Here is a 288,358-nt window from a genome sequence, read left to right on the forward strand (position 1 = left end):
GATCTTTTAGTCTTTCTGGGTATGTTTTGTGATGTAGGCCATGCACCATTTTAGTTGCCCTTCTTTGTACAGTCTCTAATGTATTTATATCCTTCTGAAGATATGGCCTCCAGAATTGAACACAGTATTCTAGATGAGGCTGCACCAATGACCTATACAGTGGCATTATTACTTCTCTCTTTCTGCTGCTGATTCCTCTCCCAGTGCAGCCAAGCATCTGACTAGCCTTCCTCATTGCTTTCTTACATTGCTTTCCTGCCTTTATGTCACCTGAAATAGTGACTTCTAGATCCTATTACTCCTCTTTATCCCTTTACTCCTCAGTAGCTTCCATTATAGTACTCCTGATGCTATATTTAGCCTTTTGGGTGTCAGGTCCGGGTGTTTTTGTGAATCCGTTAACCTGGGACCAACCACAGGTGTAGGTGCTGGGGTATGAAGAAAGCAGGGAGGACAAAGAAAGTTCCGTTCCATATATTTATTGAAATTAACAATTCCAGTAAAGAGTTAAATGACAAGTTGTTAATCATCATATCATACTGAAGTATTGCAGGAATGGCAGAAATAATATGCAGGATAAATCTCAAAGACAAATAAAAGAAATGTTCATGGTACTGTATATAAAACAAGCTGATGAATAAATGTTGAATTGTCCAAATATAAACAAGCTTTGATGCTGAACTGCAGAATGTGTTTAACTGGTTAATGCAGACATGAAGAAATAACTGTAAGGATTTGCAATGAAGTTTTGAGAGTTAACTGAGAAGCTGTGAAGAATTATCCTTGTTATGGTAACATAGAAAATAAAAAGTACTGAATTGGGTTACTTGCGGGTTTCGGAGATCACTGTGAAAACTGTAGCAGATGACAAGGTGATGAACGGGTTAAATGCAGAGTAGAACAAACGAACAGCTGAGGGTAATGGAATCCTCCAAACTTTGTATGGTTGAAAGCAGACAGACAAGGTAACCTCATGCTGGACTCTGGGAATCCAACTGCTTCCAGTAGGTGTGCAATTAACTGACAGCACAGCGGGGAGCTGGTGGATCATTTAGCAGTGAAGGCTGCAGACGGACCTCTGGGAACGGAGGCAATATCTGGACCACGGGAATCACACAGGAATGCACGGAGAGAGCTCAGAGCTAGAGCACAGCGTTGATACAACAAAGCACTGGCCCAGAGTAACATAATCCCAGCCTACTTAAAGGCAGCACAAGCACGGGATTGGCTTACACCTGCCCACAGGTGTTTTCACAAGTGCTCTGTATTACCTATTTGGTCTCCAACATGGCCACCTCCTATACAGCAGACACACCGCAGTGCCTTAGGCCATTTGTTCCCCGCACTCACAGTTCCCAGATTCTGCATTACCTGTGCCACCGATCACGCCGCGTCCCCACACGGGCGCACAGCACCGCGAGCAACCGCACTGGCAACGGATGAACCCCAGAACCCGCAAAGGTAAGAGACCGGTTCGTGACAGTACCCCCTCTTCTACGGGTGGTCTCCGAACACCTTTGAACCTTATCAGGATTTTTGGAGAAGTATTTCTGTACCAGTCTTGGAGCATGAACATCTTCAGAGAAAACCCAGGATCTCTCCTCCGGACCGTAACCCTTCCAGTCGACCAGAAACTGTAAACGTCCATATCGGGAACGTGAGTCCACAATCTCTTTAACTTCAAATTCCTCATTCTGCAAAGAGTGAACTTTAGGAGATTTGGACTGGGTAGTACGGAACTTATTGAGAATCAAAGGCTTCAGTAAAGATGTATGAAAGGCGTTAGGAATTCTCAAAGACGGTGGCAACTTGACTTTGTATGACACAGGGTTGAGTACTTTTACAATGGGAAATGGACCAATAAACTTGGGAGCAAATTTCTTAGAAGGAACTTTGAACTTGAGATTGCGCGTAGAAATCCAAACTTGGTCTCCCACCTTGTAATTCGGTACAGCTTTACGTTTTCTATCTGCAAAAGATTTATAACGAGCGGAAGTTTTGACCAACGACTTATGCACACAACTCCTGATTCTGGATAGACGTTGAAGCTCTTGATCTGCTGCTGGAACCTCTAGGGCTGGCAATGGATGGAACTCTGGCACACGAGGATGAAAGCCGAAGTTAATATAAAAGGGCGTAGATTCTGAAGACGAATGGAAGAGATTATTATGAGCAAATTCTGCCAATGGAAGGTAGTCAACCCAGTCATCCTGTGAGGACGATATATATAGCCGGAGAAATGTTTCAAGGTCTTAGTTTACTCTCTCAGTTTGTCCATCTGTCTGAGGATGATATGCAGAAGAAAAGTTCAACTTGACATTTAAAGATGAACAAAGCGACCTCCAAAACTTGGCCACAAACTGTGTTCCCCGATCAGAGATGATCTCTCGAGGAAGGCCATGAAATTTGAAGATTTCAGAGATGAACAATCTGGCTAATAAAGGGGCTGATGGTAACCCAGTTAATGGAATGAAATGTGCCATTTTCGAAAATCGATCCACTATCACCCAAATGGTATTTCGCCCTTTTGATGGAGGTAGATCGGTCACGAAATCCATTGAGATATGAGTCCATGGTTGTTTGGGTATGGATAATGGATGTAATAAACCTGGTGGAGAACTTCTTGGACTCTTATGTTGGGCACATTTAGGACATGCTGCAATAAACTCTTGGACATCGGCTTTGAGACGTGGCCACCAATAAGACTGTTGAATAAACTTGAGAGTCTTTAGAACCCCAGGATGACCCATGAAGGCAGAGGAGTGAGCCCAGGTAAGCAGCCGTTTTCGAAGATTTGTGGCGACAAAGGTCTTGCCAGGCGGAAGAACTGGAGAGGTTCGAGTCATTAAAAAGGACGTAGGATTTACAATGGCTTGATTCGTGGTAGCATCATTTAATTCAGAAGAAGCAAAGGACCGGGAAAGGACATCTGCCTTTTTGTTCTGAGACCCTGGACGATAGGTGAGCTTGAAATTAAATCGTGTGAAGAAAAGCGCCCATCGAGCTTGTCGTGGATTCAAGCACTGAGCTGACTGCAGATACAGAAGATTCTTATGATCAGTATAAACTGTAATGCGATGTTGTGCTCCTTCTAGAAGGTATCTCCACTCCTCAAATGCCAACTTGATGGCAAGTAATTCTTGCTCACCGATTGCATAATTACGTTCGGCCGGGAGGAACTTACGGGAGAAATATCCGCAGGGATGCACCTTTTTATCTTCAAAGACTTGTGATAACACAGCTCCTACTGCTTCTGTTGATGCATCCACCTCTAGTAGAAAGGGACAATTCAAATCAGGCTGTCGAAGAATGGGGGCTGACACAAAGGCTTGCTTTAAATCAGAGAAGGCTTTGATTGCTTCTGAAGACCAGTTCGTAGGATTTGCTCCCTTGCGAGTTAGGGCTGTGATGGGAGCAGCTAACGTAGAATAATTCTTAATGAATCTCCTATAGAAATTAGCAAAGCCGAGAAATCGCTGAATCCCCTTGAGAGTTGTAGGAGTGGACCAATCTCGGATAGCTTGTACCTTACCGGGATCCATACATAGCTCTGATCCAGAAATGATGTAACCAAGGAACGGTATGGAAGATACTTCAAAAGTGCACTTCTCTGACTTACAATAAAGTTGATTTTTCCTCAGACGTGTCAGTACCTCTTTAACTTGGTGACGGTGAGACTTTATATCCCTAGAGAATATTAGGATATCATCCAGGTACACTACTAGACACTTGTAGAGAAGATCACGAAAAAGTTCATTCACATAGCTTTGAAAAACTGCAGGTGCATTACAAAGACCAAAAGGCATTACAAGGTATTCGTAATGCCCATCCCGGGTATTAAAAGCAGTCTTCCACTCGTCCCCTGCCCGGATGCGGATTAAATTGTAGGCCCCTCGGAGATCCAGTTTTGTAAACACAGTAGCTCCTTTTACCCGGTCAAATAATTCTGGAATTAAGGGTAATGGATACTTGTTTTTCACAGTGATCTCATTGAGTCCACGGTAATCTATGCATGGTCGTAACCCACCGTCCTTCTTCTTAACGAAAAAGAATCCGGCTCCTGCAGGTGAAGAAGATGGTGTGATAAATCCTTTGGTTAGATTTTCCTGTATATAATCAGACATAGCTTGCGTCTCTGGGATGGATAGCGGATAAATTCGTCCCCTAGGAGGTGTTTTACCCGGAACCAGAACAATTGGGCAGTCCCATTCGCGATGAGGAGGTAGAGAGTCTGCTGCTTGTTTACTGAAAACATCCGCAAAGGATTGATACACCGGAGGTAGGTCGGGAAGGCTAATTGACCGGAGAGGTACAATTGAGGCTAAACAGTCCTTGGTACAAGATTTACCCCATGAAAGGACTTCCATGGTTTGCCAATTAAGTTGAGGATTATGTTTCTGCAGCCAAGGTAAACCAAGTATCACATCTTGAGAGGCTTTGGGAATCACGTAGAAGGAGAGGTATTCGGAATGGAGCACACCAACTTTCATCTTGAGACATACGGTTCGATGAGTAATTATACCATCTGGAATTCGACTTCCATCCACTGCTGTAACGGCAACTGCTGCTTCCAGAGGCATGGTTTGAACTTTAGACCGTATGACAAAGGCTGAGGAGATGAAGTTCTCGGCTGCCCCGGAATCTAGGAGAGCTGAAACTTTCACTGTAGAACTTGGAACTTCTAATTGAATAGACAAGGTCGGCTCTTTCCCAGAACGTGATTCTAAAGTAACTCCTAGCTTAACCTCCCTTGAATAAGCTAGGAGCGAGAGTTTTCCAGGCCGGAGTTTGCAGGATTTAACCAAATGTTCGGAGGACCCACAGTACATGCAGAGGTTACCCTGTCGACGACGAAGTCGTTCTGCCTCTGTGAGGCGAGAGCGCCCAATCTGCATAGGTTCTTCTGTTGTTACCGGCGACTGTGATGAAGAATCTTGTTGAGGCCTAGGATGATAACGTGGACTGGATCGCTCTGTCCTGGATTTCTCTAAACATCGCTCTCTGTAGCGTAGGTCAAGTTTGTTACAGAGAGAAATCAATTCATCCAGTTTAGTAGGCACATCCCGGATGGTTAAATCATCCTTGATTTTCTCTGAAAGTCCATTCCAAAACGCGGCGATCAGGGCCTCCTCATTCCAATTTAACTCTGAAGACAACGTGCGAAACTGAATAATATATTGACTGACAGGACGTAAACCTTGACGTAGACGGAGAATCTCCAAAGATGCTGAGGTGGTTCTGCCTGGTTCGTCAAAGATTCTCCGGAAGGATGATACGAACTCCTTGTAATTAGAGAGGATAGGATCACCTCTTTCCCATAATGGTGATGCCCACTCCAGAGCCTGACCGGAGAGGAGGGCAATAATATATGCAACCTTAGAACGAGCTGATGGGAAACTGGCGGACAACAGTTCGAACTGGATCTCGCATTGATTCAGGAATCCTCTGCAAAGTTTTGGAGTTCCGTCAAACTTACTCGGAGAGGGTAACTGCAAGCGGGAAGTAGGCAACGTCACAGGAGAAACTGTAGTGGTAACTGGGACAACCGGAGTTGGAATCTGGACTTGAGACGTTTTAATAGCCGTATGAAGAGTCTCTAAACGGTCTGCCATAGTTTGCATAAACTGCACTATTTGTGTCTGTATAGACTCCTGGTTTTCCAGACGGGAAAGGATATCTGACGTAGCACCGCCTCCTGCGAATTGGTCACTTGACGGATCCATGTGGCCAGTGCTTACTGTCAGGTCCGGGTGTTTTTGTGAATCCGTTAACCTGGGACCAACCACAGGTGTAGGTGCTGGGGTATGAAGAAAGCAGGGAGGACAAAGAAAGTTCCGTTTCATATATTTATTGAAATTAACAATTCCAGTAAAGAGTTAAATGACAAGTTGTTAATCATCATATCATACTGAAGTATTGCAGGAATGGCAGAAATAATATGCAGGATAAATCTCAAAGACAAATAAAAGAAATGTTCATGGTACTGTATATAAAAAAAAGCTGATGAATAAATGTTGAATTGTCCAAATATAAACAAGCTTTGATGCTGAACTGCAGAATGTGTTTAACTGGTTAATGCAGACATGAAGAAATAACTGTAAGGATTTGCAATGAAGTTTTGAGAGTTAACTGAGAAGCTGTGAAGAATTATCCTTGTTATGGTAACATAGAAAATAGCAAAGTACTGAATTGGGTTACTTGCGGGTTCCGGAGATCACTGTGAAAACTGTAGCAGATGACAAGGTGATGAACGGGTTAAATGCAGAGTAGAACAAACGAACAGCTGAGGGTAATGGAATCCTCCAAACTTTGTATGGTTGAAAGCAGACAGACAAGGTAACCTCATGCAGGACTCTGGGAATCCAACTGCTTCCAGTAGGTGTGCAATTAACTGACAGCACAGCGGGGAGCTGGTGGATCATTTAGCAGTGAAGGCTGCAGATGGACCTCTGGGAACGGAGGCGATATCTGGACCACGGGAATCACACAGGAATGCACGGAGAGAGCTCAGAGCTAGAGCACAGCGTTGATACAACAAAGCACTGGCCCAGAGTAACATAATCCCAGCCTACTTAAAGGCAGCACAAGCACGGGATTGGCTTACACCTGCCCACAGGTGTTTTCACAAGTGCTCTGTATTACCTATTTGGTCTCCAACATGGCCACCTCCTATACAGCAGACACACCGCAGTGCCTTAGGCCATTTGTTCCCCGCACTCACAGTTCCCAGATTCTGCATTACCTGTGCCACCGATCACGCCGCGTCCCCACACGGGCGCACAGCACCGCGAGCAACCGCACTGGCAACGGATGAACCCCAGAACCCGCAAAGGTAAGAGACCGGTTCGTGACATTGGGTTTTTGAGACCCAAGTGCATGATTTTGTATTTTTTAGCGTTAGATTGTAGTTGCCACGTTCTTGACTATTCCTCAAGTCAGATTAAGGATTGGAGAGAGTAGTAGTCAAGGTAACTAGCAGATGTCTCCAAAAGTTGGAGAAAACAGGTTGGACAAGCAGCCAAAATTCATCAACTTAATACTAGAATGAAGGGAATAATTACCTAATGAGACATGTCATTATAACATTGTGCCAATTAAAATAAAAAACCCTCAGTACTCTAGTTGCAGAAACAAATGCACAAAGGGCCTAATCGTAGATGATCTGATCGTAGATGTGCTAAATTGAGCACATCTATGATCATTTACTCTGACAAGCGGGGGGACGCCCAGCACAGGGCTAGTCCGCCCCGCATGTCTGGCCCTACACCCCAGCGCAGGCGCAAAGCATTGCATGGCGGCAATGATTTTGTTCCTGGCGAGTAGCTCCCTACCTGCGCAGCTCCTGGGCGCTAGCAGGGAGCTACCCGCCACGTCCTGGACTCACCTACGTTGTCCGGACCAAGCCCCGCCAACAGCGTTCTGACCCCTCCCGCCCTGCGACCGCCTCTGCCCGTCAATCAGAGGCGATTGCAGCCCAGATATGCCGATAGCGTCTCACTGGGCTCCCAGAGGTGAGCGTGCGCACTCCACAAAAAGATTCAGACTGCGATCGCCGCCGCTGCAACGATGCAGTCTGCATTACCCCCAGTGTCTCCCATCTGCTGGTACCACATGCATCCAATCCGCAATGCCAAGACTAGCACCGATGATGCGCCGACACAAAGAGTTTAAGCCCATGACCACATCAGGCAAGTGACTAAAGAGAACCTGGGTCAGGTACGATCGATGATAAGCTGCTGTTACTTACAGAGAGAACGCGACCAGCAGCGCCAAATAAGAGGCTGCAATAAATAAATGATGACCTGTCAAGTGGAAAAAAGAGGAATTCCCAAGACTAGTCTCAAAATAACCGAGCTTTGCTATTCCTTAGAGCAGGTTTATTACTGTGAGCAGGAAAGTGATGGGGGGATGTCAGAGGTCACAGTCGGACCCTCTCAGGTTCACTTAACACTAATTTGCTGAATTATCCGTAGACAACACAACAAGTTTAATTTATGCATCAGTTCCACTGATTTGGGCTGGCTGTCACATCACAGATGCAGAACTTTTGAATCCTGCTGATTGGAAATTCTGAACATATTTACAGCGTGTCAATGGAGAACTCTCACACTGATCCTAAAATCAGCATGAATTAATTTATTCATTTAATAAAGTTTTAATTTGCCTTTTGATCCCTCTGGATGAGTACTGCTGCCTTTAATTAGTAGTGCAGTTGTTGAGCTTCTGTGATCTGAAAGGAAATACAGTTGCATATATTTCAGGCATTCGGATATAGATTGACTTTACGCATACAGGAACAGCCAAGCATTTAATATCTCAGTAATGAAAGTAATTGTGATACATAAAATGTAAGAAAAATATACTGTGATTTATTGCGCTCTTGTATGTTCATCAAATCTTCAGTGCATGCAACCGGCAATTATGTATACAAAGAGATCGGATTCGTAGGGTCTGGGTCATGAAGAATTTGTCCTTCTCGATTGGAGATCCCAGGGGTGGCTCCTAGGTAGGCTAGCCCTCAATTTGGATGTATTTATGTATAGGCCTTTATCATGAGGCCTTACAATAGACAATTGCATTGCCCTAAGTGGGTACTGTTATAATTCAGTGTAAGGACTGCCAGTAATCAGAGAAGCTGTGAAAGGGCTTGGCAGCTAACCATGAGGGTAATTCCAAGTTGATCGCAGCAGGAAAATTTTTAGCAATTGGGCAAAACCATGTGCACTGCAGGGGGGGGCAGATATAACATTTGCATAGAGAGTTAGATTTGGATGGGATATTTTATTTCTGTGCAGGGTAAATACTGGCTGCCTTACTTTTACACTGCAATTTAGATTGCAGATTGAACACACCCCACCCAAATCTAACTCTCTCTGCACATGTTATATCTGTCCCCCCTGCAGTGCACATGGTTTTGCCCAACTGCTAAAAAAATTCCTGCTGCGATCAACTCAGAATTACCCCCCATGTTTTTGCAAATACATGCAACAAATATCTTTGAATTTCTACTACCATATAGTTTTCATGTATTGTTGAAAGTACTATGTAGTGTGCAGGGGGATACAAGAGGAAAAAGCCCCCCCCCCCTTCTGTTTTCCTTCTTGATTATTTCATGGACTGTGTCCTTCAGAGAAGGCCGAGTACAATGCGTATACTGTATACCAGAGTAGTACCTAAAAAAATTATCATATTTTCTAATAATGTTCTTGATCAAAATGATAATGCTATAAAGAGATAAAAGGTATTTCCGCACTGAGCAGCAGTGTTTGTCTTATGACAATATCAGAAACCAGGGATAAACTGAATTAGGTAGTAATGGGATAAGGATTCCTAAGTTCACAGATGCAATTAGGAGTGTTGGTGGTGAACCCTAGCAGTTAATGTAATAGAATAGCTACATACAGTATAAAGTCCTAATCTGCAGAGAAGTGAAGCAGAGAAAGGAAACCTCCTTTGTGGGGCACTCTGAAACATTAATAAAACGTAACTGTTCATGGTACTCCAAAAGACCCACAAATACAAAAATACAAATATGAATATCTGTAGGTAGTAGACCCAGTCACACAGAAGGGACTAAGGGGCTTCAAGGTAAAACAACCAATGAGGTTCTATTTCTATTACCAGCAGGCGTGCATCATATAAACTACCTACAATGATACAAAAGTCATTTAAATGCATCTAATTATACTGTATACTGTAGGCTCAATGTCTGTACTCAATTAATAAAATATAGTGTGAAATCTGACTTTGGGTAGTGGTCAAAAACGCTGCTGCACCACGCCTGCACTGACACCGGTACCCAGGCCACACCCACTTTTTCCTACTCTCGTCGTCCTCTCATCATGGTTTCTACCTGGACCACCATGCATTGTCCATCATATCAGGGTGTTTATATATCATCATGAGCCCTGACAGAAGAGATGTGTCACTTTGCTTATACAGGTTGAGTATCCCATATCCAAATATTCCGAAATACAGACTTTTTTGAGTGAGAGTAAGATAGTGAAACCTTTGTTTTCTGATGGCTCAATGTACACAAACTTTGTTTAATACACAAAGTTATTAAAAATATTGTATTAAATGACCTTCAGGCTGTGTGTATAAGGTGTATATGAAACATAAATTAATTGTGTGAATGTAGACACACTTTGTTTAATGCACAAAGTTATAAAAAATATTGGCTAAAATGACCTTCAGGCTGTGTGTATAAGGTGTATATGTAACATAAATGCATTCTGTGCTTAGATTTAGGTCCCATCACCATGATATCTCATTATGGTATGTAATTATTCCAAAATACGGAAAAATCCCATATCCAAAATACCTCTGGTCCCAAGCATTTTGGATAAGGGAGACTCAACCTGTAGTATTATATTCCATACCGGTCCCACCTGATCTCTCATCCACTGTTGCCGAGGGGGGGTCTGGTACTAATTACCCGGGCTTGCTGGGACCTGAGTCAACTGCCCCCCCCCCCCCCCCCAACACAACCTCGTATACATAACTTTATTCGGAAAGCAGGGCCCTCCACCATGGCAGGCGCCATCTTGCTAGTGACGCTGCACATTGAGAGCAAAGGCTCTTGAGAGTGTTTGCTTTCTAGTGCGTATGCGCCATCTTCCCAAATATCACTGGTTAAGGAGAGGGGACCTGCTTCCCGGAGTAAGCAAGGTCGGTAGTGGTTGCTCTTTGTACATCCCCCCCTTTTAGACCACCCACCCATGCCAGTAACGGGGCCTGATGTGGCTCCCTGCAACTCTGCGCAGGCACCTGTTTGCAAGACTCAGTTTCCTTGGCATAGCAAGCCGCCCTGCGACTGCAAGCCTGAGTAAGCTGAGGCTTACTTGGTTCTGGTATGAATGGGCGACCATGTTATGGTCGACACTCATTAGGTCAACCACTATTAGTCGACATTGACATGGTCGACATGGACACATGGTCGACACATGAAAAGGTCGACATGAGTTTTTTAACTGTTTTTGGTGTCGTTTAAAAAAAAAAAAAGTGACTGGGAACCCCAATTAGTGCACCGCTTCGCTCGCCATGCTTCGGGCATGGTGCCTTCGCTCTGCTACCGCTTCGCTGGGCACAGATTACCATTCCAATCGTAGTCCACGTGGATCGTAAAGTATGGAAAAGTTCCCCAAAATAATTTTTTTAAAAAACTCATGTCGACCTTTTCATGTGTCGACCTTTCATGTGTCGACCATGTGTCCACGTCGACCATGTCAATGTCGACCAATAGTGGTCGACCTAATGACTGTCGACCATAGCATGGTCGACCATCTGAACGGATACCGGCTTACTTAGCTTACCGTCGCAGATGAACATCGCAACCGATGGCCGAGATGTTGGATCCCAGGCTGCAACCTGCATTTGCATTGCTATGGATTGCATTTGCAAGCATTGCAATCCCTGCTGAAAAAGGGTCCTAGGTGGCTTATCAGAGTTGGTGGCAGATTTCCGTTTGCTGTGGTATGAGCACATGTACATCGGTAGAGGAGCACACAGAGGCCCTCATTCCGAGTTGTTCGCTCGCAAGGCGAATGTAGCAGAGTTACACACGCTAAGCCGCCGCCTACTGGGAGTGAATCTTAGCTTCTTAAATGTGCGACCGATGTATTCGCAATATTGCTATCACAAACGAGTTAGCAGTTTTTGAGTAGCTTCAGACTTACTCTGCCTGTGCGATCAGTTCAGTGCTTTTCGTTCCTGGCTGACGTCATAAACACACCCAGCGTTCGCCCAGGCACACCCACCGTTTCCCCGGCCACTCCTGCGTTTTTCCCGGAAACGGTAGCGTTTTCAGCCACACGCCCCTAAAACGCCGTGCATCCGCCCAGTAACACCCATTTCCTGTCAATCACAATGCGAACGTCGGAGCGATGAAAAAGCCGTGAGTAAACTTACTTTCTTCATAGTAAAGTTACTTGGCGCAGTCGCAGTGCGAACATTGCGCATGCGCACTAAGAGAATTCTCACTGCGATGCGATGAAAATCTCCGAGCGAACAACTCGGAATGAGGGCCAGAGTTTACATGTGTATTGAATTATATTTTCACCATTTACAGACAAAAAACACACAAATGAAAGCAGCAGCCACACACATTTAAAAGGAGCTTTATACGTATGAAATCTATATCTTGAATACAGTAGCTGGAAAAGTTTACAGTAATGTCATCTTGATACTCTACATTATCAGTTTCTTTGCATTGCAGGGTCTGTACATGGAGTATAAATCAGATGAGATGTGTATGCAAATAATAATAATAATAATAATAATAATAATAATAATTTTGTAATAAATATTGACACAGAGACATATATTTGGCAGAAAACTGTTAGCTATTATTTATTTACATTTATACATAGTCTAAGGAAAAAGTATGGTGACAAAGAAAGGACAGCCACAATAAGCACAAAACACAATACTCACTTTGGGACCACACAGTGCATGTGAAGCAGTGTGCTCAGAGCGGACGGGGGGTATATTAGATTTTGTATTTTCAATTTAAACTAATGGTACACTACTTACAAACTAGAACAGGACTCAGGAGGACTCTCTGTGTGCCTCTTTCTCCAGTACCAATTGATCTCATCAGATAACAGGTTATACAGGTCCCAGACACATCAATTTAGTCCTCTCCCTCCTCCTATCTCTTCTCTGATCGGGAAACTTCACGGGTAACTCATGAAACCTGATAAACCTATGTCTCTCTGTATTGCACAAATTCTGGCTGGCTGGTTCTTCATTCTGCTGCTGCACAATAGGGAGAGCCAATGATGTCAATGTGTTCTGGTCACGGGGCCCCCTGACATAAGGGGTGCTCGGGGTACAGTGTCCCCTGCGCCCCTCCCTTAATCTGGCTCTGATTGAAATGATGCACTATAGAATGATATTTTCTGGTAGACTGTTCTACAGGAATAGAGCCCATCATTTTCAATGTAAAAAATAAATTACAACCAAAAATAATCCAGCTCTTCTCACTCTCATCTTTAATCTCATTAAAAACTAAGGAAATCAGCAGTATGTTTGCAGGATAACTAGATTCTAATCCAATAAACGGATTGCTTATAAAGTGGGAATAGGTGGGCTGTAATGAGACATTGTCATTTTTACAGGGCATGCCTTCCGATACTGCATTTTATGGAGGCATTTCCATATGGAAAGTAGGCATGCACCTTCATGTGTGCTCATTGGACTATAGAGCTGCAATAGTAAAAAAAAACCACAATGCATTTTGCTATGCACTTTGAAATAATTCAACAATGTAAATTTCTTCATGGTCTGAAAGTTTAGTTCCAGTAAATATTTAATAAACTGCCTGCTCAGTAATAAAATTTTTGAAGAAGTACCTCCCACCTAACAATAGGCTAAAGTTTGCAGAATAGTTAGAGATTCCAAGTTCAAGTACAGTTTGTTACCAGGTGCCAGAATTTAGCATCCCACTTGTATTATTAGTTTATTTCCTTGGAAGACCATATGTTCTAGTCTGGATTCAGTAACAAAGAGATAATCTTGTGAGTCTACAACTAACACAAAGCAGAGCTCATAAGGATTGCGGAGGTACAAGGCAACTAATTTGTGGGGGCTCCTACCAAAAAAAATTACATTGTATCTCATAGTGCCCACATATGCCATATACAGTAATGCCCCAATAGTATGATGCACAGTGTCTACCTAATAAGCCCATAGTATATGCCATAGTGTCAACATTATACCACACATTGTCCCCTATATTACATATCACCCATGTGCCACAAAGTTCCCCCACTAATGCTACTCACCAGAGAGTCTTGGCGGGCTCTCTGTCTTCAAGGGGAGGACAGCCTAGCACAGCTCAGTGCTGCTGAGGTAGGTCACTGGCAAAACAACGGGATCTAGGGTATAGGTCTCCAGGAAACCCAGCCAAGTCACCCTTTGCTGCTGGTACCGCTGAGCTTTCTCAAATCAGCTGTATCTCGGTGGGCCATGGGTGGCTCTGGGGAAGTGAATGTCTCATGGGTTTTGATTTCCCAAAAGACTGTATACCACTGCACTGTAGCTCCTCGGCGTACGAATAAGAGGTACTGGAGACACAGCTAAATGCTGTGCTCCAATTTTAATAGTGCCACTGCCAGGGTCTGAGTCAGGGAGACAGTTTGTGTAGGCCCCTAATGTATGGGGGCCTCGTGATAACCGTCCTTGTTGCCCCTCCTTAAATCCGGACCTGGAGCACAACTGAGTTGAGTAGTACTGAGCACAGAGCAGGGCCAACTGCATCTGGTGACACTAAGAAGATTGCTTTTATCTCCTTTGGAAGCCAGAAGCCAACTAACATCCACTGTAGAATAATTAGTAGGCCACCAAATCAGATCTAACTGGATGGCCACTAGTGTGACCGCAACTCAAAGACCATCGCCATTTGAAGCAACAGGTCCAGAGGCCAAGAAATGCAAATACATTTTAAAAGCATTAAGATAGAACAATAATGACTGTGAAAATTAGGGTATAGACAAATCCTTTGGCAAGATGGGTCGGCTAACTTAACGAACACTTGTTTAGCAATGTAGATTATTAAATAGAACTACAAGAGATGGGGTGCTTTATAGCATACAGAACCTAATTCTAGGCAGAAAACTAAATGTCTGGAGAGGAAAACTGAGCAGCAGACTGGACGACTAAAGAGGAAGCTGAGCAGCAGTTTAGACCACTGGAGAAAAGGGCTTAGCAGCAGACTGGACCTCTAGAAATTAGGGCTGGGCAGAAGAGTGGATATCTGTAAAAAAATTGTGGGTAGTAGTGTAGGCCTCTGGAAAAGAAGGTTGAGCAGCAGAATGGACCACTAAAGAGTAGGACAATCGCAGACTGGACTTTTAGAGAGAAGGACTGAGCAGAACAGTGAACATCTATGGAAAAGTGCTGATCAGTAGAGTGAACCTCTGGAGAAGAGGGCTTAGCAGCAGACTGAACTACTGCAGAGTAGGATGACAGCAAACTGGAACTCTAGAGAGAAGGTCTGAGCAGAAGAGTGGACCTCTGCAGAAAAGCATTGACCAGTAGAGTGTATCTCTTGAGGAACAGCTGATTGAACCTGTGGGGAGGGGCCGCTGAGCATTACACAACTTTTGCAGAGTAAGAATGAGCAATAGTCTGGAACTCTGGAAAGGACTGAAACAGGCAGAAGTTCAGTTGAGTTCTGAGACCTGTGAAGACTTCTTTATAGGAAAAGAATCCCATACTTGGCCTGTTCCTCTGCTTCAAGGCCATACTGGGATACTTGGATGCTCCTAGGATGATATAACATGAGGAACATCAGAACTTCAGCAGGACAACCTGTGGACTGCAGTACCAATATTGTGAACCTGAGAAGCATAAGGGGAGTTAAGAAGGAATAACAGAACATGGCATACAAAAGACATAAAGAACAGAGATAAACTTGGGCTCTGGACACACAAACTCACAGACTAAGGAATGCTAAAAAGGTGCATAGGTCACTGATGGAGACTAGGCAAACTACTATACTGATCAAATGATCCAGAAATATTAATTAGTTTGGTAAAACCATTAAACCATGGTGGTGAATATGGACTGTGCTAGCATAATACAGGAGACCATTAGTAGTTATGTCCCCCCCGCCAATGCTGTTTCAGTGGTACGTCCAGGGCCAGATAAAGCCTTCGGGGGGACCGGGGGTCATAAAACCAGAGGGCCCTCACACCTGGCTGTGCCCGCTGTGTATTAGCCTCCTGCCTCCCACACCCCTATGAGGCAGTGCGCAGGTACTACCTGTACTGATGCCATTCAAATGCTCTTAGGTCTAGGAAGAGCGCTCAGAGGGCCTAATTCAGAGTTGATTACAGCAGCTAATTTGTTAGCAGTTGGGCAAAACCATGTGCACTGCAGGGGGGCAGATATAACATGTGCAGAGAGAGTTAGATTTGGGTGGGGGGTGTACAAACTGAAATCTACATTGCAGTGTAAAAATAAAGCAGCCAGTATTTACCCTGCACAGAAACAAAATAACCCACCCAAATCTAACTCTCTCTCTGCAAATATTGTACCTGCCCCCCCTGCAGTGCACATGGTTTTGCCCAACTGCTAACAAATGTGCTGCTACGATTAACTCTGAATTACCCCCAGAATGCGGCAGTGCCACGTGTGCATTCGCAGAAGCACATATCAGAGGAGGAACCTCCTGTGAGCGCCGCTGCACTGCGGCTGGTCCTAGAGCCCGCCGACCATAACCTGAGTGACATAGTTGAGGGTGAGGCAGCTCATAACGAAGAATGCTGCACTCTTACATGGGTAGCTCCCTCTAGCAGGGGGGCCCCTTGACTAAGGAGGGCCCGGGGTACTTAACCCCCGTGCCCCCCCTATCTATCTCTGGATACGTAGAATATCATTGAAATGTTCACAAATGTAGTTAATGAATTACTGCATGGATCTCAGCTTTATGATAACACCCTGAAAATGTTATTATTTCATTTGATTCTACATAACACTCACAGTCCAATTTTTTTTTACATACAATATTAAAGCATAAAGAAAGAAGAAAAAAAATCACAAATTCTAATTGCAATTCCATTATCTTTATGTTGCTGCGTGTCTTCTCCTGTCTTCCCTGTCAGGGTTATATTAAAGCCTTTTCATGAATATTCAGATGAAAAATAACTGTCAAGGTAATATCATTGTAAATGTCAAATCGCATCGAGAGAGCCAAGGAAATTCATGGAGCCAGGCTGTGTGCTATGTGCAAATGTTATCATGGTTCTCACTGTACAGCATGTACAGAGTTATTATCAGGCTGATTCTATGGGTACCCTATTAGGTCATTTCTCCTACACCCATTGACTTAAGATAAAATATATTGGCAGAATGATCTACTGATAGTTACGTCTGATCAATTTATGTTCCCCAGTACAGTAAAAATCATTTTATAATAACCTCATTAAATAGATGGTTACTTAAACATGCTGTCTGCTTTTCAAGGGTCGGTTCTTAGTCTAGTTGAGGTTATAATTAATCAATGGAGCAATTCTCTGTGTATTTACTTTATTAGTGACCTCAGCAGTTAATGTTGCAGTGACTGAAGGCATTATGAGTGAGATCCTGTCATTTGCTCTATATCTTTGGAGATGATGAAAACACAAAGCTGCACGATTGAAATTTTCAACCATATTAGAGGTTTCTAAACAAATGAAATCTTATTCATAAACCATTCTGTTCATGCACTTTGCAAAACTAATAATGCAAAAATGTGACATTTCATCAGAACGTATTTGTAAGGCGTCCCAAAGATTTAGCGCCGGACAGTCGTAATGACAGATGATAAAAAATAAAACCATACAAACCATAAAATGAAAAAAAAAATATAGTTGAGGCTGATGATGGAGATGTATAAATGAGAATGGGTGCACAGAAGGCCGTGATGGTCAAAGCTTGCAGAACAGAGTGGGAGGGCAATGGTCACACGCTAGGGGCTACTGTGAGGGTGAGGGGGAAACAGGTCAGGTTGGGTAGTGAGTCCTGTAAGTTGGAAATGACACAGGAGAAACTTTGAAGAAGAGAATGAGAGGTGGTTATTAGAGAGGAGGCCAAGCACATTTAGAGGCAGAGACGAGAAGCAGACTGGACAGTTGTCTCATAGAAGTGAGATGTATTGCATATTTTTTTTTTATAAAATGGCTCTCCATATGTAAGATCTGGGTCCACAGCAAATATCAGACATACTGTATCTGCGGTGGTTCTGCGGTACAGAAATCCCCTTAAGTTTCTACGGTATGGATCAATCTCTGGAATGTGTGTCATTAGATGGTGTTAGTCATTGTAGTCTCTTGACTGTGATACCGGAAAGTGGGCCGGAGAATTATCCGAAGGATCACCTCTGATAGGGGCTGCTAGTGCCTGTGCAACATGATGGTCATTCATGGCATTACATCACTTGGGTCGTAAAATAAGAAGTGATGACATCGCAGAGACAGCTAGGTAGCTGTCCCAGCAAGAAGAAGGACGAAGACTACCAGCGGACCTTACCGTAAGTAAGTAGGTGATGATGGTCGCTGGTGTTTGCATTATAAATGTGATTAGTAATACAACTCGCCCCAAGAGAGAGAACATCAGAGGGCTGAGAGTACTACATTGAAAGTCCCCAATCAATGGGCCTAATTCAGACCTGATCGCAGCAGCAACATTTTTCTCTAATGGGCAAAACCATGTGTACTGTAGAGGGGGCAGATATAACATGTGCAGAGAGAGTTAGATTTGGGTGGGTTATAGTGTTTCTGTGCAGGGTAAATACTGGCTGCTTTATTTTTACACTCTAATTTAGATTTCAGTTTGAGCACACCGCACCAAAATCTAACTCTCTCTGCACATGTTATATCTGCCCCACCTGCACTGCACATGGTTTTGCCCATTAGAGAACAGTTTTGCTGCTGTGATCAGGTCTGAATTAAGCCCAATGTTAGGAACCGCTGCAGGCAGCGCAGCAGCTCACCACCTTCATTTGGTCCCGGCTGTCACTAGGAGACCGGGATGCTGGAGCTTGGCCACCAGGTATGGTGGTCCCGGTCGTTGCTAGGAAATCGGGATGCTGGAACACAGGCGCCGGGTATGCTGGACCCGCATACCCAGCGCCTGGTTGCTAGGAGACTGGGATGGGACTGGGACTGGGATGCCGACATACGGATAGCAGTGGCTGCACTGTGAGTGTTCCCAGCTGGTTCTAATTAGCTGGGACACTCCATACTGCTTTCCTAAATGCAGCTTTACACCTGCATGATATTATTTAGTCAAGGGGCCTATCTCTATTGGGGCATACTGATTGGTTGCTGTGTCTGATAAAAGGCAGGCACGGCTTATCTTCCTTGTCAGTTATACCCTGGTGTATATCTTGCTGATCCTGGTGCCTTGTGAAAACTCTATAGTCCTGATTTCACTTTGTCCTTCCTGTGGTTTACAGTCTCCTGCCCTCTACCCTGTGGTGCTGGTCTACAGTCTCCATCTCCTGTCCTGTCCAAGTATTGCCTTCAGCACTGTCTCTGGATCCCACCAGTAACTTTGCTGTTACTTTTGCCTGTCATCTCCAAAACACTACAGCTCCTGTCCAGCTTCACCTTATACTGCATTTGTGCTACAACGACTTCAGCTACTTCCTGCGGTCACCTGGTTACTTAAATAACCCCTCACTACCCTGAGTAAAGTCATGGTGTCATCTCAGTACCAGTGAGAGCGTCTATCTATAAGGGAAAAGGGCGACTGTTACAGACAAAGGCCTCTGTAGTGTGGTTCTAAGGGTCTTACGCAGTTTCTCAGGGCTACCATAACTATTAATAAAGAGATTGGAGGAAGGATGTACCTAGAGAAGAGAAACTGAATCAGTATTTAGAGCCTGATGTTGCACCAAGATGGAAATGCACCTCCACAAGATGCTGCAAGTGGGCATGTCAGTATTACAAAAATTGGCAGCATCATTGGTATAAGAAGCAGACCCGGCAAAAGGCGTAGCCACATCTAAGTCCCACTCAGAATTTGGCCCTCAGAGAGGTAAGGGCTGAACCAAAAAAGAACATGGCAGTGAAGGCTAAGGGATTGAAGGGCATCCAGGGATTGGGGGAAGGTGGAAAGTATCCAAAGTTTCAAAGAAGACAACTTGCCTGCTGATTAACTAGTATAGAAGCAAAGAGAAGAAAATAAATGATGTGGCAGGTGGAGGGAAAATTGGGTTTAAAACAGGAAAGATAAGCGCATGCTGGAAGGGGAAGAGCTAGTGGAGAAGGACAAGATGAGCAGTTAGGTGCAAAGCAGTTGGGAAGGAAGTTGTTGAGGGTACAGGCTGAGGAAAAAGTCCAAGAAAGAAGAGGTCACGGTCATTTAAATGCCGCAGATGGATAAATGTTTGCTGCCTGAAACTAAAGGCTAACACCAGGATAGTACCTGAATAGCTTGTGTAGTACCCTGCCCTAGTAAAATAGTACAATATATGTTAAATAAGTTATGGTAATAATTATAGTAAAATTTATGGTGTGTCTTTTTTTATTAAAATGCCACTCAGTGGTAAAGGTTATTAAAATACATAATACCCTCACAGAGGGCAAAGACTTTCAGGGAAATGGATATCACCCTCACGGAGGGTAATTAGTTTGGGCGAAACCGCTATTAGCCCAGGAAAACTGATGGGCTCGTGGCCCCAGGACTTGTCCACTGCCAGGATTGGGGGGTGTTATGGGGACAACTGAAAGTATAGAAGCCGGCGCGTGAGGAGAGCGGGACTGATCCGGGGACCTGGGGAGAGTCTTTAAGAGCGTGGAGCGGAGGACCGTTAGGGGCTTTTTCTGAGGTGAGGAGGAAGGACTGCGCTGCTGACACAAAGGGACGAGCAGAGAAAGAACCGTGGCTGACTCCCGGGACCCGGAGCGGACAGAAGGGATTTACCTGATCTAGTCTCCGGTGACAGCCGCGTGGCTCCGGTGGTCGCAGTGGGAGCGCAGTGACCCGTGAACGCAGGAGGAGACCGGCTGCGGCTGCAGTATAAGACGAGACCTTCCTCCGCGACGTCCGCCGGGCGGCGGCAGAGAACGGCTCCACCAACCCGATTGGAGCAAGGAGGATCCTGTACTCGTGAGTGACACCTAATAAGGCGGTAGGCGGCTCCCAAGCATTCCATACATGGTGAGGGGAGGGCCCGCATGAACACTGACACAGAGAAGGGCCTCAGGGTGAAGGGAAAATTAACTCAGTGCCCTGTCAGATAGTGCTGAACTGTGGCCTCACGCTGAAGGGGATTTAAGGCTGCACTGTATTATAGACTAAGATAGCTGGATCAGGGTCTCCCGCTGAAGGGGATTTAAGGCTGCACTGTACTATAGACTAATATAGGTCCACGTCATCTGAAGGGGATATAAAAAGAAAGCCCATCTCATATTTGATGCATTACCATTGCTTGCAAACCATATTTGAGACGTTCTAGCTATTAAAGAAGCAGTCAGCTTTAAAGGGGGACTGTATTACCCTTTGTTCAAAGGAAACAGCTAGTTAAAGAGAGTTATTATTCTAGTTACGCTTTGAGCCAGACTTACCTCAGATACCGCGCAGAACCAGTGCGTAGAAACAGGCAGACCAGCCATTCACCTCGTCATTTGGATATCTGGAATATGATTCCAGAGAAAGGCTTCTCCGTCAGCTCTAGTCAGATAACACAAAGAAGGAGTTAATTTCCATTAATTAACTTAAAATACCTAAGGAACATCTTCATGATATTATTGATCAAGCTTTACCTTATCTTGAGATTTATTCAACCTTGCCTGACATTTAGCGGAAACAAAACGGCTTACGTTATATCCAGTGACCAATCTTGAGGATAGAAAAGGGAGCTAACTAACTGTACTACCCCTGTAAGGGACTTATCTACAACAGAGACTTCATGTGCACCAACATAACGGCCATTAACTATTGCGCAGTATAGAAGTTAAAGTGGAATTGATATACATGGTTACCATTCACAGTTTAAGTATAATAGTGATTAGTAAGAGTGTTTCACTATGTAATTTTGCTTATGGTACTAGTTCAGAGTACTGACATAATAGTCATGCTCAGTAGTTATTGATAAGATTGTGCTTTCATACTAACCCATTCCAACCCCAGTGAAGATCTGATGAGATCGTCGGTTGCTGTACAATAAACTATATTTATTTTGTGTGTTGTGACATACTATTGTGTTGTTCCTAATTGCATCAATGTTGGTATTAGCAATAATAAATGCTAATTAGGGGGTCGCTGTAAATCCTATTGTTAAAATAGTTAAAGGCAATTGCAATATTCCACTGATTTACAGCATACTCTTCAACCTCCCCTCTCTGCGAAGATTAGAAAGATTGAACGAAAAGATTGCATACAGATTGTGCGTTTGGTACATTTATTTGGCGTCCACCGAACAGGATACGAATACTGATAGAACATATCGACGGAAGAACAAGCAACGAGTTCACAGAGTTCTCAAACACCCACAGATGGTGTGAACCCACAACCAACCATGGCTAGTGTAAATCCGATCACTATACCATATTATTTTGGGGCCCCGTGGTTGCCCACATATTCAGGAGAGCCAGGGCAGAAAGATGCTAATACATTTATTCAGTTTAAAACTAAGATGCAATCAATGTTTAGGTTGTATCCTGTAGGCAATCAGCAACAAGTGGAAATCTTAATTGGGCAGCTAAAAGGGTCGGCATTGAGAGAAGTGTTATCCTGGCCTTTGGAAGAGCGGCAGACGGTAGAACAGGTGTTCCAAAGATTAGCAACCACTTTTGACACTACTACCTTGTCGGATCTTAAGTCACGATTTTATTCTAGGAAGCAACGGCCGGGGGAGTCGTTAAGAGACTTTACATTAAGCTTACAGGAAGCATTGAGAGACGTTAAGGAGATAGATGAGGCAGACGTGAGAGAGGTGGATGAGGTTCTGATAAATCAATTTATAGATGGAACCAGCTGCGAGAAAAGTAGATCTCAACTGAAACTCTTGAGGTTACAAAAAGCGAGTGCCTCCTTTTTAGATTTTAAGGAGGCAGCAATTAAAGTGGTTGGTTCAAGTCAGCCAAAGTAGGTGTCCTTTCCTGAGATGCCAGGATACCAAGAATTGTTGGAAAATAGAGTTGATTCATATAATATATCAGGTGAAAAGATTGAATCGAAGAAAACTGCTCATCAGAATGTACAGGCTCCTACTTCTGATCCTGTACGATTATTAAAGGGACAAATGGAAGAACTTACGGTAGGAATGGCCGCAATAAATCGAGAATTACAAAAGCTCAGTAAGCGCACTCCACTGAAAGAACGGAATCAAATTGGCATACAGATCGGAGAAGGTCAAGGAATGAGTGGTGGGAGTCGCCGTCAGGAAGAGGTCGAAATCCTACTGACCGGTTTGATTCGCAGGGACGTCCTATCTGTAGGAGATGTAATGTCAGTGGACATGTTGAACGGGTTTGCCGCCAAGAAGAGCCTTTAAATGCCAGTACCCCGAGGCCAGAGACCAACCCTCGGGGGGAAGCAACACAGTAGGTCCTACACCAGAAGAATGGTGCCCGCAATATGTAGGACAATGTCCTATAGTTATTATCCAGATTAATGGAGTACAGGTACCAGCTATATTAGATACCGGCTCTCAAGTAACCACCATACAGATGAGGGTTTTCCAGCAACATTGGGAATTGGATGGAATGATGCCACCCCCACCAACTTGGCTCAGGCTCTTGGCCAGTAATGGATTAAATATATCCTGTCAGGGATATTATGAATTTGACTTTGAAATAGGGCAAGCTGTTCTACCAAGACAAGGATGTCTTATCACTAATGTGGACGATCCAACGGTCCCCTCTATCATCGTAGGGATGAACGTATTACAGAACTGTCCAGAAGAACTAATTGCTGCTCTGAGGAGGGAATTGTCTAATACCCCACCAATGTTTCAACAAGCTTTACAGAGAACGATTCGGACTCTTCAGGGACAGCAAAGATTTGTTAATGCTTCATGGGAAATTGGGAAAGTGAAGATAGCCGATCGGCGACCAATAATCTTACAACCCAACACTGAAACTGTTGTGTGGGGAAAAGCTCGATGCAGACCCCAGGGAAGAGATTATGATGCCATAGTAGAACCTTATAACACAGTCCAGCATGGTGATACTGTAGTAGCACGAGCTTTGGCTATTGTGAAAGGGGGACGAGTGCCTTTACGAATTCTCAATCCCAATGACTATCCCGTGAAATTATGTCGACATCAGACCATGGCTAAACTGGTATGGGCGGATTTCCCGGATTTTGTTGATGTGGTCTCTGCCCCTACTCGAATAAACATTGACTCTGAAGCTGGTGGCAAAGACGAAGGTAGATCATCATGGTGGGAAGAAATACAAATAGGGGAAGAAGATACCGCCGAGGAGCTCAAGCAAGGAGTACTAAAAGCTCTAAGAGAAAATTCCGCTACTTTTAGTAAACACTCCGCAGATTTCGGACTAGTTGCCCAGATTCAACATTATATTCCAACAGGGGATGCACCACCTATTAAGGAGCGTTATCGACCCCTGGCTCCAGCTTTATATCAACCGGTTAAGCAAATGTTGGAAGAAATGAAAACATCGGGAGTAATAAAAGAAAGTCATAGCCCATGGGCGGCACCGATAGTATTGGTCCGAAAGAAGGACGGGAGTTTACGCTTCTGCATCGATTACAGAAAATTAAATCAGGTGACACACAAAGACGCGTCCCCCTTACCAAGGATTGAAGAATCCTTGACGGCATTAAAATCAGCCACCTACTTCTCTACACTTGATTTAACCAGTGGTTACTGGCAAATCCGTATAGCACCTGCAGATCAAGAAAAAACAGCCTTTACTACTCCCATGGGACTATATGAGTTTGAAAGGATGCTGTTTGGACTTTGTAATGCTCCAGGGACTTTCCAACCCGTTATGGAGCATTGCCTAGGATCTAAAAATTTTGACATGGTGTTGTTGTACTTAGATGACATAATAGTCTTCTCCCGAACTTATCAAGAACACCTTACACATCTCCACGAGGTCTTCCAACAACTAGCAGAGTATGGTCTCAAAGTGAAACCCTCCAAATGTCATCTCCTGAAGACTAGCGTGCAATATCTGGGACACATCGTAAGTGCAGAAGGTGTGACCCCTGATCCAGAGAAAGTGGCTGCTGTGCTAAACTGGCCTACACCGGCCTACACCAACCACCTTCAAGGAAGTGAAAACATTTTTGGGCTTCGTAGGTTACTATCGCCGATTTGTGAAAAACTTTGCTCATATCGCAGCTCCATTGCATGAGTTACTTCGTGGGACTCCTGGGACTCAGCAACATCGGAATACAATGATCATATGGGCAACCGCTCAATAAGATGCTTTTGACAAGCTAAAGTCCTTACTTACTAAAACGCCTATACTAGCATATCCCGATTACAGCCAGCCCTTCCAACTATATACTGACGCTAGTTATCAAGGGTTAGGAGCTGTCCTGTCACAAAAACAACAAGGAAAAGAACGGGTGACCGCTTATGCAAGTCGAAGCTTGAGAAAGACTGAACGAAATGACGCAAATTATAGCGCTTTTAAATTAGAATTGTTGGCATTAGTGTGGGCCGTTACAGAAAAGTTTAAGAACTACTGAGCCGCCACTCCATTCATACCTTTTACTGACAATAATCCCCTTTCTCATTTGGCGACCGCTCACTTGGAGCAGCGATGGTGCTCTCGACTAGCCAATTACCAGCTCACCGTCAAGTATAGAAGTGGGAAAAGTAACATTAATGCCGACGCTCTGTCACGTCTATCTGGTTCAAATGTAAGTGTTAATGAGAAAGATGAGTGGGAAGATGTTGAAATGCCGAAATTTCATGATCTGCTTGTCCAACATCGGTTTGTGACCACCAGTATACAATCATTGCTGGCACAGGACATCCCAAGTGTAGCACAAATAGAACCTGAGTAGAAATGGCATCAAATACAGCAAGGAAGTTCAATCTTGAACAAGTTGAAAACTCTGTTGCTTTCCTTAAAAGTGTTAAGTAAATTGGAGCGACAAACAACCGAACCCGAGCTTCTAAAGCTGTGGCGTCAACGAGATCGGTTAAAAATTCAAAAAGGACTTCTTGTTCGTAGCGGAATCAATCCGAAAACACATCACCCCATCAAGCAGATCGTGTTACCGCATCAGGATAAAGATTTCTTACTCCAAGAATATCATGATCACTCTGGGCATTTTGGAGCCCAAAAATTGGAAGCTCAATTACGGAAAAGGTTTTTCTGGATCGGGATGCGAGAGGATATAGCAGGGTGGTGCGCCAACTGTTCCAATTGTATTCTTCGTAAGCCAGCTCCCGCAAAACAGAAGGCCCTTCTTCATCCTATAACGACTACTCATCCACTGGAGCTAGTGTCCCTAGATCATATTAAATTAGAGCCTAGCCGAACTGGATACCAATATGCTCTTACTATGGTGGATCATTATTCAAAATTTGCTGTGGCTCTTCCAGTGTGCGATCTATCAGCAAAGACCACTGCCGAAATACTTTGGAGAGCCTTTGTTCGTCCTTACGGGTACCCAGAAAACATACTAACCGACCAGGGAACCGCTTTTGAATCACACTTGTTTCAAGAATTGTGTGCATTATACGGGTGTAAAAAACTAAGAACTACCGCATATCACCCCTAATATAATGGGTTATGTGAAAGGATGAATCAATCGCTAATCGGTATGCTAAGGGCGATTCCCGCACCGGAGCGTCAAGACTGACCGACATTATTACCGGAAATTACCTTTTTATACAATAATACGGAGCATAGCTCTACGGGTTATACTCCGTTTTATCTGCTATTTGGGCAGGAAGGCAAACTGCCTGCGGATGAGAGATTGGATGTGCCTCAGGAGATTGCACAAGAAACAATTCCCCGTACCGTTTGGGTGAAAAAACATCGACGGCGTTTGAAAACTGCACAAACTATCGTCAATCAACGAATGGATAAGGTGCGGAAGCGACAGGCTGAACGTTACAACGAGAATGCTTTGGCTGAATCTCTAATTATAGTTGATTGGGTTTTGAAGAAAAACAACCATCGACATAGTAAACTGGATAGCTATTGGGAAGCGATACCTTACCGAGTAACAGGGATTCCACGACCTGAGATAGCCATCTATCAAATAACCAAGGACAATGGACATTACTCCTTAGTAGTACATCGAAAACTATTAAAAAAATCCAAAACTCCCATTGTTCAAAATGAAGATGCTGGAAGCAGAGGAACAGAGAGGGTGAACCCGTTCACTGAATCTGGGACTAATGACTCCTTAGAGGATATGATGGGACTATTCTGGCCAGTACAAGTCCCTACCCATCCGGGATCGGTTATGGCAACTGAGAAAAACCTATCCGGTGATATTGAGAAGGGAGGTTATAATGTATCCTATCCTGGGTTAATATTGCCTCATGTAACCGAATGTAGTAAAGCTGATGCAAATAGTGCAGAATTCACTCCTTTACTGAGAAGGTCAGAGAGAAGTACACAGGGAATCCTACCTTCTCGGTATAGGTGTTAAAAGTTCATAGATATTCCTGTATATTATGCTCATGCAGTGATGTCTTAATTGTAAAATATTAATAATTTGAAGTTATGCGTGAGGACACGCATAGTTAAAGCCGGGATGAAGATCCGGGGACCTGGGGAGAGTCTTTATGAGCGAGGAGCGGAGGACCGTTAGGGGCTTTTTCTGAGGCGAGGAGTCGAGGAGTAAAGGACTGCGCTGCTGACACAACGGGACGAGCAGAGAAAGAACCGCGGCTGACTCCCGGGACCTGGAGCGGACAGAAGGGACTTACCTGATCTAGTCTCCGGTGACAGCCGCGTGGCTCCGGTGGTCGCGGTGGGAGCGCAGTGATCCGTGAACGCAGGAGGAGACCGGCTGCGGCTGCAGTATAAGATGGGACCTTCCTCCGTGACGTCCGCCGGGCGGCGGCAGAGAACGGCTCCACCAACCCGATCGGAGCAAGGAGGATCCTGTACTCGTGAGTGACACCTAATAAGGCGGTAGGCGGCTCCCAAGCATTCCATACATGGTGAGGGGAAGGCCCGCATGAACACTGACACAGAGAAGGGCCTCAGGGTGAAGGAAAAATTAACTCAGTGCCCTGTCAGATAGTGATGAACTGCGGCCTCACGCTGAAGGGGATTTAAGGCTGCACTGTATTATAGACTAAGATAGCTGGACCAGGGTCTCCCGCTGAAGGGGATTTAAGGCTGCACTGTACTATAGACTAATATAGGTCCACGTCATCTGAAGGGGATATAAAAAGAAAGCCCATCTCATATTTGATGCATTACCATTGCTTGCAAACCATATTTGAGACGTTCTAGCTATTAAAGAAGCAGTCAGCTTTAAGGGGGGACTGTATTACCCTTTGTTCAAAGGAAACAGCTAGTTAAAGAGAGTTATTATTCTAGTTACGCTTTGAGCCAGACTTACCTCAGATACCGTTCAGAACCAGTGCGTAGAAACAGGCAGACCTGCCATTCACCTCGTCATTTGGATATCTGGAATATGATTCCAGAGAAAGGCTTCTCCGTCAGCTCTAGTCAGATAACACAAAGAAGGAGATCATTTCCATTAATTAACTTAAAATACCTAAGGAACATCTTCATGATATTATTGATCAAGCTTTACCTTATCTTGAGATTTATTCAACCTTGCCTGATATTTAGCGGAAACAAAACGGCTTACTTTATATCCAGTGACCAAGCTTGAGGATAGAAAAGGGAGCTAACTAACTGTGCTACCCCTGTAAGGGACTTATCTACAAAAGAGACTTCATGTGCACCAACATAACGGCCATTAACTATTGCGCAGTATAGAAGTTAAAGTGGAATTGATATACATGGTTACCATTCACAGTTTAAGTATAATAGTGATTAGTAAGAGTGTTTCACTATGTAATTTTGCTTATGATACTAGTTCAGAGTACTGATATAATAGTCATGCTTAGTAGTTATTGATAAGATTGTGCTTTCATACTAACCCATTCCAACCCCAGTGAAGATCTGATGAGATCGTCGATTGCTGTACAATAAACTATATTTATTTTGTGTGTTGTGACATACTATTGTGTTGTTCCTAATTGCATCAATGTTGGTATTAGCAATAATAAATGCTAATTAAGGGGTCGCTGTAAATCCTATTGTTAAAATAGTTAAAGGCAATTGCAATATTCCACTGATTCACAGCATACTCTTCAACCTCCCCTCTCTGCGAAGATTAGAAAGATTGAACAAAAAGATTGCATACAGATTGTGCGTTTGGTACATTTATTTGGCGTCCACCGAACAGGATACGAATACTGATAGAACATATCGACGGAAGAACAAGCAACAAGTTCACAGAGTTCTCAAACACCCACATATGGTGTGAACCCACAACCAACCATGGCATCACTATGCCATATTATTTTGGGGCCCCGTGGTTGCCCACATATTCAGGAGAGCCAGGGCAGAAAGATGCTAATACATTTATTCAGTTTAAAACTAAGATGCAATCAATGTTTAGGTTGTATCCTGTAGGCAATCAGCAACAAGTGGAAATCTTAATTGGGCAGCTAAAAGGGTCGGCATTGAGAGAAGTGTTATCCTGGCCTTTGGAAGAGCGTCAGACGGTAGAACAGGTGTTCCAAAGATTATCAACCACTTTTGACACTAGTACCTTGTCGGAACTTAAGTCACGATTTTATTCTAGGAAGCAACGGCCGGGAGAGTCGTTAAGAGACTTTGCATTAAGCTTACAGGAAGCATTGAGAGACGTTAAGGAGATAGATGAGGCAGAAGTGAGAGAGGTGGATGAGGTTCTGATAACTCAATTTATAGATGGAACCAGCTGCGAGAATAGTAGATCTCAACTGAAACTGTTGAGGTTACAAAAAGCGAGTGCCTCCTTTTTAGATTTTAAGGAGGCAGCGATTAAAGTGGTTGGTTCAAGTCAGCCAAAGGAGGTGTCCTTTCCTGAGATGCCAGGATATCAAGAATTGTTGGAAAATAGAGTTGATTCATATAATATATCAGGTGAAAAGATTGAATCGAAGAAAACTGCTCATCAGAATGTACAGGCTCCTACTTCTGATCCTGTACGATTATTAAAGGGACAAATGGAAGAACTTACGGTAGGAATGGCCGCAATAAATCGAGAATTACAAAAGCTCAGTAAGCGCACTCCACCTGAAAGAACGGAATCAAATTGGCGTACAGATCGGAGAAGGTCAAGGAATGAGTGGTGGGAGTCGCCGTCAGGAAGAGGTCGAAGGCCTACTGACCGGTTTGATTTGCAGGGACGTCCTATCTGTAGGAGATGTAATGTCAGTGGACATGTTGAACGGGTTTGCCGCCAAGAAGAGCCTTTAAACGCCAGTACCGCGAGGCCAGAGACCAATTGCAATATTCCACTGATTCACAGCATACTCTTCAACCTCCCCTCTCTGCGAAGATTAGAAAGATTGAACGAAAAGATTGCATACAGATTCTGCGTTTGGTACACTTGATAGATGAATACATCAGGATGGAACCATTAAAGCTTGATAGCTGAATATACCGCGATGGAACTGTAATAGCTTGATAGCTGAATACATTGGGTTGGAATCAGAATAGCTTCATAGCTGAATAAACCGGGGTGGAACTGATGGTACAGGATATCGGACTGGAACCGATGGTGTAGGATATTGGACTTAGGGGGTCATTCCGAGTTGATCATAGCTGTGCTAAATTTAGCACAGCTACGAGCAGACACTCAGACATGCAGGGGGATGCCCAGCACAGGGCTAGTCCGCCCCGCATGTCAGTGTCGTCCCCCGTCCCCCACAGAAATGCAAAAGCAACCCACAGCGGTGATGCTTTTGCATCTCAGGAGTTACTCCCAGCCAGCGCAGCTCCTGCGGCTGGCCGGGAGAACCTCTTCGCTGCCCCGGGTTGCAGTGGCTGCGTGTGACGTCACGCAGCTGCCACGGCCTGCCGCCCCAACGGTCCGGCCACGCTTGCATTGGCCGGACAACGGTCCAGCCACGCTTGCATTGGCCGGACCGCGCCCCCTAAACGGCGGCTTAACGCCGCCGTCCAGCCCCCTCCCACCCCGCGACCGCCTCTGCCTCAGAGGCGATTGCTAGGAAACAACGGCTGGCATGCGCCAGTGCATTGCGGCACTGGCGCAAGTGCAGTTCCAACCCGATCGCTGCGCTGCGATAAACTTCAGCGAGCGTTCAGGTCAGAATGACCCCCTTAATTCAGGAGCCAGAAGTGCAGCAAGGTGGCATTTGGCACTTAGAGCAATAGAGCAGGGTAAAATGCTGGAGCTTACCGGAGAGGTCTAAGCAGGGCTATATAGTTGCACTGGCCTCTTCTGTCCCTCAAGGAAGTCCCTTTACACCCCTGGAATATCAGGGATTGGCTGTGGGCATCGTGTGACTGCAGACTGGTTGGCCATTGATACTTGGTGAGTCACCTGACACGGACCAACATCATACCTCCCAACATGACCCTCTCCAGGAGGAACAAAATGCTCTCCTACTGGACTTTTTGTTTAATGTGATTGCCGGCACCTGTTTCGAACAGGTTTATGGATAATAAAGGTGTTTCAGCACAGGTGATGGCAATCATAAATTAAGAGTGAAGTGCAGGAACAGAGAATTTTGTCCCTCCTGGAGAGGGTCATGTTGGTAGGTATGCCAATATGGTGGCACCCAGCAGATGGAGGGAAAAATCACGTAGGGGGAAACTGGGGTGCACTTTGGGCAGCAGTAGGCTCTAAGGGACTGAGAGCAAAAGCACCCACATGATCTCTGCAGTTCAGGTTCAGCACTACTAATAGGACTGATAACACTGCTGCAATCAGGAATCTGCAAGCACACACACAGAAGAACTCTCAGGTGCATAATCAGCCTGGAAGGAGATGCAGCAGTTAGTAACACAGGGGCAGATGTATTAACTTGGAGAAGGCATAAGGAAGTGATAAACTAGTGATAAGTACAAGGTGATAAATGCACCAGCCAATCAGCTCCAATATGTAAATTAACGGTTAGGATCTGATTGGCTGGTGCGTTTATCATCTTGCACTTATCACTGATTTATCACTTCCTTATGCCTTCTCCAGGTTAACACATCTGCCCCATTGTCTCATGCTCAAACGCAAGGTGTTGCAGCTTGTATGCTGAGCAGACTTCTCAGGCAAGAAACTTAGCAAAGCAGGATATCCTGACCTGCAGGACAGGTGGCAGGGGTCAATTACAAGGCAAACTAGTAGAACATGAGAGAAGTAAGTCAGGATCATGACAACACTACCCTTTTTGTGCACGGTATAATAAAGTACTGAAACGTCATGTACACAAGTGAGAATAGTGCAATGACTGGTATTATTAAATGGGAATTGTAATTAAATACTAACACCTCCATATGCATTGTTTAGCCCTTTAAAAATATAATGGGACTCTTCTTTACTGCAGTAGAACTTATAGGCCCTACACATTAGGCGATTGGCCACCGAGGTGCCCGACGGCCGATACGGGCGACCCGGCGGCGGGGGGGGCAGTGACGGGGGGAGTGAAGTGTCTTCACTCCCCCCGTCACCCGGCTCCGTAGACGTGCAGGCAAATATGGACGATCTCGTCCATATTGGCCTGCATGCACAGCCGACATGGCACCAGCGATGAACGAGCGCCGGGCCGCGCATCGTTCATCGCTGGTGCCTCCACACTGCACGACATGAACGTTATCTTGTTCATTAATGAACAAGATCGTTCATATCGTGCAGTGATGTCGGCCAGTGTGTAGGGCCCATAATACAGAAATGATAAAAAGTAATGCAGATAGACAGAGACCTGATATAATATAGACATAATGCTAATGAGCAAAGTGCAGCTGGGGAGGCTAATATACCAGCATCCAGTTAGAATTTGGTAATCTTGATCAGCATCATCATCATGCTTCTTAGCTCCAGCCCTCCAATCCTTCAAAGAGATAAGCCTACTAAGAACACATACAGTACATAATAGGATTAAGCCCCTACTATACTGCATTCAGCTGCATTGATTGTGACCAGTGGAGGCTCTAGAGGTGGGGCTGCTGCTCAGTTCAAAATTCAAATAGGCGAGCCACACCAACTGCCAGTGGGTCGGTTCGTAGTGACAGTTGGTGGCAGTTGGTGCAGCTCCCCTATTTGAAATTTGAACTGACCGGCAGCCCCTCCTCTGGACCCGCCACTGGTTGCGATTGTTGCAGCACCTGGCTATCTGATTAAGGCTTAGCTTACTCAGACTGGCCGCTGGAACTCCTAGAAATCTATGCGCAGAGCCCGGCCCAGCACTCATACAAAACGGGTGCAACACGCCATCATTTTGTAGAAAGTTTCCCTTCACCGTCCTCCAGCGAGCGATCACACAGGACTCGTTCTGCACATCCGGAGACCGACAATCATTGCAGTTGTACATATACCAACAGGTTTCCGTACACCTCTGAATGAGGCCCAGCTGTAACCTCTCAGCATTAAACATTGAGAGTGCGGAGGAAGTCCCATTTTTCCCTATTTCCTACTTAACAATTAAAAGATTTCCCTGTTCATTTTGTCACTCCTCATCAGTCCACAGCCTGCAGATTGCATCCAGGGTGCGCAGAATCACGCTATACGCCTGACAGTGACACAAGCTTTAATTAACACGCGGCTTTCCTCATTTTATTTTCTGCCTTTTCATGACGGGTAATTCCAAAAAGTCATCAGTATTTAGAATTAAGTTACCCCAGAACACTGGAAGCTCTTTGCAGACTTTGACAGATTTCCTGTGGCCAGGCTAATTCTGTGCCTATCTTGCTGTCAAGATGACCCATGACGCTGACCACTCTTGTATTTCTAATTTACCCTGGTCTATTTAAATCACTGACAGCTCAGATGCAGAATTGGGTAGTGGTATCAGCTTTGTTACTGTCCTCAAGATGCTCCTTCACTTCATAACCTTCTTTTTTGTTGCATATAACTATAGACTATTATAATAGTGTTTTGTATTTGCAATACCTTTGTATAATGGCAACACTTTACAAAACCAAAAAGAGGGATTTAATCCTCCTGTTAGACACTGTGGTCAGAAATATGCAAATTATTCCATGTATTTGTCCCTGTAGGCAAATGATGCCTCCGATACAGCTGGCTAATAGCTCGAATATAGCTTGAATGTTTTATTTTTATTTTTATTTTTATTAATATGTGATTTTTAGGGTTCTCTACTTTGAAACACAATCATATGAGGACATATTCTATAACTCTCCTGTCATTTGCTTTTATACAGTATCTGCCCTTTTATTTCCACTTCCCCGATGCTCTCCGATGTACTATCCACACACCATCTATCTTCCATCCTCCACTTTTCCCCTAAACCTCGCTAATTTTGCATATTCTCAAACTCTCTTTTATATAATCTGCAGGGCCGGATTAAAGGGGGGGCAACAGGGGCGGTCTGATCCTGCGATAAGTTTTAAAAAAAGATGGTCTTAGGGATCTGTGGATAATCAAAGATGCACAAGCTCCATCCGATACATACCGTACCACTTCACAAAATGATGGAAAATATGGACAACATTCATTTATCCTTTCTACCTGCTGAACACAGTTTAACTGATTCTGATGCAACGAGGAAGATAGGAACAAAATGTATGGCACTTAAAACAGCAATTTCATCCAGAAAGCCTGTGACAAATTTTGGGTTGCTCCTCTTGATGAAGAAATGATACAAACGGCTTATTACAAAAATTCTTGATTCGTCAAAAACAAACCGTGATGATGGTACGATTTGAGCAGTACCACAAAGCAAAGACTATACATATTTCTCAAAAGTTTCTACCTTCCTCAACAATGCTCATTCATATCATGCATACATACCTTAAATGCTACATATGGATTAATGTGCTGAAGGGAAACCCATCACTGGAACCACGAAAATATGGTAACAGAGAAGAAGATGGAACGTTTAAGCCAATCGTACTGATGGAACATTTAAGACCTCATCACTTTTGTGTCTCCTTGCTCTTGCCAGAAATACGCAAGAGCTAATATTTGCCCTTGAGAAGGGACCTTGTTGTCCGTTTTCTAAAACGTAAAGAGAAGAAACTATGTTTAAACGTTTAAGCAAAACTGAATATAAAGAATCTATTACAGTATATTATTTTGTGTTTTCCATTTCCATGTCATAGCAACGTGTTTATTTGAGAATTTCACATGCAAATATCTAAAACATGATTTAGTATTATATTTGGAGAACATTCATTGCTATTTTTGAAATTAGCATGCCTGTGAAAACATATACATTCATCCCTATACTGTGCATCAATTATTTTAAAAATCACGTATCTTTCAAGATGGCGGACGCTTTTTAATTTTATTTTTTTTTACCATACATAATAGAAATTTCCAAAACAAACCAAACAGAAGTTTCCTAGCTCTTAGAATACTAGGAACATGCAAATCTAACGCATGTGCTCACCTATGTAGTAGTCTGAATCATCAACACCGCTGCTCTTTAAGCTGCATGGATCCTGTCTTCTGAGACTGCTGGACCACAGGAAAACCCAAAGGAGACCAGTCCTTGGCCACAGCCAGAGAAGAGGCAGCATCTACAGGTACAGGGAGCAGGGAGTAAGCAGCACCAAAGAGCTGGGGAGAGGAAGAATTATTATTATTATTATTATTATTATTAATAAGGCATGACAAGTGGTCCGCAGTAGCATAGTGCAGGGTAGACAGACCAAAATAAAATGAGGAAGCTGACTCCAGTGAAGGAGAAAGTATGGGCAAAATCTTGGAATCAACTGTGAGATGCAGCAACCAGGGTAGAGGAGAGGCGATGGCCATTGTCCGACAAGAGAGAGCAGGAGGGAGCATACCTCATATGGAAGGAAGCACAGACGGTGAAAAAGTGGGGTAGATGGGAGGGCCAGCACTGCATGGTAAGGGGAGGAGGCAATTCGGAAGGAGGCATTATGTAGTAGGGGAAGGTAAGTATTTGCAAAGTCTTTAAACTCCCTACTGCCGTATTACATAGCATTACTTTATCTTTGACAAGATGTTGTAGTAAGACATATACTGCATAGTGGGGTCTATTTACTAAGACTTGGATGGAGATAAAGTCAACAGAGATAAATTAACAGCTAATCAGATCCTTACTGTCACAGCACAGGCTGTTTGAAAAATGACAATTAGGAGCTGATTGGCTGGTACTTTATGTCCGTCCACTTTATCTCCATCCAAGGCTTTAGTAAATAGACTCCAATGTCTCTTAAGTTTGGTAATCACTAATGTGCTGGTGAGGTGTGGTAAATAAGCTGGAAGAAAGCTGGGTACAAACCTAAATATATATCTATACAGTCTGTCCAGGGGGACCAAAAATGTGGTCATTTGTGGGAGCTGGAAAACAGAAAAAAAACAATTATTCAGATACATACAGTATGCTAAATGAAACAGATTTAACCAAACTGTATGAACGACCATTGTCTGTTTTCCAGTGTTTGGCAGCAAATTGTCCATTGTCATTTGTTCCCATACATCAGACTTTTGTTCCCACCAGACAGATAGGACAGATGAATCTTTAGGTCTGTGCCCAGCTTTATCTACAAGTACCAATGGTCCGTACACAATAGGAGATTTGCTCCAGGAGCGATATTGCCTAGCGTTTTTTCTCCGAGGGCGGGCCCCTGACAGTGTGCATAGCAATATCGCACAGCGACATCATGTCACGGCCGGCCCGAACATGCGGCATCTGAAGATATCGTCAGAATGAGCTGCTTGTACAGATGATAGTGGCAGTCGTTAATGATCACGCTTCGGCCGCCGTCAGCAGCATGCACACCGGGGCGATATTGGAGGGTAAAAATGAGCGATATCGCTTGCAAAATGGCCTAGTGTGTACGGGCTTTTAGTTTTCTTATTCCATGATGAGGCCACCAGAATTTACTCTTGAGATGAAATGGATTGATACATTTTGTTACAATGTAATCTTTTTAAACTGTAGCCACCACAGCAGACGGTCATTGTGTTACTTCTTCTATAGAGCAGCCCCCAGATGGGTCATGCCAGGGCCGGTTCTGGGGCTTTGCGCGCCCCGGGCGGCAATGGGGGGCGTGGCTTTGTACAGGGGGCGTGGTCATTTACGCCCCCTGTACAGACTACTGTAGCGCTCTGAAATGTGCGGGGGGCTGCCGCTGGCCGCTGTGAAGCCCTTCGTGGAGAGGTCCTTTAATGTGCGGTGCGCGATGACGTCATCGCGCACCGCACAGTAAAGTGCCTCTCCACAAAGGGAAACTCTAGTTTCCCTTCACAGCGGCCAGCAGCAGCGGGGGGCACAGCAGCAGCGGATCTTGCCCTGGTGCGGCGCCCTCCAGATGGCGTCGGCGCCCTCCGGAAGGCGGCGCCCCGGGCAAATGTCCTGTTTGCCCGTGGCAAGATCCGCTACTGGGTCATGCAGTGATTCTCTGCAATGTCACTGTTATTTAACGCATCTCGTCTCCACCTGAGTGACTATGTGTGGCTGTCTCTCTCTCAGCGTGTGATATTTTCGTTTCTTGCCCACCTTTTGACCTGCAGCATTTGGCTTGTACCCATACAAATATCTGGACCTACAACTTTACCACAGTCTGTGTAAAATGGGTGGTCTTCAGTATGCCGGCTGTCGGGATCCCGGCGCACAGTATACCGGCGCCGGAATCCCGACAGCAGGCATACCGACACTTATTCTCCTTCGTGGGGGTCCACGACCCCCCTGGAAAGAGAATAAAATAGCGTATCGCGCGTAGCGCACGTAGCGCGCCACCGCGCCCGCAGCGAGCACGCAAGGGGCTCATTTGCGCTCACCATTTTGTCGGTAAGCCGGCGGTCGGGCTAACAGCGCCAGTATGCTGGTCGCCGGGAGCCCGACCGCCGGCAGACCGTACTACACCCGTGTAAAACACCAGCTTGTGCCAATCAGTGATACCCCAACCTGTGTCTATCAAATTCTACCATTCTATGGGTGAGATCTATCAAAGCTTGGAGAGTAATAAGCTGGAGAGAGATAAAATATCAACCAATCAGCTATTAACTGTATTGGGTCGGTACTTTATCTCCGCACATTGCTAAAACTCCCCATATGAACCCACTACACTGAATCAACTTGTGGTCACTACATTATAGTAGGGATTCAGGGTGATTTGCCGACGGACACAATACCGATGGTAATAATCCCGACAGCCATTGACCTGCAGTCAAAATACCGACATGGTCAAAATACTGACATTCATTATGCCAACACGTTCAAAATGCCATGTAGTCAGAAGAGCAACATTTGAAATGCCAAAGGCAAAATACCGACATGAGGTTTTCGTGTTTTTTTTAATGTCGACATAGGTTGACATGGACACTGTCTAAGTGTTCCACGTCCCCTCGCATAGCTCGCGGCTTCAGGCTCTATTATATTCCCCCTCCAGGTCCACTGGGATGGTAATGTAACAATAAGTCTGTTTGGGGGCAAAAATTCTCTAAAAATGCATGTCTGCATTTTGACATGTCGGCATTTCAAATGTCGGTATTCTGACTATGTTGGCATTTTAAACATGTTGGCATAATGAATATCGGTATTTTGACCGTGTCGTTATTTTGACTTTCGGTCAATAGCTGTAGGGATTATGACCGTCGATACTGTGTCCATTGGTAAATCCACTGCTACCCTATGCTTAACATGTTACGGATATCTCTGCATTTAAATTATACAGGTCCATCTTGTACAGCCATATATACCCCATCACATGAAATGTCCAATCCTGTGCCTGAATGTGATTGGATATCAGTAGGTACAGCTGTAGCGACATTGGCCACGCACTCTTATGATATCAGGAAACTGTAGGTTTACAATTTTCATTTACACTTCTTTCTCAAAGACTGTCTTTTTGTTCTTCACTTAAATTTTGTTATGGATAACAGTCTGACATGACTTATCTTGATTTTAGGATTTACATTGCAAAAACCGTCAATTTTAATAAGGCTATATAGACATTGTATATCCACCGTAGATATAAAATTATTTGGGTTTTTTTACAAAGCAAACACTACTGAATATACCCTTAGTTTTTAAATAATAGTAGACTTCTGCCACTTAGAGATCAAGCACAGTATCAAACCCTCCTGGGTCCAGTGGGCTGTGACTGAGCTTTGTAAGTGTACCTAATTGTATACAGTCTCCCTTGGCATCTGCCACTTTCCTTTAGAGTTTATCTACAGGTAATTTCCTTTTATTCTTACTTATAGCTGAAAACATATTCTGCATTTCTGTAAAGCGAGCTAAGGCGAGTAAATCCTTCAATATCTATACAAATGGCATTGCTAAATGAAAGCAGAATTCCATAATATTTGAGTGTGACTGGATGTGATCCAAGGTTATCTTCAAGGTAATATATTGTGTCGGAGCCATTCCGATGGGTTATTGTGCTTAACTCTATACTCAATATTCATTATATGGAGCAACCACAAGCCAGGATGGGGTCCCTGACCTTGTTGATGGAATGTATACAAATAATATAATGAAATTGCAGCTGTAACAATTAATTTTCCATAAATCACTCAGTCCCTCTTGGATGTTGCATGTAGCAAGATTAGAAGATGTATTAAAGGAAATTGGAGCACATTCTATTGCACATTACCCTCAGTGCATGCTTCTGACAGCTTATTTAGGTCACAGGAAATTTAAGGCTTGGTTATATTGCAGTCAATAAGGTGTTTCAGCAAATGAGCTATTATGAAAATGAAAGCCTTCTGCGGGAGGTTAGTGGCGGGCCTGGAGTGGCACCATGTGTTTTGGTCCCATGAAACATGGAAGATTACGTGGACTGCTGCCTGTACAAGCCATGGTGTTGACCGTCCAGTGGGGGAATTGGGTCTGTACAGTACGTTTCTTGTCCAGAATTGAGTCTCTTCTGTACAACAAGATTTTTTTTTTTTTTCACTTTTGCGGAGAGAGAGAGAGATTACATGGGATTGTTGTTTGGAGAAGATGCATTTATATTGTGAGTTCTCTGATTGGCATTAGGATATTTTTTGTTTAAAAAATGTAGCATCTTCTATTTCAGTTAATGTAATAAACAGTTTTATCACTTTATCATGTATCTGAATAACAATAAAATCCCTCCTTCTGTTTTATGTGTCCAACTTCACTTGGATGTCCCAAGGCTTTTTGACACTGCCTTGAGGAAGGGAGAGGTCCTGAAACGCGTTGGAAGCGGGTGACAGGAGTGCTATCTCTGATGGTGAAAGGCTGACCAGTCAAAAGTGGAGTTTGGACCTAGGAGATGGGTTCCGGAGCTGGTGACTCCTTATTTACATCTTAAGGCCCAAACCAAACAAAAATATGGTAAACCTCTACCTATAGCATTGCAACCCTTTTTTTTAGGACTTTTTATCAATTGATGAGATTATTGTCTTTTTAAGAACGTCATTGTCTGTTTTTTTATCCTGTTTCTTTGAAACTATGAATTTGTTGTAATAAAGTTTTTGAACTAATAACACTATATTGGAATTCTTTTCCCACCGCTATATGGAGCCTACTATTGATGCCTTGAAGTTCCATAAGGAAAAATATTAAGGGACGTATTGTCTAGTTTTTTTAAAAAGAATAGCGCACCTATCTGGTCTACTTCTCTTATACTATCATCTTCCCTCCTCCCAGTCTCACTTACTGCTCCTTCATCATTGTCTTTTACATTATACAAATTCTTTGTCTGTCTTGCACGAGATGTATTTGCATGACTTAATAATATTCTCTGTGGGTGCTGCAAAGTGATGTGGCACCTTCCAAAACACAAATGATGAATTACATACAGTACAGAAACATTTTGCATGTTTCCTGAATTAGCATTGCCAACTAAAATGTTAGATTTTATTAAAAAAAAAAAACCCCATCTGTAATTCTAACCATGATCTTGTAACTACTGTGCAAAATAATAGACTAGCGCAGTGGTTACCAAACTTTTTGGAATCACGGTGCCCTAGAGTATCATAATTCTTTTCACGGCACCCCTAGGCCAAAACTTTGTTGTTGAGAAATTTACAAAGAAATATTAAATTAAGTAAATTGTGTTCATATGTCATCCTTAGTTTTAATTGTGTGGTGAGGGATGAGATTTGCTTCTGTGTTTTTATGATTGGCAGCCACCAGCACTGGTTTTGCCTATTACATTGACCATAAATAATTTTAATTGGTCCTGGACCGCAAATCCAATGCATATTAGTCCAGTGGTTCTCAAACTGTGTGCCGTGCCTCCCTAGGGTACCTTGGGACACCCAAGGCACCCTAGGGAGGCACGGCACACAGTTTGAGAACCACTGGACTAGTATTGTATCTACATCAATATTGCAGCAGATACATTAATGTACAACTCCAGTGCTACTTGGGAAGCACGAACGTAGGATCCATGGCACATATAGGCACACACTGAAACATCTACTCATTTGCTACAAGTATACACCTAGCGCCGTCATTAATCAAAGTAGGAGCGGCTAATCTCGAGGAACTGATCCCAATTACCACAAACAGAAAAGTCCATACAAAAACAAAGAGACTGTGCTTCTCACTTTGATCACAATTTTATATAGTATTAGTTAATACATAAACAATAAATAGATACCGACCAGTATCATACACTTTTAAAAATTACATACAATCACAATCCTACAATTAAAATAAGGCCATGAAAATTGGCAACAAACAAATTTACATGACAAAATCTCCACATAAATAATTCTTATTTGATCATAAATTTTCAATCAAGATGTTGTATTAGGTCACAGTCCAAATGGGGCTTCCACTTAAAATGATTCCATCTTTAAATCCATGTTAGTAATGGGTTAATATAACACAGTTAGTTTGGGATTCAGCTTTTCCAACTTTAGAGCAGTTAGTAATTCATTTGTGTGCCCACATAAAATGCAGCATTTAAGATAGGGTTAAGCAAGCACTTAGAGTACACCATGCAATGCACCCAAATTTGTACCTTTCCCTGTTGCTGTAATAACAAACAGCTTTTAACCGGGATCTCACGCTGATGACTGGACTCCTGTTTCTCTCCCCTTAGCACTGCGGTATAACAGTGTAGTGGTTGACCGGCCGGTTCAAAGATATTTCAAACCAAACAGATGAATCCTGCAGTGGCTAGGAATAGTGTCCTGTCCAACAAATGTGTTTCCCCGCCTCTGGACTGGTGTCAGCGGCTTCCTCAGTGTCAGAAATCATTTGGTTTAATTTAAAACTGGATACTGTATATGCTAATGTATTTTTTTCCTATGTGCAAGATATGCAATTCCGTACTGCCATTGTGTATTAGTCTTGACACCAATATACTATATCTTTACAGTTTTCTTGACTTGGTGACCTCTTGCACTTGTAGAGGAAGGGCGGGGCCTGGCGAGGATGGGCAAGCATGCCCTAAATTTACACAATAGTAAAGGCAAAGTTATGTTACTGAGTCCCCATTAATGCCTTTTCGGAGGTGTCCGGTACATCTAATGGGCACTGGAAGTACAGTAATTACACAATACTAATGGTGATCATTTGCAGTTCTAGCTGCTTCTAATTGTCCTGCATATTGACCTCTCCAGCTGACAGTACTTAAATTATCAACATCGCAGCTATTTTACATTAAGCCACAATCATCTATTCTGATTACTTAATTGATATTTGCATTATAATTACCGTAGTTTAAATAATGCCTATTTAATATTTAAAGTAGAGTTGTATAATCAAGTTATGTAAAAATCGGAGCCCACCTGAATCTTGCAGATCCATACCGAGCCGAGTTCTGGTTTGGATCTTCCTGCGGTTCGAAATTCAGATTTTAAATCTAAATTTTGGGGTTTTGGATTGAAAAAATGACTCAATTTTATCTGTTTTTATTCCCTTTCAATAAATGCAAAACCCAAGATTCGGAATTTAAATCCGAATTCCAAACCAAAGCACTTGAGGGTGGTTTTGCAAAATCAAAACCAAAACATGAAGATGAAATTAGAACCAAAACATGAGACTCCATGCACATCTCTAATTCAAAGGGGAGCAATGGTTGTGGAGGTGTTGGTATATAAATTCACTATTGTAGTTTTTTTATTGTCTTCTACATACAGTATATTCCTATGGAAGAGATTGAAGAGGAAAACTAATTAATGATGATACCCAGTGCTGAAAGTAGGGTGGTACGGGATAGTACGGAGTACCATTAAAAAATATGGTCGTACCACCATCCAACCGCTGGGGCATAAGGGGCATTTTTGTGTGTGGGACATAAAATTGTGTCAGTGGCATAACTGTGTGTGGCATAATATGTAATAGGCATTATGGTGTGTGGTACAATATGTAAGGCATTACGGTGTGTGGCATAATATGTAATAAGCATTACGGTGTCTGGCATAATGTGTAATGGGCATTACGGTGTGTGGCATAATGTGTAATGGGCATTACGTTGTGTGGCATAATGTATAATAGCCATTACGGTGTGTGGCACAATGTATAATGGGCATTACGGTGTGTCACATAATGTGTAATAGGCATTACGGTGTGTGGCATAATGTGTAATGGGCATTACAGTGTGTGACATAATGTGTAAGGGGCATTATGGTGTGTGGCATAATGTGGCCATGCCCCTATTGTCATGTAGCCACTTCCCTAGTTTCTCGTGAACAGGTTTCCTCATGACATGTGACCACACCCATTTTTACTATCAGTACAACTAAGAAAAAAATTCTGCTTGCACTACTGATCATACCAAATCATGTCCAAAGGATTGTATTTATGATTATTTATTTTCTGCATAAATGATTTTTAGTCCACCAAATGCTATATAAATAACTGCTACCAGCCACCTCCACTATATATATATATATATATATATATATACAGTGCTCAAAAAAATAGAGGGAACACTAAAATAACACATCCTAGATCTGAATGAATGAAATATTCTTATTAAATACTTTGTTCTTTACATAGTTGAATGTGCTGACAACAACATCACACAAAAATTATCAATGGAAATTAAACTTATTAACCCATGGAGGTCTGGATTTGGAGTCACACTCAAAATTAAAGTGGAAAAACACACACAGGCTGATCCAACTTTGATGTAATGTCCTTAAAACAAGTCAAAATGAGGCTCAGTAGTGACGTGCCTGTATGACCTCCCTAATACGCCTGGGCATGCTCCTGATGAGGTGGCGGATGGTCTCCTGAGGGATCTCCTCCCAGACCTGGACTAAAGCATCCGCCAACTCCTGGAGAAGTCTGTGGTGCAACGTGGCGTTGGTGGATGGAGCGAGACATGATGTCCCAGATGTGCTCAATTGGATTCAGGTCTGGGGAACGGGCGGGCCAGTCCATAGCATCAATGCCTTCATCTTGCAGGAACTGCTGACACACTCCAGCCACATGAGGTCTAGCATTGTCTTGCATTAGGAGGAACCCAGGGACAACAGCACCAGCATATGGTCTCACAAGGTGTCTGAGGATCTCATCTCGGTACCTAATGGCAGTCAGGCTACCTCTGGCGAGCACATGAAGGGCTGTGCAGCCCCCCAAAGAAATGCCACCCCACACCATTACTGACCCACTGCCAAACCGGTCATGCTGGAGGATGTTGCAGGCAGCAGAACGTTCTCCTTGGCGTCTCCAGACTCTGTCACATCTGTCACATGTGCTCAGTGAGAACCTGCTTTCATCTGTGAAGAGCACAGGGCGCCAGTGGCGAATTTGCCAATCTTGGAGTTCTCTGGCAAATGCCAAACATCCTGCACGGTGTTGGGCTGTAAGCACAACCCCCACCTGTGAATGTCAGGCCCTCATACCACCCTCATGGAGCCTGTTTCTGATCGTTTGAGTAGACATATGCACATTTGTGGCTTGCTGGAGGTCATTTTTCAGGGCTCTGGCAGTGCTCCTCCTGTTCCTCCTTGCACAAAGGCGGAGGTAGCGGTCCTGCTGCTGGGTTGTTGCCCTCCTGCGGCCTCCTCCACGTCTCCTGATGTACTGGCCTGTCTCCTGGTAGCACCTCCATGCTCTGGACACTACGCTGACAGACACAGCAAACCTTCTTGCCACAGCTCGCATTGATGTGCCATCCTGTATGAGCTGCACTACCTGAGCCACTTGTGTGGGTTGTAGACTCCGTCTCATGCTACCAGTAGAGTGAAAGCACCGCCAGCTTTCAAAAGTGATTAAAACAGCCAGAAAGCATAGGAGCTGAGAAGTGGTCTGTGGTCACCACATGCAGAACAACTCTTTTATTGGGAGTGTCTTGCTAATTGCCTAGAATTTCCACCTGTTGTCAATTCCATTTGCACAACAGCATGTGAAATTGATTGTCAATCAGTGTTGCTTCCTAAGTGGACAGTTTGATTTCACAGAAGTGTGATTGACTTGGGAGTTACAATGTGTTGTTTAAGTGTTCCCTTTATTGTTTTGAGCAGTGTATATACTTTTCTTATTTTCTATAGCTTCTATACTGCTTGTCAGGACACATGTGTCACAGTTACACTGCTCTGTACTGATATATACAATAATAAATATACTTTTCTATAGCCTCTATACTGCTTGTCAGGACACATGGTCACAGTTACACTGCTCTGTACTGATATATACAATAATATAAATACTTTTCTATAGCTTCTATACTGCTTGTCAGGACACATGGGTCACAGTTACACCGCTCTGTACTGATATATACAATAATATATATACTTTTCTATAGCTTCTATACTGCTTGTCAGGACACATGGTCACAGTTACACCGCTCTGTACTGATATATACAATAATATAAATACTTTTCTATAGCTTCTATACTGCTTGTCAGGACACATGGTCACAGTTACACCGCTCTGTACTGATATATACAATAATATATATACTTTTCTATAGCTTCTATACTGCTTGTCAGGACACATGGGTCACAGTTACACCGCTCTGTACTGATATATACAATAATATATATACTTTTCTATAGCTTCTATACTGCTTGTCAGGACACATGGGTCACAGTTACACCGCTCTGTACTGATATATACAATAATATATATACTTTTCTATAGCTTCTATACTGCTTGTCAGGACACATGGGTCACAGTTACACTGCTCTGTACTGATATATACAATAATATATATACTTTTCTATAGCTTCTATACTGCTTGTCAGGACACATGGGTCACAGTTACACCACTCTGTACTGATATATACAATAATATATATACTTTTCTTATTTTCTATAGCTTCTATATTGCTTTTCAGGAAACGTGTCACAGTTACACTGCTCTGTACTGATATATACAATAATATATAAACTTTTCTATAGCTTCTAGTATTACAGTGCAGTATTTTGGTGACCAACAGTATATATATATAGTACAGTACAGTAGGCTATTGCTATTGATATATTACTGGCATATAATTCCACACAATAAAAAATGGAGAACAAAAATGTGGAGGGTAAAATAGGGAAAGATCAAGATCCACTTCCACCTCGTGCTGAAGCTGCTGCCACTAGTCATGGCCAAGATGATGAAATGCCATCAACGTCGTCTGCCATGGCCGATGCCCAATGTCATAGTAGAGAGCGTGTAAAATCCAAAAAACAAAAGTTCAGTAAAATGACCCAAAAATCAAAATTAAAAGCGTCTGATGAGAAGCGTAAACTTGCCAATATGCCATTTACGACACAGAGTGACAAGGAACGGCTGAGGCCCAGGCCTATGTTCATGGCTAGTGGTTCAGATTCACATGAGGATGGAAGCACTCATCCTCCTGCTAGAAAAATGAAAAGACTTAAGCTCGCAAAAGCACAGCAAAGAACTGTGCATTCTTCTAAATCACAAATCCCCAAGGAGAGTCCAATTGTGTCGGTTGCGATGCCTGACCTTCCCAACACTGGACGGGAAGAGGTGGCGCCTTCCACCATTTGCACGCCCCCTGCAAGTGCTGGAAGGAGCACCCGCATTCCAGTTCCTGATAGTCAAATTGAAGATGTCAGTGTTGAAGTACACCAGGATGAGGATATGGGTGTTGCTGGCGCTGAGGAGGAAATTGACAAGGAGGATTCTGATGGTGAGGTGGTTTGTTTAAGTCAGGCACCCGGGGAGACACCTGTTGTCCATGGGAGGAATATGGCCCTTGACATGCCTGGTCAAATTACAAAAAAAAATAACCTCTTCGGTGTGGAATTATTTTAACAGAAATGCAGACAACAGGTGTCAAGCCGTGTGTTGCCTTTGTCAAGCTGTAATAAGTAGAGGTAAGGACGTTAACCACCTAGGAACATCCTCCCTTATACGTCACCTGGAGCGCATTCATCAGAAGTCATTGACAAGCAGGGCCGTTTCTAGACAATTTGGCTCCCAGTGCGAGATTTCAAAATGCGCCCCCCCCCCCCCCCATTGCTATAAAAAAAAATGCGTGTCCCCCCCCATATAGCCATAAAAAGAAAAAGCATGCGCGCGCGCTCCCGACAAGGGTGTGTGGCCTGATTAAAATGGGCGTGGTCTCATTAAAGTGGGCGTGGCCTCGTCTGATATCATCACACCCACCACAGGGGAAAAAAAATAAAAATAAAAAAAGTTCCCTTTTTACACATTACAGCAGGCAAGTGTCCCCATATTACACAGCGCGGCAGGCAGGTGTCCCCATTTTACACAGCGCGGCAGGCAGGTGTCCCCATTTTACAAAGTGCGGCAGGCAGGTGTCCCCATTTTACACAGTGCGGCAGGCAGGTATCCCCATTTTACACAGTACGGTAGGCAGATATCCCCATTTTACACAGTACGCAGGCAGGTGTCCCCATTTTACACAGTGCGGCAGGCAGGTATCCCCATTTTACACAGTGCGGCAGTCAGGTATCCCCATTTTACACAGTACGGCAGGCAGATATCCCCATTTTACACAGTACGCAGGCAGGTGCCCCCATTTTACACAGTGCGGCAGGCAGGTATCCCCATTTTACAAAGTGCAGCAGGCAGGTATCCCCATTTTACACAGTGCGGCAGGCAGGTATCCCCATTTTACACAGTGCGGCAGGCAGGTATCCCCATTTTACACAGCGCGGCAGGCACGTGCCCCCATTTTACACAGCGCGGCAGGCAGATATCCCCATTTTACACAGTGCGGCAGGCAGGTATCCCCATTTTACACAGTACGGCAGGCAGATATCCCCATTTTACACAGTACGCAGGCAGGTGCCCCCATTTTACACAGTGCGGCAGGCAGGTGCCCCCATTTTACACAGTGCGGCAGGCAGGTGTCCCCATTTTACACAGTGCGGCAGGCAGGTATTCCCATTTTACACAGTGCGGCAGGCAGGTATCCCCATTTTACGCAGTGCGGCAGGCAGGTGTCAAGTGGGGGGGGAGGAAGGGGGAGAGAGAGATAGATATAATACTTATATCTTCCCGCTCTTCGGGTCCCGCCGACTCACGCTCCTCGCGCCGGCCGCCTCCTCCTTCCAGGCTTATCTCCTCTCCTCCCTCTCCCCGAGCGCTCCTGCTCGGGGGGCGGGGCGTCACGACGCAAACGCGTCATTCCGCGAAACTCCGCCCCCCGAGCAGGAGCGCTCGAGGAGAGGGAGGAGAGGAGATAAGGAGTCACAAAGTGCAGCGGCGGGCGCCCCGGTTGCACGGCTCGCCCGCCGCTAGAAACGGCACTGTTGACAAGTTCAAAAACTTTGGGTGACAGCGGAAGCAGTCCACTGACAACTAAATCCCTTCCTCTTGTAACCAAACTCCTGCAAACTACACCACCAACTCCCTCAGTGTCAATTTCCTCCTTAGACAGGAAAGCCAATAGTCCTGCAGGCCATGTCACTGGCAAGTCAGACGAGTCCTCTCCTGCCTGGGATTCCTCCGATGCATCCTTGAGTGTAACACCTACTGCTGCTTCCGCTGCTGTTGTTGCTGCTGGGAGTCGATGGTCATCCCAGAGGGGAAGTCGGAAGACCACTTGTACTACTTCCAGTAAGCAATTGACTGTCCAACAGTCCTTTGCGAGGAAGATGAAATATCACAACAGTCATCCTGCTGCAAAGCGGATAACTCAGGTCTTGGCAGCTGCGGTGGTGTTAAACGTGTGTCCGGGTTCCACCGTTAATTCACAGGGAATTAGAGAATTGCTTGAGGTACTGTGTCCCCGGTACCAAATACCATCTAGATTCCATTTCTCTAGGCAGGCGATACCGAGAATGTACACAGACGTCAGAAAAAGAGTCACCAGTGTCCTAAAAAATGCAGTTGTACCCAATGTCCACTTAACCACGGACATGTGGACAAATTGAGCAGGGCAGACTCAGGACTATATGACTGTGACAGCCCACTGGGTAGATGAATTGCCTCCCGCAGCAAGAACAGCAGCGGCGGCACCAGTAGCAGCATTTTGCAAACGCCAACTCGTTCCTAGGCAGGCTACGCTTTGTATCACCGCTTTCCATAAGAGGCACACAGCTGACAACATCTTACGGAAACTGAGGAACATCATCGCAGAATGGCTTACCCCAATTGGACTCTCCTGGGGATTTGTGACATTGGACAACGCCACCAATATTGTGCGTGCCTTACATGTGGGCAAATTCCAGCACTTCCCATGTTTTGCACATACATTGAATTTGGTGGTGCAGAATTTTTTTTAAAACGACAGGGGCATGCAAGAGATGCTGTCGGTGGCCCGAAGAATTGCGGGCCACTTTCGGGATTCAGCCACCGCGTGCCGAACACTGGAGCACCAGCAAACACTCCTGAACCTGCCCCGCCATCAGCTGAAGCAAGAGGTGGTAACGAGGTGGAATTCAACACTCTATATGCTTCAGAGGATGGAGGAGCAGCAAAACGCCATTCAAGCCTATACATCTACCTACGATATAGGCAAAGGAGGGGGAATGCACCTGACTCAAGCGCAGTGGAGAATGATTTCAATGTTGTGCAAGGTTCTGCAACCCTTTGAACTTGCCACACGTAAAGTCAGTTCAGACACTGCCAGCTTGAGTCAGGTCATTCCCCTCATCAGGCTTTTGCAGAAGAAGCTGGAGAGATTGAAGGAGGAGCTAAATGGAGCGATTCCGCTAGGCATGTGGGACTTGTGGATGGAGCCCTTAATTCGCTTAACCAGGATTCACGGGTGGTCAATCTGTTGAAATCAGAGCACTACATTTTGGCCACTGTGCTCGATCCTAGGTTTAAAGCCTACATTGTATCTCTCTTTCCAGCAGACACAAGTCTGCAGATGTTCAAAGACCTGCTGGTGAGAAAATTGTCAAGTCAAGCGAAACGTGACCCGCCAACAGCTCCTCCTTCACATTCTCCCGCAACTGGGGCTGCGAGGAAAAGGCTAAGAATTCCGAGCCCACCCGCTGGCGGTGATGCAGGGCAGTCTGGAGCGAGTGCTGACATCTGGTCCGACTGAAGGACCTGCCAACGATTACTGACATGTCGTCTACTGTCACTGCATATGATTCTGTCACCATTGAAAGAATGGTGGAGGATTATATTAGTGACAGCATCCAAGTAGGCACGTCAGACAGTCCGTACGTATACTGGCAGGAAAAAGAGGCAATTTGGAAGCCCTTGCACAAACTGGCTTTATTTTACCTAAGTTGCCCCCCCTCCAGTGTGTACTCCGAAAGAGTGTTTAGTGCAGCCGGTCACCCTGTCAGCGATCGGCATACGAGGTTACTTCCAGAAAATGTGGAGAAGATGATGTTCATCAAAATGAATTATAATACATTCCTCCGTGGAGACATTCTCCAGCAATTGCCTCCAGAAAGTACACAGGGACCTGACAGAGCCGGATTAAGGGGGGGGGCCCCGGGGGATACGTACCCCGGGCCCCCCTTTCCAAAAGGGCCCCCTGCTACACCGCAGATCGGATCTCTCTTCCGATCCGATCTGCGGTGCTGTGCTCCGCTCCCCGGCTCCAGAACAGATTGACATGCGGACGAGCGTCCGCATGTCAATCTGCGGTCTCCTCTCCCTCCCTGCTGTGTTGGAGGGACACGGAGCGCGTCTCTCCTGTGTCCCTCCCTGGCTCTCCCCCGGCCGGTCTAAGGAAGTGCCGTTCGTGAGCTCTGATTGGCTCACGAACCGGCACTTCCTGTATTAGACCAGCGGGGGAGAGCCAGGAGGGACACAGGAGAGACGCGCGATGCGCTCCGTGTCCCTCCAACACATGGGGGGGGGAAGCAGGCACTTGGGGCATATACCTGGCACTGTGGGGGGCAGATCTGGCACTGGGGGCATATACCTGGCACTGGGGGCATATACCCGACACTGTGGGGGGCAGATCTGGCACTGGGGGCATATACCTGACACTGGGGGCATATACCTGACACTGTGGGGGGCAGATCTGGCACTGGGGGCATATACCTGGCACTGGGGGGAAGATCTGGCACTGGGGGCATATACCTGGCACTGTGGGGGGCAGATCTGGCACTGGGGGCATATACCTGGCACTGTGGGCATATACCTGACACTGTGGGGGGCAGATCTGGCACTGGGGGCATATACCTGGCACTGGGGGCATATACCTGACACTGTGGGGGGCAGATCTGGCACTGGGGGCATATACCTGGCACTGGGGGGAAGATCTGGCACTGGGGGCATATACCTGGCACTGTGGGGGGCAGATCTGGCACTGGGGGCATATACCTGGCACTGTGGGGGCAGATCTGGCACTGGGGGCATATACCTGGCACTGTGGGGGGAAGATCTGGCACTGGAGGCATATACCTGGCACTGTGGGGGAATATCTGGCACTGGGGCATATACCTGGCACTGTGGGGGAATATTTGGCACTGGGGGGAGCAGGCACTGAGGGGGCATATGTGGCACTGGGGGGGGGTATATGTGGCACTGGGGGCATGTACCTGGCACTGTGGGGGAATATCTGGCACTAGGGGCATATACCTGGCACTGTAGGGGAATATCTGGCACTGGGGGCATATGTGGCACTAGGAGCATGGCCCTAGCAACAAGCACTACCCCCTAGCAACGAGCATGACACCCAGTGCATGAAACCCCTTGCAACGAGCATGACACCCTGATCATGAAAACCCCTGGCACCGTGCATGGTACCAAGAGCATGAAACCCCTGGCAACGAGCAGGTAATTTAAAAGTAATTAGAAGCCTTACTGTAGAACTTAATGTGTAATGGGCATTACGGTTTGTGGCATAATGTATCACGGACATTGCGGTGTGTGTCATAATGTATCAGGCATTACGGTGTGTTGTATACTATATCACGGGCATTGTGGTATGTGGTATAATGTCTCAGGATCATTGTGGTGTGTGTCATACTGTGTCACAGACATTGTATGTGCTATAATGTATCAGGGGCATTGCAGTGTGTAGCATAATGTATAACGGGCATTGCGATTCCTGTCATAATGTGTCACAGGCATTACGGTGTGTGGCATAATGTGTCTGGGGCATTACAGTGTGTGCATATTGTGTCATGTGCATTATTGTGTGTGGAATAATGTCTAAGGGCCATTGCAGTATGTGGAATAATGTATACTGGGCATTACTATAAGGAGGAAAAATGACAAATAATGTAAGGGGCATGAATCAAGATTATTTTTCTTTCCTGTGGTGGCCAACGTCTGGGCGTGCAGGTTGCAAAACTGGGGTATAAGGTAGTCTTTTCCTGCAATGCCACGCCCTCCACGCAAAGCCACGCCCATTTAGACAAAGCCACACACCCTTTTTGCTGGCGCGCGCCTGCGGCGTGCACATTTTTCTACCTTCGTTAGTGCCAATTACGGGGGGTATGGGGGGGGGGGGGGGGGGGGCGCCAAAGGATTTTTTGGCTTGGGGGAGAAAAATTTCTAGTTACGCCACTGGGCTCAGCTGTCCAATAATGTATCAATGAAACAGCCTGCGTGCCCAGCCAATGACTGAGCGGCAGGCTGCTTCATTCATACTTTATTGGACAGCTGAGCAGTCGCTCAGCTCAGCTGTCTTGTCTGTGCGCCCGCTGCTGCAGTGAGGACGGGATCCGGGGAGCACAGCACCGCAGATTTGATCGGAAGAGAGATCCGATCTGCGGTGTGGCAGGGGGTGTGCTGCTTGGGGAGGCAAATATATATATATGTGTGTGTGTATATATATATATATGTATATGTGTGTGTATATATATATATATATATATATATATATATTTTCTGCCTTCTCTATTAGGGGCCCCACTCTCTTAAATGCCCCGAGCCCCCCATGGTCTTAATCCGGCTCTGGGACCTGAGATGGTGGATTCCAGTGGGGATGAATTAATACTCTGCGAGGAGGGGGATGTACTCAGTGAAAGGGGTGATGAATCGGACGATGAGGAGGAGGTGGACATCTTGCCTCTGTAGAGCCAGTTTGTGCAAGGAGAGATTGATTGCTTCTTTTTTGGTGGGGGCCCAAACCAACCAGTCATTTCAGCCACAGTCGTGTGGCAGACCCTGTGGCTAAAATGATGGGTTTGTTAAAGTGTGCATGCATGTCCTGTTTAAACAACATAAAGGAGGGCCCAAGGACAATTCCATCTTGCACCTCTTTTTTTTTATTTATCTCTGCATCATGTGATGTTTGTGGCTAATTTTTTTAAGTTGGCACTGCAGTGCCACTCCTAGATGGGCCAGGTGTTTGTGCCGCCCACTTGGGTCGCTTAGCTTAGTCATCCTGCTACCTCGGTGCAAATTTTAGGACTACAAATAATATTGTGAGGTGTGAGGTGTTCAGAATAGACTGGAAATGAGTGGAAATTATGGTTATTGAGGTTAATAATACTATGGGATCAAAATTACCCCCAAATTCTATGATTTAAGCTGTTTTTGAGGGGTTTTTTAAAGAAAAAAACCTGAATCCAAAACACACCCAAATCCGACAAAAAATTTTCAGGGAGGTTTTCCAAAACGCGCCCGAATCCAAAACACGGCCGCGGAACCTAATCCAAAACTAAAACACAAAACACAAAAAATTTCCGGTGCACATCTCTAGTTACAATACATGTTTTCAGTAACGGGCCCATACATTATTAGGGACCTGATGGAGCCGCCTCATATTCACCAAAAAGTTTAAGTTTTCAGTTTGCTTGCAGGAACCAATGCCTCCTTCAGAGGGCGCTGGTTCCTATGGGAAGAGGAGGTCCAGGGTTGTAAACCGGGCGGATCCGCCATTACCACACTGTGTCCTGCGGCTGTGCGCTTGTGTGACCTCAGGCCGTGAATGAAAGCCAGGTGTAAGTGTCACTGCTACTTCTGTAGTGTGTTAGGGATTGCGGGGACACCTACTCACTAAAGGCATGTCGCGCCATGTGACACATTGAGACTAGATGTATGAGGATGCATCTGTATACTAAAGAGGCACGTTAGGATCAACCATTTGAATTACTTAGTTACAACCAAAAAGGCCTAATTCAGCATGGATCGCTAATTAGAGATTTTGCAAATTGAGCGGTTACTGAACAACTGTGCAGTGTGTGCATTGCACATACGCAAGGGGTAACAGCGACAGAAAATGCGTAAAGATCATAATCGCAATGCAGCCACTGTTTGAATGACAGGAAGCCGATGTATCTGGGCGGGAACCTGACATTTTCTAGATGTCAGAAAAAACGCAGGCGTGCCCAGGCGTTTTTGGGAAGGGTCTCTGACATCAGCGATGACCACTTCCAGGCCGCCTCAGTCGTAGATCAGTGGCAGCCTCAGACCTACTCACATTTACTCAGATGGCAAAAAATCTTCAATGTTCCGGAAATTACATATGCATTTGCAAGTGGATAGCGATCTGCGATGCATTCACAAACTTGCACGGGGCGTTTTTCCTTCCTGTCGGGGCGGCGCCTTTCTACTCGCAGACAACTGCAATTTCTCAGAATAACTCTCCATGCTGAATCAGGCCCACAGAAATTAAAACATTAATTTATTAGTTGTATTCTGTATTCATGATATAGTAAAACACATAGGCGGATTGGCCATAAGGTCTACAGGGGAGATTCCCGGTGGGCCGACGCACCGGTGGGGCCTGTTTTGTTTGAAGACATGTGGTCCTATTTATATAATGAATAAGATGCCAAACAATTTGCATATATAAAAATGACTTGGCCACTTAGCCTGTGATTGCAGTGTACGCTCTGTCTGCCTACTTGGCTGACATATAAGATTGAGTGAATAGTGATTGGGATACGGTTGGTGTAATAAGCAAGAAAATATCTTTCTAAAGAATTATATAGTTTCCTAAATTCTAAAGGTGTATCATATAATGTGCTCATAATATTTAATTTTATTTCCTTTTAACTTCCCCTTGATGCTGGACATCCCCACTATCTGGAAAGTCTTGGGGGGAGGGTGCTGCTGCCATGGCCCATGGCTAAAACTTACACCTCTGGTGCTGCCCAAGTGGGGCCACTAGTACAAATTTTTTCCAGGGCCGCTTTTTGTTCCCAATCCGCCCCTGGTAAAACATAACTTGAAATAACGTATAAAATTCTGCTGAAATGAGATATGAATAAAAACACTGCTACGTGCTGAAAAAAATCATATATACTGTACTTAAGCGGAATTACCTCTAAAGTATACGGACTTCACAAGGATGAGGTGAAGACGCAATGAGATAAAATCTTGCAATTTTTCCCTCGCTAGTGATAGAATTGTCTTTCTCCCCCGACACTTGTATTATAAAAGGGAGGTGTACATAATATAGTAATGTAATGCTGACTAGAGGTTCCTGTATCCTTATGAATCTTTATTTCCTTAGGGAAGCAACTATGCATGCATTTACATTTTAGTTTAGTATAAGTTTAATCAGAAAATAGATCCGATAGTTATTGATGAAACCGAGTATTTAAGCAACAGCTGTCTATGAGCATTTGACGTACAGTAAGATAAAGTAACATAATCTGGAGAAAACGCTAAGTATGTCCTGTTGCCAGGCAGATTCAGAGTGAAGTAAGTCAAACTGGGTTCCCATTAAAGTCTTCTATCAGGAAATATCTTAATGAACGTAGTAGCATTTTGTCTCATGTTAGGTGGGACAGTCCTGATTTTTGGGGACTGTCAGATCATCCCACCAGCCAGAGTTTTTGTGTCACTTTGACTAACACTCTAAATAGAAGTGTGGTAGTGAGCTTGGGGCAAGAAGACCGGTCATCGGAGTGCATAGTGTAGTGGTTAGTTACCCAGAAATGCCACAAAAACTATTTTTCTTTTATTCTTTTAGTGCCTCCATCCAAGTCTTGAATTCCTTTCACCTACAGTGTTCCAGGGATGGACTTGGGGACACCAGTGAACAATAGCCAGATTAAGGGGGTGCAGGTCATCGGCTGGAGCACACTGACATCACTAGCTCTCCCTCTTGTGCAGCAGCAGAACCAGGCAGCCAGAATGTGAGAAAAGTATACAGTACTAAAGCTACTAAAAGTGAAAATTTGTGATGTTGCCTATAGCAACACATCAGATCATTTCTATTATTTTCTAAAATGTAATAAAGAATTAATATGCATAATCAGATTGGTTGCCATGGGCAGTGTCACTACTTTTCACTTTTAGAAGCTTTAGTAAATTTACCCCAGAGAGTTCTCCTGAGTCCTGTCCCAGTGTGTAAGTAGCACATAGGCTGCTACTATTGCACTTTTGCAAGATAAATTATAGATTTTATTTATCTGTGTATTTGAAGGTTAAGTTGTCTTTGTTCCACTACAGGAAAAGTTTATAAAATAGTTGTCTCTCTATTAGATGGAAATATAAACAGTACTCAGGCATTATTAAACTATTAGTTTAAATCTAATATACACCACTGGTTTCTATTTAATATATACAATACATACCTCCCAACACGACCCATTCCAGGAGGAACAAAATGCTTTATACCTGGACTTCCCTCTTAATTTATGATTGCAATCACCTGTGTTGAATAACCTTTCTTATCAATTAAATACATTAGTTCAACACAGGTGACACCAATCAAAATGCAACTGATGCTTATTTAATTATACATATAATAACTCTACAAGCTCTGTCCCAAATCAGACATGCACAGTGGGTGTCAGGGCCTGCACGCCCATCCCAAATGCTCCTACTGAAGGCGACATAGAGGGGACAGACAAACAGAGGAGAACCAGCAGCGTCAGCACATGGTAAGTATTGCAACAATATGGGATGGGGGTGGGCCTTGCATGGGAGGCTCCTGAGGAGGGGTTGCAGCTCAGTTCAAAATTCAAATAGGGGAGCTGCACCAACTGCCAGTGAGTCAGTTTGAAATGGCAGTTGGTGGCAGTTGGGGCGGCTCCCCTATATTAATTTTGAACTGACCTGCAGCCCCACCTCTGGGTGACCTGGCATATACCCAGTCCATATTATTAGTTTCAGAATATTATACTGACAGTTACCAAATTAGAATGTACAACGTGATAATTAAAAATAATAATAAAAAACTGGGAGTGGACAGTAATGCTGAGCCTAGGGACGGACTGACCACTAAATACAGCCTAAATATAATATTAATACTTATTTTGCTTTAATAATGTGGTAACAAATTTAAAAGTAAACATCCTACATTTTTATTATAAGAATATTAAGCAGTTTTACAACACAAACCCACATAAGTAGCATATCACAGATCTCCATGTCCATCTAATGTTAAACTTTTTCCTTTCTGTATAAGCTCAGTGCGGCTGTGTGATGTTTTAATCCATAGTAATCGGACAGCACTAAAACTTAACCCAGAGATATTGCAGATCGTCCATCTTTTCAATAAACTTTTATTAAATGCATCTCTGGACTAGGGAAGAGCTGCTGAGAGCAATCCGGGGAAGGCTGCAAACTAATGGGATCACTGATAAGTTCATATAACATAAAATGAAACTCTGTACATATGTTTGGGTGCAATTAATCGTTCAGATTGATCAGTAAATTATGGCCGTGTGCAGTTATTAAGCTGTTGTTTTACTGGAGGACGTCTTTTAACTAGGTGAAGGCAATAAGAACTCAAATATTGCAATATCTAAAACGTTCCCTCCACCAGTGCTCGGCCATTGCTGGGCGACCCTGGAGCGTTATCTTATTTCACAGCGGCCAAACATCCCAGCTCAAATTAATGGCCCTGCAATGGTCTGGGATAATTAGTTTTCTTGAATGAAAAGTGGAAGACAATTAAAAGCTTAGTGCTTACACAACTAGTATGAGTTTTATATATACACTGCTTAAAAAAATAAAGGGAACACTAAAATAACACATCCTAGATCTGAATGAATGAAATATTCTTATTAAATACTTTGTTCTTTACATAGTTGAATGTGCTGACAACAAAATCACACAAAAACTATCAATGGAAATCAAATTTATTAACCCATGGAGGTCTGGATTTGGAGTCACACTCAAAATTAAAGTGGAAAAACACACTACAGGCTGATCCAACTTTGATGTAATGTCCTTAAAACAAGTCAAAATGAGGCTCAGTAGTGTGTGTGGCCTCCACGTGCCTGTATGACCTCCATACAGCCTGGGCATGCTCCTGATAAGGTGGCGGATGGTCTCCTGAGGGATCTCCTCCCAGACCTGGAATAAAGCATCCGCCAACTCCTGGACAGTCTGTGGTGCAATGTGGCGTTGGTGGATGGAGCGAGACATGATGTCCCAGATGTGCTCAATTGGATTCAGGTCTGGGTAATGGGTGGGCCAGTCCATAGCATCAATGCCTTCATCTTGCAGGAACTGCTGACACACTCCAGCCACATGAGGTCTAGCATTGTCTAGCATAGGAGGAACCCAGGGCCAACCGCACCAGCATATGGTCTCACAAGGGGTCTGAGGATCTCATCTCGGTACCTAATGGCAGTCAGGCTACTTCTGGCGAGCACATGGAGGGCTGTGCAGCCCCACAAAGAAATGCCACCCCACACCATTACTGACCCACTGCCAAACCGGTCATCCTGGAGAATGTTGCAGGGAGCAGAACGTTCTCCTTGGCGTCTCCAGACTCTGTCACATCTGTCACATGTGCTCAGTGAGAACCTGCTTTCATCTGTGAAGAGCACAGGGCGCCAGTTGCGAATTTGCCAATCTTGGTGTTCTCTGGCAAATGCCAAACGTCCTGCACGGTGTTGGGCTGTAAGCACAACCCCCACCTGTGGACGTCGGGCCCTCACACCACCCTCATGGAATCTGTTTCTGATCGTTTGAGTAGACACATGCACATTTGTGGCTTGCTGGAGGACATTTTGCAGGGCTCTGGCAGTGCTCCTCCTGTTCCTCCTTGCACAAAGGCACAGGTAGCGGTCCTGCTGCTGGGTTGTTGCCCTCCTGCGGCCTCCTCCACGTCTCCTGATGTGTTGGCCTGTCTCCTGGTAGCGCCTCCATGCTCTGGACACAACGCTGACAGTCACAGCAAACCTTCTTGCCACAGTTCACATTGATGTGCCATCCTGGATGAGCTGCACTACCTGAGCCACTTGTGTTGGTTGTAGGGAGGTCATACAGGCACGTGGAGGCCACACACACTACTGAGCCTCGTTTTGACTTGTTTTAAGGACTTTACATCAAAGTTGGATCAGCCTGTAGTGTGTTTTTCCACTTTAATTTTGAGTGTGACTCCAAATCCAGACCTCCATGGGTTAATAAATTTGATTTCCATTGATAATTTTTGTTTGATTTTGTTGTCAGCACATTCAACTATGTAAAGAACAAAGTATTTAATAAGAATATTTAATTCATTCAAATCTAGGATGTGTTATTTTAGTGTTCCCTTTATTTTTTTGAGCAGTGTATATTATTGCATATATCAGTACAGAGCGGTGTAACTGTGACTCATGTGTCCTGACAAGCAGTATAGAAGCTATAGAAAAGTATATATATTATTGTATATATCAGTACAGAGCGGTGTAACTGTGACCCATGTGTCCTGACAAGCAGTATAGAAGCTATAGAAAAGTATATATATTATTGTATATATCAGTACAGAGCGGTGTAACTGTGACCCATGTGTCCTGACAAGCAGTATAGAAGCTATAGAAAAGTATATATATTATTGTATATATCAGTACAGAGCGGTGTAACTGTGACCCATGTGTCCTGACAAGCAGTATAGAAGCTATAGAAAAGTATATATATTATTGTATATATCAGTACAGAGCAGTGTAACTGTGACCCATGTGTCCTGACAAGCAGTATAGAGGCTATAGAAAAGTATATATATTATTGTATATATCAGTACAGAGCGGTGTAACTGTGACCATGTGTCCTGACAAGCAGTATAGAAGCTATAGAAAAGTATATATATTATTGTATATATCAGTACAGAGCGGTGTAACTGTGACCATGTGTCCTGACAAGCAGTATAGAAGCTATAGAAAAGTATATATATATTATTGTATATATCAGTACAGAGCGGTGTAACTGTGACACATGTGTCCTGACAAGCAGTATAGAAGCTATAGAAAAGTATATATATTATTGTATATATCAGTACAGAGCGGTGTAACTGTGACCCATGTGTCCTGACAAGCAGTATAGAAGCTATAGAAAAGTATATATATTATTGTATATATCAGTACAGAGCGGTGTAACTGTGATCCATGTGTCCTGACAAGCAGTATAGAAGCTATAGAAAAGTATATATATTATTGTATATATCAGTACAGAGCGGTGTAACTGTGACCTTGTGTCCTGACAAGCAGTATAGAAGCTATAGAAAAGTATATATATTATTGTATATATCAGTACAGAGCGGTGTAACTGTGAAACATGTGTCCTGACAAGCAGTATAGAAGCTATAGAAAAGTATATATATTATTGTATATATCAGTACAGAGCGGTGTAACTGTGACCATGTGTCCTGACAAGCAGTATAGAAGCTATAGAAAAGTATATATATTATTGTATATATCAGTACAGAGCGGTGTAACTGTGACCATGTGTCCTGACAAGCAGTATAGAAGCTATAGAAAAGTATATATATTATTGTATATATCAGTACAGAGCAGTGTAACTGTGACCCATGTGTCCTAACAAGCAGCATAGAAGCTATAGAAAAGTATATATATTATTGTATATATCAGTACAGAGCGGTGTAACTGTGACCTTGTGTCCTGACAAGCAGTATAGAAGCTATAGAAAAGTATATATATTATTGTATATATCAGTACAGAGCGGTGTAACTGTGAAACATGTGTCCTGACAAGCAGTATAGAAGCTATAGAAAAGTATATATATTATTGTATATATCAGTACAGAGCAGTGTAACTGTGACCATGTGTCCTAACAAGCAGCATAGAAGCTATAGAAAAGTATATATATTATTGTATATATCAGTACAGAGCGGTGTAACTGTGACCATGTGTCCTGACAAGCAGTATAGAAGCTATAGAAAAGTATATATATTATTGTATATATCAGTACAGAGCGGTGTAACTGTGACCCATGTGTCCTGACAAGCAGTATAGAAGCTATAGAAAAGTATATATATTATTGTATATATCAGTACAGAGCGGTGTAACTGTGACCATGTGTCCTGACAAGCAGTATAGAAGCTATAGAAAAGTATATATATTATTGTATATATCAGTACAGAGCAGTGTAACTGTGACACGTGTCCTGACAAGCAGTATAGAAGCTATAGAAAAGTATATATATTATTGTATATATCAGTACAGAGCGGTGTAACTGTGACCATGTGTCCTGACAAGCAGTATAGAAGCTATAGAAAAGTATATATATTATTGTATATATCAGTACAGAGCAGTGTAACTGTGACACATGTGTCCTGACAAGCAGTATAGAAGCTATAGAAAAGTATATATATTATTGTATATATCAGTACAGAGCAGTGTAACTGTGACCATGTGTCCTGACAAGCAGTATAGAAGCTATAGAAAAGTATATATTATTGTATATATCAGTACAGAGCAGTGTAACTGTGACACATGTGTCCTGACAAGCAGTATAGAAGCTATAGAAAAGTATATATATATTATTGTATATATCAGTACAGAGCAGTGTAACTGTAACCCATGTGTCCTGACAAGCAGTATAGAAGCTATAGAAAATAAGAAAAGTATATATATTATTGTATATATCAGTACAGAGCGGTGTAACTGTGACCCATGTGTCCTGACAAGCAGTATAGAGGCTATAGAAAAGTATATATATTATTGTATATATCAGTACAGAGCAGTGTAACTGTGACACATGTGTCCTGACAAGCAGTATAGAGGCTATAGAAAAGTATATATTATTGTATATATCAGTACAGAGCAGTGTAACTGTGACACATGTGTCCTGACAAGCAGTATAGAAGCTATAGAAAAGTATATATATATTATTGTATATATCAGTACAGAGCAGTGTAACTGTGACCCATGTGTCCTGACAAGCAGTATAGAAGCTATAGAAAATAAGAAAAGTATATATATTATTGTATATATCAGTACAGAGCGGTGTAACTGTGACACATGTGTCCTGACAAGCAGTATAGAAGCTATAGAAAATAAGAAAAGTATATATATTATTGTATATATCAGTACAGAGCGGTGTAACTGTGACCCATGTGTCCTGACAAGCAGTATAGAAGCTATAGAAAATAAGAAAAGTATATATATTATTGTATATATCAGTACAGAGCGGTTTAACTGTGACAGGTGTCCTGACAAGCAGTATAGAAGCTATAGAAAAGTATATATATTATTGTATATATCAGTACAGAGCGGTGTAACTGTGACTATGTGTCCTGACAAGCAGTATAGAAGCTATAGAAAAGTATATATATTATTGTATATATCAGTACAGAGCGGTGTAACTGTGACACATGTGTCCTGACAAGCAGTATAGAAGCTATAGAAAAGTATTTATATTATTGTATATATCAGTACAGAGCGGTGTAACTGTGACCATGTGTCCTAACAAGCAGTATAGAAGCTATAGAAAAGTATATATATTATTGTATATATCAGTACAGAGCGGTGTAACTGTGACACATGTGTCCTGACAAGCAGTATAGAAGCTATAGAAAAGTATATATATATTATTGTATATATCAGTACAGAGCGGTGTAACTGTGACACATGTGTCCTGACAAGCAGTATAGAAGCTATAGAAAAGTATATATATTATTGTATATATCAGTACAGAGCAGTGTTACTGTGACCCATCTGTCCTGACAAGCAGTATAGAAGCTATAGAAAAGTATATATTATTATATACTGGTGGTCCCCAGTCCCCACAATGCGGCACACTGATCAGATATTTGCAATTTTGCAGCACACTGAGCACAGATATGGAGCGTTTTCAGGCAGAGAACGTAGATATTTTCAGCACACTGAGCACAGATTATTTGCAGCACACTGAGCACAGATATTTGCAGCACACTGAGCACAGATTACGGAGCTTTTCAGGGAGAGAACGCAGCCACGTCCTCTCCGTTCAATCTCCAAAGCACGAGTGAAAATGGTGGCGACGCGCGGCTCCTCATATAGAATACGAATCTCGCGAGAGTCTGACAGCGGGATGATGACGTTCGGGCGCGTTCTGGTTAACCGAGCAAGGCGGGAGGATCCGAGGCTGCCTCGGAACCGTGTAAAATAGGTGAAGTTTGGGGGGGTTCGGATCCCAAGGAACTGAACCCGCTCATCTCTAATTGTAACGGACCCACAATGGATAATGAATAGGCATATAGAATACTATTTTGTAGTCTTCTTATATGTGAAAGATTGTACATTTACAGTAGAGTAGGCGGGCGCACATTTTATGCAGAGATCTAACACCTACAGCTGAAAATTACTTATAACAGCAAGACAGAGAATGTTGATTTCTAAAGCAAACCTGTTTTGCTAAATTATGGTGATGCTTAATTGTTGGCTTACACATAGCCAATTAAGTAATAATCTGTGCACCAACAGCACTAATTATCATCAATGAAGACATGCCAAGATTTAAGTGTGTTTGCAGCTTAGTACAGCTTTATTTTCTTCTTTTCAAAAAGCCATTTTTTTGTGTTCATCCAGTTGTGGATTTTAAATCTTTTAGAGAGACTTGGTGGTGTATGTACTACATACTTTTAAATCAATTTATGAACGAGCAAAAATGCAAATCTATATATTTTTTTTTTACAGAACTGTCTTTATTACTTATTAATATTTGTGATTTTTTTTTTTTATAAGGCGCCACACATTTCCCAAACTGCTGTATGGAGCAAAGACACAAAAAAGGGTAAACAGGGTAACAGAATGATAAGTACACAATTGCAAATGTAGTTATAGTAATAATATACTCCAATTAGCTGGGGTTAGTGTACCTAAAGGTAAAACAAGAGGAGGAAGAGCCCTGCTTGTGAGAACTCACAGTCAAAAATCCCTGATGGGGGGTAGGAATTGCAGGGGAGGAGGTGGAAAGATGACTGATAGGGGGTGTGAGGGGGGGCAAAGATTAAAGAGAGAGACAGATAGGGAGAAAGAAGGGACAAGGACTAGAGGGACAGACAGGTAGGTGTAAGGTAGACAGGGATTGGAAGTTTGGGGAAGACACCAGTCAGTGCTTGGAGCTAGTGACCCCCTAAAGCAACTCCCTGCATGTCTACCCTGTCCACTCCCAACAAAGACACGCTACTTCCACGGCCATACAAACCCCCTTGCCCCTATCAGAGAAGAGCAATAGAGGGAGAGTGGGGGGAAGGGACATAGATGAGAGACTGAGAGTGATAGATGACAGAGAGAGATGGATGGAAGGCAAGAGATTAAATAGACACAGGAGGGAAATGAGGCTGGGGAGACACAGGGAGAGGCATGAGGGTGAAGAGACACAGGGAGGCCTGAGGGTGGAGAGACACAGGTGGGGCATGAGCCTGGAGAGACAGGGAGAAGCATGAAGCTGGAGAGACACGGGGAGGTATGAGGCTGTAGAGCGACAGGTGGGGACATGGGTCTGGAGAGACACGGGGAGATACAGTATGAGGCGGTGGAGTCACAGTTTGGGCAGGAGACTGGAGAGACATAGGTGGGGCATTAGGCTGGGGACACACAGGGGCATTAAGTTGTAGAAAATATTGAGGAATGGGGCTAGAGAGACATGGAGGCTGTGAGACTATAGCAGAAGAGCTAGTGACCCGGTGAATGATGGGTAAAACAAAATAGTATACTGTATGTATATATATATATATATATATATATATATATATAATAACAGATCTGGTGTCTCATATTTGAACATTAAAGAGCTGGTGTGTGAGCTCACAGCTCTCACTGGCTGCATGCCAGATCACAGCTTCCCCACCCAGCCCGGAAATGGTAGCTCCCGAACCACGTGCCCATGTGTCTCCCTCTGAACACTGCGCAATTCATGTTGCCCTGGAATTTAGAAGCACCTGGCATAGTTAATTTAACCTCTGGGCGGAGTCTGTGGATGCGTGGCTTCCAGAGCAGGATAAAGACAGGTTGAATATCAAGCAAATTATGTGGGATCGCGGCTTAGAGAATGGGAGTGAGACAGAATGCACCATGAGTGTCAACAGTTGGTATGTAAAAAATGCCATTTTATATATACTGGTCAACTAACCCAAACCTAACCCTAACCCTAACTGCAGCCGAACCCAAACCTAACACTAACTACAGTCTAACCCAAACCTAAAACTAACTACAGTCTAACCCAAACCTAACACTAACTACAGTCTAACCCAAACCTAACACTAACTGCAGCCTAACCTAAACCTAACACTAACTGCAGCCTAACCCAAACCTAACACTAACTACAGTCTAACCCAAACCTAACACTAACTGCAGCCTAACCTAAACCTAACACTAACTGCAGCCTTACCCAAACCTAACATTAACTGCAGCCTAACCCAAACCTAACACTAACTGCAGCCGAACCCAAACCTAACACTAACTGCAGCCTAACCTAAACCTAACACTAACTGCAGCCGAACCCAAACCAAACACTAACTGCAGCCTAACCCAAACCTAACACTAACTGCAGCCTAACCCAAACCTAACACTAACTGCAGCCGAACCCAAACCTAACACTAACTGCAGTCTAACCCAAACCTAACACTAACTGCAGCCAAACCCAAACCTAACACTAACTGCAGCCTAACCCAAACCTAACATTAACTGCAGCCTAACCTAAACCTAACACTAACTGCAGCTGAACCCAAACCTAACACTAACTGCAGCCTAACCCAAACCTAACCCTAACTGCAGCCTAACCCAAACCTAACACTAACTGCAGACTAACCCAAACCTAACACTAACTGCAGCCGAACCCAAACCTAACACTAACTGCAGTTGAACTCAAACCTAACACTAACTGCAGCCTAACCCAAACCTAACACTAACTGCAGCCGAACCCAAACCTAACACTAACTGCAGCCTAATCCAAACCTAACCCTAACTGTAGCCGAACCCAAACCTAACACTAACTACAGTCTAACCCAAACCTAACACTAACTGCAGCCTAACCTAAACCTAACACTAACTGCAGCCGAACCCAAACCTAACACTATCTGCAGCCTAACCCAAACCTAACACTAACTGCAGCCTAACCCAAACCTAACACTAACTGCAGCCGAACCCAAACCTAACACTAACTACAGTCTAACCCAAACCTAACACTAACTGCAGCCGAACCCAAACCTAACACTAACTGCAGCCTAACCCAAACCTAACACTAACTGCAGCCTAACCTAAACCTAACACTAACTGCAGCTGAACCCAAACCTAACACTAACTGCAGCCTAACCCAAACCTAACCCTAACTGCAGCCTAACCAGAACCTAACACTAACTGCAGCCTAACCCAAACCTAACACTAACTGCAGCCGAACCCAAACCTAACACTAACTGCAGTTGAACTCAAACCTAACACTAACTGCAGCCTAACCCAAACCTAACCCTAACTGCAGCCTAACCCAAACCTAACTGCAGCCTAACCCAAACCTAACACTAACTGCAGCCGAACCCAAACCTAACACTAACTGCAGTTGAACTCAAACCTAACACTAACTGCAGCCTAACCCAAACCTAACACTAACTGCAGCCGAACCCAAACCTAACACTAACTGCAGCCTAATCCAAACCTAACCCTAACTGTAGCCGAACCCAAACCTAACACTAACTACAGTCTAACCCAAACCTAACACTAACTGCAGCCTAACCTAAACCTAACACTAACTGCAGCCGAACCTAAACCTAACACTAACTGCAGCCTAACCCAAACCTAACACTAACTGCAGCCTAACCCAAACCTAACACTAACTGCAGCCGAACCCAAACCTAACACTAACTACAGTCTAACCCAAACCTAACACTAACTGCAGCCGAACCCAAACCTAACACTAACTGCAGCCGAACCCAAACCTAACACTAACTGCAGCCTAATCCAAACCTAACCCTAACTGTAGCCGAACCCAAACCTAACACTAACTACAGTCTAACCCAAACCTAACACTAACTGCAGCCTAACCTAAACCTAACACTAACTGCAGCCGAACCTAAACCTAACACTAACTGCAGCCTAACCCAAACCTAACACTAACTGCAGCCTAACCCAAACCTAACACTAACTGCAGCCGAACCCAAACCTAACACTAACTACAGTCTAACCCAAACCTAACACTAACTGCAGCCGAACCCAAACCTAACACTAACTGCAGCCTAACCCAAACCTAACACTAACTGCAGCCTAACCTAAACCTAACACTAACTGCAGCTGAACCCAAACCTAACACTAACTGCAGCCTAACCCAAACCTAACCCTAACTGCAGCCTAACCCAAACCTAACACTAACTGCAGCCTAACCCAAACCTAACACTAACTGCAGCCGAACCCAAACCTAACACTAACTGCAGTTGAACTCAAACCTAACACTAACTGCAGCCTAACCCAAACCTAACACTAACTGCAGCCGAACCCAAACCTAACACTAACTGCAGCCGAACTCAAACCTAACACTAACTGCAGCCGAACCCAAACCCAACTCTAACCCTAACTGCAGACTAACTCAAACCTGACTCTAACGCTAACTGCTGCCTAACCCTAACCATAACCTTTACTCTAACTGTTGCCTAAACCTAAACCTTACCGCAACACTATAATTGTAAAAAAAAATCTTTCAACATTCTGTTTGTCGACATTCAGCCAACATGATGAAAGTATACATTTCTGCAAATGTTGTATTTCACAAATAACTTTATACTGACATAGCTTTTCTTTTCTTTTTCCCCCCCAAATGAATAATAATATAAAAATCAATCCGTAAAGTACATTTTAGTGCAAGAAGGCAATCACTTACATTATTTGCAGAAACTGGTAAATGAACTTGGTATCTCAATATTATTTTTTTGACTGTCTGTGCTGCCAGTGCTATTTTTTCCTCCCATGGCAATCATGTTTTTCCTATTCTATCCTTACAGAAATCGATGCACAGATATCAGTCAAAGTGGTGTACAGACCTATGCTGTGTCATCTTTAATACACTGCATCCTGCTTGACTTATTCGCAGAAACATGGTCTGACTGCAACTCTGTTTTATTGATCACAGCTTTGTTCAAAGTTTTATCTTCACAGCTGGGCTGCATTATGGAAAGGAAATTGAGGGTTCTTTAACACTCACGGACAATGCCCTTCCTGGGCCAATAAGTGCACCCGACTGGGGACACAACAGTATTCTGTATTCTTAATAGAGCCTGCCAAAGTTTAAAAGTAGATATGAGGAAAAACTTCTGCAAAACTTTGCTCAAACAGCTGTTATTCAGAGGTGCAGAATTCTGGCCAAAAAATCTTCAAGTTCCTCTTTCACTTTGCAGTTCCATGGAATTCTTTGCCGCATTGTATTACTAATCAGTAAATAGAGTTGGGAAAATGATGGGCACTTAATTTTGTTTTGTCGTGAGGTTGGTGCAGGACTGGGAATATATACAGTCAGGTTTTGCTTATGAAGTGCGCTAACATTGGTGGTGAAATGCGTCGTGAGGCAAGTATTTAATAGCACAGTTTTGAGAGTTTTGCTCATCCTTATTTAGGAGGTCTGTATAAATATCAAGATAAATTGCGGATTATACATATTACTTCGGGGGTGAGTGTACTGTATTTCTGAGGCTGCAGATATAATCTTGGTCACTTATGTATTGTCATATGTAAATGTGTCTAAATATATTTTTTCATTATATAACAATACGCTGTACGGTTTTGCTGAAAATTGATAACACCTGAATTTCAAGTTGTGAATCAAATCCTGACTCAGATCTGACGGCAAGTTTAGATCTTGGATCTCAAAAACGGACCTTGCATGTTTGTGGTTGTATATAAGTCCCTCACTCGTGATTTCAGATGCCAAAACTGGGTTAAATGGACTGTAAATGAATGTTATTAATGATAATAATAATAATAATATAGGAACTATATAGGAAAAATAAGCTACATGATTTAGCTGTATTTAATTATTTTTTTAGAAATAAAGATCCAAAACCAAACACGCTAATGATTTATAACCAAATCTAAAACGCGCAGGTCTACGCACATCTTTAATAACAATTAGAGATTAGAGATGTGTGGCGGACACTTTTTGGGTTTTGTGTTTTGGTTTTGAATCTGGATCTCTGTTCGTGTTTTGGATCTGAATTGGTTTTTCCAAAACCACCCTTTTCGGGTTTTGGTTTTGTATCTGGATTTTTTTGAAAAAAATAAAAATAAAACGGCTAAAATCACAGAATTTGGGGGTATTTTTGATCCTACGGTATTATTAACCTCAATAACATTAATTTCCAGTCTATTTTGAACACCTCACAATATTGTTTTTAGGCCAAACGGTTGCACCGAGGTAGCTGGATGACTAAGCTAAGTGACACAAGTGTGCGGCACAAACACCTGGCCCATCTAGGAGTGGCACTGCAGTGGCAGACAGGATGGCAGTTTTAAAAACTAGGCCCCAAAGAGCAGGAGCTGTTCTTGGTGCGGGAAAACAGTGCAAGCAGTGCAAGCAGTGCCTGCGCCCGGGGCGCTGCAGCCTGGGGGCGTGGCCGCAGTTACCCCGCAAGCACCGCCACCTACCTGCACCCCGCTTCCCGGCTGCAGCAGACGCCATGGGCTATGTGGGCATCCGCTGCAGCCGGCTCCAGTGACAGACACTAGAGGTCATTATTGACCTCTAGTGTCTGTGTGGCGCTGCTATGGGAGAGACGTCATGACGTCTCTCCCATAGAAAGGAGCCGCGGGAGTCCATACGGAGCAGCAGCAATTGGGAAGCAGGAGCGTGGCAGTGGTAAGTATTGTTTTTTTATTTTTGTGTGTGTTTGTAAACAACTACTAAGGGGCATAGCTACAGGGGGCACAACTACTGGGGGCACAGCAACATGGGGCACAACTACTGGGGGCACAGCAACAGGGAGCACAGCTACAGAGGGTACAACTACTGGAGCAAATCTACTAGGGGCATAGCTATAGGGGGCACAACTACTTGGGCAAATCTACTGGGGGCATAGCTACAGGGGGCACAGCTACTGGGGGCACAGCTACAGGGTGCAAATCTACTGGGGCAAATCAACTGCGGGGCACAACTACTTGGGACAAATCTGGGGGCACAGCTACTGGGGGCATAACTGTGGCCACGCCCCTCCCCTATGAATCAACGCCCCTATTTTTGACGCGCACTAACTATTTTGCCGCGGGGGGGGGGGGCAACGCCGCCAGTGGAAACTTTTGCACTGGGCGCCACAAGGTGTAGAACCGGCCCTGCCAAAGAGCACATAATGCAAAGAAAAAAGACGTGCAGGATGGAACTGTCCTTGGGACCTCAGGAGATGCACATTTTATCAAGCCGGTCATTCCAGCGATAGGGTCTGCTACATGACTGTGGCTGAAATGATTGCTTTGTTTGGTCCCCCACCAGAAAAGAAGCCATTAATCTCTCCTTGCACAAACTGGCTGTACAGAGGCAATATGTCAACTCATCGTCCAATTCCTCACCCCTTTCAGTGTTTACATCCTCATCCTCACAGAGGGGTATATTTACTAAGCTCCCGATTTTGACCGATTTGGTGTTTTTTCTTCAAAATGTCATCTCGGGAATTTACTAAACTCAAATCTCGGGAGTGATGAGGGCATTTGTATTTTTTGGCTGGCCCAAGTTCAGAAATACGCATGAATACACCATTGGTCAAACACGGCTGTTTAGGTATAGAACTCGGTCATTTACTATTCATTCGTATTTGTAATTTCCACCGTGAAAGTGCATTTGCGGTCGTAAAAATATACAATTCGTAAAAAAACACGAAAAAAAATTAGACCTGCTTTTGAGAAGCGTGTTTACATGTGTTCCGACTTCATCATTAATCACACCTGCATTTTTGGCCCTTTAAAAGGTGGGCCAGCACATTTGCCAAATCAATCACTCTGAAATGGCTGCTGCCGTGTGTAGCAGTGAATTTGGTTTTGCTGTGGGATTCCTGAGACTGCTCCATGAGGCTACAAGAAACCAGGGCCAGGAAACTGAACATGGTCAGCAGGTTGTACAGGTGCCGCGGAGGCTGCGCAGGCCTCGTTTTTTTAGGGGGCGTTTAAACTTAAACGCATTGGCCGATGACCAGGTCATACAGATGTTCCTCCGGCTAAATAGGAACAACATTTTCCGTATGTATGACCTAGTCAAACTGGACCTAGACCCTGAGACAACACGCTCTCGCTCTGCCTCAGGCCTGCACAAACTCCTGGCTGTGTTGCACTTTATGGCTACTGGCAGCTTTCAGGCTGTGACAGGCGATGTAATAGGAATCTCACAGCCCAACTTTTCAAAATATTTAAATCAGGTGAGGCAAACCGTACATACTCCTCTATGCCCCATTTTTGTATTGTGTAATGTGAATTTATACAGTATATTTGAACAAAGTGCTTAAGACACTCACCTTATATTTTTGAATGTACACTCAGGTTTTGGATGCATTGGAACCCCACATAGATGCCTCTATCTGCTTCCCTACCCAGGAGTCTCATTGGCATGCAGTCAGGGTAGCTTTCTATGAGCTTGCCGGCATGCCAAATGTGCTGGGTGCCATAGATTGCACACACGTTGAGCTGAGACCACCTAGGGGCAGGCAATATATTTATATAAATAGACATCTTGGCCAATCCACTAATGTCCAGGTGGTTTGTGATGCAAATCTCAAAATTATGAGAGTTGTTGCGGGTTACCCTGGTGGCTGCCATGACTCCTTCATCCTCAGTCAGTCATCCCTCTTTGATAAATTTGAGGCTGGAGAAATGCCGGATGGCTGGCTGCTGGGTATGTACCAAGTATTTTTGTTAAATTTTGTGTTTACCTCAACCGGCACATTATGTTAGCACTGTGTTTGTGCATCAATATTTTTTAATGTTGCCAATCTCTGTTTTTCGGGTGATGGGGGTTATGGCTGCTACTCTTAGCTTCTGACTCCATTGTCCGTCCCTGATTCCCCTGCTGATCACAATTACAATCATGCAAATAAGTCTACGCGGAATGTGATAGAACGATGTTTTGGTGTACTGAAATCAAGGTTTCGGTGTCTGGATAAGTCTGCCGGGCTTTTGTTGTATAGTCCCTTAAAGGTGACTAGGATTGTGTTCTGCTGCTGTTTTCTTCATAACATGTGTTTGCAGCAACATCTGCCACATGTTGATGATGATGAAGAAAACAGTCAGCAAGCAGAGGAGTTAGAAACATCTGACGACACTGTGAGTACAGATATAGGGAGGCAGATAAGGCAAGACCTGATTTTTGCACATTTTAGCGGTAAGTAAATTTGCCTGTGTGCTTTGTATATGAACAATTAAGGAACACCAATGTATTTTCTGTAGTAATGTGGCTCTTGCTCCCTCTCGAGTTAGTCAGCCGAGTGTTGTTAATTTGCTTTATATGTGTTTATGTCTAACTGTTGGGTATCAGTTACTTAGCTATTTGTATATAGATTTTTGTTAGTAATTATGTGTTTTGAATGTAAAAAGTTTGTTTTTCCAATTCTAAGGTAATGTTTGCCACAATACTACATAATAAATTAGTATGCCCTAACAACCGTTATTTTTTTTAGCCTATTGCTTGTGTTTGTTTTGTGTATACTTTCTTCTGAAGTTGTGTTTAAATTATGTAACCTCATTACCACAACATAATGGACATTGAGTAATGTGTGGCAATTAGCCAAACATACATTGCCTAACAACAACCTTACAAAATTGATTGAACATAATTATGCCTGTGATGTTGTAAACCTTCATGTTAGTAATGATGCTAGAATAGTCCCAACACATGTGAGTGATAACTCAATGAATTATCCTGTTACATTGACAGTTATTTTCACATAACACATTGCACATCAATCATTTGTCACATTTATTACTGTACAATATGTGTTTTCTTTTCAAATAAGTGCTATTTTGTATGCCTAGGTTTGTAAAAAATGTGTCTCCAGCTGCAGGGTTGGTTATTTCTTAGGCTGTTCTTTGGTGGCTGACGTGGGTTTGGTTTGGACAGTGGAGCGGGTTCGGCTTGATCTTCGAACAAGTGATGAAATTGGGGTCTGGGTAGGTGTGTTGGTCCCTGAGCTGGAACCTTGTTGGTGTTGTGCCAACAAATTAATATTTTGACTGAGGTTAGCCAGGGTTGCGGTAAGTTGTGTTGTGGCTGTTGTGTTGTTGTCTATGATGAGGGACATGGTTTCTGATATAATTTGATTTTTTTGAATTAACTGAATGAGGGCTTGTTGATGGCGGTGTTGCTCATCCATTATGCGCTGAAAGGTAACAATAATTTGGCTGTTATCTGCTCTGATCTGCTCCAGACTGTTTGCGACTCTGCATAGCTGGACATTGAGCCTGCTTGTGTTTCTACACAGTCTCGGTAGATGATGGGGCAGACTGGCTAGGGTGTGTGTGCGTAGGCAATCAATATTCTGTGCCTGTTGTTGGTTCCATGTTACCCAAAATGATGGGTCATGTTGTTGCGGGGGGGTTGTTTGTCTCAATTGTGGGTGTGGTGAGATTTGGGTTGGCGGGGTACTTTCCTGAGGCGTAGTAGGTTGGTTAACGTCTATTGCTTGCAGATAGAGGGTGCATGTTTCCTGATGTTCAGATTCCTGCTCGGCTTCCGGGGGCATGATGTCTGGTTCTGTATGGGGTTTAAGGGGACAACATTTGAGGATCTTTTTTACTTATGTATATCTTATTATTTAGTTAAACTTTCTAGACTTGTTTGTCAAACATTTTTCAAATGAATATTAGGATGTTCACCAAGACTCGTATACACAATCAAAAAGGCCAATTTTGTAGGTTTGTATGAAGACAAAATTTACATCAAAACAAAAGTGGACACATGTTTGACAAAGCCCACACTTACGAAACAAACACACAGAGGTACAAAGTTTACCCCATGAAAAAAAGTGATTTGTCATCCGCCATATCGTACTTGCATTAAAATCTCAAACAGTAAATGACAATATGAATTCTATCACCATTGTAAAAGGGTGTGAATCTGCCTGAAGCACAATTTTTGCCTATTCATTTAAATATTTACAACACAATACTACTGTAAGGCGCAAGAGAACACTCTAAATTTGCGCAACTTTTATAGTGGAGATTGGGTCCTTTTTATATTGCAAGCCATGTGCTTGCTGCTGTGGATAAGTACTAGGAATATATACAGTATATATATATTTTTTTTTTTTTTGCTGATGTGTATTTTGTGTGCAAAAACAGTGTGTAAGTATGTTATTTTTAATTTGTGTTTTGTGTTTACTCACCAGACAGCTGAGGGGAATGTGGTTCCAGTGATTGAGGACTCTCCAAAATGTGTTCTGGTGGCTGAGGCAACACAGTTGAAATTGGACGTTGGGGTGGGCTTAATGCTGGTGTTGGTGCCACATCAGGATGACGTCTCTTGGTAGGCCTGCTTGTGTGGCTGCCAGACCCCTGTGAAGGACGTCTTTGTGGACTGTGATGCGATGTTGAAGTTCCTATGGATTAATGCAAACATTAGATTGTTTGGAAATTTTGTGGTGGGCACATTAAGTGGTGGCAATTTTGCCTTACCTGTATCGACAGCATCTACAGCTCTTGACAGTGTTGCTTGTATTCTGGAAGTGGTGGCTTGCTTTCGTACTGTAAAAATGATAAGTTGGTGTTTATGACCTTTAATTACAGTGTGTACTTTTGTAAGCAGCAACATTTAGTGATGTGGCCATATGATTACCATTATGAGTACACTTTCTACCAATAAATTATTTAAAAATGGGTTGCTTCATTGTTTGTGAAAAAGGCTAATGAGGTTCCATTTCCAAAGACAAAAACATAGTCCAAGGAGTTTAATTTTCCATGGCCAACAGCTGAATATACACCCATGTATTACCATATATTTTTGAGTATTACATTAATCTGAAAATATGTCATTTAAATTTTTAATACCAAAAAATTGCAAAGTGAATATAAACTAAACATACAATAATTAGCCATCTGCACTAACATATTGCCCACAAAGACAAGTAAAATACAACATACATTAAACAAATTTAAAAAAAACACCAAAAATTACATTCTAAACAACACGTGACTCACACGTAACTAATGACCCTTTACAAATAAAGCCATCTATGCAAGAATTTACAACTTACAAAATGGACCAAGCAAAAAAATACTATACACAAAACCACAACTACCTAACACCTCACTAATAGAGATGAGCGCCGGAAATTTTTCGGGTTTTGTGTTTTGGTTTTGGGTTCGGTTCCGCGGCCGTGTTTTGGGTTCGACCGCGTTTTGGCAAAACCTCACCGAATTTTTTTTGTCGGATTCGGGTGTGTTTTGGATTCGGGTGTTTTTTTCAAAAAACCCTAAAAAACAGCTTAAATCATAGAATTTGGGGGTCATTTTGATCCCAAAGTATTATTAACATCAAAAACCATAATTTCCACTCATTTTCAGTCTATTCTGAATACCTCACACCTCACAATATTATTTTTAGTCCTAAAATTTGCACCGAGGTCGCTGTGTGAGTAAGATAAGCGACCCTAGTGGCCGACACAAACACCGGGCCCATCTAGGAGTGGCACTGCAGTGTCACGCAGGATGTCCCTTCCAAAAAACCCTCCCCAAACAGCACATGACGCAAAGAAAAAAAGAGGCGCAATGAGGTAGCTGACTGTGTGAGTAAGAAAAGCTACCCTAGTGGCCGACACAAACACCGGGCCCATCTAGGAGTGGCACTGCAGTGTCACGCAGGATGGCCCTTCCAAAAAACCCTCCCCAAACAGCACATGACGCAAAGAAAAAAAGAGGCGCAATGAGGTAGCTGACTGTGTGAGTAAGATAAGCGACCCTAGTGGCCGACACAAACACCGGGCCCATCTAGGAGTGGCACTGCAGTGTCACGCAGGATGGCCCTTCCAAAAAACCCTCCCCAAACAGCACATGACGCAAAGAAAAAAAGAGGCGCAATGAGGTAGCTGACTGTGTGAGTAAGATAAGCGACCCTAGTGGCCGACACAAACACCGGGCCCATCTAGGAGTGGCACTGCAGTGTCACGCAGGATGGCCCTTCCAAAAAACCCTCACCAAACAGCACATGACGCAAAGAAAAAAAGAGGCGCAATGAGGTAGCTGACTGTGTGAGTAAGATAAGCGACCCTAGTGGCCGACACAAACACCGGGCCCATCTAGGAGTGGCACTGCAGTGTCACGCAGGATGGCCCTTCCAAAAAACCCTCCCCAAACAGCACATGACGCAAAGAAAAAAAGAGGCGCAATGAGGTAGCTGACTGTGTGAGTAAGATAAGCGACCCTAGTGGCCGACACAAACACCGGGCCCATCTAGGAGTGGCACTGCAGTGTCACGCAGGATGTCCCTTCCAAAAAACCCTCCCCAAACAGCACATGACGCAAAGAAAAAAAGAGGCGCAATGAGGTAGCTGACTGTGTGAGTAAGATAAGCGACCCTAGTGGCCGACACAAACACCGGGCCCATCTAGGAGTGGCACTGCAGTGTCACGCAGGATGGCCCTTCCAAAAAACCCTCCCCAAACAGCACATGACGCAAAGAAAAAAAGAGGCGCAATGAGGTAGCTGACTGTGTGAGTAAGATAAGCGACCCTAGTGGCCGACACAAACACCGGGCCCATCTAGGAGTGGCACTGCAGTGTCACGCAGGATGGCCCTTCCAAAAAACCCTCCCCAAACAGCACATGACGCAAAGAAAAAAAGAGGCGCAATGAGGTAGCTGACTGTGTGAGTAAGATAAGCGACCCTAGTGGCCGACACAAACACCGGGCCCATCTAGGAGTGGCACTGCAGTGTCACGCAGGATGGCCCTTCCAAAAAACCCTCCCCAAACAGCACATGACGCAAAGAAAAAAAGAGGCGCAATGAGGTAGCTGACTGTGTGAGTAAGATAAGCGAGCCTAGTGGCCGACACAAACACCGGGCCCATCTAGGAGTGGCACTGCAGTGTCACGCAGGATGGCCCTTCCAAAAAACCCTCCCCAAACAGCACATGACGCAAAGAAAAATAAAAGAAAAAAGAGGTGCAAGATGGAATTGTCCTTGGGCCCTCCCACCCACCCTTATGTTGTATAAACAGGACATGCACACTTTATCCAACCCATCATTTCAGTGACAGGGTCTGCCACACGACTGTGACTGATATGACGGGTTGGTTTGGACCCCCCCCAAAAAAGAAGCAATAAATCTCTCCTTGCACAAACTGGCTCTACAGAGGCAAGATGTCCACCTCATCATCATCCTCCGATATATCACCGTGTACATCCCCCTCCTCACAGATTATCAATTCGTCCCCACTGGAATCCACCATCTCAGCTCCCTGTGTACTTTGTGGAGGCAATTGCTGCTGGTCAATGTCTCCGCGGAGGAATTGATTATAATTCATTTTAATGAACATCATCTTCTCCACATTTTCTGGATGTAACCTCGTACGCCGATTGCTGACAAGGTGAGCGGCGGCACTAAACACTCTTTCGGAGTACACACTTGTGGGAGGGCAACTTAGGTAGAATAAAGCCAGTTTGTGCAAGGGCCTCCAAATTGCCTCTTTTTCCTGCCAGTATAAGTACGGACTGTGTGACGTGCCTACTTGGATGCGGTCACTCATATAATCCTCCACCATTCTTTCAATGGTGAGAGAATCATATGCAGTGACAGTAGACGACATGTCCGTAATCGTTGTCAGGTCCTTCAGTCCGGACCAGATGTCAGCATCAGCAGTCGCTCCAGACTGCCCTGCATCACCGCCAGCGGGTGGGCTCGGAATTCTGAGCCTTTTCCTCGCACCCCCAGTTGCGGGAGAATGTGAAGGAGGAGATGTTGTTGACAGGTCGCGTTCCGCTTGACTTGACAATTTTCTCACCAGCAGGTCTTTCAACCCCAGCAGACTTGTGTCTGCCGGAAAGAGAGATCCAAGGTAGGCTTTAAATCTAGGATCGAGCACGGTGGCCAAAATGTAGTGCTCTGATTTCAACAGATTGACCACCCGTGAATCCTTGTTAAGCGAATTAAGGGCTCCATCCACAAGTCCCACATGCCTAGCGGAATCGCTCCGTGTTAGCTCCTCCTTCAATGTCTCCAGCTTCTTCTGCAAAAGCCTGATGAGGGGAATGACCTGACTCAGGCTGGCAGTGTCTGAACTGACTTCACGTGTGGCAATTTCAAAGGGTTGCAGAACCTTGCACAACGTTGAAATCATTCTCCACTGCGCTTGAGACAGGTGCATTCCACCTCCTATATCGTGCTCAATTGTATAGGCTTGAATGGCCTTTTGCTGCTCCTCTAACCTCTGAAGCATATAGAGGGTTGAATTCCACCTCGTTACCACTTCTTGCTTCAGATGATGGCAGGGCAGGTTCAGTAGTTTTTGGTGGTGCTCCAGTCTTCTGTACGTGGTGCCTGTACGCCGAAAGTGTCCCGCAATTCTTCTGGCCACCGACGGCATCTCTTGCACGCCCCTGTCGTTTTTTAAAAAATTCTGCACCACCAAATTCAAGGTATGTGCAAAACATGGGACGTGCTGGAATTTGCCCATATTTAATGCACGCACAATATTGCTGGCGTTGTCCGATGCCACAAATCCACAGGAGAGTCCAATTGGGGTAAGCCATTCCGCGATGATCTTCCTCAGTTGCCGTAAGAGGTTTTCAGCTGTGTGCGTATTCTGGAAAGCGGTGATACAAAGCGTAGCCTGCCTAGGAAAGAGTTGGCGTTTGCGAGATGCTGCTACTGGTGACAAAGGGAACACACGGCTTGACAAATGTTGTCCGCATTTCTGGTGAAATACTTCCACACCGAAGAGCTGATTTTTTTGGTATTTTCACCAGGCATGTCAACGGCCATATTCCTCCCACGGACAACAGGTGTCTCCCCGGGTGCCTGACTTAAACAAACCACCTCACCATCAGAATCCTCCTGGTCAATTTCCTCCCCAGCGCCAGCAACACCCATATCCTCCTCATCCTGGTGTACTTCAACACTGACATCTTCAATCTGACTATCAGGAACTGGACTGCGGGTGCTCATTCCAGCACTTGCAGGGGGCGTGCAAATGGTGGAAGGCGCATGCTCTTCACGTCCAGTGTTGGGAAGGTCAGGCATCGCAACCGACACAATTGGACTCTCCTTGTGGATTTGGGATTTCGAAGAACGCACAGTTCTTTGCGGTGCTACTGCTTTTGCCAGCTTGAGTCTTTTCATTTTTCTAGCGAGAGGCTGAGAGCCTACATCCTCATGTGAAGCTGAACCACTAGCCATGAACATAGGCCAGGGCCTCAGCCGTTCCTTGCCACTCCGTGTGGTAAATGGCATATTGGCAAGTTTACGCTTCTCCTCCGACAATTTTATTTTAGGTTTTGGAGTCCTTTTTTTACTGATATTTGGTGTTTTGGATTTGACATGCTCTGTACTATGCCATTGGGCATCGGCCTTGGCAGACGACGTTGCTGGCATTTCATCGTCTCGGCCATGACTAGTGGCAGCAGCTTCAGCACGAGGTGGAAGTGGATCTTGATCTTTCCCTAATTTTGGAACCTCAACATTTTTGTTCTCCATATTTTAATAGGCACAACTAAAAGGCACCTCAGGTAAACAATGGAGATGGATGGATACTAGTATACAATTATGGACGGACTGCCGACACAGAGGTAGCTACAGCCGTGGACTACCGTACTGTACTGTGTCTGCTGCTAATATAGACTGGATGATAATGAGATGTAGTATGTATAAAGAAGAAAGAAAAAAAAAACCACGGGTAGGTGGTATACAATTATGGACGGACTGCCGAGTGCCGACACAGAGGTAGCTACAGCCGTGGACTACCGTACTGTACTGTGTCTGCTGCTAATATAGACTGGATGATAATGAGATGTAGTATGTATAAAGAAGAAAGAAAAAAAAACCCACGGGTAGGTGGCATACAATTATGGACGGACTGCCGAGTGCCGACACAGAGGTAGCTACAGCCGTGGACTACCGTACTGTACTGTGTCTGCTGCTAATATAGACTGGATGATAATGAGATGTAGTATGTATAAAGAAGAAAGAAAAAAAAAACCACGGGTAGGTGGTATACAATTATGGACGGACTGCCGAGTGCCGACACAGAGGTAGCTACAGCCGTGGACTACCGTACTGTACTGTGTCTGCTGCTAATATAGACTGGATGATAATGAGATGTAGTATGTATAAAGAAGAAAGAAAAAAAAAACCACGGGTAGGTGGTATACAATTATGGACGGACTGCCGAGTGCCGACACAGAGGTAGCTACAGCCGTGGACTACCGTACTGTACTGTGTCTGCTGCTAATATAGACTGGATGATAATGAGATGTAGTATGTATAAAGAAGAAAGAAAAAAAAAACCACGGGTAGGTGGTATACAATTATGGACGGACTGCCGAGTGCCGACACAGAGGTAGCTACAGCCGTGGACTACCGTACTGTACTGTGTCTGCTGCTAATATAGACTGGATGATAATGAGATGTAGTATGTATAAAGAAGAAAGAAAAAAAAAACCACGGGTAGGTGGTATACAATTATGGACGGACTGCCGAGTGCCGACACAGAGGTAGCTACAGCCGTGGACTACCGTACTGTACTGTGTCTGCTGCTAATATAGACTGGATGATAATGAGATGTAGTATGTATAAAGAAGAAAGAAAAAAAAACCACGGGTAGGTGGTATACAATTATGGACGGACTGCCGAGTGCCGACACAGAGGTAGCTACAGCCGTGGACTACCGTACTGTACTGTGTCTGCTGCTAATATAGACTGGATGATAATGAGATGTTTTATGTATAAAGAAGAAAGAAAAAAAAACCACGGGTAGGTGGTATACAATTATGGACGGACTGCCGAGTGCCGACACAGAGGTAGCTACAGCCGTGGACTACCGTACTGTACTGTGTCTGCTGCTAATATAGACTGGATGATAATGAGATGTAGTATGTATAAAGAAGAAAGAAAAAAAAACCACGGGTAGGTGGTATACAATTATGGACGGACTGCCGAGTGCCGACACAGAGGTAGCTACAGCCGTGGACTACCGTACTGTACTGTGTCTGCTGCTAATATAGACTGGATGATAATGAGATGTAGTATGTATAAAGAAGAAAGAAAAAAAAAACCACGGGTAGGTGGTATACAATTATGGACGGACTGCCGAGTGCCGACACAGAGGTAGCTACAGCCGTGGACTACCGTACTGTACTGTGTCTGCTGCTAATATAGACTGGATGATAATGAGATGTAGTATGTATAAAGAAGAAAGAAAAAAAAACCACGGGTAGGTGGTATACAATTATGGACGGACTGCCGAGTGCCGACACAGAGGTAGCTACAGCCGTGGACTACCGTACTGTACTGTGTCTGCTGCTAATATAGACTGGATGATAATGAGATGTAGTATGTATAAAGAAGAAAGAAAAAAAAAACCACGGGTAGGTGGTATACAATTATGGACGGACTGCCGAGTGCCGACACAGAGGTAGCTACAGCCGTGGACTACCGTACTGTACTGTGTCTGCTGCTAATATAGACTGGATGATAATGAGATGTAGTATGTATAAAGAAGAAAGAAAAAAAAAACCACGGGTAGGTGGTATACAATTATGGATGGACTGCCGAGTGCCGACACAGAGGTAGCTACAGCCGTGAACTACCGTACTGTGTCTGCTGCGACTGGATGATAAATAATGATATAAAAAATATATATATATCTCTACTGCAGCCGGACAGGTATATATTATATAATGACGGACCTGCTGGACACTGTCTGTCAGCAGAATGAGTTTTTTATTTTATAGAATAAAAAAACACCACACAAGTCACACGACGTGTGTTTAACTTTTACAGGCAGACAGTCAATCACAATACAATATAGTATACTATACTGGTGGTCAGGTCACTGGTCAGTCACACTGGCAGTGGCACTCCTGCAGAAAAAAAGTGTGCACTGTTTAATTTTAATATGTACTCCTGGCTCCTGCTATAACCTAACTGCTCCCCAGTCTCCCCCACAATTAAGCTGTGTGAGCACAGTCAGATATTATACATAGATGATGCAGCACACTGGGCTGAGCACAGATATGGTATGTGACTGAGTCACTGTGTATCGTTTTTTCAGGCAGAGAACGGATTATATTAAATAATATAAAACTGCACTGGTGGTCACTGGTCAGTCACTAGTATAACTAACTAATACTATCAGCAAAATTCTGCACTCTCTGTCTGAGTACTCCTCCTAAGCTCCAGTAAATGAAGTGTCACTGTCTCACTCTGTCACTAGTATAACTAACTAATACTATCAGCAAAATTCTGCACTCTCTGTCTGAGTACTCCTCCTAAGCTCCAGTAAATGAAGTGTCACTGTCTCACTCTCACTCTCCTATCTATTTCTTCTCTAAACGGAGAGGACGCCAGCCACGTCCTCTCACTATCAATCTCAATGCACGTGTAAAATGGCGGCGACGCGCGGCTCCTTATATAGAATCCGAGTCTCGCGATAGAATCCGAGCCTCGCGAGAATCCGACAGCGTCATGATGACGTTCGGGCGCGCTCGGGTTAACTGAGCAAGGCGGGAAGATCCGAGTCGCTCGGATCCGTGTAAAAAATCATGAAGTTCGGGCGGGTTCGGATTCCGAGGAACCGAACCCGCTCATCTCTACTCACTATACAAACACAAAATCATTAAAAAACAAACACAAATAGCTAATCAATTTATAACATAAAAATATATTAACAATACAATAACATTTAAAAAATAATAATTAGGCACAAACACATATGCAAATATAACAAATTTGAAAAAAACCTCTCACCATCATGACTAGGACGATCCGAATCCCGCACATTAGTCGCACCAACAACTTCATGCGGAATAAGGGTCCGCACAGGTTCCTCCCACTCCCGATAAGACGTTATAAAGGGATGGCCACCCCCTGTTTGCCTGGCTGACTTAGCCACCTTTGCCTTGACACGGCGCTTGATGTCGTAGAATCTCTTTCGACACGTCTCCTCGGCCCTCTTTACCACACCCTCTCTGTTTACTGCCGCTACTACCTTCCCCCACAGAACAGTTTTCCTGCGCAAAGGTACCTTGGCCGCATCACGCCCAAACAACTGGCGATGATGTAGCATCAACTCATGCACCAAAGCCATATTTTCTGCATAGCTAAATTTAACATTTCTGCCCGTCTTGGTAGTGGTGCGTGGCTGCGGAGCAACACCACCATCACTGTCACTGTCACTATCACTCGAGGCCACAGCAGCAACCTCACCCTCCTCCACCTCACTAACCTCCTCCCCCTCACTCACCTCCTCCACCTCACTCACCTCCTCCACCTCACCTCCTCCCTCTCACTCACCTCCTCCCTCTCACTCACCTCTGACTGGGACATAATAATGACAAACAACAAATAACACTAATAAAAAAAAGCACAAAACACACTCCTCCACTACCACTACACACAACACACCAACCACACACATACACATTCACAAACAAACAATGACAATAGACTGTAACTAAAATGCACAAACACTAAAAATGACACAAACTTTAAAGAGACTACACAACAATTATCACAAGACTACTTACACACACAATACAGCACTCAACAATCGCAAGAAAACTCCAAAACCGACCAACAAATCACCAACTCCAAAACACCAACTTCCTCTCACCTCTCCACTAGCTAAACCCACGAGGTGCGGCTGGTTGGGGGCGTTTTTTATACTAATGAGCACAGACACTCCTCCATGACAAACACAACCAATCACGGATGAGTGAAGAAAACAAAAGTTAGAAAATAACACGGCCGGGAAGGGACAAAAACACTGCCGTGAAAAATTAATTTACGAACCCGTAAAAATCCACCAAAATACGACAGCAAATACAAGATTCGGCCGCATTCACATTAAAAAATATATGAATGACATTGACATAGAAAAAAATACGAAAACACAAAATACGAAAGCTTAGTAAATGAGTCGTAAAAAAACAAAAAAGTTGCAAATTAACACTACCGATGTCAGTCGTGTTTAAACTTCAACCAAATTCTGAACATTACGAATCTTAGTATATATACCCCAGAGTATTAATTCGTCCCCACTGGAATCCACAATCACAGGTATTTTCTGGAAGCAATTGCTGGTAAAGGTCTTCCTGGAGGAATTTTTCATTAATTTTGATGAACATCATCTTCTCCACATTTTGTGGAAATTACCTCCTATGCCGAATGCTGACTAGGTTATTGGCTGCACTAAACACTCTTTCGGAGTACACACTGGAGGGGGGGGGGGGGGCAACTTAAGTAAAATAAAGCCAGTTTGTGCAAGGACCTCCAAATTGCCTCTTTTTCCTGCCAGTATACATACGGACTGTCTGACATGCCTACTTGTATGCTGTCACCAATATAGACCTCCACCATTCTTTCAATGGTGACAGCATCATATACAGTGACAGTAGACATGTCAGTAATTGTTGGCAGCTCCTTCAGTCTGGACCAGATATCAACACTTGCTCCTGACTGCCCTGCATCACCGCCAGCGGGTGGGCTAGGAAATTTTATACTTTTCCTCACAGCCCCAATTGCGGGAGAAAATGAAGGAGGAGCTGTTGACTAGTCACGTTCCGCTTGAGTTGACAATTTTCTCACCAGCAGGTCATTGCACTTCTGCAGACTTGTGTCCGCCGGAAAGAAAGATACAATGTAGGCTTTAAACCTAGGATCGAGCATGGTGGCCAAAATGTAGTGCTCTGATTTCAACAGATTGACCACCCTTGAATCCTGACAAAGCGAATGAAGGGATCCATCCACAAGTCCCACATACTTAGCGGAATCGCTCCGTATTAGCTCCTCCTTCATTTTCTCCAGCTGCTTCTGCAAAAACCTGATGAGGGAAATAACCTGACTCAAGCTGGCAGTGTCTGAAGTGATTTCATGTGTGGCAAGTTTGAAGGGTTGGAGGCAACTGACAGCATGCCCTTGTCATTTTTAAAAAAAAAATCTGCACCACCAAATGAATTGTTTGTGCAAAACATGTGACATGCTGGAATTTGCCAAGATGTAATGCGCGCACAATATTGGTGGCGTTGTCAGGTGTCACAAATCCCCAGGAGAGTCTAAGGGGCCGATTCAGACCAGATCACTAGGCTGCGTTTTCTCACAGCCTGTGATCAGATCTGAACTGCGCATGCGTATGCTCCGCAAAGGCGCAGGCATGACGTACTGCAGCAACAGGGATCGCCGGTCAGTGACGGGATGGTGTGAAAATTCTGAACGCACTGGCAATTGCAAGGAGATTGACAGGAAGAGGTCATTTGTGGGTGGGAACTGACCATTTTCAAGGAGTGTCCGGGAAAGCGCCGGAGGAACCCGGCGTTTGGAGGGAGGGTTTCTGACATCAGCTCCAGCCCCAATCATCGCAGCGGCATACTTATGTTTGTGCAGCTCTGCAGCAAAAGCGATCGTACACCTGCACACACACCATATCCTCCCCCTGTAGGCGGAAACTACCTGATTGCAGGGATGCAAAAAATGCACCCTAGCGATTAGGTCTGAATTACCCCTAAGTGGGGTAAGCCATTGTGCGAAGATTACCCTCAGCTTCTGTAAGAGGTTGTCAGCTGTGTGCCTCTTACGGAAACTGTGATACACAGCGTAGTCTGCCTAGGAATGAGTTGGCGTTTGTGAGATGCTGCTACTGATGCCGCTGCTAAGTCTGCCCTGCTCCACTTGTCCACATGTCCGTGGTTAAGTGGACACTGGGTACAACCGGATTTTTCAGGACACTAAGGACACTTTTCTTAATGTCCATGTACAGTCTGGGAATCGCTTTCCTAGTGAAGTGGAATATAGACGGGATTTGGTACCAGGGACACAGTACGTCCATCAACTGTCCAAATCCCACTGCACTAATGGCGTATACCGGATGCACGTCTAATATCAGCATAGTTGTTATGGCCTCAGTAATCCATTTTGCAACAGGGTGAGTGCTGTCATATTTCATCTTCCTCACAAAGGACTGTTGGACAGTCAATTGTAAGTTAAAGTAGTACAAGTGGTCTTCCAACTTCCTCTCTGGGATGACGATCGACTCCCAGCAGCAACTACAGCATCGGCATCAGCAGTATATGTACCACTCAAGTATCCTCCGGAGGAATCCCGGTTAGGAGAGGACTCCTCAGTCTTGACAGTGACATGGCCTGCAGGACTACTGACGTTCCTTACTGAGGAGGAAATTGACATTGAGGGAGTTGGTGGTGTGGCTTGTAGGAGCTTGGGTACAAGAGGAAGAAGGGATTTAGTTGTCAGTGGGCTGCTTATGCTATTATGCAAAGTTTCTGAACTTGACACTGACTTCTGATGAATGCGCTGCAGGTGATGTATAAGGGAGGATGTTCCTAGGTGGTTAATGTCCTTACCCCTACTTATTATGGATTGACAAAGGCAACACATGGCTTGACACCTGTTGTCCGGATTTGTGGAGAAATAATTCCACACCAAAGAGGTGGCTTTTTTGGTATTTTGCCCATGCATGACAATGGGCTTTTTCATCCCATGGCCAACAACTGTTTCCACTGGTGCCTTATTCAAACAAACCACATCAATATCAGAATCCTCATCGTCAACTTCCTCCTCAGCACCAGCTACACCAATAACCTCCTCATCCTGGTGTACTTCTACAGTGACATCCTCAATCTCAATATCACCAACTGGACTGGTGGTGCTCCTTCCAGCACTTGCAGGGTGATTGCAAATGGTGGTAGGAGCATCCTCTTTCCATACAGTCTTGGGAAGGTCAGGCCTAGACATCGCAAACCGCGGACACACTTGGACTCTACTTGGGGATTTGTGATATCTCTGAATGCACAGTTGTTTTTTCATGTGCTTTAACAAGCTTAATTTTTTAATTTTTAAAGAGGAAGGAGGGCTTCCATCTACATGAGAAGTTGAACCACCAGTCATGAACATAGGCCAAGGCTTCAGCCTTTCCTTGTCACTTTGTGTCGTGAATGGCATATTGCCAATTTTACGTTTCTCATCAGATACATTTTTTTTTGGTTATTAATTTTTGCTTCTTGGACTTTACATGCCCTCTATGACATTGGGCATCAGCCTTAGCAGACAACATTTATGGAATTGCATCAATGTCATGACTGGTGGCAGCAGCAACTTCAGCACTAGTACTGGGAACTGGAAGTGGTTTCTGATCTTTCACTATTGTTTCCTCTAACTTTTTGTTCTCCATTTTACAGGACTGCACCCCTTTATTATTACAGCACACCAAACAGTGCCCCTTTATTTTCTCCAGCACCCCTGTATTTTTACAGCATACAGGACAGGGCCAGGAACCCTGTATTCGAAGAAAACCTCTGTAATTTTACAGTATACAAGACAGGTCCAGTGTACTTTTATTTTAACAACACCACTTCTGTAATTTTACAACATACAGGTCAGGGCCAGCAGCCATATATTTGAACAACACCTCTATAATTTTACATAATACCATACAGAGCCAGTGTACTTTTATCTTAACAACAGCACCTCTGTATTTTTACAGCATACAGGACAGGGCCAGCACCCCTGTATTTGAACAACACCTCTGTAATTTTACATTATACAATACAGGGCCAGTGTACTTTTATCTTAACAACAGCACCTCTGTATTTTTACAGCATACAGGTCAGGGCCAGCACCCCTGTATTTGAACAACACAGCTGTAACTTTACATTATACAAGACAGGGCCAGTGTACTTTTATCTTAACAACAGCACCTCTGTATTTTTAAAGCATACAGGACAGGGCTAGCACCCCTGTATTTGAACAACACAGCTGTAACTTTACATTATACAAGACAGGGCCAGTGTACTTTTATCTTGTGATTCCTGAGAGGATCAGCACCCTAATTGACCAGAGACTATGCTCAAGGCTTCAAAAGACATACTGTGCAAATGGTGTCTGTCCCCCCATTCTTTTTTTACTTTGCTATTTTATTTGTGAAAAAGTGATGATCCAAGATGACAGAGCTTCCTGTCACCACTGAGAGCTCACTAGGGGACTATCTCCATAGGAATGAATGGGGCCACACTAATTGGTCAGAGCGTGGCAACTGCCGGAAAACTTGCCAATCAGTGTGTCCCCATTCATTCCTATGGCGAGCGTCTGCAATTCAGAAATTGTTGCCATACTGTATGCAAGTTTATTTGTATGGAGAATTGGCATAGTGTATTCAACATCCACCTAGAAATTGTCGCACACCACTTAAAATTTTTTTTGTGTATCATTGTGGAAATTGTTGTATATGGTATGCAGTACATCTATTTAGCAGATATGCAATGTACATAGCCCACCTGTACATAAAAAAGGAAACATAGAACTGGTCAATTTGTTGCATAACATTTGTACATCTGTGTGTGACTGGGTCTGAATCTGTGGGGGTGATTTAGACCTCATCGCTGCCGTGCATTTTTGCACAGTGGGCGATCAGCAATAGACTGCGCATGCATATGCACCGCAATGCGCACATTCATCGACAAACAACAACAGGCATTGCCAGACAGCAACAGGCTGGTTCGAAAATTGCAATCGCACAACCATTTGCATGCTGATTGAGAGGAAGAGGTCATTTGTGGGTGGTAACTGACCGTTTTCAGGGAGTGTCAGGGAAAATTCAGGCGCGCCCAAGCGTTTTCAAGGCGGGTGTGTGACGTTAGCTCCGGTCCCGATCAGCCCGTTCTCATCGCACTGTAGGAGTAAGTCCTGGGCTGCGCACACACTGCACACAGTGGAAAAACCATTCACTGGTGAGTGAGGTGTGAATGGATTTGCAGCTGTCCGCTGAGGGATTTTTTAGCAGCTCGGCGTACACATGCGATCTCACACTTGCACAGCGAATATACATTCCCCTTGGGAGGCGACTATCTGATGGCAGCACAACAAATTTTGGCTCCCAGTGATCAGATCTGAATCACCCCCTGTATACAAAGTGCTACTGGCCCTCATTCCAAGTTGTTCGCTCGCTAGCTGCTTTTAGCAGCATTGCAAACGCTAGGCCGCCGCCCTCTGGGAGTGTATCTTAGCTTAGCAGAATAGTGAACGAAAGATTAGCAGAATTGCTACTAAATAATTTCTTGCAGTTTCTGAGTAGCTCCAGACCTACTCCTAGATTGCGATCAGCTCGGTCCGTTTAGTTCCTGTTTGACGTCACAAACACGCCCTGCGTTCGGCCAGCAACTCCCCCGTTCCTCCAGACACTCCTGCGTTTTTACCTGGCACGCCTGCTTTTTTTAGCACACTCCCAGAAAACGCTCAGTTACCACCCAGAAACGCCCCTTTCCTGTCAATCACTCACCGATCAGCAGTGCTACTGAAAAGCGCCGCACGATCAACAGCAAAACTGCTAAGTTTTTAGTTAAATAACTAAGCGCATGCACGCTGCGTACCATGCACATGCGCATTTAGTAACAAATCGCAGCATAGCGAAAATCGGCAACGAGCAAACAACTTGGAATGACCACCACAATGTCTTCCTACCTATTTATAAAATGCCTATAAACCCCTCCCACTAACACCTAAGGGCTAGCTATCCATGTCATTAAAACAATGGCAATATAAAACAAAGCACCCACCTTATAACTAGTGATGTGCACCGGACATTTTTCGGGTTTTGTGTTTTGGTTTTGGATTCGGTTCCGCGGCCGTGTTTTGGATTCGGACGCGTTTTGGCAAAACCTCACCGAAATTTTTTTGTCGGATTCGGGTGTGTTTTGCATTCGGGTGTTTTTTACAAAAAACCCTAAAAAACAGCTTAAATCATAGAATTTGGGGGTCATTTTGATCCCATAGTTTTATTAACCTCAATAACCATAATTTCCACTCATTTCCAGTCTATTCTGAACACCTCACACCTCACAATATTATTTTTAGTCTTAAAATTTGCACCGAGGTCGCTGGATGGCTAAGCTAAGCGACACAAGTGGCCGACACAAACACCTGGCCCATCTAGGAGTGGCACTGCAGTGTCAGGCAGGATGGCACTTCACAAAAATTGTCCCCAAACAGCACATGATGCAAAGAAAAAAAGAGGCGCACCAAGGTTGCTGTGTGACTAAGCTAAGTGACACAAGTGGCCGACACAAACACCTGGCCCATCTAGGAGTGGCACTGCAGTGTCAGGCAGGATGGCACTTCAAAAAAATTGTCCTCAAACAGCACATGATGCAAAGAGAAATTAAAGAAAAAAGAGGTGCAAGATGGAATTGTCCTTGGGCCCTCCCACCCACCCTTATGTTGTATAAACAGGACATGCACACTTTAACGAACCCATCATTTCAGCGACAGGGTCTGCCACATGACTGTGACTGAAATGACTGGTTGGTTTGGGCCCCCACCAAAAAAGAAGCAATCAATCTCTCCTTGCACAAACTGGCTCTACAGAGGCAAAATGTCCACCTCATCATCATCCTCCGATTCCTCACCCCTTTCACTGTGTACATCCCCCTCCTCACAGAATATTAATTCGTCCCCACTGGAATCCACCATCTCAGGTCCCTGTATACTTTGTGGAGGCAATTGCAGCTGGTGAATGTCTCCACGGAGGAATTGATTATAATTAATTTTGATGAACATCATCTTCTTCACATTTTCTGGAAGTAACCTCGTACGCCGATTGCTGACAAGGTGAGCGGCTGCACTAAACACTCTTTCGGAGTACACACTGGAGGGAGAGCAACTTAGGTAGAATAAAGCCAGTTTGTGCAAGGGCCTACAAATTGCCTCTTTTTCCTGCCAGTATACGTACGGACTGTCTGACGTGCCTACTTGGATGCGGTCACTCATATAATCCTCCGCCACTCTTTCAATCGTGAGAGAATCATATGAAGTGACAGTAGACGACATGTCAGTAATCGTTGGCAGGTCCTTCAGTCCGGACCAGATATCAGCACTCGCTCCAGACTGCCCTGCATCATCGCCAGCGGGTGGGCTCGGAATTCTTAGCCTTTTCCTCGCACCACCAGTTGCGGGAGAATGTGAAGGAGGAGATGTTGACGGGTCACGTTCCGCTTGACTTGACAATTTTCTCACCAGCAGGTCTTTGAACCTCTGCAGACTTGTGTCTGCCGGAAAGAGAGATCCAACGTAGGTTTTAAATCTAGGATCGAGCACGGTGGCCAAAATGTAGTGCTCTGATTTCAACAGATTGACCACCCGTGAATCCTGGTTAAGCGAATTAAGGGCTCCATCCACAAGTCCCACATGCCTAGCGGAATCGCTCTGTTTTAGCTCCTCCTTCAATGTCTCCAGCTTCTTCTGCAAAAGCCTGATGAGGGGAATGACCTGACTCAGGCTGGCAGTGTCTGAACTGACTTCACGTGTGGCAAGTTCAAAGGGTTGCAGAACCTTGCACAACGTTGAAATCATTCTCCACTGCGCTTGAGTCAGGTGCATTCCCCTTCCTTTGCCTATATCGTGGGTAGATGTATAGGCTTGAATGGCCTTTTGCTGCTCCTCCATCCTCTGAAGCATATAGAGGGTTGAATTCCACCTCGTTACCACCTCTTGCTTCAGATAATGGCAGGGCAGGTTCAGGAATGTTTGGTGGTGCTCCAGTCTTCTGTACGCGGTGGCTGAATGCCGAAAGTGGCCCGCAATTCTTTGGGCCACCGACAGCATCTCTTGCACGCCCCTGTCGTTTTTTAAATAATTCTGCACCACCAAATTCAATGTATGTGCAAAATATGGGACGTGCTGGAATTTGCCCAGATGAAATGCACGCACAATATTGCTGGCGTTGTCCGATGTCACAAATCCCCAGGAGAGTCCAATTGGGGTAAGCCATTCTGCGATGATCTTCCTCAGTTTCTGTAAGAGGTTGTCAGCTGTGTGCCTCTTCTGGAAAGCGGTGATACAAAGCGTAGCCTGCCTAGGAACGAGTTGGCATTTGTGAGATGCTGCTACTGGTGCCGCCGCTGCTGTTCTTGCTGCGGGAGGCAATACATCTACCCAGTGGGCTGTCACAGTCATATAGTCCTGAGTCTGCCCTGCTCCACTTGTCCACATGTCCGTGGTTAAGTGGACATTGGGTACAACTGCATTTTTTAGGACACTAGTGAGTCTTTTTCTGAGGTCTGTGTACATTTTCGGTATCGCCTGCCTAGAGAAATGGAACCTAGATGGTATTTGGTACCGGGGACACAGTACCTCAATCAAGTCTCTAGTTGCCTCTGAATTAACGGTGGATACCGGAACCACGTTTCTCACCACCCACGCTGCCAAGGCCTGAGTTATCTGCTTTGCAGCAGGATGACTGCTGTGATATTTCATCTTCCTCGCAAAGGACTGTTGGACAGTCAATTGCTTACTGGAAGTAGTACAAGTGGTCTTCCGACTTCCCCTCTGGGATGACGATCGACTCCCAGCAGCTACAACAGCAGCGCCAGCAGCAGTAGGCGTTACACTCAAGGATGCATCGGAGGAATCCCAGGCAGGAGAGGACTCGTCAGACTTGCCAGTGACATGGCCTGCAGGACTATTGGCTTTCCTGGGTAAGGAGGAAATTGACACTGAGGGAGTTGGTGGTGTGGTTTGTAGGAGCTTGGTTACAAGAGGAAGGGATTTAGTGGTCAGTGGACTGCTTCCGCTGTCACCAAAAGTTTTTGAACTTGTCACTGACTTATGATGAATGCGCTGCAGGTGACGTATAAGGGAGGATATTCCGAGGTGGTTAAAGTCCTTACCTCTACTTATTACAGCTTGACAAAGGCAACACATGGCTTGACACCTGTTGTCCGCATTTGTATTGAAATAATTCCACACCGAAGAGCTGATTTTTTTTGTATTTTGACCAGGCATGTTAATGGCCATATTCGTCCCACGGACAACAGGTGTCTCCCCGGGTGCCTGACTTAAACAAACCACCTCACCATCAGAATCCTCCTTGTCAATTTCCTCCCCAGCGCCAGCAACACCCATATCCTCATACTAGTGTACTTCAACAGTGACATCTTCAATTTGACTATCAGGAACTGGACTGCGGGTGCTCCTTCCAGCACTTGCAGGGGGCGTGCAAATGGTGGAAGGCGCAAGCTCTTCCTGTCCAGTGTTGGGAAGGTCAGGCATCGCAACCGACACAATTGGACTCTCCTTGGGTATTTGTGATTTAGAAGAACGAACAGTTCTTTGCTGTGCTTTTGCCAGCTTAAGTCTTTTCATTTTTCTAGCGAGAGGATGAGTGCTTCCATCCTCATGTGAAGCTGAACCACTAGCCATGAACATAGGCCAGGGCCTCAGCCGTTCCTTGCCACTCCGTGTCGTAAATGGCATATTGGCAAGTTTACGCTTCTCTTCAGACGCTTTTAATTTTGATTTTTGGGTCATTTTACTGAACTTTTGTTTTTTGGATATTACATGCTCTCTACTATGACATTGGGCATCGGCCTTGGCAGACGACGTTGATGGCATATCATCGTCTCGGCCATGACTAGTGGCAGCAGCTTCAGCACAAGGTGGAAGTGGATCTTGATCTTTCCCTATTTTAACCTCCACATTTTTGTTCTCCATTTTTTAATGTGTGGAATTATATGCCAGTAACTATCAATAGCAATGGCCTACTACTATATATACTGCGCACAACTGAAATGCACCACAGATATGGATGGATAGTATACTTGATGACACAGAGGTAGGTACAGCAGTAGCCTTCCGTACCGTACTGCTATATATACTGGTGGTCACTGTCAGCAATCTGCAAAACTAATATGCACCACAGGTATAGAATGTAGATGGATAGTATACTTAATGACGACACAGAGGTAGGTAGAGCAGTGGCCTTCCATACTGTACTGCTATATATACTGGTGGTCACTGTCAGCAATCTGCAAAACTAAAATACACCACAGGTATAGAATGTAGATGGATAGTATACTTAATGACGACACAGAGGTAGGTACAGCAGTGGCCTTCCGTACCGTACTGCTATATATAGTATACTGGTGGTCACTGTGTCAGCAAACTGCAAAACTAAAATGCACCACAGGTATAGAATGTAGATGGATAGTATACTTAATGAAGACACAGAGGTAGGTACAGCAGTGCCCTTCCGTACCGTACTGCTATATATAGTATACTGGTGGTCACTGTGTCAGCAAACTGCAAAACTAAAATGCACCACAGGTATAGAATGTAGATGGATAGTATACTTAATGATGACACAGAGGTAGGTACAGCAGTGGCCTTCCATACCGTACTGCTATATATACTGGTGGTCACTGTCAGCAATCTGCAAAACTAAAATGCACCACAGGTATAGAATGTAGATGGATAGTATACTTAATGACGACACAGAGGTAGGTACAGCAGTGGCCTTCCGTACCGTACTGCTATATAAAGTGTACTGGTGGTCACTGTGTCAGCAAACTGCAAAACTAAAATGCACCACAGGTATAGAATGTAGAAGGATAGTATACTTAATGACGACACAGAGGTAGGTACAGCAGTGGCCTTCCGTACCGTACTGCTATATACAGTATACTGGTGGTCACTTTGTCAGCAAACTGCAAAACTAAAATGCACCACAGGTATAGAATGTAGTTGGATAGTATACTTAATGACGACACAGAGGTAGGTACAGCAGTGGCCTTCCGTACCGTACTGCTATATATAGTATACTGGTGGTCACTGTGTCAGCAAATGGCAAAACAAAAATGCACCACAGGTATAGAATGTAGATGGATAGTATACTTAATGATGACACAGAGGTAGGTACAGCAGTGGCCTTCCGAACCGTACTGCTATATATAGTATACTGGTGGTCACTGTGTCAGCAAACTGCAAAACTAAAATGCACCACAGGTATAGAATGTAGATGGATAGTATACTTAATGACGACACAGAGGTAGGTACAGCAGTGGCCTTCCGTACCGTACTGCTATATATAGTATACTGGTGGTCACTGTGTCAGCAAACTGCAAAACTAAAATGCACCACAGGTATAGAATGTAGATGGATAGTATACTTAATGATGACACAGAGGTAGGTACAGCAGTGGCCTTCCGTACCGTACTGCTATATAAAGTATACTGGTGGTCACTGTGTCAGCAAACTGCAAAACTAAAATGCACCACAGGTATAGAATGTAGATGGATAGTATACTTAATGATGACACAGAGGTAGGTACAGCAGTGGCCTTCCATACCGTACTGCTATATATACTGGTGGTCACTGTCAGCAATCTGCAAAACTAAAATGCACCACAGGTATAGAATGTAGATGGATAGTATACTTAATGACGACACAGAGGTAGGTACAGCAGTGGCCTTCCGTACCGTACTGCTATATATAGTATACTGGTGGTCACTGTGTCAGCAAACTGCAAAACTAAAATGCACCACAGGTATAGAATGTAGATGTATAGTATACTTAATGACGACACAGTGGTAGGTACAGCAGTGGCCTTCCGTACCGTACTGCTATATATAGTATACTGGTGGTCACTGTGTCAGCAAACTGCAAAACTAAAATGCACCACAGGTATAGAATGTAGATGGATAGTATACTTAATGAAGACACAGAGGTAGGTACAGCAGTGGCCTTCCGTACCGTACTGCTATATATAGTATACTGGTGGTCACTGTGTCAGCAAACTGCAAAACTAAAATGCACCACAGGTATAGAATGTAGATGGATAGTATACTTAATGATGACACAGAGGTAGGTACAGCAGTGGCCTTCCATACCGTACTGCTATATATACTGGTGGTCACTGTCAGCAATCTGCAAAACTAAAATGCACCACAGGTATAGAATGTAGATGGATAGTATACTTAATGACGACACAGAGGTAGGTACAGCAGTGGCCTTCCGTACCGTACTGCTATATAAAGTATACTGGTGGTCACTGTGTCAGCAAACTGCAAAACTAAAATGCACCACAGGTATAGAATGTAGATGGATAGTATACTTAATGATGACACAGAGGTAGGTACAGCAGTGGCCTTCCATACCGTACTGCTATATATACTGGTGGTCACTGTCAGCAATCTGCAAAACTAAAATGCACCACAGGTATAGAATGTAGATGGATAGTATACTTAATGACGACACAGAGGTAGGTACAGCAGTGGCCTTCCGTACCGTACTGCTATATATAGTATACTGGTGGTCACTGTGTCAGCAAACTGCAAAACAGAAATGCACCACAGGTATAGAATGTAGATGGATAGTATACTTAATGATGACACAGAGGTAGGTACAGCAGTGGCCTTCCGTACCGTACTGCTATATATAGTATACTGGTGGTCACTGTGTCAGCAAACTGCAAAACTAAAATGCACCACAGGTATAGAATGTAGATGGATAGTATACTTAATGACGACACAGAGGTAGGTACAGCAGTGGCCTTCCATACCGTACTGCTATATATAGTATACTGGTGGTCACTGTGTCAGCAAACTGCACAACTGAAATGCACCACAGGTATAGAATCTAGATGGATAGTATACTTAATGACGACACAGAGGTAGGTACAGCAGTGGCCTACTGTACCGTAATGCTATATATTATATACTGGTGGTCATTGGTCAGCAAAACTCTGCACTGTACTCCTCCTATATAATATTATACTGGTGGTCCCAAGTCCCCACAATAAAGCAGCACACTGAGCACAGATATGGAGTGTTTTTCAGGCAGACAACGTATACTGGTGGTCACTGTCAGCAAAACTCTGCACTGTACTCCTGCTATATAATACAGCTGCTCCCCAGTCCCCACAATTAAGCAGTGTGAGCACAGATATATGCAGCACACTGAGCACAGATATGGAGCGTTTTTTTCAGGCAGAGAACGGATAACTGGTGGTCACTGATCAGCAAAACTCTGCACTGTACTCCTCATATATTATACAGCTGCTCCCCAGCCCTCCCCACAATTAAGCAATAGTGCACAATCAAGTTCAACAATAACGGAGAGGACGCCAGCCACGTCCTCTCCCTAACATTTCCAATGCACGAGTGAAAATGTCAGCGACGCGCGGCTCCTTATATAGAATCCGAATCTCGCGAAAATCCGACAGCGGGATGATGACGTTCGGGCGTGCTCGGGTTAACCGAGCCATACGGGAGAATCCGAGTATGCCTCGGACCCGTGTAAAAAGGGTGAAGTTCAGAGGGGTTCGGTTTCCGAGAAACCGAACCCGCTCATCACTACTTATAACCCCTAATCCCCTAACATCCGTTCCTTAAAAACTTGGATGCTTATATAGCGTCAAACTTAATTAAGTATTCAGCTAATTACAGCTTGCATCTCCCGGGATAGGGACCTCTCTAGCTCAGTGCAGACCTGGCAATCATCCAAATTCAAAAGCATGATTTCAATTTGATGAGATATTTAAAGCAAATTCTATGGCTGTGTAGGGCTCGTTGTTACTGACTGTCCCTGATATCTGCAGAGAACTCACCTGTTGTTTTTCGGGTGCTGTGGGGGTGCCTGTAAATGGTAATTATCCTATATTTAAAGTGAGATGAATGTTGTGCCACCTACTCTATGACCATTCGAGAAGAGTAAGTACATTTATATGTGCACAAATGACATGCAATTAAATAATGAAACTCACAAAAGCCCTACAGAGAACAGGTACTCTGTAGGGGCCTCAAACTGTATGGAAATGGAACCATTCCCCTATCCCATCATGTGCGTGCACCCCACTTTGTGGTGGCATGGATCATAGATATCGACACCAAGACATGGCTTCCTGATCAGAGGTGTAGCTTGGAGCCAGGTGCCCAGACTGCCTGAATACCTGTACTGCTCTCCAGCTTGTTGGAATGACAGGTTGCGTATATCCCCCAGGCAGGACAAGCTGAGCTTTGTAGTTCCACAATACTCAAGAGACACTCATAAAACTAACATGTCATTGACTGAAAGCCACCTACCTAGCATGTATTATGGACAGCCTTCATTTTCTCTGTAGCCTCTAAGGAGCAGAGCAGGGATCACCCACATATGCAGCCTGTATGACTATACTGTACAAAGTCACTTTGTTATGCAATTGCAAGTCCCATATTTTAAGACCTCTTACTACGCTAAGAAAGCCTCATCACAAGAACAATACTGATACAATGTTTTTATTGATTATTGGTGTCTTTATAGCAGCATTATTTGATGGAAGCATTTTTTCCCCTTTAAATTGCAAGGGATCCGTTTCTTACATATTGGAACCTTCTGTTGTTAGTTTGAAGGAACTCGGCAGTTCTAAAAATGATGACATTATTTTAATCAGATATTTGTTAGCTGCAAATATTTCTGTTGTCAAGGTTATTGCCAATATTAAGCTTTGACAGCTGTACAGCGCAAAAGTGATTAAAATAATAATAATAATAATAATAATAATATAATAATAATAATAATAATAATAGACTTTATATAGTGCTCTTTCTCCATTAGGGCTCAAAAATGTAATGTTTCTGACATCATCAGGTTCATCCACTTTACGTCTGATTGGCAGCCACCAAGGGGTTCATTCAGACCTGATCTCTGGGATGCTAACTTTGCTGTCCTGCGTTCAGACAGTCGTCGCCTCCATGGGGAGTGTATATTCACTGTGCAAGTGTGCGGTCCCATGTGTACGCCGAGCTGCAAAACTCCACTGTGTGCTGTCTCTGCGCAACCCAGGACTGACTCCTACAGTGCGTTAGAATCAGGCTGATCGGGGCCGGAGTTGACGTCACACACCCTCCCTGAGAACACCTGCGTTTTTCCGGACACTGTCTGTAAATGCTCAGTTGCCACCCACACACGGCCTCCTCCTGTCAATCACCTTGCGATAGCTCGTGTGAATGGAATTTTCGCACCAACCCATCGCTGGCCGGCGATGCCCGTTGTTTTTGTCCAACGCGCGTGCGCATTGCAGTGTCTACGCATGTGCAGTTAGGGACTGATCACCCACGCACAGCAGCAATCATGTCTGAATGACCCCCTAAGACTTCATCAACTTTATCAGAGGAGGGGAGAAGGAAGAGGAGGTGGAGGAAGAGGAGGAGGAGGAAGGTAATGGCTGAAATGGGTAATGAGATGAACGGGTGAAATCTGGATGGTAGGGGCAAATGGAAGAATATGATGGAGAAGATATATATAATAAGAGAGGTAAAGGGAGACGCTCTGGTCCTTATATCTCCTAATGATTGACTGAAGACATGAATAATCTTTGACCAATGAGTAGTCCAGGAGAAAAACAAAACTATGAAATCAATGAAGAAGCTGGTTCTAGAGCTGTTGTACACAGGTGTTTGGAGTGACATCTGCATTTGTGCATTACTCCCATAGTTCTGCAAAGTAGTCCCATCTACATGAACGGGTGCCAAGAAGGTGCGGGGGTGGGGGGAGGGTGCAAAGTACCAGAGCCAAGTCTTGCTTGGGTCCTGGGCTGCTAAAGAGGTGCAGATGTGCCTCCAACATTGTGGGACCATGACTTCGGTGGTGCAGCATCAGTGGATGAGGCCCTGAAAGTCCCTAATGGCCGTGCTGTGTAACCGTAAATGGCCAATACATTTTTTATTCTCAGGAATCTAAAGAGTTGGTACCCATCTCTGGTCTGTGGTACAATGTAGGAAACCCCACCGTGGACACCATTTGCATTTCATGAGTAAAGGTGGCTCATGTACAGTGTCCAAGCTGCCTCCTCTTTATGCCAGCTCATGCTAAACTCTGGTGCTGTGCCAGAGACTAACCCAAAAAGTACATACCTCTGGCAAATAACGCAGATGCCATTTTCCTGTAGGTACATTATGAGGCAGGCGCAGCTCAGGGTAAGTAGTCATCCATTATATATATGCCACTGGTGGGCACAGCTGCCACATCTCCGGGGACAATTAACTTTAAATATAAAAAAGTACACAGCACCAACAGCTTCTCCACATACACCCAGGCTTGGACTGGCCCACTGGGGTACAGGGGAAACCACCGGTGGGCCCCACTGCCTAGGGGCCACCTCCTGCTCTAAGGATCAGGTTCCAGACTGTGCACTTGAATTATACATTAAACATATGTTATCTTATACTGGACTATGGTGTATTTTCTACATTGCTGTTATTAATCTGGTACATTATCATGCATGCAGCAGCTGAATTTACTGTATATATTTATGAAAGGGCCCAAACATTGCACTCTCTAATGGTTAGTCAAACTAATGAGGTGGCAGGCCACACCCCCTCTGCAGACTGGCCACACCCCTAAACATGGGCCTCTTCCACTGCATTCCCCCGGTGGGCCCTATATGCCCCAGTTCGACACTGCATACACCAATGTTACCCTAAGTGACAATGATTTTACTTACTGCTAAGCAACAGTACAGTTCCATTATGGCTGCTCTCCTGTGTATTATCACAGAGCACAACTCACAGAGCGATTCCAGAAATACAGCGTTAATAAATAAACTAATCCCATTTCTGACTCTTATTTTTTTTCCCCACTCGAAAATTGATTTTTATGACCCCAAAGCCCCAGTAATTAACAACCTCAGCCTCCTACCTTCTAAGAAACGCTGAATGCCATAAAAGAATTCTATATATCTCACACAATGGCCTCTTTATTTACAGTCGGTGTGTGGCTATTGTATTATTTGCCACTGGAATGGAAGTCTGTAGGGGTGATAAGTCAATTGGATACCTGTTGTCTTTTGTGAAAGGTGTGGAAAGTGCACTAACATTTGTATCCGTCCATCCATCTATCAATTTATATTCATTCCCCATCTCTCGCTGTTTTTCCCATCCTCTTCTGTTGTCGCTCTTTGTTCTTTCCTACTCCTTTCTTCTTGTCTGTTTGCACCCGGTTTTGTCATTCACGCTACATTTCAGTCTACCAGTCGTGCTTCCAGAGGTAATGTGTGTTTTTAAGAATTTGCTCTGTGTTATAATCATGTTGAAATATACTTATAACAGTCAATATCCCTTGCTTATGTGAGTGTTTGCTGGGATGATTGAGGCGCTGCTATTTCAGAAGCTCTGATGGGCATTTTAGGCTGGGAGAAATGACAGGAAAATGAATATTGAATGACAACACAGACAAATGAGGTGTTTTTCTCATAATTATAAGCAATTTTGATTTTTAGCTAAAAAGCTCTCAGCAACTTAGTTTGCATTTGTGGAGTTTTGGCTGGTTGCCCATCAAGTGCTTTGCATCAAAGATTTCCAGCGCTTGTTTGTACGGGCGTGTTGAGCGTCACGTGGGGTTGGATGGAAATCCATTTTGCAGAATGTTTTTTTTTTTTTTTGTACTGCACAGTTGCACCAAAATGCCTTGCAAATTATAGCCTAGTTGACAGAGTCACATTTAGGTGGTCATTCCGAGTTGATCACTGACACTCACTAGCAGTTTTTAGCAGCCGTGCAAACGCTATGCCCCCGCCCACTGGGAGTGTATTTTAGCTTAGCAGAAGTGCGAACGAAAGAATCGCAGAGCGGCTACAAAATATTTTTGTGCAGTTTCAGAGTAGCTTCAGACCTACTCAGCGTTTGCGATCACTTCAGACTGTTCAGTTCCTGTTTTGACGTCACGAACACGCCCTGCGTTCGCCCAGCCACGCCTGCGTTTTTCCTGGCACGCCTGCGTTTTTTCGAACACTCCCTGAAAACGGGCAGTTGACACCCTGTAACGCCCTCTTCCTGTCAATCACTCTGCGGCCAGCAGTGCGACTGAAAAGCTTCGCTAGATCTTGTGTGAAACTACATCGTTTGTTGTAATAGTACGATGCGCGTGTGCATTGTGCTGCATACGCATGCGCAGAAGTGCCGGTTTTGCGCAGAAAACGAAAGCAGCTAGCGAACAACTCGGAATGACCCCCTTAGTTATGAGTCCCTGCGTGAGTGAGGTTAAGATGTTGGAGTCAGTTGGCATGTACAGTCAGGGCTGCCGTAAGAAATTGTGGGGCCCGGGACTGCCAGAATAGGACCTTGGCTGCAGGAGCTGCTGCTGCAAATTCAAAACGTCACCAGCGCTGCCCCTCTACGGGAGCCCGCTGTGCGCTCCAATCCACACCACTGCCATGTAGGCCCCCTCGTGGTCAGGGCCCAGGACTGTAGTCCCGGCAGTTCCCCCTGATGACATCCCTGTGTACAGTATACACTGCCAAAGTACAGATGGGTCCACATACACTTATCCTCATATTGAGCCACATACTGTAGTCCCATTTGCGTCCATCCACGCCTTGCATACCGCCACACTGTTTTATAACGATTTTACATATCACATCACTACTGAGACAAAATGACAATGCACATGCACCCTTGACACTTGCATTGGGATTTCATGTACCGTAGCTGCGGATTCAATATGATTTACCGACGATCGAATTACCAACGGCGGAATCCGGACAGTCAAAATCCCGACATTGAGCGCTACGTGTCCCCTTACAGGCTCGCTGCGCTCACCATGCTTCGGACTTGGTGGTGAGCTTTGCTCGCCATGCTATTATAATCCTCCTCTGGTGGTGGCGTGAACCACCACCCTAGAAGGAATACTGGGAGGCGGTCGGGATTTTGACCGCTGGCATTTCAACTGCTGTCGGGATTCCAGCATCGGTATTTCGACAGCCGTGATCTCGACTGTTGGGAACTTAACTGCATCCCTAAGCGGCTATGTGTGACTCAGACACTAACCTGGGTGAAAATGCAAAAGACTGAGGGCGGGATGTACTAAAGGGAAAATGCAATAAACCCCCGTTTTCGGGGTTTTATCGCATTTTCGTATGTTCTAACCCCCTTCCGCCGTGTTTTCGCCCCTGAGGGAATCGTCATCTTTGGATGGCGATACCCTATAGAAGCCTATGGGTTTCTAAACGCCGGCTGCCGCAACCTGCCACCTCCGCAGCCCCCTGCCATAGATGCTTCCCCTCGCGATACCTTCTTCCAGGAAGCCCTGGTCCCAGAAGCTAAACTCCTCCTCCCCCTAGAAACACAGCCGGAGGTCCTTCCGGCTGCAGGGAGGAGGAGTAGGTGCCAGGGACAGCCTGTTTCCTGGCAGGTGAGCAGGTGTAGACCTCAGGGAGGTGACGGAGACCCCCCGTTAGTACATATGTGATTAACATCGCTGCGAGGGGCAGCGATGTATGTTAATACATCCTGCCCTGAGTGAGCCACGCCATGTATCCTGCCACGCAGCATTGTGCATAATCTGTGACTTTATACCAACTCAACTGCAACAAAATTACTATCCTCAGCACGCAGAACACTATAAGTGACTTTTGATGTAGCGAGGATGCAACACTGATGTTAAATTCATTGATAAGTCAAAGAGCCCTAGAATTGCTGCTTGAGGCAGAGTGTCGTAATGCCTCTCACACATTACTACGTAAGAAGGCTAGTGGTGTGAGGACACATCTGTACAGTAAGGTGCGTTCATGCAAAACCTTTCCATGCTGAGTATCAAACACAGACCCATGCATCTGTTTGGAGTTAAATCACTTGCAGGCAGTTGTCCTCTTGTGCAAGCTGTGAAATGATGATGATGATGATGATGACGACAATTGGTGGGGACATCTGATTGGTTGATTGTGTTCTTCTACTGCCTTCCAGTTATGCTAATACTCTAATAATATTACAGGATTACAAAGAAATAACAGATGGGTTTGCATTATTAGGGCATGTTTCTTAGCTTGTACAGGCATTGGCATAACTATAGTGCAAGGTGTGTGGGTCCCTGGGTCTAGGGGGGCCCCCACACTGTACACCCTGCTCCCATATAATTATGCTCACATCTCTGGAGTCCCGCTTCGGCCGGCGTGGCAGACAGAAGTTACTGGGAAAATGGCGCTGTGGCTATTGTCCCAGGTATTTGTGCATGTGTGTGCACCTATTACGATTCACCTGCCTATAATGTCTGGCAGCTGAATTGCGAGACAAGATGACACGCTAAAGTAGTAAGTGCGGGCAGATGCAGGGTGGCACGGATACCGTATACCAGACTTGACTGTGGAATATCGTGGTGTCAGGAGACGTGAGCTAGAAGTGACTAGATACTATCAGTGTACTGATGGTAGACTGTAGAGACTGAAGTGCATGAGTGAACACACAGCTATGAACCAGGACTAGAATGCAGGACCAGAATGTAACTTCTTGCAGATGAGGAAGCCCACAGAAGTGAGGGAATACAAGCACTTTATTAAGGCAGCCGAGCAATATTGTATTGCAGAGGAGTCACAATGGTAATCCAAGGTAAAACAGATGCATAGTTTAAATGGCAGTCCAGAATGAGATTTGCAGGGGGGGTCATGAAGCAATTGAACGGGAATCCAAAGAAACTAGGATTACAGAGCAGGGACAGCTGTCCAATTATTAAACAGGAATGCATGCAGGTACAGATTAAGTCCACAGTAATGTCAGAGCACGGGCACTGGGTAATGTACGTATAAGTCTTTTAAGAGTCTGGCAGAACAAGGCATAGCATGGAAACAAGGTCATTTAGCTATTGAGAGTCCCCTGGATTCTGGGAAAGGCAAGACAAGGCAGCACTCGGCAAGATTGGAACTGGAACCAGCTGAGAAGACTCCCAGACTAGGTATCACACACACACACACACACACACACACACACACACACACACACACACACACACACACACACACACACACACAGTTTAGAGCTTAGGTAACACAGATAACTTAGGTAGTACAAGTAATGTTCTTAGGACAGGCTACACAAGGAATATAACCAGCAGGTGTGTGTAGGGCTAGTTGCCTTTTATCAGGAGCAAGGACCGAAGGCAAGCCAGCCCCTTGATTATGGAATACATTGCAGCTGGCATGCTGCACACATACACAGGACACAAGGCGGTAATATACTGCAACTAGGAAGAAAACAGAACAATTCTGCTCTCTGATAGCAGCACCTCTGGCAGCACAGAGGTACTGCAGGCCAGAAACATGACAGTAGCACAGACACATGACAGCAGCACCTCTGGTAGCACAGAGGTACTGCAGGCCAGACATATGACAGCAGCACCTCTGGCAGCACAGAGGTACTGCAGGCCAGACACATGACAGCAGCACCTCTGGCAGCACAGATGTACTGCAGGCCAGACACATGACAGCAGCACCTCTGGCAGCACAGAGGTACTGCGGGCCAGACACATGACAGCAGCACCTCTGGCAGCACAGAGGTACTGCGGGCCAGACACATGACAGCAGCACCTCTGGCAGCACAGAGGTACTGTAGGCCAGACACATGACAGCAACACCTCTGGCAGCACAGAGGTATTGCAGGCCAGACACATGACAGCAGCACCTCTGGCAGGATAGAGGTACTGCAAAACAGACACAATACATTGCAGAGATTTAACAGCACATGTTCCTGGACACCTGCTCATGCACAAAGCCAGGGTCTACTGCACTGCTAGAGAGGAGGTGGCCCACAAGGAGCCTGACAAGGCCCCTCTTCTCTCTTAAGCCAGCCCTGTGTATAGGGGAAGATGATTGATGTGTTTGTTGGTATATTTCCTCATAGAACATTTGCGATGAAACACAAATAGTGGCCAACTCATCACGATCATTAGCGCATGTACATACTTGTAACAATATAGGTGTCAGAGTAAATTATAAATATTTAATATGAAGATGCCGATAAGAATAAGTGGTAAATAAAAGTAGAGTGTGACCCTGCGCTTTGTATAGGTCAGTAAAAACAGAAGTGTCTTCAAAGGCGTAGTGCGTGGTGAAATTTTGGGATGTCAGCATTCTTTGGCGTTGACTTTTTGTCGTTAGATATTCATAACAGACAGTATCCCGTGCTGCGCACTGTATCATAGAATAGACCTCACAGGAAGCTCTGAGCGTGTCACTCTGATACATTGTTACTACATCTCTTACGATCAAAGTTCTTATTGGTCTATTTGTTTAGTATTACTAATAGAAGTTTTGCAATTTTTTTTTAATGATAGCAATAAAGTTACAAGTACTGTATAGCCAGTTATTTGCTATACTGCATTCCTAAGTATGATTTATGTATTAAGGTGGTGTAAGATGACTCATGAGCTTTTTTGGATAACTACTGTAGCTATTTAAAGAAAGGCTCTTTAAAGTGATAAGCCATTAGTACATTGTATGGATAAAACCTTTAAGGACATACAATATTTTGCATATCCCTGATGGATACAGTGATAGATTCCACGTGTAAGCACCGGTGTCTGATGATTTCAATAATTACATTTCTTTATACCGTCAGCCAACGCTCATTATTAATTATCTGTCCTGGAAAATCTATTCCATGGGTCACAGTTCTAGATAATTTCTTAAAACACTTTCATACATGGGATCAGTGACACTATCCATAATTACTGCAATATTTGTATTAACATGTAACGTTAAATGTACATCTAAGTTCTATTAATATGGCCATCACGAAAGGAATTGTAGAATGGCAAATTATCCCCTTGGACAAAACCCAGATTGATTTTGATGACTTGTTGGAGCATCTATATGTTTAATCTCTAGCAATTACTACAACCAAAATTAAATCTTAAAGTCACTTTTCTAATATATTTTTGACATTTTAAGAGTTTTGTTCAACCATCCATCAAATGCTGCCAGTACCCTAGATCATATATATACTTTATATACTTATTCATTAAAATAACATTATGATTTTTTTTATTTATTTACATCCTTCTTAATTTATGACATTTAGACTTTAATTAGGACTTGTTCTTGGTAAACAAAGTAACACTTGGCAGAGGCATCACTAGGGGGTTGTGGGCCACACCTGGATGTCACCCTTCTAGTGTGTGACAAGAAAATGCTGTCTCCTCCTACAAAAGTGCTGACCTGTTTCTTTATCTTCGGGAATGCAGGACATGCCCCGGGAGTGATGTATATGGGGGCAACCCATGAGGCATCCTACGACCCCTTCCATGAGGTCATGCTCTCTTTTTGCTTTGCACCGGGGGATTGGATGTTAGCCACACTAAGTGTCACCAACCTTGGTGCATCCACCGCACTTAGGGATTCTAAGTTTCACACAATGGTGATGTTCATCAATCTGTTGCTTTTGTGCATGCACGAAAACACCTACAATCTCGTAGGTACAGTAGCAGCACACCATTCCTCTCCTCCACACTACAGCAGAGAGGCAAGAACTCCCACTCCAGACACAGTAAATGCACAATCAGAGAATGGTATAAAAATGTACTTTTACTAATTGAATTGACACTTAACTATTTCTGGACTTTCAGCAATATTAAATATGCAATATGATAGCAGCTTTTCATAGTAGTATTTATTGAACAAAACAAATTCAATTTAAAGGAGAATGATATGTCAAAGAACTCAATCTCATAAGCAGAACATATTAATAATTTAATGCTGATATGGACACAGTTTTGTCATTGCAGTGCTGTTACTAACTTCTAACATGTACTGTTGGAGGGAATTCAGTTGGGCATGAGGTTAAGCTAGTTAAAATACCTTGCGTACCTCGTGCCTAATTTTGGATTACCATGGGTATGCACTCTTCCGATACCTGTGGTATCCGATTGAAAAAAATAGTCGCCATTGAAAACTCAGCTGTGCGTGACCCCCCAAAAAAGTTCTCTCCAGTGGTCTCCCTTCCATCTTCCCACTAGGTAGGGGGCCTGCTGGGAGGCAAGGGGACTGCTGGGAGCCTCCGGCTCAAGGATTACTGGGAGATGTAGTTCTACCAGCAGCTTGCTACAGGCGGGGAGGGGGGGTTGACATTACATGGGGGGTTATCAGACACCAGTGGTCACACACACTCACACACACAATCATGCACACACAAACACTCACACACACACTCAAAGAAACTCTCACACACTCACGCAACTCTACATACTCACCACTGCTGCAGAGGACCAGATCCCGATGCTGTAGGAGAAGACACAGCTGCAGAAGGGGTGCCAGAACAAGTCCTAGTGATTTTTCCGAAAAGTAACAATTTTAGGAAAAATCAGACTTGCTGTGGAGATGCGCAAAAAAAGATGCAGTGCTTTCTATAGAAATCACAGGATTCCATTTTCAGTCCTCTAATTGAATAGGATAACCGCACGCCACAGTTTTTTTCAAATTTTCCACCATTAATTGAATTCACCTCTTAATGTCTGTTGCAGTATGGTTGCTAGCAAATGCAGGTACACACTGGTATTATCTTACCACTTCTGATGAGCGGAGACTGAGATATGAGATACAGTACAGCAGCACATGCTTGACTATGTTGTGGTACCACAGGTCCAAGGCATTATTATTTCTCAGCAGCTTGTCTCAGAATACAAAGTCTTTAGTTCTATGTCTTTTATATAAAACCTCTGCAGGGACTCACTTTGTGTTTCTCAGCAGCTTCTGGTCAGGGCAGTAGAGAGCCTGGCTTGGCCCAGGTACTTTTCAGGGGGTGTGGCCTAACCACAGGAGGCATGGCCCTGCACCCTTAGAAAAATATATAGACAAAATAGCACTTTAAGCACCTCCATGGCCACAGTGCAGTCCAGCACACAGAAGCGAACGCTGGGCTGAGTAGAAGAACTGCAGCTGCTGTTGCCAGGTAAGGGGGGGGGGGGCAGCTTGGGCCCCTGATGGGCCCCTCCATCAGGCCTGGGCCTGGATAAATAGTACCTGCTCCCTTCTCCTCCTGACACCTCTGCAGGCTGTATAGATCTGGAACTTTCAGTTCAGCTCTAATGGGGTTCTTTCAGTACTGCTTTACCCTGGGGATGGTGCCTATATAAAGTGGGTCAGGGCTAAGTTGGCAGTGACAAGGCAATAACTCTATGTTCTCTGGCTCTCCTGTGAGTGGGCGATCCTACAACACGTTCATGTGATCATTCTGAGCCAATGAGACGAAAGCTGGTGGACTTTCTATAAACTGATGCTATGATAGAAAGCGTATCATGCGTGTACAGTATGTGGGATATTCACACTCTCATTAATACGCACAAATATCTACAGCCTTAGAAAGGGGTCTGCTCATTCTGGATGCATGGACAGTGCTGTATTATCATTGTGCTGCATCCCCACAGTTATAACGTTGCAGCCATGCAGCCCACTGATGTATGCACTGTGCAGTGCAGCCATAACGCATCTGTAATTCATCTGCGTCCAGCTAGCGACAGATCTGGCCCGGATAATGACACTTTCTTAAATTCACCGGAGATAATGAATCCTAACTTAATAAATAGCAAAACAAAACCTATTTACATTCCATTTTTTTTTCTTCATACCGTACATTCAATCAATTCTGAAACACCACAAAATTCATAAATGCATAATACAGTATCAGCTCTGCCGAGGTGTTGAGTAAAAACAATAAATATTTCTTAGCATTTTGTCCTTTCGCCGCGTTGTTCCGTTCACTTAGAAATAGACAATAATAAAATTCCGAGTTGTTTTGCTTTTTGCATTTTATTTGAAGGGAGAAAAAAAAGATCGATAAAGCAGTTTTACAAATTCTGTACTAAGAGATTTTACTGAAAACATGAAGCTCAGCCACATTTTCTGGCATTTAAATGTCAGTAATTAAGAGTTTAGATTTGTGGGCTGATCAATAATCTCTCTCTGTTATTGATGAGCAAATATTGTTGTGTCGATCACAGACAGACAGCAAACTATAGATGATGTCACTTCCCTGCGCTCCCGCGCAGACCTGAGGATGACTAAGAATTTTTACAGTAGCTCCCGGAGAAATACAGCACATAGGACTGTAACGGTGTCCAACGTTTTATATTAAAGCTATTTAAAAATAATTAGAAGAACAGAAACAGCTGCGCTGGGTGTGCTTGTGATGTAACAAAGTAACAATCAATGTGACAAAGGATAATATTAATAAAACAATTGGAAATAAAGGTAAATATAATTATATCAGAATTCTCTGCTCCCCGTTAAGGAAAACAACAAGGCTCAAATGTATTAAAACACATAGATTTTACTGTTACATATTCTAATATAAAATTGCAACTGAAAAAGAAACAATATTCGTTATACTTTGGCGTTTAGTTCTACTCCTGCTAAACGCTGCATTAATGTGTAGATGACAGAGTCTGAAAGTTGATACAAAGTTTATAGAAACAATTCTCTGCCTCAAAGTTGTGAATATTACTATGAATGACTGACTGACTGAATGAATGAATGAATGAATGAATGAATATGTAGTAATGAATCTATGTTACAGCCATGCAAGGCCAGGGAAAATAATGATAGAATTCACATTTATTATTTATGAAACAAATTTCCAAAGATTATCGCATGGATGTATCAATAATCGCATGCAGGGACAGAGCTTGCGAGTATGTGCTGCGCATGTGCTGATGCTGGCATCGCCGCTACCACTGCCACCAGGTCTCCCCCTGTCCCGCGACCCCCCCCCCCCCTCCACACACACACACAACGCTGCTCATACTCATCATCAGAGCCGTCCCTAACCAATATGATGCCCTAGGCAAGATGTTGGCGGGTGCCCCCTAGCACCACCGCAAGTTATGCAGGACATGCCTGGCACGAGTCAGCTGGCAGCTCTGCTAAGCTTGGGCGCCTTTGGTTTATGAAAATGCATCTTATTTGCATTACGATGTGGCTAGGACGCACAATCAGCTTCTGCTGATTAAAATGATATGCAGCATGCCTATATACTGTGTGCGACTGCGGCTGTATCTGCATACGAAATGCTACATTACAGTGATTTCCAGGAATACACTGCAACGTAGCATTTCGTATGCAGATACAGCCGCAGTCACACACAGAATATAGGCATGCCGCATATCATTTTAATCAGCAGAAGCTGCTGGTGCCCCCAAGGATACCAAATGCCCTAGGCATTTGCCTAGTTTGCCTATACCTAAGGCCGGCTCTGCTCATCATACCAGGACCAGTGAACGGAGGACTGCCGGTCTTTGGGTCCTCTTCCTGCTATTACCCCCAGTCCTTTAAAGTGAGCTGACACTTTGCTGCACCACTTTACTGCCCCGGGGGTCATCATACCTACCAAACCCAGGGGCCGGTGTTCGGTGCTCCAGTGAGGGCTACCAGTCATCGGTTTGTATAAATATATATATATATATATATATATATTAACAGTTTCTTATATAGCGCAGCAAATTCCGTTGCTCTTTATAGATAGATAGATTGATTGATATATATAGACTTATATATATATATATATATATATACACACATACATACAAAATTTGAGGGGGCCCCAGAGATATCACTGTATGGGTCCCCAATATTTCTGTTGCCAGTCCTGACTACTTACACACTGGGACAGGACTCAGGAGGTCTCACTCTAAAGCCTCATTAGATAACAGGTTACACAGGACCCAGACACTCAGGCAGGGAGGGGAAGCTGGCATCCCTGGGTCACTTATAGCTCTCTCACTCCTATCTCTCTTCTGGTCGGAAAGCTCCAAAGGTAGCTCATGAAACCTGATACTCTGTCTGCACCGCATACTGGCCTGCGCACATTCTGGCTGCTTGGTTCTGCTACTGCTTCTGTCCTCTGGCATGGGGGCTCCATGCAAGGAATGCAGGAGGAACCGATGACTGTCAGCCCTCAGTGGAGCACCGAACACCGGCCCCTGGGTTTGGTAAGTATGATTTTTATTTATTTTTTACTTTTTTTTTCTTACGGTGATCAGCTTGTGTAGCTATCGGACACACACAGCTGATCACACTGGCTGGGTCCCGGCACAGCTTTCTCTGCCTACACCCAGAGAAAGCTATGCAGGAAGCAGGATACCGCAGAGAGCCCTGGGATTATGCTGTCTGAAGATAACGCTATTATCACAGGGCTCACTGCGATATTTTTTTTTGAAATTTTTTTATTTAGCAAATTCAGCCTCATCGCATTTCCCATTATAAATATGGGAGTCGCAATCTGGTTTATAAAAAAGCGAGAACTAAAGGGTTTGGAGCAGTTTTTCATGGAAAGCGCTTTAATACATTCAGGCAATACTAAAATAATATGAAAAAGGGGTGAAAACACACTTTCCCCATTATTTTATCAATACAATCTGCTGGTATATGTTGGTGTACCAGATTTAGGGGACATGTATCAAGCTTTGGAGAGAGATGAAGTAGAGAAGCATCCAAAAGAAACCAATCAGCTTCCAACTGTCATTTATCTAGCACAGTCTATGTAATAACACGTATAAGCTGATTGTTGCTTTGGACACATTCTCCACTTTATCTCTCTCCGAGCATTGATACATTTCCCCTTGAAATAATGAAATATCAAGAATAATACAAATTATAGTTTAAATAAGACACAACTGCCAGAAACATTGCTCTGTGCCATCATACAGATACATGTAGGTCTATTCATGAAGCAGTGAAAAGTGTGGAGAAGTGAGCCAGTGGAGAAGTTGCCCATGGCAACCAATCAGCATTGAAGTAACATTTCTAATTTGCATACTCTACAATTGTACAGAGCAGCTGATTGGTTGCCATGGGCAACTTCTTCACAGGCTCACTTCTCCACTCTTTTCACTGCTTCATGAATAGACCCCATTGTCTTCATATCCCGGCCAGCGTCCAATTCTGATCAATATTGATAACAGGGCAGATCATGAGATGAATGAAATTGTGACAGAATTCAATGCAGATATTTGCTCGTATGCAGATTTACATCTAGGCAACTGCACTGCCCCTAGCTCCATCTGTCATCAACAATATTAAAATAAGCATGTCTTCAGACATGCTCAAGACTGCATATAGTAAAGTAAAGAAAATGCAGGTGCACACACTTTGGACTAAGAATACTAGGGGATAAATTTGCAAAAGCTTCTAAAACAGAGAATTGGTGATGTTGTCCATAGCAACCAATCAGATGCTGTCTTTCATTTTTTAAAAGGCAATAGAGAAATGATAGGCACCGTCTGATTGGTTGCTATGGGAACATCACCAATTGTCTGTTTAAGAAGCTTAAGTAAATGTACCCCTAGTAATCACAACAATTAAAATGAACTCTCCAATTTAAATGGAGTGAAATAGAGGTTCTTAGCAAAATTCATGACCAAAAATGCGGGCCCACCTACCACGGCCAGGTGACCTCATCAGGCGAGTTCCTTACATCCCTAATACTGTCATAGTGCCCATTCTAATATGCAGACAGCAAATTCAAGGACCCATACTAATTAAAAACATCTAAGGGCAGGTGGGTGGGGTCCTAGCCAAGTTCGAAGGACTCTTTACCTTCAACTGCATATATGGCCAGCAGTTCCATCTGTCGATCCCTGGCTGAGCTTTTCCTATTACCACCTAGCTGGATACGATGCTGAATCACCCGTAGATTAGTACGTTCAGCTTTTGCAACATGGTGGAAACCGGAGCACCTGAAGGAAACCCTCATGACCAACTCAATTCCCTACCTGAACCCTCTGGCACTTTCTATTCATTTGATCCCACAAATGAAGATGAAGTATCAACACTCTTCTCATCCTGCTACTCTACTACCTTTCCTCTTGATCCTATACCCTCACAAGTAAGTAAAGCTCGGTCTCCTGTGCTCATCCCAACCTTAAATACAATCTGTAATCTCTCTATCTCTATCTCCTGGTATCTTTTATTCACTGTTCAAGAATGCACTGATTACTCCCATTCTGAAAAAACACAATTGTGACCTTAACTCTCAAACTGCCATCCCATCTCTCAGCTCCCATGCCTCTCCAACCTACTTGATAAACTTACCTACAGTTGCCTCACACACTTTAACTCACACAACTTATTGGACCCACATCAGTCAGGATTTCATTCCCAACACTCCACAGAGACACAAGGTAGTGAACGATCTGATCACTGCGAAGTCTAAAGGCCATTACTCACTTTATATTCTTCTAGATTTCTCTGATGCTTTTAACACTGTTGACCACTCTCTTCTCATACAAACACTACAATCCTTAGGTCTTCAGGATACAGCTGTTTCTTAGTTACTATCCTACCTATTTTCTCCTTCAGTGTTTCCTTCTCCGAATCCACCTCCTCTTCGCTACCTCTCTCAGTTGGAGTACCGCAGATCCGCTCTGTTAGTCCCTCTTTGGTTACCTGTATTCTACCGTATTCAATATAAAATACTTTTACTCACATACAAGGCTATTAACCAAGCTGCACCAATGTACAGCTCTTCGCTTGTCTCAAATTATCTCCTGACCCAACCTCTTCGCTCTTCACAAGATCTATGTCTCTCAGCCACACTCACTCGCTCCCATGCACAGTTGCAGGACTTTCTTCGGGCTGCACCCACTCTGTGGAATGCCCCGTTTTCAGGGGTTTTAACACATTTTCAAATGTACTAAACCCCGGTGGCTGCATATCAGTGCGGAGGGTATCTCCATCTTTTTATGGCGATACCCTATAGAAGCCTATGGGCTTCTTACCGCAACCTGCTGCCTCCACCACCCAACGCCTCCATACACCATACACACCCACCCCCCTCACCTGTGTCCATGCAGCCTCCCAGTGCGCTTCTCTCCCCGCAACGCAGCCATTTGTCCTTGCAGGGAGAAGGACGATCCCAGAGAATCCCTTCACCCGTCACCTCCAGGGGCTGGGAGGTGACGAACCAGACAGAGACCGCCCATTCAAACCCTCGCACAGGTATCGCAGGGGGCCTCTGTCGTCGCATTGCAATGCTAATTGAATATGTTAGTACATATACGATTAGAATTACTATGATGATCGGTGATGGGCGGTGATGTTAGTACATCCTGCCCCAAGACTCTCCTCTAGTCTCCAAACCTTCAAGCGTTCCCTGAAAACTCACCTATTCAGACAAGCTTATCAAATTCCAGAACCCCTCATATTACCTTCATAAACTTTCCTATCCAATTATATCTCCACTGTATAGTCCGCACATATCCTCCACATAGTTTCTTTTTCTTCACTTTCTCTTCCTCCTGACCCTGGTTCATCACTGCTGTGATGTGATATCATGCAACCCACCAAGAACATTTGCAATCTGGTGGACAACTATGCAATAGATAGCACCTATCCTTGTGTATCAATGCCTATTTCCCTATAGAGTGTAAGCTTGCGAGCAGGGCCCTCCTACCTCTATGACTGTTTGTTATTACCCAGTTTTGTTTTATCGTTGTGTCCAATTGTAAAGCGCAATGGTATTTGCTGCGCTATATCAGAAACAAATTAAGCATGAGGAGAATATACACGGATGATGTAGTGGTCAGCTTTACTGCCTCACAGCACTTAGGTCATGGGTTCCCACTATGGCCCTCATTTCGAGTTGTTCGCTCGCTAGCAGTTTTTAGCAGCTGTGCAAACGCTAAGCCGCCGCCCTCTGGGAGTGTATTTTAGCTTAGCAGAAGTGTGAACGAAAGGATCGCAGAGCAGCTACAAAATAATTTTGTGCAGTTTCAGAGTAGCTTCAGACCTACTCAGCGCTTGCGATCACTTCAGACTGTTCAGTTCCTGTTTTGACGTCACAAACACGCCCTGCGTTCGCCCAGCCACGCCTGCATTTTTTCTGGTACGCCTGCGTTTTTCCTATCACTCCCTGAAAACGGTCAGTTGACACCCAGAAACGCCCACTACCTGTCAATCACTCTGCGGCCAGCAGTGCGACTGAAAAGCTTCGCTAGACCTTGTGTGAAACTACATAGTTCGTTGTAATAGTACGACGCACATGCGCATTGCGCCGCATACGCATGCGCAGAAGTGCAGATTTTTTGCCTGATCGCTGCGCAGCGAACGAAAGCAGCTAGCGAACAACTTGGAATGAGGGCCTATGACTCTAAAAGTGCATACACACAGTGCAATTTGAACTACCGATATGGACTATATAGTTCATATCGGTAGAAAACATAGTACATATCGCACCGTGGGGGTCATTCCAAGTTGATCGCTCGCTAGCAGTTTTTAGCAGCCGTGCAAACGCATAGTCGCCGCCCACTGGGGAGTGTATTTTCACTTTGCATGAGTGCGATCGCCTGTGCAGCAGAACGCCTGCAAATACATTTTGTGCAAAACAAGACCAGCCCTGTAGTTACTTATCCTGTGCGATGATTGCTGCGATGAGTGACACGGTAATGACTTCAGATACCCGCCCAGCAAACGCCCGGCCTCAGCCTGCGTTTTTCCTACCACTCCCAGAAAATGGTCAGTTGACACCCAGAAATGCCCTCTTACTGTCAATCTCCTTGCGATTGGCTGTGCGACTGAAGGCTTTGCTAGAACCTGTGCAAAACCACAATGCTCTTTGTACCCATACGTAGCGCGCGTGCATTGCGGTGCATACGCATGCGCAGATTAGCCATTTTTTTCACTGATTGCTATGCAGCGAACAACGGCAGCTAGCGATCAACTCGGAATGTCCCCCCGTGTGTACACAGCTTGCGATGCCATGGGGTAGGTATCGCAAGAAAATATAGACTGTGCAGGCAGGTCAATTTTGACTAGAAAGTATACAATCTAGTTTCTAGTATTGTCAAAATTGTATATATAGTCAAAAATTGTACATAGCCGAAATTGCACCTTGTGTACAGTCAATGTTGGTTCTGGGCTCTGGGCAGTTCAAGGGGAATCACAAAGTCAAAATCGGCCTTTAGGCAGAATTGCACTGTGTATGCACCTTAACTGTGTGGAGTTTGTATATTCTCCCCGTGCTTGCACTGGTTTCCTACGGGTGCTCCAGTTTCCTCCCACACTCCAAAAATATAATGGTAGGTTTATTAACTCCAAACAAAATTAACCCTAGTGTGAATGTGTGTGTTTGTACATGTTGTGGGCATAGGGTGCCCCCCTATGCCAGAGGACAGAAGCAGCAGCAGAACCAAGCAGCCAGAATGTGAGCAGGCCAGTATGCAGTGCAGACAGAGTATCAGGTTTCATGAGCTACCTATGGCTCCAGTGGCGGAACTAGCGAGCGGTGGGCCCATGTGCGACAAAATGCTTTGCCCCCCCCCCCCCATCTAAGTCCACCGCCTCACCCCTGGAGAGGATCTGGTGAGGGGGACCTGCTCAGGGCCAGGGAAATGGATACCTAGCAACAGTGCCGTAACTAGTCATTTTAGTGCTGTGTGCAAGAAACGGCATCGGAGTCCCGCTCCTCTATGTAAAACAGGGGCAGTGCGCGCCGCAGGTGCGCCCAAAAATAGAGGCGTGGCTTCGTGGGGAAGGGGTGTGGCCACAAAATAATACCAATTCATATAACGGTGCACAGTAGTCTTCATTATTCAAATTACGCCGCACGGTAGTACCACTACACCAGGTAGAGACCCTTTTACACATTATGGCGGACAGCGTCCCCTTTTTTACACATTACGGCAGACAGCGTCCCCCTTTTTACACATTACGGCAGACAGTGTCCCCTTTTTACACATTACGGCAGACAGCGTGCCCTTTTTACACATTACGACAGACAGCGTCCCCTTTTTTGCACATTACGGCAGACAGCGTCCCCTTTTAACACATTACGGCAGACAGCGTCCCTTTTTTACACATTACAGCAGACAGCGTCCCCTTTTTACACATTATGGCAGACAGCGTCCCCTTTTTACACATTATGGCAGACAGCGTCCCATTTTTTGCACATTACGGCAGACAGCGTCCCATTTATTACACATTACGGCAGACAGCGTCCCATTTTTTGCACATTACGGTAGACAGCGTCCCCTTTTTACACATTATGGCAGACAGCGTCCCATTTTTTGCACGTTACGGCAGACAATGTCCCATTTATTACACATTACGGCAGATAACCTCCCATTTTTTGCACATTACGGCAGACAGCGTCCCATTTTTTGCACATTACGGCAGACAACGTCCCATGTATTACACATTACGGCAGACAGCGTCCCATTTTTTGCACATTACGGCAGACAGCGTCCCATTTTTTGCACATTACGGCAGACAGCGTCCCATTTTTTACACATTACGGCAGACTGCATCCCATTTTTGCACATTACAGCAGACAACGTCCCATTTATTACACATTACGGCAGACAGCGTTACATTTTTTGCACATTACGGCAGACAGCGTCCCATTTTTTGCACATTACGGCAGACAACGTCCCATTTATTACACATTACGGCAGACAGCGTCCCATTTTTTGCACATTACGGCAGACAACGTCCCATTTATTACACATTACGGCAGACAGCGTCCCATTTTTTGCACATTACGGCAGACAGCGTCCCATTTTTTGCACATTACGGCAGACAACGTCCCATGTATTACACATTACGGCAGACAGCGTCCCATTTTTTGCACATTACGGCAGACAGCGTCCCATTTTTTGCACATTACGGCAGACAGCGTCTCATTTTTTACACATTACGGCAGACTGCGTCCCATTTTTGCACATTACAGCAGACAACGTCCCATTTATTACACATTACGGCAGACAGCGTCCCATTTTTTGCACATTACGGCAGACAGCGTCCCATTTTTTGCACATTACGGCAGACAACGTCCCATTTATTACACATTACGGCAGACAGCGTCCCATTTTTTGCACATTACGGCAGACAACGTCCCATTTATTACACATTACGGCAGACAGCGTCCCATTTTTTGCACACTACGGCAGACAGCGTCCCATTTTTTACACATTATGGCAGACAGCGTCCCATTTTTTGCACATTACGGCAGACAACGTCCCATTTATTACACATTACGGCAGACAGTGTCCCATTTTTTGCACATTACGGCAGACAGCGTCCCATTTTTTGCACATTACGGCAGACAACGTCCCATTTATTACACATTACGGGAGACAGCGTCCCATTTTTTGCACATTACAGCAGACAGCGTCCCATTTATTACACATTACGGCAGACAACGTCCCATTTATTACACATTACGGCAGACAGTGTCCCATTTTTTGCACATTACGGCAGACAGCGTCCCATTTTTTGCACATTACGGCAGACAATGTCCCATTTATTACACATTACGGCAGACAGCGTCCCATTTTTTGCACATTACGGCAGACAGCGTCCCATTTATTACACATTACGGCAGACAGCGTCCCATTTTTTGCACATTACGGCAGACAGAGTCCCATTTATTACACATTATGGCAGACAGCGTCCCATTTTTTACACATTATGGCAAACAAGATAGATAGACAGACAGACAGACAGACAGACAGACAGATAGAATAGGTATACTTACCGTTTCCGCTGGCTCAGGCTCCTCGGTTGTGTCTATGTTGCCTTCGTGCAAAGGACCTGGACGTACGCAACCCAGGCTCCTCTTGCAGCTTCTGGCAGGGGAGAAGAAGGAGGAGGGGGGGTGGAGGAGGGAGCGGCAGCAGCGCTGTGTCATTGGTAGAAGCGCTGCTGCTGCTGGCCCTCTCCTTTACCTTAGGCTGCCCTCCGCCGCTGTGAATGCTGGGATGCGATGCGCATCCCAGCATTCACCGCGGTGGAGGGCAGCCTATGGTAAAGGAGAGGGCCAGCAGCAGCAGCGTTTCTACCAATGACACAGCGCTGCTGCGGCTCCCTCCTCCACCCCCCCTCCTCCTCCTCACCCTCCGTAGCCGGTGCGCATCCTCTCCTCGGCGGCGGCACACAGCAGCAGCCAGGCGGCATGTAATGAGTCAGTTTGACTCATTACATGCCGCTCTGGCTTTGGGCCCCTTGACAGAGGCGGGCCCCAGTGCAAGGCACTGCCTGCACTGGCGCTAGTTCCGCCTCTGTATGGAGCATTCCGACAGGAGGAGGGATAGGAGGAGTGATAGAGCTGTAAGTGACACAGGGATATATATTGGTAGATGCTCAATTAGCTTAGTGATATCATTCAGGTGCTCGAAAGGGAGGGCTATTTCTGAGCAAGAAAAAAAGGCATTTGGTTTCCCCCAGCACCCTGAATGATAAGAGTAACTAGATGTAAATCCCACATAATAATAGAATTCAGAGATCTTTGTTACACATATTTGCGCAAATGTGTGGTTAAGCCCCAAAGCCACATCAAGGCGTCTCTGTATATTTGGGGTCACTAGCGCTATATCTAGGTGCTGGGTGCGGCACCCCAAAACACCAGCATAAGCCAGAAAGCCCAGCGTAGCATACCAGTGAAAAAATATATACTGGTAGGTTTATTGACTCCCAACAAAATTAAGCCTAGTGTGAATGTGTGTGCATGTACATGTTGTAGTCATAGGGAGCCCCCCTTTGGCAGGTTCCCCCTATGCCAGAGGACAGAAGCAGCAGCAGAACCAAGCAGCCAGAATGTGAGCAGGCCAGTATGCAGTGCAGGCAGAGTATCAGGTTTCATGAGCTACCTATGGAGCTTTCCAACAAGAGGAGAGATAGGAGGAGTGAGAGAGCTGTAAGTGACACAGGGATGCCAGCTTGCCCTCCTTGTCTGAGTGTCTATGTTCTGTGTATCCTGTTATCTAATGAGGGTCTAGAGTGATACCTCCTAAGTCCTGTCCCAGTGTGTAAGTAGTCAGGACTGGCAACATAAATGTTGGGGCCCCGTACAGTGATATCTCTGGGCCCCCCTCAGATTTTGTATGTATGTGTGTATATATATATATATATATATATATATACATATACACATATATATATGTCTATCTATCTATCTATCTATCTATTTATCTATCTATCTATAAAGAGCAACGGAATTTGCTGCGCTATATAAGAAACTGTTAATATATATATATTTATACACACACATATATATATATATATATATATAAATATATGTATGTCTCTCCTTCCTCCCACACACGCCACAGTCTGTCTCTCCCAAATGACTCCATGCTGCATTCCCAGCTCCCCCACCCCATCCCAAAGCCCTATATTCCCTTAGCAATCCATGCTTACACAAGGGAGAGACTCACCTGCGCTACACTTCCCAGTATCAACACCTAAACACCGCACAGCAGCAACCATCTGGCCCACACACACCACCAGAACAGCCCGGTGCGGGGCACAGGAATCCTGGGCAGCGGAAACCCCAAACTGCCTACAGCAGAGCTGGACCTGGAAGAGTGGGCGCACACTCGGGCCGCACAGTCACACTGTGTGAGAGGCTCCTGACACTCTGAGGCTCGCATCCCTGCCGGGCACTAAGCAGCATATACTGGGGGCCCCTCTGATCCTTGGGGCCCGGTACAGTTGTCCCCTTTGACCCCCCCTGTTGACGGCCCTGTAAGTAGAACAGAGGCTGCTGCTATTCTTGCATATGACATGATAAATTAAAGATTTTATATTACCATGTATATTTTAAGGTTGTTTAAGTTGTCTTTGTTCCACTACAAGAAACTAGTATAAAACAGTTGTCTTTCAATTAGGTGGAGCTATAAACAGTACCCAGGTATTATTACACTATTAGTTTAAATCTAATATACACCATTGGTTTAAATTTAATATACACAATCTATACCTCCCAAAATGACCCATTCCAGGAGGGACAAAATACTTTCTACCTGGACTTCCCTCTTAATTTATGAATGCAATCACCACTGTTGAAACACCTGTCTTATCAATTAAATATTTCAACATAGGTGACACCAATCATAGATTAAGAGTTAAGTCCAGGAGCAAAGCGCATTTTGTCCTCCTGGAATGGGTCATGTTGGGATGTATGCGCAATCTAATAGAGATGAGCGGGTTCGGTTTCTCTGAATCCGAACCCGCCCGAACTTCATGTTTTTTTACACGGGTCCGAGCGACTCGGATCTTCCCGCCTTGCTCGGTTAACCCGAGCGCGCCCGAACGTCATCATCACGCTGTCGGATTCTCGCGAGGCTCGGATTCTATCGCGAGACTCGGATTCTATATAAGGAGCCGCGCGTCGCGGCCATTTTCACACGTGCATTGAGATTGATAGGGAGAGGACGTGGCTGGCGTCCTCTCCGTTTAGAAATTAAAATAGATAGGAGAGTGAGACACTTCATTTACTTACTGGAGCTTAGGAGGAGTTATACTAGTGACTGATGACCAGTGACCTGACCACCAGTGCAGTTTTATAATTTATTATTATTTAATAATCCGTTCTGTTCTTGTTCTCTGCCTGAAAAAAACGACACACAGTGACTCAGTCACACTCACATACCATATCTGTGCTCAGCCCAGTGTGCTGCATCATCTATGTATAATATCTGACTGTGCTCACACAGCTTAATTGTGGGGGAGACTGGGGAGCAGTTATAGGTTATAGCAGGAGCCAGGAGTACATATTAAACAGTGCACACTTTTGCTGCCAGAGTGCCACTGCCAGTGTGACTGACCACTGACCACTGTGACCAGTGACCTGACCACACTGACCACCAGTATAGTATATTGTGATTGAATGTCTGCCTGAAAAAGTACACTCGTCGTGTGACTTGTGTGGTGTTTTTTTATTCTATAAAAATTAAAAAACTCATTCTGCTGACAGACAGTGTCCACTCCAGCAAGTCCGTCATTATATAATATATACCTGTGCGGCTGCAGTAGTGATATATATATATTTTTTATATCATTATTTATCATCCAGTCTACTAGCAGCAGACACAGTACGGTAGTTCACGGCTGTAGCTACCTCTGTGTCGGCACTCGGCAGTCCATCCATAATTGTATACCACCTACCCGTGTTTTTTTTTTCTTTCTTCTTTATACATACTACATCTCATTATCATCCAGTCTATATTAGCAGCAGACACAGTACAGTACGGTAGTCCACGGCTGTAGCTACCTCTGTGTCGGCACTCGGCAGTCCATCCATAATTGTATACCACCTACCCGTGTTTTTTTTTTTTCTTTCTTCTTTATACATACTACATCTCATTATCAACCAGTCTATATTAGCAGCAGACACAGTACGGTAGTTCACGGCTGTAGCTACCTCTGTGTCGGCACTCGGCAGTCCATCCATAATTGTATACCACCTACCCGTGTTTTATTTTTCTTTCTTCTTTATACATACATACTACATCTCATTATCATCCAGTCTATATTAGCAGCAGACACAGTACAGTACGGTAGTCCACGGCTGTAGCTACCTCTGTGTCGGCACTCGGCAGTCCATCCATAATTGTATACCACCTACCCGTGGTTTTTTTTTCTTTCTTCTTTATACATACTACATCTCATTATCATCCAGTCTATATTAGCAGCAGACACAGTACAGTACGGTAGTCCACGGCTGTAGCTACCTCTGTGTCGGCACTCGGCACTCGGCAGTCCATCCATAATTGTATACCACCTACCCGTGGTTTTTTTTTCTTTCTTCTTTATACATACTACATCTCATTATCAACCAGTCTATATTAGCAGCAGACACAGTACAGTACGGTAGTCCACGGCTGTAGTTACCCTCTGTGTCGGCACTCGGCAGTCCATCCATAATTGTATACCACCTACCCGTGGTTTTTTTTTCTTTCTTCTTTATACATACTACATCTCATTATCATCCAGTCTATATTAGCAGCAGACACAGTACAGTACGGTAGTCCACGGCTGTAGCTACCTCTGTGTCGGCACTCGGCAGTCCATCCATAATTGTATACCACCTACCCGTGGTTTTTTTTTCTTTCTTCTTTATACATACTACATCTCATTATCATCCAGTCTATATTAGCAGCAGACACAGTACAGTACGGTAGTCCACGGCTGTAGCTACCTCTGTGTCGGCACTCGGCAGTCCATCCATAATTGTATACCACCTACCCGTGGTTTTTTTTTCTTTCTTCTTTATACATACATCTCATTATCATCCAGTCTATATTAGCAGCAGACACAGTACAGTACGGTAGTCCACGGCTGTAGCTACCTCTGTGTCGGCACTCGGCAGTCCATCCATAATTGTATACCACCTACCCGTGGTTTTTTTTTTCTTTCTTCTTTATACATACTACATCTCATTATCAACCAGTCTATATTAGCAGCAGACACAGTACGGTAGTTCACGGCTGTAGCTACCTCTGTGTCGGCACTCGGCAGTCCATCCATAATTGTATACCACCTACCCGTGGTTTTTTCTTTCTTTCTTCTTTATACATACATACTACATCTCATTATCATCCAGTCTATATTAGCAGCAGACACAGTACAGTACGGTAGTCCACGGCTGTAGCTACCTCTGTGTCGGCACTCGGCACTCGGCAGTCCATCCATAATTGTATACCACCTACCCGTGGTTTTTTTTTCTTTCTTCTTTATACATACTACATCTCATTATCAACCAGTCTATATTAGCAGCAGACACAGTACAGTACGGTAGTCCACGGCTGTAGCTACCTCTGTGTCGGCACTCGGCAGTCCATCCATAATTGTATACCACCTACCCGTGGATTTTTTTTTCTTTCTTCTTTATACATACTACATCTCATTATCATCCAGTCTATATTAGCAGCAGACACAGTACAGTACGGTAGTCCACGGCTGTAGCTACCTCTGTGTCGGCACTCGGCAGTCCATCCATAATTGTATACCACCTACCCGTGTTTTTTTTTTCTTTCTTCTTTATACATACTACATCTCATTATCAACCAGTCTATATTAGCAGCAGACACAGTACGGTAGTTCACGGCTGTAGCTACCTCTGTGTCGGCACTCGGCAGTCCATCCATAATTGTATACCACCTACCCGTGGTTTTTTCTTTCTTTCTTCTTTATACATACATACTACATCTCATTATCATCCAGTCTATATTAGCAGCAGACACAGTACAGTACGGTAGTCCACGGCTGTAGCTACCTCTGTGTCGGCACTCGGCAGTCCATCCATAAGTATACTAGTATCCATCCATCTCCATTGTTTACCTGAGGTGCCTTTTAGTTGTGCCTATTAAAATATGGAGAACAAAAATGTTGAGGTTCCAAAATTAGGGAAAGATCAAGATCCACTTCCACCTCGTGCTGAAGCTGCTGCCACTAGTCATGGCCGAGACGATGAAATGCCAGCAACGTCGTCTGCCAAGGCCGATGCCCAATGTCATAGTACAGAGCATGTCAAATCCAAAACACCAAATATCAGTAAAAAAAGGACTCCAAAACCTAAAATAAAATTGTCGGAGGAGAAGCGTAAACTTGCCAATATGCCATTTACCACACGGAGTGGCAAGGAACGGCTGAGGCCCTGGCCTATGTTCATGGCTAGTGGTTCAGCTTCACATGAGGATGGAAGCACTCAGCCTCTCGCTAGAAAACTGAAAAGACTCAAGCTGGCAAAAGCACCGCAAAGAACTGTGCGTTCTTCGAAATCCCAAATCCACAAGGAGAGTCCAATTGTGTCGTTTGCGATGCCTGACCTTCCCAACACTGGACGTGAAGAGCATGCGCCTTCCACCATTTGCACGCCCCCTGCAAGTGCTGGAAGGAGCACCCGCAGTCCAGTTCCTGATAGTCAGATTGAAGATGTCAGTGTTGAAGTACACCAGGATGAGGAGGATATGGGTGTTGCTGGCGCTGGGGAGGAAATTGACCAGGAGGATTCTGATGGTGAGGTGGTTTGTTTAAGTCAGGCACCCGGGGAGACACCTGTTGTCCGTGGGAGGAATATGGCCGTTGACATGCCTGGTGAAAATACCAAAAAAATCAGCTCTTCAGTGTGGAGGTATTTCAACAGAAAAGCGGACAACAGGTGTCAAGCCGTGTGTTGCCTTTGTCAAGCTGTAATAAGTAGGGGTAAGGACGTTAACCACCTCGGAACATCCTCCCTTATACGTCACCTGCAGCGCATTCATAATAAGTCAGTGACAAGTTCAAAAACTTTGGGCAACAGCGGAAGCAGTCCACTGACCAGTAAATCCCTTCCTCTTGTAACCAAGCTCACGCAAACCACCCCACCAACTCCCTCAGTGTCAATTTCCTCCTTCCCCAGGAATGCCAATAGTCCTGCAGGCCATGTCACTGGCAATTCTGACGAGTCCTCTCCTGCCTGGGATTCCTCCGATGCATCCTTGCGTGTAACGCCTACTGCTGCTGGCGCTGCTGTTGTTGCTGCTGGGAGTCGATGGTCATCCCAGAGGGGAAGTTGTAAGCCCACTTGTACTACTTCCAGTAAGCAATTGACTGTCCAACAGTCCTTTGCGAGGAAGATTAAATATCACAGCAGTCATCCTGCTGCAAAGCGGATAACTGAGGCCTTGACAACTATGTTGGTGTTAGACGTGCGTCCGGTATCCGCCGTTAGTTCACAGGGAACTAGACAATTTATTGAGGCAGTGTGCCCCCGTTACCAAATACCATCTAGGTTCCACTTCTCTAGGCAATCGATACCGAGAATGTACACGGACGTCAGAAAAAGACTCACCAGTGTCCTAAAAAATGCAGTTGTACCCAATGTCCACTTAACCACGGACATGTGGACAAGTGGAGCAGGGCAGGGTCAGGACTATATGACTGTGACAGCCCACTGGGTAGATGTATGGACTCCCGCCGCAAGAACAGCAGCGGCGGCACCAGTAGCAGCATCTCGCAAACGCCAACTCTTTCCTAGGCAGGCTACGCTTTGTATCACCGCTTTCCAGAATACGCACACAGCTAAAAACCTCTTACGGCAACTGAGGAAGATCATCGCAGAATGGCTTACCCCAATTGGACTCTCCTGTGGATTTGTGGCATCGGACAACGCCAGCAATATTGTGTGTGCATTAAATATGGGCAAATTCCAGCACGTCCAATGTTTTGCACATACCTTGAATTTGGTGGTGCAGAATTTTTAAAAAAACGACAGGGGCGTGCAAGAGATGCTGTCGGTGGCCAGAAGAATTGCGGGACACTTTCGGCGTACAGGCACCACGTACAGAAGACTGGAGCACCACCAAAAACTACTGAACCTGCCCTGCCATCATCTGAAGCAAGAAGTGGTAACGAGGTGGAATTCAACCCTCTATATGCTTCAGAGGTTGGAGGAGCAGCAAAAGGCCATTCAAGCCTATACAATTGAGCACGATATAGGAGGTGGAATGCACCTGTCTCAAGTGCAGTGGAGAATGATTTCAACGTTGTGCAAGGTTCTGATGCCCTTTGAACTTGCCACACGTGAAGTCAGTTCAGACACTGCCAGCCTGAGTCAGGTCATTCCCCTCATCAGGCTTTTGCAGAAGAAGCTGGAGACATTGAAGGAGGAGCTAACACGGAGCGATTCCGCTAGGCATGTGGGACTTGTGGATGGAGCCCTTAATTCGCTTAACAAGGATTCAATCTGTTGAAATCAGAGCACTACATTTTGGCCACCGTGCTCGATCCTAGATTTAAAGCCTACCTTGGATCTCTCTTTCCGGCAGACACAAGTCTGCTGGGGTTGAAAGACCTGCTGGTGAGAAAATTGTCAAGTCAAGCGGAACGCGACCTGTCAACATCTCCTCCTTCACATTCTCCCGCAACTGGGGGTGCGAGGAAAAGGCTCAGAATTCCGAGCCCACCCGCTGGCGGTGATGCAGGGCAGTCTGGAGCGACTGCTGATGCTGACATCTGGTCCGGACTGAAGGACCTGACAACGATTACGGACATGTCGTCTACTGTCACTGCATATGATTCTCTCACCATTGAAAGAATGGTGGAGGATTATATGAGTGACCGCATCCAAGTAGGCACGTCACACAGTCCGTACTTATACTGGCAGGAAAAAGAGGCAATTTGGAGGCCCTTGCACAAACTGGCTTTATTCTACCTAAGTTGCCCTCCCACAAGTGTGTACTCCGAAAGAGTGTTTAGTGCCGCCGCTCACCTTGTCAGCAATCGGCGTACGAGGTTACATCCAGAAAATGTGGAGAAGATGATGTTCATTAAAATGAATTATAATCAATTCCTCCGTGGAGACATTGACCAGCAGCAATTGCCTCCACAAAGTACACAGGGAGCTGAGATGGTGGATTCCAGTGGGGACGAATTGATAATCTGTGAGGAGGGGGATGTACACGGTGATATATCGGAGGATGATGATGAGGTGGACATCTTGCCTCTGTAGAGCCAGTTTGTGCAAGGAGAGATTAATTGCTTCTTTTTTGGTGGGGGTCCAAACCAACCCGTCATTTCAGTCACAGTCGTGTGGCAGACCCTGTCACTGAAATGATGGGTTGGTTAAAGTGTGCATGTCCTGTTTATACAACATAAGGGTGGGTGGGAGGGCCCAAGGACAATTCCATCTTGCACCTCTTTTTTCTTTAATTTTTCTTTGCGTCATGTGCTGTTTGGGGAGGGTTTTTTGGAAGGGACATCCTGCGTGACACTGCAGTGCCACTCCTAGATGGGCCCGGTGTTTGTGTCGGCCACTAGGGTCGCTTATCTTACTCACACAGCTACCTCATTGCGCCTCTTTTTTTCTTTGCGTCATGTGCTGTTTGGGGAGGGTTTTTTGGAAGGGACATCCTGCGTGACACTGCAGTGACACTCCTAGATGGGCCCGGTGTTTGTGTCGGCCACTAGGGTCGCTTATCTTACTCACACAGCTACCTCATTGCGCCTCTTTTTTTCTTTGCGTCATGTGCTGTTTGGGGAGGGTTTTTTGGAAGGGACATCCTGCGTGACACTGCAGTGCCACTCCTAGATGGGCCCGGTGTTTGTGTCGGCCACTAGGGTCGCTTATCTTACTCACACAGCTACCTCATTGCGCCTCTTTTTTTCTTTGCGTCATGTGCTGTTTGGGGAGGGTTTTTTGGAAGGGACATCCTGCGTGACACTGCAGTGACACTCCTAGATGGGCCCGGTGTTTGTGTCGGCCACTAGGGTCGCTTATCTTACTCACACAGCTACCTCATTGCGCCTCTTTTTTTCTTTGCGTCATGTGCTGTTTGGGGAGGGTTTTTTGGAAGGGACATCCTGCGTGACACTGCAGTGACACTCCTAGATGGGCCCGGTGTTTGTGTCGGCCACTAGGGTCGCTTATCTTACTCACACAGCTACCTCATTGCGCCTCTTTTTTTCTTTGCGTCATGTGCTGTTTGGGGAGGGTTTTTTGGAAGGGACATCCTGCGTGACACTGCAGTGCCACTCCTAGATGGGCCCGGTGTTTGTGTCGGCCACTAGGGTCGCTTAGCTTAGTCATCCAGCGACCTAGGTGCAAATTTTAGGACTAAAAATAATATTGTGAGGTATTCAGAATAGACTGAAAATGAGTGTAAATTATGGTTTTTGAGGTTAATAATACTTTGGGATCAAAATGACCCCCAAATTCTATGATTTAAGCTGTTTTTTAGTGTTTTTAAAAAAAAACACCCGAATCCAAAACACACCCGAATCCGACAAAAAAAATTCGGTGAGGTTTTGCCAAAACGCGGTCGAACCCAAAACACGGCCGCGGAACCGAACCCAAAACCAAAACACAAAACCCGAAAAATTTCCGGCGCTCATCTCTACAATCTAATGCAACCTTCCCCCCCTTCCACTGCGGCCCCCCTGTCTAAAGTGCCCTGTGCTACCCCAAGGCTTAAACCGGCCCTGGTAGGTAGAGAATATTGGCCCTCGTTCCGAGTTGATCGCTCGCTAGCTGCTTTTAGCAGCATTGCACACGCTAGGCCGCCGCCCTCTGGGAGTGTATATTAGCTTAGCAGAAGTGCGAACGAAAGGTTAGCAGAACTGCTCGTAAACATTTTAAAGCAGTTTCTGAGCAGCTCCAGACCTATCTCCTAGCTTGCGATCACTTCACTCGTTTTAGTTCCTGCTTTGACGTCACAAACACGCCCTGCGTTCGGCCAGCCACTCCCCCGTTTCCCCAGACACTCCTGCATTTTTACCTGTCACGCCTGCGTTTTTTAGCACACTCCCTGAAAACGGCCAGTTACCACCCAGAAACACCCACTTCCTGTCAATCACTCTCCGATCAACAGAGCGACAAAAAAGCATTGCTCGACCTTGTGTAAAACTGCATAGTTTTGTGTGAAAGTACTTTGCGCGTGCGTACTGCGGCCCGTACGCATGCGCAGAAGTGCTGCTTTTTCACCTAATCGCCGCACTGCGACCGAAAGCAGCTAGCGATCAACTTGGAATGAGGGCCATAGATTGTAAGCGCCACTGGGGCAGAGACTGATGTAAATGGCCAAATGCTCTCTGTAAAGCGCTGCGGAATATGTGTGCGCTATGTAAATAACTGGTAATAAATAATAAACGTATAACATAAATTCTCAAAGCGTGTTCACTCCTTTAAGAGATTTTCGCTTAAAAAAACATTTGCACAATTTATTGCTGCGATTATTTCGAAGTAATGAAAATGTGGCAATAGAAATTAAATATCATTCTCAATGTGTTATAATTCCACACAAAGGTAAACATTGCGATGTACACATTGTATCAGGGGTATAACCATCTGCAATAAATATCAATAACATTTGCATATTTCTATACTCCATAGAACGTAATATAATGTAATGTAAGATGGCACCTGTTTAGTGAATTCAGGTTATTGAAATATTGTTTGTTATTGAAAAAAACCATTGTTATAAAAATACAGATTCCTAATATATTCCCCATCTATTGAAATAAATGTCTTGTGTGCACAACCTTCTCTGTATATTATTCTAGCTTAAAATCTTTGTCATTAAAGCATGATATTGTATTTTAGAGTGAAAACAATGCAATGACGTTGGCATCTCTTAGAATGTATCCAACTTTTAGAATCCAGTGGAAATAAACGCTTTTCATAAACAATTTTTCTCAAGTTGGGATATTAGGACAATATATTATATTTCTTGAAATAAGCACCTAGCAACATTAGCATAATAATATCTCTGCTGTGGCTTTGACAGACGGGCTTCATTCAGCCAGACATATGGCTCAGGGTTTAGCGACAGATTAAAAAAATGACAATATATTGTAAAATAACATCAACAAAAAATCTATTGTCATGTGCATCGCAACTTGTGCCCGAGGTTAAGTAAGAAATACAACGTGTATAAAGGTTCATCTGTCTGAGGTTACGTAGGAAGTTAAGGTTGTATAAATGTTAATCTATATTGCAGATAATGAGCAACAAATTTCCAAAATTATTTCCATATCCATTAGCGAACACATAAATAGTTCTACATTTCCAGGTCACGTCTTATAATAACCCATCCTCCGCCCAAAATATAGCCATAGGCTGCTAGGTGTATGAATGCAGAGTAACACAATGACCTGCAGGAAACCTATGTGTGTGATAGAATGGTGAATTCCACATACTGTGCGTACCTTCGATCAATACTATGCCCCTCATTACTTTCAGTCGGGGGCGAATGGCGTGCCTAGGTGCGCCTGAGTCTCGACCCGATGCCGAGCGTACACAGACGCTCCCATTGAAAGTGAATGTGGTGAGTGCGCATCTATGACGCACAGGCATCCCATTCGTCTCCGGCGGTTCGCCCGGTAGGGTGCACCTAGTCGCAGACAGAGTCATGTTTAGCTTGGCTTCATCTGTATGTATATGTGTATGTATGGAGTGTTCTGAAAAAAAAATGTAAATACTGTACTGAATATATTAATTTCATTGTCTTTTACTTTAAACCACATATTTCTTAGCAGTCATACCCAGGATTAGAACCCACGACCTGTTACGCTGACAGCAGATACTTTACTGATGGAGTTATTTGCTCCTGTAGAGGAAGCATGAGAATTCTTACTATATGAAGTTACGTGTAATTGTCAGAGAAGTAATTTCATACAGTTAGAATTCTCATATTTCCTATACAGGAGCAAATAGCTTCATCAGTAAGGTGTCTGCTTCCAGTGTAATAGGTTGTGGTTTCAAATCCTGGGTGTGATACTTGTAAAATGTGTATATACAGTATAATAAGAAGGGTGTGATCTGTAATGTGCAGGGACCAGTGAGGGAGTCGGCCACTGAAGAGATAGCGGCAGTTATCAATGAACTTAATTCAATGGCGTCACAGAATGGGATGAGAGGTGCCCCCCTTCTGAGCAGGAGCCCGGTGGCAGATGACTCCGTTGCCTCCCAGAGTTTCGCCTCTGCATGTATTGAATAAAACCATTCTGGATTAATGCGTCATCTGATTTCTTGTATAAGCAATTTCCAGACATGGCTATGGACAAATCCAGAATCTTTGTGCCACTGTAAACCAATTCTACATGTGCAGTATACAGTATGATGCACTTATATAGAGGGCTAAAATAACAAACACCTGCTTTATTACATTCTGGTTATCATTATTATATTTTATTATTAAGACACGGCATAATGGGGGCCATTCCAAATTGATCGCACGTAGCAACTTTTTGCTGCTGGTGCGATCAATTAGACGCCACCTATGGCGGAGTGTATTTTAGCATAGCAGGGCTGCGATCGCTTGTGCAGCCCTGCTATGCTAAAAAAGTTCCCTCCACTAAAAAAGCCAAAAAGTGAAAATACACCAGGCGCTAATAAAAATATTTCTAATAAATCCTAATAGTCCAATACCAAATTAAAAATAATTTTGATAAGCAGCAGGAAAGCTCTGACTTGGGGTTTACAAGTCAAACCAATCACCGGAATCTCCAGGTGTATACATCCAACATACTCAAACAAATACCCTCCTGCGCTATATTTAAGGTACAATATGGCTGAAAGTCCAACAAATCCAAACTTTGTATTTTATATATAATATAAAATTTATTATTATTAAAAAAATTTTTTTTTTTACTATTGTTAAACTTGACCGGTCTTAAAGATGGCAAAATACAATCACATGCAATAGATTAAATGACACTAAGTTGGTGGATCCAAACAAATTCTGTGCACAGAAGTGTATATTAATATTAAGATTAAAACTCAGTCTGTGGACTCAAGATCGCTTATATATTCCATAAAATTAATGGCGATTTGGTTTAAACACCATACATCAATTGGGTTCCAAAACAGTTACTTTGTATCATAGTTCCTCAGTATTTACTCAGCAGTAAATAATGCAGTATGTCAGACCGCACCTGCTGTTTTAAGTATCTCCCGACCTCAGGGCTCTATGAGTCCTAACCTCCGTGTGCAGCACAGAGACCTGAGGTCGGGAGATACTTAAAACAGCAGGCGCAAGCACAGGTGCCAGATCTCGCAGCCGGAGACCACCTCGTTTTTTATATTGGGACTCTCCCTTGCTGACACCGCCGGTGGAAGCCGCACGTAAGGCTCCAGTGTGGAGCGGTCTGACATACTGCATTATTTACTGCTGAGTGGCAAGTTACTGAGGAACTATGATACAAAGTAACTGTTTTTGAACCCAATTGATGTATGGTGTTTAAACTAGTGATGTGCACCGGAAATTTTTCGGGTTTTGTGTTTTGGTTTTGGATTCGGTTCCGCGGCCGTGATTTGGATTCGGACACGTTTTGGCAAAACCTCCCTGAAATTTTTTTGTCAGATTCGGGTGTGTTTTGGATTTGGGTGTTTTTTTACAAAAAACCCTCAAAAATAGCTTAAATCATAGAATTTGGGGATCATTTTGATCCCATAGTTTTATTAACCTCAATAACCATAATTTCCACTCATTTCCAGTCTATTCTGAACACCTCACACCTCACAATATTATTTTTAGTCCTAAAATTTGCACCGAGGTCGCTGGATGACTAAGCTAAGCGACCCAAGTGGCCGACACAAACACCTGGCCCATCTAGGAGTGGCACTGCAGTGTCAGACAGGATGGCAGATTAAAAAAATAGTCCCCAAACAGCACATGATGCAAAGAAAAAAAGAGGCGCAATGAGGTAGCTGTGTGACTAAGCTAAGCGACACAAGTGGCCGACACAAACACCTGGCCCATCTAGGAGTGGCACTGCAGTGTCAGACAGGATGGCAGATTAAAAAAATAGTCCCCAAACAGCACATGATGCAAAGAAAAAAAGAGGCGCAATGAGGTAGCTGTGTGACTAAGCTAAGCGACCCAAGTAGCCGACACAAACACCTGGCCTATCTAGGAGTGGCACTGCAGTGTCAGACAGGATGGCACTTCCAAAAATAGTCCCCAAACAGCACATGATGCAAAGAAAAATGAAAGAAAAAGAGGTGCAAGATGGAATTGTCCTTGGGCCCTCCCACCAACTTTTATGTTGTATAAACAGGATATGCACACTTTAACAAACCCATCATTTCAGCGACAGGGTCTGCCACACGACTGTGACTGAAATGACTGGTTGGTTTGGGCCCCCACCAAAAAAGAAGCAATCAATCTCTCCTTGCACAAACTGTCTCTACAGAGGCAAGATGTCCACCTCCTCCTCTTCCTCCGATTCCTCACCCCTTTCACTGTGTACATCCCCCTCCTCACAGATTATTAATTTGTCCCCACTGGAATCCACCACCTCAGGTCCCTGTGTACTTTCAGGAGGCAATTGCTGGTGAATGTCTCCATGGAGGAATTGATTATAATTCATTTTGATGAACATCATCTTCTCCACATTTTCTGGAAGTAACCTCGTACGCCGATTGCTGACAAGGTGAGCGGCTGCACTAAACACTCTTTCGGTGTACACACTGGAGAAAGGGGGGGGGGGCAACTTAGGTAAAATAAAGCCAGTTTGTGCAAGGGCCTCCAAATTGCCTCTTTTTCCTGCCAGTATACGTACGGACTGTCTGATGTGCCTACTTGGATGCGGTCACTCATATAATCCTCCACCATTCTTTCAATGGTGACAGAATCATATGCAGTGACAGTAGACGACATGTCAGTAATCATTGGCAGGTCCTTCGGTCCGGACCAAATGTCAGCACTCGCTCCAGACTGCCCTGCATCACCGCCAGCGGGTGGGCTCGGAATTCTTAGCCTTTTCCTCGCACCCCCAGTTGCGGGAGAATGTGAAGGAGGAGCTGTTGATGGGTCACGTTCCGCTTGACTTGACAATTTTCTCACCAGCAGGTCTTTGAACCTCTGCAGACTTGTGTCTGCCGGAAAGAGAGATACAACGTAGGTTTTAAATCTAGGATCGAGCATGGTGGCCAAAATGTAGTGCTCTGATTTCAACAGATTGACCACCCGTGAATCCTAGTTAAGCGAATTAAGGGCTCCATCCACAAGTCCCACATGCCTAGCAGAATCGCTCTGTTTTAGCTCCTCCTTCAATGTCTCCAGCTTCTTCTGCAAAAGCCTGATGAGGGGAATGACCTGACTCAGGCTGGCAGTGTCTGAACTGACTTCACGTGTGGCAAGTTCAAAGGGTTGCAGAACCTTGCACAACATTGAAATCATTCTCCACTGCGCTTGACTCAGGTGCATTCCCCCTCCTTTGCCTATATCGTAGGCAGATGTATAGGCTTGATTGGCCTTTTGCTGCTCCTACATCCTCTGAAGCATACAGAGGGTTGAATTCCACCTCGTTACCACCTCTTGCTTCAGATGATGGCAGGGCAGGTTCAGGACTGTTTGCTGGTGCTCCAGTCTTCGGCACGCGGTGGCTGAATGCCGAAAGTGGCCCGCAATTCTTCGGGCCACCGACAGCATCTCTTGCACGCCCCTGTCGTTTTTTAAATAATTCTGCACCACCAAATTCAATGTATGTGCAAAACATGGGACGTGCTGGAATTTGCCCACATGTAAAGCACGCACAATATTGGTGGCATTGTCCGATGTCACAAATCCCCAGGAGAGTCCAATTGGGGTAAGCCATTCTGCGATGATGTTCCTCAGTTTCCGTAAGAGGTTGTCAGCTGTGTGACTCTTCTGGAAAGTGGTGATACAAAGCGTAGCCTGCCTAGGAATGAGTTGGCGTTTGCGAGATGCTGCTACTGGTGCCGTCGCTGCTATTCTTGCTGCGGGAGGCAATACATCTACCCAGTGGACTGTCACAGTCATATAGTCCTGAGTATGCCCTGCTCCACTTGTCCACATGTCCATGGTTAAGTGGACATTGGGTACAACTGCATTTTTTAGGACACTGGTGACTCTTTTTCTGACGTCTGTGTACATTTTCGGTATCGCCTGCCTAGAGAAATGGAACCTAGATGGTATTTGGTACTGGGGACACAGTACCTCAATCAATTCTCTAGTTCCCTGTGAATTAACAGTGGATACCGGAAACACGTTTCTCACCAACCAGGCTGCCAAGGCCTGTGTTATCCGCTTTGCAGCAGGATAACTGCTGTGATATTTCATCTTCCTCGCAAAGGACTGTTGGACAGTCAATTGCTTACTGGAAGTAGTACAAGTGGTCTTCCGACTTCCCCTCTGGGATGACAATCTACTCCCAGCAGCAACAACAGCAGTAGGCGTTACACTCAAGGATGCATCGGAGGAATCCCAGGCAGGAGAGGACTCGTCAGACTTGACAGTGACATGGCCTGCAGGACTATTGGCTTTCCTGTCTAAGGAGGAAATTGACACTGAGGGAGTTGGTGGTGTGGTTTGCAGGAGCTTGGTTACAAGAGGAAGGGATTTAGTGGTCAGTGGACTGCTTCCGCTGTCACCCAAAGTTTTTGAACTTGTCACTGACTTCTGATGAATGAGCTCCAGGTGACGTATAAGGGAGGATGTTCCTAGGTGGTTAACGTCCTTACCCCTACTAATTACAGCTTGACAAAGGCAACACACGGCTTGACACCTGTTGTCCGCATTTCTGTTGAAATAATTCCACACCGAAGAGGTGATTTTTTTTGTATTTTGACCAGGCATGTCAATGGCCATATTCGTACCACGGACAACAGGTGTCTCCCCGGGTGCCTGACTTAAACAAACCACCTCACCATCAGAATCCTCCTTGTCAATTTCCTCCCCAGCGCTAGCAACACCCATAGCCTCATCCTGGTGTACTTCAACAGTGACATCTTCAATTTGACTATCAGGAACTGGACTGCGGGGTGCTCCTTCCAGCACTTGCAGGGGGCGTGCAAATGGTGGAAGGCACCACCTCTTCCCGTCCAGTGTTGGGAAGGTCAGGCATCGCAACCGACACAATTGGACTCTCCTTGGGGATTTGTGATTTAGAAGAACGCACAGTTCTTTGCTGTGCTTTTGCCATCTTAACTCTTTTAAGTTTTCTAGCAGGAGGATGAGTGCTTCCATCCTCATGTGAAGCTGAACCACTAGCCATGAACATAGGCCAGGCCCTCAGCCGTTCCTTGCCACTCCGTGTCGTAAATGGCACATTGGCAAGTTTACGCTTCTCCTCAGACGATTTTGATTTAGATTTTTGGGTCATTTTACTGAGCTTTATTTTTTTGGATTTTACATGCTCTCTACTATGACATTGGGCATTGGCCTTGGCAGACGACGTTGATGGCATTTCATCGTCTCGGCCATGACTAGTGGCAGCAGCTTCAGCACGAGGTGGAAGTGGATCTTGATCTTTCCCTATTTTACCCACCACATTTTTGTTCTCCATTTTTTAATGTGTGGAATTATATGCCAGTAATATATCAATAGCAATGGCCTACTACTATATATACTGCGCACAACTGAAATGCACCACAGGTATGGATGGGATAGTATACTTGACGACACAGAGGTAGGTAGAGCAGTGGCCTGCTGTACCGTACTGCTATATATTATATACTGGTGGTCAGCAAACTGTGCAAAACTGAAATGCACCACAGGTATGGATGGATAGTATACTTGACGACACAGAGGTAGGTAGAGCAGTGGCCTACTGTACCGTACTGCTATATATTATATACTGGTGGTCAGCAAACTGTGCAAAACTGAAATGCACCACAGGTATGGATGGATAGTATACTTGACGACACAGAGGTAGGTAGAGCAGTGGCCTACTGTACCGTACTGCTATATATTATATACTGGTGGTCAGCAAACTGTGCAAAACTGAAATGCACCACAGGTATGGATGGATAGTATACTTGACGACACAGAGGTAGGTAGAGCAGTGGCCTACTGTACCGTACTGCTATATATTATATACTGGTGGTCAGCAAACTGTGCAAAACTGAATTGCACCACAGGTATGGATGGATAGTATACTTGACGACACAGAGGTAGGTAGAGCAGTGGCCTACTGTACCGTACTGCTATATATATTATATACTGGTGGTCAGCAAACTGTGCAAAACTGAAATGCACCACAGGTATGGATGGATAGTGTACTTGACGACACAGAGGTAGGTAGAGCAGTGGCCTACTGTACCGTACTGCTATATATTATATACTGGTGGTCAGCAAACTATGCAAAACTGAAATGCACCACAGGTATGGATGGATAGTATACTTGACGACACAGAGGTAGGTAAAGTAGTGGCCTACTGTACCGTACTGCTATATATTACATACTGGTGGTCAGCAAACTGTGCAAAACTGAAATGCACCACAGGTATGGATGGATAGTATACTTGACGACACAGAGGTAGGTAGAGCAGTGGCCTACTGTACCGTACTGCTATATATTATATACTGGTGGTCAGCAAACTGTGCAAAACTGAAATGCACCATAGGTATGGATGGATAGTATGCTTGACGACACAGAGGTAGGTAGAGCAGTGGCCTACTGTACCGTACTGCTATATATTACATACTGGTGGTCAGCAAACTGTGCAAAACTGAAATGCACCACAGGTATGGATGGATTGTATACTTGACGACACAGAGGTAGGTAGAGCAGTGGCCTACTGTACCGTACTGCTATATATTATATACTGGTGGTCAGCAAACTGTGCAAAACTGAAATGCACCACAGGTATGGATGGATAGTATACTTGACGACACAGAGGTAGGTAGAGCAGTGGCCTACTGTACCGTACTGCTATTTATTATATACTGGTGGTCAGCAAACTGTGCAAAACTGAAATGCACCACAGGTATGGATGGATAGTATACTTGACGACACAGAGGTAGGTAAAGCAGTGGCCTACTGTCCCGTACTGCTATATATTATATACTGGTGGTCAGCAAACTGTGCAAAACTGAAATGCACCACAAGTATGGATGGATAGTATACTTGATGACACAGAGGTAGAGCAGTTGACTACTGTACCGTACTGCTATATATATATATATATATAGTTATACTGGTGGTCAGCAAAATTCTGCACTGTTCTCCTACTATATACTACAGTGCAGCACAGATATGGAGCGTTTTTCAGGCAGAGAACGTATAATACTGGTGGTCACCGGTCAGCAAAACTCTGCACTGTCCTCCTACTATATAATACTGCTGGTCCCCAGTCCCCACAATAAAGCAATTAGCACACTGAGCACAGATATTTGCAGCACACTGAGCACAGATATGGAGCATTTTTCAGGCAGAGAACGTAGATATTTGCACTTGCAGTACACTGAGCACAGATATTTGCAGCACACTGAGCACAGATATTTGCAGCACACTGAGCATAGATATTTGCAGCACACTGAACATAGAAACTGAGAGGACGCCAGCCACGTCCTCTCACGATCATCTCCAATGCACGAGTGAAAAATGGCAGCGACACGCGGCTCCTTATATAGATTATAGAATACGAATCTCGCGAGATTCCGACCGCGGGATGATGAAGTTCGGGCGCGATCGGGTTAACCGAGCAAGGCCGGAGGATCCGAGTCTGCCTTGGATCCGTGTAAAAAGGGTGAAGTTCAGGGGGGTTCGGATCTCGACGAACCGAACCCGCTCATCACTAGGTTAAACCAAATCGCCATTGATTTTATGGAATATATAGGCGAACTTGAGTCCACAGACTGAGTTTTAATCTTAATATTAATATACACTTCTGTGCACAGAATTTGTTTGGATCCACCAACTTAGTGTCATTTAATATATTGCATGTGATTGTATTTTGTCATCTTTAAGACCGGTCAAGTTTAACAATAGTAAAATAATTTTATTTTTTATAATAAATTTTATATTATATATAAAATACAAAGTTTGGATTTGTTGGACTTTCAGCCATATTGTACCTTAAATATAGCACAGGAGGGTATTTGTTTGAGTATGTTAAAAAAGTTTCCTGCAAAACAAGACCAGGGTCAGACTCACTTACCCTGTGCGACGGATCCAGCGACGAAGGTCCCGGGATTGACGTCAGACATCCGCCCTCCAAATGCCTGGACACGCCTGCGTTTGCCTCACCACGCTTGGAAAACGGAGAGTAGACGCCCCCCGGAACGCCTCCCCACCGTCAATCTTCTAGCGATCGCTGCTGCGATCACTTTCAGCGCTGCCAGCGTCGCTACCTGGCGACGACCGTTGCCATGCAACAATGCGCGTGCGCACTGCGGCCTCCACGCAGCCGCAGTCCTGACCATTCGCACTGCAGCGAAGAACCGCTGCATGCGAACGGGTTGGAATGACCCCCAATGTTCATTCTGTACCATACCATTCATGTACCATACAGGAAATATACAAAATAACTAATTCAAACTTCATACATCACATGTACAGTACATCATGGACTGTAAGTTGACATACGTATCTTACCAGCACAGAGAAATGAACCAACAAAGTAGGGAAGACTTAGGCAAGTATTGAAGGTAGGGTAAGAAACTGGAAGCAGAAGTGAGTCAGAAGGAGGGAAAGGCAGTTCAGAACTTTAAAAGCCTGCAGTGGAAATACTGCGTGGTGGGCCCAAATGCAACAATAGAGTTTGGGCCCCCCGTCCAACCATAAATCAGGGCCTCTTTGCATGTGCCTCTGAAAAAGGGGTGTGGACCTGTGGGAAGGGGGTGTGGCCTTATTGCCATATACTAGACAGCATTAGTGAACGCCATATACTACAGACAGAATTAGTAACCGCCATATACTAAGGACAGCATTAGTGCTCCTGCTCTCCACCTCCTCCTTCCAGCTCTCCGTAGTCTGTCTTGTTCTAATTATTTGGCAGCGACAGTGGCCACACAAAGACACCTCCGCATGCTTCAATAACACCACAGCTCACTGGTGATCGTGCTAATGATGAAAATAACGTGAAAAAAATGGAAATTAGCATGGCAAGAGGCAGAGCTAAATTGTACAAAAAATAAAATTCATAAATGAAAGCCCAAAATCTGTGCAAATGTTTTAGGCAGACGTGGAAAAAATGCTGCAAAGTGAGAATGCTTTCAAAAATAGAAGTGTTAATAGTTTATTTTTATCAATGAAAAAAATGCAAAGTGAAGGAATAGAAGAGAAATCTAAATCAAATTAATGTTTGGTGCGACCGTCCTTTGCCTTCAAAACAGCTTTAATTCTTCTAGGTGCACTTGCACACAGTGTTTGAAGGAACTCGACAGGGAAATTGTTCCAAACATCTTGGAGAAGTAACCACAGATCTTCTGTGGATGTAGGCTTGCTCAAATCCTTCAGTTTCTTCATGTAATCCCAGGCAGACTCGATGATGTTGAGATAAGAGCTCTGTGAGGGCCATATAATCACTTCCAGGACTCCTTGTTCTTCATTATGCTGAAGATAGTTCTTAATATCATTGGCTGTATGTTCGGGGTCGTTGTCCTTATGAATAAATTTGGAGCCAATCAGATGCCTCCCTGATGGTTTTGCATGATGGTTGATCTCATCCGCTGTGGCTCCCCTGCTGATGCTTACTCTTTACTCCAGTTTGCTGCGGCCCAGTCAGTATGACTCATAAGGCCACCAACTGTGTGCCCCTTGCGGCATGTCATTTTGCAATGCACCAACTTCATCATCTTTAGTTACATCCCTGCAAGGAGTACTGGATCAAGGTTAGTGCTAGGAGGAAGGAGGGTCCTGGTGAGAAGGGAAGGGGGATGGGGGGGGGGGACACAGAGAAGCAAAGAATGACAGGGGGTGCTGATAAACGACACATGCAGAGGTGATGGTGTGCTGAGAGACAATGCATGTGGAAATCATGGTGTGCTGAGAGATGACACGGGGTAGTGGATGGTGTGCTAAGAAACGATACGGGGGGAATTGATGGTGTGCAGAGAGACAATGCATGCAGCGGTCATGGTGTGCTGAGAGTCGCCCCATAGGGGAGGTGATGGTGTGCTGAGAGACTATGCATGCGGAGATTATGGTGTGGTGAGAGATGATACGGTGGGGAGGTGATGGTGTGGCTGAGAGATGTCGCAGGGGGAGATGATGGTGTGCTGAGAGATGACACAGGGGGAGGTGATGGTGTGCTGAGAGATGGCACAGGGGGAGGTGATGGTGTGCTGAGAGATGGCACAGGGGGTAGGTGATGGTGTGCTGAGAGATCACACAGGGGGCAGGTGATGGTGTGCTGAGAGACAATGCATGCAGATGTATTGGTGTGCTGAGTGATGATGCAGGGGGAGGTGAGGGTGTGCTGAGAGACAACACATGAGGAAGTGATGGTGTGGCTGAGAGATGATATGGTGGGGAGGTGATGATGTGCTGAGAGATGATGCAGGGGGAGGTGATGGTGTGCTGAGTGATGACACAGGGGGAGGTGATAGGGGGCTGAGAGATGATGCAGGGGGTAGTTGATGGTGTGCTGAGAGACAATGCATGGGGAGATGATGGTGTGCTGAGAGACAACACGGGGGTAGGTGATGGTGTGCTGAGAGACAACACGGGGGTAGGTGATGGTGTACTGAGAGATGATGCATGCAGAGGTGATGGTATGCTGAGATTCGTCACATGGAGAGGTGATGGTGTGGCTGAGAGATGATGCAGGGGGAGAGATAACAATGTGCTGAGAGATGATCCGGTGGGGTAAGGAGCGGGTGTGCTGAGAGATGCAGGGGGAGATGATGGCATGGCTGAGAGATGCAGGGGGAGATGATGGTGTGGCTGAGAAACACAGGGGTGAGATGAAGGTGTGGCTGAGAGATGCAGGGATGAGCTGATGGTGTGGCTGAGATATACAGGGGTAGGTGATGGTGTTACTGAGAGATGCAGAGGGGAGATGTTTGGATGAGAGATGCAGGAGGAGATGATGGTGATGCTGAGAGATGCAGGGGAAGATACCTGTGTGGCTGAGAGACGTAGGGGTTAGATGATGGTGTGGTTGAGAGATGCAGTAGGAGATAGTGTGGCTGAGAGATGCAGTGGGAGATGGTGTGGCTGTGAGATGCAGGGGCAGATGGTGTGGCTGATAGATGCAGGGGGAAATGGTGTGGCTGAGAGATGCAGTGATGAGATGATGGTGTGGTTGAGAGATGCAGGGGGGAGATAGTGTGGCTGAGAGATGCAGGGGGAGATGATGGTGTTGCTGAGAGATGCAGGTGTAGATGGTGTGGCTGTGATACGCAGGGGGAGATGGTGGTGTGTCTGAGAGATGCAGAAGGAGATGAAGGTGTGGATGAGAGATGCAGGGGGAAATGGTGTGGCTGAGAGATGCAGAGGGATGATGGTGTGGCTGAGAGATGCAGTGGCGAGATGATGGTGTGGTGGAGAGATGCAGGGGGAGATAGTGTGGCTGAGAGACGCAGTGAAGATGATGGTGTGGCTGAGAGACGCAGGGGAGATGGTGTGTCTGAGAGACACAGGGGGGAGATGATGGTGTGACTGAGAGACACAGGCGGAGATGGTGTGGCTGAGAGATGCAGGGGGAGATGATGGTGTGCTAAGAGATGAAGCAGGGGGCAGGAAGTGACACAAGGGCCACGAGTCTGGTTGAACCGCTATTGTATGTTGATGACCTTGTTAATATTCCTACACCAACAGGCATGTTCTGGATGATGTGACCTACATGAATAGTGAATACCAATAGAAGATGGCATCTTCCCAGGTAAGATACAGTACATTTCTTCTGAGGTTCTACATTGTGAGAAACCATCATATAGGTAAGGTGCATATGAAGTGGAAAGGACTGGTCCCAGAGTGGCGAGAGACGGTTGGCGTGTCATGCGGACACGGTCATTTTCATTGACCACACCCCTTCTGGCATGTGGCCACGCCCCTTTCAGCATGCGACCATGCCTGCATTGTGTTTGTGTACGTTTGTGTGTGTGTGTGTGTGTGTGTGGAGTGTATTCTTCATCCTGCCCTGGGAGCTGAAGACCCTAGTAACACCTCTGATTTGATGTGAGCTTATTTGAGGTGAGAGAAGAGTAAGAAGAAGAGGAGTGTGTGTATAAGGAGTTTGAGGTAAAAGATGACATCCCATGGGCAAACACAGGATTTCCAGAGGCAAGAAACAGAGATAGTTTGTCTGAATACACTATAGAACTTGCATCCGGTGATAGCCCACTGAGATACAGTATACGGCAGAAAATGAGGGGACATGCGCAGGTCGGGCGCTACGTATGCACCCTCATCTTTTCAGCAAAAATTCTGGTTGGATCGCACACTGTGATCCAACCTGAATTAGCCCCTAAATGTGTGTTCTGTGCTGTTGGAATTTTAACTGAATACCGTAGTCCGTCATCCACCAGCATGTAAAAAACTGATATTTCTGAAAACAATTCAACAATGGATTATACCTAAATTTACACAGCCCAGAATTAACTCCTAAGGGTACCACATAAAAATGCATTGCTCCATAATGAGTGTAACAATACTGTACATCAAAACATAGAAACATTGGGCCTAAAACTGAGGCTGTATCTGCATATGATAATGCTACGTTACAGTGATTACCAGGAAAACACTGTAACGTAGCATTATGTATGCAGATACAGCCGCAGTCACACAGAGAATATAGGCATGCTGCATATCATTTTAATCAGCAGAAGCTGCTTGTGCCCCTAGGCATTCTGAATACCCTAGGCATTTGCCTAGTTTGCCTATGACCAGGGCCGGGCCTGTATTGGAGACATCTATGAATACCACCATTAGTAAAATTCAGTCTTATTTGTGTGTCAAGTATATCTTGTGGATCAAGTATTATATCTGGTGCTTCTTATACTGTATTTTTACCTATTGAAGAGACACAGAAGTGTTTTTCTCTGTCTTTAACAGTCACTTTCAGGCAGAAGTCTTATTTCCAATATATAGAGTTATCCACTTATGCTGTAGATTATAAAAAAATTAAGTTGCGTTATCAATAATTTAGTAATTATTATGGCCACGGACCATGCCACAGAAGAAGCCCTCAATACTGTATATGCATTATTTTGACGCTTGCACCTTTACTGGTTGCAGTTCTGTAAATTGATGTGATTGTTCTGTTTCTTAGTGGGTGCTTAAACTCAAATTTGTTTTGCAAAGTTATTTGACGATGGTCCCGGATGGGTCATCCTATACATCAACTATACTTTAAAGGTTTAAAGTTTCTCAACAGCAGTTGCTAGAAGTTAGGCATAATGTATTATTAAGTGAATAGTGAACATTTCCTAAGTACATAAAGACATTTACATATCATTAGGAGATAAGTGGGAGTGATTCATTGCTACAGTAATATGAAATAGGTTGAGTATTTCAGTACAGTTAATTGAAAGTAAATTGACATTTTAATTATCCAGCCTTGTAAAGGGAGTCATATATTGTATGCATGAAAACGTGATGATAGATTTGTAATGATATACAAGATTTTACAAGCATTATGGTACTCACAAATCATACAGTAAGCACAGTCCTACCATTGTCACCTCACCTGTAAGTGTAGGCTTCAAGGCAAATTTATCGCTGGGAATATTTAAGCCCCTGGTTACACCTCTCTTTCAGGGCAATGCATTCCTTAATTAAGCCACACATATTAACTATTACCTGTAAATTCATTATTACTCAGACTTAGTCATTTATCTGGAGTCTACGGTGTTCCAGATTTATTTTTCATGAGTTAGTCCCAATGGCGTGTCCTTTGCGCTCAGTAAGGATGCCGATCCCTGCCGTAGAGAAATGGCTCCGCACATATAATGCACTGTCTATACCTACAGTAACCGGAACATTTTTTATGATGTATTTCCTTACAAAATGCCAAAAATATCCCAATATATTTATTTGCAAATTTTGGAAAATAGTACAAATCAAGAGATCTAGAGATTGGGTTCAATTAACTAATAGAAACATAGAATTTGTCGGCAGATAAGAACCACTTGGACCATCTAGTCTGCCCCTTTTTTTTTTTTATAGTATTTTTATCTCTAACCTTATTTGATCCTTATTTCTTTGTAAGGATATCCTTATGTCTATCCCATGCATGTTTAAATTGCTCTACTGTCTTAGCCTCTACCACCTCTGATGGGAGGCTATTCCACTTGTCCACTACCCTTTCTGTGAAATAATTTTTCCGCAAATTTCCCCTGAACCTCCCCCCCTCCAGGGTCAGTGCATGTCCTCGTGTCCTATTGCTTCTCTTCATTTGGAGAATGTTTCCCTCCTGGACTTTGTTAAAACCCTTGATATATTTGAAAGTTTCTATCATGTCCCCCCTTTCCCTTCTCTGCTCCAAACTATACATATTGAGATTTCTTAGTCTTTCTGGGTATGTTTTGTGATGTAGGCCATGCACCATTTTAGTTGCCCTCCTTTGTACAGTTTCTAATGTATTAATATCCTTTTGAAGATATGGCCTCCAGAATTGAACACAGTATTCTAGATGAGGCCGTACCAATGACCTATACAGTGGCATTATTACTTCTTTCTTTCTGCTGCTGATTCCTCTCCCAATGCAGCCAAGCATCTGACTAGCCTTCCTAATTGCCTTGTTACATTGCTTACCTGCCTTTAAGTCATCTGAAATAGTGACTCCTAGATCCCTTTCCTCCTCAGTAGTTTCCAGTATAGTGCCATTAACACTGTATTTAGCTTTAGGATTTTTGAGACCCAAGTGCATGATTTTGCATTTTTTGGCATTAAACTGTAATTGCCAGACTCTTGACCATTCCTCTAGTCTACCTAGATCCTCAATCATTTGTTTTACCCCACCTGGTGTGTCTACCCTGTTGCATACCTTTGTGTCATCTGCAAAAAGGCATACTTTCCCTTTAATGCCATTTGCAATGTCACCAATAAAGATATTAAAATGCACTGGTCCAAGTACAGATCCCTGGGGTACTCCACTGGTAACATTTCCCTCCTGTGAATGCACTCCATTTACCACAACTCTCTGTTTTCTATCCTTCAACCAAGATCGTATCCATTCAATAATCCTAATATCCAATCCCAAACTTTCAAGTTTATTTAGCAGTCTGCGATGTGGAACTGTGTCAAAAGCCTTACTAAAGTCTAGATAAGCTATATCCATGGCTCCACCTTTATCCATCACTTTAGTCACACAATCAAAAAAGTAAATAAGATTTGTTTGACATGATCTCCCCCCAGTGAATCCATGCTGTTTGGGATCCAGTAAATTGCCGGATTTGAGATAATCTACAACTCTTTCTTTTAAGAGGGTTTCCATCAATTTCCCTACTACTGATGTAAGACTCACTGGTCTGTAGTTGTTTGCCTCTTCCTTGCTTCCACTTTTGCGCAGTGGGACTACGTTTGCTCTTTTCCAGTCCCCTGGAATTACTCCTGTAGCTAATGACTGGTTGAATAATTCTGTCAATGGTGCTACCAGCACCTCTTTAAGTTCTTTTAGTATCCTTGGATGTATCCCATCTGGCCCCATAGATTTGTCCACTTTCAGCTTTGAGAGTTCTGTTAGGACCTTCTCTTCTGTAAATGTACTTGTTTCATTTTCCTGAATATCCCTGCAACTTAACTGTGGCCCCTTCCCCTCTCTTTCAGTAGTAAATACTGAGCAAAAATAATCATTAAGATGATCTGCTATTAAATTGTCTCCTTCAACAAGACTCCCAGTGTCCGTCTTTAGTTTTATAATTCCGCCTTTTGTTTTTCTACTTTCGCTTATATACCTAAAAAAAGTTTTGCCTCCTTTACCCACTGACTGGGCCATTTTCTCCTCAGCTTGTGCCTTTGCACATCTGATTACCTTCTTTGTCTCCTTCTGTCTAACAAGATATATCTTTTTGTCTTCATTATTTTGTGTCTGCTTATATTTCCTAAAAGCCATCTTTTTTGCTCTCACAATATTTGCTACTTCTTTTGCAAACCACACTGGCTTCCTTTTCCTTGTGTTTTTCCTAACAGTTTTGATACAAAGGTCTGTTGCCTTCAATATTGCACATTTTAATGTTTCCCACCTCTCCTGCACTGTTTCCAAGTTCCTCCACTCTGCCAAAGAATCGCTTACACATTTTCCCATCCCTACAAAGTCAGCCTTCCTAAAATCCAACACCTTTGTTTTTGTATGGGACGAGTCAGTCTCTGTCTTAATGCTGAACCATACTGCTTGATGATCACTGGATCCCAGGTTTTCACCCACTTTTACGTCCGATAATCTGTCTCCATTTGTAAGTATTAAGTCTAATATTGCGTCTTTCCGAGGGGGCTCCCTCACCAATTGGTGGAGGGATGCTCCCTGAAGGGAATTTAAAATGTTCCTACTTCTAGTGGAACTAGCAACAGACACCTCCCAGTTTACATCAGGAAGATTAAAGTCTCCCATGATTATTACCTCTCCTTTTAATGCCATTTTAGTTATGTCCTGCAATAGGTTCTTGTCAAGTTCCTCTTCCTGACCTGGTGGCCTGTATATCACGCCAATACGAATATTCAACTTTTCCCCTGTTTCTATGGTCACCCAAAGGGCCTCAGTTTTTTCTTCAATACTTTGTATTAATGTAGTATTTATGGCATTTTTTACATACATTGCTACCCCTCCTCCGATTTTTCCAATTCTGTCCTTCCTAAATAAAGTATATCCCGGTATAGCTATGTCCCAGTCATGATTTTCATTGTACCATGACTCTGTAATTGCCACAATGTCTAGATCATCCCTTGTCATTATTGCAGTTAGTTCTGGGATTTTATTTCCTAAGCTCCTAGCATTTGCACACATAGCTTTTAGAGTTTTGTTTGTGCTTTTTCTGTTCCTAGCTATGTTCTTCTCTCTGCTTATTTTTATTTGGTTTTGATCTGAATTATCTTCTGTTGCTGTGGATATGCTTCCTATTCCCTTTGCCTGCAGAAACAATACCTCTGTGTTGGGGGAGCAGATTTCTTTATTCCTGTTTGGTTCACTGCCCCCCTTTGTTAGTTTAAATAGTTCTTGATGAAGCATCCAAACTGTTCAGTTAGTATTCTTGTTCCCCTTGAAGATGGCTGCAGACCGTCACTTTTGTATAAGCTCCTATCTTGCCAGATGGTGTGACTGTGGCCTATAAATCCAAATCTCTCCTCATTGCACCATGTCCTTAGCCAAATATTGAAGTTTCTGATGCAATGAGTTCTGTCTTCCCCTCTGTGTACTGGCAATACTTCTGAAAAAGATACAGTGGTTGCCACCTGCTTCAGAGCAGTCCCTAACTTCCTAAATTCATCTTTTACAGCCATGAGTTCAGCATTTGAGCCAATTGATCTGTTTATGGCGTATTGCATCCTGGGAACTTGTGTCCTCCTGTTAACCTGCACTGTTGCTGGAAATCTAAGAGGTCTATTAGCAGGGGTGTAGCGAGGGTGGCTCCGGAGGAGCGCAAGCTCTGGGCTCCAAAAATGTTAGAGGGCGCGCTGCTCTACAGTGTTGCATAACGTGTATAAGGGGTACTATTGTGTGGCGTAATGTGAATAATGGACACTACACTGCGGAGTAATGTGAATTGGTACTATTCTGTGGCCACGAACTTTCCCAATGAAGCCATGCCCCTTTGGCATGCACTGACCCTATTTTAAACATGGGGGGCACCCAAAGGACACTTTTTCCCTGAGTTCCACAAGGTCTAGAACCCGCCCCAGGGACTGGCTGCCAACTTTCAGCCTGGGGGACAGACTCTAGCAAGTGGCCCAGCTTTTCACAGGGAATGCAATGCAAAAATGGCCCTGGAACACTTAAATTACACTGGCCCGGTGGGCAGATGGCACTATGCCACCTTGCCCAGCTTGCCCCTGACTTAGGATTTTTAAATATTCTTTCTTTTCAAATGTAACATTCCACCACATGTTGGCTAGACCCCAAATTCAGTACAGGGGAGGGGGGCAGCAAAACATACCCTTTCTCCGGGCACCATGGGGCCTAGCTACACCTCTATTTGTAGGGTCCCTTAGATTTGCTATTGCTTCTTGTCACAGCCCTATAATATCCTCTATCTCTGCAAATTCCTTGAAAGTTTGCCAGGGTAGGTGGGTGATGCTGGGTTTCCGGTAAGTACTAGCTAGCGGCGGTAAGAAGGGATTTATCACATACAGTAGCAGTCCCTGTCCTAGTCCCTCTGTACATGAATGATCCGGCTTTGCTGGGTTACACGCATGCACTGTGTCCCCATGTCCTTTTCCTCTTGGGTGGTTGGATACTGGAAACTTAGGGCGAAATCGCACAGTGGTCGATTACCGAATGGCTGCGCATGCGTATGTACCACAATGCGCAGGCGTGAGCCCAAACAGCGACAGAATGTTATGAAAATTCAGATCGCTAGGCGTAGGCAAGGTGATTGACAGGAAGTGGATGTTTGGGGGTGGTAACCGGCCGTTTTCTGTCAGGTAAAACGCAGGCGTTCCCTAATGTTTTCAGGTCGGGTGTGTGACGTCAGCTCCGGCCCCGATCAGCCTGTTCTCATTGCACTGTAGGAGTAGGTCCTGGGCTGCGCCCAGACTGGAAAATTATTAGATGGTGAGAGAGTTGCGAACGGATTTGCAGATGTCCGATACATGGCGAAGTTTTCACACGGCGTACGCATGCATTCGCACACTTGCACGGGCCGGGTTTTCGCTCTCTATGGGCGGAGACTATCTGATCGCAGACCTCTGCAAATTTGCAGCACAGCGATCAGGTCTGAATTATGCCCTTAGGGGGTCATTCTAGGGCCGCCATCAAGGGGGTGCCCTGTGTACAGTTGTCCCGGGCCCAGCCACTCTGACAGAGTGGAGGGCCCGGGCTGCACACACAGCCAGCCGTGGCTATTCCCGGCGGCGACCGCCGCCGGTGACACTGACCGCGGCGCAGCTGCTGCCCCTTCGTATCCCACCGCCCGCCGCCGATCACAGCAAGCTGCTGCTTGCTGTTCGGCTTAATAAAGTTTCTTTTATTCGAATGCGACGCAGTGTGACGTCATGACGTCACACCGCGTCGGGTGAAGAGGAGCCACGGAGCTTGGGACAGGAGGAGGCCGGTAGCAGCAGATAGCGTAGGAGAGACTGAGAGAGAGCAGAGAGGACGGATTTGTAGGTAAGTATGTATGTCTGTCTCTGTTGTCTGTGACCGTGTGTTTTGTGAGAAGGGGGCCCGGAGCTGTGAGGACATGTGTATCTGACACTGGGGTCTGGGGGCATATCTGGCACTGGGGTCTGCGGGCATATCTGGCACTAGTGGCATATCTGGCACTGGGGGCATATCTGGCACTGTGGGACATATCTGGCACTGGGGGCATATCTGGCACTGTGGGACATATCTGGCACTGGGGGAATATCTGGCAGGCACAGTGGGGGCATTTCTGTATCTGGCACTGTGGGAATATCTGGCACTGGGGGCATTTCTGTATTTGGCACTGTGGGGTATTTCTGTATCTGGCACTTGGAGCATATCAGGCACTGGGAGCATATATGTATCTGGCACTAGGGGCATACCTGGCAGACACAGTGGGGGCATTTCTGTATCTGGCACTAGGGGCATATCTGGCACTGGGTGCATATCTGGCAGGCAGAGGCGTAACAAGGGTAGGGCAAGTGGGGCACGTGCCCTGGGCGCCTTGGCAGGCCCAGGAGAGGGAGGCGCCGCCGGCGGCCAGGGAATCATGCCCCACTCGCCCCCATCACGCCAAAATGTGAGGGGAGGAGAGCGCAGCGTCTCTCCCTCCCCTCACCGCCGCCAGCACTAGCAGCGCTGCGTGTGTCCGGTCTCCGGCGTTAGCCAATCAGAGCTTGTAGACCGGCACGTGATTGGCTGCCGGTCCGCGAGCTCTGATTGGCTGGCGAACCGGCTCCACACAGCCGCCGGAGACCTGGAGTGGTGAAGGGAAGGAGAGGCGCTGCGCTCTCCTCCCCTCACAGACACAACAGGCGGTGAGTGACGGGGGGGGGAGGGGGGGATTTGGACGACTCGGGGGAGCACAGTGGGGCACTGTATCTGGCACAGTGGGGCAATGTATCTGGCACAGTGGGGCATGTAATTGGCACTGTGGGGCAATGTATCTGGCACAGTGGGGCAATGTATCTGGCACAGTGGGGCATGTAACTGGCACTGTGGGGCATTGTATCTGGCACTGTGGGGCAATGTATCTGGCATTGTATCTGGCACTGTGGGAGAATGTATCTGGCAATGTAACTGGCACTGTGGGGCAATGTATCTGGCACTGTGGGGCATGTATCTGGCACTGTGGGGCATGTAACTGGCACGGTGGGGCATGTAACTGGCACTGTGGGACATTTTCAGTGGCCACACCCCTTCTGGTGCGAGGCCACACCCCTTCTGGTGTGTGACCACGCCCATTTTTTTTTTCAGCACGCTCACATGCTTCTTTTGCTGTTTTTTTTTTTATTGGGGGGGGGGGGGGGGGGGGCATTTTCCATGTTGCCCTGGGCTCCAAAAACCCTAGCTACGCCTCTGGGGGCATTTCTGTATCTGGCACTGGGGGCATATCTGGCAGGCACAGTGGGGGCATTTCTGTATCTGGCACTGTGGGCAAATCTGGCACTGGGGGCATATCTGTCAGGCACTGTGGGGCATTTCTGTATCTGGCACTGGGGGCATATCTGGCAGGCACAGTGGGGGCATTTCTGTATCTGTCTGGCACTGGGGGCATATCTGTCAGGCACTGTGGGGCATTTCTGTATCTGGCACTGGGGGCATATCTGGCAGGCACAGTGGGGGCATTTCTGTATCTGTCTGGCACTGGGGGCATATCTGTCAGGCACTGTGGGGCATTTCTGTATCTGACACTGGGGGCATATCTGGCAGGCACAGTGGGGGCATTTCTGTATCTGTCTGGCACTGGGGGCATATCTGTCAGGCACTGTGGGGCATTTCTGTATCTGGCACTGGGGGCATATCTGGCAGGCACAGTGGGGGCATTTCTGTATCTGTCTGGCACTGGGGGCATATCTGTCAGGCACTGTGGGGCATTTCTGTATCTGGCATTGGGGGCATATCTATGTATATATATATATATATATATATATATATAAAACGAGCACAAAGGACTGCGGCACTCAGAGGCTTAATGCAAAATTCTTAGTGTATTAAAAATAACACCTGATATCCTAAATTATTATTAATACACTAAGAATTTTGCATTAAGCCTCTGAGTGCCGCAGTCCTTTGCGCTCGTTTTACATTACATGTTTTCTGGAGGCACCAGAGCGCCTGAGCTCACCAGGAGGAGTGCCGGTCCGCACACTGACCATATACATATATATATATATATATATAAAAAAAGAAAAATGAGGTGAGATCTTAAGGTGTCTGATGGCGAATTAAAACATTTCAACTAAAATAAATAAATAAATATTCCTACCTTAAAAACACAGACGTGAGGGGGTGGCTTCGTGTCTGCATAGAGATATTATTTTTTATTTTTTGGAATATATATTTATTTTTATTTTCCTTTTTTTCGGGGGAGGAGGGGGCGGGGGGGGGGGGGGGCTGGGGGCCTTCCTATTTTGTCAGTCACGGGCCCCACAATTTCTGGTGGCAGCCCTGGGTCATTCAGACCTGATCGTAGCAGCAAGTTTGTTAGCAGTTGGGCAAAACCATGTGCACTGCAGGTGGGGCAGATGTAACATGTGCAGAGAGAGTTAGATTTGGGTGGGGTGTGTTCAAACCGAAATCTGAATTGCAGTGTAAAAATAAAGCAGACAGTATTTACCCTGCACAGAAACAATATAACCCACCCAAATCTAACTCTCTCTGCACATGTTACATCTGCCCCACCTGCAGTGCACATGGGGGGTCATTCCGACCCGATCGCTCGCTGCAGTTTCTCGCAGTGCAGCGATTGGGTTGGAACTGCGCATGCGTCGATGCCGCAGTGGGCCAGCGCATGGCAGATGTCGTTGCCTAGCGATCGCCTCTGAGACAGAGGCGGTCGCTGGGCGGGAGGGGGCTGGACTGCGGCGTTAAGCCGCCATTTAGGGGGAGCGGTCCGGCCAACGCAGGCGTGGCAGGACCATTGGGGGGAGGGCGGGCCGCAGCGGCTGCGTGACGTCACACGCAACCGCTGCGGGCCGGGGAGCGACAAGTAGCTCCTGGTCAGCACGCTAAAGCTGCGCTGGTCGGGAGCTACTCTTGAAGTGCAAAGGCATCGCCGCTGTGCGATGCCTTTGCACTTCTGCGGGGGGGGGGGCGGCACTGACATGCGGGGCGGACTAGCCCTGTGCTGGGCATCCCCCTGCATGTCAGTGTGAATGATCATAGCTGTGCTAAATTTAGCACAGCTGCGATCATCTCGGAATGACCCCCATGGTTTTGCCCAGCTGCTAACAAATTTGCTGCTACGATTAGATGTGAATTACCCCCTTAGTTCCACAGCAGAACAAGATGCATCACAGAAGTGCGCAGTTCCTGTACAGCCAGGGCCGGCTCCAGGCCTACTAGCACCCTGAGCGAAAACATGTAAAAGCGCCCCCCCCCATGCGCGTTCCAGGAAAAGTGGGCGTGGCCTCTTGGAAAGTGGGCATGGCCTCATAACGTCATATTATTAGACTATAAATAAATATGTTTTCACACCCCCTCTACGCACACAATTAGCAGCCTTACACATAACAGCCACAGTAGTGTTCCTTACACACAATGTCTCCAGTATAGTGTCAGATACACATAATGTCTCCAGTATAGTGTCAGATACACATAATGTCTCCAGTATAGTGCCAGATACACAATGTACAGTGCCAGATAGACATGATATGCCCCCCAGCAGTGCCAGCTACACACAATATGCCCCCCAGCAGTGCCAGCAACACGATAGTGTTCACTTTTTAGGGCAGGGAGGGCACATTTTTAAGTTAGGAGGGCAAAATGACGTACATACTGTAATGCTTGTTGCTCATCTACCTACATGGTAAAGCATGGACAGTGCGCGCCCAAGGCGCGCAGCAAAAATTTAGGGGCGTTGCTTCGTGGGGAAGGTGCGTGGCCACATAATAGTGGCAATTCGCTTTACACCACACAGTAGTGCAGTTGATACACACTGCACCAGGTAGAACCTCCTAGACACTTTGCGCCAGGCAGAGCACGTTAGACACATTGCCTAGCCACAGACGCCTAGCGGGAACACTACATGATATGCTCCCCAGCCGTGTCAGCTACACATGACATGCCCCCCAGCAGTGCCAGATACATAAATGGCCACACAGTGCCAGATATGTAGATACAGAAAAGCCCCCACAGTGCCAGATAAATGCCCCCACAGTGCCAGATAAATGCCCCCACAGTGCTACATAAATGCCCCCACAGTGCCAGATATGACCCCACAGTGCTACATAAATGCCCCTAGTGCCAGATAAATGCCCCCACAGTGCCAGATAAATGCCCCCACAGTGCCAGATAAATGTCCCCAAAGTGCCAGATAAATGCCCCCACAGTGCCAGATAAATGCCCCACAGTGCCAGATAAATGCCCCACAGTGCCAGATAAATGCCCCCACAGTGCCAGATAAATGCCCCCAGTGCCAGATAAATGTCCCCACAGTGCCAGATAAATGTCCCCACAGTGCCAGATAAATGCCCCCAGTGCCAGATAAATGTCCCCACAGTGCCAGATAAATGCCCTCAGTGCCAGATAAATGCCTTCACAGTGCCAGATAAATGCCCCCACAGTGCCAGATAAATGCCCACAGTGCCAGATAAATGCCCCCAGTGCCAGATAAATTTCCCCACAGTGCCAGATAAATGTCCCCACAGTGCCAGATAAATGCCCCCAGTGCCAGATAAATGCCCCCACAGTGCCAGATAAATGCCCCCAGTGCCAGATCAATGTCCCCACAGTGCCAGATAAATGTCCCCACAGTGCCAGATAAATGCCCCCAGTGCCAGACAAATGCCCCCACAGTGCCAGATAAATGTCCCCACAGTGCCAGATAAATGCCCCCACAGTGCCATAAATTCACTCACCCCCCCCCCCCCCAAATACCTGCGGCGTTGGAGGGGGAGGAGTACTGCTTTGCGGGGGTGCGGGCGGGTGCAGTGCAGGTTCGGGTGCGGGCGGGCAGCCAGGAAGCCTCTTGAGTGCGCTGTGCGCGCTGAGCGGCGCCGGCGTCTGACGTTAGACACCGGCGCCGCTCAGCGCGTATAGCGCACTCAAGTCACACACGATGCTGCAGTGCACAGGGCCGGCTCCATGTTCGAATATGGCGGCGCCAGCGCGCGGCGCCCCTTAAGGGTGGCGCCCTGCGTGGCCGCTCTATTCGAACATGCCTAGAGCCGGCCCTGTGTACAGCTGTTCATTTGTTCTTTTATACTATATTTGTACATTTGCCTTGTGCAGGGTCGTCTTAACAGTATTTTGGCCTGTGGGCAAAGCAATGCACCCATTCACAGGAATTACTTGAAGAAAAAAAATACCCCTCCTGCAGCCTCACGCCATACTTGCCTACCTGACCCTCTCCATGAGGGAGAAAATGCTCTGTTCCTGGACTTTCCTGGTAATGTATGATTGCCATCACCTGTGGTGAGCTAGGTAATTGATAAGAAAGGTGTTTCACCACAGGTGATGGCAATCATACATTACCAGGAAAGTCCAGGAACAGAGCATTTTCTCCCTCATGGAGAGGGTCAGGTAGGCAGGTATGCCCGCTCACGCAGTATCTCCACATGCTTCCATACAGCGTCACACTCTGATTGGTGGATAGTTCCGGGCTGGCTGTAGGCTGGGAGGTAAGCAGAGAATGCTCCCTGGTCTTCTTGTGTGCAATTTGTAATCTATAAACACAGTGAGAGACAATGAATTCTGCTGTGTGGCATACCTCCCAACATGACCCTCTCCAGGAGAGAGGGTCAGGACTTCCCTATTAACTGTATGATTGCCCCCACCTGTGCTGAACACCTTTCTTATCTATTAACCTGTTCAAAACAGGTGCCAGCAATCATAAATTAAGAGACAAGTCCAGGAGCAGAGCATTGTGTCCTACTGGAGAGGGTCATGTTGGGAGGTATGTGTGTGGTGTAATAGGCCAGGACTGGGGACACGTAGGACAAATTCCTTGCAAGATTTTGCTGCCAGTCTCTCTTGTAACTCCCTGCAGGTGACTTGCTACTAGCACCCCAGCACATGCCTGTGTGCTGGTACTTGTAGTTCCATAGATGCTGGAGAGCCACTGGGGCCTGTCATTCTCTTATGCAGTATTTTAGAAGCAGGGGGCATTGCTATAGGGGAATATCATTAGATGCCGGCTCACTGTGACAATGCTCTCATTTGGGGAGAAGGAATGCCTGGCCTTGGCTGCTGTCTGCGAGTCGGGACTGCCTCAGCTGTTCACCTGACAGTCTGCTGATCAATGAGAGTCCTGGTCTTTCCATCATCAAACGGTGTGAGAGTAATTTGTCCGATGCCAATGTGGAAAAGCTATTTGTAGCAGGATAATAAGAAGACTGACACAGGCATAAATAGAGGAAAAAAGAAACATTACTTACTTCATAAAGTAAATACAGCAGAGAACAGAGAGGGTTCTCTAGCATCTCGGCATAAACTGCTCTATGCTGTTATACAATCATTATTATATACAAGCTATGATAATATACGTGTTATGCGCACATGGGGCCTTATTCTGAGTTGATCGCAGCAGCAAATTTGTTAGCAGTTGGGCAAAACCATGTGCACTGCAGGGGGGCATATGTAACATGTGCAGAGAGAGTTAGATTTGGGTGGAGTGTATTCAAACTGAAATCTAAATTGCAGTGTAAAAATAAAGCAGCCAGTATTTACCCTGCACAGAAACAATGTAACCCACCCAAATCTAACTCTCTCTGCACATGTTATATCTGCCTCCCCTGCAGTGCACATGGTTTTGCCCAATTGCTAACAAACTTGCTGCTACGGTCAGATCTGAATTACCCCCATAGGGATTAAGGTTTAATGACTGACTGAAAAAGGAGGTAACAGTGAATTAATTGCAATTCAGAACTATCAGTGGTGGAACTAGTGAGTGTTGGCCCCAGGTGCAACATCATGCTTTGCCCCCTCCCCCTCCCCCAGAACACTGGTATGTACCCGATGCACAGTACATCCCGCCCACTGAGCTGCAAGCAGTTCCTGTTCCTCCATGTCATAGATACAATGAGAGCGCTGTAAAGGGCCCTATACCCTAGAACGATAATGCCCGATTTCATCCAATTTCGGGCATTCGGGACGATATATCGAGTGAAATTGGGCATTTTGAAGGTGTTTACGATCCGATGTGCGTTTCTGTGAGCGTCGGATCAGCTCCCCTACATCGTTAGTGCTGCACTTGTGATATAACGGTTCCCGCAGGCATGGCTGGGATCACATCCGATATATCGCATGCAAAATGTACCAAATCGTATGGAATCGTATGGAACCATTCCCGGGAAGCTCCCGGGAGAGTTCAAGGGAAATCGTCTCCGGGAATGCTTGTACTGGGTTTTGCCTATAATCTCAAATAGGTAATAGGATCACAGTTGTTGGGGTCATATTCACAGATTGTCTGTCACGGTCTTCCACTGAAGCTCTCACAATTAAACTAGATGTATGACCAGTACATCTAGTTTAGTACTTAAAACTAAGGGGGGATATGTACTAAGCAGTGATAAAAGTGGAGGAGTGAGCCAGTGGAGAAGTTACCTATGGCAACCAATCAGCTGCTCTGTATACTTTATAGTATGCAAATTAGAAATGTTATGTCAATGCTGATTGGTTGCCATGAGCAACTTCTCCATGGCTCACTTCTCCACTTTGATCACTGTTTACTAAATCTCCCCCTAAAACTTCTAATGTCTAAATGAGGGTCAATTTACTAAGCCTAAGATGGAGATAAAGTGCATGGAGATAAAGTACCAGCCAATCAGCATCTTACTACCAAGTCACAGGCTGGGTTTGAAATATAACAGTTAGGAGCTGATTGGCTGGTACTTTATTTCCAGCTAAGGCCTAGTAAATAGACTCTAAAATACATTTAAATACAGTACAACTGAGAATGTTTTTGGAGCAGCATGGAGAAGGGCACATTGGAGTGGTACTCCGGGAACGGCACATGGGAGTGGTACTCAGAGAACGGCACATGGGAGTGGTACTCAGAGAACGGCACATGGGAGTGGTACTCAGAGAACGGCACATGGGGGTGGTACTCAGAGAACGGCACATTGGAGTGGTACTCAGGGAACGGCACATTGGAGTGGTACTCAGGGAACGGCACATGGGAGTGGTACTCGGGGAACGGCACATGGGCGTGGTACTCAGGGAACGGCACATGGGAGTGGTACTCAGAGAGCGGCACATGGGAGTGGTACTCAGAGAGCGGCACATGGAAGTGGTACTCAGAGAGCGGCACATGGGAGTGGTACTCCCGGAATGGCACATGGGGGTGGTACTCAGGGAACGGCACATGGGAGTGGTACTCAGAGAGCGGCACATGGGAGTGGTACTCAGAGAGCGGCACATGGAAGTGGTACTCAGAGAGCGGCACATGGGAGTGGTACTCCCGGAATGGCACATGGGGGTGGTACTCAGGGAACGGCACATTGGAGTGGTACTCCGGGAACGGCACATGGGAGTGGTACTCAGAGAACGGCACATGGGAGTGGTACTCAGAGAACGGCACATGGGGGTGGTACTAAGAGAACGGCACATGGGAGTGGTACTCAGAGAACGGCACATGGGAGTGGTACTCAGGGAACGGCACATGGGAGTGGTACTCGGAGAACGGCACATGGGAGTGGTACTCAGAGAACGGCACATGGGAGTGGTTCTCAGAGAACGGCACATTGGAGTGGTACTCAGGGAACGGCACATTGGAGTGGTACTCAGGGAACGGCACATGGGAGTGGTACTCGGGGAACGGCACATGGGCGTGGTACTCAGGGAACGGCACATGGGAGTGGTACTCAGAGAGCGGCACATGGGAGTGGTACTCAGAGAGCGGCACATGGAAGTGGTACTCAGAGAGCGGCACATGGGAGTGGTACTCCCGGAATGGCACATGGGGGTGGTACTCAGGGAACGGCACATGGGAGTGGTACTCAGAAAACGGCACATGGGAGTGGTACTCAGAAAACGGCACATGGGAGTGATACTCAGAGAGCGGCACATGGGAGTGATACTCAGAGAGCGGCACATGGGAGTGGTACTCAGGGAACGGCACATGGGAGTGATACTCAGAGAACGGCACATTTGAGCGGTACTCAGAGAATGGCACATGGGAACGGTACTCAGAGAACGGCACATTGGAGTAATACTCAGAGAACGGCACATGGGAGTGGTACTCAGAGAACGGCACATGGGAGTGGTACTCAGAGAACGGCACATGGGAGTGGTACTCAGAGAACGGCACATGGGAGTGGTACTCAGAGAGCGGCACATGGGAGTGGTACTCAGAGAACGGCACATGGGAGTGGTACTCAGAGAAAGGCACATGGGAGTGGTACTCAGAGAATGGCACATGGGAGTGGTTCTCAGAGAACGGCACATTGGAGTGGTACTCAGGGAACGGCACATTGGAGTGGTACTCAGGGAACGGCACATGGGAGTGGTACTCGGGGAACGGCACATGGGCGTGGTACTCAGGGAACGGCACATGGGAGTGGTACTCAGAGAGCGGCACATGGGAGTGGTACTCAGAGAGCGGCACATGGAAGTGGTACTCAGAGAGCGGCACATGGGAGTGGTACTCCCGGAATGGCACATGGGGGTGGTACTCAGGGAACGGCACATGGGAGTGGTACTCAGAAAACGGCACATGGGAGTGGTACTCAGAAAACGGCACATGGGAGTGATACTCAGAGAGCGGCACATGGGAGTGATACTCAGAGAGCGGCACATGGGAGTGGTACTCAGGGAACGGCACATGGGAGTGATACTCAGAGAACGGCACATTTGAGCGGTACTCAGAGAATGGCACATGGGAACGGTACTCAGAGAACGGCACATTGGAGTAATACTCAGAGAACGGCACATGGGAGTGGTACTCAGAGAACGGCACATGGGAGTGGTACTCAGAGAACGGCACATGGGAGTGGTACTCAGAGAACGGCACATGGGAGTGGTACTCAGAGAGCGGCACATGGGAGTGGTACTCAGAGAACGGCACATGGGAGTGGTACTCAGAGAAAGGCACATGGGAGTGGTACTCAGAGAATGGCACATGGGAGTGGTACTCAGAGAATGGCACATGGAAGTGGTACTCAGAGAACGGCACATGGGAGTCGTACTCAGAGAACGGCACATGGGAGTGGTACTCAGAGAACGGCACATGGGAGTGGTACTCAGAGAACGGCACATGGGAGTGGTACTCAGAGAACGGCACATGGGAGTGGTACTCAGAGAAAGGCACATGGGAGTGGTACTCAGAGAAAGGCACATGGTAGTGGTACTCAGAGAATGGCACATGGAAGTGGTACTCAGAGAACGGCACATGGGAGTGGTACTCAGAGAGCGGCACATGGGCGTGGTACTCAGAGGACGGCACATGGGAGTGGTACTCAGAGGACGGCACATTTGAGTGGTACTCAGAGAACGGCACATGGGAGTGGTAGTCAGAGAGCGGCACATGAGAGTGATACTCAGAGAACGGCACATGGGAGTGGTACTCAGAGAAAGGCACATGGGAGTGGTACTCAGAGAAAGGCACACGGGAGTGATACTCAGAGAGCGGCACACGGGAGTGGTACTCAGGGAACAACACATGGGAGTGGTACTCAGAGAGCGGCACATGGGCGTGGTACTCAGAGGACGGCACATGGGAGTGGTACTCAGAGGACGGCACATGGGAGTGGTACTCAGAGGACGGCAAATTTGAGTGGTACTCAGAGAACGGCACATGGGAGTGGTAGTCAGAGAGCGGCACATGAGAGTGATACTCAGAGAACGGCACATGGGAGTGGTACTCAGAGAAAGGCACACGGGAGTGGTACTCAGAGAACGGCACATGGGAGTGGTACTCAGGGAACGGCACATGGGAGTGGTACTCAGGGAACGGCACATGGGAGTGGTACTCAGAAAACGGCACATGGGAGTGGTACTCAGAGAGCGAAACATGGGAGTGATACTCAGAGAGCGGCACATGGGAGTGGTACTCAGTGAAAGGCACATGGGAGTGATACTCAGAGAACGGCACATGGGAGTGGTACTCAGAGAGCGGCACATGGGAGTGATACTCAGAGATCGGCACATGGGAGTGGTACTCAGAGAACGGCACATGGGAGTGGTACTCGGTGAAAGGCACATGGGATTGGTACTCAGAGAACGGCACATGGGAGCGATACTCAGAGAACGGCACATTTGAGCGGTACTCAGAGAACGGCACATGGGAGCGGTACTCAGAGAACGGCACATGGGAGCGGTACTCAGAGAACGGCACATGGGAGTGGTACTCAGAGAACGGCACATGGGAGTGGTACTCAGAGAACGGCACATGGGAGTGGTACTCAGAGAACGGCACATGGGAGTGGTACTCAGAGAGCGGCACATGGGAGTGGTACTCAGAGAACGGCACATGGGAGTGGTACTCAGAGAAAGGCACATGGGAGTGGTACTCAGAGAATGGCACATGGGAGTGGTACTCAGAGAACGGCACATGGAAGTGGTACTCAGAGAACGGCACATGGGAGTGGTACTCAGAGAACGGCACATGGGAGTGGTACTCAGAGAACGGCACATGGGAGTGGTACTCAGAGAACGGCACATGGGAGTGGTACTCAGAGAACGGCACATGGGAGTGGTACTCAGAGAACGGCACATGGGAGTGGTACTCAGAGAACGGCACATGGGAGTGGTACTCAGAGAACGGCACATGGGGGTGGTACTCAGAGAACGGCACATGGGAGTGGTACTCAGAGAACGGCACATGGGAGTGGTACTCAGAGAACGGCACATGGGAGTGGTACTCAGAGAACGGCACACGGGAGTGATACTCAGAGAGCGGCACACGGGAGTGGTACTCAGAGAACGGCACATGGGAGTGGTACTCAGGGAACGGCACATGGGAGTGGTACTCAGAAAACGGCACATGGGAGTGATACTCAGAGAGCGGTACATGGGAGTGATACTCAGAGAGCGGCACATGGGAGTGGTACTCAGGGAACGGCACATGGGAGTGGTACTCAGAAAACGGCACATGGGAGTGATACTCAGAGAGCGAAACATGGGAGTGATACTCAGAGAATGGCACATGGGATTGGTACTCAGAGAACGGCACATGGGAGTGATACTCAGAGAACGGCACATGGGAGCGGTACTCAGAGAATGGCACATGGGAGCGGTACTCAGAGAACGGCACATGGGAGTGGTACTCAGAAAACGGCACATGGGAGTGGTACTCAGAGAGCGAAACATGGGAGTGATACTCAGAGAGCGGCACATGGGAGTGGTACTCAGTGAAAGGCACATGGGAGTGATACTCAGAGAACGGCACATGGGAGTGGTACTCAGAGAGCGGCACATGGGAGTGATACTCAGAGATCGGCACATGGGAGTGGTACTCAGAGAACGGCACATGGGAGTGGTACTCGGTGAAAGGCACATGGGATTGGTACTCAGAGAACGGCACATGGGATTGGTACTCAGAGAACGGCACATGGGAGTGATACTCAGAGAACGGCACATTGGAGCGGTACTCAGAGAATGGCACATGGGAGCGGTACTCAGAGAACGGCACATGGGAGTGGTACTCAGAGAACGGCACATGGGAGTGGTACTCAGAGAACGGCACATGGGAGTGGTACTCAGAGAACGGCACATGGGAGTGGTACTCAGAGAACGGCACATGGGAGTGGTACTCAGAGAGCGGCACATGGGAGTGGTACTCAGAGAACGGCACATGGGAGTGGTACTCAGAGAAAGGCACATGGGAGTGGTACTCAGAGAATGGCACATGGGAGTGGTACTCAGAAAATGGCACATGGAAGTGGTACTCAGAGAACGGCACATGGGAGTGGTACTCAGAGAACGGCACATGGGAGTGGTACTCAGAGAACGGCACATGGGAGTGGTACTCAGAAAACGGCACATGGGAGTGATACTCAGAGAGCGAAACATGGGAGTGATACTCAGAGAATGGCACATGGGATTGGTACTCAGAGAACGGCACATGGGAGTGATACTCAGAGAACGGCACATGGGAGCGGTACTCAGAGAATGGCACATGGGAGCGGTACTCAGAGAACGGCACATGGGAGTGGTACTCAGAAAACGGCACATGGGAGTGGTACTCAGAGAGCGAAACATGGGAGTGATACTCAGAGAGCGGCACATGGGAGTGGTACTCAGTGAAAGGCACATGGGAGTGATACTCAGAGAACGGCACATGGGAGTGGTACTCAGAGAGCGGCACATGGGAGTGATACTCAGAGATCGGCACATGGGAGTGGTACTCAGAGAACGGCACATGGGAGTGGTACTCGGTGAAAGGCACATGGGATTGGTACTCAGAGAACGGCACATGGGATTGGTACTCAGAGAACGGCACATGGGAGTGATACTCAGAGAACGGCACATTGGAGCGGTACTCAGAGAATGGCACATGGGAGCGGTACTCAGAGAACGGCACATGGGAGTGGTACTCAGAGAACGGCACATGGGAGTGGTACTCAGAGAACGGCACATGGGAGTGGTACTCAGAGAACGGCACATGGGAGTGGTACTCAGAGAACGGCACATGGGAGTGGTACTCAGAGAGCGGCACATGGGAGTGGTACTCAGAGAACGGCACATGGGAGTGGTACTCAGAGAAAGGCACATGGGAGTGGTACTCAGAGAATGGCACATGGGAGTGGTACTCAGAAAATGGCACATGGAAGTGGTACTCAGAGAACGGCACATGGGAGTGGTACTCAGAGAACGGCACATGGGAGTGGTACTCAGAGAACGGCACATGGGAGTGGTACTCAGAGAACGGCACATGGGAGTGGTACTCAGAGAGCGGCACATGGGAGTGGTACTCAGAGAACGGCACATGGGAGTGGTACTCAGAGAACGGCACATGGGAGTGGTACTCAGAGAACGGCACATGGGAGTGGTACTCAGAGAACGGCACATGGGAGTGGTACTCAGAGAACGGCACATGGGAGTGGTACTCAGAGAACGGCACATGGGAGTGGTACTCAGAGAACGGCACATGGGAGTGGTACTCAGAGAACGGCACATGGGAGTGGTACTCAGAGAAAGGCACATGGGAGTGATACTCAGAGAGCGGCACATGGGAGTGGTACTCAGAGAGCGGCACATGGGAGTGGTACTCAGAGAGCGGCACATGGGAGTGGTACTCAGAGAGCGGCACATGGGAGTGGTAGTCAGAGAACGGCACATGGGAGTGGTAGTCAGAGAATGGCACATGGGAGTGGTACTCAGAGAATGGCACATGGGAGTGGTACTCAGAGAATGGCACATGGAAGTGGTAATCAGAGAACTGCACATGGGCGTGGTACTCAGAGGATGGCACATGGGAGTGGTACTCAGAGAACGGCACATGGGAGTGGTACTCAGAGAAAGGCACATGGGAGTGGTACTCAGAGAACGGCACATGGGAGTGGTACTCAGAGAACGGCACATGGGAGTGGTAGTCAGGGAACGGCACATGGGAGTGGTAGTCAGAGAGCGGCACAAGGGAGTGATACTCAGAGAACGGCACATGGGAGTGGTACTCAGAGAACGGCACATGGGAGTGGTACTCAGAGAACGGCACATGGGAGTGATACTCAGAGAGCGGCACACGGGAGTGGTACTCAGAGAACGGCACACGGGAGTGGTACTCAGAGAACGGCGCATGGGAGTGGTACTCAGGGAACGGCACATGGGAGTGATACTCAGAGAACGGCACATGGGAGTGGTACTCGGGGAACGGCACATGGGAGTGGTACTCAGAAAACGGCACATGGGAGTGGTACTCAGAGAGCGGCACATGGGAGTGGTAGTCAGAGAATGGCACATGGGAGTGGTAGTCAGAGAAAGGCACATGGGAGTGGTACTCAGAGAATGGCACATGGGAGTGGTACTCAGAGAATGGCACATGGAAGTGGTAATCAGAGAACTGCACATGGGCGTGGTACTCAGAGGATGGCACATGGGAGTGGTACTCAGAGAACGGCACATGGGAGTGGTACTCAGAGAACGGCACATGGGAGTGGTACTAAGAGAACGGCACATGGGAGTGGTACTCAGAGAACGGCACATGGGAGTGGTACTCAGAGAACGGCACATGGGAGTGGTACTCAGAGAACGGCACATGGGAGCGATACTCAGAGAGCGGCACACGGGAGTGGTACTCAGAGAACGGCACATGGGAGTGGTACTCAGGGAACGGCACATGGGAGTGGTACTCAGAAAACGGCACATGGGAGTGGTACTAAGAAAACGGCACATGGGAGTGATACTCAGAGAGCGGCACATGGTAGTGGTACTCAGGGAACGGCACATGGGAGTGGTACTCAGAAAACGGCACATGGGAGTGGTACTCAGAGAGCGAAACATGGGAGTGATACTCAGAGAATGGCACATGGGATTGGTACTCAGAGAACGGCACATGGGAGTGATACTCAGAGAACGGCACATGGGAGCGGTACTCAGAGAATGGCACATGGGAGCGGTACTCAGAGAACGGCACATGGGAGTGGTACTCAGAAAACGGCACATGGGAGTGGTACTCAGAGAGCGAAACATGGGAGTGATACTCAGAGAGCGGCACATGGGAGTGGTACTCAGTGAAAGGCACATGGGAGTGATACTCAGAGAACGGCACATGGGAGTGGTACTCAGAGAGCGGCACATGGGAGTGATACTCAGAGATCGGCACATGGGAGTGGTACTCAGAGAACGGCACATGGGAGTGGTACTCGGTGAAAGGCACATGGGATTGGTACTCAGAGAACGGCACATGGGAGTGATACACAGAGAACGGCACATTGGAGCGGTACTCAGAGAATGGCACATGGGAGCGGTACTCAGAGAACGGCACATGGGAGTGGTACTCAGAGAACGGCACATGGGAGTGGTACTCAGAGAACGGCACATGGGAGTGGTACTCAGAGAACGGCACATGGGAGTGGTACTCCGAGAACGGCACATGGGAGTGGTACTCAGAGAGCGGCACATGGGAGTGGTACTCAGAGAACGGCACATGGGAGTGGTACTCAGAGAAAGGCACATGGGAGTGGTACTCAGAGAATGGCACATGGGAGTGGTACTCAGAAAATGGCACATGGAAGTGGTACTCAGAGAACGGCACATGGGAGTGGTACTCAGAGAACGGCACATGGGAGTGGTACTCAGAGAACGGCACATGGGAGTGGTACTCAGAGAACGGCACATGGGAGTGGTACTCAGAGAGCGGCACATGGGAGTGGTACTCAGAGAACGGCACATGGGAGTGGTACTCAGAGAACGGCACATGGGGGTGGTACTAAGAGAACGGCACATGGGAGTGGTACTCAGAGAACGGCACATGGGAGTGGTACTCAGAGAACGGCACATGGGAGTGGTACTAAGAGAACGGCACATGGGAGTGGTACTCAGAGAACGGCACATGGGAGTGGTACTCAGAGAACGGCACATGGGAGTGGTACTCAGAGAACGGCACATGGGAGTGATACTCAGAGAGCGGCACATGGGAGTGGTACTCAGAGAGCGGCACATGGGAGTGGTACTCAGAGAGCGGCACATGGGAGTGGTACTCAGAGAGCGGCACATGGGAGTGGTACTCAGAAAGCGGCACATGGGAGTGGTACTCAGAGAACGGCACATGGGAGTGGTACTCAGAGAGCGGCACATGGGAGTGGCACTCAGAGAACGGCACATGGGAGTGGCACTCAGAGAGCGGCACATGGGAGTGATACTCAGAGAACGGCACATGGGAGTGGTACTCGGGGAACGGCACATGGGAGTGGTACTCAGAAAACGGCACATGGGAGTGGTACTCAGAGAGCGGCACATGGGAGTGGTAGTCAGAGAACGGCACATGGGAGTGGTAGTCAGAGAATGGCACATGGGAGTGGTACTCAGAGAATGGCACATGGGAGTGGTACTCAGAGAATGGCACATGGAAGTGGTAATCAGAGAACTGCACATGGGCGTGGTACTCAGAGGATGGCACATGGGAGTGGTACTCAGAGAACGGCACATGGGAGTGGTACTCAGAGAAAGGCACATGGGAGTGGTACTCAGAGAACGGCACATGGGAGTGGTACTCAGAGAACAGCACATGGGAGTGGTAGTCAGGGAACGGCACATGGGAGTGGTAGTCAGAGAGCGGCACATGGGAGTGATACTCAGAGAACGGCACATGGGAGTGGTACTCAGAGAACGGCACATGGGAGTGGTACTCAGAGAACGGCACATGGGAGTGATACTCAGAGAGCGGCACACGGGAGTGGTACTCAGAGAACGGCACACGGGAGTGGTACTCAGAGAACGGCGCATGGGAGTGGTACTCAGGGAACGGCACATGGGAGTGATACTCAGAGAACGGCACATGGGAGTGGTACTCGGGGAACGGCACATGGGAGTGGTACTCAGAAAACGGCACATGGGAGTGGTACTCAGAGAGCGGCACATGGGAGTGGTAGTCAGAGAATGGCACATGGGAGTGGTAGTCAGAGAAAGGCACATGGGAGTGGTACTCAGAGAATGGCACATGGGAGTGGTACTCAGAGAATGGCACATGGAAGTGGTAATCAGAGAACTGCACATGGGCGTGGTACTCAGAGGATGGCACATGGGAGTGGTACTCAGAGAACGGCACATGGGAGTGGTACTCAGAGAAAGGCACATGGGAGTGGTACTCAGAGAACGGCACATGGGAGTGGTACTCAGGGAACGGCACATGGGAGTGGTAGTCAGGGAACGGCACATGGGCGTGGTACTCAGAGGATGGCACATGGGAGTGGTACTCAGAGAAAGGCACATGGGAGTGGTACTCAGAGAAAGGCACATGGGAGTGGTACTCAGAGAACGGCACATGGGAGTGGTACTCGGGGAACGGCACATGGGAGTGGTACTCAGAAAACGGCACATGGGAGTGGTACTCAGAGAGCCGCACATGGGAGTGTTAGTCAGAGAACGGCACATGGGAGTGGTAGTCAGAGAAAGGCACATGGGAGTGGTACTCAGAGAATGGCACATGGTAGTGGTACTCAGAGAATGGCACATGGAAGTGGTAATTAGAGAACGGCACATGGGCGTGGTACTCAGAGGATGGCACATGGGAGTGGTACTCAGAGAACGGCACATGGGAGTGGTACTCAGAGAACGGCACATGGGAGTGGTACTCAGAGAGCGGCACATGGGAGCGGTACTCAGAGAACGGCACATGGGAGCGGTACTCAGAGAACGGCACATGGGAGTGGTACTCAGAGAGCGAAACATGGGAGTGATACTCAGAGAGCGGCACATGGGAGTGGTACTCAGTGAAAGGCACATGGGAGTGATACTCAGAGAACGGCACATGGGAGTGGTACTCAGAGAGCGGCACATGGGAGTGATACTCAGAGATCGGCACATGGGAGTGGTACTCAGAGAACGGCACATGGGAGTGGTACTCGGTAAAAGGCACATGGGATTGGTACTCAGAGAACGGCACATGGGAGTGATACTCAGAGAACGGCACATTGGAGCGGTACTCAGAGAATGGCACATGGGAGCGGTACTCAGAGAACGGCACATGGGAGTGGTACTCAGAGAACGGCACATGGGAGTGGTACTCAGAGAACGGCACATGGGAGTGGTACTCAGAGAACGGCACATGGGAGTGGTACTCAGAGAACGGCACATGGGAGTGGTACTCAGAGAGCGGCACATGGGAGTGGTACTCAGAGAACGGCACATGGGAGTGGTACTCAGAGAAAGGCACATGGGAGTGGTACTCAGAGAATGGCACATGGGAGTGGTACTCAGAGAATGGCACATGGAAGTGGTACTCAGAGAACGGCACATGGGAGTGGTACTCAGAGAACGGCACATGGGAGTGGTACTCAGAGAACGGCACATGGGAGTGGTACTCGGGGAACGGCACATGGGGGTGGTACTAAGAGAACGGCACATGGGAGTGGTACTCAGAGAACGGCACATGGGAGTGGTACTCAGAGAACGGCACATGGGAGTGGTACTAAGAGAACGGCACATGGGAGTGGTACTCAGAGAACGGCACATGGGAGTGGTACTCAGAGAACGGCACATGGGAGTGATACTCAGAGAGCGGCACATGGGAGTGGTACTCAGAGAGCGGCACATGGGAGTGGTACTCAGAGAGCGGCACATGGGAGTGGTACTCAGAGAGCGGCACATGGGAGTGGTACTCAGAGAGCGGCACATGGGAGTGGTACTCGGAGAACGGCACATGGGAGTGGTACTCAGAGAGCGGCACATGGGAGTGGCACTCAGAGAACGGCACATGGGAGTGGCACTCGGAGAGCGGCACATGGGAGTGATACTCAGAGAACGGCACATGGGAGTGATACTCAGAGAACGGCACATGGGAGTGGTACTCGGGGAACGGCACATGGGAGTGGTACTCGGGGAACGGCACATGGGAGTGGTACTCAGAGAGCGGCACATGGGAGTGGTAGTCAGAGAACGGCACATGGGAGTGGTAGTCAGAGAATGGCACATGGGAGTGGTACTCAGAGAATGGCACATGGGAGTGGTACTCAGAGAATGGCACATGGAAGTGGTAATCAGAGAACTGCACATGGGCGTGGTACTCAGAGGATGGCACATGGGAGTGGTACTCAGAGAACGGCACATGGGAGTGGTACTCAGAGAAAGGCACATGGGAGTGGTACTCAGAGAACGGCACATGGGAGTGGTACTCAGGGAACGGTACATGGGAGTGGTAGTCAGGGAACGGCACATGGGAGTGGTAGTCAGAGAGCGGCACATGGGAGTGATACTCAGAGAACGGCACATGGGAGTGGTACTCAGAGAACGGCACATGGGAGTGGTACTCAGAGAACGGCACATGGGAGTGTTACTCAGAGAACGGCACATGGGAGTGATACTCAGAGAACGGCACACGGGAGTGGTACTCAGAGAACGGCGCATGGGAGTGGTACTCAGGGAACGACACATGGGAGTGATACTCAGAGAACGGCACATGGGAGTGATACTCAGAGAGCGGCACATGGGAGTGGTACTCGGGGAACGGCACATGGGAGTGGTACTCAGAAAACGGCACATGGGAGTGGTACTCAGAAAACGGCACATGGGAGTGATACTCAGAGAGCGACACATGGGAGTGGTACTCAGGGAACGGCACATGGGAGTGGTACTCAGAAAACGGCACATGGGAGTGGTACTCAGAGAGCGGCACATGGGAGTGGTACTCAGAGAGCGGCACATGGGAGTGGTACTCAGTGAAAGGCACATGGGAGTGATACTCAGAGAACGGCACATGGGAGTGGTACTCCGAGAGCGGCACATGGGAGTGATACTCAGAGAACGGCACATGGGAGTGGTACTCAGAGAACGGCACATGGGAGTGGTACTCGATGAAAGGCACATGGGAGTGATACTCAGAGAATGGCACATGGGAGTGGTACTCAGAGAACGGCACATTGGAGTGCTACTCAGAGAGCGGCACATTGGAGTGGTACTCAGAGAACGGCACATGGGAGTGGTACTCGGAGAACGGCACATGGGAGTGGTACTCAGAGAACGGCACATGGGAGTGGTACTCAGAGAACGGCACCTGGGAGTGGTACTCAGAGAACGGCACATGGGAGTGGTACTCAGAGAGCGGCACATGGGAGTGGTACTCAGAGAACGGCACATGGCAGTAGTACTCAGAGAACGGCACATGGGAGTGGTACTCAGAGAACGGCACATGGGAGTGGTACTCAGAGAGCGGCACATGGGAGTGGTACTCAGGGAACGGCATTTCTACATTTCCTAGTTCTAGTAATATTGACAAATCATTATTATTATTACTACATTTTATTTATAAGGTGTCACAAGTGTTTTGCAGCGCCGTACAAAGGACAGTACAGGGAGACAGAACTTAGCATTACAGTAAATAAATAACAGAAATAGAGTACAGGTAACACAGAGCACCACACGTTCTCATACATAATACAGCTTAGATGTAGGTAGCGAGGGAGTGATCATCGTACTACTTGGGGCTGGCGGCCATAGATAGAGATGAGCCTTTACCAGCAGGAGAAAAAGCAGGTAAAGATGGCCGCTGAGTAGGAGAGAGCTGCGAGTGAAATGTGTCGAGAAGAGGGCTTTGATAACAAGAGGAAAGATGACCCTGCTCTGAAGAGCTAACAATCTAGTGGGAAGGGGCGACAGAAGGATGACATGAGGTGCAAGCAAGTGGGAGGAAGCCTGATGGCAGTATGTAAGCAAAGCAGAGATGTTCGAGGCATGAGGCAGGGGGATGGAGGAGCGGCCTCAGGACTAGGTTGTGCATCGGAAGGGTACGCTTTGATGAATAGGTGGGTTTTTAGTGCCCGTTTGAAGCTTTGCAAGGTCGGGGAGAGTCTAATGGAGCGGGGGAGTGCGTTCCACTGGAGGGGTGCAGCACGGGCAAAATCTTGAACTCAAGCATGGGAAGCAGTGACCAGGGCCAACCGTTGTGGGCGGGAGGGAGTATGAAGGGAAAGGAGGTTGGAGATGTAGGGAGCAGTGGAATTAGAGATGGCCTTGTATGTGAGGGTGAGGAGTTTGAAGAGGATTCTGTAGGGAAATGGGAGCCAGTGCAGATTTTGTGGAAGGGGAGTGGCAGATGTGGAGCAGCGGGAGAGGAAGATAAGCCTAGCTGTGGAGTTGAGGACAGATGGAAACTGTCCTAGGTCAAGATGACTGGGGATTGGTGGTGGGGGTGGGGGTGGGAGGGTTTGGGGGTCTTTTGTTGACCAGTCTGCTGCTTTTTCTGTAGAGGATTATTGTGATTTAATACTTGTTACATCTGAGCTGGATTACTGCAGCCATTTGTCTCCAGTCCATCATGATTTGTGCCCAATTATCCACAGTATCATCAACACATCACAGGAATCCAACACGACACTAAGAGAGCTTATGGATGCATGTGTGCAGAGCCGGCCCTAGGAATAGGCAAACTAGGCAAATGCCTATGGCATTTGGTATGCCTAGGGACACAAGCAGCTTCTGCTGATTAAAATGATATGTGGCATGCCTGTATTCTGTGTGTGACTGTCGCTGTATCTGCATATGAAATGCTACAGTACGTGGCAGTGTATTCCTGGAAATCACTGATATAGCATATAATTTTAATCAGCAGAAGTTGCTTGTGCATCATAGCCTCATAGTAATGCAAATAAGATGCATTTTCTGCAAAAAAGGAGCCCAACTTTAGCAGAGCTGGACGGGAGCTGCATGGCATATTGAGACAAGATGTATGAGCACACATCTGTATCCAAGCAGGGGTAGAGGTCACAGTGTTAGCGGATGTGTGAGTTCTGTGTGCGAGTAAGATTGTTATGCAATAGTGTATGGCATATGTGTAAGGGGCATTATGTGTGTAAAAATGTGTATAAGGGCATTAATAAAGGTTGGCATAATGTGTAAGGTGCATTATGTTTATAAGTACATATATAATGTGTGTCATATGTGCAAGGAGCATTACTGTGTGGTATTATGAGTATAAAGGCATTACTAATGTGTGGCATTATGTGTATAAGGTGCTCTACTGTGTGAGGTAATGTATAGAAAGGGCACTACTGTGTGGTGTAATGTGAATAAAGAGCAATATGGTACGGTGTAATGTGAATAAGGAGCAATTCAGTGTGATGTAATGTAAATAAGGGGCACTACTGTGATTAGTAATGTATATAAGGTAAACTGATACTACTGTGTGATGTAACGTGAATAAGGGACACTATCGTATGATTTAATGTGAATAAAGTTGCACTACTGTGTACCGTAATTTGAATTGGGGGTACTATTGTGTGGCCATGCCCCTTCCCAAAAGAACACGCCCCTTTTTGGGCTGCACGCCGAATGTGAGCACTGTTCCTATTTAAAATATAGTGGGTAGGAGCACCAAAATGAGGACTGCTATGGGTGAGGGGTGATGGTGATGGGAAAGGGGTGCAGGGTCAGAGGAGGAACTAGCGGCGGTGCTAGGGGGCAACAGCCAAAATCTTGCCTAGGGCATCATATTGATTAGGGCCGGCTCTGCATGTATGTACAGTATTTGCGTATGTATGTATGTATGCATGTGTGTACAGTATATATGTGTGTGTGTTGTTTGTGTGTGCACATAGCGTGCAAAAGATTTTGGCCAAGGAAAATAACCCTGTATAATAAAAGGCTAAGGCTGCTCCTCAGCAATTGCAATGGTGGCCGCACCGAGGAATTAGTCGCCAAGTGAGTGACAGTAGACAGTGTTTGGGGGCGGTAACAGGGAGTGGCCGGGTAAACGCAGGCGTGTCATGGCTGCACAGATGGCATTTTCTGGCCGTGTATACATTAGCAGCTGCAATCTTACGTAAATTCTGTGTTAATGTAATGTACCTAGTAACAGCTTAAAGTACATAAACTACAGGCATCAGATTCATATTACATTCCCAGATCCTAGACTGTTGGTTGGTAACATTAAAAGCGTATTAGAAGGTAACTTGCGAGGGGGGTCCTGAAATTTCTACTATCTGGGGGCTTCTACAGGGTTTAATCCAGCACTGAGTGGTTCACAAACTTTTCTGAATCAGGGAACTCTAGAGAATCAGAATGTTTTTCCAACATCCCTAGGCCAAACATTTCTTATTGAGAAATTTAGAAAAAAAATATTAACTTAAATTAGTGATGAGCGGGTTCGGTTCCTCGGGATCTGAACCCCCCCGAACTTCACCCATTTTACACGGTTCCGAGGCAGACTCGAATCTTCCCGCCTTGCTCGGTTAACCCAAGCGTGCCCGAACGTCATCATCCCGCTGTCAGATTCTCGCGAGATTCAGATTCTATATAAGGAGCCGCGCGTCGCCGCCATTTTCACTCGTGCTTTGGAGATGATAGCGAGAGGACGTGGCTGCGTTCTCTCAGTTTCTGTGTTCAGTGTGCTGCAAATATCTGTGCTCAGTGTGCTGCAAATATCTGTGCTCAGTGTGCTGCAAGTGCAAATATCTACGTTCTCTGCCTGAAAACGCTCCATATCTGTGCTGCATTGTAGTATATAGTAGGAGGACAGTGCAGAATGTTGCTGTGACCACCAGTATATATATATATATATATATATAGCAGTACGGTACAGTAGTCCACTGCTCTACCTCTGTGTCGTCAAGTATACTATGCATCCATACCTGTGCTGCATTTTAGTTGTGCGCAGTATATAGTAGGAGGGGACAGTGCAGAATGTTGCTGTGGCCACCAGTATATATATAGCAGTACGGTACAGTAGTCCACTGCTCTGCCTCTGTGTCGTCAAGTATGCTATGCATCCATACCTGTGCTGCATTTTAGTTGTGCGCAGTATATAGTAGGAGGGAACAGTGCAGAATGTTGCTGTGACCACCAGTATATATATATAGCAGTACGGTACAGTAGTCCACTGCTCTACCTACTTCTCTGTCGTCAAGTATACTATGCATCCATACCTGTGCTGCATTTTAGTTGTGCGCAGTATATAGTAGGAGGACAGTGCAGAATTTTGCTGACCACCAGTATATATATATAGCAGTACGGTAAAGTAGTCCACTGCTCTACTTCTGTGTTGTCAAGTATACTACAAAAGGTCAGTAAAATGACCCAAAAATCAAAATTAAAAGCGTCTGATGAGAAGCGTAAACTTGCCAATATGCTATTTACGACACGGAGTGGCAAGGAACGGCTGAGGCCCTGGCCTATGTTCATGGCTAGTAGTTCAGATTCACATGAGGATGGAAGCACTCATCCTCTCGCTAGAAAACTGCAGTGCCACTCCCAGATGGGCCAGGTGTTTGTGTCGGCCACTTGGGTCGCTTAACTTAGTCACACAGCTACCTCATTGCGCCTCTTTTTTTTCTTTGCATCATGTGCTGTTTGGGGACTATTTTTTAAATCTGCCATCCTGTCTGACACTGCAGTGCCACTCCTAGATGAGCCAGGTGTTTGTGTCGGTCACTTGGGTCGCTTAGCTTACTCACACAGCTACCTCATTGCACCTCTTTTTTTTCTTTGCATCATGTGCTGTTTGGGGACTATTTTTTAAATCTGCCATCCTGTCTGACACTGCAGTGCCACTCCTAGATGGGCCAGGTGTTTGTGTCGGCCACTTGGGTCACTTAGCTTAGCCATCCTGCGACCTCAGTGCAAATTTTAGGACTAAAATAATATTGTGAGGTGTGAGGTGTTCAGAATAGACTGGAAATGAGTGGAAATTATGGTTACTGAGGTTAATAATACTATGGGATCAAAATGACCCCCAAATTCTATGATTTAAGCTGTTTTTGAGGTTTTTTTGTAAAAAAAAAAAAAACGAATCCAAAACACACTCGAATCCAACAAAAAAATGTCAGGGAGGTTTTGCCAAAACGCGTCCGAATCCAAAACACGGCCGTGGAACCGAATCCAAAACCAAAACACAAAACCCGAAAAAATTTCCGGTGCACATCACTAACTTAAATGCATTGTGTTTATACAGTATGCAATCGTTAGGTGTAATTATGTGGTGAGGGACAGGATTTGCTTCTATTTGTGCACATATATTATGATTGGCAGCAGCCTGCACTAGTTTTGCCTATGCATTGAGCATAAATAATTTGAACTGATCCCGAACCACCTACCCAGCGCACCCCTGCAAGTGTCCCAAGGCACCCAACGGTGCCACAACACCCAGTTTGGAAAACCGCTGCCTTATACCACCTAATGTGCATGTGAAGGTTTCAAGAAACATGGCGCCCGCCATATTCCGGAGACTAATTACCACTGCGCATGCATGGCAGCCATTTTGGCTGTGATTTTTGCCATGGCTGCAGCGCCCTACGCAGGACTCCGGAAAGGTAAGTATTAAAATATGGGTTCCAGTGTGTGCGGTGTGGGCCTCTCTGCACCCAGGGGGTCAGTGTGCACCGCATACGCAAGCTGGCGCCCGCTTAGCACCAGGTCCCACGTGTATGTAAATGTGCATGTAGTCAGGAGCAGTAGCGCCGGAGAAGCGCCTTCATCCAATCAGAGTGCAGATTTTAGCGGGCATTCTTTCCTCCTTGTGAAGTTATTCTCCAGGTCTCCTAAGGTCAGATTCAGATGGCGATATGAAGCTAACAGGAACAGATGGTGCGGCTCCTTTCCCTCCATCCGAGCTTTCCCCGCTGATTTATTTTGCAGTTGTTAAATTGAACGTGTTACTTTTCTCTACCTGATTCTGTTCCTGGAAGGTTGTGAAGGGAAGTTGCTAACACGGTATTACATGGCTGGATCTGTAGACAATTATCAAGTAGCATTCTCTGTTCATCTGGAGATGACTGTCAGCCGTTCTCATCAGGGAGGACAGTAACTGGCAGTGACAGGACCGCGTTCTCTCTTATCATTTTGTGTTTATCGGTGCCTGTGCAGCCTGATCATCCTCTCAGCTCCTCCTGATACAATGTCTGCCAGAACTCGCCGCTGCCAACATAAGATGTTACTTTATTGCAATCCGGCAGCACAGTGGCGTAAGTTCGTCCTAGTCGCCCGGAGGCATGATACATTTTGGTGCCCCCCTACACATACACACACATACCATATGTAGCTATCCGGCACCCAGGGTGAACAGTAGCAGCGTGCTCAGGTACCTTTCCCAATAGTAATATAGATACACATAGAAAGTGGACGCACTCCAAGTCAGTCATTACAATAAAACAGACACCAGCATACCATTATAGTACACCTACAGTGCTCCCTCACCCGCCAGGTCTCCATGGAGATGCTTTGGCGCAGCGGTGTGCCAATATAATTAGTGTTCACTGTGGTATTTTTTTTTAGGGCAGGGTGCTGATCACGGGGAGGGCACATTTTTCATTCGGGAGGGCACATTTTTAAGTTAGATGGGCAAACTTAGGTACATACTATAATGCTTGGTGCTCCCATTCCTATGGCCAAAACATGGACAGTGCGCACCGAAGGTGCGCAGCAAAAATCTAGGGGCGTTGTTTCGTGGGGAAGGTAGTGCCCCTAATACACATTGCACCAGTTAGAACCTCCTATACACACTGCGCCAGGTAGAGCACGTTATACATATTGCGCCAGATAGAGCACATTATACACATTGCGTCAGATAGAGCACATTATACACATTGCGTCAGGTAGGGAGCACTGAGGCACATTGCACCAGGTAGAGAGCACTGAGACACATTGCACCAGGTAAAGAGCACTGAGGCACAATGCACCAGGTAGAGAGCACTGAGATACATTGCACCAGGTAGAGAGCACTGAGACACATTGCACCAGGTAGAGAGCACTGAGGCACACTGCACCAGGTAGAGAGCACTGAGGCACACTGCACCAGGTAGAGAGCACTGAGGCACACTGCACCAGGTAAAGAGCACTGAGGCACACTGCACCAGGTAGAGAGCACTGAGGCACACTGCACCAGGTAGAGAGCACTGAGGCACACTGCACCAGGTAGAGAGCACTGAGGCACACTGCACCAGGTAGAGAGCACTGAGGCACACTGCACCAGGCAGAGAGCACTGAGGCACACTGCACCAGGTAAAGAGCACTGAGGCACACTGCACCAGGTAGAGAGCACTGAGGCACACTGCACCAGGTAGAGAGCACTGAGGCACACTGCACCAGGTAGAGAGCACTGAGGCACACTGCACCAGGTAGGGAGCACTGAGGCACACTGCACCAGGTAGGGAGCACTGAGGCACACTGCACCAGGTAGAGAGCACTGAGGCACACTGCACCAGGTAGAGAGCACTGAGGCACACTACACCAGGTAGAGAGCACTGAGGCACACTGCACCAGGTAGAGAGCACTCAGGCACACTGCACCAGGTAGGGAGCACTGAGGCACACTGCACCAGGTAGGGAGCACTGAGGCACACTGCACCAGGTAGAGAGCACTGAGGCACACTGCACCAGGTAGAGAGCACTGAGGCACACTACACCAGGTAGAGAGCACTCAGGAACACTGCACCAGGTAGGGAGCACTGAGGCACACTGCACCAGGTAGGGAGCACTGAGGCACACTGCACCAGGTAGAGAGCACTGAGGCACACTGCACTAGGTAGAGAGCACTGAGATACATTGCACCAGGTAGAGAGCACTGAGATTAATGTTTACAGCTGCAAAATACTTACAAGGTTAATTTAGCCCAGGGGGACTCTCATGTACGTACCGGGTCTGGCGGCGCACGGCTGGCCGACGTGGAGGGGTCCGGCAGGCAGCAAACGGCGGGGCGGCAGGGCGCACAAAAACTGGCAGGGCGGGATTCAGCTGTCTAAAAAAGGGGCAGACACCTAGCGTGAACACTAGATATATATTAAAAAAAACACAAACGCCTCATTCACTTAAACACTCACACACGTCTCACTTAAACACACACGCCTCTCACTTACATACACATGCCTCTCACTTACACACACCTCTCACACACGTGCCTCTCACTTACACACACCTCTCACACAAGTGCCTCTCACATACACGTGCCTCTCATATACACATGCCTCTCACTTACATACACATGCCTCTCACTTATAGGCCCTACACACATAGCGATTTCACTGCACGATATGAACGATCTTGTTCATTAATGAACGAGATATCGTTCATATCGTGCAGTGTGGAGTCCCCAGCGATGAACGATGTGCGGCCCCGCGCTCGTTCATCGCTGGGGCCATGTCGGCTGTGCATGCAGGCCAATATGGACGAGATCGTCCATATTTGCCTGCAAGTCTACGGAGCCGAGTGACGGGGGGAGTGAAGAAACTTCACTCCCCCCGTCACTGCCCCCCCGCCGCCGGGTCGCTCGTCGGCCGTATCGGCCGTCGGGCACCTTGGTGGCGCATCGCCTAGTGTGTAGGGCCCCTTACATACACATGCCTCTCACACACACACACACACACACACACACACACACACACACACACACACACACACATGCCTCTCACTTACATACACATGCCTCCCACTTACATACACATGCCTCACACATGCCTCACACACACACACACACACACACACACACACACATATGCCTCTCACTTACATACACATACATGCCTCTCACACACATGCCACTCTCACACACACATCACACATGCCTCTTTTACTTGAATGTACAACTTTCCTTAAAAACACACACACCTCACTTAAAAACAAGCACACACAAAACACAGTACTTCCCCCCCAAATACACCTCTCCCCCACCCCCCACACAGTGCCTACCTTTGGCTATCATCCAGAGCATGGAGGAGCAGAGAGTTCTGAGCTTCCCTCGGCTGGCTTACTAAGGGCCCGGGAGGAGCTGTGCTCTGGAGCTCCCCCTAGCTGCAGCCAGTGCCATCTCTCTCTACAGGAGGCAGCTTCCGTGTCACTGACACAGCTCCTCCATCTGCAATAGCAGCGCAGTTCTCAGGCTGCGGGAGACAGTGGAGGAGATGCGCCCCCTTGTGGCCAGGAGCCCGGCGGCAGCCGACTCCACTGCCTCCCACAGTTCCGCCCCTGCGGCAGCATCAATAGATAGGATGTAATGATATAATGTGGAAATATAAAGTGGCTAGTGTGATGTGACCGGGTAATATCTGATTCTAGCGTTCACATTTGCAGTAGTAATTGTTGATTATCGCTACACGTCTCTGCTGTATATATAGGTGAGGAAATAATCCATTGTATGGTCTGAGCCCCTTTCTATAATCAATATTCATTCAAACACATTAATATGTCCTCAGTTTTGATCAGTGCTTAAAGTGGTCCTAGAGAGGTGGTGGAACTCAACCCCCCTCCCCACGGCGCCCATGTAATAAAGGTATTGTGCGCGGCGTAGGTGTGCATGCCAAAAAGGGGTGTGGTCTCGTAAAGAAAGGGGCGTGGTCACACAATAGTAATAATGCCCACAGTAGTAGCACCCAGTAGTTGATGTGGAAATTTTGAAGTGGGGGTATGGACAAGTGAAGGTTGTAATTATATGCGCGCTCTGGAAAAGGGGGCGTGGCCACTCAGAAGGGGGCATGTCCTTCAGTGTAGTTTACCATACCATATATGCCTTATATACATTATACATAACAATAGCAGGACCCCTTACTGGTGCCCCTTTCACATTATACCACACAGTATGAGCCGAAATTCACATTATAGCACACAGAATGAGCCGAAATTCACATTATAGCACACAGAATGAGCCAAAATTCACATTATACCACACAAAATGAGCCAAAATTCACATTATAGCACACGGTATGAGCCTAAGTTCACATTATAGCACACGGTATGAGCCAAAATTCACATTATAGCACACGGTATGAGCCAAAATTCACATTATAGCACACGGTATGAGCCTAAATTCACATTATACCACACAGTATGAGCCGAAATTCACATTATGCCACACAAAATGAGCCGAAATTCACATTATAGCACACAGAATGAGCCAAAATTCACATTATAGCACACGGTATGAGCCTAAGTTCACATTATAGCACACGGTATGAGCCAAAATTCACATTATAGCACACGGTATGAGCCAAAATTCACATTATAGCACACGGTATGAGCCTAAATTCACATTATAGCACACAGTACAGAATGAGCCGAAATTTACATTATAGAGTGACAGCAGGGACATGGAAAGTGACAGCAGGGAGAGTGACAGAGAGAGGGACAGTAAGGACATACAGTAGGGACTAGGGAGAGAGAAAGGCAGCAGGGTATGATTACCTGTTTAGCAGCGGCGGTGGTCTGCGGTGCGGTGGACGAGGAGGCGGTGGGCCTGGGAGATACTGCGGATGAGGAGGAGGCTGAGGGCGTGTAGAGGTGTGAGGGCGGCAGAGGAGGCTGAGGGCGGCTGCAGCGGATCTGGGACCAGGCTGGCTTTATTATCCCCCAGTGGTAATGCCCCTGCAGTTATGACCCCAGTAGTTTGCCCTCCTTTAGTTTAGCCTTCCAGTGGTAATGCCTCCAGTAGTTTAGCCCTCATGTAGTTTCTGCCCCATGTAGTTTGGCCCCCAGTGGTAATGCCCCCTGCAGTTATGCCCTCAGTAGTTTAGATCCCATGTAGTTTGCCCCCAGTAGTTTAGCCTCTGTAGTTGTGCCCCCTTGTAGTTTAGCCCCCAGTAGTAATGCCGCCAGTAGTAATGCCCCTGTAGTTATGCCCCCAGTAGCTTGCCCTCTTGTAGTAATGCCCCTGTAGTTATGCCCCCAGTAGTAATGCCCCCTGTAGCTTGCCCTCTTGTAGTAATGCCCCTGTAGTTATGCCCCCAGTAGCTTGCCCTCTTGTAGTAATGCCCCTGTAGTTATGCCCCCAGTAGTAATGCCCCCTGTAGCTTGCCCTCTTGTTGTAATGACCCTGTAGTTATGTCCCCAGTAGCTTGCCCTCTTGTAGTAATGCCCCTGTAGTTATGCCCCCAGTAGTAATGCCCCCAGTAGCTTGCCCTCTTGTAGTAATGACCCTGTAGTTATGTCCCCAGTAGCTTGCCCCTTGTAGATTGCCCCCAGTAGATGCCCTCCAGTAGTTAGCCCCAGTAGACGCGCCGCTACACAGATGAAAAAAGAAAAACCCCAAAAAACCACACCATACTCACCGCTCCCGCGTCCAACCGCTGCAGTCCTCCTGGCATCTGCTCCTCGGCACTATGGGAGAGACGTCATGACGTCTCTCCCATAGCGCGCACTGACAGAGCCGGAAGTCGGAGCTCAGTAGTGAGCTACTACCTCCGGCTTCCGCTGTGGAGAGAGAGCCGGGGCGCCCGCTGGTAACACAATCTCAGCGGGCACCCGGCATCTCCCTGCAGCGCCAGGCTAACATCGGGTGAGGTGAGCCGGAGGAGGAGGAACTGCGTTCCGTCTCAAAGTGGAACTGATGCAATGCAGTTCCGCCCCGTTCCGGCTCACTTTAACCCCTGCTTCCGAGGGGCCGGGAGGGCCACCTGATTTTCGGGAGGCTCCCGGTCATTCCGGGAGGGTAGGCAAGTATGCGCTTATCACAGTGATAGAAAACCTATCACCAGATCCATAAGTAACTTAGAAAATATGGCTGGCCAGCTGAGTGATTAAGTTGATTTGGAACTTTGCCAGGCCAGATGCAATACATACATATGTGACCCACTAGTCGGTTCATGCGTGCACTAGAATTAATCCTTGATACATAGACTGAATAACTTCAAAGTTTTTAAATGCAATAAATAAGAAATAATATGGCAATCACCCTCCAAATAAGAGCAAACAAACAGCTGAAATGTGAAATGAGTTGCCCCTAGCAACCAGAGTCAGCCCTGAGCCTCTGACATCAGCGGCCCTGCTGTGCAAACATGTCAGCCAGGGCTGGAGGGAGCGAGGTGCAAATGCAAAAACAATTAACGTACTTGAAGGGGTGGGGCTAGGGGTGTGGTATCTGCCAGATGGGAGGGGCGTGGCACCCGCAGGGGTGAGGGGGTCTAGTTCCACCACCTCTCCCAGACCACTTTAAGCACTGCCCAGAAGGGTGGGCAAGCCTCCCGTTTTCCTTGTCAGGCCCTCCACTCCCCCCTCGGCCACCCACAGCAGAGAACAAGTGGGCGGCCGAGGGGATCCGATGATGCAATTCACGCTGAATCGCGTCATCGTAGCTCCGCCCCCCGCTGTACAGTGCCTAGTATATCGGCACTGTATAGCGGGGGGCGGAGCCACAATGACACAATCGTGATGTCACGCCCCCTGGACTGCCCACTTCCACATCGCCACGCACCTCGGACGGCACATCATACCGTTGGCCACGCCCCCATGCGCCTACAACGCTGCCTCCTCCTGGAGGAGGGGGCAGCAAGGTAGACAAGTATGGATAAGCGGCAACAGAAAAACCCTCTATGGTGACATATATTCACATTACTAGCCCTCTCCTCTACAGCATATTATATGAAAGTTCAGCCGGCAGTACGTTAAATAAGTGGTACTTTGGCCCTCAATCTGAGTTGTTCGCTCGCTAGCTGCTTTTAGCAGCATTGCACACGCTAAGCCGCCGCCCTCTGGGAGTGTATCTTAGCATAGTAGAATTGCGACCGAAAGATTCGCAGAATTGCGAAAAGAAACTTCTTTGCAGTTTCTGAGTAGCTCGAGACTTACTTCTACACTGCGATCAGCTCAGACCGTTTCGTTCCTGGTTTGACGTCACAAACACACCCTGCGTTCGGCCAGCCACTCCCCCGTTTCTCCAGCCACTCCCGCGTTTTTCCCAGAAACGGCAGCGTTTTTTCGCACACACCCATAAAACGTCCAGTTTCCGCCCAGAAACACCCACTTCCTGTCAATCACACTCCGATCACCAGAACGAAGAAATTTCTTCGTTAAGCCATGAGTAAAATACCAAACTTATTAGCAAATTCACTTGGCGCAGACGCACTGCGGACATTGCGCATGCGCATTAGCGACTAATCGCTCCGTTGCGGAAAAAAAATAACGAGCGAACAACTCGGAATGAGGGCCATTGTACACAGTTTGATGAGCGGATTCGGTTTTACTCGGTTTTACTCGGTTCTCAAAACCGAATCTTATTGGCTCACTGATGTCACGTGTTTTGGATAGCCAATAAGATTCGGTTTTGAGAACCTCCCATGGGGCGCGCGACTCGCGTTCCGGGTCTGATCTTAGAGCCATTTGTGCCTCTGTCGTGTCAGCGGTGGCTCCCTTGTTATCCTCCGTACCCGGGGGACCGTGTCTGGCCACCGCTTCTTTGGAGGATGGCATTGCGCAATCTCTTATCCCGCTCCTGTCCTCTGGCTCGACGGTCGCCCCGCCTGCCCCACTCCCGGCGGCTGCTGATTCGATAGGGGAACAGGGGAACATTGTCTCTCTTTTGTTTCCCCAGCCGCGGACGTTGGGCCAGGAATGGAGTCAGTCGGCGCATCCACAAGTCGTACGGCGGCTGCTGGGACGGATGGAGTTCCCCCTCGTACTGGTGAGTCTTCATCGGACCCTGACTGGTCCAAGGGGAGCGCAGTTACCCCCCATAGTGGGGGGGGGATCTAGTACTCAGTCCCGCTCCTCTAGCAGCGGCAGCAGTGCGCGTCAGGTTACCGGCAAGCGCGATAGACGCAGGCGTCGGGGCACGGACTCTTCCCTTGCCTCCACGACCTCAGAGGGTGTCCTCCTACGACGACGGTTGGGACAGGGTCAAGCGTCGAAAACGGCGGCAGCAACGGCATTCAACCTCTTCCGCCTCGCACGTGTCTGTGGAGTCGGACTCCGTTTACTGCGCCAACACGGCAGTGCACCGTGGTCTCCGGCCCCGAGTCCGAGACTGGATCTGTAAGGGCCTATCTGTCTATATTTTGCTCTTACTAGCGATGCTCGTATAGCCTTGCTTTTAGCTAAGCAAAAGGGCCGGGGCAGCGAGGACGCTTTGCGCTCCTACCCGACTTGAGTTAGATCATGTTGATCTTTGCAGCGTGTTACTCAGAGACGCGCCCGGACGAACACATGAACATCGTGCGCCATCAATTCCTTATACACGTGCTGTACGATACTTGGCGGCGTTACTACTAGGACTTCTGGCGCAAACAGCATGGGCGGCAGATCTATACCTTCGGTTAAAAGGATGTGGTATTGTGCTCGGAGCTGCCTCAGGGTTCAGCCGGTACAGCAGGAACGACGGGTTCCACGACCTGCCTCTCATTCTGCCGGCTTTTGAGGGGGTTCATTGCGCGCGGGGCATGGTTAATGCTTCGCTTTCAATCCTGCCCAATGCGGTTTGGGGCGGTGGTGTCGTATTCGCCACTCCTGCATCAGCTGTGGTGGAGGCCACGGGATCAAGGACTGCCCCAGTACACGGCACAGGGGTAATTCCGTCCCGCAGAGCCGCGCTCCCGCGGCCCCAAGCGCTGGCCACAGCCCCCACCCCAATTAGACTTCCCGCGGCCGGTGGATGCCCTATTCTTACACTCGGGTTTTCGCACCTGGTTTCCTCTTGCCGATACATGGACTGGCGGGTCCCGGGGCTAGTACGAACTTGCATTCGGCTCGGGAGTTTCCGAGCGTGCTCCAGCAGAAGGTTGCGGCTGCATTGTCATTGGGCGGGATGAAAGGCTTTTTACAGGAAACCCCCCCCCTCCTTACTAGATTTGGTCTTGTCCCCCGTAGGCATGGTGCCCAAGCAGTCCGCAGGCGAATTTCGTCTCATCCATCTTTCCTGTCCTCTCGGGTCATCGGTTAATGAGGCTATCCCTATTATCAGGTAGGGTCATTTACCTATCTGTAAGTTTGATTCGGCCATAGATGCCATTCGGTCGTTTGGTCCGGGGGTGGTGATGTGTGAATTGGACATCGCGTCAGCATTTCGCTCCTCCCGCTGCACCCTTTCGCCTTTCGATTTATGGGTTTTCAACTGGATGATGGCTACTACATCGATCGCTGTCTCCCTGTGGGTTTTTCTCTCTCGTGCGCTGACTTTGCAAGGTGCAGTTCTTTCCTCCGCTGGGGTCTGCAGCAGGCGACGGGCGAGCGGGGTATGTCGCACTACTTGGATGATTTTCTTTTGCTCGGCCCACCTGGCTCTGTTCGGTGCGTCGTCTTGCTGCGGTGGCCATTGGCAGGGTCCCTCCGCCTCCTTGTTTACCTCGGGATTCAGATGGATACGGTCGGTGGTCTCTGAAGGCTCCTTGGGGACAAGGTGTTGCGTCTTCACGATGGTATCCTCTATGGGCTCGCCGCGGGCAAGCTTACTCTACAACAGGCTCAATCCTTCTTGGGCCTGTTTCTTTTTGCTTGGAAGGTTATCCCAATGGGTAGAGTTTTTCTGTTGGAAATTGGAACGGGCGACAGTTGGGATTAGACGTCCTCATCATTTTCTTAGTTTAGCACTCGAGGGATTTACGTATTTGGGACGGATTTCTAGTTCGTTTCACCTCCTCTCTGGAGCTTTTCACGGACGCCTCTGGTGCTTGCGATTCTTGCCGTTGCTGGATATTTTTCCCATACTGGGCGCAGTGGCGCTCTGGCGCTATGCCCTGCGTAACAAACAGGTGGTCTTCTGGTGCGACAATTTGGGCATGGTTTTTTGCCATCATTAGGCAGGAGTCCACATCCTTGCTGGACTGCGGGTCTTCGCGCAGATAGTCTTGCTATGCTGGGTGACCAACATTACGTTGCGAGACAAGCATGTCCCGGTCGAGCGCAACGAAATTGATGATACCCTTTCTCGCGGTGACTGGCAGTGGTTTTGGCAGTTAGCTCCTGCAGCTCTAATCCAAGGGGACTTCTGTCCTGCTTCTGTGTGTGGATTGGAGGATTTAGCCCACAGGTCTTTGGCTCCTGCAACTTTTACGGCTTATCTGGCCGCTTGGGAGCGATGGAATCGCTACCTTCTGGAGAGGGGCCATAGTGGGTAAGACCCCTCACAAGGCAGATGGCCCATAGTTGCATTGGATTTGGGATATCTGGGATGGTGGCAGAAGGCCGATCCCATAACATCAGGGTAGCAGGCCCTCAGGGATGGTGGCAGAAGGCCGATCCCATAACATCTGGGTAGCAGGCCCTCAGGGATGGTGGCAGAAGGCCGATCCCATAACATCTGGGTAGCAGGCCCTCAGGGATGGTGGCAGAAGGCCGATCCCATAACATCTGGGTAGCAGGCCCTCAGGGATGGTGGCAGACGGCCGATCCCAGAACATCGGGGCAGAAGGCCCTCCAACATTTAGGTTATTATTTCAATTATAATTTTGAGATATTTTATTTTCATGAGCTGTCTGCTTTCTGCTATGTGTGATAAATATTTCAACCGTCCCTTAGTTAGACAGGGAGTTTTTTCATCCAAGTTTAGATTTAATAGGCCTTCCTTTCAGTCAATAAAAGCCGTCGACGTACGCCCCGAAGGTTTGAGGTGTAGGATTCAGCGCTCACGATACGAGGATACGGGGATACGATATGGGGATACGAGGTTCGCCTCTTCATGGCGGCCTTTACGATGGCCTTCCACGGTGCGCTCAGGGTGGGTGAGCTGGGATCCGTCTCTCGGACTTCTGCCTCGCCCATGCTGGCGGCCCGCGTTGTTGTATGCCCCGACGGTTTGTGGTGTCGGATTCAGCGCTCCAAGACGGACGTAGTCGGCAGGGGGCAGTGGGTTCGAATGGGTCAGGCTCGTGCACGGGGCATTTGTCCAGTTGCCGCGGCCCGGGCTTATTCGTCCCTTCGCCCTCCAACGCCCACCGGGTGGCTCGTCCATCATGACGGTTCCCCGTTGTCCAGATATCACTCCCGGTCGGTTTTGGGACGTTGTCTTTTGTACCTGGGTCTATCTCCGGCCGACTCTGGGACTCACTCTTTCCGCATCGGCGCTGCGTCAGCAGCCGCTGCGGCGGGTTGGTCCGAAGTCGAAGTCCGGGCACTGGGTAGGTGGAGGTCTGGTGCAGTCATACGCGATATCAGGCTTTTTCCTCCCAGTGCGCCCCTTTGAGGACTAGCCACTCGTCGCAGTTGCACTTTGCGATTGCGGGGGCCTTGAGGAATTTTTGTTTTATCGTTGGTTTTCATTACGGCTTTTGCCGGCTAACGAAGTTTTGTGTTTTTGCCTCAAGTCAAATTGGGCGACCCTTCCCCCCAAAACCCCCTCCCCGTTAGGGACGCAGTTAGGTTGCCCATCTACTACTTATACTATCTTTATTTTGATTATTAACCTGCGTCACACCCTTCTTTTGCAGGATGGCGGTTAGATCCGCACTTTATATGATTTGTCGGCCATTTATACATCTACTGGCTGTCCGTGTCTGCTCTGGCCTGCGACACAACCCGGCCGGAGCTGCAGGCTGTGCGCTGGTTGGGGCGTAGAGGCCTCCGCTGGGGACGGCCTGCGGGACTGGCTTCGGGCGGCAGTTGGCCGATTTGGGTACCCGCGGTTTCTGGTCTTGCATCTAGGTGGCAATGATCTGGTGCGCCGTACCGGGGTCGACATTTGCTTCGAGATCAGACGTCAGCTGTTGGAACTTATGGCTGACTGGCCGTTTTTGCCTGATCCTCTGGTCAGACATCGTCCCTCGGCGGTCTTGGCGTGGAGCCTTTAACCCCGGGGCGATTGACCTAGTTTGGAGGCGGGTCAATTCGGTTGTCGGTCGTGCTGTCCTCCAGCATGGCGGCCTGGTCATGCCGCACGGTGGTATCTCCTTCCATGATCCGACACAGTACTGGTCTGACGGGGTGTATTTGTCGCCGGCTGGCATGCTGATCTTCTTGGAGGACATTATTCAAATTCTTAGGCCCCTTTAGGTAGTTTTTCTTGGGTTCCGTTGCGTTAGTCCGTGTTCTACTTTTAGGTCCCTTTAGTTAGTCTTTTCGGAGTAAGTGGCGGTAGCAGGTTGGTAACCTGGCAGTTGGCCGGTTTCTGAACGGTTACTTAATTTTAATTATGAGTTCAAGGTTAGTAAGTTTGGGTGTACTTTTAGGTAAATTTTCTAGTTTTATAATTAGTTTACGGGCATCGCTTTACCAAGTGGGTCCATATAACTGCTATAAACATATGTGGATGGCGGGGCCGGTGGCCCAATTTTTACCATGTAGGGGCGGAGCGTACCTCCGTCCCTGCAACTGTTGGTGGGCAGGGGTAGTGGCAGAAGGTCGGCCCCTGTCCTTGGATTTTTGATTTTCGATGTCTGGGATGGAGGCAGGAGGCCGATCCCGGAACATCTGGGGCAGAAGGCTCCCTCACACATATGTTTTTTATTGCTTGTTTTTTCTGTATTATAACATTGATCACCCATGTTACGTTTATCATGCTTAACCGTTCTTCTCCCCGCCACCTTAGTTAGAGAGGGAAGTCTGCATTTTAGTTTTAGTATTTAATAGGCCTTCCTCTCAGTCAGAAAATAAAAGCTGACCCCTTTCACGCCAATTACAGTTGTTGTGTCTTTATTTTATAAGATAAGTGTGCTTGAGTGGCGAGTGGATGCATCTGACGTGTGAGGTTAATGAGAGCACATACTGTAACAGGACATAACACCCAGTCACTAGAATGGTTTCCATGTAACAAACCCTCCAACATTTTACACATAATGGGGGGCATTCCGACCTGTTCGCACGCTGCCGTTTTTCGCATGTGCAGCGATCAGGTCACTACTGCGCATGCAAATGCACCGTAATGCGCAGGTGTGTCACACGGGTACAAAGCGGATCGTTGCTGACCGGTGGATTTAATGAAGAATCCATACGCACAGCCAATCGCAAGGAGATTGACAGGAAGAAGGCGTTTGTGGCAACTGACCGTTTTCTGGGAGTGGTTGGAAAAACACAGGCGTGTCCAAGCGATTGCACTTTGCAGGGAGGGTGTCTGACGTCAATTCCGACCCCGGACAGGCTGAAGTGATCGCAGCGGCTGAGTAAGTTCTGGGAAACTCAGAAACTGCACAAAATGTTTTTGCAGAGCTCGGCTGCACAGGCGTTCGTGCGCTTGCAAAGCTAAAATACACTAACCAGTGGGCGGTGACTATCTGATCGCAGCGCTGCAAAAAGTAGCTAGCGAGCGATCAACACGGAATGACCCCCAAAATTTGGTACAAATTCGAAAAGGGCCTTTCCCTATACTTTCAGTGGAAGTTTGGAGAGCCAAAAATCAGTACAGACCATAAAAAAAGGTACTGTACCTGCCAAAAAGGTGCAGCTGGAGGGTATGGTGTAAGCCTAATATACAGTAATCCAATCAAACTTTAAAGAGCAATAAACAATTCAGTAAAAAGCTTCCACACATAAAATGCCATGTCCAGAAAAAACCTACTGCAAGTTCACAAGCAGATGCCTCCCGTTTTCTCTGTCAGGCGCTCCGCACCCCGCGTCGGCCGTCCACAGCAGGAACAGGTGGGCGGTCAGAGGGGATCTGATTACGCGATTCGGGTTGACTGACCACACACCCCCGGACAGCCCACCATGCGGCCGACCACGCCCCCATGCGCCTACAACGCTGCATCCTCCCGGAGGAGGGGGCAGCAAAGTAGGCAAGTATGTTATAGGGGGATGCGGTTAATATACCTTTTCTTTGAAAAAACAGCAGGATGTAACAGAACCGGTAAAATATCTGCGAATCAGCTGATAAGAGAGCTCCGGACCTGTCCCTTACCTCAGCGTCCGCATGAGTTTAATAATTTAAGAGATGCAGACGCGCTGCACAATGTCATCATCTTTCCTGCTGCCGGCAGAAGAACTGAGGGAGGAGGGTTGGGCAAAATCAATCATTCTTAAGCACCGTCCACCCAACATATCATTGATATGGGTGGCCATGGTGCTGGTGGGCGGCGCAGCACAGCCATAGGGAAGCCCCGGACTGGAAGCGAGCCTGAGCTTCCTCTCCTGTTGAAGATCCCTTTCCCCGGCAGTGATATTAATTCCGGTAGGCGACAGCGCAGCCATGAGCAAAACAAGGCAAGTTGGGTGGGCTGACGGAGGTGGAACTGGTTCCGTCTCTAATTAGAACTGCCGGAACACAGTTCCGCCCCGTTCCAGCACACTTTTACCCCTGGTAACAGATATTACATGCAGAACAGATTGTTGTGGTAGGTGGGCAGCAGTCATATGGGAGGTAATAAACTGTCCATTCATCAGTGAGGACAGAACTGTGTGACAGAGGCATGCTGTACTTACCTACTCTCCTGGAGGTACTGGAGACTCCGGATATGTCTTGCTAGTGCCCCCGACATCAGAAGAGGTGGATCTACAGCATCCGTGGGGATGGGGAGATAATACAGGGAATTGTCGGTACATTGGGAAACGGTGCAGATTAATGACACAAAGAACCAGGCCCCACCAATTTAAGTATATCCTGCTGGAGGGGAATGGAGGCAGCAGGAAGCCACAGACTGAGAGTTATAAAGTGGGAGGAGCAGGGTCCCCAGCAGCACAGAGTATATCAGGAGATGTGTCAGTGAGGACAGGGCTGCATGTGACAGGGGCAGTGACATGATGTGAGGAGGGGAAGGGAGGCAGCAGGAGGCCACAGACTAAGATTTATATAGTGGAAGGAGCAGGGTCCCCAGCAGCACAGAGTATATCAGGAGATGAGTGATGTGTCAGTGAGCACAGGGCTGCATGTGACAGGGGCAGTGACATGATGTGAGGAGGGGAATGGAGGCAGCAGGAGGCCATAGACTGAGAGTTATATAGTGGGAGGAGCAGGGTCCCCAGCAGCACAGAGTGTATCAGGAGATGAGTGATGTGTCAGTGAGGACAGGGCTGCATGTGACAGGGACAGTGACATGATGTGAGGAGGGTAATGGAGGCAGCAGGAGGCCACAGACTGAGAGTTATATAGTGGAAGGAGCACGGTCCCCAGCAGCACAGAGTATATCAGGAGATGAGTGATGTGTCAGTGAGGACAGGGCTGCATGTGACAGGGGCAGTTACATGATGTGAGGAGGGGAATGGAGGCAGCAGGAGGCCACAGACTGAGAGTTATATAGTGGGAGGAGCAGGGTCCCCAGCAGCACAGAGTATATCAGGAGATGAGTGATGTGTCAGTGAGGACAGGGCTGCATGTGACAGGGGCAGTGACATGATGTGAGGAGGGGAATGGAGACAGCAGGAAGCCACGGACTGAGAGTTATATAGTGGGAGGAGCAGGGTCCCCTGCAGCACAGAGTATATCAGGAGATGAGTGATGTGTCAGTGAGGACAGGGCTGCATGTGACAGGGGAAGTGACATGATGTGAGGAGGAGAATGGAGACAGCAGGAAGCCACGGACTGAGAGTTATATAGTGGGAGGAGCAGGGTCCCCAGCAGCACAGAGTGTATCAGGAGATGAGTGATGTGTCAGTGAGGACAGGGCTGCATGTGACAGGGGCAGTGACATGATGTGAGGAGGGTAATGGAGGCAGCAGGAGGCCACAGACTGAGAGTTATATAGTGGAAGGAGCACGGTCCCCAGCAGCACAGAGTATATCAGGAGATGAGTGATGTGTCAGTGAGGACAGGGCTGCATGCAGGGCCGGACTGGGACCAAAAATATGCCCAGGCATTTTTGAAGCACACAGGCCCACCTCGGTGTCAGCATCTGACTCCTCCCCTTACTATTCCCGACTTCTCCTACTTCTTAGTCTATGCTCTTACAAATGTAATTAATATGATAACTACATACAAGTGTACACCATTCTGTAATAAAATACACACAACAATTGGTTTAAGTGGAAATGTTGAAGTGGGGTTATGGAAAAATAAAGGTTGTAACTAAGTGCGCCCCAGAAAAGGGGCGTGGCCATTCAAAAATGGGGCGTGTCCTTCATTGTAGTTTACCACACTATATACCCCTTATACACATTATGCACCACAATAGCAGGACCACTTATACTATCTAGTACTGGTGCCCCTTTCACATACCATACAGTATGAGTCGCAATTCACATTATAGCACACAGTATGAGCCAAAATTTACATTATGCCACATGGAATGAGACAGAATTCAGGGAGAGTGACAGCAGGGACATAGAGACAGGGAGAGTGACAGCAGGGACATAGAGACAGGGAGAGTGACAGCAGGGACATAGAGACAGGGAGAGTGACAGCAGGGACATAGAGACGGGGAGAGTGACAGCAGGGACATAGAGACGGGGAGAGTGACAGCAGGGACATAGAGACGGGGAGAGTGACAGCAGGGACATAGAGACGGGGAGAGTGACAGCAGGGACATAGAGACGGGGAGAGTGACAGCAGGGACATAGGGACAGGGAGAGTGACAGCAGGGACATAGGGACAGGGAGAGTGACAGCAGGGACATAGGGACAGGGAGAGTGACAGCAGGGACATAGAGACAGGGAGAGTGACAGCAGGGACATAGAGACAGGGAGAGTGACAGCAGGGACATAGGGACAGGGAGAGTGACAGCAGGGACATAGAGACGGGGAGAGTGACAGCAGGGACATAGAGACGGGGAGAGTGACAGCAGGGACATAGAGACGGGGAGAGTGACAGCAGGGACATAGAGACGGGGAGAGTGACAGCAGGGACATAGAGACGGGGAGAGTGACAGCAGGGACATAGAGACGGGGAGAGTGACAGCAGGGACATAGAGACGGGGAGAGTGACAGCAGGGACATAGAGACGGGGAGAGTGACAGCAGGGACATAGAGACAGGGAGAGTGACAGCAGGGACATAGAGACAGGGAGAGTGACAGCAGGGACATAGAGACAGGGAGAGTGACAGCAGGGACATAGAGACAGGGAGAGTGACAGCAGGGACATAGAGACAGGGAGAGTGACAGCAGGGACATAGAGACAGGGAGAGTGACAGCAGGGACATAGGGACAGGGAGAGTGACAGCAGGGACATAGAGACAGGGAGAGTGACAGCAGGGACATAGGGACAGGGAGAGTGACAGCAGGGACATAGAGACAGGGAGAGTGACAGCAGGGACATAGGGACAGGGAGAGTGACAGCAGGGACATAGAGACAGGGAGAGTGACAGCAGGGACATAGGGACAGGGAGAGTGACAGAGAGAGGGATAGTAAGGGCATACAGTAGGGACTAGGGAGAGAGAAAGGCAGCATGGTAAGATTACCTATTTTGCTGCAAGATTTACCAAGTTGAACTGCATGCACAGCCGCTGAAAGGTGGACAATAATGAAGTGTGGAAGCGCACATCATTCATCGTCTGTAGCATACACACTGGCGATATCACAAACAATATCGCTCAGAAAGCTGAAAATGAGCGATATCGTGTGTGATATCGCATAGTATGTATAGACCTTTAGTTCTGTCGCACCAGTGACTGTGCTGTGCAACGTGGAATACAAAAGAGATGGATAGGACTCAGAAAATGAAATTGCCCTTTGTACAGAACCATACCTCCCAACTGTCCCGATTTTCGCGGGACAGTCCCGTTTTTTGGGGACTGTCCCGCTGTCCTACCCGTGGGCCGCAGTGTCCCGCGGTGGGGGGGGGGGGGGGCAGTTGGGAGGCTCTGTCTGTCGCTGCTCTGCTTAGCACAGCGAAGTCAGAGGGAGAGGGGGCATGCCAGCGGCTCACAGAGCGCTGGGCATGCCCCCTCAGTGACGAAAACAGGGGCGTGGCTCGCGAGCGCGGTCCTCCAGTGAAGCCACGCCCCCTTTCCTTAGGACACCCCCCCTTTTCGGGAGCGCCGCGCGTGTGTCCCGCTTTATACAGAAGAAATGTTGGGAGGTATGCAGAACCATCAAGCAGTGATACTTGTAAATTCCTTTAAAAGCACAAAATCTTTTTAATAGTAAATGACCAGCAAATTGGACTGCGCTAAAGGTTAAATAATGAAGGTGAAAAGGGGTAGTCTCAGCCTTTTTATAAAGTCATTAGCTTGTGTGCACAGCTGAAAGGCACTGCAGGGGTTAACACCAACTGTCAGGTGTAGCAGTACGTCTGCGCTGATAGGGGTTACTTTCACAATCTCCCTGAAATGCTTTTTCATAAGTAGGTAAGTATGGTGTATGTACTGCCCGCTGTTTTACCTTTAGCCTTGTTAGACGGGGGTTACTGCAATCACCTCGTGTGCTGTGCTCCCACCACCAGCAGCAGCAGCTAGTGTCATGTCTGCTTTGTGTGTGGGGCTGAAGGAATCTTCTCAGCTGCATGCTACGGTCCACAGCCGTCACGTGGAGCAGACTGCTAGAGAGCCCGTTCGGTGGACAGACAGTTCAGCTGATGTCATAGAAATGAGCGGGCGTAGCACGTTTCTTGGCTCCTCGGCTAAGAAGCAAACTGCTGCTGCTCAGCTGGACCGGCCCACGTGGCCATCGGCCCTTCTGGCATTTGCCAGTAGTGCCAGATGGCCAGTCCGGCCCTGGCTGCATGGGACAGGGGCAGTTACATGATGTGAGGGGAATGGAGGCAGCAGGAGGCCACAGACTGAGAGTTATATAGTGGGAGGAGCAGGGTCCCCAGCAGAACAGAGTATATCAGGAGATGAGTGATGTGTCAGTGAGGACAGGGCTGCATGTGACAGGGGCAGTGACATGATGTGAGGAGGGGAATGGAGGCAGCAGGAAGCCACAGACTGAGAGTTATATAGTGGGAGGAGCAGGGTCCCCAGCAGCACAGAGTATATCAGGAGATGAGTGATGTGTCAGTGAGGACAGGGCTGCATGTGACAGGGGCAGTGACATGATGTGAGGAGGGGAATGGAGGCAGCAGGAAGCCACAGGCTGAGAGTTATATAGTGGGAGGAGCAGGGTCTACCAGCAGCACAGAGTATATCAGGAGATGAGTGATGTGTCAGTGAGGACAGGGCTGCATGTGACAGGGGCAGTGACATGATGTGAGGAGGGGAATGGAGGCAGCAGGAAGCCACAGACTGAGAGTTATATAGTGGGAGGAGCAGGGTCCCCAGCAGCACAGAGTATATCAGGAGATGAGTGATGTGTCAGTTGGGACAGGGCTACATGTGACAGAGGCAGTGACATGATGTGAGGAGGGGAATGGAGGCAGCAGGAAGACACAGACTGAGAGTTATATAGTGGGAGGAGCAGGGTCCCCAGCAGCACAGAGTATATCAGGAGATGAGTGATGTGTCAGTGAGGACAGGGCTGCATGTGACAGGGGCAGTGACATGATGTGAGGAGGGGAATGGAGGCAGCAGGAAGCCACAGGCTGAGAGTTATATAGTGGGAGGAGCAGGGTCTACCAGCAGCACAGAGTATATCAGGAGATGAGTGATGTGTTAGTGAGGACAGGGCTGCATGTGACAGGGGCAGTGACATGATGTGAGGAGGGGAATGGAGGCAGCAGGAAGCCACAGACTGAGAGTTATATAGTGGGAGGAGCAGGGTCCCCAGCAGCACAGAGTATATCAGGAGATGAGTGATGTGTCAGTGAGGACAGGGCTGCATGTGACAGGGGCAGTGACATGATGTGAGGAGGGGAATGGAGGCAGCAGGAAGCCACAGACTGAGAGTTATATAGTGGGAGGAGCAGGGTCCCCAGCAGCACAGAGTATATCAGGAGATGAGTGATGTGTCAGTGAGGACAGGGCTGCATGTGACAGGGGTAGTGACATGATGTGAGGAGGGTAATGTAGGCAGCAGGAAGCCACAGGCTGAGAGTTATATAGTGGGAGGAGCAGTGCAGGATCAGACTGGCCCATAAGGATACAGGGGAAACCACCAGTGGGCCCCACTGCCTGGGGGCCCACCCTCTCAATTATACATTATGAATATGTTACATTATACTGCACAGGACTATGGTGTATTTTCTACAGTGCATTGCTGGTATTAATCTGGTACATTATCATGCATGCACTAGCAGTATTTACTATATTTATATTATTTATCAAGGGGCCCAGACCATGCACTAATGGTTAGCCAAGCCTCTAAGAATGGGCCCCTACCACTGCATGTTCCCGGTGGGCCCTTTATGCCTCAGACCGACACTGGAGCAGGGTCCCCCAGCAGCACAGAGTATAACAGGAGAAAGTGGCGGAAGCAGTCCCTTGGCTACAGCACCATACACACAGTGCAGGGGGAACCGCTTAGCACATATAAACATATATGTTATGCTATATGTCATAGGTTCTCAAATACGGTCCTCAAGGTTCCCCAGCGGTGCAGGTTTTAAGTATATCCATGCTTTGCCAAAGGTGACTTTACTAGTGCATCAGTCACTTTGATTAACCATCTGTACTGAGCCATAGATATTTTTAAAACCTGGACCATTGGGGTGCCTTGAGGACTGTGTTATAGAACCTCTGATATATGTAATATACCAGGGCGGCCCCAGAAGTGGGGCTCTAGCACAGTTCAAATTCAACTAGGGGAGCCCTACCAACTGCCACCAAATGTCACTCGAACCCACCCACTGACAGTTGATGCGTCTCGCCAGTGGCGTCACTAGAAATTTTTCTCCCCCAAGTCAAAAAATTCTTCCCCATCCCCCATCCCCCATAATTGGCACTAATAAAGGGACAATCATGCAAGCGCTGAAGGCGCGCGCCCCGCAAAAAGGGAGTGTGGCTTCGTTGAAATGGGCGTGGCTTCGCATAAAGGGGCGTGACATTGCAGGAAAAGACTACCTTATACCCCAGTTTTGCAGCCTGCACGCCCAGACGTTAGCCACCACAGGAAAGAAAAATAATCCTGATTCATGCCCCTTACATTATTTGTAATTTTTCCTCCTTATAGTAATGCCCAGTATACATTATTCCACATACTGCAATGGCCCTTAGACATTATGCCACACACAATAATGCACATGACACAATATGCACATCCCGTAATGCCCCCGATACATTATGCCACACACCGTAATGCCTGTGACACATTATGACAGGAATTGCAATGCCCGTTATACATTATGCTACACATTGCAATGCCCCTGATACATTATAGCACATACAATGTCTTTGACACATTATGACACACACCGCAATGTCCGTGATACATTATGCCACACACTGCAATGCCCCTGATATAGTATACCACATACCGTAATGCATGACACATTATGACACACACCGCAATGTCCGTGATACATTATGCCACACACTGCAATGACCCTGAGACATTATACCACATACCACAATGCACGTGATATAGTATGCCACACACTGTAATGCCTGACACATTATGACACACACCGCAATGACCCTGAGACATTATACCACATACCACAATGCCCGTGATATAGTATGCCACACACCGTAATGCCTGTGACACATTATGACACACACCGCAATGTCCGTGATACATTATGCCACACACAGTAATGGCTATTACACATTAAGTCCTACAGTAAGGCTTCTAATTACTTTTAAATTACCTGCTCGTTGCCAGGGGTTTCATGCTCTTGGTTCCATGCACGGTGCCACAGGTTTTCATGCTCAGGGTGTCATGCTCATTGCCAGGGGTTTCATGCACTGGGTGTCATACTCGTTGCCAGGGGTTTCATGCCCTGGGTGTCATACTCGTTGCCAGGGGTTTAATGCACTGGGTGTCATGCTCGTTGCTAGGGGGTAGTGCTTGTTGCTAGGGCTGTGCTCCCAGTGCCACATATGCCCCCAGTGCCAGATATTCCCCCACAGTGCCAGGTGCTCACATGCCCCCAAGTGCCAAATATAGCCCGCCCATGTGCCAGGTACACATATACCCCCCCCCCCCAGTGCCACATATGCCCCAAGTGCCAGATATTCCCCCACAGTGCCAGGTACTCACATGCCCCCAGTGCCAAATATAGCCCCCCCATGTGCCAGGTACACATATACCCCCCAGTGCCACATATGCCCCCTAAGTGCCACATATGCCCCCCTCCCCCTGTGCTAATTATGCTCGCCCAGTGCCAGTAAAATCCCCCCCGCGCGCTCCCCCACTGTTTTGTGAAGGAGGGACATGGAGGCCACAGTGCGCACCTCTCCTGTGTCCCTCTTGGGTCTCCGGTGGGTCTGTAAAAGGAAGTGCCGGTTCGTGAGCCAATCAGAGCTCACGAACGGCACTTCATTTATTAGACCTGCCGGAGACCCAGGAGGGACACAGGAGAGGCGCACACTGTGCCCTCCGTGTCCCTCCTTACAGCAGGGAGGGAATGAGGGAGAGGAGATAGCAGATTGACATGCTCGTCCGCATGTCAATCTGCGCTAAATCAGTGGCGACGCCCCCCGCAGCCCTGCGCCCCCAAGCCACCGCGAGGGCTGCGGGGGCAGTAGTTACGCCACTGCGTCACGCCTATTTGAATTTTGGACTGTGCTGCAGCCCCTTCTTAGAAACCACCACTGGTAATATGTATGCTGGATTACACCTCTGGGGATCAGCAGCGTTGTGTGTATCAGGCGCCGTACGGCACCAGGGACTTGGAATAAGGCTTCACTCTCCTTCTAAGCCCGCCCCCGTGACTACCATTGGCTAGTTTCACAGCACGCTACAGTACGGCGCCCATGATGCACATACCCTCCAACATTTTACATATAAATCAGTACAAATTAGAAAAGGGGGCGTGGCCGCGGGTAAAGGGTCACGCCTCTTTTTCTATACTTTCAATGGAAGTTTAGAGAGCCAAAAATCGGTACAGACATTAAAAAAAAGGTACTGTACCTGCGTAAAAAGGTCCAGCTGGAGGGTATGGATGCATCATTGGCAACAACAGTAGAGAACACATCACACATTTAACATACAGTACACCTATCCTGAAGTTGTGCCAAATAGCCCTGCTTGCCGCACCAGGAACTCTGTTACTGAGCTTTACACAGCTCTGTAAGGAATTTGTGTCTTATTTGCATCATTAATGTCATGTGACAAGAGTGCAATGCACGCGTTCCCTGGACATTGGTGCAGGCAGTGCATTTACCGTAGCTACTGCAGATGATAACCTGGGCAAACAGCAGAAGAGTGAAGGCTGATACCAGTGTCCTGTGCCATCATTCATGGCGCACAGTGTTGGGCCTAATCTGCAACTTTGTACTGATTCCTTTGCAGTGGTGCAAGTAGAAAAAATGTCTTATAGATACTGTGTGTGCACGCCATAAAAATGGGTGGGGCCAAATGCCACATGGGGTATGGCCAATGAAAATGGGGGCGTGATACACATATGGGGGAGGGGCAGATACACATATGACCCCAATAGTGCCAGATACATGTTGCCCCACAGTGCCAGATATACATTGCCCCACAGTGCCAGATATACATTGCCTCACAGTGCCAGATACACATTGCCCCACAGTGTCAGATACACAAATGCCCCCAGAGTGCCAGATATACACTGCCTCACAGTGCCAGATACACATTGCCCCCACAGTGCCAGATATGCCCCCATTTCCAGGTGTACATGTCCCCCCAGTGCCAGATATGCCCTCAGTGCCAGGTACACATTCCCCTGCTGCTCACCGCTGCTGCTGTGCTGTCCTGTGTGTGAGGGAAGGAAAGCGCAGCCTGCGCCTCTCCTGCCCCTCAGTCTCCGGCGGTGGTGCGGGGGTCTACCTTTAATTCAGAGCCGATCCGTGAGCCAATCAAAGCTCGTGGTCCGGCAGCCAATCAGGAGCCTTGGCTGCCGGACTGCGAGCTCTGATTGCCTCACGGGCCGGCGCTGAATTGAAGGTAGACACTGAGGGGAGGAGAAGCGCACGCTGCTCTCTCCTCCCCTCAAGCAGCAGCGGCGGTGTGCAGCATCGGAGGGAGGGAGCGGCGGCCCTTCGGCAGTGGGTACGGTGTACCCACGGCTAAATTCTTAAGGGTACGCCGTACCCACCCGTACCTACCCACTTGCACCACTGTTCCTTTGTGACAAAACTATGGAACAGATGTACTAAGCCTTGAAAAGTGATAAATTGCATGGTGATAAAGTACCAGCCAATCAGCTCCTAAGTGCCATGTTACAGGCTGTGCTTGAAAAATGACAGTTAGGAGCTGATTGGTTGAACCTTTTTGAAATTTCTCACTTTTCAAGGCTTAGTACGTCTTGTCCATATGGGCCTTATGGAGAGGTGGAGAGTCCTTCCCTGGTGTACATCTGTGCGGCTGAATGTGCAAGGTCAGAGACACCCACTGTCAGCGATCATACACCCAGTAATTCCGATTGGTGCTTCTCTGGTTGCCACCGTTGGTCGCACCATAGAAACTTCTGTTAGCCCTATGGCAGATGCACGTTCTCTGGCTGTGTATGGCCACCAAAGTGAGCAGTTGAGTGTCTGACACACCTGCGACACCCACCTGTAAGAAGCCCATAAGATGGACCATCTCTATGTGTGCGCTAAGTCACCTCCCACGCACCCTGGCTGACCATCACTCTAAGCTTCTCATGGAGGCCCGTCTCCTTCAGTTATCTGGAGGGTGAAGTAACAACACTCCAAGACCAGGTGGTCTACCCAGAGATTACTACACAATTCTCCATAGTAGCCTGGTTCAGACTCTGGGGTCTATTTACTAAGCCTTGGGTGGAGATAAAGTGGCCGGAGCTAAAAAACCAGCTAATCGGCTCCTAACTGTCATTTTTCATACTCAGCCTATGACATGGCAGTTAGGAGCTGATTGGTTGGTACTTTATCTCCTTCCAGGGCTTAGTAAATAGACCCCTCTGTCAGAATTGTAGTGAACTATTCAGAGTGGCAGCCCTTCCGTTCCCCCACCTTTCAATGATTCCCACACTATTTTTCTGCCGATACCGAACACAGACCCCCAACTTTTGGAATCCCACCATCCCATTACTTTGCTAAAGGGTGATTTCAAACTTCTAACCAGAATTAAGGCCAGCTCACAACAATTAGACGCCTTTCAGTAGTAGGATAAGGTCTGAAACCATGGCCCCTGCGGCAGCCTCAGCACATTCTCTCTCCGAAGCTCTTCTCCTCTTCCTTGATACATGGGAGGCATTTGATTTGGGGCCTAATTCAGCATGGATCGCTAATCTGTGAAATTGCAGCTGTCTACGAGTAGAAAGGCGCTGCCCCGCCAGAAAGAAAAACCGTCCCGTGCAAGTTTGCAAAGGCATCACAGATCGCAATCCACTCGCAGATGCATACGCAAATTCCGGAACATCGAAGATTGTGACTAGGTCTGAGGCTGCCAGTAATCTGCGACTGAGACGGCCTGGAAGTGGTCTACGCTGATGTCAGAGACTCTCCCCAAAAACGCCCGGGCACGCCTGCATTTTTCTCACACACCCAGAAAATGGTAGGTTTCCGCTCAGAAACGCCGGCTTCCTGTCAGTCAAACAGCGGCTACATTGCGTTTTCTGTCGCTATTACCCCTCAGATGTGCGCAATGTGAACGCTACACATGCGCAGTCGTACGATAATCACTCGATTTGCGATTTCTCTGAATTAGGCCCTTGATGTAATATAATACACATAAATCTATTAATTTGCTATTCCTTGGTAATGCTGACTTTCAGGGTGGCATGGCTTTTTATCCCTTCAGCTATTGGCGGTTGAGTGGCATCTCCTTTATCAGGCATCTACTAAGTGTGAGGGAACTTAGATCTCTGCCATTTACTGAAGCCTTTGCTCAATTTTTAGTTTATAGCCTATACATACGATATCCCGGTGGATGCGATGCTGACGGTCATATGACTTTGGCATCCTGAAGCAGAGAATCCCAGCAGGTAAGCATGTTAATGTTCCCCCCTTACCCCCCCTAACCCTCCCTTCCTGCAGCCTAACCCTAACAACCCCCCTGCCCCCGCAGCCTTACCCTAACTATCCCCAGTGGTGCTTAAACTTAGCCCCTCCTTCCTGCAGCCTACACCTAACCCTCCCACCCCCGTAGCCTAACCCTAACTCTCCACGGTGGTGCCTAACCCTAGCCCCCCTCCCTACAGACAAACCCTAGCCTTCCCTTCCCCACAGCCCAACCCTTTCCCTCCATGGCTTACCAAGAAGGAGTCCTGGCAGAGCTAGATCAGGAATTCAGCGTTCGGGATCCCAGCGCCGGCATTTTGATCCGTGTTGGGATGCCGACATTCCGAGCAGTATCGGTGTTCAGGAGTTGCCTTTCCGACGGATTCCTAAAAGAGCGTTACTATTTTGCCTGTAATACCAGTAGTGTCTGCATCGCAGAAAACATGCGTCTCAAAAATTCCATGTTGCGTTAATGGTAACCAGGGCTACAAACATCGATGGCGGCTATTCATTCAGGGGAATAGGGGGCATTTTGTTGGTGTCGTTTTTTCTTTAATATGTTCAACAAGGAATTGAATTATTGAATAAATGAATGAATGAATGAATGAATGAATGAATGAATGAATTACTTTTCCGTCATGCCAGTTACTTGACATAGCAATGGGAAATCTATTGCTACTGTACAACATCTGCCAATCAAAATATTGGGGGTCATTCTGAGTTGTTCGCTCGTTGCCGATTTTTGCAACGGAGCGATTAAGGCAAAAATGCGCATGCGCATGATATGCAGTGCGCTTGCGCTAAGTATTTTAGCACAAAACTTAGTAGATTTACTCACGTCCGAACGAAGAATTTTCATCGTTGAAGTGATCGGAGTGTGATTGACCAGAAGTGGGTGTTTCTGGGCGGAAACTGACCGTTTTCTGGGAGTGTGCGGAAAAACGCAGGCGTACCAGGATAAAACGCGGGAGTGTCTGGAGAAATGGGGGAGTGGCTGGCCGAACGCAGGGCGTGTTTGTGACGTCAAACCAGGAACGAAACGGCCTGAGCTGATCGCAATCTGTGAGTAGGTCTCGAGCTACTCAGAAACTGCTAAGAATTTTGTATTCGCAATTCTGCTAATCTTTCGTTCGCAATTCTGCTAAGCTAAGATACACTCCCAGAGGGCGGCGGCCTAGCGTGTGCAATGCTGCTAAAAGCAGCTAGCGAGCGAACAACTCGGAATGACCCCCATTACTCTAAAATTTAATTGTAAACGGAATCCTCTGCAATGTGCGGTGGCATGGGGGGTCATTCCGAGTTGTTCGCTCGTTATTTTTTTCTCGCAACGGACGATTAGTCGCTAATGCGCATGCGCAATGTCCGCAGTGCGACTGCGCCAAGTAAATTTGCTATGCAGTTAGGTATTTTACTCACGGCATTACAAGGTTTTTTCTTCGTTCTGGTGATCGTAATGTGATTGACAGGAAGTGGGTGTTTCTGGGCGGAAACTGGCCGTTTTATGGGTGTGTGTGAAAAAACGCTACCGTTTCTGGGAAAAACGCGGGAGTGGCTGGAGAAACGGAGGAGTGTCTGGACAAACGTTGGGTGTGTTTGTGACGTCAAACCAGGAACGACAAGCACTGAACTGATCGCACTGGAAGAGTAAGAAGTCTCGAGCTACTCAGAAACTGCACAGAGAAGTCTTTTCGCAATATTGCGAATCTTTCGTTCGCAATTTTGATAAGCTAAGATTCACTCCCAGTAGGCGGCGGCTTAGCCTGTGCAAAGCTGCTAAAAGCAGGAATGAGAGCCATGATGCGGAAACGGCCATAGGGCACTCCGGTTACTATGTCAGCGCTTGCTACGCCGGTACGTTCTTCCCCCTGTCACTCTCCAAAGTGTTTCAGTGAATGCCGACAGATATGCTAACGACGTCAACCGGTGATAATCACGCTAATTGTAATCATTTCTCATTTAAATATGATAATTATAGTGCACCCATCAATCAATGCACACAGATGTCAAATATGTTTTTTTCTTTCAATTTTAGTGAAACAAAGAAGCATAATACACGGAATGAGGAATTGCACAAAAGCTGCTAAAGGTACACGATGAGGCGTTTGCTCTGACAGCGCTAATTAAGCCCCTTACGCTCCTTTCTGTATTATGTTTCAGGGAAAATGACAGGTTCTCATCTATGGCAACTCCTCATCTCCTCATCGTTGTCTCCTGTCAGTCACCTTCACTCCTTCCAGATTTCCCTCAATGTAATGGCGTAGGAGACCGGCAAATCATATCTGGCTTTCTAGGCAATAAGAAACTTTGCATTCTAGTGGGAAAAAAGCAGAAAGATTGTCACGGTGAGATACTGTAGTTCTCCGTCTTCTCCCAGTATCAGGGAAACACAATCCCGTTAGGTGACAGATGGTCACAATACAGAAATAATTGTCCTGAAAAGGTGGCTATAAAAAGAGGTGCATTATAGATAAAGGGTGTAGTAATAAGGTAGACAATAACAATATCGCTATTTATAATGTGCACAGTTATGATGTTGATGTTGTTAAAATGTCATCAGGTAACGTGTTGACATTATAAAGATGTCAAAATGTAAAATGTCTACATTTTATCAGAATGTCACCATTAGGGTTAGGCTGCTGATGGGAGGGTTAGGCTGTGGGGAGAGGTTAGGGTTAGGCTGCAGATGGGAGGGTAACTCTGCAGATGGGAGGGTTAGGCTGTGGGGATTGGCTAGGGCTAGACTGCAGATGGAAGGGTAAGGCTGCTGATGGGAGGGTTATGGTTAGGCTGTGGGGAGGGGTTAGGGTTAGGCTGCATATGGGAGGGTTAGGTTACAGATGGAAGGGTTAGGCTGCTGATGGGAGGGTTATGGTTAGGCTGTGAGGAGGGGTTAGGGTTAGGCTGATGATGGGAAGGTTATGGTTAGGCTATGGGGAGGGGTTAGGCTGCTGATGGGAGGGTAAAGGTTAGGCTGTGGGGAGGGGTTAGAGTTAGGCTGCATATATAAGGGTTATGCTACAGATGGGAGGGTTAGGCTGCTGATGGGAGGGATAGGGTTAGGCTGCAGATGGGAGGGAACAGGTTAGGCTGTAGATGGGAGGGTTAGGGTTAGGCTGCAGATGGGAGGTAAAGGGTTAGGCTGCAGATGGGAGGGTTAGGGTTAGGCTCTGGGGAGTGGTTAGGCTACAGATGGTAGGGTTAAGGTTAGGCTGTAAATGGGAGTGTAATGACTGTTTGTTTTGTGAACTCTGAGTCAATGTGAAGTCTGTGCGAGTAACTGGAGGACTATGTGTAGAATTGGCTGGTCTGAGGGAAACAGTGAGATTGAAATGTAAGGCGCAATCCCTGACTGGGAGTCGAACCTGGATCTCGGCAGAGGGAGACGTATCCTGACCACGGAACACCAGGGACTTTGGTGTTGATGACAGGATGATGAATGTACTGTAGTTGGCAAGGAGTGTAGCAGAGGGTTAACCAGCTGAGTACTGGATGGATATTGTAGATAACAATATTACACTCTCCTTACTTGGTGAGAATGAGCAGGATCAATGTTGATCAGGGTTTGACTGGTACTAATGAAGAATGCTGGTCCAGACTGGCTACCGGCTGAGGATAAGCTGGACCAGACTGGCTTCTGACTGAGGATAAGCTGGACCAGACTGGCTTCTGACTGAGGATAAGCTGGACCGGACTGGCTTCCGACTGAGGATAAGCTGGACCGGACTGACTACTGGCTGAGGATAAGCTGGACGGACAGGAACCGGGCCTGGGAGCAACCAGACTTGAACCGTACTTGAGAGCAACCTGACTGGAACCAGACTTGGTAACAACCGGACTTGAACCGTACTTGAGAGCAGCCGGACTGGAACCAGACTTGAGAGCAAAAGAACAGAGGCTTGCAGGTAATAAGTGTAAACTCTAGGGAGCTCAGCTACTAGGTTTACACTGAGCTGTGTGACTCAAGGAACTGGCACCTTCTGAAACTCAGGTCTCTCTACTTATAACGATTGGTGCTTGGTGATTGGTGAATAGAGTCAGGTGATTCAGGGAGTCTCAGGCTGGCACAGGATTGGATAGCTCATGGACAGGTGACCAGACTCTGTCACATCAGTACTCCAGGCTAGGCTCTGATGTGAAGTGAGGCCTAGCAGGGCAGGAAAACACTGAAGCCTGAACTTCTTAAAATGACTAAAAGATCCTGGCTTTTAGGCCCAAACACTAGAAAGCTGAACACAGTGGAGAATCGAATGCTGCACACAGGATCCTGCTGATTACTCACAGAGGAATTCCTATTCTGGTGGCTAATCAAGAGTAAGGAACACAGTGGGTGATTCAGATCTGATCACTGGGCTGCAAACTTTGCTGTCCTGCGTTCAGATAGTCGCCGCCACCAGCAGCGATCAGATCTGAATCATCCCCACAGATTGCAGTCTGCATGCTGAGCTGAAGCAGATGCAGGTTACAGGATATGCTGAGGTAAGACACAGAACAATGAGAAGTGCAGTCAGGACTGTGACAGGTAGGGTTAGGGTTAGGCTGCAGATGGTAGGGTTAGGGTTAGGCTGTGGGGAGGAGTTAGGGTTAGGCTGCAGAGGCTGCAGATGGGAGGGTTAGGCTGTGGGGAGGGGTTGGGCTGCAGATTGGAGGGTTAGGCTGCAGATGGAAAGGTTAGGCTGTGTGGAGGGGTTAGGGTTAGGCTGCAGATTGGAGGGTTAGGCTGCAGATGGGAGAGTTAGGCTGCAGATGGGTTAAGCTGCATGGAGGGGTTAGGATTAGGCTGCTGATGGGAGGGTTAGGGTTAGGCTGTATGGAGGGGTTATGGTTAGGCTGCTGATGGGAGGGTTAGGCTGTATGGAGGGGTTAGGGTTAGGCTGTATGGAGGGGTTAGGGTTAGGCTGTGGGGATGGGTTAGGCTGCAGAAGGTATGGTTAGGGTTAGGCTGCAGATGGGAGGGGTAGGGTTAGGCTGCAGATGGGAGGGTTAGGGTTAGGCTGTGGGGAGGGGTTAGGGTTGGGCTGTGGGGAAGGGTTAGGGTTAGGCTACAGATGGGAGGGTTAGGGTTAGGCTACAGATGGGAGTGTTAGGGTTAGGCTACAGATGGGAGTGTTAGGGTTAGGCTATAGATCAGAGAGTTAGGCTGTGGGGAGGGGTTAGGGTTAGGCACTAGAAGGAGGGTTAGGGGTAGGGATTTGGGATAGCAGAGAACTACTTATGCCAAAGGATTGGAGGTCTGACCCCAGAAGTGACGGTCACATGACTGCCGGGACACGGAAGACTGCCGGGACACGGTTAATGTCAACATTTTGACCATGTTATCATTCTCTTGCCAACATATCATACCTAATCCATAGAATAACGTGACACTTTATGAGCATTTTAATTTTAGTACACTGGAACTGCACATACTCTACATACTGGGGGTCATTATGAGTTGATCGCTCGTTGCCATTTTTTGCAGGGCAGCGAACAGGTTACTACTGCGCATGTGTATGCACCGCAATGCGCAGGCGCGTCGTACGGGTACAAAGCAGATCATTGCTGTGCGATAGGTTTTACGAAGAATCCATTCGCACAGCCGATCGCAAGGAGATTGACAGGAAGAAGGCATTTATGGGTGGCAACTGACCGTTTTCATGGAGTGTTTGGAAAAACGCAGGCGTGTCCAAGCGTTTTGCAGGGCGGATGTCTGACGTCAATTCCGGGACCAGACAGGCTGAAGTGATCGCAAGGGCTGAGTAAGTCCAGAGCTATTCAGAAACTGCACAAAACTTTTTCATATCGCTTGGCTGCACAAGCGTTCACACACTTGCAAAGAGAAAATACACTCCCCCGTGGGCGGCGAATATGCATTTGCACGGCTGCTAAAAGTAGCTAGCAAGTGATCAACTCGGAATGACTCCCACTGTACTGTAGTCTGAGGAATCTGGAACAAAATCCCAAAAATATAACATAAAATTCAGAGAATCACAAACTGAATAATAATAATAATAATAATAATAATAATAATAATACTGTAAAAACTGTTGCAATTAAAATGCGGACAATTATCCGATATTGTTTTGCAATTTGCCACTTCTGTGCACGTACAGCATTTTTTTTTGCCCTTGTAATTAAAAAAAATTATAATTTACGTGTCTGATTGATTTGCTGGCCCTTTGTTTCCTTACATTAGTAGTTGGTGTTACAGTATATAAGGATATATTCAAACAATGCATATGAAAGAATGCAGATTTGAACACAGTCTGTGCTCCGGCATTGTAGCGTATGGAAAACCAAAGCGTAGATTTATTTACCCATATGCAGAACTGTAATAATCTTGCAGTTTTCCTATTCCCCATCCGTATCCTTGGTTTGTCATCATCGATGCACTTGCACCAACCTATATGATACAGCTGGAAACAGAAATATAGAGTAAATAAATACAAATTAAACACAGCATAAGCAAATCAGAAAAAGGAAAACATAATAAACCAGCGGATATCATACATAATAATAATGGGTCAGCATTAGGAGGGATTGCTGACTCCAGAGTGCCATAGGGGAAGCCAGGGGTATCCCCAGGTAAGCTGGCTCTCAGATGCTGTAGGAGCCATTACCATGTGGCCTTACACTGGGAATTTAACCCAGACATAATTATTTATGGGGTGGGTGTGGGGTGCGGTGGCCCCTGTGTCGGTATGGCTGGGCTGCTTCAGGTCGGCACACCCTAACACTTTATGAACACTTATGATTTTCCCTATCACTTTGTATATATTATTTTAATCACACCACTTACATAGCACTTCTGTGCTTCTTATTAACCCCTATTAATTCTCACCTGTGTGCTGACCTGGGGTGGCCGATCTGTGCCGACATCGTGGGGTCCTGCACCCGGACCCATACCAGTGGCGTAACTACTGCCTCCGCAGTCCTCGCGGTGGCTTGGGGGCGAGGGGCTGCGGGGGCGCCACTGATTTAGAACAGATTAACATGCGGACGAGCGTCCGCATGTCAATCTGCAGGTCTCCTTCCCTCTGCCGCTGTAAGGAGGGACATGGAGCGCACAGCGCGCGCCCCCCTGTGTCCCTCCCTGGCTCTCCGGCTGTCTAATACAGGAAGTGCCGTTCGTGAGCTCTGATTGGCTCACGAACTGGCACTTCCTTTATTAGACAGCCGGAAAGCCAGGAGGGACACAGGGAGGCGCGCGCTGTGCGCTCCGTGTCCCTCCAACACAAAGGAGGGGGAGGGGAGTAGGCATTGTGGGGGACTATCTGGCATTGGGGGCATATACCTGGCACCGTGGGGGACTATCTGGCACTGGGGGCATATACCTGGCACCGTGGGGGACTAACTGGCACTTGGGGCATATACCTGGCACTGTGGGGGACTATCTGGCACTGGGGGCATATACCTGGCACTGTGGGGGACTATCTGGCACTGGGGGCATATACCTGGCACCGTGGGGGACTATCTGGCACTGGGGGCATATACCTGGCACCGTGGGGGACTATCTGGCACTGGGGGCATATACCTGGCACCGTGGGGGACTATCTGGCACTGGGGGCATATACCTGGCACCGTGGGGGAATATCTGGCACTGGGGGCATATACCTGGCACTGTGGGGGACTATCTGGCACTGGGGGCATATACCTGGCACTGTGGGGGAATATCTGGCACTGGGGGCATATACCTGGCACTGTGGGGGACTATCAGGCACTGGGGGCATATACCTGGCACTGTGGGGGACTATCTGGCACTGGGGGCATATACCTGGCACTGTGGGGGACTATCTGGCACTGGGGGCATATACCTGGCACTGTGGGGGACTATCTGGCACTGGGGGCATATACCTGGCACTGTGGGGGACTATCTGGCACTGGGGGCATATATCTGGCACTGGGGGCATATACCGGGCACTGTGGGGGAATATCTGGCACTGGGGGGAGCAGGCACTGAGCAGGCACTGAGGGGGCATATGTGGCACTGTGGGGGAATATCTGGCACTGGGAGCATATACCTGGCACTGTGGGGGAATATCTGGCACTGGGGGCATATGTGGCACTGGGAGCACAGCCCTAGCAACAAGCACTACCCCCTAGCAACGAGCATGACACCCAGTGCATGAAACCACTGGCAACGAGCATGACACCTAGTGCATGAAACCCCTGGCAACGAGCATGACACCCAATACAGGAAGTGCCGTTCGTGAGCTCTGATTGGCTCACGAACTGGCACTTCCTTTATTAGACAGCCGGAAAGCCAGGAGGGACACAGGGAGGCGCGCGCTGTGCGCTCCGTGTCCCTCCAACACAAAGGAGGGGGAGGGGAGTAGGCACTGTGGGGGACTATCTGGCATTGGGGGCATATACCTGGCACCGTGGGGGACTATCTGGCACTGGGGGCATATACCTGGCACCGTGGGGGACTATCTGGCACTGGGGGCATATACCTGGCACTGTGGGGGACTATCTGGCACTGGGGGCATATACCTGGCACTGTGGGGGACTATCTGGCACTGGGGGCATATACCTGGCACCGTGGGGGACTATCTGGCACTGGGGGCATATACCTGACACCGTGGGGGACTATCTGGCACTGGGGGCATATACCTGGCACCGTGGGGGACTATCTGGCACTGGGGGCATATACCTGGCACCGTGGGGGAATATCTGGCACTGGGGGCATATACCTGGCACTGTGGGGGACTATCTGGCACTGGGGGCATATACCTGGCACTGTGGGGGAATATCTGGCACTGGGGGCATATACCTGGCACTGTGGGGGACTATCAGGCACTGGGGGCATATACCTGGCACTGTGGGGGACTATCTGGCACTGGGGGCATATACCTGGCACTGTGGGGGACTATCTGGCACTGGGGGCATATACCTGGCACTGTGGGGGACTATCTGGCACTGGGGGCATATACCTGGCACTGTGGGGGACTATCTGGCACTGGGGGCATATACCTGGCACTGTGGGGGACTATCTGGCACTGGGGGCATATATCTGGCACTGGGGGCATATACCGGGCACTGTGGGGGAATATCTGGCACTGGGGGGAGCAGGCACTGAGCAGGCACTGAGGGGGCATATGTGGCACTGTGGGGGAATATCTGGCACTGGGAGCATATACCTGGCACTGTGGGGGAATATCTGGCACTGGGGGCATATGTGGCACTGGGAGCACAGCCCTAGCAACAAGCACTACCCCCTAGCAACGAGCATGACACCCAGTGCATGAAACCACTGGCAACGAGCATGACACCTAGTGCATGAAACCCCTGGCAACGAGCATGACACCCAATACAGGAAGTGCCGTTCGTGAGCTCTGATTGGCTCACGAACTGGCACTTCCTTTATTAGACAGCCGGAAAGCCAGGAGGGACACAGGGAGGCGCGCGCTGTGCGCTCCGTGTCCCTCCAACACAAAGGAGGGGGAGGGGAGTAGGCACTGTGGGGGACTATCTGGCATTGGGGGCATATACCTGGCACCGTGGGGGACTATCTGGCACTGGGGGCATATACCTGGCACCGTGGGGGACTATCTGGCACTGGGGGCATATACCTGGCACTGTGGGGGACTATCTGGCACTGGGGGCATATACCTGGCACTGTGGGGGACTATCTGGCACTGGGGGCATATACCTGGCACCGTGGGGGACTATCTGGCACTGGGGGCATATACCTGACACCGTGGGGGACTATCTGGCACTGGGGGCATATACCTGGCACCGTGGGGGACTATCTGGCACTGGGGGCATATACCTGGCACCGTGGGGGAATATCTGGCACTGGGGGCATATACCTGGCACTGTGGGGGACTATCTGGCACTGGGGGCATATACCTGGCACTGTGGGGGAATATCTGGCACTGGGCTGGGGGCATATACCTGGCACTGTGGGGGACTATCAGGCACTGGGGGCATATACCTGGCACTGTGGGGGACTATCTGGCACTGGGGGCATATACCTGGCACTGTGGGGGACTATCTGGCACTGGGGGCATATACCTGGCACTGTGGGGGACTATCTGGCACTGGGGGCATATACCTGGCACTGTGGGGGACTATCTGGCACTGGGGGCATATATCTGGCACTGGGGGCATATACCTGGCACTGTGGGGGACTATCTGGGACTGGGGGCATATACCTGGCACTGTGGGGGAATATCTGGCACAGGGGGCATATACCTGGCACTGTGGGGGAATATCTGGCACTGGGGGGAGCAGGCACTGAGGGGGCATATGTGGCACTGTGGGGGAATATCTGGCACTGGGAGCATATACCTGGCACTGTGGGGGAATATCTGGCACTGGGGGCATATGTGGCACTGGGAGCACAGCCCTAGCAACAAGCACTACCCCCTAGCAACGAGCATGACACCCAGTGCATGAAACCACTGGCAACGAGCATGACACCTAGTGCATGAAACCCCTGGCAACGAGCATGACACCCAGTGCATGAAACCCCTGGCAACGAGCATGACACCCAGTGCATGAAACCCCTGGCAGCGAGCATGACACCCTGAGCATGAAAACCCCTGGCACCGTGCATGGAACAAAGAGCATGAAACCCCTGGCAACGAGCAGGTAATTTAAAAGTAATTAGAAGCCTTACTGTAGAACTTAATGTGTAATGGGCATTACGGTGTGTGGCATAATGTATCACGGACATTGCGGTGTGTGTCATAATGTGTCAGGCATTACGGTGTGTTGTATACTATATCACGGGCATTGTGGTATAATGTCTCGGGGTCATTGCGGTGTGGCATAATGTATAACGGGCATTGCGGTATGTGTCATACTGTGTCACAGATACGGTGTGTAGCATAATGTATAACGGGCATTGCGATTCCTGTCATAATGTGTCGGGGGCATTACGGTGTGTGGCATAATGTGTCGGGGGCATTACAGTGTGTGCATATTGTGTCATGTGCATTGTTGTGTGTGGCATAATGGCTAAGGCCATTGCAGTATGTGGAATAATGTATACTGGGCATTACTATAAGGAGGAAAAATGACAAATAATGTAAGGGGCATGAATCAAGATTATTTTTCTTTCCTGTGGTGGCTAACGTCTGGGCATGCAGGTTGCAAAACTGGGGTATAAGGTAGTCTTTTCCTGCAATGCCACGCCCCTTTACGCGAAGCCACGCCCATTCCAATGAAGCCACACCCCTTTTTGGCGACACGCGCCTGCGGTGCGCGCATATTTCTCCCTTTACTAGTGCCAATTATGGGGGGGGGGGGGGGGGCGCCGAAGAATTTTTTGGCTTGGGGGAGAAAAATTTCTAGTTACGCCACTGACCCATACCTAGTATTAGGGGCCCCCAGTGACGGAGGAGCCTTGTCGATCGGCCTGGGGGCTTAACCCTATATCTGCAGATATACGCAACTAAGATCTCCGTATTATCTGACTATTATGTAGTAATATTTTTCACTCGGTGTGCATTAGGGAACACATAGTTTTTTCCTACACATGATACAGCTGGAAACAGAAATATAGAGTAAATAAATACAAATTAAACACAGCATAAGCAAATCAGAAAAAGGAAAACATAACAAACCAGCGGATATCATAATAATAATAATAATAATAATTGATTAAAATAATAATAATAATAATAATAATAATAATTTTCAATTACCGTCTACTGCTGACCTTTGCTGTGTAACAATTCCTCAGTGCCCATTCGCTGGTAATAGTCCCAGAGACGATAATATATCAGACTGGATCATTGCTCAAAAGTGCTGTAGTATTGGGCGTTGTCACCATCAACTTCAGAAGCTTGACATTTATAGCACTCATCGTCCTGGCCAAGCCCAATTATATAGACATTTAGGCATTATACTCTATACTGTATGGGGATACGTTTATGCGGTCACAATACAAACGCCAGGATACCGGCGTCTAAAAAATCCCGCCAATCGGCATGCCAACCAACAGGGACTATTCCCACTCGTAGGTGTCCACGACACACATAGAGTGGAAATAGAACCTGTGACGAGCGCACCATGCCACCGAGGCTGCTGCGTGGTGATCACAGTGAGCCCACAAGGGGCTTCATTGCGCTCGTCCCCCCGTACTGTGACTGCCATCGGTCTTGTGACCACCGGTCACACATACCCAACGCACTGTATGCCCTATGCAAAATGTTATTGTTCATTTGCTGGTATGAACTGTACATTAAATATCTCTTGAAGAGTCACAAGAGGAAATGTATATAACCGTAGCCATTTGCATTTTGATAATGTTTAGATCAATTGAATGCCTAATATGGGAGAATGAGGCTTTGTAACAGGTTGGATACACTCCAGAGCTTAATTTATACCACCATGTCCAGGAAATCACAAACCTTTGGTAGCATAACCCTTCAAATTCTACAGGTCATTTTATAGAATTTACTTGATACATGCTAGCTAGAAGCTGATGGACAATATCTCCACTCTTTGGAAGGTTTGATACATCCCCCATCCCCCATGTACTTTGAATGTATTTAAATCATGAAACTGGTATAAACATTGAATTCCCTGCTGTCTCCAAGAGGGGAGAAGACCAGAAGACCAGCCAAATGTGGATAATAAGATATTGGTAGAAAAATGTGAAATCGGCTTTAGACTATTAGCTTAGACCAAGACTGCCTCCATGCCCTGTAACATTTATTATAGCATCTTCCACAATGTCCTCCTGTGTAAAATAGTAAGATTTGTATGTAAGAGCGTCGTCAGACTAAATGCTTGTTCTAAGGAGCAGTAAGTGCATTTGTTTTACTAATCTAGTCAATCACGTATTGGTGATTGGTGGAAGAATTATATTCTGTAATATTGTGCAATTGTGCAACACACGTCCTATATGTGGCTGCTGAGGTCCACACAGAGATGCTGGAAGCCCGGTATTTAAGGTGCGGTATGCTACAGTATGTCAGCATTTATAATGTTGACAGTCAGAATGTCATCATGGTCATAATGTTGACTTGCTCATCAGAATGTCTACATAACATTTTCTCAACATTTTAGCTAAAACCCTTATCCTAAACCAACCCAAAACTAAACCTAACCCTAAACCCCAACCCTAACCATAAATCTAACCTTAAACCACAATCCTAACCCTAAACCCCAAACCTAACCATTAACATATCCTTAAACTCCAACCCTAACGCTAAACCCTAAACTTAACCATAAACCTATCCTTAAACCCCAAACCTAACCATAAACACCAAACCTAACCATAAACCTATCCTTAAACCCCAAACCTAACCCTATCCATAAACATATTCTTAAACCCCAAACCTAACCCTAAACCCCAACCCTAACCATAAACCTATTCTTAAACTCCAACCCTAACGCTAAACCCTATTCTTAATCCCCAAACCTAACCCTAAACTCCAAACCTAACCCTAAACCCCATACCTAACTATAAACCTATTCTTAAAATCCAAACCTAACCCTAAACCCCCTAACCTAACCCCAAACCTAACCATAAACCTTTTCTTAAACCCCAAACCTAACCCCAAGCCTAACCACAAACCTATCCTTAAACTCCAAACCTAACACTAAACCCCAAACCTAACCACAAGCCTATCCTTAAACTCCAAACCTAACTCTAAACCCCAAACCTAACCATAAACCTATTCTTAAACCCCAAACCTAACCCTAAACGCCAAACCTAACCACAAACCTATCCTTAAACTCCGAACCTAACGCTAAACCCCAAACCTAACCATAAACCTATCCTTAAACTCCAAACACTAACCCTAAACCACAAACCTAACCATAAACCTATCCTTTAACTCCAAACCTAACCCTAAACCCCAAAACTAACCATAAACCTATCCTTAAACTCCAAACCTAACCCTGAACCCCAAACCTAACAATAAACCTAACATTAAACTCCAAACCTAACCCTAAACCCCAACCCTAACCATAAACCTATCCTTAAACTGCAAACCTAACACTAATCCCCAACCCTAACCATAAACCTAGCCTTAAATCCTTCCCTTACCCTAAACCTATCCCTAAATCCCAAACCTATCCATAAACCTAACCCTAGCCTTAGATCCTTCCTTAACCCTAAACCCCAAACCTAACCCTAACCATAAACCTAGCTATAACCCGAACCTTAGATCCTGCCCTGATCCTAAACTCCAAACCTAACCCTAACCATAAACCTAACTTTAAACCCTACCCTAAGTCTAAACCTAACACTAAACCTCACCATTATCCTAATACAAACCCTAAACATAACCCTAAACCTAATCGTAAACCTAAACATAACCATTACTCTAACACTAGCCCTAAACCTAACCGTAAAGCCCATACTTGCCTACCTGACCCTCTCCATGAGGGAGAAAATGCTCTGTTCCTGGACTTTCCTGGTAATGTATGATTAAACCGAAATCTAGCACTAAAGTGTACTGTCTACACTGTGACCATGTCAGCACTTGCAGTATGTGCCATGTCAGCGGGCCTTTAATAACCTTGCATGCATGAAAACAGTCTGATACAGTCCAGCTGCAACTCCTCAGTAATAAGTGGAGATGTGACTGAAATGCATATGGCCCTGTGTGTCCTGTACTTTGAACGCAGTGTGCGCAGTGTGAAGTCACGCAAGATGCGCCTCACACGCATTCTACTGTGCATCGGCCTCTTACTACACTGACCCATCACTCAGAATGCCGGTGATTCTAGAGAGAGACAATCACTCAAACCCAACAGAAAAATACAATTACGTAAAAAATTATATGAAATAAAAACCTGTAGTTTCAGAACAGCTCATCTTTCAGATGCGAATGAACATTAGCTGAGAGCAAGAAATTGCGAAGGACGGAACAGAGAATCTCACAGTGATTTACAAGCTGTTTGCTCCTTTCTAAACATGATAAATAGAGAAATTACACTGACTTCAATCAATTCCAAAATGTCTATATTTGCTAACCGTGAGCTACAAGGATGAATTCTCCCAGCGTGTCTGGTATGTTATATTTATGACGTGGCAAATAAAAGTAATTGAAGTGCTTTCCTCTGTCTCATTTAAATAAGCATATACAGTACTGTAATTCAGAGCTGTCTATGGTGGTCATTCTGAGTTGTTCGCTCGCAAGCTGCTTTTAGCAGCATTGCACACGCTAAGCCGCCGCCTACTGGGAGTGAATCTTAGCTTAGCAAAATTGCGAACGAAAGATTCGCAATATTGCGAAAAGACTTCTCTGTACAGTTTCTGAGTAGCTCGAGACTTACTCTTCCAGTGCGATCAGTTCAGTGCTTGTCGTTCCTGGTTTGACGTCACAAACACACTCAGCGTTCGCCCAGACACTCCTCCGTTTCTCCAGCCACTCCCGCGTTTTTCCCAGAAACGGTAGCATTTTTTCACACACACCCATAAAACGGCCAGTTTCCGCCCAGAAACACCCACTTCCTGTCAATCACATTCCGATCTTCAGAACGAAGAAAAAACCTCGTAATGCCGTGAGTAAAATTCCTAACTGCATAGCAAATTTACTTGGCGCAGTCGCAGTGCGAACATTGCGCATGCGCAATTAGCGGAAAATCGCTGCGATGCGAAGAAAATTACAGAGCGAACAACTCGGAATGACCACCCATGTTTGGACCAAGTCACGAACTTTCACACATATATGGCAAAATGCACTGTGTCGTTTTGGAGTGGTTCAATGTGTCAGTGCATCTGTTCTGACATTTGTACAAAGCTACTTTAACAAATAACCTCTTGCGCTGTGATATAGATATGATATGGCTGAGAAATGCAATAAATCCAACTTTATATTTTTATATTTATAAAATTTATTTATATAGAAGAAAGAATTACTTCTCAAATGAAAAACAAGACCGGTCTTAATATAAAAAATATTATGCAATGCTAAAAATGTATAATATAAGGAGGTGGATCTAAGCGGATTCTGTGCACAGAAATATATAATAGTATATGTAGATATAGCTCAGTCCATAAGTTCAAATCAATTGATAAAATCAAATAGCAGCTGCTGATGGAACCCGTGTAGCAAAATAAGTATCCATATAAAGTCACGTTGTATCACAATTCCTTATTATGTTGCCAATGCCACCTTTGTACAAAGCTAAACATATTTAGCTGGTTTAGTGTCTGTTTTAGTTTAGTTGCAGAAAATTATATTGTTGTCTTGAATTTTTTTTTTTTTTTTAGTTTTGTGTCTAAGGGCCAATGTACTAATCCTTGTAGAGAGATAAAGTGGAGAGTGATAAAGCACCAGCCAATCAGCTCCTAACTGTCATTTTTCAAACACAGCCTGTAACATGGCAGTTAGTAGCTGATTGGCTGGCACATTATCACCCTCCACTTTATCAGTTTTCAAGGCTTAGTACATCTGTCCCTAATTCTGTTACTGTAAGTAACTCCCGCCAACCTCTCTATCAATAATAACTAATGTGTCCCGCCTACCAGAATTCAGAAACAGAAACTTCAGTTATACTGTAATTGTTATTTTAACAAGGTGCTATAAACTCAGTTGGCCACCAGATGGAGTCCATCAATTTTGTTCACAAGTCAAACTGCAGCAAACATACTGTATACTATTTCTTTCCAAATGCTATCGTTGAAAAGGACATAGATTTACTTACAGTTTAACACACACACAAATATGTATGTATGTATATATATATATATATATATATATATATATATATATATATAGGTGTGTATATATATATCAATACAAGCTTCAATGCTATTACATTGACTTACAGTAAAATGAATATTCATGTTCTTTGAATGGTAAAATCTTTGCAGAAAGCAATCACTATTGAGGTTAGAGGATCAGTGATGTTTCATATGAAGCAAAGACGCCACATCATAGCGGTGTGAGGTTCTCAAATTACAGCGTTGGATTATCTCTTACGCTGCAACATTCTGCGCCATTGACAGCTTGCACCGCATCTGTAAATTCTGAATATGTACCTCTTGTCGACACTCAGAAAGTCTACAAGCTGTACAGTATGTGGCCCCTGGAATGCAGGTGCTGGGATGTCGACAACTTTTTGAAACATTCACGTGTGCAAGCAATACAACTGTGCGCATGTAGATTAATCATAGTGATACACTTGTGCGACTGACAAGCGTGAACTGCTGTAAGTAGTCTCATGGGGTCTGCCTACTGGGGTTGTCTACTACACACCATCAATCCTGCGGTCCGAACTTTCCATGGCTTGGTCTTGACCTTCTGCCTTGTGATATGATTGGGGTACATCGAAGAATTCCAGGAAGAACTAATTGGAATTCTGCTGGAGAAACATGTAAAATACCACAGGAAAAAGGGATCATGCAGGGTTAGGTTTAGGCTGCAGTAATGGAGGGTAAGGGGGTTAGGGGTAGCATGCTTCCCTACCCCTGTTGGGATTCTAAACAGCGGGATGCCGTGGTCGGTATTCTGACCATGTGTCCCGACTGCCGCCATTTCATCCCCAAGCCAATGTATGTCAGAGTAACAGATTTGATGTTGTCTCTTTCCAGGTGTATCCTGGAAGAGGCAACAAACACAGTGACCAATAGATGGTGGCCAGGAAACTCTGAAATCCATCTAGTTTCCTGGCCACCATCTTGGTCATAAACCTTGGTTTATGAAAGTGTTTTTATTGCGTTACATCTCTCAGGGTGGATCTCTCTTCAGATGTTGGAATTTTGTGTATCAGACTCATGGTGGTCATATTTTATATCTGCTAGGACTCTTCTCAGCAGACCCTTAATGTAGGTGGCCATATCTTGGAGAACCTTTATAATTATAAGCCAGAAATGTGGCAATGTGTCTGTGTTTTTGCTCCTAGCTACTGTAAATATTCTTCAAGAGTCATCTCTCAAATTGGTACTTTTTTTGGACCTTATTCAGAGATGGACACGGATCACTGCATCTGCAACCAGATCTGCGTCCATCTCCTCACATGCTGAGGGGACCCAGCACAGGGCAAGGCCGCCCAGCATGTGTGAGACCGCCTCCTGATGCGAACGCATTGGAACTAAGGTTGACCCCTGGTCGTCAGGTGGTCAGCCAAAATATTTTATTCAGAGCGGCTGCGTGTGATGTCACACAGCTGCCCCAAAAATGGTCCCGCCCCACCCCCGTTTAGTCTGCTATGCCCCACCAATATCACATTGCCACCCCGCGTATGCCCTCCGCTGTCAATCACATTGCGGTCGCATCCATCGGGGATGCAACTGCAATGTGTGTGCCCACGCAGTCGCGATGCAGCCGATGTGCATGCGCAATTTAACTCAATCGGCAATCCACACTGTGGGCCGCATCAGCGGGAGGGCCTGGATGACCCCCTTTGTCTGCACTTATCTAATCTAAGTCTGTCAGATGGGTGGCACTAGATAAGAACTTGTTGGTTGCCAAATTGCTTTCATTCTATGAGGCCTTAGAAGGCTGTTTATTGTAATGGAGACATAAGGGTTGATGAATCAAGCATTGAAAAGAGTGGAGAAGTCAGCTTTGAGGTATCATTTATCAAGTACAATCTATAAAATGATAGGAAGAAGATATGGGCAACTTCTTTACTAGTCCACTTCTCTATTCTTTCCTCTTCTTGATACACCTTCCCCTTTGTTTCTTCACTCCAGCCCACCAGAAACCTTATAGTAACTAATTATCGCTGATTAAGATGCTTGAAGCTTTTCCCAAGAATCAGGAGCTCCAGGACTAGTTTCCAACTTCATTAGATGCAAAGCCCGCTCAAAAGGACATGCTCTCTGCACCTGCTCTGAGGTGGACCATCCCCCTGCCTAATACCCTAAATACTGTAGGGTTATTTTTGTACAATTTTGGTGAACTTTTGGTTTCCATCTCTTCTATACAATTTTTGAGAACATTTTTTTCCATTGTGTAAAGTTTTTGTTAAACCATATAAAAAATAATTTCCTTTGTGGTCTAGTTTGTCCTTCTTGGGGTGACAGCCCTATACTTTTGGCCAATCACAAGGAGACGTCTTAGCCATGATTCCTTATAGCCACTGTCAGAATTATTGGGATATTCTCTACCTGCTATTTATGTAAGGTGAGTACATACAGTATATACTCCATCATCCATGAGTTTATTACATAGGTCTAGAAATCCACGGATGTCTTATTTGCCATATGGGCGAAGGATGTGTTACATTTATTGTTATTAATGTGTGAAATAAAGGCATTTAATAGCAATGCACTACAACGTTAAACAATAAAAGCATCTGTATGGATTTTCGACATTATACATTGAGCAAATAGAGCAAACATGTTAAATTTTGCATTGACCTAATGATAAGTTTTCTACCACCACCAGAACCATCATATTGGAAGTGATTATGTTACAACAAAACTATTTATCAGCATTTCAGTATTTTGTGGTATTTTCCTGTAGCGACATGAAAACTCTCTGACGTCCTGAATACACGGATCGCTAAAAATCACGGGTTATGTTATGTTACAAGTAAACACGGTGCAATTAGGATGGCAGAACTTTTCAAGGCATTAATATAATGTCACCTGGAATCATCGAGAACGAGAATAACTTATTTATCACAGGGGAAAGGAAAGAGTTGATCTCTTTATAAAGGTTTAATGGTGGTTTTGTCATGTTACTGGATTTTGGGCATATTATGAAAGATGATTCAGGGATAATGGACATAAATAAAATCTAATTCAGCCAGTGTAATCATGGTCTACGATTGTTCATGATCCATCAAGCTCTGGTTGTAAGACTCAGTGGGATCTACAGATAATAATATAATAACATGACAGAGGATTTAGGAGAATGTTGAGACATCCTTTATTGTATGGTTTATATGATAACATATTAAACCCTCCCTATCAGTCATCTTCCTTAAGAAATTGTTTGATTCATCCAAATTTTATATGGAACCCTGGTTAGGTCTATGGGATTTACTGTATAAAAATAGATACTGTATACAGTAGGTAGATCGTGAGGGAAAAGTATAATGATTTAATAAATTTACACATCAAATTATACTATTTCACCTAATATGAGGTACAACATGACTAAAACTTCATTTATTTACTGGTAATGTTACGTTTATATCTAAGTGATCCTATATATATATATATATATATATATATATATATATATATGCATATCTGGCCGAACTAGATACTGTACAGTACAGGTAGTTAGCAAATCATTGTTTATTATTTTTTATAGTGTAGGAACTAAAAGTTATATCTATTGTCTAAGTGTGTCATACTGGTGCTGCTGCGTAACCCTAAGTGTCAAACTGGTGTTGTATTTTATTGTCACTGCCCGCAGTGCAGCTGCAGCTCCGAGCTCCATATAGGTGCACAGCACAGTGGTGTATTATATTGTCATTGCTTGCAGTGCAGCTGATGCCCAGAGCTCCATATAGGGCAGCATTAATCCTTGGTGCACAGCACATTGGTGTATTATATTGTCACTGCTTGGAGTGCAGCCCAGAGCTAATATATTTTTTGTACAACTGGTGTGTGCTATAGGTGCACACACCAGTTGTACACCATTTGTGTGCTGTAGATGCCATGCCCCACTGTGTTCACATACAGTAAACATAAGCACTGTAACTCTTCAGGCCATACCCCATTGCGTTCACATAAACATAAGCACTGTGACTCCATAGGCAGTACCCTACTGCATTCAGATAAAAAAAATTACCTGGACTTCTCAGGCCATACCCCATTGCATTAACATAAATATAAGCACTGTGAGTTGGCAGTGTAAGTTGTTATTTGTGCGTGCTGTAGGTGCTGTACCCATTAACATAAATATAAGCACTGTGAGTTGGTAGCGTAAGTTGTTATTTGTGCATGCTGTTGGTGCTGTACCCCACTGTGTTCACATAAATATAAGCACTGAGTCAATATGGATTACAATTAGTTGCTAGAAGAGCAGGAGCAGCAACCAAGTACAGTACTAGTGTCGTGGCTGCTTCCAGTCATGATAATACTACAACATCTAGTAAGTGGCCTGGGGGCAGAAAGTTTAGGAAAGGGAACCTGATATCAAAATGTTACATAATGTTAAAAAAGGGATAGAGGTGTCATAATAGAAACTGACAAATCAGTGCCCAAAAAAGAACACTAAGACTGAAGAACAAACTGTTGTTCACAAATTCCTGAGAAGCGTCTAGGGGTGTCCTCGTTAGCCATGTGTGAGCCTAACATTTTTCACACTGTCCTCATAGAGAAGACCCCTTCACCTCCTTCCAGCAGTACAAGTAAAGATGGTGATGATGACATAATAGTAATTGAGGATGCTAGTGCGGAAGTGGAACAGGCTGAGGAGAATATGTGTGTACTATCTGATGCTAATGAGCATCAAGAGAATGTTGATGATGTGTTTGTGTAAGTGTTTGCCTATGATAAATAGAAAGCCATTGTTATGCCTGGGCATAACACAAAAAAAGCCACTTGGGTGTGGAATTATTTTTAGCCAAATCCTGCAACATTTGTGAAGGCATCTGCTCCATTTGTGAGACCAAAGTAAATAGAGGTACAGATGTTAACCATCTAGGCACCCACCTCCATGTTATGTAATTTGGGGCGAGTTCATTACATTTATTTTAAAGGATTATAATATAATTAACACCCTCATCATCGACCTCCTCATTAGTGATCAGCGGTATACAGTATCTTCCAAAATTGGTGTGTGGGGGCCCAAACAAACCAAGCAAATACCTACTAAAGTGTCAGCCCCTGACGCAGAAGTGCTTGGTTTGTTAAACTGTGCATTTCCTTTTTAATATCAAACATAAAAGTGTGTGGGAGGGCCCAAGGACAATTCCATCTTGCATCACTTTTCTTTTCTGCCACTGCTGTGTGGCAATGTTTCATAGATGTACTATAAACTGCCGCGTGTTTGTGCAGCTTGCTCTGTCGCTTAGTAACCAGCCAGCTCACTGCAACCTTTGACCAATATTGATTAAAACATCATAATGAGCTGTGAGGTGGTCAAATTTGACCGGAAATGACTGAAAATTAATGTTATTGAGGTTAATAATACTGTAGGAACAAAAACACGCCCAAATTATGTGAATTTAACTGTTTAAAAATTTAAAGAAAATACAGATCCAAAAACCAAAATCAAAACACAAAGTTAATATAGATTCAAAACCAAAACACGGAGGTCGGCGCACTTCTCTAATCCTACCTTTAGCCCTAAAACTAATCCTATACTAAACCCTAACCTTTAACTCTAAAATTTCTTTGACAACATTTTGAATGTGTCACATTTCGAAGGTGTCCACATTTTGTGAAGTTGCAGTTGTTCAAGTGGGAGATGACATGGAGAGGAAGGAGAGTTTTACTAACTTCCATGGTGAGGAACGGTTCATCCTGGAGATGCTGTGGAGGTAAAAATGACATGATTGGATATAGTAAGAACACTGGGTTGGTGAAGGAGGGGGCTAGTTGAGGATGACACTCAAGCGGTGGACTGGTGGGAGAGGAGAGAGCAATAGAAGGAGAGAGGTTGGGAGAAGACCATGGATATGGTGAACACAAGAAAGCTCTGGCACATCCAGGAAGAGGTGGAAGAGTGACAGTTGAAGATGTGAGGGTGGAGAGGGAGAGGTCAGGGGAGAAGAAGTAAATTTGTGTATCATCAGCATGAAGGTAGTCTTATACAGTAGGCCGAGTAAAGCTGATGAGATTTCTGTGGAAGCATGTCTAGATAGAGGAGAATGGACAGAGCTTGGTACTCATCAATGTCTACTTTGGTTAAAAAGGTCATCCCATAAAAAGGTCCTTGCAGGCATTCTTCACCTATTTTTTCCTTTTGCTCTTTATAATATTTTTAATGTATGTATTTTGTAACATTTTTAAATATTATAGTGGAATTTGCTCCCTGCATCTTCAATAAAATATCTGCCTTGACTCTTACCCCGAGAACTCTGTACCAGTGTCTTGTGATATCCGCAATGTGCCCATGATTCTGCACAGTGTTCCTGTTAAACTTAATAACATTTCCCTTTGATTATAATCTCCAGGAGCAGAATGTACGTTCCTGCGGTACTGTTTACATGAATCTATGATTCCCGGTTTGGAGAATATTTTAAATACTTTTGAATAAATCATTTTTTTTTTTCATTTCAGTTTATTTTGCTCCATCTTACTGATAAATTGTGAAATCTCTGATTCCGGGCCTCATTGCCGCATCATTCTGAGCCATTAGAGTTTTGAAGTTCCAATTACTAGAGTGTTGGGCAAGAAGAAACCTCATTACCGATCCGAACAACCAGCATTTGGGTGAAGCTGACAGTAATTACTCTGCGTAAGATGGAAAAAGCAATGTTCGTGGATTCTAATTCAAACATTTTTTGTGTGTTTCATGAAAAGTTTAATTTGTACCTTTAAAAAAGAAAATAAACCAAAAAAAAAAAAAAACCTCCACGAAACAAAAGGGAAAAAAAAAAATCAGATGCATTGTGTGGAAAAATATACAAACATTCAGGCTTATTTTCAGTCACTCACGTTATGGCTTAGAGTGTGAGAGTTTAGCTTCATGAAAAATTAATGAGGAAAAGTCTGATTTCCTTTACACTGTATGGGAGTTTAGCATACAAAGCGAATGCACTATCATCCTTACCGAATCTAATCATTATGATGATGCTAATTAATGGAATACCCATTGAGAGACCTGTCTGATTAATGCCTACCTATTGAGAGACCTACCTAATTAATGAAATGCTTATTGAGACATTCTACTATATTGTCCATTTAGGGCATAATTATATTATTTGGTACTTAGAGATTACAGTTTTCTAAAATTTTTAACTATAATCTAAATGTCTAGGCTCCCAACAACAATTTTAAGTATAATGGAGACTTCAGATACATGTTGGCATTCCAGACAGTGGACCTCCCTGACTTGGATGTGTGAATAGCACAACAATTTCTTCACTTTCCTTCACGTCTTCTTTGGTTAGTCTCACCATCTCTCCAACCTCTTCCATCTCCCATCTACAAGACTTCTCCTGTGCTGCTGGAGTAAGCTCCTGAACTCTCTCCTTCTACTCTCTGTGCCGTGACCCCAGCTGGATGATATCGTGGTGCATGCGTGACCATGCGTTTGCCACTGTTCTGAGTCTCTCATTACTGTTGTTATTACCTGCATTACTGCCCATACAGCCATTACTATGTGTAGCGCTGTTACCAATAAACTTGCAAGCCTGGTTGAGGACCCACTGTGTGGACGAGCCTACGTTTCACATTCCGCTGGATCTTATGGAAAAAACCCATGTTCTATACCAATAGGCCACATCAATGCAGCAAACAGTGACCTGACCATGGTTCAGCCAACTTCAACCAGTGAATTGTGATCATCTCCATACATTGTGTAGAGCAGTGGTTCCCAAACTCAGTACTCAAGGCACCGTAACAGCTAAGGTTTTAAAGATATCCTTGCTTGAGCACAGATGGTCTACTTAAGTCAGCTGTGCTCAAATGTGGGGTATGGAGGCACTTCAGAATACCAACTGGGGCATCCTAATGTTGAGAATACTGACAGGGGGGAGGTAATTATACTTACCTTCCCCCAATGGTCTCCTAACCCTTCCGTCCAGAAGCCTAAACCTAACCCCCCCACGCAGCCTATCCCTGGCCTAACTCTTCCCTGGTTGTGCCTAAACCTAACCCCCCCTCCCTGTAGCCTAAACCTAACCCTCCCCACAGCTTAACCTTAACCCTCCCCAGGGGTGCCTAAACCACCTAATCCCCTTCCACGCGGCCTAAACCTAACCCCCCCTCCTTGCAGCCTAACCCTCCCCCCACAGCCTGAACCTGACCTCCCGTGTGCTGCTTACCTTTCAGATGGGGCAGCACATGCTAGTTCGGGATTCTGGCACCAGGCTTTTAACCCTAGTCAGGATGCCGGTGTCTGCATTCCGAGTGGTTTTGGTATTCCGGCGTCAGTATTTTGACTGCCGGATCCTGGCCGCTGGGATCCTGACCGGATCCCATCCATCGGGCAGTCATTTCGCCTCTCTCTCTCTCTCTCTCTCAGTATATTACTTGTATTCTACTGTAACAAATGGTTATCTGCTGCCTTTTATGCTCCGTTCCTACATTGAGGGCAGATCTCACCGTCACTGGCCCACTTGTCGCTGGGGAAGTTCTGTTCTAGACTACTACCGTAGCTGGATATATCGATTTACTGTATATCTATCATTACTGCACTGACTCCATGTAACATTCCCATCTTAATACACAGCAGATAATGTAACACGAACAAGCGGCTATTTGGAGACAGTGTAAGTTTTCGTGCATCACCTTGAGCTGGCTGTCACGTTGGTGATTTGTGGGGTGCATCACAGCTAATTAATACACGTTTGCAAGCAAGCGGTCCCATTAGGGGACTCACCTTCTGAAGACCCCTGATGGAATTTACACTAAGTAACATCTGCTTAATTATGCATTTCCACGTTCTCGTACACCTGATTATAGTGGCCATCTTCACCTTCTCTTTAACCTTTAAAAGCATTTCGCTTACCCTGGAAAACCTTTCAAAGATTTACACATCGGCGTGATTAATTCATGACAAGAGTGCTCAGATGTATAGGCAGACGGAGCAGAGGGGAGGACTTCCTGAGAACGCATCAGCTATCTTATGTATAGAGATGAGCTAAGTCTCTCATGGTTGAGTTCATAGAAGAATTCCCGATAGTGGGCTCAGACTTCTATTTTTTTGGGTGAATATATATATTCTTTAAAAAGTTGAACTTTAAAAATAATTTATAAACGTGAAACTGCTTTGCTCATGGATTGCTGTAAGTGCACAGCTGGTCCTCGTTTCCTGCAGCAATACTTACCAGGGCTTCTGCTTGTTCCATGTATATGGCGAATGTAACATGAGAACCCCCAAGTTGGCTCCCATGCCAGACAGTGTAGATCCCCTTCCTTCACCCAGACCATTTTTTAGTGAGATTGGCAAAACAGGGGCCTGATTACGCATTTGTAGATAATGTTCGCCATATCCCCTCTTCTTAATCTCACAATTTGCCCCATTACACCACCGTGGGTGGGGTCTAATGTTACAAATCCCCCAGCCCCGTTCCCCACAGTGATTACATGCATGTCAAGTTTGGGGAGATGAAACAGTTGGCACATATGGTTCAGACTCATCTTTACCATGGGGCTCTGTGTGTGATGCATGAAAGGGGCCCTAGTACAAGCAAGATGGAAAACATTCTCTGGGCCTAATACAGACCTGATCGCAAAAGCAAAATCTTTCTCTAGTGGGCAAAACCATGTGCACTGATGGTGGGGCAATCATGTAACATGTGCAGAGAGAGTTAGATTTGGGTGGGATATATTATTTCTGTGCAGAGTAAATACTGGCTGCTTTATTTTTACACTGCAATTTAGATTTCAGTTTGAACACACCCTACTCATATCTAACTCTCTTTGCATATGTTATATCTGCCCCACCCGCAGTTCACACAGTTTTGCCCATTAGAGAACAATTTTCCTGCTGCAGTCAGGTCTGAATTAGGCCCTCTTTAAACACCTCCTGTACAAGGGGGGCATTCAGACCTGATCGCACGCTAGGATTTTTTGCTGCGCTGCGATCAGGTCAGAACTGCGCATTTGTATGCACCCCAATGCACAGGCGCATCGTACGGGTACAAAGCGGATCGTTGCTGTGCCATGGATTGTACGAAGAAATTATTTGCACAGCCGATCGCAAGGAGATTGACAGGAAGAGGGCGTTTCTGGGTGTCAACTGACCGTTTTCTGGGAGTGGTAGGAAAAACACAGGCGTGTCCAAGCATTTGCAGGGCGGGTGTCTGACGTCAATTCCGGGCCCGGACAGGCTGAAGTGATTGCAGCGGCTGAGTAAGTTCTGGGCAACTCAGAGACTGCACAAAACTTTTTTGTAGTGCTCGGCTGCACATGCGATCGCACACTTGCAAAGCGAAAATACACTCCCCTGTAGGCGGCGACTATCTGATCACAGCGCTGCAAAAAAAACCTAGCGAGTGATCAAGTCTGAATGACCCCCAAGATTGTCACTTTATGTTGTTACCTAAGAGTTGAAAACTTCATGGCTGGGGATGAAGAAATAGGGGCTGATTCATTTACTTGCAAGTCCATTTTTGCAGTATTAATCTAGCATACACAAATATGAGCCACTTTGGAAAAATCGGGCTTCCACGCATCTAAGCCGCATCTCTATACCATACGAAATCAGACAGGTATCTGCAGACACTTGAGTTGTGTCTGCAGATACCTGTCTGATTTCGGATGGTTCTCTTGCACCAGATATAGGGCTAGTGAAAATGCGTGCAAATACTGATGGTAACTATGGCCCACATTCCGAGTTGTTCACTCGCTAGCTGCTTTTAGCAGCATTGCACACGCTAGGCCGCCGCCCCCTGGGAGTGTATCTTAGCTTAGCAGAATAGCGAACGAAAGATTAGCAGAACTGCTACTAAATAATTCCTTGCAGTTTCTGAGTAGCTCCAGACTTACTCCTAGATTGCGATCAGCTCGGTCCGTTTAGTTCCTGGTTTGACGTCAGAAACACGCCCTGCGTTCGACCAGCCACTCCACCGTTTCTCCAGACACTCCCGCGTTTTTCCCTGACACGCCTGCGTTTTTTAGCACACTCCCGGAAAACGCTCAGTTACCACCCAGAAATGCCCCTTTCCTGTCAATCATTCACCGATCAGCAGTGCGACTGAAAAGCGCCGCAGGAACAACAGCAAATCTACTAAGTTTTGTGTTAAATAACTTAGCGCATGCGCTCTGCGTACCATGCGCATGCGCATTTAGCAACAATTCGCAGCATAGCAAAAATCGGCAACGAGCGAACAACTCGGAATGACCACCTATATTCACAACGACCGATATATTACTGGCCCGTCGGCCAGTGTGTACCAACAATATGTCTGTGAACGCCATCGTTCACAGACATATCGTGTCTGCCCTACTGCACAGATGATGACTGGTGCATTGTTGTGTGTGTACGGGCGGTCGATGGTTGACCATTCATCCACATGCTGCAGAGGCCGCCGATTGACGGCTCAACTGGGCGGTCGCATGTAAATGCTCACTCAGTTTGTAACGTCAGTCACGACAGATCGGGCAGTGTGTATGCACAACACATTGCTCGATCCGCCTATAGATATATCTGCAGATCCAGTGTGTAGCCAACATTAAACTCCCTCTGAACTTTGTCTTCATACTGTATTAAACATGGGCACTTCTCTTGGCAAGTACCTTCTGTCAGCCACTTGTCAAGGTCAAATATGTCCCAAATCTCCAAAATATGCCTCAAAAAATCACTTTCTCAGCTGTTCCAGTCTCTAAACTATGGATAAGTAGTTACGTTTGTCATATGCAGACCTCTGTTGACCTACAAAGCTCTCCACAATTTTGATACAATGCTTTTCATAAGAGTATCCACAATTTCCTTATTTGCATCCACTCTTTATTCTCCAATTCAGAAACTCTCGCTCTGCTGTGGTATTGGCTGGTTTCCATTCCAAACCTTCATTCTCACCACTTATGGGCCCTCATTCCGAGTTGTTCGCTCGGTATTTTTCATCGCATCGCAGTGAAAATCCGCTTAGTACGCATGCGCAATGTTCGCACTGCGACTGCGCCAAGTAACTTTACTATGAAGAAAGTATTTTTACTCACGGCTTTTTCTTCGCTCCGGCGATCGTAATGTGATTGACAGGAAATGGGTGTTACTGGGCGGAAACACGGCGTTTCAGGGGCGTGTGGCTGAAAACGCTACCGTTTCCGGAAAAAACGCAGGAGTGGCCGGGGAAACGGTGGGAGTGCCTGGGCGAACGCTGGGTGTGTTTGTGACGTCAACCAGGAACGACAAGCACTGAAATGATCGCACAGGCAGAGTAAGTCTGGAGCTACTCTGAAACTGCTAAGTAGTTAGTAATCGCAATATTGCGAATACATCGGTCGCAATTTTAAGAAGCTAAGATTCACTCCCAGTAGGCGGCGGCTTAGCGTGTGTAACTCTGCTAAATTCGCCTTGCGACCGATCAACTCGGAATGAGGGCCATGGTTCCTTCCCGGAACAGAGATGATAATTAACCCCCTAAAGGACATTTTCCACACTAGCACTTTCCTCAAAGGGGGGTTTGCAATATAAGTAATTTAAATCATGACTTTTTTTCTGTTAGACATTTATGATATACAGTAACTAGACTCGGGCAACGCTAGGAGAACGTAAGGAAATTGAAATTATAAACCAAACTCAAGGACGATGGATACTTCTGATGGTCTGGCAACTAGAGAGGTTTGAATATAAGCAACGCTATTGAAGGTTGTCAGTCACAAGGTGAACGTACAAGCCATAGCGTTGGACCTGTATCCCTTGTGCCAGGAATGGGCAGATGGATGGCAGAGGCTCTGAAACTTTGCCTGACCTTCTGCCAAACTGATATTTCCCCAACGCCAACTTCAAACCATTCCATTCAGTGCCTCAGCTGCCATTGTAAGAGATACTGGAAAATTGTTCTGCATATTTATGACATGTATAAGAACCAATTCACTGATCAACCTCCTAGTGGCTTCACAATAACCTCAGCTGGCAAATACAGGCATTGCTTACTTGGCTATGGAAATACTAAAGCAGGCTTGCAAAGCTGGCATGTGGTTATCTCATTTGGGAGGGGCGTGAATTCAGGTCATTGGAACCAGCGCATTGGGAAAGAATCATTTTGTTAGATAGGATGAGATACCAGTAGATCCATTGTAGTAACGTCATTGTTCTAGCTCAATTCTAAACCGGGAAGTCAGAATAAAAAGAATGTTGTGTGCGACGTTTGTGTATATAAGAGAAAGTTTTCAGTTGGAATTTTTTTTAGAATGTACTGCTAAGAATGGGATCCGGTCTGAAGATCGACAGTGTCTAGGTCGACAATGTTTAGGTCGACCACTATAGGTCGACAGTCACTAGGTCGACATGGATGGAAGGTCGACGGGGTTTCTAGGTCGACATGTGCTAGGTCGACAGGTCTAAAGGTCGACATGGGTTTTTCACATTTTTTTTCTTTTTTTGAATTTTTTCATACTTAACGATCCACGTGGACTACGATTGGAACGGTAAAGTGTGCCGAGCGAAGCGGTAGCGGAGTGAAGGCACCATGCCCGAAGCATGGCGAGCGAAGCGAGCCATGCGAGGGGATGCGGTGCACTAATTTGGGATCCCGGTCACTCTACGAAGAAAACGACACCAAAAATAAATAAATCCTCATGTCGACCTTTAGACCTGTCGACCTAGCACATGTCGACCTAGAAACCCTGTCGACCTTCCATCCATGTCGACCTAGTGACTGTTGACCTATAGTGGTCGACCTAAACATTGTCGACCTAGACACTGTCGATTTGATGAACCACACCCGCTAAGAATATGTGTTGCAGAATACGCAGGCAAAGATAAAGGAAGGTGTGGGACTGGGCCTCTTAGCTAGGTAAAGAACTGGCATATCTACAGAAGAAATGCAATCAGTCTAGATCTTCTGCTAAATGGATGCCTCCTTGTGCCAAATACAAAAAGAAAACAAAAACAAAACAGTTGCCTATGGGGTTTATTCAGTACGGATTGCAGATTCTGCATGCAGGAGGTCCAGCGCCATCTTTTAGATCAGAGCGGCTGCGTGTGACATCACGCAGCCACCCCTGACTAGCCCCCGTTTTTCCCCGCAACGCCCCATCACCGTCCACTGCCTGCCCGTGAAATCCTCTGCCTGTCAATCGAGCAGAGGCGTTTGCAGCCAATGTGCACGCGATGCAACCTGAATAACCCCCTATATACCAAAAGGGATGAACGGTTTTCTTGTGTAGCTCCAAATTGTGAGCTCCCAATGACTCCTTGTACACTAGTAGAAGACACTCAGATCTCTTACATAGTGGCTACAAGTGTTCCAATCATCCAAAAGTTAAAAAAATTACTTTGACAAAGACCAGAGGTGTATTTTGACCTAATGGGGCCCTAAGCAAGACAATGATTTGGGGCCCCGCTTTCTCAAACAATCCTCAGTGTGCCCTTGTGGCTGCTTTGGTTGCCTAGTAGTAAATCCGCTATTGCACGGTGGTGAGTTCTCTAACTTAATTGTCAGACCCTGTATAATGGAGTCACACTGAAGGCACTGATATACGCTAATCGTGGCTCCATCTGTGCCTAGTCATGTCCGGCGAGGCGGACCGGCGGGAGCGAACAAAGTTCTCGTACATTGTAGACGCACCCGCGCCACATTCAAAGTGAATGGGAGCGTCTGTGTACGTTCGGCGGCAGTCCGAGGCGCAGGCGCGCCTAGGCACGCCGCTCTCCTCTGCCTGCAATGTAGCCAAGCTCAATGAGCATGGCTCCATCTGTATAAGGCCTAATTTAGACCTGATCACAGCAGCAAATTTGTTCTCTAATGGGCAAAACCAAGGGCCTAATTCAGATCTGATCGCTGCTGTGCGTTTTAGCACAACGGCGGTCAGATCCGAACTACGCATGCGTATGAGCCACAATGTGCCGACGCGTCAGACGGCTACAACGGGCATCGGCGGTCAGCGACGGGATGGTGAGATGGATCCATTCGCATGGGCGTTCGCAAGGTGATTGACATGAGAGGCCGTCTGTGGGTGGCAACTGACCGTTTTCAGGGAGTGTCCGGAAAAACGCAGGTGGGCTCAAGCGTTTTCAGGGAGGGTGTCTGACGTCAGATCCGGCCCCTTTGAGCAGGATTCAATCGCACTGGAAGAGTAAGTCTTGGGCTGCGCAGAGACTGCACAAGCAGCTCTGCTACACATGTGATCGCACACTTGCACAGCTAAAATACACTTCCCCTGTAGGCGGCGACTATCTGATTGCAGGGCTGCAAAAAACACATCACAGCGATCAGATCTAAGGGGGTCATTCCGAGTTGTTCGCTCAATATTTTTTAGTCGCAACGGAGCGATTAGTCGCTAATGCGCATGCGCAATGTCCGCAGTGCGACTGCGCCAAGTAAATTTGCTATGCAGTTAGGAATTTTACTCACGGCATTACGAGGTTTTTTCTTCGTTCTGGTGATCGGAGTGTGATTGACAGGAAGTGGGTGTTTCTGGGCGGAAACAGGCCGTTTTATGGGTGTGTGCGAAAAAACGCTACCGTTTCTGGGAAAAACGCGGGAGTGGCTAGAGAAACGGAGGAGTGTCTGGGCGAACGCTGGGTGTGTTTGTGACGTCAAACCAGGAACGACAAGCACTGAACTGATCGCAGATGCCGAGTAAGTCTGGAGCTACTCAGAAACTGCTAAGAGGTGTGTGGTCGCAATTTAGAGAATCTTTCGTTCGCAATTTTAAGAAGCTAAGATTCACTCCCAGTAGGCGGCGGCTTAGCGTGTGTAAAGCTGCTAAAAGCAGCTTGCGTGCGAACAACTCGGAATGACCCCCTAAATTAGGCCCCACGTGCATTGCAGGGAGGGCAGATGTAACATGTGCAGAGAGAGTTAGATTTGGGTGTGGTGTGTTCAAACTGAAATCTAAATTGCAGTGTAAAAAAAAAAAGCCAGTATTTACCCTGCACAGAAACAATATAACCTTCCCAAATCTAACCCTCTGCACATGTTACATCTGCCCCAGCTGCAGTGCCCATGGCCCTCTTTCCAAGTTGATCGCTCGCTAGCTGCTTTTAGCAGCATTGCACACGCTAGGCCGCCGCCCTCTGGGAGTGTATCTTAGCTTAGCAGAAGTGCGAACGAAAGGTTAGCAGTTCTACTATAAAATATTTCCCTGCAGTTTCAGAGCAGCTCCAAACCTACTCCTAGCTAGCGATCACTGCAGACAGTTTAGTTCCTGTTTTGACGTCACAAACACTCCCTGCATTCGGCCAGCCACTCCCCTGTTTCCCCTGGCACGCCTGGGTTATCTTCTGACACGCCTGCGTTTTTTAGCACACGCCCGGAAAACGGTCAGTTACCTCCCAGAAACGCCCACTTCCTGTCAATCACTCACCGATCAGCAGTGCGACTGAAAAGCGTCGCTAGACCTTGTGTGAAACTGCATAGTTTTGTGTGAAAGTAAGACGCGCGTGCGCACTGTGCACCATATGCATGCGCAGAAATGCCGCTTTTTTAACTAATCGCAGCGCTGCGACCAAAAGCAGCTAGTGATCAACTCGGAATGAGGGCCTTGGGGCTTAAGTCAGACCTGATTGCTAGGGTGCGTTTTTTGCATCCCAGTAATCAGGTAGTCACGCCTACCGGGGGAGGGGGTAAACGCTGTGCAGGGGTGTGATCGCATGCGCAGGAGAGCTGCACAAACAGAAGTTTTTGCAGTCTCTGCACAGCCCAGGACTGACGTTAGAAACCCTCCCTTCAAACTCCTGGTCCCTCCTGCGTTTCTCCGGACACTCCATAAAAACGGTCAGTTGCCACCCAAAAATGGCCTCTTCCTGTCAGTCACCTTGCGATCGCCCGTGCAATCGCTTTTCTTGCACCATCCTGTCGCTGCCTGGCGATCCCTGTTGCTGTGGGCCGATGCGCCTGCGCATTGTGGTGCATACGCATGCGCAGTTCAGACCTGCTCGCAGGCTGTGAGAAAACGCAGCCTAGCGATCAGGTCTGAATTAGGTGCATGGTTTTGCCCATCAGAGAACAAATTTGCTGCTGTGATCAGGTCTGAATTAGGCCAGTAGTAAATATAGTCACTGACTGAGGGGTGCAATAATGGGTATTATAAAGGATGGGGACCTGTAGAGGGACATGCTACAATCAGATTGTGGGGGTGGGTGTGGGGGGGGGGAGGCACTGATATATAATGCAGGCACCCATACCTTATAATACTTATTATTACACCCAATTACATTAGTGTTTGCTGCGTCATATATGAGTGCCTCTCCCCCCTTACTGATTGTAGGAGTCTAGCAGGTTCCCCATCTTTAATAATGCTCATTATTACACCCCTCAGTCAGTACTGATTATATATCAGTGCCCCACTGATTGTAGCAGGCATCTCCCATACACGGTAGTACTTAAAATTAGAGATGAGCGGGTTCGGTTCCTTGGAATCCGAACCCCCCCAAACTTCACCCATTTTACACGGTTCCGAGGCAGACTCGGATCCTCCCGCCTTGCTCGGTTAACCCGAGAGCGCCCGAACGTCATGATCCAGCTGTCGGATTCTCGTGAGATTCGTATTCTATATAAGGAGCCGCGTGTCGCCGCCATTTTCACTCGTGCATTAGAGATGATAGGGAGAGCACGTGCAGCGTTCTCTCAGTTGTGTTCAGTGTGCTGCAAATATCTGTGCTCAGTGTGCAGCAAATATCTGTGCTCAGTGTGCTGCAAATATCTGTGCTCAGTGTGCTGCAAATATCTGTGTTCAGTGTCCTACAAATATTTGTGCTCAGTGTGCTGCAAATATCTGTGCTCAGTGTCCTTGCAAATATCTGTGCTCAGTGTGCTGAAAATATCTACGTTCTCTGCCTGAAAAACGCTTCATATCTGTGCTGCATTGTAGTATATAGTAGGAGGACAGTGCAGAATTTTGCTGACCAGTGACCACCAGTATTATATCAGTACGGTACAATAGGCCACTGCTCTACCTACCTCTGTGTCGTCAAGTATACTATCCATCCATACCTGTGGTGCATTTTAGTTGTGTGCAGTATATATAGTAGGAGGACAGTGCAGAATTTTGCTGACCACCAGTATATAATATATAGCAGTACGGTACAGTAGGCCACTGCTCTACCTACCTCTGTGTCGTCAAGTATACAATCCATCCATACCTGCGGTGCATTTTTTAGTTGTGCGCAGTATATATAGTAGGAGGACAGTGCAGAATTTTGCTGACCACCAGTATATAATATATAGCAGTACGGTACAGTAAGCCACTGCTCTACCTACCTCTGTGTCGTCAAGTAAACTATCCATCCATACCTGTGGTGCATTTTTTAGTTGTGCGCAGTATATATAGTAGGAGGAAAGTGCAGAATTTTGCTGACCACCAGTATATAATATATAGCAGTACGGTACAGTAGACCACTGCTCTACCTACCTCTGTGTTGTCAAGTATACTATCCATCCATACCTGTGGTGCATTTTTTAGTTGTGAACAGTATATATAGTAGGAGGACAGTGCAGAATTTTGCTAACCACCAGTATATAATATATAGCAGTACGGTACTGTAGCCACTGCTCTACCTACCTCTGTGTCGTCAAGTATACTATCCATCCATACCTGTGGTGCATTTTAGTTGTGCGCAGTATATATAGTAGTAGGACAGTGCAGAATTTTGCTGACCACCAGTATATAATATATAGCAGTACGGTACAGTAGGCCACTGCTCTACCTACCTCTGTGTCGTCAAGTATACAATCCATCCATACCTGCGGTGCATTTTTTAGTTGTGCGCAGTATATATAGTAGGAGGACAGTGAAGAATTTTGCTGACCACCAGTATATAATATATAGCAGTACGGTACAGTAAGCCACTGCTCTACCTACCTCTGTGTCGTCAAATAAACTATCCATCCATACCTGTGGTGCATTTTTTAGTTGTGCGCAGTATATATAGTAGGAGGAAAGTGCAGAATTTTGCTGACCACCAGTATATAATATATAGCAGTACGGTACAGTAGGCCACTGCTCTACCTACCTCTGTGTCGTCAAGTAAACTATCCATCCATACCTGTGGCGCATTTTTTAGTTGTGCGCAGTATATATAGTAGGAGGAAAGTGCAGAATTTTGCTGACCACCAGTATATAATATATAGCAGTACGGTACAGTAGACCACTGCTCTACCTTCCTCTGTGTTGTCAAGTATACTATCCATCCATACCTGTGGTGCATTTTTTAGTTGTGCGCAGTATATATATAGTAGGAGGACAGTGCAGAATTTTGCTAACCACCAGTATATAATATATAGCAGTACGGTACTGTAGCCACTGCTCTACCTACCTCTGTGTCGTCAAGTATACTATCCATCCATACCTGTGGTGCATTTTAGTTGTGCGCAGTATATATAGTAGGAGGACAGTGCAGAATTTTGCTGACCACCAGTATATAATATATAGCAGTACGGTACAGTAGGCCACTGCTCTACCTACCTCTGTGTCGTCAAGTATACTATCCATCCATACCTGTGGTGCATTTTAGTTGTGCGCAGTATATATAGGAGGAGGACAGTGCAGAATTTTGCTGACCACCAGTATATAATATATAGCAGTACGGTACAGTAGGCCACTGCTCTACCTACCTCTGTGTCGTCAAGTATACTAAGTATCCATCCATACCTGTGGTGCATTTTTTAGTTGTGCGCAGTATATATAGTAGGAGGACAGTGCAGAATTTTGATGACCACCCGTATATAATATATAGCAGTATGGTACAGTAGTCCACTGCTCTACATCAGTGTCGTCAAGTATACTACAAAAGTTCAGTAAACTGACCCAAAAAGCAAACTTAAAAGCGTCTGATGAGGAGCGTAAACTTGCCAATATGCCATTTACGGCATGGAGTGGCAAGGAACGGCTGAGGCCCTGGCCTATGTTCATGGCTAGTGGTTCAGATTCACATGAGAATGTAAGCACTCATCCTCTCGCTAGAAAACTGCAGTGCCACTCCTAGATGGGCCAGGTGTTTGTGTCGGCCAGTTGTGTCGCTTAGATTAGTCACACAGCTACCTCATGCACCTCTTTTTTTCTTTGCATCATGTGCTGTTTGGGGACTATTTTTTAAATCTGCCATCCTGTCTGACACTGCAGTGCCACTCCTAGATGGGCCAGGTGTTTGTGTCGGCCACTTGGGTCGCTTAGCTTAGTCACACAGCTACCTCATTGCACCTCTTTTTTTCTTTGCATTATGTGCTGTTTGGGGACTATTTTTTAAATCTGCCATCCTGTCTGACACTGCAGTGCCACTCCTAGATGGGCCAGGTGTTTGTGTCGGCCACTTCGGTCGCTTAGCTTAGCCATCCAGCGACCTTGGTGCACCACTTTTTTATTTGCATCGTGTGCTGTTTGGGGACTATTTTTTAAATCTGCCATCCTGTCTGACACTGCAGTGCCACTCCTAGATGGGCCAGGTGTTTGTGTCGGCCACTTGGGTCGCTTAGCTTAGTCATCCAGCGACCTCGGAGCAAATTTTAGGACTAAAAATAATATTGTGAGGTGTGAGGTGTTCAGAATAGACTGGAAATGAGTGGAAATTATGGTTATTGAGGTTAATAATACTATGGGATCAAAATGACCCCCAAATTCTATGATTTAAGCTGTTTTTGAGGGTTTTTTGTAAAAAAAAACACCCGAATCCAAAACACACCCGAGTCCGACAAAAAGTTTTCAGGGAGGTTTTGCCAAAACGCGTCCGAATCCAAAACACGGCCGCGGAATCGAATCCAAAACCAAACCACAAAACCCGAAAAATTTCCGGTGCAAATCACTACTTAAAATAGAGTATAATAACTAGTGATGAGCGGGTTCGGTTCCTCGGAAACCGAACCCCCCCGAACTTCACCCATTTTACACGGGTCCGAGGCATACTCGAATTCTCCCGTATGGCTCGGTTAATCCGAGCGCGCCCGAACGTCATCATCCCGCTGTCGGATTCTTGCGAGATTCGGATTCTATATAAGGAGCCGCACGTCGCCACCATTTTCACTCGTGCATTGGAAATGTTAGGGTGAGGACGTGGCTGGCGTCCTCTCCGTTTGTGCTTATTGCTTAATTGTGGGGACTAGGGAGCAGCTGTATTATATAGGAGGAGTACAGTGCAGAGTTTTGCTGACCAGTGACCACCAGTTTACGTTGTCTGCCTGAAAAACGCTCCATATCTGTGCTCAGTGTGCTGCATATATCTGTGCTCACACTGCTTTATTGTGGGTACTGGGGACCACCAGTATATTATATAGGAGGAGTACAGTGCAGAGTTTTGCTGACCAGTGACCACCAGTATATATAGCAGTACGGTACGGAAGGCCACTGCTCTACATGCCTCTGTGGCGTCAAGTATACTATCCATCTAGATTCTATACCTGTGGTGCATTTTAGTTTTGCAGTTTGCTGACAGTGACCACCAGTATATAGCAGTACGGTACGGAAGGCCACTGCTCTACCTGCCTCTGTGTCGTCAAGTATACTATCCATCTAGATTCTATACCTGTGGTGCATTTTAGTTTTGCAGTTTGCTGACAGTGACCACCAGTATATAATATATAGCAGTACAGTACGGAAGGCCACTGCTCTTCCTACCTCTGTGTCGTCAAGTATACTATCCATCTAGATTCTATACCTGTGGTGCATTTTAGTTTTGCAGTTTGCTGACAGTGACCACCAGTATATATAGCAGTACAGTACGGAAGGCCACTGCTCTACCTACCTCTGTGTCGTCAAGTATACTATCCATCTAGATTCTATACCTGTGGTGCATTTTAGTTTTGCAGTTTGCTGACAGTGACCACCAGTATATATAGCAGTACGGTACGGAAGGCCACTGCTCTACCTACCTCTGTGTCGTCAAGTATACTATCCATCTAGATTCTATACCTGTGGTGCATTTTAGTTTTGCAGTTTGCTGACAGTGACCACCAGTATATATAGCAGTACGGTACGGAAGGCCACTGCTCTACCTACCTCTGTGTCGTCAAGTATACTATCCATCTAGATTCTATACCTGTGGTGCATTTTAGTTTTGCAGTTTGCTGACAGTGACCACCAGTATATATAGCAGTACGGTACGGAAGGCCACTGCTCTAGCTACCTCTGTGTCGTCAAGTATACTATCCATCTAGATTCTATACCTGTGGTGCATTTTAGTTTTGCAGTTTGCTGACAGTGACCACCAGTATATATAGAAGTACGGTACGGAAGGCCACTGCTCTACCTACCTCTGTGTCGTCAAGTATACTATCCATCTAGATTCTATACCTGTGGTGCATTTTAGTTTTGCAGTTTGCTGACAGTGACCACCAGTATATATAGCAGTACAGTACGGAAGGCCACTGCTCTACCTACCTCTGTGTCGTTGGATGGCTAAGCTAAGCGACCCAAGTGGCCGACACAAACACCTGGCCCATCTAGGAGTGGCACTGCAGTTTCAGACAGGATGGCCCTTCAAAAAAATTGTCCCCAAACAGCACATGATGCAAAGAAAAAAAGAGGCGCACCAAGGTCGCTGTGTGACTAAGCTAAGCGACACAAGTGGCCGACACAAACACCTGGCCCATCTAGGAGTGGCACTGCAGTGTCATGCAGGATGGCCCTTCAAAAAAATACTCCCCAAACAGCACATGACGCAAAGAAAAAAGAGGCGCAATGAGGTAGCTGTGTGACTAAGCTAAGCGACCCTAGTGGCCGACACAAACACCTGGCCCATCTAGGAGTGGCACTGCAGTGTCACGCAGGATGGCCCTTCAAAAAAATACTCCCCAAACAGCACATGACGCAAAGAAAAAAAGAGGCGCAATGAGGTAGCTGTGTTACTAAGCTAAGCGACCCAAGTGGCCGACACAAACACCTGGCCAATCTAGGAGTGGCACTGCAGTGTCAGACAGGATGGAACTTCAAAAAAATACTCCCCAAACAGAATATGATGCAAAGAAAAAAAAGAGGCGCACCAAGGTCGCTGTGTGACTAAGCTAAGCGACACAAGTGGCCGACACAAACACCTGGCCCATCTAGGAGTGGCACTGCAGTGTCATGCAGGATGGCCCTTCAAAAAAATACTCCCCAAACAGCACATGACGCAAAGAAAAAAGAGGCGCAATGAGGTAGCTGTGTGACTAAGCTAAGCGACCCTAGTGGCCGACACAAACACCTGGCCCATCTAGGAGTGGCACTGCAGTGTCACGCAGGATGGCCCTTCAAAAAAATACTCCCCAAACAGCACATGACGCAAAGAAAAAAAGAGGCGCAATGAGGTAGCTGTGTTACTAAGATAAGCGACCCAAGTGGCCGACACAAACACCTGGCCCATCTAAGAGTGTCACTGCAGTGTCACGCAGGATGGCCCTTCAAAAAAATACTCCCCAAACCGCACATGACGCAAAGAAAAAAAGAGGCGCGATGAGGTAGCTGTGTGACTAAGCTAAGCGACCCTAGTGGCCGACACAAACACCTGGCCCATCTAGGAGTGGCACTGCAGTGTCACGCAGGATGGCCCTTCAAAAAAATACTCCCCAAACAGCACATGACGCAAAGAAAAAAAGAGGCGCAATGAGGTAGCTGTGTTACTAAGCTAAGCGACCCTAGTGGCCGACACAAACACCTGGCCCATCTAGGAGTGGCACTGCAGTGTCACGCAGGATGGCCCTTCAAAAAAATACTCTCCAAACAGCACATGACGCAAAGAAAAAAAGAGGCGCAATGAGGTAGCTGTGTGACTAAGATAAGCGACCCTAGTGGCCGACACAAACACCTGGCCCATCTAGAAGTGGCACTGCAGTGTCACGCAGGATGGCCCTTCAAAAAAATACTCCCCAAACAGCACATGACGCAAAGAAAAAAAGAGGCGCAATGAGGTAGCTGTGTGACTAAGCTAAGCGACCCTAGTGGCCGACACAAACACCTGGCCCATCTAGGAGTGTCACTGCAGTGTCACGCAGGATGGCCCTTCAAAACAATACTCCCCAAACAGCACATGACGCAAAGAAAAAAAGAGGCGCAATGAGGTAGCTGTGTGACTAAGCTAAGTGACCCTAGTGGCCGACACAAACACCTGGCCCATCTAGGAGTGGCACTGCAGTGTCACGCAGGATGGCCCTTCAAAAAAATACTCCCCAAACAGCACATGACGCAAAGAAAAAAAGAGGCGCAATGAGGTAGCTGTGTGACTAAGCTAAGCGACCCTAGTGGCCGACACAAACACCTGGCCCATCTAGGAGTGGCACTGCAGTGTCACGCAGGATGGCCCTTCAAAAAAATACTCCCCAAACAGCACAGGACGCAAAGAAAAAAAAGAGGCGCAATGAGGTAGCTGTGTGACTAAGCTAAGCGACCCTAGTGGCCGACACAAACACCTGGCCCATCTAGGAGTGGCACTGCAGTGTCACGCAGGATGGCCCTTCAAAAAATACTCCCCAAACAGCACATGACGCAAAGAAAAATGAAAGAAAAAAGAGGTGCACGATGGAATTGTCCTTGGGCCCTCCCACCCACCCTTATGTTGTATAAACACGACATGCACACTTTAACGAACCCATCATTTCAGCGACAGGGTCTGCCACACGACTGTGACTGAAATGACTGGTTGGTTTGGGCCCCCACCAAAAAAGAAGCAATCAATCTCTCCTTGCACAAACTGGCTCTATGGAGGCAAGATGTCCACCTCATCATCATCGTCCGATTCATCACCCCTTTCACTGTGTACATCCCCCTCCTCACAGATTATTAATTCGTCCCCACTGGAATCCACCATCTCAGGTCCCCGTGTACTTTCTGGAGGCAATTGCTGCTGGTGAATGTCTCCACGGAGGAATTGATTATAATTCATTTTAATGAACATCATCTTCTCCACATTTTCTGGAAGTAACCTCGTACGCCGATTGCTGACAAGGTGAGCGGCAGCACTAAACACTCTTTCGGAGTACACACTGGAGGGAGGGCAACTTAGGTAGAATAAAGCCAGTTTCTGCAAGGGCCTCCAAATTGCCTCTTTTTCCTGCCAGTATACGTACGGACTGTCTGACGTGCCTACTTGGATGCGGTCACTCATATAATCCTCCACCATTCTTTCAATGGTGACAGAATCATATGCAGTGACAGTAGACGACATGTCAGTAATCGTTGGCAGGTCCTTCAGTCCGGACCAGATGTCAGCAATCGCTCCAGACTGCCCTGCATCACCGCCAGCGGGTGGGCTCGGAATTCTTAGCCTTTTCCTCGCACCCCCAGTTGCAGGAGAATGTGAAGGAGGAGCTCTTGACGGGTCGCGTTCCGCTTGACTTGACAATTTTCTCACCAGCAGGTCTTTGAACCTCTGCAGACTTGTGTCTGCCGGAAAGAGAGATACAACGTAGGTTTTAAATCTAGGATCGAGCACGGTGGCCAAAATGTAGTGCTCTGATTTCAACAGATTGACGACCCGTGAATCCTGGTTAAGCGAATAAAGGGCTCCATCCACAAGTCCCACATGCCTAGCGGAATTGCTCTGTTTTAGCTCCTCCTTCAATGCCTCCAGCTTCTTCTTCAAAAGCCTGATGAGGGGAATGACCTGACTCAGGCTGGCAGTGTCTGAACTGACTTCACGTGTGGCAAGTTCAAAAGGTTGCAGAACCTTGCACAACGTTGAAATCATTCTCCACTGCGCTTGAGACAGGTGCATTCCACCTCCTTTGCCTATATCGTGGGCAGATGTATAGGCTTGAATGGCCTTTTGCTGCTCCTCCATCCTCTGAAGCATATAGAGGGTTGAATTCCACCTCGTTACCACCTCTTGCTTCAGATGATGGCAGGGCAGGTTCAGGTGTTTTTGGTGGTGCTCCAGTCTTCTGTACGCGGTGCCTGTACGCCGAAAGTGGCCCGCAATTCTTCTGGCCACCGACAGCATCTCTTGCATGCCCCTGTCGTTTTTTAAATAATTCTGCACCACCAAATTCAAGGTATGTGCAAAACATGGGACGTGCTGGAATTTGCCCAGATGTAATGCACGCACAATATTGCTGGCGTTGTCCGATGCCACAAATCCCCAGGAGAGTCCAATTGGGGTAAGCCATTCTGCGATGATCTTCCTCAGTTGCCGTAAGAGGTTTTCAGCTGTGTGCGTATTCTGGAAAGCGGTGATACAAAGCGTAGCCTGCCTAGGAACGAGTTGGCGTTTGCGAGATGCTGCTACTGGTGCCGCCGCTGCTGTTCTTGCAGCGGGAGGCAATACATCTACCCAGTGGGCTGTCACAGTCATGTAGTCCTGAGTCTGCCCTGCTCCACTTGTCCACATGTCCGTGGTTAAGTGGACATTGGGTACAACTGCATTTTTTAGGACACTGGTGACTCTTTTTCTGACATCTGGGTACATTCTCGGTATCGCCTGCCTAGAGAAATGGAACCTAGATGGTATTTGGTACCGGGGACACAGTACCTCAATCAAGTCTATAGTTGGCTCTGAAGTAACGATGGATACCGGAACCACGTTTCTCACCGCCCAGGCTGCCAAGGCCTCAGTTATCCGCTTTGCAGCAGGATGACTGCTGTGATATTTCGTCTTCCTCGCAAAGGACTGTTGGACAGTCAATTGCTTACTGGAAGTAGTACAAGTGGTCTTCCGACTTCCCCTCTGGGATGACGATCAACTCCCAGCAGCAACAACAGCAGCGCCAGCAGCAGTAGGCGTTACACTCAAGGATGCATCGGAGGAATCCCAGGCAGGAGAGGCCTCGTCAGACTTGCGAGTGACATGGCCTGCAGGACTATTGGCTTTCCTGGGTAAGGAGGGAATTGACACTGAGGGAGTTGGTGGTGTGGTTTGCGTGAGCTTGGTTACAAGAGGAAGGGATTTACTGGTCAGTGGACTGCTTCCGCTGTCGCCCAAAGTTTTTGAACTTGTCACTGACTTATGTTGAATGCGCTGCAGGTGACGTATAAGGGAGGATGTTCCGAGGTGGTTAACGTCCTTACCCCTACTTATTACAGCTTGACAAAGGCAACACACGGCTTGACACCTGTTGTCCGCATTTGTTATGAAATAATTCCACACCGAAGAGCTGATTTTTTTTGTATTTTGACCAGGCATGTCAATGGCCATATTCCTCCCACGGACAACAGGTGTCTCCCCGGGTGCCTGACTTAAACAAACCACCTCACCATCAGAATCCTCCTTGTCAATTTCCTCCCCAGCGCCAGCAACACCCATATCCTCATCCTGGTGTACTTCAACACTGACATCTTCAATTTGACTATCAGGAACTGGACTGCGGGTGCTCCTTCCAGCACTTGCAGGGGGCGTGCAAATGGTGGAAGGCGCAAGCTCTTCCCGTCCAGTGTTGGGAAGGTCAGGCATCGCAACCGACACAATTGGACTCTCCTTGGGGATTTGTGATTTAGAAGAATGCACAGTTCTTTGCTGTGCTTTTGCCAGCTTAAGTCTTTTCATTTTTCTAGCGAGAGGCTGAGTGCTTCCATCCTCATGTGAAGCTGAACAACTAGCCATGAACATAGGCCAGGGCCTCAGCCGTTCCATGCCACTCCGTGTCGTAAATGGCATATTGGCAAGTTTACGCTTCTCCTCAGATGCTTTTAATTTTGATTTTTGGGTCATTTTTTTACTGATCTTTTGTGTTTTGGATTTTACATGCTCTGTACATGCTCTGTACTATGACATTGGGCATCGGCCTTGGCAGACGACGTTCATGGCATTTCATTGTCTCGCCATGACTAGTGGCAGCAGAACGAGGTGGAAGTGGATCTTGATCTTTCCCTATTTTTTTAACCTCCACATTTTTGTTCTCCATATTTTGCGCACAACTAAAAGCCACCACAGGTATACAATGTAGATGGATGGATAGTATATTTTTATTACTTATGGACGACGAGTGACGACACAGAGGTAGGTACAGCCGTGGCCTACCGTACTGCTATATATATAATATATACAGAATAATAATAACGGACCTGGTGGACACTGTCAGCAGACTGCTAAACTAGTATGAAGAAAAATAAGCCACCACAGGTATACAATGTAGATGGATGGATAGTATAGTATTATTACTTATGGACGATGAGTGACGACACAGAGGTAGGTACAGCCGTGGCCTACCGTACTGCTATATATATAATATATACAGAATAATAATAACGGACCTGGTGGACACTGTCAGCAGACTGCTAAACTAGTATGAAGAAAAAAAAGCCACCACATGTATACAATGTAGATGGATGGATAGTATACTATTATTACTTATGGACGACGAGTGACGACACAGAGGTAGGTACAGCCGTGGCCTACCGTACTGCTATATATATAATATATACAGAATAATAATAACGGACCTGGTGGACACTGTCAGCAGACTGCTAAACTAGTATGAAGAAAAAAAAGCAACCACAGGTATACAATGTAGATGGATGGATAGTATACTATTATTACTTATGGACGACGAGTGACGACACAGAGGTAGATACAGCCGTGGCCTACCATACTGCTATATATATAATATATACAGAATAATAATAACGGACCTGGTGGACACTGTCAGCAGACTGCTAAACTAGTATGAAGAAAAAAAAGCCACCACAGGTATACAATGTAGATGGATGGATAGTATAGTATTATTACTTATGGACGACGAGTGACGACACAGAGGTAGGTACAGCCGTGGCCTACCATACTGCTATATATATATTATATATAAAGAATAATAATAACGGACCTGGTGGACACTGTGAGCAGACTGCTAAACTAGTATGAAGAAAAAAAAGCCACCACAAGTATACAATGTAGATGGGTGGATAGTATACTATTATTACTTATGGACGACGAGTGACGACACAGAGGTAGGTACAGCCGTGGCCTACCGTACTGCTATATATATAACATATACAGAATAATAATAACGGACCTGGTGGACACTGTCAGCAGACTGCAAAACTAGTATGAAGAAAAAAAAGCCACCACAGGTATACAATGTAGATGGATGGATAGTATACTATTATTACTTATGGACGACGAGTGACGACACAGAGGTAGGTACAGCCATGGCCTACCGTACTTCTATATATATAATATATACAGAATAATAATAACGGACCTGGTGGACACTGTCAGCAGACTGCTAAACTAGTATGAAGAAAAAAAAGCCACCACAGGTATACAATGTAGATGGATGGATAGTATAGTATTATTACTTATGGAAGATAAGTGACGACACAGAGGTAGGTACAGCCGTGGCCTACCGTACTGCTATATATATAATATATACAGAATAATAATAACGGACCTGGTGGACACTGTCAGCAGACTGCTAAACTAGTATGAAGAAAAAAAGCCACCACAGGTATACAATGTAGATGGATGGATAGTATACTATTATTACTTATGGACGACGAGTGACGACACAGAGGTAGGTACAGCCGTGGCCTACCGTACTGCTATATATATAATATATACAGAATAATAATAACGGACCTGGTGGACACAGTCAGCAGACTGCTAAACTAATATGAAGAAAAAAAAAGCCACCACAGGTACACAATGTAGATGGATGGATAGTATAGAATTATTACTTATGGATGACGAGTGACGACACAGAGGTAGGTACAGCCGTGGCCTACCGTACTGCTATATATATAATATATACAGAATAATAATAACGGACCTGGTGGACACTGTCAGCAGACTGCTAAACTAGTATGAAGAAAAAAAAGCCACCACAGGTATACAATGTAGATGGATGGATAGTATAGTATTATTACTTATGGACGACGAGTGACGACACAGAGTTAGGTACAGCCATGGCCTACCGTACTGCTATATATATAATATATACAGAATAATAATAACGGACCTGGTGGACACTGTCAGCAGACTGCTAAACTAGTATGAAGAAAAAAAAGCCACCACAGGTATACAATGTAGATGGATGGATAGTATACTATTATTACTTATGGACGACGAGTGACGACACAGAGGTAGGTACAGCCGTGGCCTACCGTACTGCTATATATATAATATATACAGAATAATAATAACGGACCTGGTGGACACAGTCAGCAGACTGCTAAACTAGTATGAAGAAAAAAAAAGCCACCACAGGTACACAATGTAGATGGATGGATAGTATAGTATTATTACTTATGGACGACGAGTGATGACACAGAGGTAGGTACAGCGGTGGCCTACTGTACTGCTATATATATAATATATACAGAATAATAATAACGGACCTGGTGGACACTGTCAGCAGACTGCTAAACTAGTATGAAGAAAAAAAAGCCACCACAGGTATACAATGTAGATGGATAGTATACTATTATTACTTATGGACGACGAGTGACGACACAGAGGTAGGTACAGCCGTGGCCTACCGTACTGCTATATATATAATATATACAGAATAATAATAACGGATCTGGTGGACACTGTCAGCAGACTGCTACACTAGTATGAAGAAAAAAAAAGCCACCACAGGTATACAATGTAGATGGATGGATAGTATAGTATTATTACTTATGGACGACGAGTGATGACACAGAGGTAGGTACAGCCGTGGCCTACCGTACTGCTATATATATAATATATACAGAATAATAATAACGGACCTGGTGGACACTGTCAGCAGACTGCTAAACTAGTATGAAGAAAAAAAAGCCACCACAGGTATACAATGTAGATGGATGGATAGTATACTATTATTACTTATGGATGACGAGTGACGACACAGAGGTAGGTACAGCCGTGGCCTACCGTACTGCTTTATATATAATATATACAGAATAATAATAACGGACCTGGTGGACACTGTCAGCAGACTGCTAAACTAGTATGAAGAAAAAAAAGCCACCACAGGTATACAATGTAGATGGATGGATAGTATACTATTATTACTTATGGACGACGAGTGACGACACAGAGGTAGGTACAGCCGTGGCCTACCGTACTGCTATATATATAATATATACAGAATAATAATAACGGACCTGGTGGACACTGTCAGCAGACTGCTAAACTAGTATGAAGAAAAAAAAGCCACCACAGGTATACAATGTAGATGGATGGATAGTATACTATTATTACTTATGGACGACGAGTGATGACACAGAGGTAGGTACAGCCGTGGCCTACCGTACTGCTATATATATAATATATACAGAATAATAATAACGGACCTGGTGGACACTGTCAGCAGACTGCTAAACTAGTATGAAGAAAAAAAAGCCACCACAGGTATACAATGTAGATGGATGGATAGTATACTATTATTACTTATGGACGACGAGTGACGACACAGAGGTAGGTACAGCCGTGGCCTACCATACTGCTATATATATAATATATACAGAATAATAATAACGGACCTGGTGGACACTGTCAGCAGACTGCTAAACTAGTATGAAGAAAAAAAAGCCACCACAGGTATACAATGTAGATGGATGGATAGTATAGTATTATTACTTATGGACGACGAGTGACGACACAGAGGTAGGTACAGCCGTGGCCTACCGTACTGCTATATATATATAATATATACAGAATAATAATAACGGACCTGGTGGACACTGTGAGCAGACTGCTAAACTAGTATGAAGAAAAAAAAGCCACCACAAGTATACAATGTAGATGGATGGTGTCACAACTGAGGGCCTGAGCTGACGGGAGGCAGCCTCAGTTGTAGGGGCTGAGATGTACCGGAACCTGGGAGGTTGTATCAGACCCCTGGACATGTAAGTAACATGAATAATAACTGCCCGAAGGCGTGACCACGACAACTTGGATAAAAGTCAATGATGTTTATTATGACAACTCCGCAACACAGCAGCAGTAAAAGAAAACGTAAAAGTCAGCAAAGAATAAATACAGTTCCTGGGTACTACAGGATGGCAGGAGCCACAGGGCACTGGTAGTGTGAGATAGTTCTTATGATCTTCTAGATGGAAAGTCCTTACCAGGCCCGACTGTAGCAATGGAGATAACCCAGGATTGTGCCAGCTGGTGTTCCAGGAAAAGCTGGGTTGCTGAAGATAAAACAGCTGCTGTGGATACTGGCTGGAACCAGACTGTTGTTAGCACGGAGTGGATACTGGCTGGAACCAGTTAAATAATAAATGAACTTGGGAGCGATGAAATATGAACTGAAATGTAGAACTTGAGAGCGGAGAAATAATAATACCGGTGGAGAGTGGTAAAGTGTAGAAAGGACACCGGCCCTTTAAGGGAAGCTGTACTCTGCTGGAAGCTGAGCTGGGAGCAGGTAATGTTGTAGCTGGAAACAGATGAATCCACAATGGATTGGAGAGTCAGGCTACACCGCAGGTGGAATGCTGGTGCGGGTCTGTCACGATCCGGGTATCTGGACGCCATTTCTTACCCATCAGATGCCTCCTAAGGCTGGCTCAGCGCTCCAGGACCGGATCCCATCTGTTATCCTGATGTGTACATTCCTGTATCCTCTCCTGTCACTCTGGGACGCTGTCACAGTAAACGCCATATTACACCTGGCATGGCGTCTCCCGCGGCCTCCGCCGCCGTCCCTGAACTTCTGCATGCAGAGTGTCTGAGTGGCGATTACGTCAGCCGCGGCCTCCGCTGTGTCCGCGTGGTTGGATGTGCATCTGTCAGCCTGGCGCCTCCTGTCTCCGGTGGCCGGCGCCGCCATTACTGTTTTCATTACCACATGGATTACAAACCAAACTTCCCTCCAAGTGTCTGCATGGGCGCAGCCATCTTGGATTCTGTCAGCTGATCATTTCCACCAATCTGTTCTCAGTATTGATAATCTGCATAATTGCCTAGCCAATCCCTTCCTTGCTGCAGGTATAAATACACTGTGCCAGAGCAAGGAAGGCGTCAGTGCTTTGGTTGTCAAACCTAGTTCCTGTTTGTCTCTCTCCTGTGATTGTCTTCCAGGTTCCAGCTCCTGTTTCAAGACTTCCACCATAGAGACCCGCACCAGCATTCCACCTGCGGTGTAGCCTGACTCTCCAATCCATTGTGGATTCATCTGTTTCCAGCTACAACATTACCTGCTTCCAGCTCAGCTTCCAGCAGAGTACAGCTTCCCTTAAAGGGCCGGTGTCCTTTCTACACTTTACCACTCTCCACCGGTATTATTATTTCTCCGCTCTCAAGTTCTACATTTCAGTTCATATTTCATCGCTCCCAAGTTCATTTATTATTTAACTGGTTCCAGCCAGTATCCACTCCGTGCTAACAACAGTCTGGTTCCAGCCAGTATCCACAGCAGCTGTTTTATCTTCAGCAACCCAGCTTTTCCTGGAACACCAGCTGGCACAATCCTGGGTTATCTCCATTGCTACAGTCGGGCCTGGTAAGGACTTTCCATCTAGAAGATCATAAGAACTATCTCACACTACCAGTGCCCTGTGGCTCCTGCCATCCTGTAGTACCCAGGAACTGTATTTATTCTTTGCTGACTTTTACGTTTTCTTTTACTGCTGCTATGTTGCGGAGTTGTCATAATAAACATCATTGACTTTTATCCAAGTTGTCGTGGTCACGCCTTCGGGCAGTTATTATTCATGTTACTTACATGTCTAGGGGTCTGATACAACCTCCCAGGTTCCGGTACATCTCAGCCCCTACAACTGAGGCTGCCTCCCGTCAGCTCAGGCCCTCAGTTGTGACAGTAAGCACTGACCTAATGAATCCAGCCGGAGACCAGGATCAAGCGGCCAGGCCGATGCAAGAACTGGCAGCCCGACTAGAACATCAGGAGGCTGCACAGGGCCACATCATCCGCTGTCTCCAGGATCTCTCTACTCGGCTGGATGGGATTCAGACAACTCTCCGTGGATCAGGCGCGTCTGGTGCGTCAACCACAGTGACTCCAGCTATAACCCCACCCACCTTACCCATTTCTGCTCCACGTCTTCATCTTCCAACGCCAGCAAAATTTGACGGATCTCCAAGATTCTGCAGGGGATTTCTCAACCAGTGTGAGATTCAGTTTGAGCTACAACCTGGCAATTTTTCCAGTGACCGTACAAAAATTGCCTACATTATTTCTCTTCTCAGTGGCTCAGCCCTTGATTGGGCATCACCGTTATGGGAGAGGTCCGACACCCTGCTATCTTCCTACACTGCCTTCGTGTCAACATTCAGGCGCATCTTCGACGAGCCAGGCCGGGTAACCTCAGCTTCATCCGAGATTCTCCGTTTACGCCAGGGGTCACGTACTGTAGGACAATATCTGATACAGTTCCAGATCCTGGCATCCGAACTGGCATGGAACGACGAGGCCCTGTATGCTGCATTCTGGCATGGCTTATCTGAGCGTATTAAAGATGAGTTAGCTACCAGAGACTTACCTTCTAAGTTAGATGAGCTAATCTCACTCTGCACGAAAGTTGATTTACGTTTCAGAGAGAGAGCAACTGAGCATGGAAGATCATCTGCTCCAAAATCTTCTGCTCCTCCTCCTCGTCAACTGTCACCATCTAAAGATGAGCCCATGCAACTTGGCCGTTCCCGTTTAACTCCTGCTGAGCGCCGAAGACGTCTCTCCGAGTTTCTCTGTCTCTATTGTGCAGCTCCGTCTCACACCATCAATGCCTGTCCCGAACGTCCGGGAAAACTCCAAACCCTAGCTCGCCCAGGAGAGGGCCGGCTAGGAGTAATGATCTCCTCTCCATCTCCTCATGATTGTAATCTCCCAGTCTCGCTTCAAGTTGCTCAACGTTATCGGAACGTCATTGCCCTCCTTGATTCCGGAGCAGCTGGGAACTTTATTACTGAAGCCTATGTTAAACGGTGGTCCCTACCCACCGAGAGACTTCCTTCCTCCTTTTCCTTAACTGCCGTGGATGGCAGTAAAATTTTTGATACTGTTATTGCTCTAAGGACTCTACCAGTTCGTCTGAGAGTGGGAGTTCTTCATTCCGAACTTATTTCACTTTTAGTGATTCCAAGAGCCACACATCCTGTGGTCCTGGGCCTTCCATGGCTCCGTCTTCACAATCCTACAATTGATTGGACGACTACGCAAATTCTGGCATGGGGTCCCTCCTGTGCTGAGACATGTTTGTTTAAAGTGTTGCCTGTCTGTTCTTCCTCCCCCAGGTCGTCTGATGTTCCACCTCCTCCATATCAAGATTTCACGGATGTGTTCAGTAAAGCTTCTGCTGATATCCTTCCTCCTCATAGAGAATGGGACTGTCCGATTGATCTCGTTCCAGGGAAGGTTCCACCTCGAGGCCGAACTTATCCGTTGTCTCTGCCTGAGACGCATTCTATGGAGGAATATATTAAAGAGAACCTAGCAAAGGGGTTCATTCGACCTTCTTCTTCTCCAGCCGACGCAGGCTTCTTTTTTGTAAAAAAGAAAGATGGTGGTCTGCGGCCGTGCATCGACTACAGAGGTTTGAACGACATTACCATCAAGAACCGTTATCCTTTACCCCTGATTACTGAGCTCTTTGACAGAGTTAGCGGAGCTACCATCTTTACAAAGCTGGACTTGCGAGGTGCATACAATCTCATCCGGATCCGTGAGGGTGACGAGTGGAAGACCGCCTTTAACACCCGTGACGGACATTATGAGTACCTCGTCATGCCCTTCGGATTGAGCAATGCTCCAGCTGTCTTCCAGCATTTTGTCAATGAGATCTTCAGAGACATTCTATACCGTCATGTCGTGGTCTATCTAGACGATATCCTCATTTTTGCCAACGATTTAGAGGAACATCGTTTTTGGGTTAAAGAGGTTCTGTCCCGTCTCCGTGTCAATCATCTCTATTGCAAATTAGAAAAATGCGTCTTTGAAGTCAAGTCCATTCCGTTTCTAGGGTACATTGTGTCCGGTTCCGGACTAGAGATGGATCCTGAGAAACTACAAGCAATCCAAAATTGGCCGGTACCCTTAACCCTCAAAGGGGTCCAGAGGTTCTTAGGGTTCGCCAACTATTACCGAAAGTTTATACGAGACTTTTCCACCATTGTGGCGCCTATTACTGCTTTCACTAAGAAGGGTGCTAACCCGTCCAAGTGGTCTGAAGAAGCCATGCAAGCATTTCATCTTTTAAAACAAAGGTTCATCTCTGCGCCTGTTCTGAAACAGCCTGACATCGACTCTCCTTTCATCTTAGAGGTGGATGCCTCCTCCGTTGGAGTAGGAGCGGTGTTATCTCAGAGGGCTAAAGATGGCCATTTACACCCTTGCAGTTTCTTCTCCCGGAAGTTCTCCCCAGCTGAGCGCAACTATGCCATTGGCGACCAGGAGTTGCTAGCCATCAAGCTCGCTCTAGAAGAGTGGAGGTATCTGTTGGAGGGAGCTTCTCATTCAATCACCATACTTACAGACCACAAGAACCTTTTATACCTGAAGGGCGCACAATGTCTCAACCCTCGTCAGGCCAGATGGGCACTTTTCTTTTCCAGGTTCGACTTTAAACTCCAGTTCTGTCCGGGCTCTCAGAATCGCAAGGCCGATGCCCTTTCCCGCTCATGGGAGCAAGAAAATGAGTCAGAGTCTTCAGACAAGCATCCTATTATAAATCCGTTGGCATTCTCCACGGTAGGGATGGACTCTACGCCCCCATCAGGGAAAAGTTTTGTGAAGCCGATGCTAAGGAAGAAGCTCATGCATTGGGCCCATGCTTCCCGTTTTGCCGGACATACAGGTATCCAAAAAACCCTGGAGTTTATCTCTAGGTCCTATTGGTGGCCAACTCTGAAAAAGGACGTCTTGGAGTTTATTGCATCTTGCCCAAAGTGTGCCCAACATAAAGTTTCCCGCCAGTCACCTGCGGGGCAACTGGTTCCACTATCCGTTCCCCGTCGACCATGGACCCACTTGTCGATGGATTTCATTACAGACTTACCCATGTGCAACAAGTTCAATACTATCTGGGTGGTAGTTGATCGGTTCACCAAGATGGCACACTTCATTCCTCTCACCGGTCTTTCGTCAGCTTCCAAGTTGGCTCAAGTATTCATACAAGAGATCTTCCGACTCCACGGTCTTCCTGAAGAAATTATCTCAGATCGAGGAGTTCAATTCACAGCCAAATTCTGGCGAAGTTTATGTCAAGTCCTCCAAGTCAAGCTAAAGTTTTCCACGGCTTACCATCCTCAGACCAATGGTCAAACCGAGAGGGTGAATCAGGACTTGGAGGCCTTCCTCCGCATCTATGTGTCCTCCTCTCAAGATGACTGGGTTCAATTACTTCCCTGGGCCGAGTTCTGTCATAACAACCAGTATCATTCTTCATCTGCTTCAACACCTTTCTTCACTAACTTTGGATTCCACCCTAAAGTCCCTGAGTTCCAACCGCTTCCAGCAACTTCTGTTCCCGCAGTGGATATCACCTTGCATCAGTTTGCCAATATCTGGAAGAGCGTACGATCAGCTCTGCTCAAGGCATCGTTCAGGTACAAGAAGTTTGCGGATAAGAAGCGTCGAGCAGTTCCTGCTCTCAAGGTGGGTGATCGGGTATGGTTATCCACGAAGAATTTGAGGTTAAGAGTTCCCAGTATGAAGTTTGCACCTCGCTATATCGGTCCTTTCAAGATTGAACAAGTCATCAATCCTGTTGCTTACAGACTCCAGTTGCCTCCCTTCTTAAAAATACCCAGGACATTCCATGTTTCCCTGTTGAAACCGCTGATCTTGAATCGGTTTCATTCCTCACTTCCTCCAACTCCGAAAGTCCAAACTCAACGAGGCGTTGAGTATGAAGTGGCCAAGATCCTGGACTCACGTCACCGTTACGGTCAACTACAATATCTTATTGACTGGAAGGGTTATGGTCCTGAGGAACGTTCATGGACCAATGCTTCTGATGTCCATGCTCCTGCCTTGGTCCGGAGATTCCATTCCAAGTTTCCTCAAAAGCCAAAGAAGTGTCCTGGGGCCACTCCTAAAGGGGGGGGTGCTGTCACGATCCGGGTATCTGGACGCCATTTCTTACCCATCAGATGCCTCCTAAGGCTGGCTCAGCGCTCCAGGACCGGATCCCATCTGTTATCCTGATGTGTACATTCCTGTATCCTCTCCTGTCACTCTGGGACGCTGTCACAGTAAACGCCACATTACACCTGGCATGGCGTCTCCCGCGGCCTCCGCCGCCGTCCCTGAACTTCTGCATGCAGAGTGTCTGAGTGGCGATTACGTCAGCCGCGGCCTCCGCTGTGTCCGCGTGGTTGGATGTGCATCTGTAAGCCTGGCGCCTCCTGTCTCCGGTGGCCGGCGCCGCCATTACTGTTTTCATTACCACATGGATTACAAACCAAACTTCCCTCCAAGTGTCTGCATGGGCGCAGCCATCTTGGATTCTGTCAGCTGATCATTTCCACCAATCTGTTCTCAGTATTGATAATCTGCATAATTGCCTAGCCAATCCCTTCCTTGCTGCAGGTATAAATACACTGTGCCTGAGCAAGGAAGGCGTCAGTGCTTTGGTTGTCAAACCTAGTTCCTGTTTGTCTCTCTCCTGTGATTGTCTTCCAGGTTCCAGCTCCTGTTTCAAGACTTCCACCATAGAGACCCGCACCAGCATTCCACCTGCGGTGTAGCCTGACTCTCCAATCCATTGTGGATTCATCTGTTTCCAGCTACAACATTACCTGCTTCCAGCTCAGCTTCCAGCAGAGTACAGCTTCCCTTAAAGGGCCGGTGTCCTTTCTACACTTTACCACTCTCCACCGGTATTATTATTTCTCCGCTCTCAAGTTCTACATTTCAGTTCATATTTCATCGCTCCCAAGTTCATTTATTATTTAACTGGTTCCAGCCAGTATCCACTCCGTGCTAACAACAGTCTGGTTCCAGCCAGTATCCACAGCAGCTGTTTTATCTTCAGCAACCCAGCTTTTCCTGGAACACCAGCTGGCACAATCCTGGGTTATCTCCATTGCTACAGTCGGACCTGGTAAGGACTTTCCATCTAGAAGATCATAAGAACTATCTCACACTACCAGTGCCCTGTGGCTCCTGCCATCCTGTAGTACCCAGGAACTGTATTTATTCTTTGCTGACTTTTACGTTTTCTTTTACTGCTGCTATGTTGCGGAGTTGTCATAATAAACATCATTGACTTTTATCCAAGTTGTCGTGGTCACGCCTTCGGGCAGTTATTATTCATGTTACTTACATGTCTAGGGGTCTGATACAACCTCCCAGGTTCCGGTACATCTCAGCCCCTACAACTGAGGCTGCCTCCCGTCAGCTCAGGCCCTCAGTTGTGACAGGGTCTCTATGGTGGAAGTCTTGAGACAGGAGCTGGAACCTGGAAGACAATCACAGGAGAGAGACAAACAGGAACTAGGTTTGACAACCAAAGCACTGACGCCTTCCTTGCTCAGGCACAGTGTATTTATACCTGCAGCAAGGAAGGGATTGGCTAGGCAATTATGCAGATTAACAATACTGACAACAGATTGGAGGAAATGATCAGCTGACAGAATCCAAGATGGCTGCGCCCATGCAGACACTTGGAGGGAAGTTTGGTTTGTAATCCATGTGGTAATGAAAACAGTAATGGCGGCGCCGGCCACTGGAGACAGGAGACGCCAGGCTGACAAGTGCACATCCAACCACGCGGACACAGCGGAGGCCGCGGCTGACGTAATCGCCACTCTGACACTCTGCATGCAGAAGCTCAGGGACGGCGGCGGAGGCCGCGGGAGACGCCATGCCAGATGTAATATGGCGCTTACTGTGACAGCGTCCCAGAGTGACAGGAGAGGATACAGGAATGTACACATCAGGATAACAGATGGAATCCGGTCCTGGAGCGCTGAGCCAGCCTTAGGAGGCATCTGATGGGTAAGAAATGGCGTCCAGATACCCGGATCGTGACAGCACCCCCCCCTTTAGGAGTGGCCCCAGGACACTTCTTTGGCTTTTGAAGAAACTTGGAATGGAATCTCCGGACCAAGGCAGGAGCATGGACATCAGAAGCATTGGTCCATGAACGTTCCTCAGGACCATAACCTTTCCAGTCAATAAGATATTGTAGTTGACCGTAACGGTGACGTGAGTCCAGGATCTTGGCCACTTCATACTCAACGCCTCGTTGAGTTTGGACTTTCGGAGTTGGAGGAAATGAGGAATGAAACCGATTCAAGATCAGCGGTTTCAACAGGGAAACATGGAATGTCCTGGGTATTTTTAAGAAGGGAGGCAACTGGAGTCTGTAAGCAACAGGATTGATGACTTGTTCAATCTTGAAAGGACCGATATAGCGAGGTGCAAACTTCATACTGGGAACTCTTAACCTCAAATTCTTCGTGGATAACCATACCCGATCACCCACCTTGAGAGCAGGAACTGCTCGACGCTTCTTATCCGCAAACTTCTTGTACCTGAACGATGCCTTGAGCAGAGCTGATCGTACGCTCTTCCAGATATTGGCAAACTGATGCAAGGTGATATCCACTGCGGGAACAGAAGTTGCTGGAAGCGGTTGGTACTCAGGGACTTTAGGGTGGAATCCAAAGTTAGTGAAGAATGGTGTTGAAGCAGATGAAGAATGATACTGGTTGTTATGACAGAACTCGGCCCAGGGAAGTAATTGAACCCAGTCATCTTGAGAGGAGGACACATAGATGCGGAGGAAGGCCTCCAAGTCCTGATTCACCCTCTCGGTTTGACCATTGGTCTGAGGATGGTAAGCCGTGGAAAACTTTAGCTTGACTTGGAGGACTTGACATAAACTTCGCCAGAATTTGGCTGTGAATTGAACTCCTCGATCTGAGATAATTTCTTCAGGAAGACCGTGGAGTCGGAAGATCTCTTGTATGAATACTTGAGCCAACTTGGAAGCTGACGGAAGACCGGTGAGAGGAATGAAGTGTGCCATCTTGGTGAACCGGTCAACTACCACCCAGATGGTATTGAACTTGTTGCACATGGGTAAGTCTGTAATGAAATCCATCGACAAGTGGGTCCATGGTCGACGGGGAACGGATAGTGGAACCAGTTGCCCCGCAGGCGACTGGCGGGATACTATATGTTGGGCACACTTTGGGCAAGATGCAATAAACTCCAAGACGTCCTTTTTCAGAGTTGGCCACCAATAGGACCTAGAGATAAACTCCAGGGTTTTTTGGATACCTGTATGTCCGGCAAAACGGGAAGCATGGGCCCAATGCATGAGCTTCTTCCTTAGCATCGGCTTCACAAAACTTTTCCCTGATGGGGGCGTAGAGTCCATCCCTACCGTGGAGAATGCCAACGGATTTATAATAGGATGCTTGTCTGAAGACTCTGACTCATTTTCTTGCTCCCATGAGCGGGAAAGGGCATCGGCCTTGCGATTCTGAGAGCCCGGACAGAACTGGAGTTTAAAGTCGAACCTGGAAAAGAAAAGTGCCCATCTGGCCTGACGAGGGTTGAGACATTGTGCGCCCTTCAGGTATAAAAGGTTCTTGTGGTCTGTAAGTATGGTGATTGAATGAGAAGCTCCCTCCAACAGATACCTCCACTCTTCTAGAGCGAGCTTGATGGCTAGCAACTCCTGGTCGCCAATGGCATAGTTGCGCTCAGCTGGGGAGAACTTCCGGGAGAAGAAACTGCAAGGGTGTAAATGGCCATCTTTAGCCCTCTGAGATAACACCGCTCCTACTCCAACGGAGGAGGCATCCACCTCTAAGATGAAAGGAGAGTCGATGTCAGGCTGTTTCAGAACAGGCGCAGAGATGAACCTTTGTTTTAAAAGATGAAATGCTTGCATGGCTTCTTCAGACCACTTGGACGGGTTAGCACCCTTCTTAGTGAAAGCAGTAATAGGCGCCACAATGGTGGAAAAGTCTCGTATAAACTTTCGGTAATAGTTGGCGAACCCTAAGAACCTCTGGACCCCTTTGAGGGTTAAGGGTACCGGCCAATTTTGGATTGCTTGTAGTTTCTCAGGATCCATCTCTAGTCCGGAACCGGACACAATGTACCCTAGAAACGGAATGGACTTGACTTCAAAGACGCATTTTTCTAATTTGCAATAGAGATGATTGACACGGAGACGGGACAGAACCTCTTTAACCCAAAAACGATGTTCCTCTAAATCGTTGGCAAAAATGAGGATATCGTCTAGATAGACCACGACATGACGGTATAGAATGTCTCTGAAGATCTCATTGACAAAATGCTGGAAGACAGCTGGAGCATTGCTCAATCCGAAGGGCATGACGAGGTACTCATAATGTCCGTCACGGGTGTTAAAGGCGGTCTTCCACTCGTCACCCTCACGGATCCGGATGAGATTGTATGCACCTCGCAAGTCCAGCTTTGTAAAGATGGTAGCTCCGCTAACTCTGTCAAAGAGCTCAGTAATCAGGGGTAAAGGATAACGGTTCTTGATGGTAATGTCGTTCAAACCTCTGTAGTCGATGCACGGCCGCAGACCACCATCTTTCTTTTTTACAAAAAAGAAGCCTGCGCCGGCTGGAGAAGAAGAAGGTCGAATGAACCCCTTTGCTAGGTTCTCTTTAATATATTCCTCCATAGAATGCGTCTCAGGCAGAGACAACGGATAAGTTCGGCCTCGAGGTGGAACCTTCCCTGGAACGAGATCAATCGGACAGTCCCATTCTCTATGAGGAGGAAGGATATCAGCAGAAGCTTTACTGAACACATCCGTGAAATCTTGATATGGAGGAGGTGGAACATCAGACGACCTGGGGGAGGAAGAACAGACAGGCAATACTTTAAACAAACATGTCTCAGCACAGGAGGAACCCCATGCCAGGATTTGCGTAGTCGTCCAATCAATTGTAGGATTGTGAAGACGGAGCCATGGAAGGCCCAGGACCACAGGATGTGTGGCTCTTGGAATCACTAAAAAAGAAATAAGTTCGGAATGAAGAACTCCCACTCTCAGACGAACTGGTAGAGTCCTTAAAGAAATAACTGCATCAAAAATTTTGCTGCCATCCACGGCAGTTAAAGAAATGGACGAAGGAAGTCTCTCGGTGGGTAGGGACCACCGTTTAACATAGGCTTCGGTAATAAAGTTCCCAGCTGCTCCGGAATCAAGGAGGGCAATGACGTTCCGGTAACGTTGAGCAACTTGAAGCGAGACTGGGAGATTACAATCTTGAGGAGATGGAGAGGAGATCATTACTCCTAGCCGGCCCTCTCCTTGGCGAGCTAGGATTTGGAGTTTCCCGGACGTTTGGGACAGGCATTAATGGTGTGAGACGGAGCTGCACAATAGAGACAGAGAAACTCGGAGAGACGTCTTCGGCGCTCAGCAGGAGTTAAACGGGAACGGCCAAGTTGCATGGGCTCATCTTTAGATGGTGACAGTTGACGAGGAGGAGGAGCAGAAGATTTTGGAGCAGATGATCTTCCACGCTCAGTTGCTCTCTCTCTGAAACGTAAATCAACTTTCGTGCAGAGTGAGATTAGCTCATCTAACTTAGAAGGTAAGTCTCTGGTAGCTAACTCATCTTTAATACGCTCAGATAAGCCATGCCAGAATGCAGCATACAGGGCCTCGTCGTTCCATGCCAGTTCGGATGCCAGGATCTGGAACTGTATCAGATATTGTCCTACAGTACGTGACCCCTGGCGTAAACGGAGAATCTCGGATGAAGCTGAGGTTACCCGGCCTGGCTCGTCGAAGATGCGCCTGAATGTTGACACGAAGGCAGTGTAGGAAGATAGCAGGGTGTCGGACCTCTCCCATAACGGTGATGCCCAATCAAGGGCTGAGCCACTGGGAAGAGAAATAATGTAGGCAATTTTTGTACGGTCACTGGGAAAATTGCCAGGTTGTAGCTCAAACTGAATCTCACACTGGTTGAGAAATCCCCTGCAGAATCTTGGAGATCCGTCAAATTTTGCTGGCGTTGGAAGATGAAGACGTGGAGCAGAAATGGGTAAGGTGGGTGGGGTTATAGCTGGAGTCACTGTGGTTGACGCACCAGACGCGCCTGATCCACGGAGAGTTGTCTGAATCCCATCCAGCCGAGTAGAGAGATCCTGGAGACAGCGGATGATGTGGCCCTGTGCAGCCTCCTGATGTTCTAGTCGGGCTGCCAGTTCTTGCATCGGCCTGGCCGCTTGATCCTGGTCTCCGGCTGGATTCATTAGGTCAGTGCTTACTGTCACAACTGAGGGCCTGAGCTGACGGGAGGCAGCCTCAGTTGTAGGGGATGAGATGTACCGGAACCTAGGAGGTTGTATCAGACCCCTGGACATGTAAGTAACATGAATAATAACTGCCCGAAGGCGTGACCACGACAACTTGGATAAAAGTCAATGATGTTTATTATGACAACTCCGCAACACAGCAGCAGTAAAAGAAAACGTAAAAGTCAGCAAAGAATAAATACAGTTCCTGGGTACTACAGGATGGCAGGAGCCACAGGGCACTGGTAGTGTGAGATAGTTCTTATGATCTTCTAGATGGAAAGTCCTTACCAGGCCCGACTGTAGCAATGGAGATAACCCAGGATTGTGCCAGCTGGTGTTCCAGGAAAAGCTGGGTTGCTGAAGATAAAACAGCTGCTGTGGATACTGGCTGGAACCAGACTGTTGTTAGCACGGAGTGGATACTGGCTGGAACCAGTTAAATAATAAATGAACTTGGGAGCGATGAAATATGAACTGAAATGTAGAACTTGAGAGCGGAGAAATAATAATACCGGTGGAGAGTGGTAAAGTGTAGAAAGGACACCGGCCCTTTAAGGGAAGCTGTACTCTGCTGGAAGCTGAGCTGGGAGCAGGTAATGTTGTAGCTGGAAACAGATGAATCCACAATGGATTGGAGAGTCAGGCTACACCGCAGGTGGAATGCTGGTGCGGGTCTCTATGGTGGAAGTCTTGAGACAGGAGCTGGAACCTGGAAGACAATCACAGGAGAGAGACAAACAGGAACTAGGTTTGACAACCAAAGCACTGACGCCTTCCTTGCTCAGGCACAGTGTATTTTTACCTGCAGCAAGGAAGGGATTGGCTAGGCAATTATGCAGATTAACAATACTGACAACAGATTGGAGGAAATGATCAGCTGACAGAATCCAAGATGGCTGCGCCCATGCAGACACTTGGAGGGAAGTTTGGTTTGTAATCCATGTGGTAATGAAAACAGTAATGGCGGCGCCGGCCACTGGAGACAGGAGACGCCAGGCTGACAAGTGCACATCCAACCACGCGGACACAGCGGAGGCCGCGGCTGACGTAATCGCCACTCTGACACTCTGCATGCAGAAGCTCAGGGACGGCGGCGGAGGCCGCGGGAGACGCCATGCCAGATGTAATATGGCGCTTACTGTGACAGCGTCCCAGAGTGACAGGAGAGGATACAGGAATGTACACATCAGGATAACAGATGGAATCCGGTCCTGGAGCGCTGAGCCAGCCTTAGGAGGCATCTGATGGGTAAGAAATGGCGTCCAGATACCCGGATCGTGACAGATGGATAGTATACTATTATTACTTATGGACGACGAGTGACGACACAGAGGTAGGTACAGCCGTGGCCTACCGTACTGCTATATATATATAACATATACAGAATAATAATAACGGACCTGGTGGACACTGTCAGCAGACTGCAAAACTAGTATGAAGAAAAAAAAGCCACCACAGGTATACAATGTAGATGGATGGATAGTATACTATTATTACTTATGGACGACGAGTGACGACACAGAGGTAGGTACAGCCATGGCCTACCGTACTGCTATATATATAACATATACAGAATAATAATAACGGACCTGGTGGACACTGTCAGCAGACTGCAAAACTAGTATGAAGAAAAAAAAGCCACCACAGGTATACAATGTAGATGGATGGATAGTATACTATTATTACTTATGGACGACGAGTGACGACACAGAGGTAGGTACAGCCATGGCCTACCGTACTGCTATATATATAATATATACAGAATAATAATAACGGACCTGGTGGACACTGTCAGCAGACTGCTAAACTAGTATGAAGAAAAAAAAGCCACCACAGGTATACAATGTAGATGGATGGATAGTATAGTATTATTACTTATGGAAGATGAGTGACGACACAGAGGTAGGTACAGCCGTGGCCTACCGTACTGCTATATATATAATATATACAGAATAATAATAACGGACCTGGTGGACACTGTCAGCAGACTGCTAAACTAGTATGAAGAAAAAAAGCCACCACAGGTATACAATGTAGATGGATGGATAGTATACTATTATTACTTATGGACGACGAGTGACGACACAGAGGTAGGTACAGCCGTGGCCTACCGTACTGCTATATATATAATATATACAGAATAATAATAACGGACCTGGTGGACACAGTCAGCAGACTGCTAAACTGGTATGAAGAAAAAAAAAGCCACCACAGGTACACAATGTAGATGGATGGATAGTATAGAATTATTACTTATGGATGACGAGTGACGACACAGAGGTAGGTACAGCCGTGGCCTACCGTACTGCTATATATATAATATATACAGAATAATAATAACGGACCTGGTGGACACTGTCAGCAGACTGCTAAACTAGTATGAAGAAAAAAAAGCCACCACAGGTATACAATGTAGATGGATGGATAGTATAGTATTATTACTTATGGACGACGAGTGACGACACAGAGGTAGGTACAGCCGTGGCCTACCGTACTGCTATATATATAATATATACAGAATAATAATAACGGACCTGGTGGACACAGTCAGCAGACTGCTAAACTAGTATGAAGAAAAAAAAAGCCACCACAGGTACACAATGTAGATGGATGGATAGTATAGTATTATTACTTATGGACGACGAGTGATGACACAGAGGTAGGTACAGCCGTGGCCTACTGTACTGCTATATATATAATATATACAGAATAATAATAACGGACCTGGTGGACACTGTCAGCAGACTGCTAAACTAGTATGAAGAAAAAAAAGCCACCACAGGTATACAATGTAGATGGATAGTATACTATTATTACTTATGGACGACGAGTGACGACACAGAGGTAGGTACAGCCGTGGCCTACCGTACTGCTATATATATAATATATACAGAATAATAATAACGGATCTGGTGGACACTGTCAGCAGACTGCTAAACTAGTATGAAGAAAAAAAAGCCACCACAGGTATACAATGTAGATGGATGGATAGTATAGTATTATTACTTATGGACAACGAGTGACGACACAGAGGTAGGTACAGCCGTGGCCTACCGTACTGCTATATATATAATATATACAGAATAATAATAACGGACCTGGTGGACACTGTCAGCAGACTGCTAAACTAGTATGAAGAAAAAAATGCCACCACAGGTATACAATGTAGATGGATGGATAGTATACTATTATTACTTATGGACGACGAGTGACGACACAGAGGTAGGTACAGCCATGGCCTACCGTACTGCTATATATATATAATATATACAGAATAATAATAATGGACCTGGTGGACACTGTCAGCAGACTGCTAAACTAGTATGAAGAAAAAAAAGCCACCACAGGTATACAATGTAGATGGATGGATAGTATACTATTATTACTTATGAATGACGAGTGACGACACAGAGGTAGGTACAGCCGTGGCCTACCGTACTGCTATATATATAATATATACAGAATAATAATAATGGACCTGGTGAACACTGTCAGCAGACTGCTAAACTAGTATGAAGAAAAAAAAGCCACCACAGGTATACAATGTAGATGGATGGATAGTATACTATTATTACTTATGGACGACGAGTGACGACACAGAGGTAGGTACAGCCGTGGCCTAGCATACTGCTATATATATAATATATACAGAATAATAATAACGGACCTGGTGGACACTGTCAGCAGACTGCTAAACTAGTATGAGGAAAAAAAAGCCACCACAGGTATACAATGTAGATGGATGGATAGTATACTATTATTACTTATGGACAACGAGTGACGACACAGAGGTAGGTACAGCCGTGGCCTACCGTACTGCTATATAATATATACAGAATAATAATAACGGACCTGGTGGACAGACACTGTCAGCAGACTGCTAAACTACTAGTATAAAGAAAATAAGAATTTACTCACCGGTAATTCTATTTCTCGTAGTCCGTAGTGGATGCTGGGACTCCGTAAGGACCATGGGGAATAGCAGCTCCGCAGGAGACTGGGCACAACTATAAATAAAGCTTTAGACTACTGGTGTGCACTGGCTCCTCCCACTATGACCCTCCTCCAGACTTCAGTTAGGATACTGTGCCCGGAAGAGCTGACACAATAAGGAAGGATTTTGAATCCCGGGTAAGTCTCATACCAGCCACACCAATCACACCGTATAACTCGTGATACAATACCCAGTTAACAGTATGATAACAACTGAGCCTCTCAACAGATGGCTCAACAATAACCCTTTAGTTAAATAATAACTATATACAAGTATTGCAGACAATCCGCACTTGGGATGGGCGCCCAGCATCCACTACGGACTACGAGAAATAGAATTACCGGTGAGTAAATTCTTATTTTCTCTGACGTCCTAAGTGGATGCTGGGACTCCGTAAGGACCATGGGGATTATACCAAAGCTCCCAAACGGGCGGGAGAGTGCGGATGACTCTGCAGCACCGAATGGGCAAACTCTAGGTCCTCCTTAGCCAGGGTGTCAAACTTGTAGAATTTAGCAAATGTGCTTGACCCCGACCAAGTAGCTGCTCAGCAAAGTTGTAGAGCCGAGACCCCTCGGGCAGCCGCCCAAGAAGAGCCCACCTTCCTCGTGGAATGGGCTTTCACTGATTTAGGATGCGGCAGTCCAGCCGCAGAATGTGCAAGCTGAATCGTACTACAGATCCAGCGAGCAATAGTCTGCTTTGAAGCAGGTGCACCCAACTTGTTGGGCGCGTACAGGATAAATAGCGAGTCAGTCTTCCTGACTCCAGCTGTCCTGGAAAAATAAATTTTCAGGGCCCTTACTACGTCCAACAACTTGGAAGCCTCCAAGTCTTTAGAAGCCGCAGGCACCACGATAGGTTGGTTCAGATGAAAAGCTGATACCACCTTAGGGAGAAATTGGGGACGAGTCCTCAATTCTGCCCTATCCATATGGAAAATCAGATGAGGGCTTTTACATGACAAAGCCGCCAATTCTGATTCACGCCTGGCCGAAGCCAAGGCCAACAACATGACCACTTTCCACGTGAGATATTTCAATTCCACGGTCTTAAGTGGCTCAAACCAATGTGACTTTAGGAAATCCAACACCACGTTGAGATCCCAAGGTGCCACTGGAGGCACAAAAGGGGGCTGAATATGCAGCACACCCTTAACAAAAGTTTGAACTTCAGGTAGTGAAGCCAGTTCTCTCTGGAAGAAAATCGATAGAGCCGAAATCTTGACCTTAATGGAACCCAATTTTAGGCCCATAGTCACCCCTGACTGTAGAAAGTGCAGGAAACGGCCCAGCTGAAATTCTTCCGTTGGGGCCTTCCTGGCCTCGCACCACGCAACATATTTACGCCATATGCGGTGATAATGGTTTGCCGTTACTTCTTTCCTAGCTTTAATCAGCGTAGGAATGACTTCCTCCGGAATGCCCTTTTCCTTCAGGATCCGGTGTTCAACCGCCATGCCGTCAAACGCAGCCGCGGTAAGTCTTGGAACAGACAGGGCCCCTGCTGCAGCAGGTCCTGTCTGAGCGGCAGAGGCCATGGGTCCTCTGAGATCATTTCTTGAAGTTCCGGGTACCAAGCTCTCCTTGGCCAATCCGGAACAATGAGTATAGTTCTTACTCCTCTTCTCCTTATTATCCTCAGTACCTTTGGTATGAGAGGAAGAGGAGGGAACACATAAACCGACCGGTACACCCACGGTGTCACTAGAGCGTCCACAGCTATCGCCTGCGGGTCTCTTGACCTGGCGCAATACTTTTCTAGCTTTTTGTTGAGGCGGGACGCCATCATGTCCACCTGTGGCCTTTCCCAACGGTTTACAATCATTTGGAAGACTTCTGGATGAAGTCCCCACTCTCCCGGGTGGAGGTCGTGCCTGCTGAGGAAGTCTGCTTCCCAGTTGTCCACTCCCGGAATGAACACTGCTGACAGTGCTAACACGTGATTTTCCGCCCATCGGAGAATCCTTGTGGCTTCTGCCATCGCCGTCCTGCTTCTCGTGCCGCCCTGTCGGTTTACATGGGCGACCGCCGTGATGTTGTCTGACTGGATCAGTACCGGCTGGTTTTGAAGCAGGGGTTTTGCCTGACTAAGGGCATTGTAAATGGCCCTTAGTTCCAGAATATTTATGTGCAGGGAAGTCTCCTGACTTGACCATAGTCCTTGGAAGTTTCTTCCCTGTGTGACTGCCCCCCAGCCTCGAAGGCTGGCATCCGTGGTCACCAGGACCCAGTCCTGTATGCCGAATCTGCGGCCCTCTTGAAGATGAGCACTCTGCAGCCACCACAGCAGAGACACCCTTGTCCTTGGAGACAGGGTTATCAGCCGATGCATCTGAAGATGCGATCCGGACCACTTGTCCAACAGGTCCCACTGAAAGGTTCTTGCATGGAACCTGCCGAATGGAATTGCTTCGTAGGAAGCTACCATCTTTCCCAGGATCCGCGTGCAGTGATGCACCGACACCTGTTTTGGTTTTAGGAGGCCTCTGACTAGAGATGACAGCTCCTTGGCCTTCTCCTCCGGGAGAAACACTTTTTTCTGTTCTGTGTCCAGAACCATCCCCAGGAACAGTAGACGTGTCGTAGGGACCAGCTGTGACTTTGGAATATTTAGAATCCAGCCGTGCTGTTGTAGCACCTCCCGAGATAGTGCTACCCCGACCAACAACTGCTCTCTGGACCTCGCCTTTATCAGGAGATCGTCCAAGTACGGGATAATTAAAACTCCCTTCTTTCGAAGGAGTATCATCATTTCGGCCATTACCTTGGTAAAGACCCTCGGAGCCGTGGATAGACCGAACGGCAACGTCTGGAATTGGTAATGACAATCCTGTACCACAAATCTGAGGTACTCCTGGTGAGGATGGTAAATGGGGACATGCAGGTAAGCATCCTTGATGTCCAGTGATACCATGTAATCCCCCTCGTCCAGGCTTGCAATAACCGCCCTGAGCGATTCCATCTTGAACTTGAATTTTTTATATATGTGTTCAAGGATTTAAAATTTAAAATGGGTCTCACCAAACCGTCCGGTTTCGGTACCACAAACATTGTGGAATAGTAACCCCATCCTTGTTGAAGTAGGGGCACCTTTACTATCACCTGTTGTGAATACAGCTTGTGAATTACCTGTAACACTGCCTCCCTGACTGAGGGAGTGGTTGGTAAGGCAGATTTGAGGAAAACGGTGGGGGGGAGACGTCTCGAATTCCAGCTTGTACCCCTGAGATACTACTTGAAAGATCCAGGGATCCACCCGTGAGAGAGCCCACTGATTGCTGAAATATTTGAGACGGACCCCCACCGTACCTGGCTCCGCCTGTGGAGCCCCAGCGTCATGCTGTGGACTTAGAGGAAGCGGGGGAGGACTTTTGCTCCTGGGAACTGGCTGTATGCTGCAGCTTTTTCCCCCTACCTCTGCCTCTGGGCAGAAAGGACGCGCCCTTAACCCACTTGCCCCTATTGGGCCGAAAGGACTGTACCTGATAATACGGTGCTTTCTTTGGCTGTGAGGGAACATGGGGTAAAAATGTAGACTTCCCAGCTGTTGCTGTGGAAACGAGGTCCGAGAGACCATCCCCGAACAACTCCTCACCCTTATAAGGCAGAACTTCAATGTGCCTTTTGGAATCTGCATCTCCTGTCCACTGCCGAGTCCATAACCCTCTTCTGGCAGAAATGGACATTGCACTAATTTTAGATGCCAGCCGGCAAATATCCCTCTGTGCATCCCTCATGTATAAAAGTGCGTATTTAATATGCTCTACGGTTAGCAATATAGTGTCCCTGTCTAGGGTATCAATATTTTCCGACAGGGAATCTGACCATGCAGCTGCAGCACTGCACATCCATGCTGAAGCAATAGCTGGTCTCAGTATAACACCTGTGTGTGTATATATAGACTTCAGGATAGCCTCCTGCTTTCTATCAGCAGATTCCTTCAGGGCGGCCGTATCCGGAGACGGTAGTGCCACCTTCTTTGACAAGCGTGTGAGCGCTTTATCCACCCTAGGGGATGTTTCCCAACGTGCCCTATCCTCTGGCGGGAAAGGGTACGCCATTAGTAACCTCTTAGAAATTACCAGACTCTTATCAGAGGAAGCCCACGCTTCTTCACACACTTCATTTAACTCCTCAGATGGAGGAAAAGCTACTGGTAGTTTTTTCTCTCCAAACATAATACCCTTTTTTGTGGTACCGGGGGTAACATCAGAAATGTGCAACACATTTTTCATTGCCTCAATCATGTAACGTGTGGCCCTATTGGAAGTTACATTAGTCTCATCGTCGTCGATACTGGAGTCAGTATCCGTGTCGACATCTGTGTCTGCCATCTGAGGTAGCGGGCGTTTTAGAGCCCCTGATGGCTTTTGAGACGCCTGGGCAGGCACAGGCTGAGAAGCCGGCTGTCCCACATTTGGTATGTCGTCAAACCTTTTATGCAAGGAGTCGACACTGTTGCATAATTCCTTCCACAGCACCATCCACTCAGGTGTCGACCCCGCAGGGGGTGACATCACATTTATAGGCATCTGCTCCGCCTCCACATAAGCCTCCTCATCAAACATGTCGACACAGCCGTACCGACACACCGCATACACACAGGGAATGCTCTGACAAAGGACAGGACCCCACAAAGCCCTTTGGGGAGACAGAGAGAGAGTATGCCAGCACACACCAGAGCGCTATATAACACAGGGATCCCACTATAAATGAGTGTTTTCCCTTATAGCTGCTTATTTTATATATACTGCGCCTAAATTTAGTGCCCAACCTCTCTTTTTTACCCTTGTGTAGCTTGACAACTGCAGGGGAGAGCCAGGGAGCGTCCTTCCAGCAGAGCTGTGAGGGAAAAATGGCGCCAGTGTGCTGAGGGAGATGGCCCCGCCCCTTTTCAGGCGGACTTCTCCCGCTTTTTCTGGAATTCTGGCAGGGGTATTTTTACACCCATATAGCCTTCCTGACTATATATGGTGTAGATTTGCCAGCCAAGGTGTCTTATATTGCCCTCAGGGCGCCCCCCCCCAGCGCCCTGCACCCATCAGTGACCGGAGTGTGAGGTATGCATGAGGAGTAATGGCGCACAGCTGCAGTGCTGTGTGCTACCTTGTTGAAGACTGAAGTCTTCTGCCACCGATTTTCTGGAATACTTCTTGCTTCTGGCTCTGTAAGGGGGCCGGCGGCGTGGCTCCTGGAATGAACACCAAGGTCGGGTCCTGCGGTCGATCCCTCTGGAGCTAATGGTGTCCAGTAGCCTAAGAAGCCCAAACTACCACCAGTTAGGTAGGTTCGCTTCTTCTCCCCTTAGTCCCTCGCTGCAGTGAGTCTGTTGCCAGCAGATCTCACTGTAAAATAAAAAACCTAAAATATACTTTCTTTCTAGGAGCTCAGGAGAGCCCCTAGTGTGCATCCAGCTCAGCTGGGCACAAGATTCTAACTGAAGACTGGAGGAGGGTCATAGTGGGAGGAGCCAGTGCACACCAGTAGTCTAAAGCTTTCTTTATAGTTGTGCCCAGTCTCCTGCGGAGCCGCTATTCATCATGGTCCTTACGGAGTCCCAGCATCCACTTAGGACGTCAGAGAAAAAAAGCCACCACAGGAGTGTTTTTCAGGCAGACAAACGTATACTGGACTGGTGGTCACTGTCAGCAAAACTGTGCACTGTACTCCTGCTATAACTGCTCCCCAGTCCCCACAATTAGGCAGTGTGAGCAGTGCACTCAGCACAGATATATCATGCAGCACACTGAGCACAGATATGGTATGGAGCGTTTTTTCCAGGCAGAGAACGGATTAAACTGGTGGTCACACTCACTACTATCAGCAAAACCCTGCACTGTACTCCTAACAGCTGCTCCCCGTCCCCAATCCTCCCCACAATTATAACAATGTCACTCTTAGTCTTTACTATTATGACTATAACGGAGAGGACGCCAGCCACGTCCTCTCCCTATCAATCTCAATGCTCGTGTGAAAATGGCGGCGACGCGCGGCTGCTTATATAGAATCCAAATCTCGCGAGAATCCGACAGCGGGATGATGACGTTCGGGCGCGCTCGGTTTACCCGAGCCACACGGGAGAATCCGAGCACGGCTCGGACCCGTGTAAAAAGGCTGAAGTTCGGGGGGGTTCGGTTTCTCGGAATCACTCATCACTACAAAACACACCCGAACCCGACAAAAATTTTTCAGGGAGGTTTTGCCAAAATGCGTCCGAATCCAAAACACGGCCGCGGAACCGAATCCAAAACCAAAACACAAAACTAGAGATGAGCGGGTTCGGTTCCTCGGAATCCGAACCCGCCCGAACTTCATTTTTTTTTTACACGGGGCCGAGCGACTCGGATCTTCCCGCCTTGCTCGGTTAACCCGAGCGCGCCCGAACGTCATCATCCCGCTGTCAGATTCTCGCGAGACTCGGATTCTATATAAGGAGCCGCGCGTCGCCGCCATGTTCACACGTGCATTGAGATTCATAGGGAGAGGACGTGGCTGGCGTCCTCTCCGTTTATAGAGAAGAGAGTGAGACAGTAGAGAGAGACACAGTAGTAATTTTGGGGAGCATTAGGAGGAGTACTAGACTAGTTACTTGCTGAAGTGATAGATAGTGTGACTGTATTATCTGACTTGTGGGGGAGACACTGACAGTGGGGAGCAGTTAGAGTCTGAGTGAGAGCAGGACTCAGGAGTACATATAACGTACAGTGCACACTTTTGCTGCCAGAGTGCCACACTGCCATTGTGACCACACTGACCACCAGTATAATATATATTGTGATTGTCTGCTTAGGAGTACTACTTGCAAGTTGCTGATAGTGTGACCAGTGACCTGACCACCAGTTTAATAATCACCACCAGTTTAATATATATAATATATATATATAATTGTATATAATATATATATATATATATATAATTAATATTGTATACCACCTACCCGTTTTTTTTTTTCTTTCTTCTTCTTTATACATACTACTATAGTAGCTTACTGTAGCAGTCTGCGGTGCTGCTGAGCTGACAGTGTCCAGCAGGTCCGTCATCAGTCATTACATAATAAATATATCTACCTGTCCGGCTGCAGTACTAGTGATATTATATATATACATATTGATTTCATCTCATTATCATCCAGTCTATATTAGCAGCAGACACAGTACGGTAGTCCACGGCTGTAGCTACCTCTGTGTCGGCAGTCGCTCGTCCATCCATAATTGTATACCACCTACCCGTGGTTTTTTTTTTTCTTTCTTCTTTATACATACTACTATAGTAGCTTACTGTAGCAGTCTGCGGTGCTGCTGAGCTGACAGTGTCCAGCAGGTGCGTCATCAGTCATTACATAATAAATATATCTACCTGTCCGGCTGCAGTACTAGTGTGATATTATATATATATATATTGATTTCATCTCATTATCATCCAGTCTATATTAGCAGCAGACACAGTACGGTAGTCCACGGCTGTAGCTACCTCTGTGTCTTTTAGTTGTGCCTATTAAAATATGGAGAACAAAAATGTTGAGGTTCCAAAATTAGGGAAAGATCAAGATCCACTTCCACCTCGTGCTGAAGCTGCTGCCACTAGTCATGGCCGAGACGATGAAATGCCAGCAACGTCGTCTGCCAAGGCCGATGCCCAATCTCATAGTACAGAGCATGTAAAATCCAAAACACCAAATATCAGTAAAAAAAGGACTCCAAAATCTAAAATAAAATTGTCGGAGGAGAAGCGTAAACTTGCCAATATGCCATTTACCACACAGAGTGGCAAGGAACGGCTGAGGCCCTGGCCTATGTTCATGGCTAGTGGTTCAGCTTCACATGAGGATGGAAGCACTCAGCCTCTCGCTAGAAAACTGAAAAGACTCAAGCTGGCAAAAGCACCGCAAAGAACTGTGCGTTCTTCGAAATCCCAAATCCACAAGGAGAGTCCAATTGTGTCGGTTGCGATGCCTGACCTTCCCAACACTGGACGTGAAGAGCATGCGCCTTCCACCATTTGCACGCCCCCTGCAAGTGCTGGAAGGAGCACCGCAGTCCAGTTCCTGATAGTCAGATTGAAGATGTCAGTGTTGAAGTACACCAGGATGAGGAGGATATGGGTGTTGCTGGCGCTGGGGAGGAAATTGACAAGGAGGATTCTGATGGTGAGGTGGTTTGTTTAAGTCAGGCACCCGGGGAGACACCTGTTGTCCGTGGGAGGAATAGGGCCGTTGACATGCCTGGTGAAAATACCAAAAAAATCAGCTCTTCGGTGTGGAAGTATTTCACCAGAAATGCGGACAACATTTGTCAAGCCGTGTGTTGCCTTTGTCAAGCTTTAATAAGTAGGGGTAAGGACGTTAACCACCTCGGAACATCCTCCCTTATACGTCACCTGCAGCGCATTCATAATAAGTCAGTGACAAGTTCAAAAACTTTGGGCGACAGCGGAAGCAGTCCACTGACCAGTAAATCCCTTCCTCTTGTAACCAAGCTCACGCAAACCACCCCACCAACTCCCTCGGTGTCAGTTTCCTCCTTCCCCAGGAATGCCAATAGTCCTGCAGGCCATGTCACTGGCAATTCTGACGATTCCTCTCCTGCCTGGGATTCCTCTGATGCATCCTTGCATGTAACGCCTACTGCTGCTGGCGCTGCTGTTGTTGCTGCTGGGAGTCGATGGTCATCCCAGAGGGGAAATCGTAAGACCACTTTTACTACTTCCACCAAGCAATTGACTGTCCAACAGTCCTTTGCGAGGAAGATGAAATATCACAGCAGTCATCCTGCTGCAAAGCGGATAACTGAGGCCTTGGCATCCTGGGAGGTGAGAAACGTGGTTCCGGTATCCATCATTACTGCAGAGCCAACTAGAGACTTGTTGGAGGTACTGTGTCCCCGGTACCAAATACCATCTAGGTTCCATTTCTCTAGGCAGGCGATACCAAAAATGTACACAGACCTCAGAAAAAGAGTCACCAGTGTCCTAAAAAATGCAGCTGTATCCAATGTCCACTTAACCACGGACATGTGGACAAGTGGAGCAGGGCAGGGTCAGGACTATATGACTGTGACAGCCCACTGGGTAGATGTATGGACTCCCGCCACAAGAACAGCAGCGGCGGCACCAGTAGCAGCATCTCGCAAACGCCAACTCTTTCCTAGGCAGGCTACGCTTTGTATCACCGGTTTCCAGAATACGCACACAGCTGAAAACCTCTTACGGCAACTGAGGAAGATCATCGCGGAATGGCTTACCCCAATTGGACTCTCCTGTGGATTTGTGGCATCGGACAACGCCAGCAATATTGTGTGTGCATTAAATCTGGGCAAATTCCAGCACGTCCCATGTTTTGCACATACCTTGAATTTGGTGGTGCAGAATTTTTAAAAAAACGACAGGGGCGTGCAAGAGATGCTGTCGGTGGCCAGAAGAATTGCGGGACACTTTCGGCGTACAGGCACCACGTACAGAAGACTGGAGCAACACCAAAAACGCCTGAACCTGCTCTGCCATCATCTGAAGCAAGAAGTGGTAACGAGGTGGAATTCAACCCTATATATGCTTCAGAGGTTGGAGGAGCAGCAAAAGGCCATTCAAGCCTATACAATTCAGCACGATATAGGAGGTGGAATGCACCTGTCTCAAGCGCAGTGGAGAATGATTTCAACGTTGTGCAAGGTTCTGCTGCCCTTTGAACTTGCCACACGTGAAGTCAGTTCAGACACTGCCAGCCTGAGTCAGGTCATTCCCCTCATCAGGCTTTTGCAGAAGAAGCTGGAGACATTGAAGGAGGAGCTAACACAGAGCGATTCCGCTAGGCATGTGGGACTTGTGGATGGAGCCCTTAATTCGCTTAACAAGGATTCACGGGTGGTCAATCTGTTGAAATCAGAGCACTACATTTTGGCCACCGTGCTCGATCCTAGATTTAAAACCTACCTTGGATCTCTCTTTCCGGCAGACACAAGTCTGCTGGGGTTCAAAGACCTGCTGGTGAGAAAATTGTCAAGTCAAGCGGAACGCGACCTGTCAACATCTCCTCCTTCACATTCTCCCGCAACTGGGGGTGCGAGGAAAAGGCTCAGAATTCCGAGCCCACCCGCTGGCGGTGATGCAGGGCAGTCTGGAGCGACTGCTGATGCTGACATCTGGTCCGGACGGAAGGACCTGTCAACGATTACGGACATGTCGTCTACTGTCACTGCATATGATTCTCTCCCCATTGAAAGAATGGTGGAGGATTATATGAGTGACCGCATCCAAGTAGGCACGTCACACAGTCCGTACTTATACTGGCAGGAAAAAGAGGCAATTTGGAGGCCCTTGCACAAACTGGCTTTATTCTACCTAAGTTGCCCTCCCACAAGTGTGTACTCCGAAAGAGTGTTTAGTGCCGCCGCTCACCTTGTCAGCAATCGGCGTACGAGGTTACTTCCAGAAAATGTGGAGAAGATGATGTTCATTAAAATGAATTAAAATCAATTCCTCCGTGGAGACATTGACCAGCAGCAATTGCCTCCACAAAGTACACAGGGAGCTGAGATGGTGGATTCCAGTGGGGACGAATTGATAATCTGTGAGGAGGGGGATGTACACGGTGATATATCGGAGGATGATGATGAGGTGGACATCTTGCCTCTGTAGAGCCAGTTTGTGCAAGGAGAGATTAATTGCTTCTTTTTTGGTGGGCGTCCAAACCAACCCGTCATTTCAGTCACAGTCATGTGGCAGACCCTGTCACTGAAATGATGGGTTGGTTAAAGTGTGCATGTCCTGTTTATACAACATAAGGGTGGGTGGGAGGGCCCAAGGACAATTCCATCTTGCACCTCTTTTTTCTTTAATTTTTCTTTGCGTCATGTGCTGTTTGGGGAGTGTTTTTTGGAAGGGCCATCCTGCGTGACACTGCAGTGCCACTCCTAGATGGGCCAGGTGTTTGTGTCGGCCACTAGGGTCGCTTATCTTACTCACACAGCTACCTCATTGCGCCTCTTTTTTTCTTTGCGTCATGTGCTGTTTGGGGAGTGTTTTTTGGAAGGGCCATCCTGCGTGACACTGCAGTGCCACTCCTAGATGGGCCCGGTGTTTGTGTCGGCCACTAGGGTCGCTTAGCTTACTCACACAGCTACCTCATTGCGCCTCTTTTTTTCTTTGCGTCATGTGCTGTTTGGGGAGTGTTTTTTGGAAGGGCCATCCTGCGTGACACTGCAGTGCCACTCCTAGATGGGCCCGGTGTTTGTGTCGGCCACTAGGGTCGCTTATCTTACTCACACAGCTACCTCATTGCGCCTCTTTTTTTCTTTGCGTCATGTGCTGTTTGGGGAGTGTTTTTTGGAAGGGCCATCCTGCGTGACACTGCAGTGCCACTCCTAGATGGGCCAGGTGTTTGTGTCGGCCACTAGGGTCGCTTAGCTTACTCACACAGCTACCTCATTGTGCCTCTTTTTTTCTTTGCGTCATGTGCTGTTTGGGGAGTGTTTTTTGGAAGGGCCATCCTGCGTGCCACTCCTAGATGGGCCAGGTGTTTGTGTCGGCCACTAGGGTCGCTTAGCTTAGTCATCCAGCGACCTCTGTGCGAATTTTAGGACTAAAAATAATATTGTGAGGTGTGAGGTATTCAGAATAGACTGAAAATGAGTGGAAATTATGGTTTTTGAGGTTAATAATACTTTGGGATCAAAATGACCCCCAAATTCTATGATTTAAGCTGTTTTTTAGTGTTTTTTGAAAAAAACACCCGAATCCAAAACACACCCGAATCCGACAAAAAAAATTCGTTGAGGTTTTGCCGAACCCAAAACACGGCCGCGGAACCGAACCCAAAACCAAAACACAAAACCCGAAAAATTTCAAGTGCACATCTCTACTCACAGCCCATCCCCGCCATGTATTTGCTGACAGGGCCTGGCCGGCTGGTCCTACAGCGACAGCTCTTCCCCCCTGAAACCCCTTCCTCCACCCAGTGGTATGTATCTGCGGCCCCCCGCTCCCCACCCGCAGCATGCATAAGCTGGCCACCTAGTCCTGCAGCAGCGGCCCCCTGCACGCTCCCTCCAGGATGTGTCTGCTGGGCTTGCCGACTGGTCCTGCAGCCGCGGTTACACGCTCACCCCCCACGCCCCCGGGCACCTTATCACAAAGGGTGCCCGGCTACAGAGATTGCACTGATACTGCAGTGTCACGCAGGATGGCCCTTCCAAAAAACACTCCCCAAACAGCACATGACGCAAAGAAAAAAAGAGGCGCAATGAGGTAGCTGTGTAAGATAAGCGACCCTAGTGGCCGACACAAACACCTGGCCCATCTAGGAGTGGCACTGCAGTGTCACGCAGGATGGCCCTTCCAAAAAACACTCCCCAAACAGCACATGATGCAAAGAAAAAAAGAGGCGCAATGAGGTAGCTGTGTGAGTAAGATAAGCGACCCTAGTGGCCGACACAAACACCTGGCCCATCTAGGAGTGGCACTGCAGTGTCACGCAGGATGGCCCTTCCAAAAAACACTCCCCAAACAGCACATGACGCAAAGAAAAAAAGAGGCGCAATGAGGTAGCTGTGTGAGTAAGATAAGCGACCCTAGTGGCCGACACAAACACCTGGCCCATCTAGGAGTGGCACTGCAGTGTCACGCAGGATGGCCCTTCCAAAAAACACTCCCCAAACAGCACATGACGCAAAGAAAAAAAGAGGCGCAATGAGGTAGCTGTGTGAGTAAGATAAGCGACCCTAGTGGCCGACACAAACACCTGGCCCATCTAGGAGTGGCACTGCAGTGTCACGCAGGATGGCCCTTCCAAAAAACACACCCCAAACAGCACATGACGCAAAGAAAAAAAGAGGCGCAATGAGGTAGCTGTGTGAGTAAGCTAAGCGACCCTAGTGGCCGACACAAACACCTGGCCCATCTAGGAGTGGCACTGCAGTGTCACGCAGGATGGCCCTTCCAAAAAACACTCCCCAAACAGCACATGACGCAAAGAAAAAAAGAGGCGCAATGAGGTAGATGTGTGAGTAAGCTAAGCGACCCTAGTTGCCGACACAAACACCTGGCCCATCTAGGAGTGTCACTGCAGTGTCACGCAGGATGGCCCTTCCAAAAAACACTCCCCAAACAGCACATGACGCAAAGAAAAAAAGAGGCGCAATGAGGTAGCTGTGTGAGTAAGCTAAGCGACCCTAGTGGCCGACACAAACACCTGGCCCATCTAGGAGTGGCACTGCAGTGTCACGCAGGATGGCCCTTCCAAAAAACACTCCCCAAACAGCACATGACGCAAAGAAGAAAAAAAGAGGCGCAATGAGGTAGCTGTGTGAGTAAGCTAAGTGACCCTAGTGGCCGACACAAACACCTGGCCCATCTAGGAGTGGCACTGCAGTGTCACGCAGGATGGCCCTTCCAAAAAACACTCCCCAAACAGCACATGACGCAAATAAAAATGAAAGAAAAAAGAGGTGCAAGATGGAATTGTCCTTGGGCCCTCCCACCCACCCTTATGTTGTATAAACAGGACATGCACACTTTAACCAACCCATCATTTCAGTGACAGGGTCTGCCACACGACTGTGACTGAAATGACGGGTTGGTTTGGACCCCCACCGAAAAAGAAGCAATTAATCTCTCCTTGCACAAACTGGCTCTACAGAGGCAAGATGTCCACCTCATCATCATCCTCCGATATATCACTGTGTACATCCCGCTCCTCACAGATTATCAATTCGTCCCCACTGGAATCCACCATCTCAGCTCCCTGTGTACTTTGTGGAGGCAATTGCTGCTGGTCAATGTCTCCACGGAGGAATTGATTATAATTCATTTTAATGAACATCATCTTCTCCACATTTTCTGGAAGAAACCTCGTACGCCGATTGCTGACAAGGTGAGCGGCGGCACTAAACACTCTTTCGGAGTACACACTTGTGGGAGGGCAACTTAGGTAGAATAAAGCCAGTTTGTGCAAGGGCCTCCAAATTGCCTCTTTTTCCTGCCAGTATAAGTACGGACTGTCTGACGTGCCTACTTGGATGCGGTCACTCATATAATCCTCCACCATTCTTTCAATGGGGAGAGAATCATATGCAGTGACAGTAGACGACATGTCCGTAATCATTGTCAGGTCCTTCAGTCCGGACCAGATGTCAGCATCAGCAGTCGCTCCAGACTGCCCTGCATCACCGCCAGCGGGTGGGCTCGGAATTCTGAGCCTTTTCCTCGCACCCCCAGTTGCGGGAGAATGTGAAGGAGGAGATGTTGACAGGTCGCGTTCCGCTTGACTTGACAATTTTGTCACCAGCAGGTCTTTGAACTCCAGCAGAGAGATCCAAGGTAGGTTTTAAATCTAGGATCGAGCACGGTGGCCAAAATGTAGTGCTCTGATTTCAACAGATTGACCACCCGTGAATCCTTGTTAAGCGAATTAAGGGCTCCATCCACAAGTCCCACATGCCTAGCGGAATCGCTCCCTTTTAGCTCTTCCTTCAATGCCTCCAGCTTCTTCTGCAAAAGCCTGATGAGGGGAATGACCTGACTCAGGATGGCAGTGTCTGAACTGACTTCACGTGTGGCAAGTTCAAAAGGTTGCAGAACCTTGCACAACGTTGAAATCATTCTCCACTGCGCTTGAGACAGGTACATTCCACCTCCTATATCGTGCTCAATTGTATAGGCTTGAATGGCCTTTTGCTGCTCCTCCAACCTCTGAAGCATATATAGGGTTGAATTCCACCTCGTTACCACTTCTTGCTTCAGATGATGGCAGGGCAGGTTCAGGCGTTTTTGGTGGTGCTCCAGTCTTCTGTACGTGGTGCCTGTACGCCGAAAGTGTCCCGCAATTCTTCTGGCCACCGACAGCATCTCTTGCACGCCCCTGTCGTTTTTAAAAAAATTCTGCACCACCAAATTCAAGGTATGTGCAAAACATGGGACGTGCTGGAATTTGCCCATATTTAATGCACACACAATATTGCTGGCGTTGTCCGATGCCACAAATCCACAGGAGAGTCCAATTGGGGCAAGCCATTCCGCGATGATCTTCCTCAGTTGCCGTAAGAGGTTTTCAGCTGTGTGCGTATTCTGGAAACCGGTGATACAAAGCGTAGCCTGCCTAGGAAAGAGTTGGCGTTTGCGAGATGCTGCTACTGGTGCCGCCGCTGCTGTTCTTGCGGCGGGAGTCCATACATCTACCCAGTGGGCTGTCACAGTCATATAGTCCTGACCCTGCCCTGCTCCACTTGTCCACATGTCCGTGGTTAAGTGGACATTGGGTACAACTGCATTTTTTAGGACACTGGTGAGTCTTTTTCTGACGTCCGTGTACATTCTCGGTATCGCATGCCTAGAGAAGTGGAACCTAGATGGTATTTGGTAACGGGGGCACACTACCTCAAGAAATTTTCTAGTTCCCTGTGAACTAACTGCGGATACCGGACGCACGTCTAACACCAACAAAGTTGTCAAGGCCTCAGTTATCCTCAGTTAAGCTCGTTGCCTAGGTGTCACCCTTGACTCTGAACTGTCCTTTGTTCCACACATTCAATCTGTCTCTAAATCATGTTACATGCACCTTAAAAACATATCCAAAATACGCCCTTATCTTACACAGGACACTGCAAAAACTCTAATTCATGCACTCATCATCTCCCGCATTGATTATTGTAATAGTCTCCTTACTGGTCTTCCCAAACATAGGCTATCACCACTTCAATCCATTTTAAATGCAGCTGCGAGGCTAATCTTCCTCGCCAGACGTTCTTCATCTGCTGATCCGCTCTGTCAGTCCCTCCATTGGTTACCGGTATTCTACCGTGTCAAATATAAAATACTTTTACTTACATACAAGGCTATTAACCAAACTGCACCATCATACATCTCCTCACTCATCTCAAAATATCTCCCTACCAGACCTCTCCGCTCTGCACAAGATCTGCGTCTCTCATCCACATGTATTACCTGTTCCCACTCAAAATTGCAGGACTTTACCCGGGCTTCACCCACTCTGTGGAATGCACTCCCACGCACAATAAGACTCTCCTCTAGTCTCCAAACCTTTAAACGTTCTCTGAAAACTCATCTCTTCAGACAAGCCTACCAAATTTCTGACCCACACACATAACCTTCACAGCTTCCCTATCAAGTTACATCCCCTCTGTACAGTCCACATAAACTCACATTTTGTCTTCCAACATTGCTGGGTGATCATATCATATACAACCCATTAAGAACCTAGCAACCTGGGGAACCATTATGTGACAAGTAGCATCTATCCTTGTGTATCAATGCCTATTTCCCTATAGATTGTAAGCTCGCGAGCAGGGCCTTCCTACCTCTGTCTGTCTGTCTGTCTTTACCCAGTTTTGTTCTATAATTGTTGTTCTAATTGTAAAGCGCAACGGAATATGCTGCGCTATATAAGAAACTGCTAATAAATAAATAAATTATCCGCTTTGCAACAGGATGACTGCTGTGATATTTCATCTTCCTCGCAAAGGACTGTTGGACAGTCAATTGCTTGGTGGAAGTAGTAAAAGTGGGCTTACGACTTCCCCTCTGGGATGACCATCGACTCCCAGCAGCAACAACAGCAGCGCCAGCAGCAATAGGCGTTACACGCAAGGATGCATCGGAGGAATCCCAGGCAGGAGAGGACTCGTCAGAATTGCCAGTGACATGGCCTGCAGGACTATTGGCATTCCTGGGGAAGGAGGAAATTGACACTGAGGGAGTTGGTGGGGTGGTTTGCGTGAGCTTGGTTACAAGAGGAAGGGATTTACTGGTCAGTGGACTGCTTCCGCTGTCGCCCAAAGTTTTTGAACTTGTCACTGACTTATTATGAATGCGCTGCAGGTGACGTATAAGGGAGGATGTTCCGAGGTGGTTAACGTCCTTACCCCTACTTATTACAGCTTGACAAAGGCAACACACGGCTTGACAAATGTTGTCCGCATTTCTGGTGAAATACTTCCACACCGAAGAGCTGATTTTTTTGGTATTTTCACCAGGCATGTCAACGGCCTATTCCTCCCACGGACAACAGGTGTCTCCCCGGGTGCCTGACTTAAACAAACCACCTCACCATCAGAATCCTCCTTGTTTATTTCCTCCCCAGCGCCAGCAACACCCATATCCTCCTCATCCTGGTGTACTTCAACACTGACATCTTCAATCTGACTATCAGGAACTGGACTGCGGGTGCTCCTTCCAGCACTTGCAGGGGGCGTGCAAATGGTGGAAGGCGCATGCTCTTCACGTCCAGTGTTGGGAAGGTCAGGCATCGCAACCGACACAATTGGACTCTCCTTGTGGATTTGGGATTTCGAAGAACGCACAGTTCTTTGCGGTGCTTTTGCCAGCTTGAGTCTTTTCATTTTTCTAGCGAGAGGCTGAGTGCTTCCATCCTCATGTGAAGCTGAACCACTAGCCATGAACATAGGCCAGGGCCTCAGCCGTTCCTTGCCACTCCGTGTGGTAAATGGCATATTGGCAAGTTTACGCTTCTCCTCCGACAATTTTATTTTAGATTTTGGAGTCCTTTTTTTACTGATATTTGGTGTTTTGGATTTTACATGCTCTGTACTATGACATTGGGCATCGGCCTTGGCAGACGACGTTGCTGGCATTTCATCGTCTCGGCCATGACTAGTGGCAGCAGCTTCAGCACGAGGTGGAAGTGGATCTTGATCTTTCCCTAATTTTGGAACCTCAACATTTTTGTTCTCCATATTTTAATAGGCACAACTAAAAGGCACCTCAGGTAAATAATGGAGATGGATGGATACTAGTATACTTATGGATGGACCAGCGACTGCCGACACAGAGGTAGCTACAGCCGTGGACTACCGTACTGTGTCTGCTGCTAATATAGACTGGATGATAATGAGATGAAATTAATATATATATATATAATATCACTAGTACTGCAGCCGGACAGGTATATATATTTATTATGTAATGACTGATGATGGACCTGCTGGACACTGTCAGCTCAGCAGCACCACAGACTGCTACAGTAAGCTACTATAGTAGTATGTATCAAGAAGAAAGGAAAAAAAAAACCACGGGTAGGTGGTATACAATTATGGATGGACCAGCGACTGCCGACACAGAGGTAGCTACAGCCGTGGACTACCGTACTGTGTCTGCTGCTAATATAGACTGGATGATAATGAGATGAAATTAATATATATATATATAATATCACTAGTACTGCAGCCGGACAGGTATATATATTTATTATGTAATGACTGATGACGGACCTGCTGGACACTGTCAGCTCAGCAGCACCGCAGACTGCTACAGTAAGCTACTATAGTAGTATGTATCAAGAAGAAAGAAAAGAAAAAAAACCACGGGTAGGTGGTATACAATTATGGATGGACCAGCGACTGCCGACACAGAGGTAGCTACAGCCGTGGACTACCGTACTGTGTCTGCTGCTAATATAGACTGGATGATAATGAGATGAAATTAATATATATATATATATATAATATCACTAGTACTGCAGCCGGACAGGTATATATATTTATTATGTAATGACTGATGATGGACCTGCTGGACACTGTCAGCTCAGCAGCACCGCAGACTGCTACAGTAAGCTACTATAGTAGAATGTATCAAGAAGAAAGAAAAAAAAAAACATGGGTAGGTGGTATACAATTATGGATGGACCAGCGACTGCCGACACAGAGGTAGCTACAGCCGTGGACTACCGTACTGTGTCTGCTGCTAATATAGACTGGATGATAATGAGATGAAATTAATATATATATATATAATATCACTAGTACTGCAGCCGGACAGGTATATATATATTTATTATGTAATGACTGATGAAGGACCTGCTGGACACTGTCAGCTCAGCAGCACCGCAGACTGCTACAGTAAGCTACTATAGTAGTATGTATCAAGAAGAAAGAAAAAAAAAAAAACCACGGGTAGGTGGTATACAATTATGGATGGACCAGCGACTGCCGACACAGAGGTAGCTACAGCCGTGGACTACCGTACTGTGTCTGCTGCTAATATAGACTGGATGATAATGAGATGAAATTAATATATATATATATAATATCACTAGTACTGCAGCCGGACAGGTATATATATTTATTATGTAATGACTGATGAAGGACCTGCTGGACACTGTCAGCTCAGCAGCACAGCAGACTGCTACAGTAAGCTACTATAGTAGTATGTATCAAGAAGAAAGAAAAAAAAACACGGGTAGGTGGTATACAATTATATATATATTATATACAATTATATATATATATTAAACTGGTGGTGATTAATTAAACTGGTGGTCAGGTCACTGGTCACACTATCAGCAACTTGCAAGTAGTACTCCTTAGCAGACAATCACAATATATACTGGTGTTCAGTGTGGTCACAATGGCAGTGTGGCACTCTGGCAGCAAAAGTGTGCACTGTACGTTAAAATATGTACTCCTGCTCTCAGACTCTAACTGCTCCCCACTGTCTCCCCCACAAGTCAGATATACAGTCACACTATCACTTCAGCAAGTAGTAGTACTCCTCCTAATGCTCCCCAAAATTACTAAAGTAAATACTGTGTCTCTCTCTACTCTAGTCTCACTCTCTTCTCTATAAACGGAGAGGACGCCAGCCACGTCCTCTCCCTATCAATCTCAATGCACGTGTGAAAATGGCGGCGACGCGCGGCTCCTCTATAGAATCCGAGTCTCGCGATAGAATCCGAGCCTCGCGAGAATCCGACAGCGGGATGATGACGTTCGGGCGCGCTCGGGTTAACCGAGCAAGGCGGGAAGATCCGAGTCGCTCGGACCCGTGTAAAAAAACCTGAAGTTCGGGCGGGTTCGGATTCCGAGGAACCGAACCCGCTCATCTCTAGCTGTGAGGGGTCGCAGACACATGCCGCCGGGTGGAGGTGGTGGTGTGGGGGGCTGCCGCTGGCTGTTTAGGGTGCTGCGGCAATAACATGCAACATGAAAAAATTGTGAGAAAATACAATGAAATTTGAAAACTAAAAATTCTCATTGCATAATTTTTTCATGCTGACTACGCCCCCTAGAAGCTGATAACTACTAAGACGCTTTGCTCACGTCTAGTGATTCTGCATACTGTATACTGTAAAGTTCAGTCCATTCTTGATTATAATTGATGCACATCTTCCTATATTCATCAACCCATGTATTACAGAGGGTCAGAACCAGTTCACGTGTTATGAACACAAGCTAAATATGCATAAGCAGCACTTTAGGTCGCGGATAGACGAATCAGCAGAGGCCGCTGCAAAAATCCACTTAGCAGCTAGAACCTAGAAATGTAGAGGTGTTTGATTAGACAAGCCATTTCATTTTACCACGCCGCATTAAACCGAATATAAACCCATATAATATGGAGCTCTGTTTGCTTCTTGCTTAAAAACATGTTTCATTTTCAACTAGACATAGTATTTTAATTTCTCCATTTAGTCTCCCCCATTGCAAAACAGAAGTACATATTTGTCTTTGATATAGATAAATAAAGCAGGTGTGTTGAGTCGTAAAGACTCTCGCTCTATAATTTACCGCTTACAACACAACAGCTACATTCCGCCAGTGAAATTAGCACAGTTAGGATATGAAAATGGAAAACAAAGTAATAGATTTGAACATATATATGAATCATTTCCAGGCCTCGGTATTATCATTTTTATGCAGTGGTGTTTGGACAAATTTAAATCAGTCAATTCGCAGATAAAATTAATACAAATTATATGGAGAAATTACTGCAGCATATGTAAATAACTAGGCAGTTCTTCATTTTCAGCCTCCCAGCCAGTACCCAGCTGCCGACACTCGGAAGGAAGATTCTGTTTCCCATCTCATGCTAACTCAGAT

General features: G+C 46.5%; 1 protein-coding gene across 1 annotated transcript; it reads right to left on the reverse strand.

Annotated features, from left to right (window-relative positions):
• Positions 1–72,926: 72,926 nt before the first annotated feature.
• On the reverse strand, positions 72,927–195,274 carry LOC135058161 (uncharacterized). Its single transcript, XM_063963849.1, has 4 exons — positions 195,265–195,274; positions 74,597–74,665; positions 74,308–74,520; positions 72,927–73,676 (listed from the first exon to the last, which is right to left on the reverse strand). Exon 4 carries the CDS (start codon positions 73,663–73,665, stop codon positions 72,994–72,996), a length of 672 nt encoding a protein of 223 aa, XP_063819919.1. The 5' UTR covers positions 73,666–73,676; positions 74,308–74,520; positions 74,597–74,665; positions 195,265–195,274; the 3' UTR covers positions 72,927–72,993.
• Between the last annotated feature and the right edge of the window lie 93,084 nt (positions 195,275–288,358).

This window comes from Pseudophryne corroboree, chromosome 1 (genome assembly GCF_028390025.1).
Source record: "Pseudophryne corroboree isolate aPseCor3 chromosome 1, aPseCor3.hap2, whole genome shotgun sequence".
Lineage (NCBI taxonomy): Eukaryota > Metazoa > Chordata > Amphibia > Anura > Myobatrachidae > Pseudophryne > Pseudophryne corroboree.

Bases quoted from the DNA above. Each gene is read 5' to 3' on its own strand.
- LOC135058161 (XM_063963849.1), bottom strand. From the start codon at position 73,665: ATGCCCCCGGAAGCCGAGCAGGAATCTGAACATCAGGAAACATGCACC.